The following is a 288358-nucleotide window of genomic DNA, read 5'->3' as shown; positions in this document are numbered from 1 at the left end:
CAGGTCAGCCTATTTGTCCAACTAGCCCAGCAGTCTTCTGCTCTCTTGGGAAGAAGCATTTCCCCACCACCACCCACTGCTTGAACCTTTTAATTGGAGATGCCAGGATTGAACGTGGGACTTTCCACATAGAAAACGTGTGCTCTGCCACTGAGCTATGGTTCCTGCCTTACAAGCAACAGCGGTTGATTTGTATAACTGAGGGGCAGATGGGAATCCCGTGGGAAGCCAACGTGGACCTCTGGCCTGTGTGTTTCCTGTTGCTTCTCCCTCTGTCCCATGTAGCGTGAAACATGGGAAGAGAGGGAAGTAGCAAGACCCAGGATCCCATGGCAGGATCATCAGTTCCCATAGCAAAGGATCACTTTGCTCTCCCAATTGAGAATTGAAAGTTAACTATACCCAGAGAAGCAGTGTAAGAGCTGTAAACTCCAAGCAGGTCCCTCAGGGCCCAATTTTCCAAGTTACAGTAAGAATTCTCTTCTCCTCGCAAAGGTTTTCTGGTAATAGCTAATGCCATCTATTTTTACAACGAAATTTAATGGTGGTAATTAAGGTCAATCAGGGAGCAGGCAGGGTGGCTGGGAGGCTCAGGAACCATGACAGCAGCAATTAAGCACGGCTGTGATATTTGGGTAGCTGATAATTGGCCAGATGTTACCCAGTCTCTTGATCCTTGCTTGTGCTTAGAGACCACAGGTCTGCAGTTTTGCAAAGGAAGGCTTCTACTGGAAGACATGGGAGCCACTTTGGAAAGCTCTGTAGAGGTGAGCCTTGTTTAGGGCTGACTATTTAGTTGCACTGATGGAAATGAAGACCATGACATGGGCCAATGGCCCACCTAGGCCAGCATCCTGTTCTTAAAGTGACCAACCAGATTCCTGTGGGAAGCCCATAAGCAGGAGATGAGCACAACAGCACTCTGCCCACCTGTGATTCCTAGCAACTTGTGTGCAGAGGCATACTGCCTCTGATGATGGATGTAGAAGATAGCCATCATGGCTAGTGGCCACTGATGTCCTCCATGAATTTGTCCTATCCTCTTTTAAAGCCATCTGAGTTGGTGGCCATAACTGACCTGCTTTCAGCTTGTTCAGTCACAGGATGACAGAAGGGGCAAAGACACAACCATGGTTCCGGGACTTGGACCTACACTTGTCAACAGGTGGTGTCAAGGTTGGGCCAATGCCATTACTCTGAGCTGGCCAGGAGCTTGTGGGACAAGCCAGTACCAAGTCAGGGCCAAAGGACAAACCATGGGGTGGGATCAAGAAGCAAGCCACAACAAAAGGATACAGGAACACACTAACGTTCAGGAATACCCTGTACTCAGCTAAGGCTTAACAGGGAGCACTCTGACACTGCTTCCTGTCCAGGAGGAACAAACAGCTGTCCTGGGCAGGTTTGCAGAGCTAGCCAACCAGTACACTCCCAAGTTTTATTCATTTCTTCATAAAAAGTATTTATATACTGCCATATCACACAATATCAGGGCATGGCCAGCATAACATTTTGTTACGTTTTTATATGTGCTGACAGAGTGGCTGGGGAAGCCCAGCCAGATGGGTTGGTGCTGTGAGTCCCTGCGTCCCACAACCATTGTAAAAGGTAAACCCTGGGCAGGCCGCAGGCTCAACAGGTTAAGGCCTTTCTCTGTCCTTACTGCTCCAACACCAGATATATACACAAAAGGCCTAGGCAGGCCACAGGTCGTGCTGGGCAGGCCGGGTCATCCTGTTATATACCTGTTGGGATTGACAAGGCATATGACCCTCACCTGAATCTCATAGCTCTCCTGACAGGTGCTTTCATTACAAACAGTATTTCTACCTGCAACACACTTGAGCAAACCTGCACCTCTCCCTAAGAGTCCATTAATAAAACACAGTGTTCATTCATAAAGCAGTAACATAAATCTTCATTGCTACATATTGGATGTGTATTTCAGCGGTTGAACATACAGGTTTATTGTCATGCTGTAGTGTAGTGCTTATGTGACTGTGAATAAAAGGTGGCTGGGCTCATTCTCCTGGGGTTTTGGGGGGTGGAGGTGACTAAACTGATTTCCAATAAGTGGCCCCCCTCAGTGACGGAGGAAGCCTCTTCGCTGCCTGGGGCGGCGGCGCAGAGGCACCCTCCTGGGGGTGGGACATCACGACGCATGTTGGATGCACTGCGCATGGTCAGAATTTCCGGGCATGCGTAGTGCATCCGGGCCAGCGCTTCTGCTCCCACGGCGAGCCAGCAAGCGAGCGGTGGGTCATGGGGCTGCCCCGTCCATGCTGATTTACAGACAGGGCAGCCCCACGAGCTGGTGAGTGAGTGGCGGCTTGTGGGGCTGTCCCGTCCATCCATAAAGAAGCACGGATGGGGTGCCAGGCGGCGGGGGAGGGGCCGGAGGGGCCGGGGAGTGTCACCCCCACCCCTGGAACCCGGGGTGGCCCACCCCCTACACCCCCCTCGCTCCGCCCCTGCCCCCCTTTATTTCCATTACAAGTCCTTGAGTCTGTACACTGAATAGTGACACCAGAGACCTAGAAGGTGCAGGCTTGTCAGTCCAACCCCTGAACATACTCATCAGGGCTGTCGTTAAGGCAATTGGAACAACTGGGCCTAATTGGGCCCTGAGGGCCGCTTCTAAGTTGGCCTCCACACCAGGGCAATCCAAATGGATTTTATTTATATCTATGAGATTTTGCAGACTTTGGCTGTGAACTGGGGCCCTACAAAACAAAACAAAAAAAACTAAAGATGGGGCCCTCTTCTTCAAATTGGGCTCCCACTGGCTAACCCTGAGTCTCATAGTTGCTGGTCCTGAGTTTCCCTGCCCTTGCCTGAAGTCTTGGGTTTGCAAATGAGGCACTGGGGAGATGGCAGGCTGGCAAGGCCCCCTAGATTTAGAGGTCCAAGTTGCCCTGCCCTTGCATGAAATCAGGGTGTGCAATTTTGGGAGAGGGGAGGTTGCCTGCTGAGGAGTGGACAGGCTGGTGAGGCCCCCTAGATTTAGGGGCCCTAGGCTTCAGCCTACTTAGCCTATACATAAATCCGGCACTGGCTATATCCTATACAGGAGCAGGGCCATCTTAACCGTTGGCAGTGCATGGCACCAGGGCGCCAGGCTCTCAGGGGTGCCAGGATGAGAGTCCGGGGCCAAGCGTTGGAGTCCGTGAAAGAGCAGCCAACAGCCGAGCGGAGTGGAGCCCTTCGGAGCGCCGCAGGCTCTTCTGCTGCAGACGGCTCTTCCCCGCATTCCAACGCTCGCCCCTGAACTTGCGCTGAGCTGTTGCAGCAGAAGAGCCTGCGGCGCTCCGACAGGCTTGGCTTGGCTTGGCTGTTGGCTCTTGCCCCAGCTGCATGGCAGCTAACTGTTTTGGTGCCACACCTGGAGCGCCGTGTAATGTTGTGGTGGGATCCACCGCATGCCGACAGCACCGAAGGCAACAACAAAACCTGAGGAATAGGAGCACACGGATCCCGTCTGGAGATGTTGCCTCTGATGCCACTTACATTCCCCATCATTCTGCACTAGCACCCCACATTGGGCGGCACTGGGAGCCGACAGCAGAGAAACCAACAAAGGAACCCGCAACTTGGCGCATGAACAGGATGCGTCACACAGCGCCCACAACATTACACGGTGCTCCGGGTGCTGCATGCACAGCTGAAACAGTTAAGCACCATGGGGGGGGGAGGCAGTGGGCGGACAACGCAGCGACTGTGCCTCCTGATATTTTGTATGTCCCCCCGCATGGAACTTGCACCCCTGTTCATATGCCCCTGTGCATGGGGCGCTGGCACCCCTTTTGGTTGGCGCCGTGAGTCCCTGCGTCCCACAACCGTTGTAAAGGTAAACAACTATTTCCTTTAAAAAACCGTCAATGACTTTGGGGTCCTCCCACCCCAAAAGGTCGACAACTCTGGGCAACTTAGAGGCGCTGGGTCGATCATTGTACCCTGGTGCCACATATGCTTAAGACGGCCCTGTGAATGAGCTCAGTAGAAGGCAGTTCTCTCCTCCTGTTCTACTTAGAGTGTCTCCTTCTTTCCCCTTTACAGACTGTAGTTTCAAGGATGGGACTAGTGCAATGACAAGAAGATCGGCACCTCCACTTGGGTTGAGTGTGTGCTATAAGACTGGTCTCCTCATACTGCAGGGTCTTCCATTTTACAGAGTGTACATTCAAGAAGGGGCGGGAAGGAAAACTGGTGCTATTAACAGTAATCCTTCTAGTTGGTTAATTGGTTTGGCAATTTCCATGCACATGACATGTGATGCTATTTATTTCCACCAAGGGTTAAATGATAACTAATCAGAAGCAGCTACAGTTGCAAATGGCAACAAAATATCTGTGAAAGGAAGAGGAGCAGGTTTGCTCAATTGTATTGCAGGTAGAAATACTGTTTGTAATGAAGTGAAAGCAGTAGTTTACTCGCTTGAATTGACAAATAAGAAAGTTTTGAGAATTTAAATTCTTGATTAAAATTGATTAGTTAATTGAGAAGGGGGTTGTAACAAAAACTGGGGCCTAATTTGAATAGTAGAGTGCCTGGTATCTGATGGGCAGACCAAAGCACTTGTCAGAGGGTGAGGGTCATATGCCTTGTCAATCCCAGCAGGTATATAACAGGACGACCCGGCCTGCCCAGGCCTTAATTAACTGTGTTTATTTGCTGCTTGGTGTGGCTACAAAAAATGAGGGGAAATATTAAACGCATTTCAGGCTCATTTGACTTAGCAGGTCAAAAGTTGCACAGGACATTTTAATAACGTAACAGGACAGCATTTTAAAAATCAATTCATCTCTAGGGGGCAATCCTGCCTGTTCGTTACGTGTACGCACTTCTCAGTATACGGTACACAGTTTTGCCCTTGGCTGATGTGATGGGGGAGGAAGGATACAGTTGAGGACTGGGTTGGTCTTTTAGCATTTGTTTTAAAGTATGTTTTTTTGTCTGTATTTAAATCAAGACTCAAAAGGGACCTCAATGCAGCACAAACTGCATTTGCTTTAATGTTATAATATTTAAGTCTCTCGTCTTTCTCTCTTTGTCCCTTGAAAGGAGGACAATTATTAATTTTGACCTAGATTTTTAAGCAAACCCATTAACACATACATAAATAGATTCATAACTAAATCCATTAGAGCCTTGGGGCCTGATCCAGCCAGAGAGTGATTTCAGGGGGAATTTGCCTGAGCAACATGCTTAACACTTCCCCATTGAAATATCAGTGGCACTTGTAAAAATTGCTTATTCGCATGCCCTTTTGTAGTCAGAGTACATCTTAGTATCAGGTATAGACTAATTAATGTGCCATGGCTGCAAAAGGATTAGATGCATGAATATCACTCACACACACACACACACACACACGTTTTAAAATGACAAAAAGTGAGGCCAGCTTGGAATGAGACCAACCTGTCCTCTCCTTTTATTTCTCCCATCATATTAAGCTGATGAGTTATTTTCACCATGTCTCAAATTTGCCCAAGGGACAATAGGAAGAGACATTATACAGTACTGAAATGCCCATTGGTTTGATGAAATAGTTACGCTGCTGCCTTGAATTTGCATGGGACAAATCAGGATCTAACTGGGCATGTGCACAATCTGCAGGCTCTCATATTTAAATAGAAAGCCGCTTCCATCGCTGCTGCCTCTTGCTGAGCTTAGAGACTGAAAGAGTGACTCTGAGGCTTTACAGAGGGGGGGGGGAAATCACCATTGGATTGTGTACAGCTTCAGAAGAGACTGGGAGAGAGAAATCGGACAAGTCTTTTGGAGAAGTTGAAAATGGGTGAAACTGTGCCGATCAATTAAAGGGTCCTACGCAGAGGGATTTTTGTTTCATTTTGGTGGCATTTCCTGGGTAAATGGTTTCGACCTTACCCATATGAATACGCAGTCCATGCAGAGAGACACCTCATCTACGGACTCCTACCACAGTAGAGTCGTAGATTTCCTGAATGACTCGGAAGCCAATGCCTTCAAGCTGGTGGACCTGGCTCCATTAACCCCGACGGTAAGTGTGACCGAGAAATCGCTTGTCATTGATTTAAGCCTATATAGCAAAAGTTTACAGTGGTGGTAATAGTGCCCAGTTTAAATGGAACTATGCAGGAACTATTGGGTCAGGCAAGAGTGTGTGCGACTGTGTGAGCTTTACCTGTGTAAAGTTAGCAATTCACAAATGAGCATCTTCAAGGAAAACCTGAGGGGAGCAGGAATGGAATTACCCGTAGTTTAAAAAAAGATCGCCAGTGGAACTGCAAATAGACCCCTCTAGTCAGAAGGTGGGTGACCTGTGTGTGCTAAAACCGGTGATTTCTCCACCGAGAAGAAGAACGCAGGTTGCCACTTTACAGCTTTTGCAGAAGTAGAAGAAGAGAAACATTGTTCAGAATGTGGTCAGGGTCACACAAACAGAAATAGACTACTGAATTCCAAGGTTCAAAACTATTTTCCCTGTTCTGAAACAATGGGTTGACTCCATTGGAGAAATGAGTGGGTGTCAATTAATGTGACTCTTGAGTCAGAGCTGCTATTTTGTCGCAGCCGGGTGATGTGATGGTCGTGGTGCTTTTATCCACTTGTTGAGTGAGCCCTCCTGTAAGGCCTTTTAGAAACTTTCAATAGGAAGGAAATGCTTTCATGAAATTCCAAAAGGGCGACTAGCTTGGTCTCTTGCAGCAAAAGCAGTTGCCTTGTGGCACCTTGGAAACACTGCTTTAATATAGCATGAGCTTCTATAGGAAGTAGAAGTGGTGGCTCTGCTTCAAAGGTGGATCTTTTCTATCAAAGCTCTTGCTACAAATACACTCTCTATAATCCTTATCAAGTAGGAAAGGACTTTTTAATAAAATAATTTCTGCCATTTCTATTTTTACCTGTAATCTTGTGATCATTTTGTTGGTGTTTAAGGAAACGAGTGGAGCATGTTTATCACAGGAGTTCTGAAAAGTAAAATGCCCCATCTCTCACCCTCTCACTTTGGATAGGGGATTAGTAACATTTGTCCACTGTTTTTAATAGTCTTTAAAGTTGAAACAAACAAAGATAGTTAAACTACTTTCAAATTGAGCAGGGAGTGGGCTCCTTTGTGGGATGCTGTGAAGAGGCTTGCTGGAGAGATTATTGCATGCAGTGAATGAAAAGCTCCATGGTTAGCTTTGCCTAACTACCGTACATTAGTGTTACGCTACCCTTCGAAAGTGATGGGCATGCATCATAGTTTGCTGCACATAATTTACTTCCATCTTTCGAACTGCTTCTTGCAATCTTTCAGGTCTAACTTTTGTGAATGGGTTTTGGCAGGGCTATCAGCGAAATTAGTGTTCTGAGGGCCAGGTCGTCTATTACTTCTGGCAGCCGTCTTGCTCATGCAAGTGGTCTGCTCACATAACTTCAGAGGAGAGAACACACTGAAAAATTCAGATGGGCTTCTGTGGTCAGTGAGCTCTCTGTGCATCTTCTGTGAATTCTCTCCTCTGACGTTACGTTGTGTAAGATGATCATTTGCATGAGCATCAAAATGTCCAAAAATCCTTCACTGTCTTAGGTGAATTCAGTATCATTACTATTACGATTAACCTGTCTTATGCCCTTAGGTTCCAGAGTAAAAAGGTAAAGGTAAAGGGACCCCTGACTATTAAGTCCAGTCGTGAACGACTCTGGAGTTGCAGCGCTCATCTCGCTTTACTGGCCGAGGGTGCCGGCATTTGTCCACAGACAGGTTCCAGGTCATGTGGCTAGCATGACTAAGCTGCTTCTGGCGAACCAGAGCAGCGCACGGAAATGCCATTTACCTTCCTGCTGGAGCGGTACCTATTTATCTACTTGCACTTTGACGTGCTTTCGAACTGCTAGGTGGGCAGGAGCAGGGACTGAACAACGGGAGCTCACCCCATCGCGGGGATTCAAACCGCCAACCTTCTGATCGGCAAGCCCTAGGCTCTGTGGTAGGTTACAACAATTACAACGATATATAACACATACAGTAATTAGTTTTCTGTTTCAATCATGTGCGCGTTAATTTTAAATGGAGGATATATATGAGGGATTGCATCCAACTAAGTTCCGCTCAGAGTTGACCCATTAATGAAACTATGTTAGCCATTTCCATTCATTTCTATGGGTCTACTCCGGCACTGGATACAACCCAAGATCCAAAATGCATAGCAATCTTATGATATGTACTAATAGCTGATTCAATTCTCCTAGTGCTGGTCCTTATGTAAGTCAACACAGCACCACTCACACACAAGAGGAAGTTTGCAAAAATACCAGAGGCTTGCAGAAGTCAAAACAACCTTGGGGGGGGGAATCCCAAAGTGGGGGGTAGAACTGCCCAATGAGGATGGAGCATGTTGTTGTTGTTGTTCAGTCGTTCAGTCGTGTCCGACTCTTCGTGACCCCATGGACCAGAGCACGCCAGGCACGCCTATCCTTCACTGCCTCTCGCAGTTTGGCCAAACTCATGATGGAGCATGCTCAGTAGCAATAGAATTCTGATGGTGGGTTGGGAATTGGAGGTGGGAGAGAATGAATCATAGAATCATAGAGTTGAAAGAGACCACAAGGGCCATCCAGTCCAACCCCCTGCCAAGCAGGAAACACCATCAAAGCATTCCTGACAGATGGCTGTCAAGCCTCCGCTTAAAGAACTCCAAAGAAGGAGACTCCACCACACTCCTTGGTAGCAAATTCCACTGCCGAACAGCTCTCACTGTCAGGAAGTTCTTCCTAATGTTTAGGTGCAATCTTATTTCTTGTAGTTTGAATCCATTGCTCCGTGTCCGCTTCTCTAGAGCAGCAGAAAACAACCTTTCACCCATCCTTTTATATATTTGAACATGGCTATCATATCACCCCTTAACCTTCTCTTCTCCAGGCTAAACATACCCAGCTCCCTAAGCCATTCCTCATAAGGCATCGTTTCCACGCCTTTGACCATTTTGGTTGCCCTCTTCTGGACATGTTTCAGCTTGTCAGTATCCTTCTTGAACTGTGGTGCCCAGAACTGGACACAGTATTCCAGGTGAGGTCTGACCAGAGCAGAATATAGTGGTACTATTACTTCCCTTGATCTAGACCAGGCATAGGCAACCTTCGGCTCTCCAGATGTTTTGGCCTACAACTCCCATGATCCCTAGCTAACAGGACCAGTGGTCAGGGATGATGGGAATTGTAGTCCGAAACATCTGGAGAGCCGAAGGTTGCTGACCCCTGATCTAGACGCTATACTCCTATTGATGCAGCCCAGAAAAACTGGGTGGGAGCAGGAATGGAATGTAGCATCTAGGAGAAGGGGATGGGTAACTGGAACCAGAGGCAGACTTTGTAATATGACACCCCGCCCGCAATAATTCTTATTTTCACAATAATTCATTTCCATACGGTTGGTTCTTCTCTGTAGGTACCCATATAAATATAAATTATTATCACTATTATGAATCATATTTTGCACCCCTTTGGCTCGGTGCTCTGTACAGGGGAAAACCCGCACCACCCAAGTCCAGCACTGCTGGAATGCTGAACAAGAACCCTCTACACAGCAATGTTTTATTGCAGGTCCCACTGGTAATATTTATTCATTCAAAAGATGAAACAAAATCTCTTCATGCAAAAGAGATAAATAACAGCGCCAAACTGCATGCAGGCAAGAGCTTGGGGAAATAGTGGGATTTGACTACGAGGATTTATTTTGAAATGTATTGACACAGCGGCATTGATGTGCATGGTGTTTTACAGAGTAATGTGAGCAACCAGCCAGCCTGCCAAAGCAGGTCCTAGGAGCTTACCGTGTCTTTTCTGATAGAGCAAGAAACAGTGGCAGACAGGGGAGGAGAAGGTAAAAGCAAGTAGAATGAGAACATGCATGGAGACCGTCGAGTCCAGCAATTTGCTGTCATGATAGCCAACCAAATGCCACTGGGAAACCCACATGCAAGGATAGATAGCTCCGTTGGAAGAGCATGGGACTCTTGATCTCATGGTCATGGGTTCGAGCCCCACGTTGGGCAAAAGATTCTTGCCTTGCAGGGGTTTGGTCTAGATGATCCTTGTGGTCCCTTCCAACTCTATGATTCTGTGATTCTTTAAGGCAGGACATAAGCACAAAAGCACTTTCCCTGCTTGTGATTCCCTGCAGTTGGAACTATGTGACCATGCTGTTACACATACGTAGGCTAGAGTTCATTAGAGAATGAACCTGTTAGGTGCTATAAGAACAAACATATTTCTGGGTTTTTTTGGATCTCATCATGAAAATGGATAGCAGATGGCAACAGCTGGGGGGGGGGGGGAGAGAGACACAGGATTAGTGGAAAGTGGCCCAAATTCGACTGTCCAATGGGGATGTCATTTGCAAATGGGGGAAAAGGCCAGACCTTTGAGATTACGATGTGCGGCTGTAGGCATATTTTCTGCGTCACTTGTATGCCTTTTATTTTAGCTCTACATTTCTACCAGTGCTTTTTAGTATGCAAAAGTGTGGCATTTAAACGTGGCCATATGTGTTGTTTAATGCGATGTATAGACTCAAATTGGGGAGAAGACACAGATGCTACAGGACTTGCTATGGGACACCCTTTGTGGAAGCCTCCCACAGCTCTGCAACTCATAATTTTGTTGAACGTGTGTGTGGGGGTGGGTGGGTGTCGATAGATAGATAGATAGATAGATAGATAGATAGATAGATAGATAGACAGAGATGTATTTCTCCACACCTGACATTTGAATGGGTGAACTGACTCCAGCCAAAAGTACAGATGGTAGTGTTGAGTAAATGACTTGCATGTGTGAATCACCCACTGCAGGTTAAACCCCACAGACCAAAAGGCCATATTACACCCACAGGCAACTCAAAACCCAATTCTCTTTTAAGAAGAAGAAGAGGAGGAGGAGGAGTTTGGATTTGATATCCCGCTTTATCACTACCCAAAGGAGTCTCAAAGCGGCTAACATTCTCCTTTCCCTTCCTTCCCCAAAACAAACACTCTGTGAGGTGAGTGGGGCTGAGAGACTTCAAAGAAGTGTGACTAGCCCAAGGTCACCTAGCAGCTGCATGTGGAGGAGCGGAGACGCAAACCCGGTTCACCAGATTACGAGTCTACCACGCTTAACCACTACACCACACTGGCTCTTAAAGGGAGACTATTCACCCTCTTGGCTAAGAGTACTTAAGTAATAACTCACCAAGTGATGGAAGTGTGTGGAGATGAATCAACCTTTCAAAACTCTTACAGAGCAACCCTTACACGTGGCTCCTTGGCAAGTAAACCCCACTGGGTTCAATGAGACTTATTCCCAGGTATGTGCGTGCAGGATTGCAGCCTTGGACTTGATTAAGAGGCCTCAGACACCTGGGGCAGTCTTAGCTAGTGGTCTGATCAGCTCCTTTCAGCACATGGTGGAAGGGGGTATATGGAAAGCCTTCTCATTTGAACCACTGTGTTGTTGTTGTTGTTGTTGTTGTTGTTGTTGTTTTGGGGGGACTACTACTTATTCACTAAAGTGGCCAAGGGCTTTCTTTCTTTCTTTCAACCTTTCTCCTTATTTGCTACAAATAAGGGTAGGCTTGGAACAGCGGCTTAGTTTTTGTTAAAGAGAAAACTAGAAAAAGAAAACTCTGAACAAAAAACACACACATCTACACACACAAATGCTGGTACCACCATTGCAACACCTTTTAGCATCCCTCATTTTTGGAATCTGAAAGTTGAAAAATTCAACATACCATAAATGGAGCCCAAGGTTGAAGAAGGCTGCCATAGAGCAGATGTGGTCAAAGTGGTGCTGAACATATGTTTCTGGATGGTGACTGCCTTCATTCCTTACCTTTAGCCTTGCAGGCCAGAGATTGGAGGAGCATTTTGCCAACTTGGAGTCAGTCTTGCTCTTTCCTCATGGATTTGTTTTGCATGTGTATAAACATTAGAGCAAGTCTGCTTCTTCCCTTTCTATAGGACTGCTGGACAAGACAGGATCTTTATTTGTTTTCATAGAAAAATGGAGAGACAATCCTGGGCCCTGCCTCCTCTTTGCATGTTGTTAAGTTTAATTGGTTTCCCGCAAATGGTATATTATTTTTAGAAGTCAGCAAATCTTTAACAACAGGATGATTGCCCGTGAAAAGTAACTTGGCTTGCTCCATAATATTTTCAGGGGATTATATGGCGATATTGGGAAACTGGAGAATGCTCAGTGATGCAAACACAGTAGGGTCAGGATATTTTGCAACCATTTCCCTTCTGGCCACTGGATGGATTTGACATTTCATTTTGTGTGCATTAAAAAAATGAAACGGGGGAATATATGCCCAGAAGAGATAAGATTTTCTTGCTCATGTGATTTAAGCTGCTTTAAAACGCGCAGTTTACTTGTTCAGCAAAGAGCTTTAACATCTGAGAGTGTTGTCATATGCAATTCTGCCTTTTAGTATTTACTGCGTCAATTCTGGATGTTAACATAGAGCAGCCCAAAGTATATTCCAAGCCTATGTAGATTTGACAACAGAATTTCGAATGTCGGAGCTGGGGAAAAAACCTAATTTAAACTATCGCTTATGAAAATGACCTCAGTTTTTGGAAATACATCCCCAGTGTGCCAAGGCACACTGACCAGCTTTACTAGATTGTTAGAACTCTGTGTTGCTGCACTTCGAAATTATTTAAAGGTGTATTTGAAGAGGTTTTGCCCCCAGTTTTGGTGAATAAGCTCCCAGATCATAGAATCTTAGAGTTGGAAGGGACCCAAGGATCATCTAGTCCAACCCCCCTGCAATGCAGGAATTTCAGCTAAAGCATCCATGGCAGATGGCCATCCAACCTCTGCTTAAAAACCTCCAAGGAAGGAGAGTCCACCACCAAACAGCTCTTACTGTCAGAAAGTTTTTTTGCTAATGTTTAGTCAGAATCTCCTTTCCTGTAACTTGGAAGCCATTGCCTCAAGTCCTACCCTCAAGTGCAGGAGTTAACAATGGGGTGGAGTATTTGGGCATTCTGCTTCCAGTCACAGTCAACTTTATGTCTTTGGGATGCTCACAAGCAGAACACAAAGCCAGCAGCCCACCGATGCTGTTTCTCTCCCCACCTTCTGACAATTCCGAGGTATACTGCCTCTGACTATGGAAGTTCCATTTAGCTACTCGTTGGCATGACGTCTGTGAATTTGTGGAATCCATCCATCTAATCAATTCACTGGTATCACCCCCATCTTGAGGAGTGAATCCAAAAAGTCAGCCGTGCATTATGCAAAGAATGCGCCGATGTTGTTGCCAGCCAGTTACATCGAGAGATTCTCATGCCATGAGAATTGTAGGGGAGGGGACTCCTCCCTTACTCCATGCATAAATTTTATAAATACCTGCCATATCCTAGACCCCCAACCCCACCACATTCTTTTTTCTTCTTCGTCATCTAAGGCTTACATTCTAAGCCACAGCTTCTTGGACTCCAAGGACAATGGTCCTGATTGTGCCTGCCATTTTGCCTGCCTTCCAGCAACTTCAGCAAACTGCTTTCTGTCCTTCTGCAGGTGGGGAAGGACCCCTGTTCATTCGAAAGGGTCCCTGCATGAAAAAGGCCTACCGTATTCAAAATAGAGCATTCTTTGCATTTTCCTTCATTGCTGTCACTGTTTGAATTGTGTCGATGTTCCTGAAGAGGAAAACATCTATCTCCAGTTGTTTTCAGTAGCAGCATGAAGCGGGGTTTGGGTTCTTATACTGAAGGTGGTGTTGCTTCAATGCTGCCTTCATGTCCTAGCAATGCAATGAAAGTATACTGGCACCAAGTGGCCTGAAGCCTTAGATGCAAGATTCTTTTTGCACCTCATTCTTCAATGGCTTGATGGAACATTTTGGGCTTGATGCATTTCTGCAATTGATGGGTGTTCTTCTGAAGAGGGTCACATTAAACATAAATGAATTGTGGTGTTTTTGCAGTTCTCTCTCTCTCTCTCTCTCTCTCTCTCTCTCTCTCTCTCACACACACACACACACACACACACACAAAAGCAACATTATTATTATTAGTAGTAGTAGTAGTAGTAGCCCGCCCATCTGGCTAGGTCCCCCCAGCCACTCTGGGCGGCTTCCAACAAATATTAAAATACATTAAAATGTCACGGATTAAAAACTTCCCTAAACAAGGAATTGGCCCGTAAGGGGAAAACAACACCAACTCCAAAATCCACAGTAAGGCAATGCCTTTGTTTTGACTGACCAAGTATTGCAAGATAGAGAAGTGAGTAAGCTGTCATGTTTTCTATTGCTCTTCATCAAACTCGAAGTTATAAAAAGCAGGAGGTGGATGGGAGGCTATATAGAACTAAAATAATACAGTGGTTCCTCGGTTTTTGAATGTCTCCGTTGATGAACATTTCGGTTTTCGAATGGCGTAAACCTGGAAGTAAATGCTTTGTTTTTCGAACATGCCACGCAGCCTCTGCTGAGTGCAAGATCCTGAGGCCTAGCTGTTGGCTATTGAGTTTTCGGTTTTTGAACGTTTCAGAACTTGAACAGCCTTTCGGAACAGATTACGTTCGAAAACCAAGGTACCGTTGTATTCCCAAAACCCACAGTTAGGCAAAGCCTTGATTAGGACCAGCCAAAATGTCACATGATAGCAAGCAAGCTTTTGAATTCTCCAGGACTCTTCGTTCATTCATTGAATGGATGTCCTGCTCTTCCTCTCAAAGGAGCCCAGGACATCAAGCTACAAGTTACAAAAAGCAGGGGGCTAGTTGTGGGGGAATAGGCTGAATATAGCTACACTGAGATTTCCAGTGGGTGGATCAGGGATCCCATCCCATGCACAGCTCATTTTCTGTCCCCTTCGCTGGGAGTAGTGAAAACATTCAAATCCATTTAATTTGAATACATACAGGTGACAGCTTTTCTTGGCAAAGTATTTGAATTACCTGGGTATTATTTTTATATCATCATCATCATCATCATCACTTAGTAAGCGCAGGCAGGGAGCTCAATGGATGTTGAATACTACCTTCCTTGGAGTCTTATTTATACCAGATGCTAAAATGTGTGTCATTCCTTCTCCCTAGAGAATCCTGGGAATTGCTTTGCAACAAAGAGGGTGGTCTAGAGATCCCTAACAGTGAGTTCTCACAAAACTACCATTTCCAGAATTCTCAGGGGCGGGGGAGACCTATAAAGCTGATATAAGTTTATGGTGTAGCTAATACATAAAACAGATCCATGTGTATTCTTTTCTCTTTTGGTGGCAAGGAGGTCCTTTTAGCTTTACTTCTGTGCAAACTCCATGCTTTAAAGCTTAGTGAATGCAAACCAAGGCAGCTCTGTTATCCATTGTTCCAGTGTTTGCATTCCAAAGACGAGCAAGAGCAAATCTGGTTGGGAGAGAATTAATTTCTCTGAAATATTTGTTCCACCCAGATTTTGACTTTCTTCTTTCTCGCCAGGAGGCATCAGAATACCTGCTCTTCTGGTGGGTGGAAGACAATGGGGCCTTTGTGAATTTCTGCCATTCTGTTTCCCCTTTAGGAGCTGACGATGCTGAACCCCCCACACCCTTTCCCGACAGTGGACATCCCAGCCCACACTCACTATACCATCGGGGCTGTCATTCTTGTAGTGGGGATCACAGGAACTCTTGGTAACCTCCTGGTCATCTTTGCTTTCTGCAGGTATTCAACACAGTTACTTTCTGCTGTATTCCTCAGGATAAATTTTCATGCTAGCAGCACCAGAGGACATTGGAATGTATCTAGGAAACAATCCTAGTAGATTGTTGATCCATCTAGTTCAGTAATTCTGTATCTCAACTAGGCACTTCGCTCTTGTTGCATTTTGTTCCTTAAACTGTTTTGCATGGTGAGTTCTCAGGAAGCTCTTGAAATGGCAAACTGTATAAACAGTGTGCATTTGTTTGAAGGAAAACAGTTAGGAAAAGAGCCTGAGGAATCAATGTTTCCATTCCAAGACAAACTTAACAGTATTGAAACGAGGTGCCCTTGACAGAAAATCGGTTCCCTGTTGATGCCTACAGAATGTTCCACTATTTTCAAGGCATCCTGATTCGTGTGTCCCTGGTGCTGTGTGTGTGGGTGTATATGTGTGTGTACAACACATACATTTATTATACAGGCTTCCTTTCTTAATTGCGCTTTTAAAGGGAATGACAGAGGCCTACTTTTTTCAATGAAGTATTAACCTATATCTGGGAGGTATTGCAGAATGCTGGTTGAGGGGTGGGGGGCATGTGTGGTTGTGTGATCCTCAATATGAAAAAAAAATTCCCTCTGCTTGGAAAACTTGATTTCAAGGAGTAATGTCCAAACACAGCCCTGTTCCTGTCATGATAGCTTTCTACGTGCAGGAAACATGTTTCAGCTCAGATTAAGGTAAACCACCTCAATGGGAACTAGGCCAGAGGCTGTAGAGAATATTAAGCAATGGATGTGTAGTGCCAAGATCTCATGAGAGTAAGCCAGGGAAAAGCAACTGTGGCATGGTCACATTCTAGTACAGTAATGGGATTGAGCTTTCTACAACTTGATATTTATTGCTACTGGGGCTCTTCTGTCACATGCTGCCCAATAGCAAGTGGGTCAAATGTGGGCTGGACAAGGTAACTGTTAGGTGGGTTTGTAGCTGGTTGACTGACCAAACCCAAAGAATGCTAATTAATGGATCATCACCATCATGGGGAAAAGGCACAAGTGAGGTGCCGCAGGGTTCTGTCCTGGGCTCATTGTTGTTCAACACCTTTATAAATGGCTTGGATGAAGGAATTGAAGGGGTGTTCATCAGATTTGCAGATGACACCAAACTGAGAGGGGTAGCTATCACTGCAGAAGACTCTATGCCACAAGATTCAATATGACCCTAACGGATTGGAAAACCAGGCCCAAACTAACAAAATTAATTTCAACAGGAACAAATTTCAGGTTCTACACTTAGACAGAAAGAACCAGCTGCACAAATATAAGATGGGTGACATCCAGCTTGCGAGTAGTACATGTGGAAAAGATCTGGGGTTCTTAGTAGACCACAAGCTTAACATGAGTCAACAGTGTGATGCAGCGGCAAAAAAAGAAAAGAAAAGAAAAGCTGAGGCCATTCTAAGCTGCATTGACAGAAGTATAGTGTCCCAGTCAAGGGAAGTAATAGTACCACTCTATTCTGCTTTGGCCATAACAAACCTGGAGTACTGTGTCTCATTCTGGGCACCACAATTTTAAAAGGATATTGACAAACTGGAATGTGTGCAAAGGAGGGTAACCAAGATGATCAAGGGTGTGGAAACCAAGCCTTATGAGGAATGGTTAAGGAATTGTGTGTGTTTAACTTAGAAAAGAGAAGATGGAGAGGAGATATGATAATCACCTTCAAATATCTAAAGGGTTGTTATATGGAAGATGGAGCAAGGCAGTTTTCTTCTGATCCAGAGGTTTTCTCCTGAACCAATGGCTTCGAGTTACAAGAAATGAGATTCCGACTAAACATCAGGAAGAACTTTCTGACAGTGGAACAGACTCCCTCGGAAGGTAGTGGGCTCTCCTTCCTTGGAGGTTTTCAAGCAGAGGTTGAGTGATCATCTGTCATGGATGCTTTAATTGAGATGCCTGCATTGCAGGGGGTTGAACTAGATGACCTTTGGGGTACCTTCCCACACTACATTTCCATGGGTGCCAAGGGTTCTGGATCAGAGTTCAAGAGCAAGAGTTTCAGGACCATGGCCAGCACTCCTACAGCAGGGAGAAAATTGCCTAAGGTGCAACTGCTAGAGCATTGTGGTCTGTTCTCAAGGGTCCACTGAAGGCTTATGGGTAGTTAAAGGACAAGCATCCTTTGGTGCTCCTTTCAGGCTGTGAGGTTTGGGGTTTCGGAGACTTGGTCCATTGATACTACCTTGATCCTTGAAGGAGTCGTTAGAGCATTCCTCAGAGTCCATAGATGAAGGTACATCCTTGGTGTTTGGGGGGTGAGGTGTGGAATCTGGTGACACACCAGGTCTACCCAGGATGAGCTAGGTGTGCATCCATTTCCACCTTGGTGCTATGACTGCTCAGGAATTGAGGGCTCAGGGTCTGGGGCCATGACATTTCCTCCTTGTTTTTTTTCCTCAAATAGTGTAGGTTGCCAGCAGAATAAAGTAAAAGATGAGACCTTCTGCAGTTATTAATGTTGCTGGTGATTAAAAAAACAAACAAAAAACCATTGGGTCTAATCTCTGTATTTGGAAACTGCTGCTAATCTGGCCAGCAGTGGAAAATGGCCTCCCTATACAATATGACCCAGATGCAGAAAATCCATAGTACATCTGCTTTAATTTCACGTTAATCACCAGCAGCGGAGAAATGTAGGACAGAGCATTCAGAGAGGCAGGCATTCTATTTGTGTCACTGGGCTAGTGGTGAAAGCCTGCCCATGTGCTCCACTCTGTTGTGAATAGTTGGCCACTACCAACTGGTGGCCCTACCAAATTTTACAGTCCCACCCTTTCACTTGTAGCTCAATATTATCTGTACTGGCTGGTAGTGGTTCTCCAAGGTTTCGGCCATGGGACATTCCTGGCCCTACATGGAGAGGTTGAACAGGGGATTGAACCTGCGACCTCTTCCTTTGTACATATCATGCAAATATACCTATTTGTAGGCAATGCTCTGCCTGAATGCATTTCTCTATAACTGGGAAGGCTGTACTAATGGATGAAAGCCTATTTCTTGGGAAGCCCTCACCCGTGATCAGCTCAGTTGCCTTGGTAAAATCGACCTCAGGCCTTTGGACCAATATCTTCAGAATACAGAGGCACCCCAGAACGGAAAAGTTGGCTACCCGTGCTGTAAATATGGGGCTCAAATTCAACTTGTGGGGTGTGTGTCAAAATATAAATCTGCCCACTCTGGTAACGTAAGTTGCTTAGCTTTTTTTTTTGTTTTTTGGTCTTGCTGCTTGTTTTGAACATCTTAGTCTGCACTGTACATTTAAAGCAGTGTCGTACCACTTTAAATAGTCATGGCTTCCTCCAAAGAATTATGGGAAATGCCGTTTCTTACGGGTGAAGAGAGTGGTTAACCCTGAGCTGCAATTCCCAGAGCTCCCTGGGAAGGGGATTTACTGTTAAACCACTCTGAGGTGGAGCTCTGTGAGGGGAATGGGGCCTCTTAACAACTGACAGTCCCAAGGATTCTTTGAGGGAGTTGTGTGGTTTGACTCTGCTTTAAATGCACGGTGCAAATGAGGCCATAGCTCTGACACCCTCTTAAGAGTTACTTGCATTCATTCTCCTCTCTTCTCTCACAGGAGCAGAGGCCTTCGGACTCCCGCCAACATGTTCATTATCAACCTGGCTGTTAGTGATTTCCTAATGGCCGTCACCCAGTGTCCAGTTTTCTTCACCAGCAGTCTCAACAGACGATGGATATTTGGTGAAAAAGGTGTGTTAGAAACAGATTGTTCCCCCAAATCGTTTAGACTGAACAGGCTTGCTTGGAAGTTTATCAGATTGCCAGTAGGACTGTTGTTGTTTTTTAATCAACTGTCACTGAAGACTTTACAAGGAATTTATAAATGTTTGTTGATGGTTTTCCAATTTTTCGCACACCCTACCTCTTTGGTCGAGAAAAGCCATTCTTGGGACTTGAAGGTGACGTTCCCTTTCCTGTTGTAACCTGAGGAGGAAGAAGAGGAGGAGGAGGAGGAGGATGACCAATATTGCCCCAGCCATTCTGGGTGGCTTCCATTAAATATTTCTTATATTCCGCCCATTTTAGTAGGGGAAATTGCTTTGCAGAAATTCTCTACTGTAGTGAAAATTGCTTCCCAGCATGTGCATATTAGGAGAAAATAATCTCAAATGCTTCATGAGAATGTAAAACAATCACCACCGTCATGAAACGGTGTGGAAATGTGGATAAGTGAATTTAAAGAGAGAGAAACAGAAAACAGAGAGAAATCGAAATGGCGAACAAGTCCCTTCCTACCCTCACCTAGTGTATATGATTAAATCAAGTAAAACAAGTGTGCGTTTTGACTTGCCTGCTAACTCTGCTGTGCTCTTTCTGGAAAGGTTGTGAGCTGTACGCTTTCTGCGGAGCGCTTTTCGGCATCGCTTCCATGATCACTCTAACAGTGATAGCCCTGGACAGGTACTTTGTGATTACGCGACCCTTGGCTTCCATTGGAGTAATGTCTAAGAAGAAAGCTTTGCTAATCCTGTTAGGAGTCTGGCTGTATTCCTTAGCATGGAGCCTTCCTCCCTTCTTTGGATGGAGTAAGTGAGACAGAATTTTTTTTTTTATAAAAAAAATCTGATTACTTGATACTGAGATGGAAAAGCAGGAATTTATAGAATGGGGCTTTTAGAGCTTGTGACAGGTGAAAGAGGATTTACATATTTAACACGAAGGAATTCTCTGTAAGGGAGACCGGTTCGGAGCGAACAAATCTCGTAAGACATATAACCAAAGGGGAAAGCTTTGTAATGCTTACGGTCCGTTCAATTACATCGCAGTGACGCCTGTGCAGGGAAACTCATTAGCGAATTACAGAGAAAAGAGGAGATAAAATCAGGGATGAAAAATAATGGGGGGGGCCATCTTGCATAACATTTGCATAACCTCCTGCATCCAAGCTGAACGGAACAGCATAAATGATAGGCATGAATAAATACAGGATATTTGCCTGATTTTCATATATATTCATTGTTTACAATGGGGGTCATACTGAAAGCCTCGATGACATGGAATTGTGTGTGTGTGTTTGATCCAGTTCCCAACATTTTACTTCTTTGCTGTGCTCTAAGGTTAAGTTTTCACTGTGTGTCAAAGAGATGGGGTGCTATGTGCAAGTTTATGGGAGGGGGCAGTAAAATTGAATATTCATTGCCTCCCTCCCCCCCGGGGTGTTATTTGGAGATCCAATCAGTGTTAGGGTTTACCCGGCCAATGCACCACTGTTAATTGGGTCTTCTAATCAAAGTTCAAATTGCTCATTAGCAACCCAGTGAGACAAGGGAGTAGAGCATAGAAAGAAACCAGAAACTGAAAATTGTAACTGAAGCAGCTCTGTTGGTTTGTTGATGTGCAGTGTGCCATTCAAAGCACATTGCTATCTTCATGTGAAAGAGAATGATGTTCTGAGCTTTTAATCGAAACATAGCAACATGAAGCAATAAAGCACATAGGAAATAATATGGAGTAGAAATAACGTGAGGATAACGTTGCGATAGGTTTTACAGGGCAGTCAGAGCTTGTTTCCTAACAAGTTGGCCTGTTAATTCCCTCCAATCTATCTAGTTCTGAAACAGAATTTCCATACCATATCCTAATTTACGTAGCATTTCAGAATAAAGTCCACAGTTGGGAAGGGAGCACATGGAAAATAGTGCAAGGCACACCTGATTCTAGCTATCAGCACATGTTTATTGAGTGGACATCTTCCTCTGTCCTACGTTGCTGTGCATTGCATTTCTGTGTTGCTGCTTTGTCGTTCTGATAACGGTTGTGTTTGTGGGTTTTCTTTTATGATTTTAATTGTACTTTGTACCCATTGGAATTGTTATGTTTTTGTATCCTACCTTGGGACTGTTTGGTGAAGGGGGGGATATTACTACAAATAATCATAATCATAATAAGCTTAAGAGTTTACTAGTTTGCTACTGTTATCTTTGCTCTGGGAAAACAGGAGTGGCGCAGGCAGACTCTGAGGACCTCTCAGCTCAGAGCGAGCATTCTTGCACGGGGAGGAGGGCTATGGAATACCTTGCTGCAGCAACTGCATTCTTCCTGGAGTGCCAAATGGTGGAGATTGATTCGTTGGCCAATGAGTACCTGCAAATCTCCTGCCCTTCCTGTCATGTCGCCTGTGGCAAAGGTCTCTGTGTGGCTAACAAGCTGACCAGGGCTCAGGCCTTTCAAACCGAGGCCTCATAAAAACTAACTCAATATGCGTTATCCATGCAAGATGCACCAAAAGTAGATTTCTGTTGCTTTGACAAGAGACTCTTCCGTTTCACGAATACCTTAAGAGGGCAATACGAGAAAGCGCACTTCAAAAAGAGGCATAATTTGATGAGGCAGAACAATCACTTACCGAGTATTAGAATCACTGCTTTATAATTAGATTCTCATTGTATCCAAAATATGCACTCTCACGGGACCAATAGGGAAAGCTGGGCTCAACATCTGGTGTGACATTTCCCAAAGCAGAAATGATAAAAGTTATTGCTAGGAATTCTGGGAATCGCCGAGGCTACAGCAGTTTAATGTCCGCAGTTAATTGCATTCCTACACAACATCCATCAGGAGAATAGTTCCTATTTCTTTTGTGTTCCTTTAAAAACAATGTTAATTTAACCGCAAACTTAATTATATGTACCAAATTAATTTCTATTCTGCTGGTGGTTTTATTGAGAGCTTTAATAATTGTTTCATCTTGTACTTGGTCACGAGAGGTATGGTTCTTTTTAGCCAACAAAAGGAGGTGTGTTAGTTGTTCATCAAAGCCTATCAAATAAACCTTCTCCCATTAGCAGCAGGGAATAGCGAGGTGCCAGTCCGCACAATCTAGCTTGTGGCCAGAGCAAGGTTGATAAATTAAAAACCATCTCTGTAATGGGACACCAGGAGTCTTCTAGGAGCTGAAGCAAGGAGAGGACAATGTCAGATCTGAGCTGCACTGAACTTGTTTACACTGTAGCCTAACACAAATTCATAATGGACCAGTATTATTGCCTTTATTCATTTTCAGGATATTAATCACCACAGTTCCTTAAGTGGAAGTCTCTTGTGCAAGCACAACACACTTGCACATGTGCAGCATACTGGTGATTTTCACTATTGCCTTTCTAAGGAAACTGCCTTATACAGAGTCATCTAGTCTTGGTCGACCTAGCTCGGTATTAGCTATTGCTGATCTGCAACTCAGGAAAACAGTTCATGGATCTGATAAGGTGGGCTGTAGTCCACAAAAACGTAGTCCAGAATAAATTTGCTAGTTGTAAAATTGCCACAAGATTACGCGGCAATGGATCCTACTATGAGTTAACTACAAATTTTCTAAAGCAAGCAAGCAAAAGGTTACCCTCTGAAATGTGGTTTACAGCATTATTGCACAGTTTTAGCAAGCTTGAAGTTAAATTTCTGATTACATTTTAAATTTAAGTTCCAATAACTTTTGGAGGGAAAACTTATTTTTTTCCTCCCCTGTCTTTCCGCTAAGGTGCTTATGTTCCAGAAGGCCTCCTGACATCCTGCTCCTGGGATTATATTACTTTCACCCCATCAGTCCGTGCCTACACAATGCTCCTCTTTTGCTTTGTGTTCTTCATTCCTCTAATTGCCATCATATACAGCTATTTCTTCATTTTCAGAGCCATCCGGAATACAAACAGGTGAGTCACGCATGTGCTTCTCATTGTCTGCGTTAGTGGAAGGTTACTTTGCCCCCCGCCCCCTTCCCCACAAAGCTGTGACCTCCAGCCAGTAGGAAACAAAACAGGAAAATGAAGTGCAGGCAAAAAACGGCTGTAGGTTCTGCACCAAGTTCCCACATCATTTTTAATAGGCACTTGGATCAGATTTCAGAGAGATATTAGGGTGTCTGATTTGGAGCACAGCTCCATGAATTATCTGAGGATTGGAACAGACAGAGAGGAATCAGATTTTACTTGTGTCTAATATACAAAGATGAATGAGAACCAGGGTTGCAATTAGGAACTGACATGATGTATTGGATGGAAGTTCCATCTAATTCAGAGCTGTTTATACTCTTTGCTTTAAAACAAACATGGAAAGCAAAATTCTGCAACCTGTATAAATTCTGCCAATGGTTATTTCCCTTTGTTTGTGTCTGTCCCCCTTTCCCATATTTTTTTAATTAGATTTTGCTTTGTCTAATGTATTCTTTTGAAAGCACTTAATGGTGGGTTAGATCCAGACTCCCTTGATGCTTGGAGCACACTGGCTGAGAAGTCCTATTGTTTACAGTGGGTCTACTCTAAAGCATCAGTATTAGCCCAGTTTGCCTCTAATTTCATAGTTTGCACAATTTGTTCTGCTTCTGCTGCTGTTGTGAGCTGTCCTAGAGAATCCTTCCCCAGGATTGATAGGCACAGGAAGGAATGAGGAACATGTGCGGTCATCTGCAGGAATCAGAATCATCAAGAATCTGGATAGCTCAGTTGGTTAGAATGTGGTGCTAATAATGCCAAGGTTGCAGGTTCGATCCCTGTATGGGGCAGCTGCATCTTCCTGCATTGCAGGGGGTTGGACTAGATGATCCTCAGGGTCCCTTCCAACTCAACATCTCTGAAACAGTTTTGAGCTTGTATTGATGGATGAGCCTGGCAAGATAACGAAGGTTTTGGCAGCACATGCCAAAGATTTGAATTTTTCATGCCCGATTTACCAGCTGCTTCTTGTGGATGAGAACCTTGTGACTGATTATATTGGGGAAAGAAAACCACACGCTTGCACTCAAAGGTTCGCATGCAGAAGCAGAAGCACTCTCATATAACTGGAGTTTGTGATTTTGCCCCAGATGCAGCTCCTGCCATCATGTTGCATTCTGCTCCAGAGCAGAAGAAGGAGGGACCATAATGGTTCAGTGCAGATGTGCTTTGCCTGTGGAAGGTTCAAATTTCAACTCCGGTAAAATATCAGAAAGCTGATGATGGATAAGAGTCCAGCCTGAGACTCTGGAGAGCCACCAAAACAGTCAGAGACAATGCTGAGTTCGATGCACATATAGCTTGACTCGGCACAAGTTGGCTTCCTATGTTGAGAGCCCCTAACCCTCCCATATTATGGTTTTCCCAGTAGTAATGTATGGAAGTGAGAGCTGGACCATAAAGAAGACTGATCACCGAAGAATTGATGCTTTTGAATTATGGTGCTGGAGGAGACTCTTGAGAGTCCCATGGACTGCAAAAAGATCAAACTTATCTATCCATAAAGAAATCAGCCCTGAGTGCTCACTGGCAGGGCAGATCCTGAAGTTGAGGCTCCAGTACTTTGGCCACCTCATGAAAAGAGACCCTGATGTTGGGAAAGATGGAGGGCACAAGGAGGGCACAAGGAGAAGGGGACCACAGAGGATGAGATGGTTGGACAGTGTTCTCGAAACGACTGGCATGAATTTGGCCAAACTGTGGGAGGCAGTGGAGGATAGGGGTGCCTGGCGTGCTCTGGTCCATGGGGTCACGAAGAGTCGGACACGACTGAACGACTGAACAACAACAACAACCCTCCTGAATGGCTTTTCAGGGACTGATGAAGCTGCATCTGTGAAAAGGGCAAATTGACAACACAAATACATCTATGTGCTTCCATTCCTGAAAGTTGATCTTTGGATATAAATGGCCTTGACCCAGTAATAAATAAACAAGTGGCATTCTGTGTAAGCAGACCTCACTTTTGTCCCTTCATTCATGTTTTGTTCTTTTTCCTCAGGGCTGTTCAAAGGATCAGTTCAGACGGTACAAAAGAATCTCAAAGGCTGTCCCAGAGGATGACGAATGAATGGAAAATGGCCAAAGTAGCCCTGGTTGTCATCTTGCTTTATGTCCTCTCCTGGTCTCCATATTCCATGGTAGCTTTGCTGGCTTTTGCAGGGTAATCAATAAATATTGTTATGTCTGCAAGGGGCCTGGGGGAAATGAAATGAGAACAGAAACAGTGAATGAAGCACACCACAAATGGCCAACCAATGAATCTAGGTGCTTGACTGCAGGAAGTTCCTTATAATCGGCAGCTGTAACCAAAGTAGGGGAGGTGATAAATGTGGCATGTGTTAGCCACCCAATTCCTGGTATTTGATCTTATAGACACATTTATTTATTTATTAGATTTATCTGGAATTGAGGATATTGGCCAGTGCAGACATGCAAAAAACAAACAAACCCCAAACCTAAACTTTATCCACATGATGCCACCCGTCCCACCATCCCCAGGGATGCTTTGACGTGGAGACTGTAACACAGATAAAGTCACAGCTACCTTGGGGGGGAGGGACCCAAATTATTAATGGCTGAAAAAGATGCCGCTGTTGTGGCTGCAGAAATCATCTCCAGAAAGCTCAAATCATATCTGTGGGTGGCTCTTGAAGCTGGCTTGGAAGTTTCAACCGGTGCAGAACTCTGTAACTCAGTTTCTGATCAGAGCAAAACAAAAGAAATGTATCTCCAGCTTAAGCTCAGGAATGTAGGCTGGCTGATGCTTGTTTCAGCTTTGGGGAGGAATGGCAGGATATTAATTCCATAAATAAATAAGCTGGAGTTCTAAAAAGACTGGCTTCACTGCTGCCATAAGATCTCTTTCTCTGAGATCACAGGGTAGGTTTTTCCCTGGTCATCCACCCAGCCATCCTTCAGTCATGGAACCCCTAGTGGCACACAGATTATTCCACTCAGACACTAACCATATCCAGACTTGCTGTACTTCAGTGATATGATGGCCTTATGTGCCTTCATATCACTGTCCCCCAATAAAATTAGAAAAGGTCATGGTTGTCTCCTCTTCATCATGCATACACCATGGAACTGCTTACCAGTGGAAAGCCACACGACCAGTTCCATAGCACTTCTCAGCTAACAGGTGAAGATGCTCTCGTTTTGCTACCAAGGCAGATGCTGTTGATTCCACTTGTTGCTGGGCATTCCTTCCTGCTCTTCCTGCTTTTACTCCAGCTGCCACTTTTTTGTTGAATTTTTTTTTAATGGCCACAGTGTTCTTTTTCAATTGCTGATGCTGTGCTTTAGCGATTTGTTTTTTTTAATTGCTTGTGTACATTGCTTTGCAGTGTTGGACAGGTGATGTTGCTGTTTTAATAGAGGAGCTTGCTTTTAATCTACTTAATTATCTATTTAATTGTGCCGCTGCCGAGTTGCTGCTTCAGATCAAGGTTTTTCATTAATTTAAATGCATGCCTTTGGGCAGGGAGGAGGAGGCTGATAAATCTGTTCTCCATGTGAATGTGCTCCTAAGTTCAGCCGAGGTACATCATTTAGAAGATTTTACGTGACTGGATTGACCCAGTGTGGACTAGCACTTAGAAGAACTTTGTGGAGGAGCATTCAGAAGTGCAGTATGTTATGTAAAAGGAAGAAAGGGACAGAAGCCATACCCTGGCAGAATTAAATCTAAGAAAGTGTGTTTCCTTTGCTTTAGGTACTCCCATGTGCTCACTCCCTTAATGAACACAATACCTGCAGTGATTGCCAAAGCTTCATCCATCTACAACCCAATCGTTTACGCCATTGCCCACCCCAAATACAGGTAAGTTCCACCTTTTGTAAAGAACTGGGGCTTGCAACCAGTGACAGGTCTTCTTTTAGGGTAACCGCAAGCAATACGGGGTGCCACTCCTGTCACATTAACACTATCTTATATTTAACATCTCAGCTGGTAGATGTCGGCAGTAAAGGTTTCCATGTCAATGAGTGAGTGGGCTCCTGGAGGAGGGCCTGATCTCTGTTTCTCCTCTGCCAGTCTGTTTGGTTTCTACGCTGGCTAAGGAGGGAGGAAAACCCATCCATCAGACCCATCCCTCCTCCACCAGCCCACAGTGAAAAGGCAAAAATTGTTTTACTAGCCACTGAGAAGCAAAGGCTTGCCTCTGGCCCCAAGTCATGCATGGAAATTGATGCTAGCATCTCAGCAGGCTAGTAACTATTTACAAGTGCACATACAGGGGATTTAAGGAGGCGCAGCTTTTCTCACAAGCAGCACCCATCGACAGTCCCCTTCTTGTGCTCAGCTATACTCAACTGTCAAAAATTCCAGCATCTGGCTCCTCAAATCGTCTCCATCTTAAATGCAAAGAAAAAAACAACAGGCAAAATGAGTTGTTTTTGCTGATTTGATGAAGTCTCTTTGCTTGACAGTTCTTGGATGGTAAAGATCATATGACTGTACAATGAGTGTGTGTGTGTGTATATATATATATATATACAGTGACTGGTATGCATGTGCATGAAGTTTGCAGGCATGTCGGTATTTAAGATCAGATAGTTTTGTTGTCCATAAGGAGAAAACCAAGTAGCAGCAGGGGACCCCATTGTCAAGCTGCCACACATGGACTGCTCACCCACCATGTGGAGATTCTGCCAGCTGAAATGAAAATGCAAGCGTCCATTCCTTTTTGTATAGACACACTCCTGATCTAGCAAGGGCGATGCCTGAGTGGAGGCAGCTTACATGTCATAGGCAGGGACCTGAACCACATCTGCAGACCCAAAGAGTGCGCATTCATCTGAGCAGCTTCCTTTCACATTTCATGATGCAGATGGCAATCAGGATTTCCTACTATATTTTGATACTGGGTGGGAACGAACACCGTCAACATATGTTTCTGCCTGTGAACGGGCTGATGCAAACAACTGTAAACTGGATTCCACATTGCAGTCATATCCTTTTATAGTCCAATAAGGTCTTTAATGCAATATGGCCTCTCTCTCACACTCTTCCCCTCTCCCTCTCTGAATGAATGTACATTTTTAGCTTGTGTCGGAAAGGACAGAAATATTTTAGTCTGTGTTTTGTGCTTGCAGAGGTAGAAAAAAAATACTGATGGGCTTAATTTCTTATCCCTTAGAACGGCGATTGCGAAATTTCTTCCCTGCCTTGGATCTCTGCTAAGGGTTTCTCATAAGGACTCCAGATCTAACAGCTTCCCTTCCACCAGACGTTTCACTGTCACCAGCCAGTCCTCTGATATAAATGGGCTGCCAAGAGGAAACAGACGGCTCTCCTCTGTCTCAGACAGTGAATCTGTAAGGATAACCTTCATCAACATTGTCTAACCTACAGTATCAATGAAAGGGGTATGCAGCAAGCTGGTGGGCATAGATTAGACATGTCCATGCTTAAGGCGTCAGTGGGGAACCCTTTCTCAGCCCAAGGGCCACATTCACTGGTGAGGAACCTTCCTGGGGCCACATTCCATCAGCAGATGCAGTCAGAGGCTGAGCAATGAATGTGACTCCATTGTAGTTCTACGATGACATCAAGTTACAAGAAAGAAAGGAGGTTCTGACTAAACATCAGGGAGAGCTTTCTGATGGTAAGAGCTGTTTGACAGTGGGATGAACTCCCTTGGAAGGTGGTGGACTCTCCTTCCTTGGAGGTTTTTAAGCAGAGGTCGGATGGCCATCTGACAGGGATGCTTTAGTCGTGATTCCTGCATTACCCCTCGGGGTCCCTTCCAACCCTACGATCCTGTAACTGAGACCCAAACGGAGCTCAAAATCTCTGGAATCTCTCTGGAGGTCTACAGATCTGTATTACTAAGCCCCTGAAAGAGCTTCCATGTGATCAGAAGCCTCTGGCTGGCTGTAGCAGCTATTAGATAGTTTTATTCATCCATTCATTCATTCATTTATACTGCCCTATACCCATATATCTCAGGGCGGTTCACAATATAAAAAACACAGAATACATAAGAAAAACCAAAACAAAGACAACCCAATAGTCCTCCCATCCACAACACATTTTAAAGGGCATCGGATGTCAATCAGCCAAAGGTCTGATTAATGAGAAACGTTTTCGCCTGGCACCTAAAGGTGTATAATGAAGACACCAGGCGAGTTTCCCTAGGGAGGGCATTGCACAAGTGGGGAGCCACTGCAGAAAAGGCCCGTCCTCGTGTTGCCACCCTCTGGACCTCTCCTGGAGGAGGCACGCAATGATCTCAGGGTCTCAGAGAATGATCTCAGTGTCTGGGAAGAGGCAGTCCTTGAGGTACTGTGATCCTGTGCCATTTAAGGCTTCATAGGTCAAAACCAGGAGTTTGAATTGAGCCCGGAAACTAATAGTTAGCCAATGCAGTGGGGTGCTCCAGAGAAGCCGATTCCAGCCCTTTCTATGCCCCACAGCCTTCCTGCTCCAGGTTCAGCACTGCAGGGCAAGCAAGTCTTAGCATCAGCCTTGTTCCAAAATGGAACAAAGAACTTGTCGTTCCCCTCTGGTGCTGCAAATAAAACCCCTGAGCTGCGAGCAGGTGAATGAGAGGGTTCGCAACAGCACAGCGGAGAGAAGGCTGAAAAAGGACTCACCTGTCAGCAGCTGCTACAGGCAGCCAGAGGCTTCTGGTCATGTAGAGCAGGAATAAGGAACCTGTGGCCGTTCAGAGGTTGTGGGACTCCAGCTTCCATCTGGCCCTGCTAGCATGGCCAATGGTCAGGGATGATGGGAACTGTAGTCCAGCAATGTATGAAGGCCCCCCCACCCCTTATAAAGAGGCTCTTTTTAGATTCCTTGTCTGATCATGGCTGAATTCACCTAAAGTCTAAACTTCTAGTTCACAATATTTTTGCATACATAAAGAGTGAAGTATTACCTGAGGAAGGTACAGTACGGCCATGTCTTGTTCATGTTCTGGGGATGCAAAAATGCATAGCCCTATACCTGAGCCACCTCCACATAACCATCCTTACTTTCCAGGTGAGGCAGGGAGGTTTTAAGCTCTCCGCCTACCTAACTGTGCTCTGAGAGGCTCTCACTAGATCTCACAGGGCCATCCAAGTTCCCGCGAGGGCATCCCAGAGCCCCGTGAGCAAGGCAGAGAGCTTAGAAGCTCTCGTTGTGCTAGGCTCTCTACCCTTGCATGCAATTAATTTGTGCCATTTCAACAAGTCAACTGTGCAAGGTTGCAATAGTGCAACTTAATTGCATGCAAGATGTGATCGTACCGTTCTGCAGCAATAACATAGAATGCAGCCCTCATGGGGGAAGGAAATAAGTTTGTGACTTGAAGGCTAATGCTTCTGTAGGGTGAAGCAGTCTGAATTTAGAAAGAGATTTGCTGGCAGATTTAGACAAATTGACAAATCCATCAACGGATCCTCCCCGCTCCCAGCAACCAGAAGCTCTCAACAGCTTGCTGTATCGCTGCTAAGTACTTAGTGGTTACTTGCAAAGAAGCCGGAAGAGGTTCTTCACTTTGGAATCTGAGAGACTTTCCTTCTGTGCTTTCCATGGCACAATAATGTGTTCTTTTTCAACCAGTTTTTTATTTTTTATTTTTTTTAGGCGAGCTCTAAAAACACAAAAATGCTATTATGCCCCCTAAGCTGTTACGTTTTTAGGTTAATGTGCTTTTAGGGGAAGGCTGACATGCTCCAAATTCTTACAGGAGATTTCGGAGCTGTGTGGGTTCTGCACTCCATCTATTTTATATCCCTGATTAAAAATACAACAAAGCAGATCTTGCTAAAATAAAGCCAACTAGGGAATGCCCGTGTTCGTACAACATACGCATTTCTACGAGACAAGATAAATATTTCAGTTTTTACATGAATTATTTTCGGTAGCTCCTTGTTGTTTTTCAGAACGGGCCTTTCTTTCCAGCAAAGCCAAAAATCTCTCAGGTGTCTCTCTATACATCAGAATGATTAGCCTGAAATGATGGCACCATGTAGATTTATTATTATTATTTTTAATCTCCTGTCTCTTTTTCACACTCTGATGTGATGAAGCAGCAGCAAAACTATTGAAATAGGAAAGAGTCTTGTTGATTTCTATGGGAGAAAATAAGTAGGTCGCAGTCAGTGAGGCGTTTGAGAGGAGGAAGAGCAAAAGCTTCCCTTCATTCTCCTGAGCCTCAAAATGGGTTTCAATAGGGGCAGGGGGTAGATATTGTTCTTATTGGGGTCCCTGAGCACAATAGCAAGGTGTCATTATGGTATACTGCCATATGGCTGCCATTCACTGCTGAAAATATAGTCATAACTCGGGTTGCGAAAGCTGCGGGTTATGGTTTTTCAGGTTGCGCTCCGTGCCGAACCCGGAAGTACTGGAACGGGTTACTTCTGAGTTTCAGTGCTCACGCATGCGCAGAGATGCTAAATCATGCTTTGCACATGCACAGAAGCGCCGAATTGCAACCCGCACATGTGCAGACGCGGCGCTGGAGGTTGCGAATGTGCCTCCCTCACGGATCACGTTTGCAACCCGAGCGTCCACTGTAATGCCAATATAGTTCACATCTGGCAACCAATGCGCCCCTTTGGTTTCAGATATGACATGGCTAGATGTGTCTTTAAAAGCCCAGGACACAAATTTTCACAGCTATGGTGGCTCATTTACCAGAAGTATTGTATTCGGCTTTAACTCTGAAAGTGTATACTTGATTCTGACCAAACTAAGCTTCCTAGAGCAAAATACACAGCAGGAGGCTTAGTGGGGTCAGAATTGAGTATACACTTCCAGAGTTAGCGATTAATACATTACTTCTGGTAAATGAGCCATCATAGCCATAGGAGGGCCCTAAAAATTTGTGCCCAGAATCAGAATCAGAATCAGAGCCAGTGTGGTGTAGTGGTTAAGAGCGGTAGACTCGTAATCTGGGGAACCGGGTTTGTGTCTCCACTCCTCCACATGCAGCTGCTGGGTGACCTTGGGCTAGTCACACTTTGAAGTCTCTCAGCCCCACTCACCTCACAGAGTGTTTGTTGTGGGGGAGGAAGGGAAAGGAGAATGTTAGCCGCTTTGAGACTCCTTCGGGTAGTGAAAAGCGGGATATCAAATCCAAACTCTTCTTCTTCAGTCCCAGCTCCTGCTCACCTAGCAGTTTGAAAGCACGTCAAAGTCAGGTAGATAAATAGGGACCGCTCCAGCGGGAAGGTAAATGGTGTTTCCGTGCGCTGCTCTGGTTCGCCAGAAGCGGCTTTGTCATGCTGGCCACATGACCCGGAAGCTGTCTGTGGACAAATGCCGGCTCCCTCGGCCTATAGAGCGAGATGAGCGCCGCAACCCCAGAATCAGACACGACTGGACCTGATGTTCAGGGGTCCCTTTACCTTACCCATATACTATCTGAAACCAAAGGGGTACATTGGTGCCTGATGTGAAATTCTCCCCCCCCCCCAGCTCTCCTACCACACTACTAGGGGCCCATGGCATAGAAGGGCCCTTCATCAGCCCAAACCACCACTTACTGCAAGGCCCAAACTGAGGTGTGTGGATACAGCTTAGGAGCCAAATTCAGCTTCCATTCATAGAGGCCACCTAACTGCTTGGCTCCACCTCCGAATGAGTTGACCAAGAACACACCTGTGCTGCTGCTCTGGTTTGCAGCTACAAAGGCTTTTAGAACTCACAATTTGTTTTAGGCCTTTAACAAAATCTGGGGAGGAGGATGCTCTGGCAGGGCATTGGTGGCTGTGGGGTGGGTCCCATCAGCTGAATCGTGCATAGTGTCCTCTGAAGTCTGGCCCCAGCCTTGCTTGGACCTGCTCACCGTCACAACAAGACTATAATGGGGGCTTAGTAGTGACCATTGCCAAGGACCGGGGGTAATAGATATCAAATCAAGCATATGGGGGGGAAAGGTTTGGTCCAACCCAGGGTTTCCCATACTTGGGTATCTAGCTGTTTTTTGACTACAACTCCCATCATCTGTAGCTAGCAGGACCAGCAGTCAGGGACAATGGAAGTTGTAGTCCCACAACCCAGATTTGAGAAACCTTGGTCTAACCAACTCCCTGATATGCTCAATGTTGTACAGAATGTTTAATATTTTCAGTCGAGGAGCACTTAAACCTGCAGCATATACAATGACAGCAGGGTGGGGTTGGTATGCAGTGGGACACAAAAATGAGAGCATGCAGGAGACACGGGTTTATTCTGTTTTGTTTTAAAAAAATTATTTGTAAACTTAAAGAAAAGGAAGTGGGGACATTGTTACAGAAATTAAATGAAATAGCTAATGAAAAAATAGTTAAATTTGATTAAAAAGAGCAATAATATATGAGTAGTACTAATAGTAACAACAACAACAACAACAACAACAACAACAACAACAACAACAACAACCCACCATCAGTTCACATTATGGATGCTGTAAGCATCAGTATGTGCATCTGATATAGAACATATACTGGTAAATTGATACAAGCCCTCCAGGTGCCCAAATAGGTATCCGCACAAAAATGATGTTTATATGAAATATGTTCAAATGTAAGTAGCCCCGTGAGGTCCTCAAACCATTGCATAATACGGTACTTGGTGGATGTTTTATCTTTCCAGGCAGAAAAGTGTAAGTCTCTTAGCAACCATAAGGACTTGCAAAATCCTCTTTTGTTGTCCTTATGTGTTTATTAAGCACTTATATGATAGGAAGTGGCAGGGACAGCATGTGTACAAATTATACAAGGGTAGAATGCACTCCGTTTCCATACTTGAAACAACCCAAACCATATTAAAACACCTTCGTTTGGACTGTGCCCTCCTCTTCTCTAGGCAGGTAACATTACTGCAAAAGGCAGAGCCATAAATGAATTATCACTGTAAAGTAGATAAGAACTACTGACTCCTTTGGAGATAACATCACTGATATAAGCAAGGAGCAGAGAACGCTGTGTGTTCATTGAGATTTTTTATTCTGTGCAGGGTGTCCGACAGGGCCTTTGTGCAGTAGGAAAGTCTGCTTTTTAAAAAGATGGGGGGGGAGAGAGACAGCTGGAACAGGTGCAGTCTAGGAACACCCTGATTGTCTAAACTGGCCCCAAGACAGGATTTGTTGGGAGTCCCTTTCACATTTCTGGCTCTTTTCTCTAATGAGAGCCATTTGGCACATAACTGAACTGATTGAGGGAAAGTAATTAAAACCCATAGAGACTCTCTGAAAAACTTTCATGCTGGCCTGTCGCTGCAGGAATGGACTGACACAGAGGCGGATATCTCTAGTCTGAACTCCAGAGGTGCTAGCGGGCAAGTTTCGTACGAGATGGGTGAAGACACCATGGCAGAAATGAACGATGTCAAAGTCAAATCTAAACTGAAAAGCCACGATTCAGGGATTTTTGAAAAGGTAACGAAACGTCCAATTCTCAGAGCAGACGGGTCTGCAGATCTCTGCCTCAGCTTGTATTATTCCATGTCAGTAATTTTTTCTCTTTCTCTCTCCATCCCCTCCTCCTAAATGCCTTCAGTAACCTGTATAAGAAAGCTGCCATTAGGAGATTCAAACAGAGGAGAGCTTAATAGTTTGTGCATTTCATTTGTGAGATATACCTTCCCTTTAAAAAACAAGAGTGTTTCCCTATAGAAACCACAACAAGTCCATGCACAATGTTCTGGCTCGGTTGTGACACCACTCTAATCTCCTTCCTCTTCTCACACCTATTGGCATGATCGCAATCTCCAACACCAGCCCACAAGCAGCTGTCACCTATTTCATCTTGTTAATTTGAAAAGATGCCTGGCAGTTAAGCGGCTCCCACCTCACTAATTATGATTTTCACGTGTGCTACTCCTTTTGCCAGTTCTGCAGCATGGGAGATCCTGTGTCGCTAACATTTGAAGGAGAGGGTTGGCCGCAGCACAAAACAGCAAATGCCGTGTGCCCGGCAACTGTACGGAAATCATTATGCAAAGCACATGCCAAACATAAGCAGGGGAGAGCAGTGCTGATGAGAATGTGCTGTGGGGAGCAAGGAATCATTCAAAAGCAGCTGAAAAAGAAATGGTGAGGCTCGTGGCAGACAGGATTGGGCAGAGCAGTTTTTAAAAAGAAAAACTCTTCTGCTTGTATCATAACTTACCCATCCTGATGCCGCATTTTCATACCCAGTCGTATCATTTGATGAACACTGGATAGCTCAGTTGGTTAGACCGTGGTGCTGATAATGCCAAGGTTGCAGGTTCAATCCCCATATGGGACAGCAGCATTTTCCTGCATTGCAGGGGGTTGGACTAGATGATAGCCAGGGTCCCTTCCAACTCTTACTCTACGATTCTGTGGTTCTCTGAACACTTAGTAGAAGTCTTGACACTTCCCCACATCCGAGAACTCAAGATTTGTCACAAGACTGAAGAGCAGCACCCACCTTGGAGAACATTCCCCATAGTATTGTTCTCCTGCCCATCATGTACCACTGAATGTTCCTTCTAAGGGTGGAAACTGTTGGGATGGACCCAAGATGAGGGAAATTGTGTGCACTGTATGTGTGAATGCTGATGATGATAGGTGGGGACGATTTGGTTTACTGATCTGTCATAGCCATGCATAAGCACATACCTTTTAATGTAGATCTGCCTGAAGCTGGTTTTTAACCAGAGCTACTGTTTCCGTCTTTGCATTGGCCCTACTTCTGTGCCTTTGACAGCAGCCTGGCATTCACATTTTTTTAACAGGGGGACGTTTCCCGATCACATTCCATTGCTAGAATGTGCACATTACTGTCGGTCCTTTCCATTCTGCACATCAAATTGCTGCCAAAGTCACAGGGGAATTGGCAAATTTACTTTGACGCCCCTCTCCTTCGAAAAATAAACATCCGGCATTCTGTTTCCAGCTCTCCACCACTTTCTGTCACTGTTGCCCTCAGAAGGGCATCTTGGGAAGAATATTTGTACCTTTCCCCCCCCCCTCCCCATTGCGTTTTGGCTTGTTTTTATATGGTGCCTTTTGTTATGGAAAATCCAAAATACTGTTTCGCTTCCCTGTGACCGCAGTCGTGTCCCATAAATAATGCGTTTCTATAAATAGTGGATAGGAGGGAACAAAGCAACATTGTGTCCAGCCAATGTTGTTTCTCTCCCCCCCCCCCGTCCCCCCCGGCAGCCTCACCCCACGCACAAAACACACACTTTATTCAGCTTGCAACCTTTCTTTCCTTGGGTGCCTTTGTGTGTGTGCAAGTGGTTCATTTCCGCGCTTGTCACCCCTTCACCCCACCACAAATTGTGCCTTTCTGGTCGGGGAGCTGTGTTCACCTGCTGCAGCTTCTATGTGCCTGCTGCTGTTTTGTGATTGGCTGCTGGAATAATCTCAGTCCTATCCTCTGACCTCATTCGCTCTTGGTCCTACAAGATGGGAATGGGATGGGGTGGTCCCTTAAACTGGGCATAACAGTATATTTGGGCATATATTATCAAGTGCAGCGCAGCACTGGTGGAACGGGTGGCCCCAGTCCTGGGATGGCAGGAAAGAATCTCTGCGTCCAGTCCCTGTGTCCGTGGGATTGTGCTACTGCGCATGTGTGTAGCAGTGCGCTACTGCGCATGTGTGTAGCAGTGCGCTACTGCGCATGTGTGTAGCAGTGCGCTACTGCGCATGTGTGTAGCTCTGCGTGTGTTCCCGATGTTGCTAGGGCAACAGGGACGCTATGCGCAGAGCTGGCTACGTCATGCGGCTCTCGCGTTGTTAGGGGGGGAAAAGAGATAAGCGAGAGCCGCTCAGTCAGCTCTGCGCATGTCCCCGACGTTGCTAGGGCAACAGTTTGACCACATATGTTCTAGCGCCCGTTAATTTAACGGGGTTAATGTACTAGTACCTAATAATTGGTCATTCCTCATTTGGCCAGGTCATAGTTGCACCGGGCACAATACATTGCACAGTTATTAAGAGAGAGAGCAATCATAACTTACATATGGTATTATCCTTCTCACGCAGCACTTAGAGAAGGATAGGATCAGGCTGTGACAACTTCATATCCAGGGGTAAGAACTGACTACACTGCTACACACTCTCTCTTTCCCTTCTTTTGTAGACTTCGGTGGATGCAGATGACATTTCTATGGCAGAGGTGAATATCACAGATTGCTGGTTTCTTTTCACAGTGTGAACATTTCATGTGATTCTTTCAGGGGTGGGGATGTTCAGGGAAAGCAACGCAGCGATGCCATGTATTAAACACCTTCCACTTGACATGCTCAAATTTATATATCCGTCCATCTAATCCCATGGTTCCAAATGCCCTGCAGGGGGGCAATCTGATTTTTAAGGGGGGCAATTTGGAAGCTTGTTTAGACCAAGTTAATGGCCTTTTAGGCTTCCTCCACATAAATAGGAGTTCACTTTTTGAAAAATAAGAATTGTATGTCACGGTGGGAGGTGGGGAATCACGATTTTAGAGATGCTTAGGTGTGGCATGGCCAAAAAAAGGTTGGGAACCACTGGTCTAATCTGTCACATTCCTATCTCGCTTTTCCTCCAAGGAGCTCAAGGTGGACCCTCCTTCCTTTGGAGGTTTTCAAGCAGAGGTTGGATGGCCATATGTCCTGGATGCTTTAGTTGATATTCCTGCATTGCAGGGGGTTGGATTGGATGACCCTTGGGGGTCCCTTCCAACTCTACAATTCTCTGCTACTAAGGTGGCACACATGGTTCACTTCCTCCCCATTTTTTTCCTCGTGATAGTCCTGTGAGGTAGGTTAGGTTAGGCCCAAGGTCACCCAGTGACTTTCATGGCTGAGCCCGGGATTTGAACCCTGGTCTCCCAAGTCCTAGTCCAACACTCTAACCGCTACTCCACACGGGCTCTCGCGGTGAGAAACTAATAGATGCTAATCAGAAGCAGTTGGGAAGGAGGGGTGGTGCAATGCCCCTGGCCTCCCGGCAGCGGCATTGCTGCTGCTTGCCAGAAGGGGGAAGAGGCAGGGCAGCATAGAGGCCGCTGCTGGGCAAGCACACCAACACGATTGCTTCTGCCAGCGCACCTGCACCAACACACCCTGCCTCAGCCCTCCCAGTAATCGGCAATGACCTGCATTGCAGGGGTTTGGACTGGATGACCCTTGGGGTCCCTTCCCACTCTACAATTCTAGGACCACACTGCCAGTATTTGCTGCTCATTGTAAATCTTCTATATGCTGCATAGGGAGCATAGTTCAGTCACCACTGCATATTCCATGGTGAATAAGGCAAAGAGAATCAAAAGTGCTTAGTTCCTTTAAAAAAAAAAAAAAACCAAAAGTCTGCCCTCCTTTCTCCAGGACAGTATCTTGTTGTTGTTTAGTTGTTTAGTCGTGTCCGGCTCTTCGTGAGCCCATGGACCAGAGCATGCCAGGCACTCCTGTCTTCCACTGCCTCCCGCAGTTTGGTCAGACTCGTGTCGGTAGCTTCAGGAACACAGTATCTAGGTCTGGGTAAATCTGTTCATCCCAGTTTCTTGTTTCTCCAATCTTAAATTAAATTTGCCTGGTTTCTGCATCAGTCTGCGGTTGTTATTATTTTAAAAGTCTGCCCCTCTCTCTCAGTGTACACCTTTTATGTGCCATTTTCCCTAATGGACAAATTTTTGCAAGTCATTTCCCTTAATGTAATGCGGTTTTGAACAGTACTTTCACCAATATACATGTTTCTGTGTCCACTTCCCCTTAAAATATGCTTTGTCTCGGACAGAATTATTGGTTAGAGTGCTGCATCACAAAATGGAGAGAAACGTGGATTTCAATGCATTTTAGATCACATGTCGGTTCAGGAAGCGCAAATTTCTCCTGCATCTTTAGCAGTCACAGTTCCTCCCTTCATTAGCTCAAACCTCTTCCTGCATTCATTTACTGCTACTTAGCAGGTGATCGGTTTTCACTCTGCATTGCTGGGATGGGTGAGTTGCTAGTTGGAAGGGTGCAAGCCTGGGCCAATCCACTATTTCACAGCCTCCATTCTCACCCTGTAAAAAAATAATTAAAAAATAATAATTGCCAAGCTCAGAGTCTTGTTGCTGAAATCAATCTGCAGTCCTTAGTACATGTACAGGCAATGAAAGTTGCAACCTTAATGTACCCTTAAATATTAAGTGGCGCTCCTGAGCAAACATGCATAAGACGGAGGTGGAAGAAAACACTTTACTATGCACTGACATGGGGCTTACTTTTGAGTAAACATGCATTGGGGACAAGCCAGTGAATTAATGCACATGTAAAGTGAACTGGTGCTAAAGGCTCCTGCACCTTTGAGAGTTGTGTAGAAGAGGGAAATTCAACAGGTGCAGCTTACACAACAAGTGGCACTTGCTGAAATTCCCTCTACTACACAATTCTTTGTGGGGCAGTGACCCTGTTTTCTTACGCAACAGGCCACTCTGTCCATGCCCCTGATTCAAAAATGACTCTTTGGGTTAACCAGTTCAAGACCGATGTGGGAACATGATTGGGGACATTTTGCATAATTACCTATATTGTTTCTTTAGGACTTAGCCTTTGGGAACTACATCTTTGGAGACAGCCTGGTAAGTTGCCATCCAGTTTTCCATAACCTGTGGGAAATGTGGACAATGTTGCCTCCCCATAGTGTTGGGCTGATGATGAAGCCAGACTTACAAGTACGTAGCTTTGGCGTGATTCTGAATCCAGCTTTGTCACTGGAGACCCAGGTAGCCTCTGGCTAGAAGCACTTTTCACCATCTGTAAGTGGTGCGACAGCTACAGATGTTCCTGGACCAGGAGAGCTTGACCACAGTAGTGTAATTGAAATTCGACTCAATATTATCCAGTGTAGATTCCAATGTATAGTTAGCAGAGTAAAAACTTAAACAAGTTGCAGGATCCCCCCAAAATAGACCAGAAGCGATTAATTTTTCATCCAGCAGAGCTTTAACTGCTACTGAAGGCAAATGAGCATAATGGTCACAAATCCAATACATTCAGGATTGGCACTGTCCGTAAGAAATCCAGTTGCAGCAGACTCCACTTAAACTTACAATAATTTATAATAAGTCTAAACCTTAACACTAAGCATACTACGTACAGAACACCACACCAGAAGAAACCCAGGCTCCTTCTGGCCCCATTTTTATAGTCAGCATGACCTTGGCTGAAAGTGATAACGGAACTAGTTTAAGCCAGCTGTACTCAGCTTCTCTGAAGGAATAACCCAAACATCATGAACCTTCTGCTTGTTTCTTTCACACAGAGAACCTTCCAGAACCTTCTTGAATTAAGTAGAATAGGAAAGATCTCTACACATCAGATCAATACAGTGGTATCTCTAGATGCGAACGGGACCCATTCCAGAGCCCCGTTAGCATCCTGAGCAGTCCGCATCCCGAGCGCCGCGTCTGTGCATGTGCGCGATGCGATTCGGCGCTTCTGCGCATGTGCGCAATGCGATTCGGCGCTTCTGCGCATGTGCGAACTGCCGAACCCGGAAGTAACCCATTCCGGTACTTCTGGGTTCGGCGCGTTCGTAACCCGCACCGTTCACATCCCGCAGTGAACGCAACACGAGGTACAACTCTACTTTCTGTACTAAGAAATGAAAACTGACAAGTAATTCGTGCACACTGGTGACTTCAAGGCTGAATTACTGCAATGCCTCTTTGCACAGCTTCTCTTTGTGCTCGAACTAGAAGCTGCACTTAGGGCAGAATGCTGCAGCACAACTGCTGATGGGAGTGAAACCCTACTACAGCTTACATCTCTGCTCAGAGATCTGCACCCGTTGCCAATTTGCTCCCGGGCCAAGTTCACGATGTTACCATTAGTATATAAAACCTTAACAGCTCGAGACCAGATTGCTTGCAGGCTCGCCTTACACCCATGTATGCCCACTCTGTGCTTCAATCAGCGCGACTGGCACTGTTACAGGTGCTACCTAATGCTTGTTCCGCAGTGGCAAGACTGCCCACACATCATAGATGATGTCATACATGGGGCAAGGGGCTTGGCTTGGCTGAAATGGGCTTGCGGGCCAAATGGGGAGGCCGGCCAGGTCTAATTAGGTATGTGGTCTGGAGGTTGCCAACCTCTGTTGTAAATCGGTAGCATGAATCTGAGAACGGGTCTCTACATGCAGCAGAATGAGGTGTCAAGAGTCCTGAGGTGTTAGAACAGACTGTGCCACTTCAGACTGCAAGCTGTACGTGTCACTTTTTATTGCTTGACTTTGAAAAAGAAAACCTTCCTTGCAAGTAGGAAAGTAGCATAGTTACTAGAACCATTCTAGACTCTAGGACCATTCTCCCTGGTGAGCTCATTTTCTTCCGGCAGGCAGGAGAATTCGGAAAATTGTAGCTCCAACTTGCAGTCCGAAGTGGTGGGATGTGGCCAAATAGAGGCGCAACAGGGCTGCTGTGCCTTTAACAGTTGCAAAAAAGGAGGGGTTTTCAGCAGGTGTTGAATGCATTATATCTACCTTGCTTCTTTGATTGTGGGGATGGACAAATGCTGAACTCCTCTCTTGACATGCACATTGTTCCGAGGCCTGTTTAGGCTTGGCAAGGATGGATTCTCTCAATGCATGCAGCAAATATATATCGCTCCCCACACACACACAAATAGGCTGTTGCCAGATCAGGCACATTGTGTGTTTACATCTTCTTTTTCGTACTTGCTTAAGACAGGTGACGATCTGTACACTTTTGGCGTGAGAGCAGAAGAGTCTTGCTACCCGTCATCTGCAGCCCAGATACCCAGCATCGTGGTAACCTACAGCAACGTCCAGCGAATGGAGCTGCCTTTTCAATCCAACTCGGACCCTTCATGCTCCAGGAACAGTGGCTATAGCTGGGAGAGGAACTCCAGCAGCCGGCTAGAGTGGCTGTGCCAGGAAAGTGCCTTAGGTCCTACGCCAGAGACACACATGTGTCAGCTTAGTGTAGAAAACCTTCCAAAACATCACTGAAGCAGGAAAGAGGGGGCAGAAGAATGAAAATTGCCGGCTTTCCTGTAAAGATTCAAAAAACAGCTCCACGATAGTTAATTTGCTTTACATGTTGATTGCGTTCTCCACAATGTTTGTGCTAATAAGTCGAGCATTTAAAACCAATAGAGGTAGTAGCCCGTTTTATCCTGAGAACAGGCTCACACATGAATCTTGTATGGACAGTCTACACCCAGCCATCCACAGATCGCAACTGTCAGGGAGGCAATCTCTGATAATGTCCAGCTGGGCCTGGAAAAGCAGCAGGCAGGGAATCAGCTGACATGCCCAGCCTTTTTTGACCAGTGGTGGGAATGTTGAGAAAGTGTTGCATGTGCCAGTCGCAAAATGGCTGCCATGGTGTGACGTAACACAAAATGGCCGCCACACCTGAAAGAGGCAGGGCCAAAGATGGCTTGGGCACCCTCCCTGTATCAGCTCCCCTATCAACGGGGAGCGGGGAGCACCTACATCAGCCACAACTGCACTTGCTAACTCTTGGTTCGAATGGAAGGGAGGTTTGGTTGTCCAGTCCTGCCATCCAATGAAATATGAGCATGTGTGCAGCACGGAAGCCAAAGCAGTGCCAATATAAACTGAACAGAAACAGCAAACTGTCCCTCATGCGTTGTTGATTTTTTGAGGGGATATTTAGTGAGACCTTTCACAAGTATTGTAGAAGATCCTTGTGGGCACATGCATTGGTGGCCCCTAGCCTGGTGGCTCAAAGGAATATATAGCCCAGCGCCTTCTTCCTGCAGTAAACAGATGCTCGGATTAAGGAGGGATTTTGAAGCCTTACAGCCAGCAGTGGTTTGTGATAGGCTCTCCAGAACAGGGAACAGCTGTAGCTCCATGGCGGGTGAGCACATGGTTTGTTGCAGAAGGTCCCTACACTGAGCCAGATTGACCCAACCATCTGACTTGGTATAAGGCAGCTTCCTATGTCCTCAACTACCTGATTCCCGGGACCAGGAGGATTCTCATCTGTGGTGTTAGTCTACTCCTGCCTTGAACTACCACCAGTTTCCTTCTTCACGCAGCAGCCCTGCTGGTGCCAAGAGAAAAGGACTGGCACCTGGTGTTGCAAAGTTCCTGGTTTGAGCTGTACAGTTCCCTGGTACCAAGATGTGTGACTCAAGGCCTGCGTGGATAGTGTCATGGCATAGCTTAGTCACTAGGTGGCGCTGGGCTTGTGTGTGTAGCTAAGTGGCGTCAGGAGGTTCCTGCTGCTGTTCTGTTCTTGTTTAGAGAAACAATAAAGTTAGCTCCTTGACTAGTCTGTCCGCTCAGCCTTCTATGACAAGGCCTCTGTGCATATCAATCCCATCGTGCAACCAGTCCATACCATTTTTGGTGGATGATATCTCATCCATAGGGCTTTCAGGCATAGCTAAGTGGTCTTTTTGTCACTGGTTCTGCTGAAGGATACAAGTTGATAGCATATTCCTGCACCTCAACTCTTGCAGATCATGTGTAAACGGGCTCTAGAGCCCCCTGGGGAGGAAAAAAAGGGGTGCCTGCCATTTTACTGTATGGTGATTTATAAATGTATAAATAAGATGTTTTTGTCAAGATCAAGGCATGGGGACTATGCACATGTTTCATGGAAAACGTAACATCTGCACTGTGCTTAATCCACTTGGGACAAGTGTCACAGGAAGACCGTTTGGAGGAAGAGCCTCTACACCCGTCACCAAGTTGCACTTATGGATGTTGTGGAGGTGCCAGTGCCAACATGGGATGCATGCCCAGGCATTCAGCTGAACATGCAGATGCTCAAAAGTGTGGACAGAGGAGTGGGGCGTGCATGAAAGCCATGCCTCCAGTGTCCTCATGCATGTTGCTCCCCAGCCCCTGCTCCTCCGCATTCCTGAATGTCTCCACATCAAGCGGGGGGCTCACATAATTGATCAGAGATCCTGCTATTTCAGGGTCCCCAGTGGCACCGAGGGGGTCAACTCCCAAGCAGGAACCCTCCGCAGAACTTTCCCACTCAGCACAGGGGTGATGCCTGGGACTGAACATGCAGGGTGCCACACTCACAAGACCTGCTTCTAGGCAAGCCCCCTGCCCCAGATACAAAGTTTGTATCTTCAGGCAAATCTGTAAACATACTTAATGTCCATATATTACAAAAACGGGGACGGAGAAGGTGTCTCTGCGCAATGCCTGTAAATGTGTCTTCCAGGCTTCTATCAACAAGATGTCAGGACTTGCGCCTGCACTGGGCCCTGAACTCGGCACCTTTTCAAATAAATAAGCAAATAAATTTATTGCCAGCCCTTGACGAGCAAGTGCCAGAGCAGGTTACAATTTAAAATTCAACACCAAAAAGAGTTAAGTCACAGGAACAGGGTTGAGAATGACAACCTGCCCCTCTCTTGAGAATGCCAGGAAGACATTCAACCTGTGTAACCAGCACCCAGAACAAGGAAATACCTTTACATTAATAGGCAAGAGGAGATCTTGGCCCATATAGAAGTGACTTGAGTCAAGCTTGCCCTCCAGAGGATTTTGCTTCTCTCTCTCTCTCTCTCTCTCTCTCTCTCTCTCTCTCTTTCCCTTGTTCTCTCCACACACAGCCCCCAACCTCTGAACTTCACGCAACCTATATCTGATGCAAAATAGTATCATAACAGAAAACACAGTGTAGGATATATTGGCAATTGGAACGAATTCATTGTCTTTGGGAACAAATAATGTAACGGCGATGTACTCTGCAATATTTTATTATTTTCAGTATCTCGATGTTCTTTTTCTTTTTAAACAATAAAGAATTGTATATATAAATATCCACAAGCTGCCCATATGTTGCCAGATATCTAGCCTGCTTGATTTCTGATGTTATTACTCCCCATTATTGCTTTGAGGTAGAAAACAATATTATGAGGTCAATGAGGGAAAAAAGGGAATACGCAGTTCAGAAACCAGGATGGCTTCTTGGAAGCCAAATAAAAAGATGAAAGAGATTGATTATAATTCCTACCTTCATCTGTCTGGGCAGGATATTGACTTAAGGCAGAGGGCCTGATAGTTACTAAACTGATTGAACAGTCAGTCTAATAACAAAATATTAGATGTCATTCTGCCAAACCAGGCTTCCAATTTAATTCCACCGATTCACAATGCCGATCTAGAGAATTGGATCTTCACCACCATATACTCCCGGACCTCCTAATCTGCCCCATTAGGGCCTCTATTAGACACATACCATGGGTTCTTCTCTTTTCCAGGGCTGATAGGGGAGATTAGGAAGGCCGTCTTGCGTATAATCTAGAAGTTGGCTTGTCTAGTGCAGCACCAATAACATGTATGGGGTTCACATCACAGTCAAGGGTTTGTTGCCAGATCTGCTAATGAGCCAGTGCACACATTCTCATGAACTCATTTTCTGCTAAAATGGGACGCAGGTTGTGCTGTGGTCTAAACCACAGAGCCTAGGGCTTGCCGATCAGAAGGTTGGTGGTTCGAATCCCTGCGACGGGGTGAGCTCCCGTTGTTCGGTCCCTGCTCCTGCCAACCTTGCAGTTCGAAAGCACGTCAAAGTGCAAGTAGATAAATAGGTACCACTCCGGCGGGAAGGTAAACGGCGTTTCCGTGTGCTGCTCTGGTTCACCAGAAGCGGCTTAGTCATGCTGCCCACATGACCCGGAAGCTGTAGGCCGGCTCCCTCGGCCAGTAAAGCGAGATGAGCGGCGCAACCCCAGAGTCGTCTGCGACTGGACCAAATGGTCAGGGGGTCCCTTTACCTTTTTACCTGCTAAAATGCTAATTTGGGGGGGAACCAGCCATTGCTGCTCTTGGGATCTTCGCCAGCAACAATTGGGTGCACCCAGACAGAAATATATTAGCTTTGATTCTTTTCCTAATTTGGGGAAACTGAGCACTGACCAACCATTAGTATTCTCACTCTGGCAAGACAGCAACAATCACGTCGTCACTGCAATTATATCTATGTTTGGTAGTTGCCGAAAGGCAGGTTAAAGTTTGACCAAAGGGCAGTTTAAAGTCCCCCCACAGCCCAGTCCTATGCCTGCCTACTCAGAAGTAAGTCTCTTAGAGTTCAGTGGGATTTGCTCCTATCTAAGGGCTCATCCATGCTTCTGTTTGTCCCCTGATTCCTAGACATGGATCCAAAGAGGCCTTTTTGTCATCCTGCCGCTTTCCCCAGGGAAACCTGCAGTTTGCTTTTGAATCAGAGCCAACATTGATTTGGTGTTCTGCAGGTGGGCAGTTGCATAACCTCCAACATTTCTCCAATGAAAATAGGTACATCCTATATTACTACTACTACTGCTACACTATTTATACCCTGCCCATCTGACTGGGTTGCCCCAGCCACTCTGGGTGACTTCAAAATATATAAAAACATAATAAAACATTAAACATTTTTTAAAAAAAAACCTTCCCTATACAGAGCTGCCTTTAGATGACTTCTAAAGGTTGTATAGTTACTTATCTCCTTGGCTTGGGGGTCGCATAGCTCCATACCCTCCAACATTTCTCAGATGAAAATAGGAACATCCTAAGGAGAAGAAGGACATTCTGGGATCAAATCAGAAACCAGGATGGCTTCTGTAAATCCGGGACTGTCCCTGGAAAATAGGGACACTTGGAGGGTCTGCATTTGCTCCGATTTAGCAGTAAATTCCGAAGGAAATCAGGCCTGAGTGCTCACTGGAAGGACAGACCCTGAAGCTGAGGCTCAAATACTTTGGCCACCTCATGAGAAGAGAAGACTCCCTGGAAAAGACCCTGATGTTGGGAAAGATGGAGGGCACAAGGAGAAGGGGATGACAGAGGACGAGATGGTTGGACAGTGTTCTCGAAGCTACCAACATGAGTCTGACCAAACTGCGAGAGGCAGTGGAAGACAGGAGTGCCTGGTGTGCTCTGGTCCATGCGGTCACGAAGAGTTGGACATGACTAAACGACTAAACAACAACAACAACAAGCAGTAAATTGCGTGTTTTCCCCAAGTAAAGTGGGGAGACCAAAGAAAAACCTCTCAGACCCATGCCTAGAAATCATGCGACAAACCGGAAACATAGCTGTCAACTTTCCCCCTTTTTAAAAGGGAAATTCCCTTATTCCGAATAGGATTCCTTGCAAGAAAAGGGAAAAGTTGACAGCTATGACCGGAAGACATAATGAGACAAAGGGAAGTGTGATGTATAGGGTCTCCATCTCCAATTGATAAATATGTGTGGTATCTTGCCTCATTTGCCCTTGAAAGGCATCTAATAAGTCTTATAAATAAACACAATGTGAGTCCCAGTGACTGAAGCACTTGTGGAACTTTGAAAGCTTGCAGGACTTTGGTGCACAACAAAAGTCGCAGGTTAATCTATTCTGGACCTTGTATGTTACAGTGCGGCTAAGTGCCCATTAACTGCTTCCTTCACCTCTTGGCTTTTATTACTATTTAATATGCTGTTGCATATATAATATTCTTTACCCCGCCCCCCGGTACAAGTTTGCTTACAGTGAGTAGTGAGGAAATCCTTCGCCGGCTAGTAATGCTTTCTGAATCCAGAGTGCAATGTTCAGCGTGTACCAAAGAAGATTCTGCTGCTATAAAAAGAACTTCAGCTGTTAGAACGTGTCTGCTTACAAGAGGATTGAAATGCAACTGTTAATTAGCAAATAACTTGCTCCCGCAGCATTTGAAGTCTCCTGTATGTGCGTGAAAACTTGTCCCCTCCTCCCTACTCTCCTCTTTTTAAACAAACAAACAAACAAACAAAAACAAACCTACACACCTCAACATGAGATAAACCAATCCAGGCTACAATTCCACATACCAGTAGCTTACAGAAACGTTTGGGGCTTCATCAGATGCGATGGGAATCACATGCAGGGGTCAGCAAACTTTTTCAGCAGGGGGCTGGACGGTCCACTGTCCCTCAGACCTTGTGGAGGGCCGGACTATATTTTGCGGGAAAGAATGAACGATTTCCTATGCCCCACGAATAGCCCAGAGATGCATTTTAAATAAAGGCACACATTCTACTCATGTGAAAACACCAGGCAGGCCCCACAAATAACCCAGAGGTGCATTTTAAATAAAAGGGCACATTCTACTCATGTAAAAACATGCTGATTCCCGGACCGTCTGCGGGCCGGATTTAGAAGGCGATTGGGCGGGATCTGGCCCCCACCCACCACTGCTAATTACATCAGAAGGGAAGTTCCACCAGTGGTCAAAGGAGCTGCTTCCACAGTTGTCCTTTTCTCTGGAATTCCTATAATTTGCTCACTCAGGCCTGCTAGACCAGGGGTCAGCAAACATTTTCAGCAGGGGGCCAGTCCACTGTCCCTCAGACCTTGGGGGGTGGACTTTTTTTTGGGGGGGGGGAATGAGCAAATAACCCAGACATGCATTTTAAATAAAAGGGCACATTCTACTCATATAAAAACACGCTGATTCCCAGACTGTCCGCGGGCCGGATTTAGAAGGTGTTTGGGCCGGATCTGGCCCCCGGGCCTTAGTTTGCCTACCCATGTACTAGACTAACATCACTTCCAGACTGTGGCATTATGATTATTTTTGTCCTCCCATCTTTTTGAAGACCTGGCCTGTGTACATGCTATGCTAGCAAAGCATTCAGAATGCATTCTTTCCCTCCGCGAATCCTGAGCTCTGTAGTTTTTACACCACACAGAGCTATAATTCCCTGTCACCCTTAGCAAACTACAAATACTGACTGGCAAATTCATGCCGTGCTGTTACAGTGGATTGGGAGGTCATATTGCACCAAACCGACTTCTCCAAAAGTCTGGATTTTTCGGAATAAGGAAAGGGATGGGAGAAATGTACTGGGAGGTGTGCCATAACACTAGCTCAGTACTGTTTACACTGACATGTAGTGACAGAGGTGAATTTACCTGTGTAAAAATAATAATAATAGAGGCATGGACTCTGGGCATCTGGCAGGGGATTTGGCCCAACCAAATTCGATTCAACTTCATTAATCCATTCATCTTCACAAACGTTTGCACCTTGTTTGCTGATGATGAGTGCCTGATGTGGTTGAGTACCATTTTACAAATTACCGGTACACAGAATGAGGTTGCTTTTTCTGTAAAAGCAATAGAGACATATCCCATCAGGCTGCAGACTGACTTGGTTTCACTGGATATCCGTCACAGGTGACTTAAAACATCCTGAGATGCATCATGCTAAAGCCCGGAAATGTAAGCATCTTTGACCTAAAAAAGTCAATGGTTCCACTAGGATATCGTTCATAAAGAGCCAGTGTGGTGTAGTGGTTAAGAGCGGTAGACTCGTTATCTGGGGAACCGGGTTCGCGTCTCCACTCCTCCACATGCAGCTGATGGGTGACCTTGGGCTAGTCACACTTCTTTGAAGTCTCTCAGCCCCACTCACCTCACAGAGTGTTTGTTGTGGGGGAGGAAGGGAAAGGAGAATGTTAGCCGCTTTGAGACTCCTTCGGGTAGTGAAAAGCGGGATATCAAATCCAAACTCTTCTTCTTCTTCTTCTTCTTCTTCTTCTTCTTCTTCTTCTTCTGTACTGTCAATGCATCCTTCACAAAACATACATTTTGGAACCCGTCTCCAAATGACTCACAAAACATGGTGCGTGTTGAAAATTGGGCACCCTATTTAACTGAAGGATGTGTTCAGGCTGAAAGAGGGTGTGAGTTGAGGTGCTTCACTTTGGCTTTTTGCACTAAAACAGCTGTCCTTGGGAGATATTATCTGCGAGATAAACTGTGGGTGGCACACGAGCTTTTCGCCTCCAGAGACACTGAGTTCAAATTTCAGCTCGGGTTGCTCAAGTGAAAATGTGCTTGATGGGTCTTGTTTCCCCAAGTACAAAAAAAAATCACTCCGCACTCTGTCACAATTCAGCAAATTGGCAGGCGCTCCCAGAGAGGGGCTGGTGCCTGGAATGGGAAGAGGTTGTAGTAGGTCAGGAGGACTGAAGCAAGCATGTGGAATTGCAAATGAGAGGCCTCCTCAGCATGCTACCAGCCCATGCAGAATTCTAGAGAGCTGGAGTTTTGTTGGACCTTGTTCCTTTGGATGCAGTATCAAGCCACTTTCAAAAACAAAACAAATTACTTCTAAGTGTCAACCGGTTAAATAGTTTTAGGCTGATCAAGCAAATCATTTTAGGCTGTTATCCTATAACATCCTTCCCGGGAGTTTTGAGCAGAAATGCACAGGATTGTGCTGTAAAGTGATATAACAAGACTTTGAACCAATTGACTGAATTTAAACAAATTTGCACAACGTCAACACCCCGACAGGGCAGGTTCCCCAGGGAGTAGGGAATGTTGGTGTCAGCAGAACCAAGGAGTGACAGTGGAGCAGGGAGTTTAATTTTGGACTCCTGCAGTTAAATGGAATCTCCATGCTTAGAGCATGTTGGCCATGTGTCCCGCTTTACAGAGGGCAGTCCTCTGTTTGAAGGAGTCCTCTGTTTGAAGGGCTACCCAGTCCAAAGGTCAAGAACCATAAGAAGGGAGAGCAGGAGCCCTGAAGTTGCCCCTCAACAGTCAGTACCTGGATAACAGATTGAACAAGCACACAGGTCACAGTCTTCTCAGCTATAGTGAGATGTACTGTATTTCCATCTAAACTTGCATATAAGATGAACATATGCAAATGTTACCCAAATCCTCTCTTGTCCTCTTTTTTGAAGGTGCATTTCCTCTGCTTTGGGGTTGAATAGTGTTCCTCCCCTAGTTCAGAGGCTGATCACCCCTGGATCCTAGGTGTCTGGGACAATCGCCATGGGATGGTTGTCACCTTCATGCCTAGCTTGTGAGCTTTCTAGAGGCATTTGGTGATTCTTCAGCCGGAGACATGGGGTGAAGGCCATGGGAGTGATGATAATATTTTTTGGAGGACAAATAGAAGGGGCTTTATGGTCAATGTCTTTAACTAAGGGAAAGGTTCTTTTCATTCTTATTCCTGCTTCATTCTGCTGGAAGGAAGGAAGGAAGGAAGGAAGGAAGGAAGGAAGGAAGGAAGGAAGGAAGGAAGGAGTAAACTGTGAAGCCCTATGTAATGGGGTAATCTTTCAATTTTGGTATATTCTTGTTTTAATTTGTGTACTTCACATCTAGGTGCCAAGCCATTAGTGCTCTTCCTCCTGCCTGGCACCCAGTTAGCTTTTACTGCACATGGGGGGGGGGGGACAAACTCTTAAGGAGATTAATGCTAAGCCAAGTATTAAAGCTGTCTGTATTTTGAGCATCATGTGCAGTTGTGCCTGGAGAAAATTGTAAGGGTTGTGAAGTGACACTGTGAGTTACACAGGGAATCAGTCTGGCCCATAAGGTCTTGTTTATTCCTTTAGCATCATAGAGTTCAATGGTACCCACACGGGATTATACAGTCCAATTTCCAGGCCCCAAACAGAATATGATCTGCTAATAGCATCTCTGAGAAGCACTTGGGCTATACAAATCAATGGAGGACACATTTATCAATAGGTATTAGTTAACGAGATTCATCCCAGCCTAGCCCAGCCAGCTGTCATTTCTGTGATTAATCCAGCATGTTAGATGACCAGAAATTAACCTAGATCTCCTGGTTTGTGGTTTTGTATGTGATAAGTATGCGATAAATATTATGGATTGTGACTTCAGATGCGACTGGAACGATCATAGACACTTTGGCTGTTACAGCCTTAACAGGAGATGCCACTGCTAGAATGTTTCTGGGTTATTTTAAAAATAAATAAATATAGGGAGAGCTACCAAAATCACTCAAGTTTTACTGTTTTGCCAATGTTGGGCTCCATTTCTGGTCTTCTTCCATTTCACTCTTCATTTTTGTTGTTCAGTCGTTCAGTCGTTTCCGACTCTTCGTGACCCCATGGACCAGAGCACACCAGGCATGCCTGTCTTTCACTGCCTCCCGCAATTTGGCCAAACTCATGCTAGTCGCTTCAAGAACACTGTCCAACCATCTCATCCTCTGTTGTCCCCTTGTGCCCTCCATCTTTCCCAACATCAGGGTCTTTTCTAGGGAGTCTTCTCTTCTCATGAGGTGGCCAAAGTACTGGAGCCTCAACTTCAGGATCTGTCCTTCTAGTGAGCACTCAGGGCTGATTTCTTTAAGAATGGATAGGTTTGACCTTCTTGCAGTCCATGGGACTCTCAAGAGTCTCCTCCAGCACCATAATTCAAAAGCATCAATTCTTCGGCGATCAGTCTTCTTTATGGTCCAGCTCTCACTTCCATACATTACTACTGGAAAAACCATAGCTTTAACTATACGGACCTTTGTCGGCAAGGTGATGTCTCTGCTTTTTAAGATGCTGTCTAGGTTTGTCATTGCTTTCCTCCCAAGAAGCAGGTGTCTTTTAATTTCATGACTCTTCATATTTCCAAGCTTTTATTGGCACCTCTGAGGACGACAAATTTAAACAACAACAACAACAACAACAACAACAACAACAACAGAAAGCAGAAATCTTACACAGGGATAATGACAAAAGACAACAGCAGAAATCTGGTACTGGAGGTGAAAACAGTTCCTGGAGGAATTTGAAAGACCTATTGAACATGACAGTTTTACATGTGCAGCCTCTGCTTGTGGTTCCCTATCTGTGCTGAATCACAGAAATCACACAGGGCGACTCATCTGCATTCTTACTTGCCATTTGAAAGCAAACAACAGCACAATGTGTCAGTGTTCAGTGGCTGCTTCTGTTCATGTAAATAGCTCCATTTTAGCCAACAGAGAGCCCTCTGCCGTCGCTTCCCATTCATCCATTATCAGCTGAGCTATTCGTTTTTATTTACTCTTCAGTTTTGCTGAACTCCCCTTTTCTCCCTTTGCTCTTTCGGCGGAGTTAAAAGCATCTAATACCGAATGTTTATTTCCCGAAGTAGTGTTGCTACTTAGAATTTTTGGCTGCCTGGGGAGGAGAAACTAATTTTGCAGTTGTCCTTTTCCTTTTCAGCACGAGAAATGCAGCCAGCTGGATAAGGTCAGGGAAGGAAGGAAGGAAGGAAGGAAGGAAGGAAGGAAGGAAAGAAAGAAAGAAAGAAAGAAAGAAAGAAAGAAAGAAAGAAAGAAAGAAAGAAAGAAAGAAAGAAAGAAAGAAAGAAAGATGCAAGTCAGTGGGCAGCTGTAGCTTTAAGGGATCCACCTTAAGGAAATCCACCTCCTCCCGCCGCTGCTCTGGAGTGGGCAGCGTCACCGGGGATGGCAGAGATCAACTAATAAATGTGCAGCTGGAGGAATCGGGAGGAGGCACTGACTACGCGAATCCCCGCGCGGATCTGCAAAACTGCTCCCAGGTAGAGGCGACCGGCTGGTCTCCAGCTCCTTCCTTGTCACCTGTCTAGCTGCACTAACCTTCTTCTGTCCTACCTTGCAACTGACTGCATGTTAACCTGAGGGTCGTGGGTTCGAGCCCCACGCTGGGCAAAAAGATTCCAGCCTTGCCGGGGGTTGGACTAGATGACCCACGGGGGATCCCTTCCAACTCTACACTCCTAGGATTGCTCCTCTCCTATCTGAGAGTTGCCCCTCATTTCTACCCTACCCCCCCACCCCACGCTCGTTTTCTTTACTGAGGCTGCTGTCCTGTTGTCTGCGTTTCTTGCTTGCGCCTGTTGGGCTATTAATCAAACGGATGTGCCAGATGGGATTTGCTGCAGGCCGTTTGCTCACTAATCACACCGGATCAGCCTTTTCTTTATTATTATTCGTCCTCTGCTACCCCAGCTTTCTGGTTTGCAAACCACAAGGGGTGACCCTCCACCCAGCCAGGGCTGCTAATACAGCCCAGAGTCCACCGGCTTCTTCCACAGCATGGCTCCCATATCCAAAACCATATTATATATTTATCATTCTCTTCCCCCACCTTCTGTCTCCTTTACCCCTCACCTAAGCTGCTGGTTAAAAGATACGGGTGCAAAAAGGCTCAGGCCAGTCTCTTGGGGCTTGTCAAACCACTAATATATGTAGTTTCTTTTCCTTTATTTTTTAAGTGGTAAGCCCTTGTTCAGTTCCGATTAAAATAAGGATTACAGTATTCTGTAGAAAAGCACTCTGAAAGTATTGATGACTCAGCATGGCCTTTGTGACTGGACAATTAGATGACACACAGGCAGCCTGCATATATTTACTCAGAAATGCAGCCTGCCATTGAGGCTTACTCCCAAGTAGGTGTGCACACAGAATTGCCCTTTTAAAACACTTTTAAACAATTAGTTGTGCTGCATTGTTTCTTTGCAGTTCAGCCGCATGATTTGTTTGCCCTCCGCCCACCACGTCACACCTCAAATTTCAAAGTTCAAAAAATACGCTCAATTAGACATCTCAGCAGAACTGATACTCAAACCGAAAAGTAGGATATTGACAGTAGTTCTGCAGATTTACTTCAAGTACTCCTCCAACTGACAACTCTTGATTTGCAGAATAATGTTCTCTTGCTGTGATAAGAGATTCATTCAAAACAAACAAACAAAAGTCTGCATGAAGTTTCACACAAAAGGAGAATAAATACTGAACATTTCACACTTTGTTACATCTCTTTTCTGGATATTTGAACGTACCATTCTATTTTATTTACTTGCATAAAAAATTATAGCCACCTTTCTAATACACTTTTGTTACACGAGGCAGATTATAGCAATTAAAACCATAATTTAAGAGCCACAAATATATAACAGCAGTAAGAGGGAACTTGACTAGAAGAAAACATCAGACTCTTGTCTGAAAAGGCCCCCTCTGCTAGATCATAATGAGTATGGGAGGAAGAGGTCCCTCTGGAATCTTGGACCCAAGTCCTTTAGGTATTTACAGGTAAAGACCCACCACTCCAAATTTTGCCTAGAAACAAATGGCAAACCATGCAGCTCCTGTAGGTCAGATGTAATGTGATCCTATGGGCAAGTGCCCATGAACATTCTGGCTGCTGCATTCTGAGGGTTTTGAAGCCTTGTTGGTCCATGGCAGTGACCAAGTCCAGCTGCAACTAGGATATGTCTGTTTCCAGGGCCGTCTTACCCAAAGGCACTAGAGGTGTGGGGCACCCAGGCACTGAGGTCTATGGGGCACCAGGCTGAGAGTCCGGGGCCTGAGAGTTGAATCCGGGGAAGAGCCCGCCCATTGGAGCGCCGGGGCGGGCTCTTCTGTTGCAGGCGGCTCTGCACCACGAGTTTGGGGACAACTGAGCCAGCCAGATGCTAAGGCGGCCAGCCGGCTCTGCCCTCCTACGCGCCTGGGTCTGGGCAACCTGGGGGGGGGGGGGCGCACGGAGGTGCCGGGTGGATCTTTGCACCCCGGCACCACATATGCTTAAGACAGCCCTGTCTGTTTCCATGACCAGATCTGACCTCAACAGGAACAGCCTGCACACCAGTCAAAGCTGGGCTGAGACACTCTTGACTATTGGCACATGGGCACCTAGGGGCAAGGCTGAATCCAAAAATACCAACAACCTGTGGACCTGATTCATCAGGGGGAATACCACCCTATCTAGAACTGGTTGGATCCCTGTTCTGGAGTCCATCACTTTCCTGAGCTAAAGCACCCCTGTCTTGTTTCGGTTAAGTCTCAGTTTATTAGCCCTTACCCAGCCCATGTAACTAATTGCACATAAATAATAAAATTTTGATGATGGTGGTGATTAAGCCAACAGTTTCCTTGGTATTAGAAAGTAAAGGAGCTGCAGGTCATCGGCATATTGATGACAATGCACTCCGGATCCTGAGACAATCTCTCCCAGTTGTCCCTGGGGTGGGCCACCTGCAATCCTAAATCCACATTTGGTCCTTAGCATAATTTCAGAAGCCCTCTGCAAGTCCTCAGGCCAGGCCTCTGGCAAGAGCAGTAAAGGTCCCTTTCCCCCAGCAGCCAGTTGGCTGAGCAAGGCAAGAGAGAAAAGGGTTGGATTTTGGACCCACCCACTTAAACCCCTCTGCCCCCACCCGCAGAGGAAATGTAGTCATCAGCACGTGGTTGATGGCATCATGTGCCTCTGAAAGGTATATAGCCCAGGTGCAGGGAACCTCTAGCAATTCAGGTGGTATTGAACTATACCATGGGTAGGCAAACTAAGGCCCGGGGTCCGGATCCGGCCCAATCGCCTTCTAAATCTGGCCCGCGGACGGTCCTGGAATCAGCGTGTTTTTACATGAGTAGAATGTGTCCTTTTATTTAAAATGCATCTCTGGGTTATTTGTGGGGCATAGCAATACATTCATAATCATTCCCCCCCCAAAAAAATATAGTCCAGCCCCCCAAAAGGTCTGAGGCACAGTGGACCGGCCCCCTGCTGGAAAAGTTTGCTGTCCCCTGAACTATATAGTACAAGCAATGAATAGGTCACTCTCACACTATTTTTCTCAGGCTTAGTAACAAAACAAAACAAAAAAAAAGCTTCTCTTACGGCACATTGGAGTGACCAGCCCAACCCAACCTTGCCTCTTTAGTAGCTGAGTTACATGCTGGCACCGTGTAAAAATGCTTTCCAGTTTTTTGTGACGTTAACAAGTCTCAATTTAGCAGCTTAAAACTGCTGACCCCTTAAACAGCTGCTGTTGGATTTTATTCCGAGTTAAACGTTTTGCTTTTAAATGGTCAGCTTTGCTCTGAAATCCATAATTCAACAGGCAAAAGTGGGGTGATGGTGGTGTTTGTGTTGGTGGGGGGTGTCCATCAAGGGAGGGTGCCTATACAGGGTATTACAGACCTAAACTGGCTTGGCAGTTCCTCTGTAGCCCCAGAGAACCCTGGGAACTGTAGTCTCTGGGGATGATCTCTTAACAAAATTCCCAGCAGCCTTGCCAAACTAGAACCAGGATTCTTTGAAGAATTAAGCAGTTAAGTAAGTGGGGTGAGTGTGTGAGAGGGAGAGAGAGGGAGGGAGGGAGAGAGAGAGAGAGAGAGGGGTGTGTGTGTGTGTGTGTGTGTGTGTATATATATGCCTTGTGTTGGCAACTTTTGACCGTCCAGATGTTGAACTACAACTCCCATCATTTCAGGCCCATTCTTGATGAGGCTGATGGGAGTTCCAGTTCAGCAAGAACTAGAGGTCCAGATGTTCCCCACACCTGAGGTATTTTTTTATTTTTTTTGTAGAGCTCAATTCTATGGTCTCTGGGAAGATGTCCCAGGAGCCGGAGGATTTTTTTATTTTTTTATTTTTGCAGAGCTCTGTCTCCATTGATAGTGGGAAGTTCCCTTTCGGACGCCTCCTGCTTGTCTCTGTTTGCTGTTGCTCCTCTGCTGTTGGTGATGTGGTGGAGAAGGTAAAAAGGCAGCATGTTGGTCATGTTGGTGGTGGACCCAAAACCCTCCTATTTCCATGGCAATGGGAAGAAATGGACATGGACCTTGGGACGAATGTACTATTTTCCCTCTCAGTGGGAGGAAAATGGCTGCTGGGATAGCTCAGCTGTAAAAGCATGGAACTCTTAATCTCAGGGTTGTGGGTTTGAGCCTCATGTTGGGCAAAAGATACCTGCATTGCAGGAGGTTGGAGCCTTCCAACTCTTAAAGTCTATGAGTCTGGTGGTTGATCTCCCATAGGATGGCCTTCCCCCCACTTCCACACGCCCATCTGCACTTAGCCTCCAGCTGTTTATAATATATTTTAAAAACCCAAATAAATATCCATAAGCACCAGCTCAAGGAAAGAACACAATTGAAACAAAATCTAATAAATAGTTGCACTCCATTGTTGAACTACTAAAAATAAGTGACCTGAAGGCTCGTGGGAACATAATTGTGTTTGACTTTTTAAAAGCAAAAATCCTTAACTTTATCTCCATCAGGGATACTTGCATTTCTGCTCTTTTTGTAAACAGCAGCGTGTTGGTCTAACTTGGGCTGTTCTTTGTGGGTGGCAGCTCTTCAGCCACATCCCTTAGGTTACACATCTTCAAACTTTTTGCACCCAGGTCCTGCCTCTAACTCCAGCCTACAGCACAGGAACCAGTTATAATTTTGTAACATGTATATCTGTTTCTCTTAAGAACTGTGTACGTAGAGGCAAGCAGTGGGGCTGGGCGATATCTAGTTTTCAACGTCGTGATATATCACAATGTCTGAAATAAGGATGGAACTATGGAGATGCGTTGGTTGGCTTCATGGCTTTTCCCACATTGCGATTTTTTGCACAGCACACAGACACACACATCATGATTCGAGGGGTTTAAATGTGAACTTCAAAGTGGTTTTGGACGATATATAACTACATCGCCCAGCCCTGGTGAAGAGGCAGAGGGAGGCAGCACACCTCCGTTCTCTTCTCTATGTGTGAGGTGTTCTGCTCCACCTGGCACCAATAGGAGGATGTGGTGGGGAGAAGTTCTGATCATGATTCATCTCATCTCCCTACATGCTGTACTGTAGTCCCTAATTCATAGGATCTGCCTTATACCAAGTCGGACCATTGCAACATTTAGCCCAGGATTGTCAATGATGACCAGAAGCAGCTTCCAGGGTTTGGGACTCCTGCTGCCCCCCCCTCCAATCCTACCTGGGGAAGACAGGTGTTATGTACTAAGCTTGGATCCTAGAACAATAGGCAGGTAGGATCCTAGAATGCAACAACTGATTGGCCTGCGGGAGAGGACCAACCAGGCTCCAGGAAGGAAGCAGAATCAGCCAATCAGACGGGACTCATTGTGTAAATAATGTAAATAAAAGCCTGAGGTTTTGGGGGGGGGGAATTCAATCACTGTTTTACAAGCTGCAATAAAGAGCATGAAATCACTGCAGGACTCCAAGTATATTTCACCAGGGATTGCTTGCAAAGCAAATGCAAAGCTATTACCATTCGCCTCCCAGCATTCAAAGTTGACCCCCCCCCCACCGCCCACTCTCCTTTACTATTTTTTAAAGAACCTTACGTGACCCTGCAGGCGACACGTTTACTGCCCCTGCAGTGTAGTCAAGCCTGAAGCATCTAGGGCATCTAATGGGGAGCAAAGGCCATCTCTCCTTGCCTCGTTTCACCCTTAATTGCACAGTAGCCGGGCCTGCCGGGAAGAAAGAACCTGTGGCTCTCCGGTGCTTTGGCCAAAAGTGTTGAGATGACTGGGCACTTAGCTCTTAGGGTTCCAAGTTGATTTTTTAAAAAACGTTAAAAGGTACTTGGAAAATTTAAATGAAGCTTCTTTGACTATTTCTATTTCGTTTTGCCTTTACTAATGCTGCCAACCCAATGTACCTTTGGAAACACCTCCTCTCCTTCCTTTCCTCCCTCCCTCTGTGCACACACTCTAAACTGGCTATACGCCTGGACTGGGTGATTGCATTTCTTCCTCTTTGTATCATTGTAAGTGCTAACCCGTCTACGTGCTGCCAAAGAGCAAGAGGAGATCAGAAGCTGCTGGTACAAGTTGTTTAGCTCGATGCCTGTCCACCTTTCACTTGGGTCAAAGGAAATTTCATCATTTCAGTTTCATCATCTTGCTGTTCCCCTTCTTCTCAAAAAAAAACCCCGGGATTGGATTCCGAATCATTTCTTGTATCACTGCTAGCTCCCATTTGGAAACCCGGTGTAAACTGACGCATTGCTATAACTTCCTGCCAGGCAGTGATCTAATGGGACAATGTCAGTATTATTTAAGGACCCAAAGCCGTCACCATTGTCAAGCTGCATTTGAATTTTTATGGATGGGTTCTTGGCTGAAAAGACCTTGCTTTTTAAAATACCTGGCAAAAGCTTTTGATCTTATGACCAGTAGTGATGTCCTATTTGTATCTGTCAAACGGCATTAAAGGATTAGAGTATCCTTGTTCTCGTAACGGCATCTGGTCCTTTTTGATTATTTTGCATTTGAAGTAAATAGCTTATATTTGTGACCTGGAGTATCTGTGGCAGATCTAGTGTTATTGCCCCTATAAAATAGATCATGGCTTCAGAAGGAAGCTGAGCAACAAACCTCCCGAAACAGAATTCTTGTTTCCATTTAAAAACGTATCTATGCATAAAGAAAGAGAAATCTGTGTAACCAGACAGTGTGTACAACTTTCCATTTCTCTTATGTTCCCATAAATCTGACCATAGCTTTCAAAATGAAGCACCTAATATTATGAAGAAAAGTAATGAAATAGGTCGACTTCCGACATTGTTTGTGCAGCCAGAACGCACCAGAACTCAGTTCTGGCACCTCTCAGGTGGGCACCATTGCCATTAAAAGAGATGAGTTCTGGCACCTCTTTTTCTAGAAAAAAGTACAGAGTTTACCAATGAGCCGACGCCATTGCGAGTGGTCGTGGGCTGCTTCGGCTGCGAAGCACCCAGTCCATCCCGGGGGTTAGGAGCCCTGCAGCCGCATAGCGGGGCTCCGGTTGGGGTGCGGGAAGAGCGTCCCGCACCCTGGGCTCCCCGGCTGTGCCCGTTGTGGCTCCGAACCCTTCCCCCGCTCCCCCTGTAAAGGGGGAGTGGGGGTGAAGGGACGACGGAGCCGGGCTATAGGGGACATGCCCCAACCGGGATGTAAATGCGGCGACAAAGCCTGTGATGAGCGTCTAAGTTCTACCTGTCCTTAACGAGCTGATAAGAACCCAGAGGCTGTGAGTATTTGATTGACTCTTTGTATTTCTGGAACGATCTGGGGGAAAGAAGAAAGGCAGCCCGCCTCCCTCCCTTCGGGAGATGCAAGAAATTAACTCTTTAAGTGACTGCTGCTACAACAATCGATAGAAAGTATCTGGAATTTGAAAACTGAGACTGTTGAGATTTCCCTTCGGGGGTTAACTGGGGAAAAAATATCTCCATTTGAAGTTTTGGTCTTTATACTCCGGCCTCGGAGAAATGGCGACGACTGGGACTGTCGTGGGAAAAATTTGAAACAAAGGAAGGAAGAGACAGGAACTGAAACTTGATACTCACCCTCCCTTCTAAAATGCTGGACTTTGTGCTCGCACTGGTACTGAACTCTGGTTTAAAGGATGAGGAAATGCTCACTGTCTTGAAGCTGGAACTGCTTAATCGGAAACTACAAGTTTTGAGTGGAATTTTAAACAAAAAGGACTTACTTTCCACAGAGGAGGCTTTTCAAAAGTTTTACACAATGGAATCCAACCTTGGCAAAGAGCTGGGAGGGGCGCTTGAAGGATGGTTTGAAATGGCTGGGCAACTCCGGGAAAAGGAACCGATTTCTGGGGGTGGCAGCCCTGGAACGGGAAAATTTACAATATCCAGACCCCGAGGTGGCAGCTCGGGGGCAAGGGACATGGAATTAAGATTTCTACAAGAAGAAGAAGAAAAAGAAACGGAGGAGCCCAGAATGGAAGTGATGAATACCCAGAAGCTCGATGCAAGGTTGGTTGTGAATGTTGCCTGGATCTGTGGACACTCAGAAGAAGACAATTGGAGATTTGGTTCTGGTGAAAGACAGGAAAAGACAATGGACAGAGGGGGAGTGGGTTGAAGTATTAAATGTATAATCCAAATGGTCTGCCATGGTATCCGAGATCGGAGTGTGAAGTCTGTTAATTGTAAGTTTATGTTAAATAAGTAAGGAGATATTGAATCTTAAGTCAAAAGCAGCATGATAAAGGATAGAAGAAATAAGTTTAGCTATAAGAATATTTGGTTATGATTTAGGTTATAATGGAAAGATTAAGACAATTGTGTTCTTTTTTTTATAAGTAAAGTTAAATTTTTTTATAGAGAAAAGTTGTTAAGGAAATAGTATATTGATTTAAAACCGAAGGTGAATAGGCGGGGGAAGTCAAACGTCAAGATTCAGAACTAGAAATTTTTTTTTTTTGCAAGGTATATAAATAAGAAGAAGAATCCTGACATTATGTGTATTTGTATTTGTTTTTGTATTTGTAGGTGTGGGGTTGGGTTTGTGTTATATTATGAAAATGCTAATAAATTCTGTTTAAAAAAAAAATTTTTTTTTGACCAGGTCAGGGTGTAGCTTCTGTGGATGAGGGCTGTATGAACTTATGAGCTGTATGGTGGTTGTTTGTTTGTTTGTTTTAAAGGTAACGCTTTGGATCCTAACTTTCCTTCCATGAATAGAATAGAGCTCACATTTGTGGGATGGAGATTTTCCATCTCCTCCTTCCCTCTGCAGTCCTGTGCCACTGAAGGGGAGTAGGTGTGGGAGCCTCGCAATATGGTGTAGGAGCTGCTGATGGAGGGATGATTTGGTCAAGATTGAAGGTATCTACATTCAGCAAGTTGCTTTGGGAAGCCTTGCTTTTAATACACATATGAAGTGTTGTTTCTGAGGTGCTTCCCCAGATGTGCTCTATTCAAATTATAGTGACATTTTAAAGATTGCCTACCAAACCCTTAAACCAGTCACACACTTGAAAACAAAAACCTAATAGCCAGCAGCGCTGGCAGTAGGGAACACACCTTAAAATGGAGACCGTGTGTTGTCTAATGACAGCACCATCATCCAGGCTGATGATGGGACACCCTCACAAACCAGCAGGACGTGTGATGCATGATGACATCTACTGGGACAACAATGCCCCCTGTTGCATGGGCAGTAGAGCCAAAGTTAACACAGACCAAGAGGGAAAGCAAGGTGACAGGAAGCGTTGCCATGATGAAAGAGATACTTCCTCTCCTGCCAGGAAACCTGGGGTGTGTGGTTTTTGTAACCTGTAGCTGGCTTTTCATAAAGCAGCCAGTCAAGGAGTATCAAGCCCAAAGCTGTTAGCAGCTACAGAAAGTGATGTGAGGGGTGGCTGTGACATTTGCTCCCTGCCACACCATTCTTGCTGCAGAACAAAGAGCTAAGTGGGGCACTTGACGCCTTGTTACAGGGAATCTCAATCAGAAACACTTCTGGTTTCTGAAAGTCCTACAACTGGAAGAGCAGGACCAGCCAGGGACATTTTGCTGCCTGGTGTGGAACAGCAAATGGGACTCACCACAGAGAGACACAGAGTTAAGTATCCCAGGCTGGTAAAGTTATTGTGGCACCTGAGGTAGAACACCTCACAAGTGCCTCTCTCCCTCCCCAGCAGTAAAAATACAACAATAATGAACTCAGTGATTTAATAACTTTTTGCCTTTGCATGACATCTGGAATCAGCTGGCCTAAGGTGGCTTTAGGTCTCCGAGCTTTCAAAAAAAAGCAAGTGAAAAGCTGAAATTGTTAGGAAGCTAAAATTTGCTCCTGACACCAAATCCTGCACTTTATCTCCTCCTGCCTTTGTGATGAAGTTATCAACGGCTCAGGACTGCAATACCTCAAGGACCGCCTCTGTCCATATGAACCTACCCGGACCCTGAGATCATAATCTGAGCCCCTTCTTTGTGTGCCTTCTCCACAAGAAGGGTGGCATCACAAGAACGGGCCTTCTCTGAAGTGGCTCCTTGTCTGTGGAATGCTCTCCCCAGGGAAGTTCGCCTGGCGCCTTCATTATACACCTTTAGGCACCAGGCAAAAACGTTCCTCTTTAACCAGGCCTTTGGCGAATTGACATCTGATGCCTTTAAGAAATGTGGGTTGAAGGGAGCATTATTGGGTTGTTTTTGTTTTTATTTTGATTACGTCTTTTGTGTTTTTATATTGTGATTTTGTGTTGTAACCGCCCTGAGACCTGCAGGTATGAAGCTTAAATTATTATTATTATTATTATTATTATTAACAACAACAATTTCTCTTACGCTGCCACCACCATTCCTGCTAATGATCTATTCATACTAGTACTATGCCTTATAATTCAGCTGTAAAACGTCCTTAGGAGAGCGATGTCTAACGTGAGCAGAGGTACGACAACTCGCTATCCTGTTTCATTATGAATTGTTTCCAGCATGGCAATGGATTTGACATTAGTTGTCGAAGCATGATGGTGTTCCTATTCTGAGCCACCTACCTAGAGGTGCTCGTCCCTTCCCTCGCATGCCGGTCATATAATTGGGACGGTGCTGCTGTTACACATTCTAGCAACATCTCCCTTCATAGGACTGTTTTTAGCAATCAACTAAAGGGCAGAATTCACTGGGGCTTTGTGAACTTTGGTCATTTTGGTATCTATCTTTGAGAGAGAATCTCATCCTGTTCCCTGAAATGATTTCAACAAATACTGCTTCCAAAGCCTTTGACCTTCTTTTTCTGGCTCGGTGTCCTTGCTATTTGAAGGGAGAGCGACTGTTCCTTTGTTTAAGGGAAATGTGAAACTGAAGTCTGTGGAGATAGGGTCATCGTCGAAGAACTAGAACTCCACCTTGTGGGACAGAGTGAGCTTCCAGGTACCTACATACTTTTAGAAGCCTACTTGCACCTCTGATGCAAACTCACCCAACAGTGGCCTTGGGCAAGACTCTGTCTCTCAGTCCAAACGTCTGCAATATTTCTGTTCCCTTATATAGCATCGAGAACATGCCTAGCGCTTCACAGAGCACCATAAGCAAAGCAAAGCAAAGCAAAGCAAAAACAATCCCTGACAGATTCCTCCTTCACCTGCAAAGATTATAGCTAAAATTATTATAGCTAAAATGCACAGAAGAGAACACGAAGAAGAATTTTTTGCTCAGTAATGATTTATCTCTAGTAAATAGTTAGCTGTTTAGTTTATTGGGAATCCAATGGTGTTGAAAGGACAACAGTTAAAACAATGGTGGACCATATGAGATGCATTTCATCAACTACAGTTCAGAATCCATTTTAGGACTTGCTCAATGGCACTGTTTTGAATTATTTAAAATATTTTGATATGGCTAATCATAAGGAAATCAGAGCGGTTTCCATAGGTTTCCAAGCAATCCATAGGACTGGGCCAATAAAACTCAATGTTCTGTTTCTTATTATCAGATGAGCTTCACCAACTCAGGGGATAGCCAGCTACACACCTGCAGATCTCAGTAATCCAGCTGGGATACAAGTGTTCAGGCAGTCACTAACATAAAGGTTAAGGGGCCCCTGACCATTAGGTCCAGTTGTGTCCGACTCTGGGGTTGCGGCGCTCATCTCGCGTTACTGGCCGAGGGAGCCAGTGTACAGCTTCCGGGTCATGTGGCCAGCATGACTAAGCCGCTTCTGCCGAACCAGAGCAGCGCACGAAATGCCGTTTACCTTCCCACTGGAGCGGTACCTATTTATCTATTTGCACTTTGACTGCTAGTTGGGCAGGAGCAGGGACCGAGCAACAGGAGCTCACCCCGTCGCAGGGATTTGAACCGCCGACCTTCTGATCAGCAAGCCCTAGGCTCTGTGGTTTAACCCACAGTGCCACCCGCGTCCCTAACATACCCTGGACCTAAACTGCAGCCCCACATAGAGAGCATTGCAGTAATCTAGTCTCAAGGTTACCAGTTAATGGATAGCAGTAGTCAGGGTATCGCTAGCTCCAGGAACAGCCATAGCTGGTGAGCCAGACGGAGCTGGCAAAAAGTACCCCCAGTAACAGAGGACATTTGGGTCTGTAGCGACACACTTGCTCCTTCAGAGGGAGTGCGACCCCATGCTGAACAAGTAACTTGCATATATCTCGGACATGAGAACTACCCATCCAAAGAGCCTCTATCTACCCAAGATTCAAACACAGGGTAGGTCTACACACAGGGGGGAAACTGCTATAAATAAGTAAGAAATTATATTGTCATAACAAAAGGAAGAAAACCCCGATGGAAAATCGTGTTTAAAAATTTCCTGCTCTCTGGCGCCATCTGGTGTTGCATCTTTATGGTGCATTTGAATCATTGTGTCTTTACTAATGTACCACCACTGCGTTCAGTCACTGATCCAGAGCTTTCACAATGTCTTCTGGTTCGTATGTTAGTAGAGATGTGCGTCATCAGCATACTGATGAAACCTTGATCTAAAACTCGCAATGAGTACTCCCCCAGTGATACTCACTGCGCACGGCCTGAAGATATGAATGGAATGACCATAAGACAGTGCTACCTAGGAGGATACCATGATCAATGGTATTGAAAGTTGCTGAGAGATCAAGGAGAAGCAACTGGGTCACCTCTCTCACAATAAAGATCAACTCTCAGTGTGAGCAAGGCAGATTCAGTTCCAAAACCAGCTATAAACCCAGATTGTAGTGGATCCAATTAAACAGCCTCATCCAGGAATACCTACAGTTGCTCCACAACCATCCTCTCTTCACCAGCTTTATCAAGAAAGGAGTGTTGGCAGTTGGCAATTGGTTTATAGTTATTATGCACCATTGGGTCTAGAGTAGATTTTTAAAGAAGTAGATGCACAACTGCCTCTTAAAGGGCAATGGGTAACACCCTATGATGCCAAGTTTTGTTGTTGTTTTTTACCAGCAATCAGCCAACCCACTCCATCTAGCTCTAATAAGCCAGGATAGACAAGGATCTAAAGAGCAGGGATGGCGGGAAAGAAGTCTTAACTTTTTTTGCAGCCGCTCAGAGTGGTCAATTGGGAATTGTTCTGTGTAACGAGGGCCTGTTACATCAAGGCCTGTAGGGAGTTGCAGAGAACTGTTTGGTAGTCTTGTGTGACAGGTTTGCAAAAACACTTTGCGGATTTATTTATTTATATTTTTTTAAGAGGGATGATGGCTGTGTTGTTTGTCCCATAAGAAAAATACCAAAATCTATTTTAGGCAATACCTCTATTAAAGGGTAAAGGGACCCCTGAGAGTTAAGTCCAGTCGCGAATGACTCTGGGGATGCGGTGCTCATCTCGCTTTACAGGCCGAGGGAACTGGCATTTGTCCGCTTCCGCAGACAGTTTTTCTGGGTCATGTGGCCAGCATGACTAAGCCGCTTCTGGTGAAGCCAGAGCAGCACATGGAAACGCCGTTTACCTTCCTGCCGGAGCGGTACCTATTTATCTACTTGCACTTTGACGTGCTTTCGAACTGCTAGGTTGGCAGGAGCTGGGACCGAGCAACGGGAGCTCACCCCGTCATGGGGCCTCGAACTGCCAACCTTCCGATCGGCAAGTCCAAGCGGCACAGTGGTTTAAACCACAGGGCCACCCGCATCCCCAATACCTCTATTGTTGTTGTTCAGTCGTTCAGTCGCGTACGACTCTTCGTGACTCCATGGACCTCTATTAGCCCAACCCAAATTTCACAAAATTGTTTGTAAGCTTTCTAAGTTCCACAGAACTCTTCCTAAATCTGGATTGTTGTTGTTGTTGTTGTTGTTGTTGTTGTTGTTGTTGAAATGGAAGAGTCTTAAGATGGAGGAGGCAGCAGACATGCAAATGAGGTATCAGATTGCACCAAGACTTGTTGGAAAGGTGAAACACACAACAGCTGACTCCGCACCTTGGAAAATACAAAAGAACTGCTGTTACGCAAGTCTGCCCCCATTCTTAGGTGAAACACACAGGTTCCTTGGCAAGTAGAAAAAAGGAGAAAAGAGAAATTAGGCAGATAAGATTAATTATTTTTGTATGTAGCCGAATGGCATGAATAGAATTTTTAGGAGATTTAAGGTCATGACCTGATCCTTGGCCATCTTAGCTGAATTTAGGCAGCCAGAGGTGAGTTGGCTGATTTAGATGGTGAGGCTATAAAGTTCTAACTAGAAAAAAAAGATTATTGATTTTTTTTAATAAAAAAATTGTTAGGGAAAAGAGTGATTGGGACAGAAGTCTAACGCCACCACTTAAGCTCTGCTCTCACAGCCAAAAACTGAAGGCCAATGACAACCCATTTGAAAACAACACTTCATTTGCTTCAACATCCTTCCCCCACATCACTGTGAATGAGTGCCCTGGGAAAATAATTCACTGTGATTAAAATCTAGACCTGCCCATCAGAATGAAAAAGTCTCCCCCCACTTTCCACCCCTTCCCTCTACATCCCCTCTCCTCCAAGATTTGGGTGTTCCCCACTCAAAAAGGAAAAAAGAGAGGGGAAGGTAGTGTATTTTGGGGGGAGGGGAACCAGCAAAGGAGCTGCTCAGAAGGTTGGGGACTCCCTGATCTGCCTCGACATGGTGTGATTAAACTTGGGGACATGGAAATCTGCCGCACATCACCCCAATTTATCTTGTTATTTGGGGTGGACACACACAGAGCTGTTGGAACATTCCTGCCTGACAGGTGCTTACTTGACAACCCTCATTTTTGTAGTAAAACCAGGAGGATTACCACACCCTTGGCAGGCCATTGTACATGGCAGGGGCGCCAACTCCTGGGGGCCCATCCCTTTTGGCCCCCCCAATGTTCCAAAAAATCAGAGCCGAGCACGGAGCAGCTTCAATAGCCAACTCCTCCTCCTGCCATGGAGGGGAAGGAGGGAGGAAGCAGCCCCCAGCAGGTAGCAGCAGCAGCAGCAAGAACTTCAGGCCATTGGAGCCACATAACCGGCTCCTCTGATGTCCTGACATGCGCAACACCAGCCCCTGCACCTCTGGAACATGGCTGCTGGGTTGCATTTGGTTTGGTAGTGGGCAGGTTTTTTCACACTGTTCTATCCCAAAATGCATTCCTCCTTTGTATAAACAAAGGTCACGTCTACACTATAAATTTAATGCACATTTAAAGGAACTTTAAGGGTGCTGGGAATTTTAGCCCCGTGAGGGGTAAACGATGGCTCCCATGATTCTTTGGGGGAAAGCCATGTGCTTTAAATATATGGTGCAGATGAAAGCCAGTGTGGTGCAGTGGTTAGAGTGTTGGGCTCGGGCCTTGGAGACCAGGGTTCAAATCTCCACTCAGCCATGATGCTCACTGAGTGACCTTGGGCCGGCCATTAATGCTCAGCCTTAAGCTACCCTACAGGGTTGCTGTGGGGATTAAATGAGAAGGGGTGAACCATGTATGCCACCTGGAGCTCCTTAGAGAAAACGGGGGATATAAACACAATAAATATGCAGCCTTTGGCCTCCGATGCACGCACAGCGTGCAACGTGATGGAGGCCTGCTCCATTTTTCTCCAGTGTCTAAGAAGCCTCTGCAAGAACGTTGAAGAGAAGGAGGCCTTCAAGGAGGGTCAGGCGAGGAAGTTGCCTCAGGCAGCTGATTGAGGCTGTCACAAAAGGGAAATAGTTATTCAATTTGTTGCTGGTGGTAGGTAGGTTGTTGCTTTTGTTTGTTTGTTTGTTTTTACCACGGATAGGGGTTTGGTGTATTTTTCTGCCTCAGTTGACAAAACGCCTCGACTGACTTAGGGGCTATATCCCTTGGCTTGGAGCATGGGGACACCATTGACTGCTCGCCTCAGGTAGCAAAATGTCCTAGGCCGGTCCTGAGGCCTGGCTTCCCAAGCCAGGGGGCAAACTCCTAAGTTTGTGCAGCCTTAACATTTCAAGCACGGCATGTTTTAAAACAGGGGTGTAGCCCCTCTTCCTTCCCCTTTATTGCTTCTCCTCATTTTCCAGAAACCCTAGTTGTATGAAAACAGAACCACACAATGGTGCATTTAATGTTCTCCCTCACGCACACCGTCACAGAACCACATTTGACATAGGTCAGGGACTGTACACTAGGGAAGCCTTGAGAACGATGTATATTGACAAGTGAATATATCGGCCAGGGGTTCCTTTTAAAGGGTTGTTTTTTAAGCAGCTGACACGCTTAAAATGACATCCTCTTCATTATCTTAGAAACATAGCTGTCAACTTCCCCCCCCCCTTTTTTAGAAAGGGAAATCCCCTTATTCCGAATAGGATTCCTCGCAAGAAAAGGGAAAAGTTGACAGCTACGCTTAGAAAAGTGGCTTTGAGTCTGACAAGGGAGTCTGGAAAGGTCTGCTAACCCAGTGTTTTTCAACCTTTTTTGGGCAAAGGCACACTTGTTTCATGAAAAAAAATCACGAGGCACACCACCATTAGAAAATGTTAAAAAATTGAACTCTGTGCCTATATTGACTATATATAAAGTAATTTTTCAATTTTTCCCACGGCACACCAGGCAACATCTCGTGGCACACTAGTGTGCCGCGGAACAGTGGTTGAAAAACACTGTGCTAACCTCCCAGGGGGGGACTATATTAGACCTCTGAGTCACAGAGGTTTTGCATAGCCGGTGTTTGGTTACAAGCCTTTTATGGGCTCCCTCATCAGGGATATCAGTATCCGCATTATAACTCCTATCTATTCTTAGGTGACACTTCGGCAGGACTGACCAGGCAAGAGACAAAAAAGATCTTTATTTTTCTGCTTTAAATTGAAAGAGAGAGAGAGAGAGAGAGAGAGAGAGAGAAAAGAATATCTCCTTTTTTAAAAACCAAAATACCCACCTGTGTCCCCCCCCCTCCCTCTGTTTCACAGAGCTTCTGGGGTTCCTGGCGTAAAAGAGAGATAAAATGTCTTACAGCGTGACTCTCAACGGACCCGGACCATGGGGGTTCCGACTGCAAGGGGGAAAGGACTTCAATATGCCTCTGACCATCTCCAGAGTAAGTGCTAACAACTCAAAATACCTCTCGAGTTTTGCATGGATAAGGAAGCAATCCTGCTTGTAATAGTGTGATCTGACCAGGGCAGGCAGAGATATGACAGAGAGGAAGAGACTGTATTTTGTTAAAAAAAATTAGGGGGTGTCTATGAAGATAACATTAATATAGTGCTACCCCCAAAAAAATCGTGTGCTGCATGTGCACCTTCTCTGGTTCACAGAAAATATGAACAACCCATGTAAGCAAAATGACGGCAATGGATTTGTCTCCTTTTAGCAGCCGACCTTCTCTCTTCCTCTCCCCACAAATGTTTCTGTCTGCAAAAGTGTATCTGAACTGGTGATAAAGAGACTCTGTTTTGCATAACGTTGCCCATGCTCTGCAAACTAAAAGTCCACATCGACAAGGGCGTGGGTGGAGCTGACTGTTAGCGAACCGGATGACTTACCCAGAAAATGTAATAACAATCACACCAAGCTGTTATTTTTGTTCCCCTTGTATCTCATCCAGGCAAGGCGCTTATCTCCTCCTTTCCTGTGTTCTGATAAAATAGTTAAGCTACCAGAATGGTTTGCAATTGTCAGTGTCTGAAACGTTTTTCAGCATCTGAAAAAGACACTGGTGTGCTTTTCCAGCAAAGTTTTTCAAATTAATAGGATAAGCTTAAATCCAGTAGTGTAGGCCTCTTTGGTGTGAAAAACAATGCTTTGCATTAAAAAGGTACCTGCTATTTTCTGCTTCAAGTAATGCATTCCTTAATTGGTGCAATTAGCCTTCACCATCATATTTATTGCAATTCCAGTCTTCCACTTTCCTTAAGAACTATTGGCGACCTAACCAGAGGAAGGCCTGCTGTTAGTGCGCCATCTATTTCAGGGACTTCCTAAAAGGATCAAGATATTTTTTTGGGGGGGGCACGACTCTGACTCCCTAATGGTGCTTGCAGTCAATTTTCCTTTTACCTAGATAATTAGACACAAAGAAGGTACACTTTGGAGTTAAGTACTTGGGTTTATTTCTGACTGCTGCCTGAAATGTACCTTCAAATTATTTAGAACAAAAAAAAATATTATTTGCAATGTATTTGAATAGTCTAAAATCAGAACATGAGAATTTTTCATAAATTTCAGAAATTTTGGTGGCCAGTTGCAAACCTTTACCCACCAACTTGGATAGTAGGCTCCATTGAACACAATAGGACTTACTTTGAGTTGACATGTATAGAATTGCATTGTAGGTTCCGACCCAAACATCCTGTCTCTATGGAAGAGGCTACAGTTCTGTACCTGGTCTTGTAGGCCACCCATCCCTCTCACCTGCTGCGAGGCACCATGAGAGTAGTGTTCCTTGCAGCAGAGGATTTCTTGGAGGAGTGGGTCAGCTGCAGGATCAAGGGGGAAGTGGGTTGGGAAAGGCCACAGATCGACTTCTCACCTGTAGCCACAGGGCTGTTAAAGAGATGAACCACTTCCCTTGAGACCAGGCCACAGAAATCTTGCTGAAGACTATGGGGCTGTTTAGCTGTTACTTGCCTGCCTCAACTCTCTCTGTGTGGTGACATCAGGAGTGGGCTTCAGGTCTGAACACTTCTCCTCTCCTCCTCTCAGAAGTGAACCTCAGACCAGGAGAGCCTTCATTTATCTGGAGGCAAGAGTAACTGTACCTTGGACTCTGAAATTTCTTTCTACTACAGGTTCAATATCCACGATAAAGCATAATTTCCACCTTTGGGGAGCAGGGCGGAAGCGTGTGAGATAAATGCCCACTTGCAATTTTACCATGCATAGAAGTGAGCTGGGTAGGCCTAAGAGAAAATGAATTATCAATATGCTTATTCTAAATGCTTTGGGTGTAGCAGCAAGATAGATAACTGGAAATAAAAGCGATATCCAGACAAGTGTGGCTGCATGGATGTTTAAATTTCCTTCCCTATACTATGTGGTCCTCAACCATTTGTGAAACCCAGCGGTGTCTGCTCTCCAGCAGAATGGAGTCTCTATCCTTTACTTCTCCCATGCAGCGCCCATAAATTATTCTGGATAGTTTGGGGACCCTATGGAGCATATTTTGAGGGAGGGGGGCACTGTGGCAGCAGGGGGAAGAGAAGAGGGGGAAGCCCCCTTGTGCAAAGTTGGGTGCTACCCAATGTTTATTTGGGAAATATGATTATTAATATGTAGTTGTTTGGAGTGCAGGAGACCACTAAAATGAACTAAAGTAGTCTAAGTAACGAACCCTATAAAAGCTCTTAATTACTATGTCTTCTCCACTGTGCTTGGCACCTATCCTGTTTTCCAAGCGTCCTCCCATCCCGGTCTTCTCATGTTTAATTCTGGATGATCCAGGTGCTTATACTGTCCCTGTGGAATTTTAGCTCTGTTGAAGAACACCTATGGAGGAATGTGCATGAAAAACTTCATGGTGGGATTAAAAACCCTTCAGGCTTTCTGCAGGCAGGAGGCTAGATTCCAGACTGGGCTTATGATTCTCTGTTTTGCCGTGACCAGAAAGGTTTTTCACTCCAAAGTAAGATGCTTTTCTCCCTTCTCTATTCCACCTGGCTTTTCTTCCTCAGAGAGAAAAGTATGATGTAAGAAGACTTCTAAGGGAAAAGAAGTATTAACAGGATTGGGCTGTGGTTGTGATATCCATACCCAAATCCAGAGCTAGAGTTAGGGGTTGTCATCCTGGTCCCTACTGCCCACTAGTGGGCATTTCAGGATTCTAGGTGGGCGGTAGGGGGTTCTACGGCACAAGCTGAATCCTCCTTCCATTGAGCACTGGTGAGCGGTAAGGAAATTTTACCATCAAGGAAGATGCATTAGTGGGTGGTAGGTATAAAAAGGTTGACTACTCCGGTGTAGATCTTCCAAGTTTGGTGCCCTGGTGATAGTTACTGGAGTTGGAAATGCCCCATAGAAGTTCCGATTGCATTGAGCAGGCAAAGGTGGAAGGTGATTTATGGGGTTGCAGATTAGAAAGCTTCTATGTACTGAAAAAAAAGAAGTATCACTGCACATACAAAGCTAGCATATCAGGGAAGCAGCTAGAATGTTTCTCCTGGCATGCTAGTTACAGGATATTTTGGGTTGGTTTTTTTTAAAAGGAGAGCAGTAAAACATATTATGCCCCCATCTGTTATTTGAAGTGGTAAAGTCCAGTAATAATTGTGTTGCATGAGTTACTCCTTGTCTTCCATGCATGTATTATTTTGTGTATGTATAAATAATACAAATGCCTTGTTCCCCCAAAATCTGTGAACAGCCTATTGGAGCTTTACAGTTCATGGGCACGTTAGGGATCCAGTCTTGAGTATTCATTAACTACATGTATACAGACACGGACACCGTAGTCATTTCATGTTGGCAAAAAATTAACATAGTAAGTGGTTTTCAGATTCCAGTTGGTGCCGGACTTCTTATGGCTGTGTGTATTAATATCTGCAAGATGGAGGGTACAGTCAGCCCTAGCATTTGCCATGGAAAGTTTTGGGGTTAGTTCTTTTCGAAATTTGAGCATTAAATTGCTGTGCTAATATCAGGAAAAATTCAACTTGGCTTTAGTATTCATGTCAGGATAAGACAAATGCAGAAATAGATGCTAGACCAGCAAAAGAGCAAGAGCTGGATTTGTTATTCATGACACACAGTGAATCCATTGTTGAGACCGATTTGCAAACATGAATATACTTTAAAAAATATTTTTTGTAGATACAGTACACGTTTTAACACTTTTATTAGGAAATTGCATATCAACCTTTCACTTTTGTTCCTATTTCTTATATGCATTTATTCATCTTTTTATGAGTATTTTCGGGAGTCTCTCAACTTTCCCGTAGCTTTTTTCTTGCCACGATAATTGACTGTTTGCTCATGGGGAATAAGGAAATAAGAAATACCTAGAAGCTACTCTCAAACATCCAACCAGCTATCCATTTGAGTGATGATATCACACAAAGTTGTAATTTTCAATACTGTCCTATCTCGCTTTTATACTGTCCTCTCTATAAAAGCATCATAAACCAGACAAGAAGCTCCTTTTTGTCAGGAATAAAGTTTTATGGGCTGTTTGTTATATTACCCTTATTACAAATAAAAGTGGCACCTATGCACTGTATCAGGAATAGTTCTTGCAATTTAAGTTGTGTCGGACTTTTACCACCAGGTACATTTAGCCTCTGGTGTAAGCATCTTTAAATATATTTAAAAATCACCATCAGGGCAGAGCATGGCATCTTTAGAAAAAGAGGCCCAGGTGTGAATACTTCTTCTGCAATGCTCTCATTTACCTCATTCAAGTGTTGAGCTAAACCAAAGGGTAGCTAATGTGGCGTCCTGTAGATCAGCATTCCCCAAACTTGGCCCTCCAGCTGTTTTTGGACTACAATTCCCATCATTCCTGACCACTGGTCCTGTTAAGTAGGGATGATAGGAGTTGTAGTCTCAAAACAGCTGGGGGGGCAGGTTTGGCCATGCCTGCTTTTGTATATGAACGAGTCTTGGGATTGTGAACTTCCTCTCTCCTTTCTTTCTCTGACATGGCTGAGTTGGAGAACAGAAGCTTTCACTTCCGTTTTAATTCACACCAGTTAATTGAGGTTAATATTAAGCATTGTTTATTGAAACAAGCCACCTTCATGAACTGCATTTTGAATCGGCTCGTTTCAATAAATTGTAATTAACGGTAGCCACACTTTGTCTAGATTAGGACATGGTGCTAAAATGTAGCTAGTTGAAAACAGAAGCAAAAGCTCCACATCTCCTCCTCACAGCTATAACCGGAGGGTAAAAGAGAACGGAAAGTGTAAAAACCTACGACTCCTTAGCATAACTCTATATCATTCTTTAGTGTTGTGTCCAAACCCGGCCACTTTGGATAAGTCACTTTCAGCCTGATTTAACACACAATGATTTTGTAAATATATAAATGAGAGAAAAGTGGTAACTCTCCTAAGACACTTGGGGCAAGGAAGAAAAAGATTATTTTAATGTAAATGACATAACCGTTGTGTCATAGATTAAGCTCCATGGATATTCATACTTCATTGACTGTAGCAGCAACTGAGCATGTATGAATGGGGCGAACCCAGACCAAACACAACAGCTGTAATGTTCATATCACCAAAATGTCAACTCATACCCAGTATCTTGGCTAAATGCAGATATGTCAAGGAGTCTAGTTGGTTGCATGGTATTTTTAAACAGTGAGAATGGAAGATCTGGTTTCTGTTCTTACGTGTGTGTATGTGTGTGTGTGTATCTTGTGGTGGTTCATTGGTATGGGGAATTTAAAAAAATGATTATTCATTTATCCAAGCTACACATTACAGCAAAGAACTGGTAATATTGAGATGAAGAAAATATATGGTGCAAGAAGGCTTAAGTCAAGAGTGGGTTCTTAACTTTGTGGTGTGAGTCTGGCTTGTTGCTGGCTTTGGAATTTGCATGTCAGATGCACATGCTAATATATAAAATGATAATTCACCCAGCAGTCTTGACCCTTTCCCCATGCATGCATGCTTCAAACAAACCATTAAAAAAATTGCCACAGGTATGTTGTTTCAGTTATACATTTCCACCTCACTTCTTTAAAAAAAACCCACACCAAACTGCCTTGGGGGGCGGGAGCAGCTTCAAAACTGAACTAGGAATTGATACAATTGTGTGTTTGTGATGGCACAGGCCCATTAATACAGTCCCTTGACCAGCGTCTCCATATCATTAAAAACCCTTTCTGACCCATTTTTAAAGAGCTCGCTTTGGGGACAGAAGCAAACCTCTTTGCAAAGCAGCAAAACTGCCTTTGCCGTTCTCACACTGATACACTTGTACAGACCCGCAATACTGAAAAAGATCAGTTATCAACTGGCATCGCGTATCCTCACACAAAAAGGTCTCATATAAAACACAGCACCCGGATATTTGCCATATTTATGTTGACGTAACTGAACACTTACGTAATACAGTATAATAGCTAAATAGCTTCCAACATAAAATAATAATAACAAAAGTTCAAAAATTAATTGATGGCTGGCAGAACTTTCAGTTATTCCCTTCTGGGAGGTCCAGGTGATCAGATCTCTGTTGCGTCTTCAAAAGCATGCAGCCCAGGAGCCGCAGTCAATCAGAAGGGTGACAGGTGAAGGCATATCTTTGTGTTCCCATGAAATGGAGCATTGTGCTTAACGCCTTGTCATTTATCTAAAAATAAGTGGCTGAGTGGTGGCAGCGAGGAAAGAGAAGCAGGCGCGTGAGATTTTAAGGTCACCCTGCAGCTTCCAGCGCCTGAAATTCTGGAACTGAATATCTTCTTCTTGTAAGCAGGTGTGAAAAGCAGTTCCAGTGTTTTCTGTAGCCGAGTGTTGTTGACACAGGGCCACAAACACAGCATGGTTGCCTTTCTCCTTCGTCCCTGTGGGCTCCTCCACAAGCTTTCTTCGTGGAGCTTGCTGCCAAGTTGGGAAGGAAGCCAAAATAATGGTGTGCGCGGCCTTGACAGGTGACCACGATCTTATCTCAAAACTTTCCCAGTGCTATAAGAAGGTGGGGCCTCCCTAGAGATTATAAACCTCTGAACCAAATCAGAAGAATCCTGCCTACCTGTCCTTTCCCCATCTCCATGTAGCCAAAGAATGGCCAACCATTTGTCTTAAGTCGCAGGTGGGCATCCTGTAGCCTATTTTATGTAGCCCCCAACATCTCCTGAGGCTGCCCCATTCATTCCTCTCATCAGAATTCCTTCCTTTCTCTTCGTTTCCTCCGTATTTCCCCTTCTTTGCATGTCGTTTCAGAACAATTGGAAGGGGCAGTATTGTATTTATTAAAATAATAACTTTTTTAAAACTTCAAGATCAGTATTCTTCCAGGATAGTCTTTCTTCTGTTAATGCAGAACACTGTTGTCTATGGCACCCCCCCCCCCCAATCCCTGGTTCTGACTCTTCCCACTACTGACACATAGTTTATGCCCAAAGGTATGTGGCCTTCCACAGTAGAAAGATCGCTTACCCCTGCTCTAAGTAGGCCCAAGGAAAGCTAGTTGCCAAGTGATTTTCCACGGTGGGCCTTGAATGGCCCAGAGGCAGAGTTTTGAGCAAGCCCTTCTGAATCAACAGGCTGCATTCTCCACCCCTTAGGCAGGTGTGCATGTCAGAGCTAGAATGCAATGAAGCAACAGTCTGATTGTTTTTAAAAAGACTTTTGGTTTCACCGCTATTGCTTCTTTGGGAATTTTAAGCATTGTTGTTCAGTCGTTCAGTCGTGTCCGACTCTTCATGACCCCATGGACCAAAGCACGCCAGGCACCCCTATCCTCCACTGCCTCCCGCAGTTTGGCCAAACTCATGCCAGTCGCTTCGAGAACACTGTCCAAGTGTTTAAGCATATTGCCTTCCAAAATGACTCTGCTTCATCCTTTTGCAGGGCAGGGTGGGTGGTTGAAACCAACCATGTGCACTGCCAACGGGGTTTGGTTTTTTTTACAGCTAGAGTTTTTAATATGACTTGAATTTAGAACCCCAGCAATGGCAGGTGTCTTTATCAGCAACATCTAGGGTTCTGGATGTTAGTTCTGCCATCACGATGTACATTTCTATGTCTGCACCAGCAGCAGGCATTGCATAGTGGCAAGTAAATATTGTTTAAGTTGAAGAAGGTGTTTCATGCCTGCCATTTTTTTTTGTATCAGTTGCATGTTCTTTATTATCTGTTGCCTTTTCGGAATTCTTTGTGGGATAACATTACTTGGCTTGCTCATAATCGGCTTGAGTTACTCTATCATGGATGTTTTGAGTGAAGGTGATGCATCTGGCATTTTGTTCTAGCCTTTAGAAATATAGTAGCAATGAATCCGTTCAACTAGCCCATAGGAAATATTTAAGTGAAAGGACAGTGCATACAAACAAATGGACATTAAGTATCCATTGATAATTTTTTTTTAAATTAGCAACTGCAGGAAAGTTTCTGGTTATCAAAGAGGGAAATTGCAAGTATTTGAACGGCCAAGAGACAGGATATTTGAATGAGTGCAAAAACAGCATCTTGTCTATTGAGACAGCAGATCTTCATGAGCAATTATGATACTGGGTGGGAGGTGAAAGTAGTGCAAGTGCCCCATAAAATGACAGAGGTAAAATTTGAAGAAGCAGCTTTGTCGATCTTAGTATTATGCACTGTGTCCCCCTGCTGTCTTGTGCAAAATTTCAGTCAACCCTGCGAACACGATGCCAGAAGAATGGCAGTTCACATGATTTAAGGCCGTGGAAGCTATTCACTGGGCAGTATTCCCCTCCCCCAAATCATTAGGGTATTGTCATGTGAGAAGTTGATTTCCTTCCACTATTCTTATGCTCCGTGCTTCTATTATATTATTTAGTACAGTGCAATATCCCTCCAAAGAAGAAGAGCAACCGTAAAAAGAATTTTTTTGGGGGGGGTACGGATTCAGAGTATGTTAGTCCCGCTCCATCGATTCATTTGCAACATCTAAGAACCTGGATTAAATCTATTCCACTCTCCTAGTGCCTCTGATCAGAATAGAGCTGTCAAGAATGACCTCTTTTGCTTCCTGTAACTTGCATGCTCCATCAACATCCAGAAACTTTCATTAAATAATAATATCCATGCAAAAATTGAAAGTATTGCCAGACTTCCCTAGTGATCACTTTGGCTCTCACTTGTTGACCGCTTTTATAAGCACCAGTACTTCATTTTGCTATTACAGAAATATGGGCGTGTAGAGCGCAGCTGGGGAACATATGGCTCATGACATAATTTAATGGGAGGTACAAGCCTGGAGGCAGAACAAGGAGGGGGCAAATGGGTGTGTGTGTGTGTGCCAATGGAAGGAGGAGTGTGTGGTGGGAGCCCCTTGCAAGCTACCACTTCAGACATCTGTCAAAGGGATCTATCCATCCCTCTCCCGACTGTCTGTTGGGTTGCTGAGGAAGGGAGATTGGGGCCATTTTGCAGGCAAAAGGCCCCATGTTCAATTCCCAGCATCTCCATGTGGACTGGAAATGTCAGCACTCTGAAACCCGGGAGAACCACTGTCAGTCAGTGTGGACAATACACGTTAAATGGACCAAGGGTCCAATTCTGCATAAGGCAGCTTCCTATATACATCTTGATTTATTCATATTCATGGTCCTCTGCAAGTGCTGGTGTGTTTGGCAAGGGGCAGCTGGTAGAACTGGAAATAACTCTGCCTTTCGTGATCATGGAGCTATGTCATCTTGCCATACTTGGAGGACAAATACCAATTGCTGGACTATTTTGGCTTCGTTTCTTTACTGCTGCTGATTAGCCATCATAGCTGACCTAAATACTGATTTAAACCCCTTTCTTTTAAAAGGCTGTGGGCTCACAACCCTTAATGTATTTTAACAGCCTATAGCCCTTTGATGTACAGCCAGCCCGGGCTGCTAACTCTGTGTCTGCATGCCACATAAAATGACAATAGTGAAGGGCTACATAAATCTTTACCTGCCCTGGACCGCACGTATGCTGCTCTGAAGCCTAGCCATGGATTGACACTCTATATTTAAAGTCCCCTGTAATGTAGGAAGGTATTTTGATCGGGAACTAATGCAGTGCTTGCTTCACACCCCTGGAATGTATGGGTAAGGCAAGTCATTCGGAACGTCCAACATACATCTTGTCATAAGCCGAGTCCAAAGTGGGTGGCCAATTCCAGAGTATTCTGTTAAGAATAGTTTGCAGCGATGGTTTGTTTGTTTGTTTGTTTTTTTAGATGTTGGGATTTCTCAGAAGGTGGTTAAAGTTGACTCATTGAGGAGATCCAGGGAGGTTGGACAGCTCAGTTGGTTACAGTATGGTGCCGATAATGCCAAGGTTTCAGGTTTGATCCCCATGTGGGACAGCTGCATATTCCTGCATTGCAGGGGGTTGGACTAGATGATCCTCAGGGTCTCTTCCAACTCTACAATTCTATGATTTTATGATGGAGATTATCCAAAGGGTGCTTATGTTTCTTGTTGGCTCAGGGTGCCTCTCCTGTGCTTAGAATGTAACATAGATCCAGGGTAATGGGAGGGGCAGAGAAGCTCCATTGTGAACCTCACTGTTGGCCTTGAGCCAGTATTGGGCCTAAGCTAATACACAGGATTGTTGCAAGGATAAAATGGAGGCAGGGAGGACCATTGCCTTGAGCCCCTTGGAGAAAAGGCAAAATACAAATATAATTATGTAATGTAATGAGTAAAAAGCAAGTTTTAATTTAGAGAAAGGTTATGTAGAGGCAAGAAGAATTGCGAATTTTGCTAGACAGAAGCAGACCATGGTCAGGGCCCTCCCCTGTTCTTGGGAATCTGATGCAGAATCAGTGGGTTTTCTGCCTTTTTAAGGAGTCTGCTTGTCTAAAGGAAGCTAAGGGTGCAATCCTATACCCACTTGCTCAGAATAAGGCCCATTGAACTCAGTGGGACTTAGTTCTAAGTAGGTGGGATTATAGGATTGCCCAGTAAGCCTTATAACATTGCACCTGGACAGGTCCTCACCACTCTGGGAAGCAGAGGATGCTTAGCAATATGGGAACCCCCAGAGCAGCAGAGGGGAGATAAACCCATCTGGCAATTTCAGTGCCCGTCTTGGCTGTATGTAGATAACTGCTGCAGAAAGTGTGGAAAGGAAGCCATGAGTTGACGTGTGCCCACGTGAGCATGTTATATAGTTAAGATGTATCCACTTTCTCCTCCCCCAGAGATCCCTAGAGATTCCTGCACTGCCAGAGGAGCTGAAGTTGGAATAATGGCAAGTTCTAGGGACTCAAACAATTTGTTTTGAAAAAGTATTCTCTGAGAAGAACAAATGGGGAATAGTGGCTTTCCCAGAACTGGTACTAGAAAGCTGGGGGCTATCTCCAGGACAGCTGCGTAGATGTTACCTTCGTGCCATGGAAAATTGTTTTTGTTAAAATTCTGCGTCCAAAGGCTAAAGGCACAATAGCCAGAAAAAGAAGAGAGAGCTGAAAAGACCATGTTGGAATACATTGTCCATGGTTGACAACACAAAAGCATGCTGTTAGTGAAGTTTGCCACCCCTGCCTAAACAGATCAGTGCGGGAGCAGTAGCGAGCTTTGCTTCCATCATACTTGAGGAATGTTTCCACTTTGACAGGCTGAGAAGATGCCGTCTTCATTCCCCTGCAACTCAAGGGGCTGGCTGTGAATGAAAAACTAGAAGAGCGTTGCTTTATTTATCCCCTCAACAGGTGCAAATCAGCCAGCTGTAATGTGAACATTCCTCCACCCACAGTTCCTTTGGGTCACTGCGTCCTAACCTGGAGCAGAAGACACAGGGCCTAGCACAGGGCTGCATTTCAGATCTGCCTCTGAGGCAGGGATGGTTGTGGTGGCAGAATAATGTATTTTAATTGTTAAATGTAAGCCACCCTGGAAGCGGTGAAGTGGAAGGAAGCTGTTGAATGCCTAGAATAAAATAAAGGAATTCATTTACAGGCCCTAGTTCCATACCAATCAAGTGCCCCTGTTTCCCTGGGACATTCATGGAATTACAGAAGCTATCCCAGCTTCTGATTTCAACCGGGAACGTCCCGTTTTCCTCCTCCAGTGCTGTTACCGCCAAGCACAAGGATAGGACCAGCTGGTGCTTGAGGGGCGGATGGGGCTTGTCAACCTGGAGGAGGAAAACACTGATCCTAAAACTGTAGGCTGATTTAGGATCAGCCCACCTCCTGGGCTCTGCTCAGTCCATTGGATCCAGCTAGTCTATGTACATTGACTGCATTAGCAACACCCCCCCACACATAGAAGCCAATTCCTAGGGGCTGAGGTCCCTTCGCCCCCCCAAAAAAATATTTGAGGGGGCCGGACCCCCAAAGTTGATGGGCATTTCCATTCAAATGGTATGCATGTGCTGCATCATGTAATCAGTTATGTGGGGCAGGGCTTACCTGCCCCCCCCAATATTTTATTGAAGTTGGCACCCCTGCCCACACAGGTAGTCTACATAAGCCCAACAGTCTGTTGTAGTTCCACCCCCACCCCCTTTGTGGGAAGCCTTTTACAGATACCGGTGAAAGAGCAGGGCACCTTGTGTGCAGTGCTTTTTAAAAATCCACTGTATGGTAACTATTTGAGACCCAGCTTCTTATGCACCACCCTGCAGGTTGATACTTTCAATCAGCTTTGCCTGGAAAACTACCGAGTGCGCATTGTTCCATGGCGTTTTCCAAAATGAAATGGACGTCAGATCATCCCAGAGGATGTAGCTGGAGATCTTCTGTCAGTTAATTATATCTTAAGTGTAGCAAGAGATCAACTGGACTCTATTCAAATCAAAGAACAAAAAACAGGATTAAAAATTGTAGTGCTGCTTGTCTTCTTCTTCCTTCTTTTTTGAAAGCAAGGCAGTCCAAATGAAATTTGCACGAATTAAATGTTAAAGTGTTTCCCCTGATAGTGGTATTTAATGCAGAGGCTGGTGGTGGGAACTTCAGATCGTGCGGTGATCGTGGGGCAAGGTGAGGGAACTTCTTGATCCAGAGCAAGCTAAATATGGCAGCATTGGTTTCCAGCTGCAGGTGTTTGTCTGAGGTGAGGCATAGCAGAGAAGAGACTCCTTCAGTTAAATATGGATCTGAAGCCTGGTTTTGTGGGCTCCCGTGACCATCAACATCATTGCCTAGTAGCATTGCTGCACACTGTGTAAAATAAGGGGCGTGTAAACTGTGTGTGGGTTGGTGAGGGTGGTCTAAGGCCAGCAGAACTGGGAGAGTTGGGTTTCTTCTGCCTAATCCACACACACACACACACACACACACACACACACACGCCTCTGCTGAAATACCTCTGCCTAAACTACACAAATTTATATTACAGCAGCGTATAATTTTTTTAAAATATAAATAAATAGGCACAGCACAGTATGGGGTGTGTGTGTGTTGGTTTGTTATAACCATGTATTTCTCTTCTTTCTTTAAAAAACTTAATATTCAGAATTCCTATGGTGTCTACATAAAATGCATTTTTTTTCAAAGATCAAAGGCAATTAAATTTATCACAGAAACAGAAAATCACCCTAAGATGCCTGCTTAAATAGGAAGGTTTTTGCCAAGCACCTGCAATTCAGCAGGGGGGGGGCTACCTAATTATCTACATGAGCCTTACTTATGAAGCCAGGCTCTCAGTACCCAAAGACACTCATATATATACACTATAACTTAAATACATGAAACCCATGATAAAAACAGCCCTCTTAAAAAATAAAAGTTACAATAACTACTGAAGCGAATGATATCTGACAGTAGCTGATTTAACGTTTCACTTACATGCCCACCAATGCAATGATCAGAGCAGCTTCCTGAGGCACAGTATTCACTTGACAACAGAACAAAATCAATTGAGGGCCAGATAAGTTTCTGTGGGAAGCACATTCTATCTGAGGATACACCCACAGAAAAGCCACTGCTCCGTACTCATTACCCAAAATAGAGTCACCCCAAATTGTTCAATGTGTGTCTTTTCAAGCCCAGTTTAGAAGCAACATTGTTTGGGGGGGGGGGTTTCAGAAAGAAGAAATGAGAGATTAGAGCAGCTCTGGTGCTTGGAAAAGAGCGCTGTAGAATTGCAAAATAGGAAGACATCTTTCAGAAATGCTCCTGTGCTGTTTTAGTCCAATTAACATGCAAAAACAAACAAACAAGGCTTTATTAGCCAGATCGAATCCTTATGGCGTCACAATTCTTCCCTGTCCGATAAATTATTACCTTTTTTCTGATTGAGATCTACAAAGCGTTAGGTAGGCCTCCTTGAAGAGGCCAGGAAATTAAACACACTCGGTCATATGAATTTGCAATAGAATACCTCCTGGAAGCTCATTGATTTATTATTGCAGAAGCATGAGGAAGGAATCTGAGATGAAGTGAAAGCACTTTTGTTTGGAAAGACAGCAAAGCTTGCAAATAGTTGGAGGATGCAAATAGTCGCGTGTTGACATTAAACACACTTGGTATATTTTCAGCTCGGGTTTGGTTTCATATCGTTGGTTATTACCCAAAAGGCATAAAAAAGAAATATCAAACATGCAGCCCCAATGTACCCATCACAATGAACCTGTATATTTTTCTTAAATATTACGCAGCTCAGTAGAAAACACTCCACTTAATTAAAATGTGTGTGTATAGTAGATAGGATGACACAATGGAAAAATATAACACTTTTTTCAAAGTTGTGCAGATGGTAGAATTTGAGCAGGGACAACTTTCTCATCCCTGTGTAGCTGGGGCTGGTTAGGATCCTCCCTCCTGACAAGCTTGTTTTCCATATTTAAGTAGGTTATTTTGAAAATCAAACCAGCGGATATTTCATAGAATTGTATAGTTAGAAGGGGACCTGGGGGTCATCTAGTCCAACCCCCTGCAATGCAGAAATCTCAGCTAAAGCATCCAGGACAGATGGCTATCCAACCTCTACTTAAAAACTTCCAAGGAAGAAGAGTCCGCAACCTGCCGAGGGGAGACCGTTCCACTGTTGAACAGCTCTTACTGTCAGAAACTTATTCCTGATGTTTAGTCAGAATCTCATTTCTTGTAACTTGAAGGCATTGGTTCCAGTCCTACCCTCCGGAGCAGGAGAAAAAAGTGTGTGTCATAGGAGAAATTCAGACTAAAATGCTGGTGAATTTTCATGCCGCAGAAATATAGAGAGCTGAATTTAAGATTGGAGAAATGATTAAGTGGGAAAATCAGAACTGACAGATCTCTCCCTCCTAGGGTACTAGTCAGGAGACATTCCCAATCAGAGGTGTCTTTCCCATTTGGCTCAGTGGCACCATGCAACACAGCGCCCGCCCAGCAGGGGCACCCAGCAGCGGGTCGGCTGCCCTCCGCGGACTCGGGGGTCTCCTTGGAGGAGGCACCACGCCGAAAGTCCTATAGCCTCTGTAGGGCTTTTGGCGTGGTGCCTCCTCCAAGGAGACCCAAGGATACACCAGAGGCGGCGGAGAGCGGCGGACCCGCTGCTGGGCGCCCCTGCTCCCTCAACTCAGGATCCAGTGCACGCGCGAGAGAGCCACGGGGATGCTGAGGAGTTGAGGGAGCAGGGGCACCCAGCACCAGGTCCGCCGCTCTCCACCAACTCTGGGAAACTGGGGGGGGGGGGCGGCACCGGAGGGGTCTTTGCACCACAGCGCCGGATATGCTTAAGACGACCCTGTTCCCAATCGTACCTGGATATGCTGGGGATTGAACAAGTGACCTTCTGCATGCAAAGCATCTACTTTACCACTGAGCTATGGTCCTCCTTCCATAAAATATGCAGCAGGGAGGTCTGAAGGACCTTTCAATGCATTATGCTTGGATTTGGCTGGCTCTGCCCAGTTGCCTCGCACAGAGTGTTTAACCCTTCAAACATTTCAAATGGGGCTTAGAATTTAGTTGCCCACCAAAGGTTTTCCATTTGGGCATGGCCACCTTCTCATCACCCCACTGTATCGGTAAACAGGACATGTTAAATTAGCCCAAACAAGGAAGACAGGATTGAGCATCTGAAACCTCAAACTCCTGACCGTATTCAATTTGTGAAGCCTCAGCCGAAAGGCTGAAGAGAACTCAGTTTGACGGGTGAAGTCAGCCCAGATATACTGAGGCATTCACAACTCAGAACAGCCTCACTGGATAAAACTTTTCCAAATGCAATGGTAGGCAAGAAGAAGGAGTTCTTTGTTGTTGCTGTGGTGGAAACGTTTACAAATTACCTAGGCCGTAGCCAATCTTCTTTGGCGCATGAGTGGCATGAATGGAGCATTGCTCCTTCCTTGGGGATCTTGCCTCTTTCCCATTTTTTTTTTTTTTTACCATGGCTTTCTTGTTAGTCCATAGCAAATTCCATTTGCATGCATTTAAATCAATTAACAATTTTTCCCCTCTGAGAGAGGTGGCGACCCTTTTGCAAAAGAGTGTGTGGGAAAGGAAGGGATGAAGCTGAGAAGTTCTGAGAGGCAGAAGGAAAATAGTTCCCAAAAACTGCAAAAAAAGGACCGTGAAAAATAGAAAAATAACCCCTTTTGGAAGAGTAGTGGACCACATTGCTGCCGCTTGCTGGGAAGCAGAGGAGAGTGGGGGGCAGCGGTGTGGTCAGTGCAGTGCAAACTCGCTGGTGGAACCCATGCTTCTGAGTAAGCAGCAGCAGTGCAGCTGGTCAGAGTGTTGTGATCACCCCACTACTTCTACTGCTTTGGGATTTCTTTGAGGGATTCTTGATTGATTCCAGACTCAGTTCAGAGGGCTGGTACTGACTTGTAGGCTGCAGTTAAGAGTAAGTCCAATTAGATTTAATGAAGCTTTTTGGGGGGGAGCAGGCACATTTAGGATCACACTGCTCAAGCTTGAGAACCAAGTGCCTTCTCCCATATCAGCCAACCAAACAGTTTTGATTCTGCTTTTTTTCTGAGTGCCTCCTCTGACAGAAGTGATGCACGTGGCAACCGTGCAGAAAATTTTCATAAGTTCATTGGCAATAATTTATTTGTTATATTTATTTTATGAAATGTATACACCACTTGACCGTAAATAAATGAATGAATTCAAAACGGTTAGACTCAGTGAATGGATGACAATTGCGAATCCAATATTAGGCAATATTGGGAACTTCCAAAGTTTTTGGCTTCCCTTATTAAATGCAAGTAAAAGAAACATGCTGAAGTGGAACCTAATTTGCCTAGGAAGTCTTTCCAGTTCAAAAATTTCTGGAAAACTCATACTAAAGAGGGTGTCTGCTAGGGCTGGGCAATATCTGGTTTTCAACATCACGATATATCACCAGCTTAGCATTGCGATACACCAATATATCACGATGCCTGAAATAAGGATGGAGCTATGTGGAGGCATTAGCTGGTTTCATGGTTTTTCCTGCATCATGATTTTTGCATAGCATGCACGCACACACACACACACACACACACACTCATACATATCATTATACATCTTCGAATCTGCCCATGTAACAATGGAAAGATAGAGGACTTTATTCACTTCTTCCTCTACTGCCCACTATATGCCTCAATAAGATCCAGGCTTCTCTCTCTAATCCTGCCGACTATCGCCAGGGACGATGACCGCATAAAATATCTACTGGTGGATGCCAACCCCTTGGTTTCACGTGGAGTGGCCATCTACATATTACAGGCCCTGAAACTCAGGACCACCTTTTTGGCCAACTTCCCTTAGCCTTAGTCTTATGTATATTCCCAACATGGAGACTGTCGTCACGCCCGCTAGTGCTTTTTATTTTTATTTTATTTGTTTTAACCTGTTCGATTTTACTTCCAATTGTTTTAACTGTTGTATTCTCTGCATAATCGTGTCAGGCTACTGCCTGGTCTTTTACTATGTGCTATGGCCATAGGGCTAATGCAATAAATAAATTGATAGATTGATATATTGCCAGCTCAAAAATTATGAAATCAATATCACAATATGGACTTCAATGTGGTTTTGGACCATATATTACCCAGCCCTAACACACATCATGATTCACAATATATTGCCAGGTCAAACCAACATCACGATATGAACATCAAACCAGTTTTGGGTGATATAGCGATATATTGCTGAGCCCTAGTGTCTGCAGTATACAGGCGTGGTGTCCTCTCCTTCAAGGCCCTACCTGGCCTCAGTGCTGCTTTCTTTTGGAATGCGAGGCAGAAAGCTATTTGGTCCTCCATGCCTGTTAGGCCTTGCCAAAAGCTCTTTTATTTTTTTTCAGTTTATATTTAATGTGTGGTTGTTTATGTGTTTTGCATTTTATATTTGAGATAGTCAGAAAGATGCCCGTGAAGCTACTGTGAAATTACCTAAAAAAGAAAAGTGGTATCTGTCTTCGGAAGTTAATAGATAATTAAATTCCTCGTGCTACTTTTCTAAGCCATGCGTGCTTCTCCTCACACTTGTGTTTGACGGCACATGCACATAGTTATTCTTACATTTTATTCATTTATATGGCACCATCAATGTTCATCCTGGTGCTCTGCAGCGGCAGAAAAAGCAGTAGGTCCTTGCCCCCGTGAGATTGCAATCGGAAAGCTTGACAGTGGTGAGAGAGCAGAGGAATAGGAGAAGCAACCATAACAAGCCATGGTGATGAGCAAATTCAGCCACACTTATTTTTTTGCAGCTGAAGATGGAGAATAAAAACACCTTTTAAAAAATACCACTGTGACATGAGAAGCATAACAAGGCTTTATCTCTGAGGGAAGCCATGCTACCTCCAGCCCCACCTCTGGAGATCTGCTTTCTATACATCTTCTCTAAGAAGCAGACGTGGAGGTTACGGCAGTCTTTTTCATCCACCTGCAGCCTTCGTTGTGCTCACTGATGTGGCAGGATTTAGGGTGGAACTAATACCAGCCCTTCACAGCTAGCTGGAAGACAAGTTTTTTCAAGCTGAAGGGGAACGGGCACAGATTTGAAAAGGGCATTCACAGTAGAAATCCTTTTCACAGCAGCTCTGTAACATGTGACTCCAATCCAGATGGAGTTGCGTGCAATGATCAAAGTTGCCATGTGTCAAGCTTCACAGAGGACAGCCTTCCCTTTGAAGGTGTCCTCTTTTTGAATGCCTGTTGAGTCCAATGATAAGGAACCATGAGATGGGAGAGCAGGGGCCATCAACAGTAGACTGAACAGACACACAGGTCACTTGGCCACCGTCTCCCCCACTGTGGTGATGTGATACAAACACACACACACACACACACACACACACACACACACATTGTATAGATGCAAACTGTTAATATATTTTCACATTGGCATCTATACACAAATGAGCATATCCGAATCTTATGCAAATCCACAACCTCATTTGCTTTTTTGTGGGGAGTGATGCATTTCCTGATGTTTGACAATTAGTTCAGCCACCTTCATTGGCCAGATACCTTCCCCACATTTTAGAGGACCAGATAAGCCTTCATCTATGATGCTCAAAGCGAGATGTGTTAGGTGAGGCTCTCCATGCAGCAGACACAGGACGGGCACATTTGTACTATCCTACATAGTGCAAAGTGCATGAGCACCCACCCATGATATGACCCACAATGGGATATGTGAAAGAAATGCATTGTGTTTTAGGTGATGGGAAATGAGATGGAAGTTCTGCCTGTGGTGTTAGATCTGTGAAGGCACATTTACATGTGCAAGTCACCCCTTGGTCCTGTGGTGATTAAGGGATCAGCATGCACATATGTGAATCATCCCATCAAGCTCATTAGATTACTGTAGATAGCCTAGTTTGCATTTTCTTTTTATATGACCCTTGAGCACAGAATGGACCCTTTAAATGGCTGTGCATGCCAGGTCCTGACACAGGAGCCATTTATAGAACTGCAGAATAATCTGGTGCCATTTGAAGAACCGGGCTGCATGGATGTCATTGCTGCACAAACCACAGACAGCCTGATTCTGTGCCTGCATATAGCTCTGGGCATGGAGCTGGTGTGCACACAGAGATTTAAAGCAGCTGTCAGGGCTGTAACTCAGCCGTGGAACACATGCTTTGCATGCAGAGCATCCCAGGTTCAATCCCTGGCATTTCCAGGTAGGGCTGGGAAAGGCTTCTGTCTCAATTCCTGGAGAGCTTACTATTATTATTATTATTATTATTATTATTATTATTATTATTATTTAGAAGTTTTGCCTGGCATGTAAAAGATAGCAATGTTAGTGCCAAGTGTACCTCCCTACACTATTCATTCATTGATTGATTGACTGGTTGCCTTGCTGCGTTCCCCAGGAAAAACTGCTCTTTACTGCTAAATCAGAACAAATGGCAATTTGGGTTTTCCATGGATTGCTGTTTGCTCCAATTCAGCGGTAAAGAGCAAATTTTTTCTTGGGGAAAGTGGTGGGGACAAAAAACAATGTGTTGGACACAGACCCAGAAAGTCTAGAGCCATGCCTCAAAATGTGGAGGAAACGTAAGTGTGGATGAATACTCAGTCAAAACTCTGTCGGCAGAATTCTGTCTAACTGAAACTTCTGAACTGTTATTCAAGGCATCCCTACATACGGCACATTGTAACAAACTAGATGGGAGTTGGCAGAGCAAGGATAGCCATTGCCAACCTCTTCTGTCTAGGAAAGATTGTAGCTGACATGCCACAGAAGTTAGAAGAGCCACCACAGACGTCGCCAGCTAGCATTTTAGGAAGATACTGATTATCTCTAGATCCATTTCAGTCTGGATTCAGCCCTGGCTCGGGGACCAAATCTCACTTATGTGCCTTGATGTCTGCTGCTTATTGAGAGAGAGAATCTAGTAGGATGAAACTTGACTTATTCTTGTCGCTTTTGATACAACCAACCATGGTATCCTTCTGAAGCAGCACTGTGGGGATAGGTATCAGGAGCACTGGTTTACAGTGGTTCTGTTCTTACCTCTAGGGAGTACCTCTGAAGGAGTGCTCTCACCCCCAATGCTGTTTAAAATTAGGCCATTAGGATTAGTCATTATGGGACTTAAGAGTGCTGTGCCATCAGCATGCAGTTGATACCAAACCCTCTTTCTCCAAAACATCTGAATTAGGTGTGCCCAAACAGGAACTGGATCAATGGAAAAGTGTCTGGGTGTAGTGGTGGGCTGGATGAGAACCAGTCTCCTGAACTTTAGCTGGCCATCCCTGGGTCAGGCTAGTTTAGCAACAGTAGTTCAGGCATTGGCAACCTCCAGATTCAGTTTCTGTAATGTTCTTTATGTGCTTGGCTTAAGTCTGGTCTGAAAGCTGAAGCTGGTGCAGAATGCTGCAGCGAGATGGGGTATGCTTTGACACTATTGGTAAAGAAACTGCATTTGCTGCTGATATATGACTGGACCTAATTCATGGTCTTGCTTTTAGCCTATAAAGCTCTTGGAATCATATTATCTTGAGGACCACCTTACCTTACCTGATTCTGTTCTGTGAGCCTGCGGGTATAGGGCGGAATAATAATAATAATAATAATAATAATAATAATAATAAGCATAATATTAAGCTTTTGCCCAATCCACAAACTCCTGGCGTGAGGCACTCTTAGTTGTGCTGCATGCTTCTAACGTTTACCTACAAAAACAAGGGCTTTTAGTGTTGCGGCACCTGTTCCTTGGAATGCAATTCCAGATGCATTTAGGCATCTGCTTAAAGCACATTTGCTATCCAAGGCTTTTCCTGAAGTGTGATCCAGTTAACAAGTTATTAATCAACAACTTTGCAAAGAAAGAAAGAAAGAAAGAAAGAAAGAAAGAAAGAAAGAAAGAAAATCTCGACAACTTTTTTGTCTGTATTTTCACTTTTTGAAATATGGTAACCCCAGATTCATTGGTTTGTTATTTTTAACTTTTTTTTATTGGTGTAATTTTACTGCCTGGATATTTAAAAAAAAATTACCAGTATAGAAATATTTGCAAATAAATGAATATAGCTGGATTGAGGAGCACTTCAGAGTGCTGAATACTGCCATCTCGAACTAGACAACCACCTATGCAAAGTGCCTCTGCTTTGTCAGGGCTAAGCTTTGGTGTACATAGCCTCATCTAGCCCATTATCAGGTTAAACCTTTTTGCAACTTCATCTGACTCAGATGACAAGCAGAATTAGAGCTGGGTGTCAAAAGCATACTGGTGACACTTCTCTCCTCTAGGGATATGTGGCCTTTGATGTTTCTGAGAGAGGAAAGACCCAGACTGTTTGTATGGAGCTGAAGGGCGGAGGGGGGGAACCTCTTCAAAATGGCACAGGGGAAGAGACGTGCTACTTGGCATCACATGTCACAGGTGCCCTCCAACAGGAAACTCACAAGGATTACACAACCTGCTCCTATATGAACGACCTAGTGCAGTCTTGCTTGCAGTGCTGCTCCAGGATCACATATGTAAAGGTAAAGGGGACCCCTGACCATTAGGTCCAGTCACAGACGACTCTGGGGTTGCGGTGCTCATCTTGCTCTATAGGCCGAGGGAGCTGGCATACAACTTCCAGGCAGTGGCGGAGTAATAATAATAATAATAATAATAATAATAATAATTTATTATTTGTACCCCGCCCATCTGGCTGGGTCTCCCCAGCCACTCTGGGCGGCTTCCATCAAACATTAAAATACATTTAAAATATCACAGTTTAAAAACTTCCCTAAACAGGGAATTTTCTGAATGTCAGGTAGTTGTTTATTCCCTTGACTTCTGATGGGAGGGCGTTCCACAGGGCGGGCGCCACTACCGAGAAGGCCCTCTGCCTGGTTCCCTGTAGTTTTGCTTCTCGCAGTGAGGGAACCGACAGAAGGCCCTCGGCGCTGGATCTCAGTGTCCGGGCTGAATGATGGGGGTGGAGACGCTCCTTCAGGTATACAGGACCGAGGCCGTTTAGGGCTTTAAAGGTCAGCACCAACACTTTGAATTGTGCTCGGAAACGTACTGGGAGCCAATGTAGATCTCTCAGGACCGGTGTTATGTGGTCCCGGCGGCCCCTCCCAGTCACCAGTCTAGCTGCCGCATTCTGGATTAATTGCAGTTTCCGGGTCACCTTCAAAGGAAGCCCCACATAGAGCGCATTGCAGTAGTCCAAGCGGGAGATAACTAGAGCATGTACCACTCTGGCGAGACAGTCCGCGGGCAGGTAGGGTCTCAGCCTGCGTACCAGATGGAGCTGGTAGACAGCCGCCCTGGACACAGAATGAACCTGTGCCTCCATGGACAGCTGTGAGTCCAAAATGACTCCCAGGCTGCGCACCTGGTCCTTCAGGGGCACAGTTACCCCATTCAGGACCAGGGAGTCCCCCACACCCACTCGCCCCCTATCCCCCAAAAACAGTACTTCTATCTTGTCAGGATTCAACCTCAATCTGTTAGCCGCCATCCATCCTCCAACCGCCTCCAGGCACTCACACAGGACCTTCACCGCCTTCACTGGTTCTGATTTAAAAGAGAGGTAGAGCTGGGTATCATCCGCATACTGATGAACACCCAGCCCAAACCCCCTGATGATCTCTCCCAGCGGCTTCATATAGATATTAAAAAGCATGGGGGAGAGGACGGAACCCTGAGGCACCCCACAGGTGAGAGCCCAGGGGTCTGAACACTCATCCCCCATCACCACTTTCTGAACACGGCCCAGAAGGAAGGAGCGGAACCACTGTATAACAGTGCCCCCAGCTCCCAACCCCTCTAGCCGGTCCAGAAGGATGTTATGGTCGATGGTGTCAAAGGCCGCTGAGAGATCCAGCAGAACTAGGAAACAGCTCTCACCTTTGTCCCTAGCCCGCCGGAGATCATCGACCAGCGCGACCAAGGCAGTTTCAGTCCCATGATGAGGCCTGAATCCCGATTGGAAGGGATCCAAATGGTCCGCATCCTCCAGGCGTGCCTGGAGTTGTTCCGCAACCACCCGCTCAATCACCTTGCCCAAGAATGGTAAATTTGAGACTGGGCGATAGTTGGCCATATTGGCCGGGTCTAAAGATGTTTTTTTAAGAAGCGGTTTAATGACCGCCTCCTTCAGCGGGTATGGGAAGACTCCCTCACAGAGGGAAGCGTTCACCACCCCGCGGAGCCCATCGCCCAGTCCTTCCCGGCTCGCTTTTATTAGCCAGGATGGGCAAGGATCAAGGACACAGGTGGTTGGTTTCACTCGTCCAAGCAGCCTGTCCACATCCTCAGAGGTAACAGATTGAAATTGATCCCATGAAACATGACTAGACAGAGCTCTAGCACTCTCCCGCCCCAGCCCTGCTCCCACGGTGGAATCTACCTCCTTCCGAATCTGAGCGACTTTATCTGCAAAAAACTTTGCAAAAGCATTGCAGGAGATCTTGGGGTCCCTACCAGGCCCCGATGACGATGGTGGTTCTGCTAAACTGCGAACCACCTGGAAGAGTCTCCTGCTGCTGTTTTCTGCAGATGCAATAGAAACGGTGAAGAAGGCTCCGCGGTACCCGGGGCGGCAAAGGAAACGCCCCGGGGGCGGGGTGTCGTGACATCACATTGTGACGTCATGACGCTCCGCCCCCAGGGCGTTTCCGGGGGTGCCGGCGCCGCTTCTGCAGCCCTCTTTTAAGCCGAAGAGCTCGCTTTTAAGCTCTCCGGCTCAAAAGGAGGCTGTGGAAGCGGCGATCCGATGACAGAGTGCGCCAGCGCGTGCAGGCGCACTCCGTCTTAGGGCCGTGCGCTGCCGCTCCCAGGGTGACGGAGGGAGCGGCAGCGCGTGGGAATGGTGGGAGGGGCTGCCTCTTGTCACCCCCACGTGCCGCCATTCGCTCCGTTGTCCCAGGAGCAGCAGCACCGCACACACCGTGCGCTGCTGCTCCCGGGGGGACGGAGCCAGCGGCAGCGCGTGGGGCTGACAAGCGCCGGCCCCTCCTACCACTCCCCACGCTGCCGGTCACCCCGGGAGCAGCAGCGCTGCACGGACGGGGTGCTCCCTCGGCCGTGCGCTGTTGCTCCTGGGGTGACGGAGGGAGCGGCAGCGCTTGGGAATGGCGGGAGGGGCTGCCGCTTGTCACCCCCATGCGCCGCCGCTCGCTCCGGTCGCCCCGGGAGCAACAGCGCATGGCCGAGGGAGCACCCCGTCCGTGCAGCGCTGCTGCTCCCGGGGTGACCGGCGTTGCCTGGGGAGTGGCGGGAGGGGCGCCACTTGTCGCCCCCACCCGCCGCTTCTCGCCCCTGTCGCCCGGGGGCGTACCGCCCCCACCGCACCCCCCTAGCGACGCCCCTGCTTCCAGGTCATGTGGCCAGCATGACTAAGCCGCTTCTGGCAAACCAGAGCAGTGCACGGAGACGCCATTTACCTTCCTGCCAAAGCGGTACCTATTTATCTACTTCCACTTTGATGTGTTTTCAAACTGCTAGGTTGGCAGGATCACATACTGGGATGCAAATCTGAGTGCTAATGAATCATTATCTTTCTCTCTCTTTTGCCTGCTGCTTCTCAGGTAAGCTACACCCTCTATTGTGTGGGCTGAGTAATCCCCCCCCTTACCTGGCCAATCCCTTGGCAACACCTCCCCCAGGCGGGATTGGACGGTTAACTGGGTAGGCGGAGACCCCAGATATCCCTTCTGGGGGAGGGCGCAGCCAGCTGAACTACCAGGTGTCGCCCAGGAATTCAGAGGGCTGCATGCGACCACGCAGATGTCGCCCCCCCATTTGATGTGGGGAGCGGTCATTGCGATGGAAGCGCTTGGCGGGGCTGTGTCATGTGGCCGGCTCAGCACAGCCTTCCAGCCCTCCTTTGTTGCAAAAGGGCAACCTCTTCCTAGAGCCTGTAGAGAAAGCCCTGGGCGGCCTTGCCCAGACCTTCCTGACCTACCAGATCAGAAATGCCTTGTCCGTGTACAGTACCTGGTGTGCCTCTTTTCTATCCCTTATCAGCAACACGGGCTCCAGGGAGTCACAGGAAGCTGCTATTGTTGGCAGTCTTTCGGCGGACTCTCCTGGAATTTCTGTGCAGGGCCAGCAACTTCTGTTTTATTTGAGATCTCGCTGGTTGGCGTTGACAGGCAAAGTCTGTTTATAGAAGTACAGCAAAGGTCAGGCAAACATTTTACAAATAGAGCAGGGTGTAAAAAATAAATAAATAAATAGGGAGACCAGGACCTGCCCTGGAACAACTCTTCTGGCCTCTGTGTAGTTGACTGAAAATTGGTCTGTAGAATTTTAGGAACAAGAAGACAGTTCTACCCTTTGGCTAGTGTACCATTTAAGTCAGGAATAGGAACCCCAAGGTTCTCTAGGTGTTGCTGGACTGTTTGTTTGTAGATTTATTAAATTTGGTATACCTCTCTATACCTGTCAGGTATAGAGGGTGGTTCACTACATAAACTATCCTTGACTATTGGTACGCTGAGTAAAGCTGGTGGGAGCAGGAGTCCCACAATGCATTGGGGGTCATGTATTCCCCATCCCTGCTTTAGATGGTATTAAAGAGTATCCACCACAAATGTTCTTAAAATAGACACCTTTCGGGCAATTAACCTCTCTGTCCTATGCAGATTTACCTAGCTGTATGTCATGCTATCCTTAATGCAGCTTATTCTCAAATAAATATACATACGATTGCACCCTAATGCTGCAATCCTTCTGGAAATAAACTTAATTGAACCTAGTGAGGTTTCTTATCTTGGGATTAATCTGCCTAACTTGATTATATCCAAGCGGTGGACTGGCCTTTGTTCCCTGCTGTGACTCTTACTGCCTGATCCAATAAATTCTCTTCCCTGCCAGTCAGGGAAGAGGTAAAAATTAGGGAAAATCTGAAAAAGATATTAGCCAAGTCCTGAAATCAAGAGATTGAATCTTTCAATTGTAAACAGAAGACTTGGACTCTAAAGTTCCACAGGGAGGAGATCTGTCTCTTTTATGTTGTTCTATAAAGCAACTTGTGCAGTGCACAGACTACAGACTATGAACTCAGCTACATTAGTAAAGAAACAGCAATTTGAATGCGCTATAAACATGCAACACCAGATGGTGCCAGAGAGCAGGAAATTGTAAAACACAATTTTCCACATAGATTTTTTTTCGCCCAATTTTCAGACAAATAATGGTGGTTTGCAATATGTCTGTCAGGTGATGGGCATATTGTAATAGGCCAGCCCTATCACCGCAGCACTTTGCCACATTTTCTTCAGCTAGTCATAAAGCTGCAAAGCATTTGTCCCCAGCTAGCTGCAATACTCAGTTTCACAGTGCATGACACCAGTTCAGCATGCATTTTAGATTACAATGTTCAGTGTTTCCTTCATGATAACATAGAAGAATTATTGCTGGGTGTAGTGGCAGCTCACAGCCAGAGAATACTACATTATTTTTAATATGGTACCTCACTTGATATCCCCTGAGATCAAGGGTGGATGCCAGGGTTCACCTCTTCTTTGTGCAGGACTTTCACATATGCATTGTAGCACAAAGAGTGAACACAGCTTTATCTGTAAGCAGGATAGTGTGGCTTGAATTCCAGAATGTGGATGTAGGTTAATACGTGGAAGATTCTGGTTTAGTCGCAAAAACACTTGCTTTCCAATCCGAAGCCCACTGATCTCTTTATATATTTATATAACCAGGTGCCGCTATGGGTTGGGGATCTTCAGAACTCGGCTAAGCCTCATCTGCTTCACAACTCTCCAGTGAGCACAATCACATCTGAAAGCTGGCATCTGAAAAAAACAAATGTGCAGTGCTGCTCCTTGTTCATTCCTCCCCCATCACTTTATATGCTCACAATATTGTATAAATGAGTGCATTTCTCTGTCTATTCATTTCCTCAGCTGACAGTGCACCTCAGATCATGCAGCAAATCAAATAAGGAAGGCCAGGGCTTCTAAATGCCGCAGAGCAGAGAATGTGTTTCATTTATAATTAACTCCATTTCTGTTGAGGGGTCTTTTTTAGTAGTTGAAGTCCCACAAGCACATGCATTTAAAAGGAAAGGCAGTGTCTCTTGATTCTGCTATTTCTGATCACAGCAGTGTGTGGTTTCCAAAGTTACTGTATTTTTCACACCATAAGACGCACCTTTTCCCCTCCTAAAAAGTAAGGGAAAATCTCCGCGCGTGCGTCTTATGGTGTGAAGGCTCCCTGTCAAGCAAGCCGCCCGCTGCCCCTTCCCTGCTCCGTGAAACATCTCCCCTGCCTCCGCCGCGTTCAGCGAGAAGTGGGGGGCAGCGGAGGGGTGCTGCTGGTTCTTCCCTGCCAACCCCATTCGCAAAAACAAGCCTCCTTTCACAAAAGGGGTTGGCAGGGACCGTGCTGGCAGCGGCAGCGGCGGGGGAGATCAGCCCGGTAGCGATGCTGTAGCAGTGCTACCGGGCTCCCCCTGCCTCCCCCACCCCCTTCGCCAGACTGGTCTCTCCGCTGCCGCTGCCTCCTCCGCCCCCCTCCCAGCCTTTTAGAGGAGGGAAACAAAAAAAAAATTATTTTCTTGTTTCCCCCCTCTAAAAACGAGGTGCGCCCTATGGTTCGGTGTACCCTATGGAGCGAAAAATGCGGTATACCCTGTGCAGGAGACGGCATTAGCAAATGCAAATAGATATGTCTGATGAAGTGAACAAAATCTCATGCCATAATAACATTTGTGGGTCTTTAAGAGTGCCACAGGTTTCTTTGTAGTAGATGCAAGAAGAATAAGACATCCTCAACAGGCAGGGCAGAATTTCAAGCATCGAAGAGTGCAGTCAGGATAAAATGGGTGAGCCAGTTGGAATCTTATTCAGGAGATCCAGCCTCTGAATTAAAGAAGAACCTCAAGGAGTACAAAGGAAAAATATACATATATTCATTGCTTTGCCCACTTTGCATCTGCCCTTGCCCAAGACTAGTATTTGGCCCAGAAGGGAATGCAGCCCTTGGGCTAGAAACATTCCCCCACCTCTACTGTAAAAACTTGCATGAAATGCAGGAGTGGAGAAATTTCAGGCCCTGGGCCAAATTGCAGCCTTCCAAATTCTCAAATTGTTAGGGGTGGAAATCTTCAATACCTGGTGCTGCCTCAATTCAGCTACATGCTTCCATTGCTGGGCTGCACTGAAAACTGCTTCTCCATGCGAACCAGGAAGTGACCTCTCCAGACAACAGAACGACTTCTTTTCTTATCTCTGTGGCTGCAATCTCCTGGGTGACAGCAGTTGTGCAGTTAAATGCGCATGCATACTGTCCATTTCCCTCCTACCCACCCCACCCCCTCTACACGGCCCCAGGGACTGGCAAACCATGCTACACAACTCCCTCCTACCCTCTTCTCTAGTCACACTCCTCACTGGCCATGCTCCTCATTCTCCTTGAGTGCTTGGCAGGATAAGTCTTTGAACAGCGATGATGCCCCTCGTTTGCCTGGATGAAGGATGGAAAGAGGTGTTTGTGAATGCAGAACCTCTGAATTTTGTGGCTGGAGTATAGCCTACCATACAAAGATAACCATCACATCCGTGGCCAAACCCACTTTTGCCTCTGACATGACTCCTGGCATCTGGTCCTACAAAGCTTCCCCATGAAGGAATGTGGCCCTTAGATTATTTCAAAAGTGGTTCCTGTCAACCCTTGGGAGCAGATTTACAGTACATGCAGGGAGAAGATAGAGTGGGGAATTTCTACTATGCAGCTAAAAGTCCTTGTGCAGATGGAACTATTTTGTTGGATATCACCCATTAGTTTTCACTACGACGCTGGGAAGGCATGCAGCTTGTCAACTGATTATTTTGCTAACTGAAATATTACCACCCGTAAAGCTTGAAGGAAACACAACTGAGGTTGTAGTGTTTGATCCTCACAACAACCTCTGGGTATATGTAAAGGTAAAGGACCCCTGACAGTTAAGTCCAGTCGTGAACGACTCTGGGGTTGTGGCGCTCATCTCGCTTTACAGGCCGAGGGAGCTGACGTTTGTCCGCAGACAGTTTTTCCAGCTCATGTGGCCAGCATGACTAAGCCGCTTCTGGTGAAACCAGAGCAGCACACGGAAATGATTAGACAGAGATAAATGATTGACCCAACATCTGTGCTAGCCTATTGCAGCAAAAAGCGACAGATTCTTCTGGAATTTTAGAGACAAAGGGTGTGTGCCTTCACAAATGCAACACACAAAGGCTGTTGCAACATCCTTTGCAACACACAAATGTTGTTTATTCACAGTATGGCTTTATGTAGCGGTTTGCAGTTACATATACCTTCACATGAATACATAATCTATCCTTGTGTACACAGGTAGAAAGGGGTGGGTGGGTCTTGCCATCTGGGCATCCCAAGACCTTCATACACACTGCCCAGACTTGCACTCCAGAAAGGGCACTTTGGTGCTGCGATCACAGCAGTTCGACTTCACCCCTGGAGGCGTACTCCATTGTCTCTCGGGACAGATGGATGCCAGCAACAAGTGGGGTGATGTCCAAAAGAGAATTATCAGTACCTCGCCAAACTACTTGAACACTTTTTAAAGTGTTATAGAAACAATACACACTGGTAGCTGAAATAGGGCATTACCTTTAATACTGAAACTTTTGTTTTCCTTCCTGGCTTTTTGGAGAAAAGTGGAGGGTCTTGTTATCTGCATGCCTCCTCCTTGCAAGCACATGCCCTTTTTGTTGCCTGGAGCCTTGGTATAAGTAGAATATTACCTTTTTATCAGCCTTTACATATGGCAAGCATGAATCCCTATCGTTGCTGGATGGCAGCCAAAAGAGGCCAGCTTGGTGGGCTGTTACTTTTTCTTCTTCTTCCCAGGCTATCATGTTGCACATTCTTACAGGGTCATGCAGCACAGAAAAAGCAAACGGAGATAAGGGCCTTGATCAGGGATGTGACTGATAACTTATTGTCTGCAAGGTCTCAACCATTATCCAGCTGATGCACTGGGAATGAAGCCCACAGGCTTCAGTGCAAAGATGAAGTGCAGCTTCCACCAAAACACGCGAAAAACAGATGGTTCTTCAACTGATGGCCTTCACAACATAAATTTTATTTACAGTATTTTGTTTTATCACATTTGTTTCCCAGCATTCCTCTGAGGAGCACCAGGGGGTGGAAATGCAATTATTCCTTTTTATCTTCACAACAGTCCTGTGAAGTAGGCTACTGAGAGAGAGAGAGAGTAGCTGAACAACATTGGTCTTCCAGGTCCAAGGCCGATATTTTTTCCTCTGTTGGGTCTTTGGCAGCCTTCCCAACCTTCAGCTTTCCAGAAGTTATTGGGCTCTAACTTCCCATAGTCAGGGCTATTGCGAGCTGTAGGCCAACAACATCTGCAGGGGCCCAGATTAAGGCAGGCCTGTCTTAAACAGCCAAAGATTCTAACTCTGGCTACATACAGGTGACTGTTTATCCAAAAGGAAGGAAGGAAGGAAGATCTGCAGTACACTGGAAGTAAGGATCTTTCTTGCACATGGTTAAATATTCTTTATTTAAGAAAGAGTAAATACACCCCACCCACCCCATTGACTCTGGCAATTTACCACACTTTTGGTGCACACCACAAGGGGAGCTAGTAGCAATTTACCACACTTTTGGGGCACACCACAAGGGGAGCTGTAGCATTTGCTGGCATAGTGCACTCCCCCATTTCTGACTAGGTGTGAAATAGCCCTCCTTTGCCACATGGGGAAATGCTCCCACTGGCCAGTTCTCCAAGCAGCTGTATACCTGTACTTGACCACTTGCAAGAAGGACATCCTCTTGTGGTGCTGATGCCAGTTTGATCGATTGAGCATACCAAAGAGAATTTGCAGAAATATTCACAGGGGCCATCTTTTTTGAGGACTGGAGAGGGGTCTCTGTTATTTCAAGTATACTTAGGTGCACATGCAGTGCATTTTAATGGGAGACAGCCAAGGAAGATGACTGCTCTGGTGCTGATGCAATTTGTTCTGAGGAGCACGACGGAGAGAACCAGGGCTACGTTTGAGCTATGGAACTAGGAATCGGGTTTGGTTAGGATCAAGGACTGGGGCTATATTTAGTGTGCAAGGGCAAAGGGCAGCTGGCCATGTTTCTACCTCAATATGGACCCAGATCTTGATTTCCATGCAAATGTACCCTGAACTTGGATAAAGAATACATTTGCTAAAAATAAACCCAGAAGGTACAAGCCAGCCTTGTAAATTCCTTAGAAAGGTGATCCAAAGCAGTTACGTTCTTCTTCTTAATCCTGAGTTGCCCTTGGCAAATTCATTCCAAGCAGAGCCTAATCCATACCCTTCTTCAACATGAGGGTGTGTCAGCTTACCGTCCTTTGGGGAGCCTGTAATTCTAGAAGTACATGCGACTGAGTCATCGTGGGGCTGCGAGCAAGTTATTAATACATCTCCGTTTGATATGTGTGTGTGTCTCCCGGGAGTCTCCCCTGCCACTCCCTTTCGAAGACGCCATTCTGAATTCACATTGTTCATTGTTCATTTTCACCCTTGAGGAATGCTGAGCTGGACACCGTGCTGTCAGAAGGGCTAGCTAATATTCAGAGGACAGCAAACCAGGGTCTCCTTGCAAAAAGTAATGGGAAGCTTCCCCTACCGATTAATCAGAATCAGGAAGGTTCCATTTACTGCACGTGCATAGAAAGAGAACAAAAATAAAGGGAGCAGAGTGTGCAGTTCAATTCATTTCCCATCCCTGTAGTTTGCAAAAGCAGCTGTTGTAGGTACTATTGGGATGTTATCCACTTATACAGGTGAAACTCGAAAAATTAGAATATCGTGGAAAGGTTCACTTCTTTCAGTAATTCAACTTAAAAGGTGAAACTAATATATGAGATAGACTCATGACATGCAAAGCGAGATATGTCAAGCCTTTATTTGTTATAATTGTGATGATTATGGCGTACAGCTGATGAGAACCCCAAATTAACAATCTCAACTTTGGGGTTTTCATCAGCTGTGCACCATAATCATCACAATTATAACAAATAAAGGCTTGACATACAGTGGTGCCCCGCTAGACGAAAATAATTCGTTCTACGAGTGTCTTCGTGGAGCGATTTTTTCGTCTAGCGAAGCGGCAATGGAGCGCGGAGGTTTTCGCGCCAAAAAAAAATCGTCTTGCGAGGCAGCCCCATAGACTTTTTCGTCTTGCGGGGCAGCCTTCCGCTAGCGAATGCCTTTCGTCTAGCGAGTTTTTCGTCTAGCGAGGTATTCGTCTAGCGGGGCACCACTGTATCTCACTTTGCATGTCATGAGTCTATCTCATATATTAAACTCCAGTAGCTAATGAAAACAATTGCTTACATAAATGGACTTTTCCACGATATTCTAATTTTTCGAGTTTCACCTGTATGTTCATCTTCTGCAAAGAATTTTTTAAAAAAAATAAAATAACTAAACTGCTCCAGGGATTGTAGGGAGGTGTCTTTGTGACATCATGAGTGCTTGTCAGTCAATGTTCTCCACTGCCAGCTTTTTGCTGAACCTGTTTTACAGGGACCAAACTCCTCTCCCTGTGCTTGCCTTGCAGCCTCCCCAAATCTGCTGTAGAAGGTTGGGGGGGGGACCCAGAACAGATTTGGGGGTGTACGGGGGGGAGCATTACTCTGTGCACGCAGAAAACCTTGCTGTGACAGAACAAATTAGTGGGGTACAGCTCATAGTCAGTATGCATTTGAATCTCCTGTAAACTCCCAAACTTAAAAAAAGAAAAGAAATTAGCATGCTCAAAATCAAGATAAATACAGTAAAAATAATAATTATTAAGGAAACACTTAAGACATCTTAGAAGTTTCAATACAAGCATATCTACAGCAATTAAAAAAATTCATATGCATACAGATATACATACTTAAAATATAGTACTTAGAAAATAATATTAAGAATGGGCCACAGTTTTTTGGCATTTTTTTTTACTTAGATCACTTAGATACAACCCTGCATCACCACCACTATCAAGCAGTTCATGCTTAAAGGGGAATTTATCACTGACGCACTTTCTGAAACAAAAGAACCAAAACAGCCATACTTCAGGTGTCTCATTTACCTCAATTTTGCAGTGCAGTTCTCTAAAAATGTTCAGAAAAGTGCATATATTAGGGGAAAGTGCAAAACAATGAATTTATTTGTGAATAACATACAAAAATGCAGTGTATTGGGGAAAACTCCTTGTAAAAATGTGTCAACACTGCATATTTTGTTGTTGTTGTTCAGTCGTGTCCGACTCTTCGTGACCCCATGGACCAGAGCACGCCAGGCACACCTATCCTTCACTGCCTTCCGCAGTTTGGCCAAACTCATGCTAGTCGCTTCGAGAACGCTGTCTAACCATCTCATCCTCTGTCGTCCCCTTCTCCTTGTGCCCTCCATCAACACTGCATATAATAATACATTTATTAGAATAAATTCAAACTAAAATGCTGAAGAATTTTCATGAGGACTTTATTTGACAGCTATGGGCTATGGAAATGTAGTCATTTAGTTTGCATGTTTTTTAAATAATAATAATAATAATAATAATAATAATAATAATAATAATAATAATTTATTTATACCCTGCCCATCTGGTTGGGTTTCCCCAGCCACTGGGTAGCTTCCAACAGAACATTAATATGCAATAATCTATTAAACATTAAAAGCTTCCCTAAACAGGGTTGCCTTCAGATGTCTTCTAAAAGTCTGGTAGTTGTTTTTCTCTTTGACATCTGGTGGGAGGGCGTTCGACAGGGCGGGTGCCACTACAGAGAAGGCCCTCTGCCTGGTTCCCTGTACCCTGATGTGCCCTATCCTCATTGGGCTCAAGATGGGCAACGGTGCTTTAAAAATTAGTAAAGACAACTAAATTATGAATATTATTAAAAGGATTATAAAAGTACTGTGCCATGAAAAGCACAGGTCTAATGTAACCCTAAACCCTTGCTCCCTTGTGATCTTGCCTGCCTGCTGAGATCTTCAGAAGGGGCCCTCAGGACTCTCCCTAGGCCAATGTCTGTGCTCTGCAACTTCCTCAAGTGCTTTTCTCGAAGCTGTGATAATGCCTCTTGCTTGCCTGGATGGAAGATGGAGTTGTGTATGTGGACCTCTGGCTTGTGCACGAATTTGTGATCTGTGCAAAGGGAAAAGTCACTTGTGCTGCACTGTCCACTGTTGTCTCTACCCCTGCCTACTTTTTTTGCCTCTTGGCTTCATCTACCACAGGTATGTGGCCCCTGGAAGATTTCCCAGGTGGCCCTCAGCCCGAAATAAGTTTCCTACCTCTGGCGCAGATCATACACTTCCACCAGGATTTTTATTATGGGCCCAGCACACCCACCCACACCCACACCCATTTTATGTATCACCCACTATTTTAAGATAATTGTTTTGTGTATTGCTGGATTTGAACATTTACTGTTCCCGGGTTTGATTTGATTTATGGTATTTTAATCTTGTAACTTTGTATTAGAACCTCTGCGAGCCACTTTAGGGGCTATTTGGATGAACAGTGGACTAAAAATAAGCTTTGACCTAACCTCAAATCCACCCCTTTCCTAAGCTTAGGCATCATCTGATAAAACAACCGCCTTATCACAACTGCTCTGTCTGTGAGGCCTCCGACGAAGACAGGCTTGTTTTAAAGGGATCTTGGGTCTGAGCCATACAAACAACATTTAAAACCTAAAAAGCTTTTAAACTGGGGTGGTGGCAGGAGCTGCTAATGATTATTATTGGAGATGGGCCAACTGTTAATGGGCAATACCCTGAACTGCAGGGGATGAAAATAAAACCCAACCATGTAAAACTTTTGGCTGACTTTTCAGCCAAACAACTAAATCACTGACAGGTTAAGGTTGTTTCCAGTTGCCAGTGTTTCCCAGGTGTTGTAGCATTGTGGTATGTGACTGGCATGCTATTTCAGAGCGCTGATCTGGTGAAAAGTGGATTAAGAGAGGCAATCCCTGTGAGCTTCCAGGATCGGCACAAGGGCCTAGAGTTTATCATCACTCCAAAACTGTCTTTTGAAACCTTAAAACCAGAAGTACCCCTTTAACGATATAATTTCAGGTGCTTTGTTTACACTACCGTTAGTCTTAACAGAGGCATCAAGAAGCACCCTGAGCAGCACACTGCCCTCAGCCTGTATTGTTGCTTCATATCGTAGAAAGATGAAGATTGATCAGAAAGGCACTGAAGGTATTAAATCAGTTTGCCATGTCTGTGACTCTGACAAACACAATTAAACATACTATGGAGTCCCCCAGGAACATAAAAAACTGACATACTGAATCCAGGGGTGCCATCTCCTAGGAGCCAAGCCCTTTTGGCACCCCAATGTTTTTGGGGAAGGAGCCCCCCCCCCAGTCCAAAGGTGGCAGGAAGCAACCCCAGCCGGTGGCAGCAGCAGGAGGAGTACCTGCGGCCATTGAAGCCATGCTGCCACTGTACTGCCACCACACTTGGCTCCACCCCTGGCTCCTCTGACATCTGACATCACGTGCATGATGTCAGGACATTGCGTGTGTGATGTCACATGCCATGTGCCGCCAGCCCTCCATTCTTCTTCTTTACAGTATTGCTAGCATGGACCCGCTGCGGCTCTCTTTAGGCAGGGATCCCTCCCAACCCTAGCTGGAGATGCTTGGGATTGAACCTGGCACCCTCTGCATGCTAAGCAGGCACCCTGCCACTGAGCCACAGCCCTTCCCCAAGCATCTTTGATATGCTTCTGCTATTTAAAGAGCTTTCAGAAGGCTTTCAGTGGAGAACTGAAAGTGTGCCATACAGTCAGGTCAATGCTACAGTCTCACTTCCGAAGAAGGAATGGCAGCTAATTACATTCACCATTCTCAATGATTTAGCACCAAGACTTCACCCTGTGCAGCTGGATGCTACAGAACCCACCCGACTCCTGTCCATTCAGTTCATGCTGGTAAAAACCTGGTTCCTTCATTGGCAAAGGATCTAAGTACCTAACAACACTGATGTTTTTGTTCTGAAGATAAGGCTTTTTTTCTGGTACTCTGCTTTTGACCCAATATGAAATCTGTTTCACTGATCCATTTCCCCTTCCATACACTGCTGTCGTTATCTTTGTTTCACGATGACTTTCTTTGATGAAACCCCAAAAAATGTCATTTTAATTTAATAAGCATGTGACTTGGCTGCAAGAACGAATGGATGAAGCCCACTTTCCCATAGAAATTTAGCCAAAAGGCTTTTGATTGCACCCCACCCTCCTCCGCTATCAATAGCGGATTTAACCCCTTACTACAATTAATGTATGTGATCTCCATGTTGCAGGAACCCCAAATTAACACAACCACTTTGTGCTCACTCAATCGTCTGATTTGTTTGCCAACCTTGAATTATTCATTTCACACCAGATGATGAAAGAAGGAGAAGAGTCAGACAGCTCTTTCCATTCCTTTCAAAAATGATTTTGTCTGTTGAGCAATAGCTTTCTGACTGGCTGTTCCTCTGCATGTTGTTGTGACAGGAAGAACTACAGGTGGGCATCCATTGGGGGGGGGAAAGCCCTTTGGTTCAAAAAGCATTCGGACCAAATACTGCCTCAAAAATTCTTTTGACTTTAATTAGGCAACTCATACCCACTGAAAATGCCCTGCAGGAAAACACACTATTCTTTGGGCTTGTTCTGCCATGCTATGCAATACATGTAGCACTGGTGCCATGCTATGCTGTGTCTTTGTTTACTTGTGGTCTGTAGGGTTGGGTAGGATATAATTAGCAGTAGTGGGCAGCATGCTGTGCTTGCATTGCTCTCCTGACCTCCTTCCAGCTGTGTCACTGCTACATTCTTCTTCTTCTTCTTTGGCGAATACTCACAGCAGAGTAAAATTGTCTTCCATGAACACTGTCTTAACAGTGAGTCCGTAAGTGACTGTGGAGGCCAATTCTGGATCCACACGTCCTTCCACAGTGGGGACATAGATTTCCGGGTGGGAGTTGATTATGGTGAGGGTTTGCCAAGCGTGCCTTCCTCTTAGCACTTTTCTCTGTTTCATCCTGAGCTTGAGCATCTTCAAAGTCCACGACACCTTTGGAAAAGGCTGTTCTCCAGTTGGAGCGCTCGCAGGCCAGAGTTTCCCAGTTGTTGGTGTTTATACTACATTTTTTTTAGATTTGCCTTGAGAGAGTCTTTAAACCTCTTTTCTTGACCACCAGCATTATGCTTTCCATTTTTAAGTTCGGAATAGAGTAGTTGCTTTGGAAGATGATAATCAGGCATCTGAACAACATGACCAGTCCAACGAAGCTGATGTTGAAGAATCATTGCTTCTTCCAGTACAGTGGCATTAGTTCATCAGACTTCCCAAGTGATATGTAAAAATTTTTGGGGAGATACTGTTGATAGAATCTTTCGAGTAGTTGGAGATGGCGTTTATAAGTGGTCCATGTTTCGCAAGCATACAGTAAGGTTGGTAGTACAATAGTTTTGTAAACAAGCATTTTGGTTTCCCTGCAAATGTCCCGGTCCTCAAACACTCTGCACTTCAATCGGGAGAAAGCTGCACTCGCAGAGCTCAGGTGATGCTGGATTTCAGCATCAATGTCTGCCCTTGTGGAAAGATAACTGCCCAGGTAGGAGAAGGGATGGACACTTTCCAACGTTACACCATTGAGTTGGATTTGTGGCACTGCATAGGGGTTGTTTTGTGCTTGTTGATGCAGCACTTTGGTTTTTTGGATGTTGAGCGATAGGCCAAGCTTTTTGTAAGCTTCTGCAAAGATATTTAGGATGGTTTGGAGGTCATCCTCTGAGTGTGCACACACTATATTGTCATCAGCATACTGAAGCTCTAAGACAGAAGTTATGGTAACCTTATTCTTTGCTTTCAGCCTACTCAGATTAAAGAGCTTTCCATCTGTTCGATATATTATCTCTACTCCGTGTTACTGCTGCATACCAGAGTAGGGAGGGGCAAGGTTGGTGCAGTGTAAACACAATGGTGAAGTCAATCCGGCACTCCCGCTGGATCATTTGCACCACAGGCCACAAGTTCGCCAGCTCTGTTCTAGTGGATCAGCACAATAGGTTGCAGACTCTGCACCTGAATGTTCCTCGTTTTAGCACCAGTAGGTCCTGACACAGGATGACCTTGTGCCTGCCACTCATCTGCAGCTGCCACCCAGGATCTTATGAGAATATTAGGGGGGAGTGGTGCAAAATGGATACTACATTAAATTAAAGCACTTGGATTCCCATTTAGTGCCTTTCTGCACAATCCATATTCCGAACAATAAACGCTCATTTGTTGATTGGTTGTTGAACATATATCACAAAAAGTTTCTTCTGGCTTTTATCTTACAAGTGATAGGGTCCATGCTAGCTAGGTCTGCCTCTAACATCACCTATCCCAGCCTCCTGACATCTATGCACTGGTGTAGACTTTTGATGGTGGGAAGCTTATATATGATAGTCTCCCCCCTCTCTAGGCACCCATTTTAGTTTGTGGGTGTTGGGGAGGGGGGCAGTGCATCCATGACATCAGGTACGAGACTGGACTATGGAGCCCTCTACCCCCACTTATTCATTGTTTTTACTCATGATTTTAAGTAGGGGCATATCATTTTCCCCAATCATTCCAAGTCAATATTCTAGGATAATAATGACTGTCATATTGTTAGTGACAAGTGATGCATCTTTCCCCTACCTCCTACCCTTGTCTTTTTGGGGGACCTCCCTCTAAGTTTCAATTATTTTATTTTATTTTATTTTAAAATATTTTAAAATATTTTAAAATATTTTGTAATCAGAAAGCAGGATGATATGAAGGGGGGCATTGTAAGTAAATGTGAAGCACCAAAAACCAAAGTAAATGTCATTTCTTATATTTGGAAATATATTGCTTATTGAAAGGAAGTGTACATTGCTTGTCGGTCACCTCAGTGTCAGGACACCGGAAGCTGGGATCAAGATTATTTCTTGCTGAGCAGCTAAGAAAAATGTCGTCTGCATGTTTTACTCCATGTCACTGCAGGTAAAAAAAAGTCCTTTAAAAAAAGAAAAACTGATTATTTGGGGAAGGGGTTCTAGTACAGTGTTTTTCAACCACTGTTCCGCGGCACACTAGTGTGCCGCGAGATGTTGCCTGGTGTGCCGTGGGAAAAACGTCCCGGCCGTTGTTGTTGCCTTCCTTCAGCCAATCAGGGTCAGCCCGCGTTTGTACACAGAGCCGAAAACAGACACCCGCCTTGCCCCAGCAGCGCCGAGGCTACACTGCACTGCACGGCCCTGGACGCGGCAGCCGCGCCGGCCGCCTCAAAAGCACCTCCCTCCCTCCTTCGCCCTCCCGCCGGCCAATCATCAGCGCCCTCCGGCCTGCCGGAGTTCCCCGCCTCCTCAGCCGTCGGCGTGGCCCTGAAGGGGTCCTGCGCGCCATGCGCGCCTTGTCGCAAGTGGGGTTCCGAGGCCAATGTAGGCGCGCGCATCTTAGAAGCGGGAGGGGGGGTGGAAAGAGCGGGCCGCAAGCCGCCGCCACGGTTCGTCAGCCCGTCTCCGACTACAGCTCCCGGGGTGCACCGTGGCCAGACCTGCTCTGCCCCCTCCGCGGACAAAACACCGTCGCTTGGAAGAGCGGGGGGGGGGACTTCAAGTCCCAACAAGCAGCACGGCCAAGCGCGCGACCCGTGAATCGGCGTATTCTGGAAAAGCGGGCTGAAAACATTCCACCTTCCTTCCGCCACCTGTTCCCGCATAGCCTGCTGGGATTTGTAGTTCTGTGGGGGGGGAAAGAGATATTGTGCTGCTTCAGGAACAGGTGCGAGAAAAGACTTGCTGCGTTTCCAAGGCTTGCTTAATGCGGTGGTGTTTAATCAAGGGAAGCAGATCCGGCTTTAAAGTTCGCGCGGCTGGCGGCTGTGCCTTAAGTTCCCTTGTCCGCTGGGGAATGCCAGGAAAAGTGTCGCGTCTCCATGTTTTCCTGCCTACCAATCAACTGCCGCCCCCGCAAAAAAAAAACCAACCAAACAAGCCAATCCTCGTGATATTTACTTAAAAGTTTACTTAAAAGTTTCCCGACTGCAATTCTAAATGCACTTACCTTGGCGCGAGTTCCATTGTAGGCAAGTACAGGATGGCACTGTGATGCTTGGTTTTTTGTTTTTGTTTTAAACTACCTAGGTTCGTTTTAAGCCCACCCCTTTAAAAAATAAATAAACCAAGAAGCTAGAAAACAAATGGATTTGTTTAATAGTGGTGCCCGCTCATCGGTTTCACGAAAACTGAAAAGTCCCTTTGCAGCCTGAGTTTCATTTGGATGAGAGAGCAGAGTACTGTACTGAAGATGTCTGGTGCTTTTGTAGTATTTTCTGTATTGGAGCCTAATAATAATAATAATAATAATAAATTCTATATTATTATTATTATTATGATGATGATGATGTATACGCCGCCCATCTGCCTGGGTTTTCCCAGCCACTCTGGGCGGTTCCCAACAAAATATTAAAAACATGCTAAAATGTCAAACATTAAAAACTTCCTTAAATAGGGCTGCCTTCAGATGTCTTCTAAAAGTCAGATACCGGTAGTTGTTTATTTCCTTGACATCTGATGGGAGAGCGTTCCACAGGGTGGAAGCCACTGCCGAGAAGGCCCTCTGCCTATATCATGTCAGGATGTCTCAGGAGCTTCTCCACTCATGTCTTTGTCACAAAAAGTCACTCAGGTACAAGACTAGAGTCCCTTAGACCTTACTTGGGGCTGGACTATATTTTGAAAAAAATATGAACAAATTCCTATGCCCCACAAATAACCCAGAGATGCATTTTAAATAAAAGGACAGGTTCCAATTCTGTAAAAACACGCTGATTCCTGGACCATCCGCGGGCAGCATTTAGAAGGTGATTGGGCCACATCCGGCCCCCGGGTCTTAGTTTGGGGACCCCTGCTCTTAAGTCCAAGATTATAAAATACTTTCTTTGTGTTTCTATTCAAGAGAATTACTTTATATATAGTCAATATAGGCACAAAGTTAATTTTTTTAACATTTTCTAATGGTGGTGTGCCTCGTGATTTTTTTCATGAAACAAGTGTGCCTTTGCCCAAAAAAGGTTGAAAAACACTGCTAGTATATCCATAGGGTGGGAAGACATATCTCTTTCTTACTTTTGGGGGTCTGATGTGCAGCACAGTCAACAATGGATACAACAGATTTATTTTGCCTCAAACGTTTGTACATTGTCTTTCCTTGGTTATTGTTCTCTTTTTGTTTGTTTGGTTTGGTTTTTCTCCACTGGAAAAATAGTGTGTAAAGGTTTCTTCAGAGTTGCAAAATGCTTTGAATGGAACACCTGCTGGTTAAACATTCTGCTGACTGAAATATAAGGCCTGCATTTTGTGCTGCAATTTTCTTTTCTTTCAGATGGTAGCCAAAAATATCAACCATAGCTGTCTTTGGAGAGAGAGAGGAAAGATTAACTGTAGTTTCAGAAATATTTACACTTTCCATTATTCAGGACAAAGGACACAGAAGAGGCAAATAGCATTCTGGATGGCTGACTTCAGGTTGAAAGTCACTTGTATTTTATCTTCCTCCAAGGTGCAAAATAAAGACAAATGGAAGTAATTCCAGAGCCAGACACTGTTTTCCCTCTCTGTTCACTCTTTTTATTGAAGATGGTAACACCCAACAGGGAAATTATTCTACACAAGCCCTGTTGAAATGAGTGGGAGCCTGCCCGAATGCTCTTGTACAGCTCACGTTCATTTCAATGAGGCTTGGGTATGGCTTTTGGGAGAGGTTGTGGGCTGGGGGAGAGTCCTGGGGGCCACATTTGGACCTTGGGCCTGAGGTTCCTTCCCCCTACCCACCATATGCCATAGAGTTAGAATATCTTCTTGCGATATGCAGAATTGCATTGTAAAACTTGAGAAGATATTGCTGTAGATCTGGGGCAACAGAGTTTGGGGGTGCAAGGGCACCAATAACTGCTAGAGTTAGTGAATGTTAGAAATTAATAAAGGGGTAGGATTGAGTATCGAAGGGAAGATGCCTGGCCAGTGGCAAAATACAGGCTAAGCTCCCTTTCCAGGCCAGGGCCTCACCTGGGATATGAGCCATTAAGTATGACAAAAAGTTTTGATGGCGCATAACAGGGAAATCCTTGGGCCTGTGCCAACGGAGGTTGCCAAGGTTATGCTGAGCGATGATGTAGGCTGTGGATAAATCGTCACCTTCTAAAACTTGGTTTGAGATAGCGGCAAGAAGGGGAGGAGCTACTTGGCATGGGGTTTTCTGGGACGGAGAAGCAGGAAGTCGGAAGAACTCAATGTGGCGCTGGCTGGAGGAGGCTGCACTGAGAGACTGGGAGCCATGACTGGCTGCCGCTTTGCACCCAAGCTCGCTGAAGAGAGGAGCCATGAGCGACACTCTTGGGGCATAATATCCTACGCCCCCTCCATTGAAGGCTTCAGGTGTAAATATGTGTAAAAGAAACCATATTTCTTAAAGACACAACCGTCTCTGCCATGTATTGATTCCCAATGGAAACATGACCTCGGGTAGCTGCCTGGAACACCCTGGAATCTTGCAACTGTTCAGCAGAGATTGGGTGTTGGCGTGCAACCTTCGTAGCAATATTCTTGGGGGGGGGGAGTCGGGGATACTTTTTGCTAAAGTAGACTGGCATCCAGAATTTTACCGCTTGCAGAGGAAGTTGCCCTTCCTCTCACTATTTTTGGAAGCTAAGGAAATACAGCTTATGATTACCCCAAATGGCAAAAAGAATGAAGCACAGTTTAGGTTATATTGCTTATTTCTTGGTCTGTGTTTCATATACAAAAAGAGCTAGGGTAGTTAAATGTTTTAAACTAATAGAAAAGTTACTGGTAATTCTCAGAGACTACATATAATATGTATGGAATACGAAGTGTACACTCTCATTTGACCAAATAATAATGGCAATAAAAGCAGTCACATGAGCAGCAAGGCAGTGCCTGGAACATCAGGTCATATTCAAAGTCAATGCTATTTTAAGCAGCTGAATATGAAAAAGGACTTCAGGTCGATGGGTATCACATTCAAAACCCTTTGTGTTGTCTTGAGTGACCTTATAGGATGTGACTTTACAGCTCGGATATGCTGAATAGGTTGCAAAATAAAAAGCCTTTGGAGCAACATGGAAAATATGGAGCACTTACATTATTTTCATTGAGCTGCATTAGACAGAACAGGCTAGGGAGAGTCAGTAAATCAAAGTAATCCCAGTGCAATTGCCAGAAGTAAAAGGAATAAAATCCCCAACTGAAACCACTAGTGTGCAAATAGTAATAAGCATGGTTAGCTTTTGCCAAGGTTAGGAGAGGAAGATGGCGCTTTAAAAGAACATCATAAAATGGGGCAAAAATGCAACAACTACAGTATCTTGAACAGCCTGCGGCTTCAGAATCAATGAACAAGATTTAAATGTCTCTCAGAAACACAGCACAGCTCTTTGAAGTGGAAGAGAATTTTAATATGTTTTCTACTCAGAACTGGCTGGAATTGGAAGAGAAACGAACACGCTGAGTAGGTACACCTCTGTCAGGCTTTGAAAGTGGATGTGGGGGCATAAATAAATGATGGTGATTATGATGATATTGTCTGCTTGTTAGTTTTAGTTTTGTCTTTTGGTTTTTTTTGTCTTTTTAACTGTTCTCAGTTATCTTATGCGTTGATCACATTGACAGGCTGGTTTAGAAGGTGATTAATAAATCTGTGATGGTTTGGAGGGGTTGTGTCAGCACATGCCAGTTCCAACTCCTTTGCCTGAACATGCTCAGAAGCCTCCCCTCAATAAGAGTTCTTGACCCCAGGGGAGATTCTAAGTGCACTCATAAAAGCACACTAATATCCCTTCAGATCTTCCTGTTCAACACAGGAAGGTCGGGGGTGGAGCCAGCAGGGATGAGGATGCTGGGGTTGGAAACAGCATTTGCTGTGTTGCACCTACTCTGTGCATGATTTTAACACATTTAAAAGAATGGCCCACCAAGAGCCACACTAACGGATCTGTTACCACGTGTCTGGGCCAAATGTGTGCTGATATCCTCCGTTGGGCAGGATGACACAGGTGACCCCCAACCCCAGCCTGAGGTAGATCATTTGTATGATCAGGTTTCAAATAAATTTGTTCAAATTCTGCTAATTTTCATTCACAACATTGCTGCCTGTTCAATGAATACTTTATATCGGCATCTGACCTCTAATGTTCCTTGAGTTCAGTATTTGATATATGACAATAATAATCATTCTTATTATTCTTGTTGGCATCCATCTGCCTCAAACGCCAATGGATTGTGTCTTGTTAATATTACTGATATTTATTAGCTGCTTTCCTTATAAAAATGACGCCAAGTGGCTTAAAAATGTAATGTAAACACTAAAACCAGTTACAACAAACACAGCCAATAATAACCACACACAACAGATGAGCAGTACAGATCTCGACCCACTAAAGGACATTGTTGCTTCCTATAGAAAATTTTAAACCTTGTATAGATATTGAAAGGTAATTCCTCACCCACACACATGATACAAAATGGAAAAGGAATGGCGATAGGAGACTAAAACATACAGCTTCTCCTTCACTCGCTGGTGGAAAGGGCCAGGCTGATCTCCCCCTAGCCCTGGTTATGGCTGTGCTGGTATTGGTCTGTGAAAGCAGTGATTGTTGCCATGTAGCAGTATTTAATATTTGACTGATTGCGCAGGCAATGTTTAATGATATTTAGCACTGGAGTGTACCCGACACTTTATGAGAATTCATATTTGTTGCCTGCCAGTTCAGTATATTCTCAAAAATGTTTTGATTCAGGTGACCATTTAAAGACATCAACCCCATCCTGCAGTCTGAAATGGTGCAGCCCAGCAAAAGCTGTGCCTCGTGATATTTTGTTCCACCCATTTAAGGGAATCTGGCAGCATTTAGATGCGGCAGAGGTGGCCAGTCCCAAGAACCAGTTCTGGGCCCTCTTGACCTGTGGTCAGCTGCAGTGCAGACAAGCTCCTTGTGTAAGCAGACACAGGCACTTCAATTCGTTCCTTGCTCCTAGATTGGAACAAGATAGTTCCCCCATGTTCGCTGACACTTCAGAGTTGGCTTCACCTTATCTGTCACGGTGTACTGAAACGTCGCTCGCTTTTGATAACAGAGTGTCCCCTGCACTGGTCCCAATGGCATGCTTTTGGCTTTCTTGGAAGTAAGATTGTGCAGGCCAATCGGCATCTAATTTTAGCAGCTATACTTCAGCCCTTGAGAGGAGGCAGTCCTTTTGGACTCACAAACCTTGGTTAAAGATCATCCTCTTTCAAGAGCTCTCCAGGTTTGCTTTTCTATCCAGCTTTGTCGTTTTGTTGTACAGCTCTTATCACTGCTAGTGGAATACTAAGAATTCATTGCATATCCCCAGGGAGCAAGATTGAATTTAAAAACACAGATCCTTTATTATAGCCTATAGATATACGCTGATGAATCTCAGAGCAGTTTGTCCAGGGCTCCTAGAGAGCTTCAGCATTCCTTTATGGGGTTGATGCCCTGATTCTTCTTCGCCCCCACTCCCGCCAGAGATTGGAAAGTTCCTTTTTAAAATGAACCAGTTCTCATTCTAGCATGTTCCAAAGGGAACAGCCTTCCTACAGGGTCCTTCCCACCTCAATTTCACAAGGGGGTGTATTTGTCTGGCGTCACCTGCACACAAACATTGCAAAAATTAGGGAAACAGAAAGAAGTCTAGTTTACAATATATATTTCTGGGAGTGTTTGATTCATTGTGAGTTCATGGGGTGATGTTAAAGAAAGAAGGGGGCTAGGCTGATGTGCTGAGCAGGAATTTCAAATTTAGGCCGTCTTTTGGCTTTTTTCAGCAAGGGAGTCAGGGCTCAGCAATGAATCTCCACTCTTGAGAAGTACAAGCAGGTGTGAAGCACTAGGAGTCAGCTTTCCTGAATTCAGATATGTCAGCAGAACAGAGTAGTTAACATTTTTATGACAAGATGGGCATCTATGTTTCAAGATGGGGGAACTGTATAGTCTTATAGAGGCGACGGCTAAAGATGTCTTTCTTTTCTTTTAAAGAGCTCATTTTAGCCAGGCTCAAACCTTTGCTTCTTTTTGTTTTTATTGCAGACTTTGCATTAGTTAATATAAACTTATTGTAGATATAATTTTTGTTTTTACCAAGAGGCATGTATTGAACTGAGCAGGGGCTGAATCACAGCAGTGTTTGCTTTGCCTATTGATCCTCTGCACAAAACAGAGTCACAGGCAAAGGGCTCTGTAGCCCCCTCCTCTGTGGCGGAGCCCTTCCTTTAGGCACTTCAGCTGTTCATCGTCATTTGCCTCTGCCTTGCACATGCAGGAGCCAGCAGCTGAGGGCAGTATTCTCACAGGGCCCAGAAATTGGACTTAAAGAGTCTTCTGCCTGAACCCTTGGGTGATGTCCTGGTCTGGTTTTGTAGAGCAGTGTTTTTCAACCTTTTTTGGGCAAAGGCACACTTGTTTCATGAAAAAAATCACGAGGCACACCACCATTAGAAAATGTTAAAAGATTTAACTCTGTGCCTATATTGACTATATATAAAGTAATTCTTTTGAATTTTTCAATTTTTCCCATGGCACACCAGGCAACATCTCGTGGCACACTAGTGTGCCGCGGAACAGTGGTTGAAAAACACTGTTGTAGAGGACCCTACAAAGCAAGACTTATTGACATATCAGGGGTTGCAGCACCATGGAGAGCTCTGAGTGAGAGTTGGAGCCTCTTATTCCAGTCAATCTCTCCTAGGTTCCACCTGCTTTTGAGTCCTTAAAGGGCCAATGCTCTAGCCAGAAAATGGGCCCTCCTCCATTCCATGGTCTCCTATCTGGTGCATTCAAGGTAGTTAGGAACTGCATCCAGCTCCTTAGCTAGTGATTCAGTTCCATGTGGTATCAGGCAAGTCCTGCCCCTCATTATTTCCAAATGGACCTTAAAGACTTGAATCATCATTATTAATTTGTATCTAAAGTAACCCTGCCTTTGGAGACTAATTAGGCTCTGTAAATTGCAGGCTGTGTGGTGGTTGCTTTTTGTATTAAGGTCAATTGGTTTGCATTTTTCTGCATGGCTATGGATGCTTTAAATGTTTAAAGGCTTTAATGCTATTTCTTATGGGATATGTGTTGCATATGGTTGTAACCCATTTTGGAAGACAGTTCCCTCCCCTCCCCCAGGTCTAAGGGTCTCTTAAATAAATGAAAGAAATAAACATAGTCTTGGGGGGAAGCTGTTGAGGTGCAAAATGGGGGCATAGCTGTCAACCTTCCCTTTTTTGCGGGAAATTCCCCTATCAGTACTATACTATAGACTATAGTACTGATAGGGGAATTTCCAGCAAAAAAAGGAAGGTTGACAGCTATGAATGGGGGGGGGGGTTGAGGTTCTCATTGAATCAGGGGACAAGGTCATGAGTCCCTCAGCTCTGTCAAGATCCGTCATGGTTTGGCAGCCCCAGACTGAAGAGGAGGAGGGCGGCGGAGGAGGAGGAGATGGGGGCTGGAAGCCTGGAAACCTTCTCTTGTGACCCTAGTTGTCAGAGAGGGGGACTTAATTATACTTAACTGTGTATGCTCAAAGACTAGCATTATGCTTCCTGTGTATCTAAAATAACCCTCGGTTGTGAGAAGCTGAGCAGTATATGGCAGCATTATTTCATAAATATCCCAAAATGGGCACAATCTACCTAGAAGTTGTGGATGGATGGAAGCTACCATTCAGAATGAACAAAGGTCCAATTCACAGACAGTAGCCCATATACATGAAGGAACATCTTCTGTGTCAGAGAGAGAGAGAGATAAGTTGAAACAGGTTCAGATAAATAGTCCTTTTGTGCTGTTTTCAGTCACCTTTGGGAATAAATGGACTTGACCTTGTTTTTGTTTGTAAATATCAAGATGTACTAGAGGTGAGCTAATACTCGTCTTATTTCAAATAGTGATGCATCTATTTAAACCTGTTACCTGCTGGTGTAAACAAGACCTTTAGGATTGAACTTAATCCCTGTGCCAAGGAGCGAAGAAAGGATCTTTTAAAAAAAATTATTTAATCATTTTTTTCAATACAAACATGAACCACAAAAGATGCATACAACAAAAACCATAATAGCAATAACACAATTTGACAATTCAGATTTGAATACACTGATATACCTATGACTACACCTTTTTTTAACAATAATTTCCCACCTCTCTCTCCTCCCCCTACTTCCCATCACTATCCGCCTTATCGCTTAAATATTCGTTCCAGATTTCTTCATATTTATCCATTCTTATTTTATGTCAACATGCAATTCGTTCGTATGTAGCTATGTCAATATTATCAATCCATGTGCTCAATGAAATCTTTTTGCGGCTCTTCCAATTCATCTAAACAAGTTTTTTTGCTTCTAATGTATCATAGTACTTCCATATTTTTTTTGGACCCCTTGAAATCTTCCATGTTTCCGGAATGTAATTTAGAATTAAATTCAGTTCCCTTAAATAACAATTTATTTTTATTACTCTTGCTATAAATATCCTCACCTTGCACCAAAATGATCTTATCATCGGGCACTTAATCAACATGTGTACTAAGTTTGCATTTTTACTCCCACATCTCCAGCAGTTGTCTGCACTTGTTATTTTCTTCTGGTATAGTTTTGCTGGAGTCCAGTGGACTCTGAATATTATTTTCTGTTGAATAAGTCTTAGTCTTAGATCCATCGAGGATCTTGTGAAAAGAGTTTGTGCAATGTTTGTTGCATGCTATCTCTCTGCAGAACAGCTAACTTAATACCTAGGTATGTTTCATTTGTTAGGAATTTAGATGAGTGGGGCTGAGAAGTAGATCTTCACTGCAGTGTGCAGATTTCTGAAAATGATGTTGGATAGAGTGGGGAAATCCAGTGCATCCCTCTGATATCAGTTTGATTTGACTTTGAATTGACAGCTATAGGTGACTATGACAGCACATGGGTCAGTAGATGCAAGCATATATGTAGATGAATTGTACTCTGTTCTTGATGGCCTTTGTTTATCTCTCTCATTCTTTTCCTCCTGCAGATTACGCCAGGCAGCAAGGCAGCTCAGTCCCAGATGAACCAGGGGGACTTGGTGGTAGCAATTGATGGAGTCAACACAGATGGCATGACCCACCTAGAGGCCCAGAACAAGATAAAATCAGCCAGCTACAACCTGTCTCTTACTCTTCAAAAGTATGAGGAGATAAGTTACTACCATTGTGGGGAGATGGCTAAAAGGCACCACCTTAAGAGTGTTGCTGTGGGCATTGTGTTATAGTGCAGAAGCAGGGTGTCCCGGTTCCTCATGCTTCCTATTCCTGTGCAAACACACAACGTAAATGCAGCCTTTAAACCTCCCTTTCTTAGAATCATAGAACTGCAGAGTTGGAAGGGACCCTGAGGGTCATCTTGTCCTACCCCCTGCAAGGCAGGAATATGCAGCTCTCCCATATGGGGATCGAACCCGCAGCCTTGGCATTATCAGCACCAAGCTCTAACCAACTGAATTATCCAGGCCAATTTTGTATTGTGTGCGCATGCACACACACACCAGAGTGTTTTATAGCAAGGTAGCAGCATCTAAAGCAGCTTGCTGAGCTTTTGATGATGGAATCTGATGGAAATTCCAAATGTTTTGCTGACCAGGCCTGGTTGTAGGTCCGAAACAAAGAGAACAATCACCCCACAGGAGTACCTGGGGCACGTGCTGGGTAGCCAATGGGCTCAAGGCCTATAACTGGTGCTTCCACATGAGACTTGCTTATGCTGCTCTGCGTGGATGCATTTTCAGACAGCCACTGCCCCACTGCCTCCCTGTGTAAATTAAGCTCAAGTTGCATTACAATCATGATTAAAATCCCATATATGTGTCTGATGCCATTTATTTTGCATGCTGTCAGTAAAGTCGAATTCTGTGCAGAATTACCAGCTGTATATCACTGGACTTAAACGTTTCAAAACAAGAGGTGTGTTGTTTTTCCCCTTGTTCTGAACTCATTGTTGCATCCTGATATTGTGGCAAATTGTTCCACCTCAACCTACCAAGTTCAGTTACTGCCCTTCACGATTCTGCTAAGGTTGCAGCTCTACCTCCTAGGCCCTGGCCTGTCTCCTTCCCCTCTTTGGTTTAGCCCCAGAAGCAAGTATTTTTCAAATCCACATTTAGTGACCCTAGCTTGAGCCCATTGACTATCTCAAGTTGGATGAAGTTATATACCATAAGCTGTTTCATATATTGTTTTTTTTACTGATGGCCAAGTTTGTTTTTAAATATTAATAACATAGTGGTTTAGAAATGGGAATAAGCGTGAGTCAAGCATTACAAGGCATGTTCTTTAAGGATGTTTTGGGTCACCTAGTCCAAGCCCCTACAATGCAGGAATCTCAATTGAAGCATGCATGGCAGGTGGCCCATCAGTATGCATTGAGTTTTCACAGGGGTCTTGTGCCCTTAATATGATGGTCAAGAGGACCTAATGAAGAGGCTGTGAGGCTTTGACACCAGTGCACCCCAACAGCAGTGCAACTTGAGTTCCCTCTCTGCCTACCCCTATGGGTGATTCTGCATGGCTATCTGCAGTGGTTTTGCCTAGGTGTAGGTTGCTTGCTATAGGGGAAGGTTGAAACATGGCACTGCCCTGGCTTGTGATGGGTATGCAATAAGGATAATCTCTTACCTTGGGTGATTTGTAAAGGAGGGAGAAAGAGAAGCCAGTTTATGGTATAAGAGCAGTTTATGGAATGTTGAGATGAAGCATTGAGTAGGGTGAGTTGAGCCCCTACTGAGCGATTGGTGGAAATCATGGCTTTGAGGAGTGGGTATTAGTTGGTGCAGCACAGCTGCCCCATGGTCCTCTGTGATGCTCCTACCATGGCGACAGCAGAGTGTGCTTTGTGCAGCATATATATGAATATGAGTTTGGAAACCACTCACACTAGGAATCCTCTGCCGACAGTCTAAAGTGATGCAGCCCGGCAAGCGCTGCTTAGCTCTCAGTAGTGCCTCTTTCAACATATATACACTAATCCTCAAATTTAAATGATCCATGATCTCTGTAGTGATCTATTGTGATCATGAATGAACTCGCTTTGACCACAGATGATTTCATTTTTCATTATTCAAGTACAAGTCTCATGTGCTTCCCTTTACAGCAACTGTAAGATACATCAGTGGCTCCAGAGTTTTCTGACCTGCAGCTGAAGCTTCTATACCATATCCAGATAGGGATAGATATTTGCAGGTGGTGGTAGGGATCTTCATACAATATTTACTGACCTCATAAAAACTTGTGTAAAATTCTTACGCTGTTGCAACCTGGTAGATTAAGGGCAAGGGAAAAAAAGACAACTATGAGACTTTAAAAAAAATCAGATATGGTATTATCTTCTCAGTCTAAGCAACTGACTCTAACATAACTCATCTCCAGTGCAGACACTCCTCCTAAACTGCCATTGATTCCAGTTGTAAAAGCCTTGGCAGTTTGCTGGGAGACAAATGTTCTTTTGCAGCAGATTCAGTCATAAAACAGGCATTTAACATCTGTGGTGACAGCATCTGAAGCAGACGTAATAGAAAGCATTGATAGCATGATTCAAATTGTTTTCCTGCTCAAGGTTGCCGTGATTTGGGCGCAGCAGTTGTCTAGTGCATACAGTAAATGCCTGTGCTTGTGCCCACCCCCGGTCGGGATCCCTGTTGATGTGTGCAAATGCAGTTAGGGTGAAGACAGATGTAGCATTTCTTAAATGGTCTCAACAACAGGCTCTTCATCTGCAGCGTGGACTTGGCTTTGCAATTGTTGGCGGAAATGTAGGCACCAAGAAGTTGAAGGCTGGATCGGCAAGTGAATCAATCCCCAGTTTTTCCTCTTCTGCTGTGTGTCTGATTCATTAGATATATTTTCAAAGTAAAATATGTTTATCCGTGGTGCTAGAAGTGCAGGCCTGAGCCTAGCATTAAGCAGTTTAATAACTAATGTCTCACAGTGGCCAGGGAAATGTGTCCTAATGGATAGCAAATATTAGCTGGGTTTTTTTGGGGGGGGGGGGTATTCTGAATGGAGATTGCCATCAGTTTGGGGAAGGTGACTCCCTGTGAAGTTTGGGGAAAGTATTTCCATTGCACATACCACCTGAGAGCCTTAAAAAAATATTGCCAGAACAGGGTCAGAATAGTAAGTCCTATCTACTTGTGCCCAGGGATGACCTGGTGTCTTAATGTTTTTGCATGCAACCTATCTTCAGGACTTTGCTATAAATGAAACCAAATATTCGGAGAGCTTACCTCGTTTTATTAGCATAACCCGAAGACTTCATGCAAAAGAAGGTGTGCACCAATTTCCTGGATGAGCAGATAACCAAAGAAAATGACTTGAATTTAAATTATGTGAGCCAAAGCCATAGCAAAATGTGAAGCAAGGGAACTGTAGACAGACCCATAGTCAAATACTAATCAGCCAGACAACTGCTGGCATAAAACTGAATCTGTAATTGTGGGGCAGTCTGTCGGTAATATTATAGGATATCCTGTGGGAATAACAGAGACAAAGTTATGCTCTATTAAGACCCATTGCTTTCAAATGGAATGTTAAAACATGTGCTTCAAAATCTCCTCTTGAAATCAATGAGTTTTAAAGATGCTTAACATTGGCTAGGCGATGTCCGTATTCCCCCCCCCCCATTTCTAACTAGCTGTTTTCCCCATGGAGATATATATAGTAAAAATGCTGAGAGGGATGTGTATTTATTTGCCTTAGATTAAGAGTGCATTGTAATTCCTATGCCAACCCTGTATGCGCTTGTCTCTGAGAAAGCCCCTTTGGAGTCAATAAAATTTACTTCTGAGTAGATATGCATAAGTTGAGACTGTCAGTTGTTGCGTTGCATGTGGAAGAGAGCTCAGTTTTAAATGCATCACATAAACCCTGTTAGCTTCACCGGAGAGCCAGTAGACCATCAATCAATGCCATGTCTTTAAAGGGCACAGAAGTATTTATTACTCAGAAGAACCTGCCTCGCGATTAGAGATTCTTGCGGAATGCACATTGCTCACCCAGAACCCCACTCCCAAAATACCAATGGAGAAGGTAATGTGAAAACAAACCTTCACATTTGTCTGGGGTATATATCTCCTGGGTGGGTTGTTGAAGATAATCTCCTTCTGCAACATTACTTTGTTCTCGCCGTGTAAAGGTCACTGCAGGCATTAATGGTTCTCCTGTCTCACTTGATGGCTTGACACAGACTGAATAAAGCCATGATAAAGAGTTATTACAGGTTAGATCTGCCACAAGACCACCTTCTGCTTATGGTTAGTGCTGATTAGCTAAGAGAATTGACAAAATAAGCAGCAAATTATGAAGGCATAGGCTAAAATGACCTATACTGTATTGGGCCAGGAGGGGCCAGGATTGAGACATTTAAAGTGAAATATAAGGACTTGCAGGGATGCAGCTATAAATGCTGTGGTTTGCACTGCCATTGCACCTCTTTGTGCCTACATGGTATTTTCCAAGTAGGTTGCTTATTTTTCTGGTGTATTTGTGTGGGAGATCTTGTTCGGCAACCACTTTTAAAAACACTGGATTGATTCCCTTGTCTTATGTTGCAACCTTCTTGATGCAAGTGGTCTTACTGACTGTTTTCATCCTCTTCAGAGGTGAGATTTGTACTCTTAGGTAGGTAGGTAGCGAGTGTGCTTTGGGTGAGTATACTTGATCTGTTGTCTTTTGCATCTACTGATATTTGATTCAGTGGCTGATGCTTTTGTTTTGTTTTCAGGTGTAATTGATCTGGCAACCAGATTGCATTACAGGGCGTTGAATGCTATTTGGCTAACAGGATAGATAGCTTCCAGCTGTTGGAAGATGCCACTGCAATTGTGGCTTTGGTTTCACATTAATACTTAAAGAAACCAAAGTGTGGTTGTACGACAGCACTATAAAATAGTTAAGTAATTCTCTGGAACTGTCAACATTTGCTTCATTCATCCAGAAGCACAAATGTTGGTTATTCTATCTTTCAATGCACAGAGAAAATGAATAGGAAGAGGAAAGGATGAAACTCTCATTCTGATGAGTGGCTCTTTATGGAAAGAAAATTCAAAAACCCTTTGAATCAGATGAAGTGCAGCTCTAACATGGCTATCTGAGCATGCAATTATTTTCCTTTCTGTTTTCTGCATATTAGAACTGCATTAATAACCTGAAAAGTATGATTTGGGATCAGAATTTGAAATGAAAAGAACAGGATTTTTCGAAAGTGGGCTGCTTTGAAACTACAGGTGTGTTTGAGACTGCTGTAAGTAACCTGACCATTGCTTTTAATGCAGTTCCAGACCCAAAAGCTGAGAAAAGGCTGGCTTAGTCACTGTAAGTGGGGCTGTACAATTTTAGGTTATTGTTCCCTGCCCTGAATAACTGGGCTGAGTGTGATTCTGGAAATCTCCATTCACTACCCCCACCCCACCTGCTATCAGTAGAGCCATGGCCCCTAAGGAAATAAGAACCTGTGGCCTGCCAGATCTTGATGAACTACAATTGCTACCATCCTTGACGCTTGCCCATGCTGGCTGGGCCTAATGATAATGGAGTACAATGGCGTCTGAAGGGCTGCAGGCACCACACCACCCTTGCACTAAGCGATCTGACCGAATGGTAAGAGGAAATCATTGGCTGGAAAGGCAAGCTGAGGTAAATTCCAGAGAAGCAGGCCAAGCAGAGGAGGAAAGAGGAGCAGATAGTTTGACTCTCAGAATGAGGAACCAGAGGAGTGCTTGTGGGTTAGTGATCAAGGAAGGAGTGAAGCATGGATCAGAGCTTGTGAGCACCATGTAGTTGGTATTGTGTTATGCAGGCCAAGGCCCAGTTCTCATTGAGGTTGTAGGCCTGCATCTAGGATATACCCAATCAGACCTCAGGTGGGGCTTGGGGTTGCATTGTGGAATGTTCCTCTATACATTAAAAGAAACCCCTGTGCTTGGGAAACTAGGCATTGGGGAGAAGAGACGAGAGTGTTGACCTGTTAACAATCAAGTGAAAGTGTACATTGGAGGCAGAGGCTCATAAGGCCTCAGTTCACTTCCAATTTTCACTGGAGCAAGTTGCCTGCTAGGAGCTGTCTATAGTACTAAAATCAAGAACCTGTCTTGCTAATGTGCCTGGTTGATACCAGCTACCAGCAGATCAGAACCCATGAGAAATGTAGTTGAAACAACAGAGAAACAGGGTGTTATTAGTAGATGTTAAACATGCGTTGCACCAGGTTGCTGGAAATATTGGTTTTGATTTGAGCAGTGAGGAGGCCCATGAATGTGGTTTGGCAGGCAGTTGTTGTTTTTCTAACAGCTAGTGAGGTTTGTTTCTCTCACTCTTTGTCTCTGTGGATTGCTAGCAACTTTTTAAAAACAGCATTATTCTAGATGTAGAAAAAAAACTCGGGGATTTCCAGCTGCCCACCATAACTGAATCTGTGGTTGCCACTGTATTCTTAGATTCTCATGCAAGAATAAATATAAGCAAACCCAATAGTTTGAATAGCATAGCTCCGGAGAACGTAGGGAGGTTATGTGTCGTGGTGCAATATGACATGGTGCAAATCAGTAACTTGAAGAATAAAATGGCATCCCTGCTCCAGGATCACCAAGGAGCTACAAATGCAAGATGACAGACGCAACCTTTTCAGTTTTGTCTGTAAAATCGTTTGTTGTGACACACCAAAGGGAAGCTGGATGTGTGCCTTGATGCTCTTGTACCTTTCTTCTAGAGTTTAAAGCAATGCACACCCCACCTGCAATTTCCCCGTAGCCCAGGACCCACATATGTCACTAACAAAGTGCAATATTCAGCCCGTATGTTACCTAGATTGAAGAAAGTGACTTCGTTGTAGTGCAGGGATTAGAAACCTTTTTTTCAGATCAAGGGTCAAACACTCTCTTGGACAGTCTTTCCAGGCCACATTCCACTGGTGGGGGGGGACCATGGGGGAAGTGGGTGGAGCAATGAATATGACTCTCACCTTTGTATAATAAGCCACATTTAAACCACATAGAATCAATTTGTACATGTATACACTTCTTTCCATCTTCAGCCCGGGTAGGCAAGAGGTAACATCATAATTAAATGACCCGTTCCAGCAAGGTGACAATATTCCAGGAGGGTGTGGAGCAGGCTTGCCTAGTGCTTGTGCAATAAACAGTTCACAGCCTTACATATTTTTCCTCTTTCAATAGCAGTTCCTTTACTTAAGGGGAAAGAGAACCTTGAATTTATTTGTTCAGATTTGACCCTGGCAGTTAACGAATGAGCTCCAGGAAACCCGTGTCCCTGAACGAAGGGACAAGCCCTTGAGAGACCATGGCCCCTGCATAAATCATGTTTTCATTCTTCCTCGAGGGATTTCACCTCTGCTGCCCTCCCCTTCGGTTCTTTGTATGCCTAATGCAGTGAGCTTTCATGCTCAGTTGTAAATGCCACCGTGGAAGATGCTCAAGACAAGAATTATCTGCAAAGCCTTTGTGTCTAGCGTGGTGCCTTGAAATGCCTTTAAAAGCTAATGTTAGAAGAGAGCTTTCACAAGAATAACAATGGCAGCGACAATGGCAGCATATCAGTCAGACGTGGGACATGACATCATGGCGGCCCGTGGCTTTGAAGGCCTTAAAGAACACGGGTTGCTGTAACACCTCTGGCTGTGCTGCCTCACCGCAAGGAGCTTGGGTGCAAGCCCATCCACATGGAAGTCCCTTGGGGGGCCAAGGACAGGATCGGTTGTGCTTCTGTAGAAATTCCTCCATCAATTCACGGCCAGGAGTAGGGCTGGGCAATATCTGGTTCTCAACATCATGATATATCACAAGCTAACCATCGCAATATGCCAATACATCATGATGTCAAGGTCCTGGGCTGTGGAGGGAGGGAGGGGGTGGGCAGGAGGAGCGATCGCAACCGCTCTCTCTGGCAGGTCCTTCCCAGTGAGGGAGTGAGCGGGCAGGAGTAGGGATAGCCCCACACAGCGGTTTCCAGCGATTTGTCCGGCATGCCCTTCCCAGTGATGGCCCCTTGCAGGGCGTGAATGCTCTGTTTTAAAGCTCTGAACTTCAGATCTGAACTTCAGATCTGTTTCAGGTGATTTATTTATTTAGTATTGTTTTTATTAAGGATTTTCTTGGGTTACAATAGTACAAACTTCATCTCTGTTTTCCAGTCATAAAGTTATTTCTAGGGGTTGGTTATATTCGATGTGAGACTTTCGTGTTGTATGCCGTTGAAGGGAAAGGGGTGGGGAGAGAGAGGAGGGGAGGGGGGAGAGAAGTGGGGTAGTAAACTTTCATTCTTCTACATAGTGTATGTTGATATACTGCCCACCCCTAGCCAGGAGTATTAAAAAATTAAGGACCATGTCCCCAAGTTGAGGTACTGTGCTATGTGTGAGAGCAACAAATGCCTGTTGTTATGGCAGAGGAGGTGTGTTTGTGGTATGTCACAGCATATTTCAGTGTTCTGTGCACATGAAGAGGCCTTGTAACCTACTTTAGGACTAGGAAGACAAAAGCCACCCAGTGCCAGGAATGGAGGGCAAATTTTGACAACTGAATGCTTCAGTAGGGGATATCACCAGGGCTTTTTTTCAGCTGGAACTTACTGAAATTTAGTTCCGGCACCTCTCAGGTGGGCTCCATTGCCATTCTAACAGAATGAGGGAGGTGTTCGTGCTGAGTTCTGGCACGTCTTTTTCTAGACAAATAGCACTGGATATCACTGAGGGCTCATCCAGACATACTTTTGTACTGTACTTTCCAGGTACAAGTCCACACTTTAAAGCTTTGTTTTCCCAATATTTTGTGTTTTCTGTCCTGGTGCTTTCCTCAGAAAAACCCGTGCTTTGCTGCTAAATTGGAGCAAATGGCAATCCGTGAAAAACCTGGTTGCAGTTTGCTCCGATTCAGTGGTAAAATGTCGGTTTTCTTGGGGAAAGCACTTGCCCCCCCCCCAAAAAAACCCTGCTCAGATACAGAATTTTAAAGCCTGGCCCTGTACCTAGAAAAACAGCAGAATAGAAAGTCTGGTTGAGTCTTCAGTGAGGGCTGAGCTTGTTCCCAGTGACTCCTGCCACAGAGGACCAAGGCTGCTTCTTTCCCTGTAGCCCAACGTCTGTGTAGCCCCACCCTGGTTATGTCTCCTTCTGTGTAATGGAAAGTCAGCAACAAGAGAGAGACCGAAAAGAAGAAATGGATGCTACTGTTACCAAACCAGAAGGAGGGAGGCTGATCTGGGGGACAGAGATGGGGAAAAACCACCATTATATTCTCTGAAGTATTCTTCAGTGCTTTTTTTAAGTTATGGGGAGAAATTCCAGCTACTCAATTACCTTTTCTTTTGCATTAATTCCAGATCAAAACGTCCTGCTCCAGTTCCTACAGCCACCCCAAGAATTGACTCTCCAATGCCTGTGATCCCTCATCAAAAGGTAAGTGCTCTGGAAAACTCCTGCGGCTCGTCACACCAGATATTTCAGATGTGTACCTTTCTGCTTCTCTTTGGCAGCAACTTGATAAAAGGCCATTTCCCCTGCCACACACTGATTCGCTCGTGCCCCATCTGTGATAGCGAATGAGGTGGTAGCAGTTATTCCATAATAAGCAATTTGTAATAAAAACTGTGAAGTTGTGTATGCACTTCATAAGCATGGAGGAGATTAGAGCTCAAGTGACAGTGAAGACTATGGAGGCAGATCAAACAGACCAGTTGCAGGAGGGGAGCTGTTTTTACAAGATGAACTGTAAAGAATGAGCAAGCACATACAGTACTGAGATACCTCAGAATCAGTTGAAGCCAGTGAGATAGCTTCTTTTCCACATTCAGTTATGTGTGTGTGTTTGCTCCCCCATCTTCCTTCCCCACAACCTATGCCAGTTCATGACTGTCTTCATAGAACCTGTTTGAGTTCAACTGTATGCACAGCACACAGGACTCTCTCTATGCAGTTAGGGTTCAAATAGCCTACCTGGGTGCAGGTTTTCAACCTTAATTGATTACCCTTCTGAAGAAACTAAGCAAGCTTTCAGTCTTAGCCTTGAGAAATAAGACTATGCACACCTTGGCCTAAAGTAGCAGCTATTACCAGAATAGATCTATCAGCTCCAGCTTAGGTACATTGGTTGAGGAATTGCCTGTAGGTGAAAAAGACCAGTGACCTCTGAAGATTTGACATCTGATTGTATTCTAGATAGCAGCCTTTATCATGCTGCCTCAGGGACCTTGCCGGTGAAAGATGGGATTAAAAAAAAAGTTTCAGATAAATAAATGTTACATTTGAGCTCATTATTCCGGTTACCAGTTGCAACAGGATGCAGCGGCGCTGCTGTTTGATTTGCAAAGAGTGTTTGAGCCCTCACTCTAGAAATACAAATTTTTGACATTATCATGGGCATCCCAAGATCAAGTAAGGTCAGAGGTCTGTGTGAAGTCTTAAATTTCTCTCTCTCCTGGACACCTTTTAGAATGTTCATTTGTAGTCCATAGCAGAAAAAGTAGGTCACTTTGCAGTTCTCTGGCCAAAAATGGCAGGTTTCTCCCATGCTTCACTGTGGGGGAACCAGTACGTGTTATTTAAGACTGGACCAGTGCCGATTGCTTGCTGGGCCCATCCTATGGAGAGCTGCTTTAGGTTAACCTTTGCAGAGCTGGCTCTGCTTCCTTGTGGCTGGTTCCCATGCTACAAGTTGTAATATCTAAGTCCTTTACTCATGTGGTGGTGCATGTAGGATACAGGGCTACATCCAATGAGGGGGTGCAGGGGGCTTTGACTCTGCCCTAGGAAGGCCCCATAACATTCCAAATGAGAGGGAAGTAGCAGAGGTGCAGGTGGCAAGGCCTTGGGGGACCTCACAAATTTGGGAGGATGCTACAATGCTACCTGGACTATGGCACAGGTGAATTCAGGGACGCCTGAACTTCAGCAACTGCTCAGCCCCACTAACTTAGGGCTTATCCAGGCTTGTCCTTGCCACACCCTTTCCCCCATGGAAACCCGATCTATACTGATGAATTGGAGCGAACGTCAATCGGGATTTCTCCGGATTGACATTTGCTCCGATTTATCACTAAAGAGCTGGTTTTCCTGGGGGAAGTGGTGGGGCAAGCACAAAACCATTCAGACTCATGCCTAGAGAGCACAGGACAAGCAGGAAACCTGTCTTCTGGATAGCTCAGTTGATTAGAGTGTGGTGCTGATAATGCCAAGGTCGGAGGTTCGATCCCCATAAGGGACAGCTGCATATTCCTGCATTTCAGAGAGTTGAACTAGAGTAGCCTCAAGGTTCTTTCTGATGCTACAATTCAATAATTATATGATTCCTGCATTGCAGGGGGTTGGACTGGATGACCCTTGGGGTCCCTTCCAGCTCTACAATTCTGTGAATCCAGCACAAGTCTGTATGAGCCTTAAGTGTGATGCTGTTCATACCATTACCATAAGTTCTGCATCTCTGTGGGAACCATGAGAGGACAACAAGTATGTCACAGGAGTAACACAAACCCCTTCAGAAAGCCTGCTCAGCAAACTCTTACTGTTCAAGTACCTCACGTGTGACTCCTCACATCTCTAAATAAAGGGCTTTGTGGAACAGGTTTGGATAAGAGCTTTGCTGAGTTGCAACCAAGAGCCTCTGGATGTTAGGGTTGATATTGCCACCAGGCTGCTTCAGATTTCGAAGCAAGTGCCAAGAGAGAAATCCTAAACTTCCAAATCATATCCCTTACGGGGACACGGGTGGAGGGGTGCGTTTCTGCTGCATGGTGAGAGCCAGTTCATACTGCCAACTGATTTGGCTAAGTCTGGACATTTAAGGGCTTGTGCAAGTGGCCTGCCTACAAGAGCAGCATAACATCAGTGCAAGGATCACAGAGTCATTCTCTTGGACAGGGGTTCCCAGTCACAATGTACCACACAGCTTAAGGAAGCTGATCTGTGTGCTTTTGCCAATTCATTCCTCCAGTGTTACACTGCTCATGGGAATAGATCATTAGAGAAAGGAACTAAATACACCAAATGTAGCTGGCTCAAGTATCTGTGCATAAAACGTTGCTATGTATAAGCCATTTCATCATATATTTCTTTTTCCGTCTCCCTCCCCTAAATTATATATTTAAGTGGGGGGGGGAGTGCACTTTCACTCTGTTAAAAAAAGTAAAAAGAGTGCTGTCAGGAGATGCAATGAGTGTGGGTGGGTGTGGGTGTTGCCAGTTATGTCCTACGTGGCATCACTGGGGAAGATTAGACTCCTGCTTCCTGAATTCTCCATTCATCACAATGTTGCTAGAAGCCACAGAATGAAAGACCAACTCCATCTCTGCCATGAAATAAGGTATTCTAGCAAGATGACAGTAATATGTCTCCAGGGATGATGCTCAGGATAACAGCCTCCTCTTCTGGCCACAAGAAAAGTTACAGTAGGTTTGCCGTGGAAAAAAAACATGCTCATTTTCGTAACCCCTAAGGCCACACTGGGACAGCCAGAGAGGCAGAGAAGAGAAAGCTACACAGAGGGAGCATAGCTCAGTTGGAGAGCCCATGTTTCACATGCCAAAAGCCTCAGGTTCAGTTCTTGGCATCTCCATTTAAAAAGAGCAGGTGGCAGGCTATAGAGACCTGCTGCCAGACAGAGTGGACAGTATTCACCAACTTGTTATTGGCGGCATCTGTCTGTCTCAAAAGGCAATGGAGTGCACTTCCGGGGGTGAAATCAAACCGCTGTGTTAGCAGCACCAAAGTGACCTCCCTGGACCGCAAGCCTGGACGGTATATATGGAGGTCCTGGGCTACCCAGATGACAGAACCCCCCCCCCTCGGCCTCGCTGAAGTGGTCCAAAGGAAGGCAGATGCCTTTGGCATCAGTTGGGCTGCAGGAGTTGCTGCAAGGAGGCGTACAAGATGCCATCCAATTGTCTTAGGGACTCCACTCCAGATTTGTGTAGGGTTTATTCCTTAGCCTTTTCTCCTCCTCCTGAAGATATCCCACAAGGCAGCGAAGGTTTAGGGTCAGAATTTTCCTTCTTGCCTAGTCATGCATCTCTAGTTTGTATTAACTGAAATGAAATAGTTAGCAAAGAATTTGTGCCCTTGACTGGATGCAATTTTTTTTATTTTTTATTTTTTATTTTATAACACACACTCCTTGTGATTTTGTGCAGCACATACAAACCAACAGATTATGGTTACTAGTACTCAGAGATGCTCTAGGCATTTTCTGTGTTCCTGGGTAATAAGCATCGTAGGCGGAAAAGCCTTTAAATATGGACCAGAGGGGACAATTACCAGCACCAGTAGCAAAAACAACAACAACCCCAAAACAAAACTATTGCTGGCAATCACCATTTCACGCACACCCATGAAGCCCATTTGGGACATATTACATAGCATCATTCGCAAATCGCTTGGGGGAGAGAGGGATGGCAGGAGCAACAGGGAAGAGCTCTCTTTCCTGCCAGAAAATTGGCAGAGACCGCAAAAACAGAAAAGAAGGGGGAACAATTTCTTTACACCTGCGTTTTGTGAAAACGATGACCACTTGCGTACTGTTGAAAAAGTCATTGTGCTACAGTGTTGTGTGTTGTCATCGAATGTTCCCAGATCAAAGGTAATCAGTGGTGAAATTGGAGTGATGTACAGCAAAATAGTTGCTTTGGATTCTAGGAGCGACTTGTTTGATCCCTGTCTTATCAATACACTTTCTCCTTTAAATTCAAGTTTTGATCCTGCCGGGAGAAGGTTGGCTTTTTGTTGGCTTTTTCAAACACCTCGGTCTTTTCTCTTTATTTTGCGTTTTGACCAAATTAGCAGGAAATCAACAATGGAAAGGATATCTGACAGCAGCCTAATTTCTTGCTGTTTAGTCTGGGGGTGGGGGTGGGGCAGTGGATGAAGAATACTGAGAGTGGCAAGTGTAGAATTGTCAACATGAAGTGGAGATTCCTCGGCTGTACATGGCTATGTTCCACTTTTCCAATTGCAATGTGTACAGAGAGATTGCCTATTAATAGAATCTTCTTTACAGCCTATTTTGCTAACCACATTGCACGGCCTTTATTAGCATGAATTTCTGCCTCTGTTGGCAGTGGCCCTTAATTTTGAGACTAATCATATGTGGCGTGGTTGTAGAAATATTAGCCCCCCCTCCATATCTACATAACAACGTTGATATAGGTATGTGCATATGTTGCAGGTGTAGTTAGATGCCATCCAAAAAGCCAAATTTATGTAAGAACCCCATATCCTTTCTGTAAGAACAAATGGGCAGTTGAACCGTGTATGGCAACTAATATCAGCAGTAGTTCAGATGAGAACCTTTATTGATATGCATTGAGAAACATGCTGCTTTGGGAAGAGATGTGGTTAATATTTTCGCTTGACTAATGCAAGGCTATGAAGGTTGCATACATCTATTCTGTTGCAAATGTCTGATATGTAGGGTTGCCAACCGGACAGCTCTTACTTGACGCATAATACCATGTGATTCTGCCAAGCAATTGCTATTGGCATCTGAAAAACCAGAAATCTCCAAATTTCACCAGAATCTGTCCTGAAACCACCTGGCTTCACTTCTGATATGTAAGATTCTGTCCCTGACATATTGATTTCCAGAAGGAGAATATTATTTTTTAAAGTCAGAGGTTGGCAACCTTGCAGATATGTGTAGAATGCCAGAGCTGTAGACTTTTTTCTTTTTGCATGTGTTCTATGATTGCTTTTCTTTCTTTCTTTCTTTCTTTCTTTCTTTCTTTCTTTCTTTCTTTCTTTCGCCTGCATGTTTGCTTCTACAGGATACTGTTCTGGAAGTCAATGGCAACCGAGCAAGCGTCAATCCTCTAAGTAGCACATCGGCTGGGTCCATGAGTAGCATTTTAGCAAGCAATGGAGCATATTCAGGCTACCTCAGCAAACGAGAGATGAGCCTGTCACATAGTTCCTCCTCCTTAAAGACTATCAACATTAGATCTTCAGTGTCCTCTCAGTCTGTGGCATCTGACCTTTCGCCAGCAAAAAGTGAACTAGGTTCCAAAACAAGCTCAGCAATCACAGATGGCAATAGCCCTAAACACCAGCTAAGCCCGGCAAGGCAATATAACAACCCCATTGGCCTTTACTCAGCAGAAACTCTAAGGGAAATGGCTGAAATGCATAAGTTAAGTCTCACACGAAGGGCTTCAGAAGGTGGACTTCTTAGAGGGTATGTAAATGTAATAAACTTGTTTTCTGATTGTGCATTCTAGATAGTTTGGTGAATGGGCCATTTTCTATACACAGCTCATTGGAAGCATTATGGGTAGTGAGTGTGCATTTGTAGTGAATCCATCATTAAATCTAGTACATAAGAACTCGCCTTGCAGAGTCCACCTAAACCAACAGTGGCCAGCTAGGTGCCTTTGAGAAGCTCACAAGCAGGGTATGATGGTTACAGACACTCCTTTTTTGTCCTTAATATCTGGTGATGAGTGACATGCCTACTACTGAATACTAGCCAGCTTTTCTAAGTGATTTCCTGAAAAATAGATCCTCAAAGTCACTGTTCTTTAAATAACCACTGGACTTTTGAATTACGATGTTGTTTGGCTTGTGCTAGTGTCATACAACATAAAATGACTGTAGATGTTCTATAGATCCTATAGTATCTAAAGTACAGAGAATTTAAATTCACTCTCCCCCTTATCCATCACAGTGAACAATTTCCAATGGCGTTAAATGGAGTTTGAGGAATAATTGGTAGGATCCTCTGACTTTTCCAAGTCTTGTGTCTCAAAACTCTTAGACTTTTGCTCATTCAGATGTGTTTTCAAATCAGAAGAGAGTGAGGAGGCTGTGGAAAACTGTTAGCAAAACCCAGTAGAAATTATTCAAGAAGCGCCAGCATTTTAGACGGGGGGGGGGAATGAAGAGTAATCAATTATTTCCATCTGGACAGAGCATCAGTTTGTTAATACTTTAATAGCTATAAATATCTGAGATAATCCTCTTTATATCTGGATTTCCATTCAACGGCACTTTTAATCCTAGGTGACACACAATTAGCAATCGAATCATAGTGACCTCTTTAGAACTGCTCTGGTATGAAATTGATGTCTCATCAGAAACTGGTCCATTTTCTTGCTGATTTAGTTAAACAAAAAGCTTTGACTCAAACTGGTTCAACCTTACCGTAGATATCCAAAAGCATTAAAGAACAGGTTTTTGCAGTTGGAGGAAGCAAGCGCTTAGGCACAGACCAGAAAAGAGTGTGTGTGTGCCAAGAAAGCACAAAGGAAAATCAGGGTGGGTGCGCCCTAAGATAGTATGTGTGTAGAGAGACAAATGAAAGAAGGAGATTGACCCATATTGTGCTTCCTCTTTAACGACCTCCATGAGTACAAACATGACGCCTAACTCTTCATGAGCACATTCACATTCCTGATGCCTGTTGACAGTGATAGTCCATGTCTGGCATGAATATGCTCCAAGACAACTCCCACATCGTCATCAAATTTCATGTGTCCTCCTTTAATTCATCCCATAATAGAGGCTTGCCTTTAGGAGGGAGCACTGTTTCCATAGTTATAAAATTCCACCCATGTCACAGATTGACTCTGCCATTCAACACAAGTGTTTCTGTGCCAGGTCTGTGCAGCTGTGAAAGTGTAGCATTCAATGGTCATTCCATTTGTAGGCCTCCTTGGATGAGATCGATGGGGGTGTGATGAGAAAACCTTGTTTAGTGGTCAGTGACCAGTATATTAGATTCTGTGGCAATACGAGCTCTACAAAGTCGTTCTTGTCCTGTTTTGGACCTGGCAGTACAGTACTCATCTTTTGCAGAAGCAAAAGTTGACTTACGTTCTATTATTTTAAACCACTGGAAATTAATTCACGGGCAGTCTATTGCTACACTGATGTCCATTACTTCCCCTCTCCCTTTCCCAGTCCACTGGGAAACCCAACAGGGGAGGTGGGCCCAACAAAGAGAGTGTTTCAGGCCCTCTTGTCACATGGCAAATCTCAGTGGAAATCATATGGATGTCACAAAAGCTAACAATATACAAATGGAATAGAATGCGTGCACCAAACTGGCCAAAGGGGCAGGGGTAGAAAATGGACTTGCATGGAGGTCGCATTTTCAAACACAGAAGTTTGGGAACCAGTGCAAGACCTCAAGTTCATGCACCTTTAAGAGTTGCATAGAAGGGAACATTTCGCCAGGTGTGGTGGTTCCTGACAAGCGTCTCTCATCTGTGCATCTGTTAAAGATACAGGAGCCCTCTCAAGGTCTGGGCTGCCATCTTTGCTTCACAGCGTTCATGACCAATTTCATTAGGATATGTTAGATGTGGTCTTTTCAGTTGTCCATTTTCATGACTGCTGGTATGTGAAGAGTTTGCGTCCTGCCTTTGATGTGTTTTGAATGTCTAATCAGATACCGTGGAAGAGTTAGTTCCCCTCTTATTCAAGGGGTATATCACTAAAGGCTTATGCCATACTTTAAAATGTTGTTTTACGTGCATGGGCACAGCTTAGAGGATTAGTATAGCCAACAGCATCCACTTCAGAAAATGATACTATTACACCATGTTTCTCAGTAAGCAGATGCCCAGCTGTCCTGCACATTCCTAAAATGGATATAGAATCACTGATCTGCTTACTGACTACAACTTGTTCCTAATATATCTCAGTGAGTTTCTGTAACAGGCAGATATATTTGGATTAAAGCACAGTTTACTAAGCCAGTGGGAGAATATTCTTGAGTGAGAGAAACTGAAGGGCAGGAAACAAGACGGAGTGGGAAACTTTTAATTATCCTGATGTGAAAACCTGTATTGGCAACCAGCGTTTTCCCCCTTTCTTTTCTCCCTCCCCCATTAAAACCTGGACAGCTAGCAGTGGAGTAAACAGTACATCTATGTATTCATACTATGCAACTTTGCCTTACTTTTAAGAAATCTGTTGTCCATTAAAGAGAAGTGTGCAAGACAATCACAGCAACCTGATCCCCTGGATCCACAGGAAAATCCCTTCCCTCGTTAACTTTGTCAGCTACCAGAAGAATCATGGATTGAGTCTTGCTAGCAGCAACTTGAACGGCTTGCTAAGAAGACTCCCTTCCCTGATAAATTAAAAGCATAGACCTGAGTTTCTTCCTCAACCAAATCTGGGCCTTTTAAAGGGGGGGGGGGGGAAATGTGACAAAAATAAATCTAGGAAGAGTGTTCCTGCCTGGTTCACCTCTCAGGACAGCAGGAACAGCCTTCCATTACACCCTGCCAAGATTAGCTTCCCAAAGCGGCTTATAATTCAAATTCACGCAAGGTCTAACAGGGATCTGTGGGGTATATCTGGCAGAGTCCTTTATCCTTGAAAGTTGATGAGATGGTCAAGGTTCTAGTTTGTTCCTTTCAAAATAAGTTTCAGATCGTCTCAAGGGCCTGGCTGAAGGACAGTGTCAGTCCACAAGTGCTTCTCCTCCCAAATTTCACTTGAGGCTACATCATTATTATCTGTGCAGCTGCATTTTCTTTAAGTGTGCAGTTTAAAATGTGGGAGGAGTAAGTGGAACAAAAACATTATTGCAAAAACACCTGTGCCTCAAAAGTACATTTGTCAAAGAGTTGGTATTAGCTGCAGTTCCCTACTGAGCATAAGTGCAGTGGAAAGACCCATTTGCTGCTATGTAATGTGTGAAATGGTCCTAAGAACTGAGCTGCAGAAAACCTTAATAAGACAACATTACTTGCATTCATTCCTGGAGCTAACTCAATGTTGGCCTACATCAGTGGATAGCAGGTGACATATTGATCCTATCAGTCACCAGAATCTCTTGAGTTGGTCACCAAGCTTCCAACTGTAGGTATTCATTGGATTATTTGGAACCATGGCAATCTGGCTTCCAGCCTGGTTTTGCAACTGAAGCTGACTTGGTCACCCTAGTGGACCTACACTATGAGATGCTCAGAGGTAGTGCTGTCCTGTTGAGTCTCCTGGACCTCCCAGCAGTGCTTGATACAATCAGTCATGGTATCATTTTAAGCCGGGGTCAGCAACCTTTTTCAGCCGTGGGCCGGTCCACCATCCCTCAGACTATGTGGTGGGCTGGACTATATTTTTTTGGGGGGGAATGAACGAATACCTATGCCCCACAAATAACCCAGAGATGCATTTTAAATAAAAGGACACATTCTACTCATGTAAAAACATGCTGATTCCCGGACTGTCCACAGGCCGGATTGAGAAGGCGATTGGGCCGCATCCGGCCCCTGGGCCTTAGGTTGCCTACCCCTGTTCTAAGATGTTTGGTGGGGATAGGTTTGTAGAACACTGTTCTTCAGTGGTTCAATTCATTCATGGAGAGGCTCTCCCAGAAAGTGATGCTGGGAGACCTCTGTTTCAATCTCATAGCCTTTAACCTGTGGAGTGTCCCAGAGTTCCATCTTGTTTTCCATACTTTCAACACCTATATGAAACTACTGGGATGTCATCTGGAGATTTGTGTGGAGGGGTTGTCAATGTGTGGGTGATGCACAACTCTTGCCATAATCTAATACCTGTGTGGCAATAAAAGTGATAGGTCAGTGTTCAGAAATGGGTGGCTAAACAAGCTAAAGCTTAATCCAGACAAGACAGGGTTATGTTGGTTAGGAATTCTTGCAATTTGGGAGAGTTTGATACAGATGGAGTTGCACTGATCCTGAAGGAGCATATATATACAGCTAAGAGGATTTCTTGGATCCAACACTTTACCTTGATTCCCTAGTTACCAGGAGTGCCTAGTGTCTTCCCACCATAGTGGAGTTTGCAAGTGCAACTGCTATAATTTTTCCCATAGGTCCTATTAGGTCAATAGAAGCCATTCATTTATATAGGAGAAAGAAAACGAGGTGCATTCTGGAATCCCTGTGGACTGAAGAACAGGTTTTGCCCCCTCTCAACTGTGTTCCAGACCAAAGCCCATACTTTAACCTGTGCAGCTCAGTGGGAGTCACTGAGAACTGAACTGGCCTCTCGCTTCAGAGCTTTGCCATGATTTCCATGGTGTGGTGTGACAGAACCCTGGGAAGGAGGGTTTGTGTGCATCTTTTTGATGTTTGCTTTGGATGTTCTTGGTCAAGCAAGATGTCAATACACTAGCAGTAGAAAAGGTTGTGAAAGAATGGTGCTTGATCCCAGAGTGCTTAGCACTGTGTGGGTGAGAGGCGTTATCTCTTTGATGCATCTACGTAGTATCTACTGTGTTCACACGGGTTGCTGTTGTTACCTAATAGTCACTTTCCAAAGCGACTTTCCAAAGTTTGCTTTCATGCCCTTGCATGAGTGCCAGCAGGATGGCAAGCAATGTTACAGTAATAAAAACTTGGTGTTCATGTTCAGCCAAAATGTCACAGTACCTCCATAAATCCTGGTGGATAAACTGTAATCCTTACATTTTCCCTCTGTTAATCACATTGGGAGGTTTGGGACATAACAGCTGCTTTCTGTTCCTATTTGTAGAGGAATTTGCAAAAGCCTTATAAAGCCTGGTTAATACTTACTAGCCTCATGCTCATTTTTTATTTTATTTTAAATCTGTTGGTCTGATTTCCCCTCCTTTTGTCTTTCTCTTCCCTCCCAGGTCATAGCGAACACTGTTGCCAAGTTAGTATTAAACAGTGTGCCAGTGTTACATGTTTGACTATGTCCCCACTTCCTGGGGTAGCATGAACCTGTTTGTTCCTGCTGTGTGCGTGTGCTTGCAAGTGGAATGCACTTTACAAGAGCTCAGTGGTGTGACAGGCATAAAACGGCACTAGTGTGTTCTACTGGTAGTTCTGTTCTAGGAATATTCCTCCTCCTTACGTATTATTATGGTGCCACTGCAAATGCATTACTTTGTCTGGAATGGCTTTATTTATTCATTTTGCATCCACTCAAAAGGTTTGCCACAAGACCTCTCTGTTCCTGTTATGGCTCCCAGAGGATCTTCATGTACTGGCCACAAAGTCTGATAACTAGTATAGAGTAGGATTGAGTGGATGGCAGTGGCTTTTTTCTTTTCTGGGAGCATGGCATGGCTAGGCTTGAAGGCTTACTAGGTACAGATGCCTGTGGTGGCTGTTGAAACCAGTGTGTGGAGGCTTCTTGCCATGAAATACGTTGCTAAGAGGTTCAAACCATATGAAGTCAAATGTTACTATAAATGCACATTTTAGTTTGTGACGCATGTTAGTTAATGTGTTCATGTCGTGGCAGGTTTCTGTTCCCTCAAAGTGTCTGTGCATGTACTGCGTTGTTTGAATCCTGGTATCTATGTTTTATAACTGTCCCTCCCTAGTTCGTAAAAATACATTCCCCAAAGGCTCTCACCCCTTCGATAGCTCTGAGGGAGATAAACATCCCACAGGCCAGGCGCCGTTTCTCCTGTCAAACTGCTGGCGGGACAGGAGCATCTACATCAGTCGAGTATTGTTCTGCTTCAGAGCTTTTAAAAAGATAGTCTTGTCCCTCTTGCAATCCAGCAGCTACGTACTACAACTGGTTTTGTATTAACTATTTCTGCATGGCAGACTTTCAACAAAGGTATCTTATAAAATATCATTTGAGACCTAGCAAGAGTCACATCAACAGCCTTCTAAGGCTGTAATCCTATATACATTTACCAGGGAGCACGTTGATTCTGTTTCTAAGTCAACATCAATAGGACTGGGCTTCAGGAACAATAACAAATTGGGAGATTTTCTGTCCCTAACTCACGTTTCCTTTTTGGAGGACAGAAATTTTATTTTATTTTTTATTTTTGTATTTATTTTTTAAAAAATTACATTCATGCCCCAGAAACAGTGGTGTGGGTTTTCTAGAAAATTCTTGAAAAAAATGCATATGGTCATATGCATCAGAAAGAAAATCTGATACCTGATGCCCCTAGAGCAGGAGTGAGTAACCTCAAGCCCAAGGACGGCTCTCTCTGCCTCTCTGCCTGACCTTTGGGCCTCTCCCCAAGGCTACGTCATAGGATGTGTCCATTTCAAGGACACATTCTAACTGCCTTGAGTGCTTTTGTCAGCCTGAAATGTGTCCTTGGCCTGTGCTAATCCCCCTGGCTTGCCAGAATGAAGGGGGGGGGGGAGAGAGAGAGAGAGAGAGAGAGAGAGAGAGATGTTTATAAACCACTTTTATATGGCCACTGTACAAGGGACAGCTCCAGCAAGCATGGCGAATGGGCAGGGATCATGGGAGTTGCAGCTTAGCCACATCTGGAGGGCCAAATATTCCCTACACTTGTATTACAGAGGCTTTTCCCAACAGCTGTCACAGTGCCAGTGGGTGCCCTATCTGAGGGAAGAAACACACTTTCTCAGAATTAAAACATTGTGCTTTTAATGGTAGGATATTGTAGCATTTCTTCCACAAAAGCAGAAGCTATCGACAGGTAGCTGTCGATATTCTCTGGAATGGCTGCAAGTCCTGCCCTTTTTTGCCATGGTATTTCATGTCCGTTCTGTCCGATCAAAAGCTTTCTCTCCTTGTGCATGATGTCCTTGAATGGTCCTCTGTGCACGCACCTTCTTCCCTCCCTTTCCACCGTCGCTTCCTTGCCCCTTTTCTTCTTTCTCCCCTCACTTTCTGTAACCTCACTCTTCCCCCATCCCAGCACAGAGTACGTGGAGCGCTTCAACCCCAACGTCCTGAAGGATTCTGCTCTGTCTACGCACAAACCCATTGAGGTGAAAGGGCCTGGTGGCAAGGCCACCATCATTCACGCCCAGTATAACACCCCAATAAGCATGTATTCTCAAGATGCTATCATGGATGCCATTGCAGGCCAGGCCCAGGCGCAAGGTGGTGAACTTGCCGGGTAAGAGAACTTCCTTTGTGTGCCCCGGTTCCTCCCTGCATGCTACACTACCCTCTCTTTCATTTTGATCAGTCTGCTAAGTGTCGTGATGTGGAATAAAGTGCTGGAGTGAACAGGATCTGGGAAACTGGGAGGAAGGGTTGGTTTGACATGATAAATCTAGAATTTCTGTTTTATTTGTCCATCATATTTGCATACCCCCCCTTTCCCCAAGGCTATAGGGTTTACCTTTTTTGCTTTTTCATTTTGAAAGATAAAAGAAATCTAATATTTTATCAGATACACCTAAAACCCAATCAGTTACGAGGGCAGAGCTGTGTGTAGGTCTGCCCCGAAATCCCTTTAAAGCAGTGTGATGGTGTTCTGAGACTAGAAGATAACTTGCTTCAAAAAGTGGAACAACAGTGGTTTAAAAAAAATGCCTAGAGTGGGAAAGCAAGGGTGTGGGGAAGAGTTCAGCTTCCTCCTTCCACCTCCCCTTGCTGCACTTCAGAACATCTCCCAAATATTGGGTGACGGGTGTGAAAAAGAAGAAGAACAAGGTCAGGTCAGGAGTGTTGTGTCAATATTACTCTCTCAGTACATTTTTAACAAATGAAATCATGAGTGCTTTTTTCAAGACTGTTGATATTTGCCTGTGTTGATTAGGAGTTCAGTCTCAGTTCTGCAACTCCAGTATCCTGACTGAAGTTTTATGTGTACTTCTTATGATATGTGGACTTCTTATGATATGTGTGTGTGTGTGTGTGTGTGTGTGTGTATCTTTGTGTGCAGATTGCAAAATTTTGACCGCATTCAAAGCTACAGAACAGCAACATTGCTACCCTAGGTTTAACAACTTTAGCAAGCTTCTTCCAACTGCTGGTGTGTTAATATACTCCTTTGCACTCCTTGTATTGATAATGGTTTCTTCTTTTTCTTTCCTCCCCCCCCCCCTTTATACATTCCTTGTGGGTTTTCGTTAATTTCTCATACTAATGTTGCTCTGTTGTGTGCATCCCAACTCTCCATTATGATGGACCCCAAACACTCAATACTCTTGGTTGGGTTTTGATCCTATGACTCACAGTGAATCTCCACTGGCGTAAGTAGATTTATATTTCCAACTCTATAGAACCAAAGAAGTGCAGAGTAGAAATTTTATCTTCCTCTTATGTATGGCCCACTTCTTCCCAATTTTATAGATTTTAAAGACATTTAGTATGTATCGATGCTAAATTAAGATGTACCGGTACAAGGCAGACTCATGAATGTTAAAAATACTTTCACGGCGGAGAATTTTACTGGCCTAGTTCAGATATTTACCAAGTCCACAGCTGCCTTTCAGTGGAAGGGGGTGGACCATATGAACTCCCAATCATGCCGATGCCCGATTTGCATCACCTCTACTCTTTCGTTGGGGAAAGCCTTGTGTGAACAGGCTTCTGCACAGTGATTTAGCACTCACATCATATGGGACACAATCTGTATGGGGAAGGTGAGCAGGGGTATTGCTAGGACTTCAAACAAATTTGCATGAAATCTGCATATGCTGGTTTATATGTATAGGAGCCCCTGGGCATATTAAAGTGGTGCGTGGCTGGAGTCTTACCCAGCTGCCCTGTTAGCAGAGTTTACAAAGTGTGTTGTTTTTTAAAGGGAAGAAGGGGGACAGGGGATCTAGGGCCCAGCATAAAATGCTGGGAGCTCTGGCCCGTTAGGCTACCCCCTTGCAATGTTCATGGAGGTATGGGAGTCTGGTGTCTCCTGTGAGAAATCAGGTAGGGTTTGAACTGAGCCAGTATTTTGCTGATGGCAGCTCAGTGGGATCTTCCAAACAGCTGACCACACAAAATTAAACAGTCAATTCAGCATATCTTTTCTTACAGTAGAATGTTGCTCAAGAAGGAGCCATTGTTTAGGGTTACAACCACGAGCTTATCTTCTCATTGGGTTTAAAGGCTCCTCGCGCCTCCTTTCGCATGGTTATGAGGAGGAATTCAAAATCTTGGGCTTCCATTTTTATTTTTATTTTACTAACTGCAGCTTGCCATGCCACCCAAACCCACTGGACCTAACCACAGTTAATGGAAAGAAGTCAACTTCAAACTATGGTTTGTGAAGCTGACTTGTTTCTCTAACCATAGTTAAGATTAACCACAGTTTAGGGTTTAGACAACACGCTAAATTATGGTTAATCTAAAATGGAAGCGGAAGTTTCTGATCGCTGAATGGCTGTGCTGGAGGAGGGGAAGTGTGTGAGCCCAGGCACAGGCTAGGCTCGTTATTGTAACACCAAACCACTAAATACAGCCACCATGTCCTCCAGAAAATTCCAGATAGGTCACAGTATAATAACACCAAACATATGAAAATGGAAGACACACTTCTGCATTGCAGTTAAATCGCATTAAAGGGGTTTACCTATGAACTGTAAGGATTTGGGCTTTAGAGTGATTTACACATGCAGCAGAAGTATGTGGTGCAGGTCTTTCTGGATGGTACCACTTTAGACTGCACATTGGAATTACATGTTACAATGTTCGGCTGGTAAAAACAAAACAAAAAAAGACAGAGATTTGAGCTAGTCTAACCTTCACCATGCTACCGGTAATTTCAGTCTAAAGTGGTACAGTCCTTAAAAAACTGTTCCACATGTGGATTCTGCAACCCATGTCTACTGGTTTTCTGTGGGAAAGACCCTAATACATAAATTAAGAACTATAAAGTTACTGACTCCTCCACCAACCAGAAAATAAGCAAAAAAGTAATCACACAGACTGAAAATGCAGAAAGACAGATTATGAGTTTGGGAAATGGATTTTGCTCCTGTGAAATCTGCATTAAGAGCAAATATAAGACTCTGAAAGGTGTCAAAAAGGGAAATAATTGACTTTATTTCTTTATCAGAATGTATACGCCCATTATAATATTTTCCCTGTTACCTCAAACACCAAGCCACTCTTTAAAAGCACACACTCCATACACACATGTTGTGTCTTATGTTTTGGACACACGGTTTTCATATTTTTTATTTTATTATTTTTATCCGAAATATTTTTACACGTCCTTTCCGGGCAAAAAGCCCTCCCAAGGCAGCATGCGTAAATTCATAAAATTGGGGGACACATTTTTAATAATGTAATATGAATAAAGTTTCACAATTTATTTTTTTCCTTATATACTTTTAGTATACAGTACATTTCCATACTAGAGCTGGGCTCTGTTCACAATGTTTCTATGTGTTTTGGGGGTTTGGTTTTCCGTTTTTGTTTTTAAACTAAGAGCTCTCTGAATGTGCTTCGTTCAGTGCTGCACAGCTCTTGTTGTTGCTCCTTTTCACTTTTTAAGCTTCCTAATTTTTCACTTGCAGAACATTGGTTTCTCCCAGTAGATGTTATATTGTGCTTTATATGTGAGTGCATTTCAGTTTCACCCTTCTAAGTCCACAAACAGTCTTGCCGGCTTGCTTGGGGAAAGGTCTGTTCATGTCAGATGTGAAATTAGGTTGACTATTCTCAAATTCAACTTGGATTCTAATGCACACAGCATTTTTCTGGTTCATATCGGCTACATATTTTTTTTTTTTAAAGGAGTAAGCCAGTTCTTTGCAGGTGTTGCTTGTATTTAATACTCGGCACAGGTTTTTTGAATGTATCTTATGACATTTGCACCAATCCTATCTTCCATCAAAACTCAAAAGTGGTCTACATGAGGTTCCAGGAAGTCCTGCCTTACTTATAACTTTGGTGCGGAGGAGGAAGACGGTTGCATCTATATCGGGGGTCCCCAAACTAAGGCCTGTGGGCCAGATATGGCCCACACGAGCCAATTATCTGGCCCCTGACGATCCCCGCCGCCCGCTCTTACCAGCGCGGTGCAGCGCGGCTGCCCATCTTCGGGTTGCGCAGCACCGGAAATAGCTTGTGCGCATGTGCAAGCGTCATTTCTAGTGCACTTCTGGTGCAGCGCAGCACTGGAAATAGCTTTTGTGCATGCGCAAAGTTTCATTTCCAGTGCACTTCTGGGTCTGCGGAGGCCCGTGCGCACGCACACAAACTATTTCCAGCACCGCACCAGAAAAAGTGAGTACGTGCGCGTATGGGCGCGCACTCCTCCGCCCTCTGGCCTGCCGCGCAATCAGCACCGGAGGAACTGGCCCGAGGCCAGGTAAGTTTGGGGACCCCTGATCTATATTGTTCATGATGATGAGTTTGGGGTTTTCTTCCCCTAACCTTCTGTTTAATTCATAATACACCAAGCGTTTGTGACAAGATAGTTTTGTTATGAAAACTTCCCGCGGGGGCAAGTTGAGAGACTGACCCCCAAGACGGACGAAGCTTCCGTGCCCTCTGGCTCCTAGAGTCCAGGGGCACAATGTAATATGCAGTTGTTCCCAGCTTGAAAACAACATACACAAGCCATTTGGCTAAGATCTACTTTATTGTAGAATTAGAGCAGAATGTCTCTGCGTAGCAGCCCATAATTCAGAGCTGTGTCTTAATGCGTCTTGCATCTCCTGATGCAAAACAGAAAGGAGAAAGTACAATAGTAAAATACAATGACATCACATGTGAGTGGGCTACTATGGCCAGTGTGTTTCTCACAGAGTGAAATATGACTCTTGAGTCTTGTGACCTTGCTGCAGCGTTCGCAGCTCGTCATGTCATAATATCACAACATCCTCCCCCGATATTAGACAATGTGAGAGCGGCGAAAGTTAAGGCATTATTAACAGAAGTAAACAAACAGTTATCATATACACAGTATGAATCTGATGTCTTTGTTCCACCCTTGGAACTCTCTGAGACTGGTTCTACCAGTTGAAGCCTTTGATAACCAACTCTCCAGGGGACCAGAGCACTTGCTCTGTGTGTGTTGGCAGAAACAGTGTTGAACTTTGCAACCTGTTGCTGTGGCTTTCTCACATCTGTGAAATGAGCCTGAGTGTCTCTGCTTTGAGTGCAAACTACAGCTACATTTGCAACAGCTGAGATTGCAAACTCTTTGGAGTAACGTTTGGGCGCCTGACCCTTTGTTACTCTCTCAGATCTACGCACAAGATGTAGATCTTCTTTGCTGAGTTTCTCCTGAACAGGACTTTTTGGAGAAACTTTACCAATTGTAAACAGTGGCTCTAAAGATCCTAGCACATCATCATCTGTAGATGGCCTGGTCATAGCATGAGTTCTCTCAATGACAGTGTCACCTGTGTCGGAACTAGCCGTGGTTGAGCTTGCACTGCTACTGCTGGTGTCAGTGTCCTCATATGTATTGACATCAATGGGAAAGCTTTGGAGAATCTGTGTCTCCGGCTTTACAGTAGGTTCTACCTCCTGAGTAAGAATTACTGTGTTTGAGGAAGGCAATAGAATTCTGTATTGACCTTTCTCATAGCCCATAAAAATGCCTTGGATGGTTGCACCTTCAAGTGATTCCACCCACATCTGAGAACCAAAAACCTTAAGATGCTTAACAGAAGGTTTTCTGCTAAACAGTATCTCATAAGGTGAGCATTCCATTCCTTTTGGAACACTCCTGACCCAAGCATAAGTGAAGGCAGATAGGCTTTCAGCCCAATTCTAGTCAGACAGCTTTGCACTTAGCAATTGCGCCTGCATACCCTCACGTAGTATTGTGTTAATTTTAACACACAAATCTTTGTTCCACGATGATTGGCTGACAGCAACTTTGTGCCGAATGCAATGTTGACTTAGGAAGTCCTTGAACTCCTGTGAATCAAACACTGGTAATTGATTAGTATACAAACATTCAATTTTGCCATCATGCATGAAATCTATCTTAGCACAAAATTCTGTGAACTTGGCCAAGACTTGCTGCGGACTTTTCATAGTATAAATCCAAGAAAATTTAGAGAAATGATCAGACAGCAATAAATAACAGGTAGCTCCGCCTCTAGATTGTGGCAGAAGTCCTATTACATCAGCAGAGACCTGCTGGAAACATCTTGTGACCTTTTCTCTGCGTGGCTGTTTGGTAGTCTCCTTGGACTTAGCAGCACCTGCAAAATAAGAGTCAACAACATCATAACAACAGTCAGTAGATTCAAAAGACAGTAATAACAGTCCATCTTTGTTCTTCTGAGCTGTAAAGATAGCTTCTCCATCTTTAAAAATTGTGCACAGTCCTTTGCGCAGTCTGAGCTCGCATCCCTTCTCGGTAAGCTGCGATGCACTTAGCAGATTGTAGGCAATTTCTGGGACGTATAGCACGTTGCTGATAGACAGCTGGAGACTCTGAAGATAAACAGTTCCAACTCCAGTCGATTTCAGGTGTGTTCCACTCACCTGCGACACGGTGGAGTCCAGCCTCTTAAAAGTCTTAAATAAACGCTTGTTTGCGGTCATGTGGTGACTGGCAGCTGAGTCAATAACAAAAGCCAGGTCAATGTCAATGTCATCCTGCTCCTGCACGCCTTGTGTAAGCAATGCAAATGTGCGCCCTTTGGAGACTTTGGCTTGTGCCTTGCCTGTAGATCCACCTGCTTGTTGGTTAGATCCTTTCTTGGGCTTTCTGCAGGTCTGGAAACTGTGTCCTCTCATTCCACAGTTTGTGCAGCGTATGACTTTAAGAGCTTGCACGTGCTCAGTTTGACCACTAGGTGGGGTTGAGGACGCTCTTGCTTCACTCCCCCTTCCATTAGCCTCATTTTGAGCAGCACAACGATCTTGCTCATTTAGCAAAGTTGAGAAGACTCTGGCAACGGTTAAGTTTTGAGCATCCAGGGCACCTAGCTGTGATGCAATAGCACTATAACCGGCATGGAGGCTATTCAAAACCATGAAACAAAACACATCTTCGTTTAATTGCACGTTGCGTTGTGCGAGTTCACTTCGCAATTCTTTCATATGGTTAAGATGCGAATGCAAATTGTCTCCCTCCTTTAACCTAAGGTTGGTGAGACGTTGGAAATGCAGCATGGAACTCCCTGCTGCTATCCTCAAATGTTCATTTTGCAAAACAACCCAATAATCATTAGCGTGAAGCAAATCCCTGATGTGTATTAACTGGGATTGGTCAAGATGCAAAACAATGGTCGCCTTCGCCTGATTGTCCCTGTTCAGCCATCGAGGGCCTGGGAAAGGTGGAGGGGCATTAGTGACCACATCAAGCAAATTCTGCCTGGTAAGCACAGCTTCCATTTTAATACGCCATGTCTGATAATTTTCATCAGTGAGAAGTGGACAAAGGGAGCTGCTGCTCTGCTTGCTATCCTTTGCCATTGTGGCGAAAAAGCAGGCTTTTTACTCTCTGTCTTCAGAAAGCAATTTAAGCAAACAAACCTAGCCTTCTGAGGTTTATTGCCTCGTAAATCAGTCCGGCTACTCACAGTCCAATTAACGCGTCTTCTTCTCACAGCGGGAAACGGCCGTCTTCAGCACGAAATAACTCCCCCGGAACGAAGCACACAGTTTAAGGCTGCTTTCTTTGCCGGCAGATAAACATCAGGCAGAAGTCAATCAGAGGTCCGATGTTCGGAAACCAGCCAACTGCTACCAATGTTATGAAAACTTCCCGCGGGGGCAAGTTGAGAGACTGACCCCCAAGACGGACGAAGCTTCCGTGCCCTCTGGCTCCTAGAGTCCAGGGGCACAATGTAATATGCAGTTGTTCCCAGCTTGAAAACAACATACACAAGCCATTTGGCTAAGATCTACTTTATTGTAGAATTAGAGCAGAATGTCTCTGCGTAGCAGCCCATAATTCAGAGCTGTGTCTTAATGCGTCTTGCATCTCCTGATGCAAAACAGAAAGGAGAAAGTACAATAGTAAAATACAATGACATCACATGTGAGTGGGCTACTATGGCCAGTGTGTTTCTCACAGAGTGAAATATGACTCTTGAGTCTTGTGACCTTGCTGCAGCGTTCGCAGCTCGTCATGTCATAATATCACAACAAGTTTTGCCTTTTCTTTTTTCATGCATATCCCAATGAATTCTCTTTCTATCAATTTTATCATTCCGTTTCTGCCCCTGTTTAAAGAGATTATCACTGCAGAATAAGTGAAGTGGACTAGAAATGCCAAGGAAGTGAATCAAATTTTAGGCTACACTCCTGTACACACTTACTGGAGAATAAGTCATGGTGAGCTCAGTAATAGGGTTCACTTCTGAGTAGGCGTGAATTGGATTACACTGCAAATATCCTAAACAGTTTTCAGATATACTTTGAATGAACCTGATAACAAGATACCGGAACATATTACAGTTCCTTGGATTGCTGTCATTGTGGTGTGTCATGATTTCAGTTATTAGCTGTCCAGATTAATACAAATCATAAAAGTTCAATGACACAATTAACCCGAGGAGCCAAATTCTGAAAACCTTTCTTGGGTTTTGTTCTGTCTTTGAACATTGGGGTCAGTAGCAACAAAGGAAAGTATTTCTTCATAAAACACATAAGAAGAATATTCACTATCACAAGGTGATGGCTTTTGGAGTTTGGCAGCTTTGAAAAGGGGATTAGATAAATTAACGGAGCAGAGGTCTATTGGCCATGCAAGCTAAATCACATCTTCAGTGTTCAGAGATGATGTGCTGCATAATTGTTAGATAACTGAGAACAAATGCCATGGGGGAAACCACTGTATTCATGATCTGTTTGTGAGCTTCCAGGGGCATCTGTCTGGCTGTTGTTGAGAATCAAAATGGTAGGCCAGACAAACTTTGGTGTGATTCAGCAAGGCTTTAGCACATGGTCCACTCCATAGATTATAAGCAAGAGACTGGGATCAAATGGATTCCCATTCCAGGTTTGCATTGGTGAGATTTTTCATTGTGATGCCTGCAGGTTTTTTTAAATGTATGACTATTTTTTATGATATAAATTGAAGAGTGTCCATCTCTGTTAATTGAAGCGATCCATCTGAAAGAAAAGGAAAAAAAGTTCCTTGATGACCCATTACATGCCCAACACAATGCTACTAGTGATAAGGGGAGTCAATTTAATTCCATGATTGTGTATGCACATAATTTTGTTTAGTGAGCTGCCTCTGATCAGCAATGATATCCTTATAATATGAGCAAATATTCCTCAAATGGCACACACCAGTTGCCATCTTTGAATAATATTCGAAACATGGTGCTATGGTGTCGTTGAAGGCAGATATGCCAGGATAAAAGTTTGAGCATTATTTATTTATTTATCTTATATTTTTTTTTTTTAATAAGATTTTATTATTTTCCAATAAAAGAAAAAGAGAACAAAATACAACATCAACACATAACATAAACATCAATAAAAACATAATAAACATTAAACATAATCAACAATAAACATAATCAACATTCAAAACAATAACAACAATAAAAACATAAAAATAACATATACAAACCTTAACCAATATCTTTCTTTGAATATTTCTTGTTTCTAACTTCTCTATTTGGGGACTTCCCCCGTTCCCTCCACTGTCTTCAAAAAACATATACTTCTTCATGGTAGCTTTATATATTGTTCAATTCACTTTTACCCAAGTTTTAATATACTTAGCTTTTACTTAGTCAAATATCTCAGTAACTATGTATCTTATCTTAACAACCTATCTTAACATATTTTGACACATACATCTTTCACATAACAACAATTCCTCTTACCATTCACATCTAACACATATCTACCAAAGCCGATATTCTGTTTAATTCTGCTCAAATATTCAGTTTAACTGATTTAACTAAATAGTCTTTAAATTTTTTCCACTCCTGCGACGCCTTCCCCTCCCTCTGGTCCCGGACTCTGACGGTCAGTTCTGCGAGTTCCATGTATTCCATCATCTTCATCTGCCATTCCTCCACCGTTGGTATCTCTTCACCTTTCCATGTTCTCGCCAATAAAATTCTAGCTGCTGTTGTGGCATACATGAAAAACACTCTATCCTGACTGGGTATCTCTTCATTGGTTATGCTCAGGAGAAATGCCTCTGGTTTCTTACAAAAGGTAACTTTCATTACCTTCTTAAGCTCATTATAAATCTTATCCCAGAAAGCGCTTACCGCTGGGCACAACCACCACATATGAAAAAAGGTACCTTTCGCATGTTTACATTTCCAACATACATCTGACATTTTGGTATTCATCTTAGCAATCTTAACTGGTGTCAAGTACCATCTATAAACCATTTTCATTATGTTTTCTCTTAAACCATGACAAGCAGTAAATTTGATACCTTTTTGCCACAATCTCTCCCAGTCATCCATCATAATATTATGTCCTACATCTTTTGCCCAATCTATCATTGAGGATTTAACCAGTTCATCTTTTGTATGCCACTCTAGCAGAAGGTTATACATTTTGGAAAGGTTTTTGAAGTTCGATTCTATCAGTTCTGTTTCCAGTTTTGATTTTTCTACTTGAAAACCAACTTTTTTGTCCATTTTAAATGTTTCATAAACCTGATAATAGTGCAGCCAGTCGGGGACCTGACTTTTTACTTGATCATAGCTTTTTAGCTTAAAGGAGTCCCCTTCCTGCTGCAGTATGTCCATATATCTTAACCAGTTTGCAGACATATTCGGTCTCTTATATGCCTTGGCCTCCACTGGAGAGATCCATCTAGGAGTCTTTCTCTCTAACAAGTCTTTGTATCTAGTCCAAACCTGATATAGGGATTTTCTCACAATATGAGACTTAAAAGTTCTGTGGATTTTAACCTTGTCATACCAAAGGTATGCATGCCAACCGAACATATTATCATGTCCCTCCAAGTCCAACACATCAACGTTCTCTAGTTTAAACCAATCCTTTAACCAGCAAAAGGCCGCAGCTTCAAAATAAAGCCTTAAGTCCGGCAGGGCAAAGCCTCCTCTGTCTTTAGAGTCTGTTAAAATCTTGAATTTTATTCTTGGCTTTTTGCCCTGCCATATAAATTTCGATAGGTCCTTTTGCCATTTTTTAAAACAGTCTAGTTTGTCCAAAATTGGTATGGCTTGGAATAAGAACAGCATCCTTGGTAGGACATTCATTTTAACCACTGCTATTCTTCCCATTAACGACAGTTTAAGTCTTGTCCAGATCTCCATATCTTTTTTTATCTCCATCCACAATTTTTCATAATTATCCCTATACAGGTTCAAATTCTTGTTTGTGAGATTGATACCTAGGTATTTTACAGATTTGACAAAATTGAGACCTGTGGCTTCTTGAATTCTTTGGATCTGTTCTGCACTCAGATTTTTACCTAAAACTTTGGTTTTCTGCTTATTTAATTTAAAGCCAGCTACAAGTCCGAATTGTTCAATTAATTCCAAGGCTCTGGGGACACTGCCTTCTGGTTCTTGCAGGGATAGCATCAAATCGTCCGCGAAGGCACGTAATTTGTATTCCTTCTCTCCCACTTTAATTCCTTTTGTCTGTTTATCTTTCCGAATCATATTCAGAAGGACTTCCAGGACCGTAATAAAAAGTAAAGGGGAGATAGGGCACCCTTGTCTTGTTCCTTTCTCTACTTCAATCTCCTCCGATATCACACTGTTTACAATAACTTTTGCTCTTTGTTCTGTGTAAATGGCCTTAATGCCATTTAAGAATTTTTCTCCAACTCCCATCTTTTCCAAATTCTTTTTCATAAATGTCCAGGATACTTTGTCAAAAGCTTTCTCTGCATCAACAAACAATAGTGCTGCATCTGTGTTTATGTCTCTCTCCAATTTTTCTAAAATGTCCACAATGATTCTCGTATTATTACTTATTTGCCTTCCTGGCAAGAAACCTGCTTGGTCTCTATGTATATGATCTTTCAACACTCTTTTCAACCTTGTAGCCAAAACATTTGCAAAGATTTTATAATCCACATTCAAAAGGGATATTGGACGATAGTTTTTCATTAGAGTCTTATCAGTATCTGGTTTTAAAATCAGTGTGATAAAGGCTTCTTTCCACGTCTCTGGTGCCCTATCTCCTTCTAGTATTCTATTGCAAATTTCTCTTAACGGCTGTGATAGCCAGTCTTTCAATATCTTGTAATATTTTGCTGTTAATCCATCCGGTCCTGGAGCCTTCCCCAGTTGCATATTGTTTATTGCATCTTCTATTTCTTGTGTCGTTATTGGGTGGTTGAGAATTGTTAGTTTTTCCTCTGGGACCTTTTGCAATCCGTTCTTCTCCAGAAATCGGTCTATCTCTACTTCATCTATCTTCTCCTCCTTGTACAGTTGTTTATAGAATCTCTGAAAACACCATCTGATTTCCTCCGGTTTCTCTACATTTTTTCCATTTACTACCAATTTACTGATGACATTTGCCTTTTGTCTTTTCTTTAATTGCCAAGCTAGTAGTTTTCCACATTTGTTTGCAGATTCAAATGTTCTTTGTTTCATCATTTTCACTTTCCATTCGATGTCTTGATTCATGATATTCGCGTATTGGGATTGCAAATATTTGATTTCTTTTTGGATTTTAACACATCTGGGATGTCCTCTTAGTTCTTTTTCCTTTTCTTTGATTAATTTCCACAGTCTCTCCATCTCTGCACTTTGTTGTTTCTTCTTTTTTGCCTTTTCACTAATGAGGAATCCTCTCATTACCGCCTTACTTGCATCCCAGGCAATCCTTTTCTCCACATCTGAATTCCAATTAATTTGAAAATATTCTTTCATCTTTTTCGCCGCTCTTTCTACTAGCTTGGTATCTCTCATCAATGCATCATCCATTCTCCACCTGAAAGAATCCTTGGAAATCATTTTTAGGTTTACCTGTACCGGATTATGGTCTGAAAGCGTTTTAGGACCGATTTCTGCTTTTTGTAATTTTGGAGCCAATTCATTCGAGATCCAGATATAATCTATCCTCGACCATGACTGCTGAGATTCACTGAAATACGTTGCCTCTGTTTCTGTGGGATTTTTTAATCTCCAAGAGTCTACCAAATTCAAATTGTCCACCATTTCAAAAAAAGTCTTTGGGAGTTTCCCATCATTTGTTAATTTTGTTCTTTGAGATCTGTCCATTAATGTGGAAACTGCCCCATTAAAGTCTCCAAGGCAAACTACCTTATAGTCCAAATAATCCAACAGCAAATCATGGATTTTTTTGTAAAAAATCGACTTTCCATCATTTGGTGCATAAAGTCCCAGAATCAAAAATTTTTCGCCTTGTACATTAATTTCAATTGCGATGTATCTCCCTTCTTCATCTTTAAATAGCTGTCTTGGGCTATATTTCTCCTTTGCATATTTATTTATCTTATAGGCTTATTTAAAGAAACAACAACTGTTCACACAGATGTGGATAAGATAGTGGGATAAAGGCCAAGCAATGTATGACTTCAATATGCCTACATATAGGATATACATAATAAAAGTTCTACAGCAAAATGATAATAGAGGAAAGTGGAACCTAGAGAATGTAATAGATCTGTTACTCTGAAAATCCATCATGGTGTAAGAAGAAGAAAAACCACTCCCTGTAGTTCTTCATAAAGAGTTTATCTGAACTGATTATCGAAGTATTTTGGACAATTGTAGGCCATTTGGATAAATGAGTTGAAATATTTTAGCCTGTTGGTAGATTGATTTGATTTTATAGTTTGGAATAGGTCCACGTACTGATCATTCTTAACTAGAAGATTGGTTGCACTTAGCTCCCATTGTAACCAAAATGAAAAAGTTTATCATGACTAACCTCAGTACCACTGATTTCAATTGGACTTAGTCTGGCTCCATCCCATCACCACCAGAACCAGAACCACCCTTTGGACAACAAATGCAAGTCAGAATTGTTAGTCTCCTTACATTTGCTGGCCAACATTTACATCTATCACAAGTGCATCATCTCAGTGTACTGTGGTTAAGTGGAAACTGGGGATCCGAAGACAAGCAGCAGGAAGGGTGTTGGGAAGGGGAGGACAAAATCAGCATTGGCCATTTTACAGTGCACCTCTTTCTGCATTGCAGTAGCCTCCCTGTTAAAGATCCTCATGTAGACAGTGCCTCTCCAGTGTATCAGGCTGTGCTTAAAACTCAGAACAAGCCTGAAGATGAGCTTGATGATTGGAGTCGCCGTTCTTCCCACTTGCAGTCCAAGTCCTTTCGCATCCTGGCTCAGATGACAGGAACTGAGTACAGTAAGTCAGGCTGGGAAGCCCCAGTTCACATCTTTGATAGAATTCTTTGTTTTCCCTCTGTATACCAACGGCCAGTGGTCATAAGGTAATATGAGAGGAGGAGTTCAGTGCTTGAGCGGGGAAGCCATTTTAATTCCCTCTCAATGCCACTGGAATCACATTGCAGCGCCACAGTGTTGTGCCAGAGGCATCGGGGGGGGATTAAGATGGCGGCGGCAGCAACAACAGTTACCTAGCCCAACACTCCTCTCAACCCTGGTTCCTAAAAACATTTTTAAGGGTGGTGAGGGGGGGGGACTAAAGAGGTGCTAGCATCAGCCAGAGTGGGCTTTCCAATGTGCTTGGGTCCTTGGCATTTGCCTGAAGGTGGCATGTTCAGATGCCAGGCCTGGTTTCATGAATAGATGGCAACTGAAGGAGGGCCTGAGATGACGCTGAAGGATTGCAGGAGGATGGATACAAAGAGATACCATCACTAAGGTATGTCGATTCCATGCCATACACAACTTCTTATGTGCCTTGAATTGGGCATGGAAGCAGAACTGCAGCCAGCGTGGCTGGAAAATAAAACAAAGGCTGAGCGTGTTCTCATCTCCTGGCATTTCATAAGAGTTGGACTATAGCAATTTACACCACGCTACAGTAATCTTCAAGGGCAGTCCCACATAAAATGTTTTACAGTAGCCAAGCCTAGGCGGTACCTAAGTATGTATCGACATGGCAGGGTCCTTGCCAAGGGGGGACACAGTCTGTGCAGAAGACATAACTTTCATAATGCTGTTGCAGAAGCATAGCCACCTACGTATCAAAAAGGGTACAGGATAATACCAAGACCATGAGCCTGTGTTGATGGCATAACAACCATCATATTGATTGTCAGCATGTTTAATTCCCCCAGGGCACAAATAATTCACATTGGCAATCTGCTGAGGAAGGGAAGATTGTCCAAAATTGGGTGGAGGTCTGCCCAGTTGGTCAACTTTCATTGTTCAAGAGGGCCCTTGGCCCTCTGGAGAAGTGTTTCAGGAGTGCAGGTGGCTGCAGCCCAGAGAATAGGACTGGGAGTCTTACTTCCATGACCTTGTTTAAGTTAACTTACCTTAGCATCCCAGGTATTGAGCTGGGTGTCATCAATATATTGATGACACCCAACTCCAAAGGTCCAGACAATCTCTCAGCCATCTTGGAGTTAAAGATCTCTGGAGCCTAAGGAGTGCCCCGTGCCAATTGCCATGGGGCCTAGCAAGCCTCTCTAGTGGTTACTCTCTGCGTCTGATTGGACAGATGAAAATAAAATCACTGGTAAGGAAGCCCTGACACAGTGACCTGATGTTCCAATTGTCCGTGAGAACTGTATGATGCCAGGCAGTAGCCTTAGATGGAAACAAGGTCAGCAGAAAAGTTTATCCCCTGTTGGTATCTGGGTGCGAATCATCCAGCAGGGCTATCAGTTTTGCATCTGTTCCAAAAGCAAACAGTGTGAATTGAAGTCACACATAAATAGAAAATCCTAAATGGTGTTCTAGCTGAAGACTGGTTTTTTTTTTGAAAAGCAGGAAGATTTTTTTTTTTTTGAAAAGCAGGAAGTGTTAAACTAACACTTTAACCAGATTTCAGAAAGGAAGAGAAATTCGAAGTAGTTCCTATTTTACCCTATTTTAATTCAGAACCACTGAATAGAAATTCACACCTGCCAGCATTGGGATAGCCAATCACAGATCTCCCACACAAAGTGTCATTTGGCCCCTAGAGAACCTGAATGACCAATTCCTGCTCCCCTGTAGGTTGTAATCTCCACCTAGTTGTCTTGTTTGTTTTTTTCCTCTCTAATGGAGTCAATTTCTCACCTGCAGTGCAAGATCCAGACGAAGATGCCCTGAGGAGATCAAGGTAGGCAACTAGCAGCAAGTACTATGGCCTTCTCTTTATTGATAACAAATATTTAGTGCTCTAAACTGGCATTAATTTGAACACTATGAAAATTTAGTTGTTAAGAAGCCTACTACATTTACTCAAACCACTAAAATGAAAGTGCTGTTGGCTTAACAAATAGTCTCTAGGTGGAATAAATGGGAAAGTGGCCTAATTTCAGTGGGCGTGCCCAGTCTTTGCACAAGGAATTCCCATTTGTTTGTGATGGGATTATTTTGTGTGACAGCCCCCCATGAGCCAGTGTGCATGTGACTGCCCTAAACTGCATTAAGTGGATGGAAATGTAATAAGATGGTGTGGCTAGTCTTGAAATTTTAATGAGCAATTTATTTGGATGACCTTGTGATTGGCACTTGTTTCAATGGAGATGCACAGATGATAACGGTAAAGGAGTTGTTCCCAACGATACGAATAAATCACCTAAAGTTCATTTTAATGGAAACTAAAGCGGGGGGAAGCAAAAACCCAACTCAACCAAGATTATTTGGTTTGTTTCTTCTCATAATAATGCAGTATGAGCATACAGGACTGCTTTTGCTACTAGAGTAAAGTGTTTGTCCATTTTCACATGTTCTGTCTCACAGAAGCTCAAATATTAATCCATTACTTGTGCTTGTCTAGCTTGAATAGGCTGCAGGATTCACCATGTTCCTACATTCAGTTTATTGGTAGCTGTCTGGAGTAGATAATTCTGGATCCTAGTCTCTTTTTGCGTAGCTCTCCCTCCCTGAGCATATTCTTCTAGCGCGGTCTTGGGATTGCAATCGGTGTTATAATTTTGCCTCGCCAGAGTTCCCACTGCGCTGCTGAAGATTTGCTTTTATTGGTGTTTCATCCCTGTGATTCTTCCATGCATATTCCCATTTCTAAAGCACACACCCACCAGAAAATTTTTTAGATGTATGTTTGCAGGTACATTTAGCTGCCATTCGCCTTCCATTGCAAGTGCCAGGCGTTTATGAAACTGGAGCTTTACTTATCTCTCAGAGGCTTGGTCTAAGATTAAGGTCTATATACTGGCTTCTTCTGCTGTTTTAGCAGAATGCTTACGGGCTGGAGAACTGTATCACGCATTGCAAAATTTGCACGTGGAAGGCATTCCATAAGAATCAATGTGCCGTCTCTGCATGTAGATTGCCATGTGCGACATCCACACATGTGGGTTTTCCCACTGCATCTACACTTGCTGTATATGTGCTGGGTGGCGTCAGAAAATGCACATCCCTTTGAGCTCTGCTGAATGATCTCATTTCTGACTTGGTTCCCACAGGAACCCTAAATAGAGCCTCTGCATAATGAGAACACTCTGGGTTCCTGTAGCAGCTCCGACAACTGCTACAGCCACCTAAGGAAAGCTTCCTTCCATCTTTCTTTTGGCACTACCACCCACCTTCCAGTAGCAAGGGAGGAGAACAGGGTTGCTCAAGGGGGCAGTAGTGCTGGAATGGGGACTCTGAGCGGGACTGTAGAAGCAGTCACCTTAGAGGTTTCTTACCATGTAGCAGCTCTGTTTATGACTCCTGTATGAACTAAGGCAATGGCTTCTGCACCAGTTAAGTATTTTGGATTCTGTACAATTCCCCAGGATTTGAGATGTTTTCACAAGTAACACAATCTGACCCATTAATATGAGACTGTTTGTTGTTCCTTTGCATGCCCTTGAAGACAAAATATATTCCTCAAAGAGCTTGCACTGGCCAACAAAGGAAAGGTTCAGTTTAAAACTCCTGAAGTTGAAAGAAAGGCAAGGAATGATAGTTTTTTTTTTCAAAAGGGGAAATGGGCAGACGCATCTGTTTATAGAAGATTGCGTAATTTGTTGAATGTATGTAACAATACTCTATGCGTCATGTACTGTATGTTTTCAGCCTTGTGCATGTCACTTGTTTCTCAAACTATGATTGCCAGGGGTGCTTAGCCGCTGGTGAGCATCGTGACTTTGGGCATGATGCACCAGAAGGTTACAGTAGGCGGTTACACATTCAGTCAGTACTATCCTGAGACTGCAGATTCATTTTTAAAAAGAAAACGAAGAAGGATCTGTGGTCAAAGTAGCAGGTTTTTAAACCATAGAAGAAGGGGCTGCTGCAGTGGTACGCTATGTCCTGATCCAACATAGACTACCAGACACATTCACCCATCAATCCCAAAAGCTGGATAGACAAAAGATGGAGTGCTGTGTCAAACTCCCAAATGCTGTTAGTAATATAGTTATAGTGGAGTCTTTAGCTTTGTACAACATGGCCTCCAAAGCAATGTGAGAGCCTGTGGCAACCACAATCTGTAATTCTTCCAGTATTCACCCTGTGTGGTCTTCAGAGAGGAGGCATAAGACCATTAATGAGTTGTTGTTTTTAAAGATATTTTTCATCAGTATTAATCTAGTAAAGTGGGCTTGCAAAAAGTCTCCAACCATGCAATACTCTCCCGTCTTGGAAAATGCTTGCTTTCTGCTGCTTTCAGGCTGTGCAGGTAGACTTTCATGCACCAATTGTGGGGTGATGCCTCCTTGTGGTGGCTCTTCAAAATTAACCTGCCCTTATGCCAGCCTTCTCCAACCTCACCCTCCAGATGTTTTACACTACAATTCTCATTAGCCCCAGGCAGCTGTTGTAGTCCAAAGCATCTGCAGGGCATTTGGTTGGGGAAGTTTGCCATAGATGGATGAAAACAAAAATCAAAATAAGTCCTTTCAGACTGTCAATGTAAGAGACAATCTGCTTGCTAATTAGCACATGAATACTATTCTCTGTTGCTGTGTCTCCTCTGTATTTCAACTTCATTCACTGTGGGAAATCGGAAGGGCTGGATGATTCTCCACGAACTCCATTTCCTTATAGTCTTCCACTCAAAAACCCTGGAGTTCCAGAGTAAGAAAAGAAAATAACTGCATTTTTCACTCTTGGGCCTGGGGACTGTCACTCCATAACCAGCCCCAGCCACTGTTAATACGTGGTCTTTTCTCAGAATGAGAATATGTGGTGCTTCAGATTGTAAAGTTCCCATTTACTGTAATATTTTCCTTTGTTATGGGGTTGCCATGAATTATTCAATGAATTGTGAAGTAGTTTGCCTTTCTCTAATGACATCTCTTGAATTCTTTATCATGCCGAGACAGAGGGAGATATCTTGACATGGGCTGTGTGTGTGTTTTTCTTTCTAAAAGAAAATGCTGTCTTTTGAGAGGCTCCTATTAATTTGATTTGGAGAAGCCTAGCTAGAAAACTGTGCACTAAATAAATGCCACACACAAAGAGAGAGAGAGAGAGTCATTAGGGAGAATGAGGCAGCTGCCTCAGCTAACCTGTGCTGGAGGAGTTGTGTGGCAGGAAGATCAAGTTGGAGGACAGAGACCTATGTTCGCCACACAACCTGTTCTGCACCTCATAAGCCAGTCTGTTGCTCTCATGCACAGTGGAGGGTTTTTACTGTGCTGAAGTTGAAGTAAGAGTCAGCTTCCAACCCATACAGCTTTTGCACATGGAAAGAGGCACCACCTTGCCCTTTGCCTCAGACAGCAAACATCTTCAGCAGGTGTGCCAACTCCTAGGGGCCGAGGCAGTTTCCACCCCCCCCCCCCAAAAAAAATATTTTTTGAGCAAGCAGAGCACCTCACCCCTATCTTCAAGGGGCATTCGGCTCTGCCCTTGGCTCCTTGCAGTGTTGCAAGGATGCTTTTGCTGTGGGCTCTGCGAGTCCGGAGTTGAGAGTTGGCAGCACAGACAGGGAGGTTAACAGACACATTGCAGAATTATACCTGTACATACATAGTGAAGCAGCCACTTATAGGCCTGCAATTACTGGTGCAGATCAAACCACAGAGTTCTGGGGTGCCTGGCAGATCCTGTGCATTTTTAACATTTGTGGAAAGATTGCTGAGAGTCCCTGAATCTCATAGGGGTTAACAGACACATTGCAGAATTATACCTGTACATAGTGAAACAGCCACTTATAGGCCTGCAATTTTGGGTGTCAAATTGCAAGTTATTCCAGCTGCAGCCCTATATCCTCACTTACCTGGGAGAAGGGCCCATTGAGCTCACAGACAGGGAGGACCAGAGTGGAGCCTGTCTGAATAGGGTGGTAACCAAAGTGGAGTGGCAGCTTGATGGGGCTGTGCTCTGCTTTTCGAGGAGCATCTCTTGGTGTGGCAGGCTGGGGAGTTCTGGGTCCCCTGTGGGCTCTTTTGTGCTGCTGTTAGGCAGGCAGGCAGGCAGCCAGAGCTTCACAACCACCCGCGGAAGGCTGCTGAAAGGCAGCCGGGCTGCCAGTGAGGTCGAGTGGGGCAGGAGAGGTGCTGGCACAGGGAAGACAACTCCAAGGGCCAAGGCAATTTCTGTCCCCTGGCTTCTTGCGTTGCGCGACGTCAGGGTGTCATGCGCATGGCATCATGATGTCGCATGGTGTTGCACATGGGGGCCCCTCAATCCTGTTAAGAAGATGGCACCTCTGGTCTTCAGCCACCTACACACCGCATGCATACTGTACCTTTAAAGCACATTTGAAGCACATTATTTCCCTCAAAGAATACTGGGCAGTGTAGTTCACCCCTCACACCCCCACAGCCCTTAGTTAACTACAATGCCCCAAATACTTTTTTTGGAAGGGATGTCCCTTGAAAATGCTTTAAAGGTATGATGTGCAGATAGCCACGGACTGTTAAAGCTTTGGAGACATCTAAGGGCAGAGGTGCATGTTATAAGGCTCATGGGACAGGCATGTGCTGAGTTCCCATCTCCCCTCCTCAGTACGTAGCGTCCTGTGGATGCAATTATGCTGTGCGTTTCCCTGCCCCTACTCCATGCCACCGACTTCAGATGAGGAAAAGCTCGGCTTAACTCCAGAACGCCATGAAACGTCACAAAGGGTGAAGAGGATACTTGAGATGGGGGCCCACGGCAATGCTGGCTGGTGCCTCTTGGGAAGGGAGGTTAGAGACAGGCAGAGGCAGCTAATTCTGGTTTTGTCCATGCCCTTCTCCCTGCTGACTGGTAGAACCATCCCTGGAGTGGTTGGGCAGGTGGATACCGGCTGAGGCAGACTGAGGTTGGTGGGGTAGTTCCCCAGGTGCCCTAATGGACCAGCCTCTACTGGTTGGGTAAGTTTCTAGACATAGTGGTGTTACGGGGGAGGCAGGGAGGCTCTTCCCTTTAGGTGGCTTTGTGCATCCCTTCACTTTCTTCCAACCCCATGCTGCATTTGCAGGCCCTCCAGTGCTGAGTTGGCCTAAAGTCCTGGCCTGATGGCACCACTTGGAGGGCATTCCATGTTTACTAGGCTGGGGAGTCATGCCTTGGAAATGGTACATTAGTAGGGCCCCACAATATGCCTGTGCTTTGTGTATCGCCTGCAAAAGCCTTTTTTTAAAGGGCTGATTTCCACTGTTTATTCTGTTTGTTGTTTGTGCCTCTTTCAGCTTCAACGGTAACCCAGGTCCTGTTCATATGTTACTTAGAAACTTAAAAAACAAACAAGCCACCAATCCTGAATCCTGAACCCACTTTCTGGTAGCAGAGTGGTAGCCAGTTAGAATCCTGCATGTTCTCCTACACTTTTTTGCCATGAAAGACGTAAGGGCAAAGCTGCATCATGTGGCATGTCAGCTGAATGCCGGTGGAGGGGGAGTTCGAAGGTCATATGTGGGGAGGCACCAGCAGTGGCGGAGCTTCATGCTCCGGCACCAGGGGCAGGAAGCAGGCGGGGGCGGAGCTGGCACATGTTCTGGGGACGGGGGCACCGCCCGCAGGGGCGTGGCACACGTTCTGTGTGCAGGGCGCACAGTGCAGGTGGGGGGGGGACAGCCAAGATAGAACCCTACCAGGATCGTGCTGCCTGGGGCGCCCCGCCCTTCCTACGCCAGTGGGCACCAGCAAGCCTCCTTGGCTGCTTCCACTCAGTCCTGTCAGCCCTCTGTGTCCAGCCATAGAAAGGCAGACACTAGGACCCAGGAGAAACCATTGGCATGGTAGCAAGCTGTACTGTACTATAGAGAAGGGGAACTTCCCTCTTTGCCATGATCTCAGTGGAAATTGATCCCTCAAAGCTGCCATTTGCATCAGTCAGATAGCCTCCATATAGGTGCCAATGGAGGCTTTTCTCCATACAGACGTTTGGCGATGGGGACATTGGACCCCCACCCTTTGCAGTGCTGCTGCTGCTGCTTGGGCACAATCAATTTATTCACACAATTAACACCCGTGTGGCTGTTATCCCGTTATCTAGTTTTACCTTAGGAGTGCAGCTACTGCTTACATTTGTTTTTAAGCATACTGTTAATTCTATCCGCGCAATTAACAACATGTCAGATCTGGTGTGGAGATACAGGGAAAGGGGCATCGCTCAGTCTTACCTCAATAGCATAGCAGACTGTGATAAGTACTTAGACCACCTCAACCCATATTGCTCATTTAGAGTGAACTCTCTCAGGGAGATTGTACACAGGGCAATAATTTCCAGTTTCTGGGGAAAGCAAACCCATCTACAAATTCCTTTCCCTTCAAATCCACACATCTGGTTTCTTTGGCAAAATAAAAGAAAGGAAACCAAGTTCAATTCAAAGGGGCTTTCCATTTCATCATGTTTTACTGAACCCCATCAGGAGAAAGTGTAACATATGAACAGGGGTGTGCTTTTTCTTTCATCTCACCTGTTTCACGCTCCGGTGCTGCATCAAAATGAGGATATTTTGGGGCTCCAGGGACTTCTTCTTTTTAGACAGCTTACTAACAGATAAACAAAAAAATCGAGATAATCATACAAATTATTTCTTCCTCTTCTTCTTCGTTCTCGTTCACCTGTCTCTCTTAATTTTTCCAGCTCTGTATGGTTGTCCCACTGAACTACTGGTGCAGATCAAACCACAGAGTTCTAGGATGCCTGGCAGATCCTGTGCATTTTTAACATTTGTGGAAAGATTGCTGAGAGTCCCTGAATCTCATAGGGGTTAACAGGCACATTGCAGAATTATCCCTGTACATAGTGAAACAGCCACTTATAGGCCTGCAATTTTCGGTGTCAAATTGCAAGTTATTCCAGCTGCAGCCCTATATCCTCACTTACCTGGGAGTAGGGCCCATTGAGCTCACTGGAACTTGGAATAGGATTGCACTGTTGATATATTATCTTCCCTTCTACTGCAAGAGGGATGCCTTTGGATTCTCTGTCCTAGATACCAAAACATCTTGGTCAAATATTCTGCCTCTGAGCTTACCCAAAGCTTGTTGTGCTAGTTCTTGTCTAGCTTCCTCCAACCTGGTGTCATCTGGAGGTTGTTGGACTCAAACTCCCGTCATCCGTAACCTGATGGCTGAGACTGATGGGAGCTGGAAGGCACTAGGTTGGTGTAAGGCTGTTCTAATCGTTCACACTTTAATAACAGAAATCGGAAAATATCTGTTAAACAGCTGCTGAGATGTATGTTTGGTGTGCGTTGGATACGGATGACAGTACGCTTACTTAGATGCTAGAATGCTTTAAATTGTTCGCTTTTGTTCTTGCATGCTGTAAAACCTCTGCCGCCTAATCAGATGGAAATTTGCTGCCAGGGAAATGATGAGGCTATATGCACTTATGAGTTCCTAGCAAAAGCAGCCCTGTCAAGCCAAGCCAAACTCAGACTAAGGGGCAGGAATTCGTGCTTAATTTAATAAGTTGAGCATTTCAAAATGAAAAACTACCCCGGTTTTTCTTCAAAAGGCTCGTTGGTTTTTGTTGTTCTTTTGTCCTTTTCTTTTCTCTTTTGCACTGATTTTTGAGGCAACTTAAATCCAAATAAATTGCCATTGCCCTAGTTGTAAGGCAGGGGAGCGGTAGCAACTTCCCTAACCCCTTTCTTTCTTTCTTTCTTCCTTCCTTTCTTCCTCCTCTCCCTTTTTCTCTCCCACCCTCTCTTTCTCTCTCTTTCTCTCTCCCTCTGTCTCTTTCTTCACGCCACAGGGAAAGGTTTGAAACGGAACGTAACAGCCCACGCTTTGCGAAATTGCGCAACTGGCATCACGGCCTTTCGGCGCAAATCCTTAATGTCAAAAGCTAAATAAATCCTATGAATAGTAAACAAATGTGCAAGACAGACCTGCTCTATAAAGAATAAACTGCTCTCCTGAGTTAGCGCCTAGGAGTGTATTCCGTATATTGATAACACTAGGAAGGCGTAACACCGGGTGTTGTTGTTTTTCTCAAAGTGCTTGTCTTTTGTTTTCTGTTGCTGGTTTCCCTCCACCATCCTGTAAATCCTCTGAATTGTAAAATGGATTGGATTGGCCTTCACCACACGTATAGCGTAGCTTCAAAATGCTGACTGGCTTAGCTGTTATAATTTCTAGCTTTTAACTAATGCAAATGAAACAGGGAGATGGGCAGATTTCTGCGAGCAAAGTATATTTATATATAAAATAGCTCCAGAGTATGTTCCCGCAGATTAAATAAAACTGGAAATGGGAAGTTGGAATGGAAAATGTGCCTAGGGCTTGGGCTTGCCAAATATGTAGACCTCTTAGTTGGCGTAGTTCAATGATGTCATTTTAGATAAGACATTTGACGTCCAGGGTTTAATTTATTTTTTCCTTGTCTGTGGCATATCTTTAAGCGCTGAGGCTTAAGGTGTCGCCTTTGAAACCTGAACCTTTCTGTGAGTGTAAAGTGGGAGGTGGTAGCTCAGGAATTAGAGAAGCAAAAGGCACAAGATAGCGAATCCTTGTAATGTTGGCCTGGAAGAAATGAGGAAATATGAGGAAAAAATTGTGCGCTGGATTTTTAAAAAGCATGGCATAACTTTTAGACAAAACTTTTAGCCTGTTCTGTATTGCAGTTGCTTTGAAACCCACTTTTCTCTGTATATAGCAGTGTGGTTGACCTGAAATAAAGACTCTAAAAAACAGACGACCTTACGTGCCTTTTTACCTTAAGTTATCTTACTTTGTAACATCCAAAGTCTCTCCTTAATTGTTGTAAATATGAAAGGACAGAGCCAAATAGCAATCCAGTTGGGAGGCTGAGGAAACTTTCACACAGACAGAGCTACCGGTATGTGTGTATAGCACATCACAACCACCAGTCAGAAAGATAAGGCATTGTGCCAAACAGCTGCTGGGGAAGAGAATGTGGGGCTCCATTTAGGCCTGCCCAGAGCTGCCGAATGCATGGGCGTAGCCAGAATTTTTGTTAGTGGGGAGCAGGCCTCTTGTTAGTGGGGTGTGTGTGTGTGCAGAACCTCAGTTAGCTATGTATTTTTTATTGATGGGGGAGGGCAGCTGCCCCTTCCTGCCCACCCCCTTGGCTACGCCCATGGCTGAATGTATGCACAAATGCATTGTTGCAACCACTGATTTCACTCCGCCCTCCCGCAATGCCTAAATCTGTACTGGAGATTGGCTTCACAGTTTTTCTGCCTGGTTGAGTACAGATTCCTTATTTATTTTCGTAACTTAGAGGTTGCACTATTCACACTACCCCCCCCCCCTGTCTGTGAGTATTTAGCACTCCACTTCCTGCTCTTTGGCATGAAAGCTTAGTCCTCATTAATGGGGCACAAGTCTTCCTGTCATTCATTTCGCCTTTCTCTGTTCATTCCCCTGAACTGTTCCCAAATTCTTCTGGAGGGGGCAAGTGGAACAACAACCAAAGCTTAGATGCCCATTTGGGAAAGAGAAGAGAACCTCTATTCCCCCCCTCCAAATATTTGAAGGACTTGGATTGGGTGGGGTGAAGAGGTAGTTCTGAGCTCCCAGCTTACAGCCAGTTGTGCTATTTGGGGCGAACTTGTGTGGGCAAAGACCTCTATTGGGTTGTGCTTCAGTGCAGACCCATGTTCTCCATCTCCACAACTCTAGACCAGGAGAAGAGCCATAGCTCACTGGGACAGGGACACAGCTCAGTCATACAGCACCAACAGTGCATACAGATGGTCCTAGGTTCCCTGGCATCTTCACATAGCCATGGGAAAGACTCCTGTTTGAAACCATGGAAAACCAGAGCTAGTCATTGTAGCCGATACGGAGCAACCCAAGTGGGATAGCTCAGTTGATATAGCATGAGACTCATGATCTCAGGGTTGTGGGGTCGAGCCTTATGTTAGGTGAAAGATCCCTGCATTGCAATTCTATGATTCTAACTTGTCTGACCAGTGGTCTGACTAAGGTGACCTCTTAAAAGGTAAAGGGACCCCTGACCATTAGGTCCAGTCGTGTCCGACTCTGGGGTTGCAGCGCTCATCTTGCATTACAGGCCAAGGGAGCCGTTGTACAGCTTCCGGGTCATGTGGCCAGCATGACAAAGCTGCTTCTGGTGAACCAGAGCAGCACATGGAAATGCTGTTTACCTTCCTGCCGGAGTGGTACCTATCTATCTACTTGCACTTTGACATGCTTTCGAACTGCTAGGTGGGCAGGAGCTGGGACCGAGCAATGGGAGCTCACCCCATCGCGGGGATTCAAACCACCGACCTTCTGATCAGCAAGCCCTAGGCTCTGTGATTTAACCCACAGCGCCACCCGCGCCTTTACTATTAAGAACCTTTCTGTGTGCCTCATTTTTCTCCCATTGTGCTTTTTTCTTTCCCCCACACCTTGCCTTTTCCGTAGGGGAAATTAAATATGATAGTTTCACAGTTGCATTTCAAATCACCCCTCCTCTCCCTCTTGCATTCTTGCCAGTTGCAAGTCCCAGTTGTAGCCATGACAGTTAAGCAAGGCTTCTTTCGGGAGGAAGCGTGGGTAGAATTTTAGCTGATAAGTTAATTTTTTAAAAAATGGCACATGCTTGGGCAGTGGATGATAAAACACTGTAGTCAATATTATAAAACAGAACCCTGAGAGACTACTGTGGTCGGGGACATCCCTGGTGGGGCTGGGCCAGGGAGAGGGGCTGGGGCCAGATCTGGCCGTGTGCTTGGATGGGGAGGGGCATGTTGGGTGCCACAGCCAGCAGCCCTTCTGTCTCTCACCCACCCAAGGAGGGTCTCTGCCTTCTCAGTTCCTAGAACAAGGCAGGGAGGGAGGAGGGGGGGCCTTGCTGCCATTCTCACCGCTAAAGCAGAAGGAAAGGGGGAAATGTTAGCTGGGGGGAAGGTGAGGAGAGGAAGAGGGGTGCCAGAGGCGGGGGGGAGGTCAAGGCAATGGGGGGGGGGACACACCACATACAGTGTGATTTGCCCATGGCCCTTCACCCCCTTAGGACCAGCCCTGATTGTGCTGACTGTCGCTGAGAGAAAAGGCTTTCTGAGAAAACCCCAGTGAGGACATCATGGATGCTTCAGGTGTATGTTTCTGAATCACAAGCTCAATTGTGGGCTGAGGACGCAAGATGTTTAGGAAGATGGTGCTGCTTTAGTGTAAAGACTACCTTGCAAACATTCCACAGGAGATTAAACTGTTGTGGCTTCTATCTAAAAGTATACAGAAAAGGCAATTGCTTCCACGGAGACAAATAGTGAAGCTTTGGTAGTTCTTACCAAGAGGAGGGATTAGAGCTCTCAGGATCAAGCCAGACATCTCTACAACTCAATTCCAAGTCTTTATTGGATTCGGGATCAGAGTCCTGGATGAGAGTTCAGGTACTTTCCTACATTGTTAATTTTGCTTCCTGGTTGGACCAATGGAAGAGGCTTCCACTAGGATTGTTTCCGTGCCGTGTTGAAGCTTTCAAGATTGAAAGCCAAACCCATTTCTCTTTAATGCATCCTGCTGGCCAAAGCAAACCGTTCAGGGTATACCTACACTATAAACTTGATTTTCAAACCAGTTTCGCCACCGTGGCTTCCCACCCCATTCCCAAAGAATCCTGGGAACTGTCAATTGCTGGCGATGTTGAGATCTCTCTGTTCTCAGAACTAGAGTTCCCTAGGGAGATGACTCTTAAGCCATTTTTAATCTGTCTACAGATATACCCTCATTATTGCATCAAGCCAGTGCTTTCATTTGCCTTAACATTATATTCAGGGCTGTGTAAGTTCTTCATTTTGTGCAAATGCAGAAAGGGCACCAAATTTTATACAGAGTATCAAATTAAGTATCCTGAGAACTTTGGCCTCCATTTTTATTTTTATTTTCCTAAAAAGGCAATTTTCTGGCCCATGTGAGTATAAGTTTGGGCTTGTTTTTTAATTTAAAAAGTGTGGGAAATGCCTGGTGAAATATCAAATCAAAGGGGTGGGGGTGGGGCTACTTAGTGCCTCCCATTGTCAAGAATCAGATCCTATAAATCTTTTAGGCCCTGCATTCTCTACGACCGATTATGAAAATAAGCAAATACATATATACATAAATTGGTATGGGTTGCAGCCTTCCATTTTTCTTGGAGCAAAATTCCAGCGACCTTGGAGTAGAATTTTAATTTTAGAAAACGACCAGAAATAAAGAGCACACAGCCCTGACTAAATTAATTAATGCTGCAGAAATGAATCTCTGGCACTGACTTGAGTTGACTGGCTTTCCTCATCGCTGGCTGTTAGCATGTGAGTTTATAAGTAGTTTTCTGCCACATGTTTTTTGTTGTTGTTGTTGTTGTTTCCGATGTAGCATTTTGTTGTCTGCACTAACCACAATGCCTTCTGACAAAAGGCGGCTTTCCTATGTTCGCCATGCAAGCTAATATTGTGGCAAGGTATATGTTGTTCATTCTGGCAAGCGCTGCTTCTGTTTCTTAACTTTTCGTGCCTGAGGGGGAAGGGCAACTTTTCTGCCCCCTGCCCTGATCTCAACATTATGCAAAGTAAGGTGGCAAAATGAGACAGGGGTGTTCTGTCTTCTACCAGTTACTGCCTGCAGTTGAACCGTCCAGCCTTTGCCCGTCTCATTCTGCCCGAGGTTCTTCCCATTGGAACAGTGATGGCCCGGGTAACCCTTCGAAGTCTCTCCTGGGGTGCTGCCTAACAGAGGGGCCAGAGGCACAACTGTGTGGAGCACCAAGAAATGTGACGCCTTTATACACCCACATAAAAGTCAGAAGTTTCAATGTTTGCATGTGTGCATCTCCCCACTCCTTACCCAAACAAGCAAGATCAGTTGCAGCCAGTGACATATTTTTAGCTAGACGGGGGCGGAAAGAGGGAATGGGGCAGGGTCATTGAGGGAGGGTGCTGTGCCTGAGGAGGCAGTTGTCCTAGGGAGAGTCCCAAAGATTGGATACAGAGGCCCAGATGGCCACATTTGGCCCTGGCCCTGAGATAATGCCACAAATGTGTAGAATGAGTCCCATTCTGCACATATAACAGCAAGCTAATTGTTGCTTCTAATGAAATAAAACCATCCTGTCCAAAGCATTCTCTCTCTCCTGTACCAATCTTATAACATAATATCTGACTACTAGGCTCAAACGTTTTTCACTAATTTCACTAGGGATTGCTTGGCCCATTATATTCACTTAACACAAGACTAGGTATCATTATCCCCAGATGTTATCTAAAGTCTTGTTTGTAGTCTTTGGCTGGATCTAGACACATCAAAGAAGCGTTTCGGTTAAACGCGTTGTCACAGTGTTATAATGCATATAAAACACTTTTTCTTTACCAACCTAGCTGAGTTCTTTGTCATGATAAAGAGCCAAAGGGTGGTGGGGAGCAGTGCATAGTAAATCAGAAAATAGATGGCAGTAGCAAGTAGATCAACTGCAGCCAAATGAGCTTGTTCTCAGATGCTTGATTGTTCAGCACTTGAACACTGTCGGCTGAATGTGTGAACAAACTATTGAAAAGCACTGTGGTTGAGGTGACGTGGAAGTTCTGCCTGTAGTGTTTAGTTTTTAATGGCATATTTGCATATGCAAGTCATCCCTTGGTGCTCTCTAACCATCAAGTGATGAACATGCATGTGTGAACTGGCCCTAGACATCTGCACCAGAAAGCACTTATAGCTCAGGAGCTGGGTTTATAGTCAGTCATTTTTGTCCTTCCGTTTGACCGTCTAATATAGCCCATTGCTAGCACATCAAGAAAGAGTAACATGTAAAGTTTAAAAACAAAATAGAATAGAGAATTGTTCGTTGAGATCTGCACTTGCTGATTCCTTTTGTGACAACTCTGAATATTTTCATTTTCTTCTGCATTGCTGTAAGGGACTGTTATTTTCCCCCCTGCATTGTTTCATGCCATTCTCTCTCATTTAAAATTCCACAACTCCCCTGCCGTCATCATTCAGTAGCTCCTTTGATACAGACACTTAAAAGAACAATTTCTGTAAGATTCACTTTTCCCCCACTGCAAGATGATGGTTGCCAATGAATGAACGTTGCCACTCCAATAGCTGGCCATCTTTATCATCCTGCCGGGTGGTGTAGAGAATCATGCCAGTCACCTACCTTTCCAGCTTTAAGTGCAAAAGAGTAGCAAAAAAACAAAACAAAACAAAACAAAACCCATTCCTTACTATTCCTTACTCAGGATGATACAGACGACTAGCATAAGGAGCAAAGTTCCAAAGTTTGCTAAGTGATAAATTATCGTTTATATTTGCTCATCATCTTGCAGTGGGCAAAGTCGGTATGTAAGCAGAGGACCAGTTTACTGAGTGCACTTGTTAAACAGTTGTCTGTCCTCGGTCACACCTATTTTATTGATCTCCTCCAGTTAGATGCACATGGACCTGGGTATCTTTGTCACTGCAGCCACCCCAAAGGGTTGAGGAACCTGACGTTTGTTAGAAAGGACTGAGATCCAACAGAGGCTTCCACTGGAAGAAAGGGACGGTTTTCACTGATCCCACACTGTTCCAGGAGGGTCCCGGACCCCGCAACCCTACAGAACAGCCTTTCAGGGGGGGCTGTAGGGGGAAGGAGGAATCAGCCAAAATGACCGCCCCTCTTCTTCCAGCAGGGATCCCCTGTAAGCAAAATTCTGCTCACAGGATCTCTGGGCCCAAGTTTCAACATCAAAGTCACACATACATAGTGGAAGGCTGGAAATCAAGTTGGAATTTGTCACCATTCAGACTAGTTCCATAAGGACCTTGTTACAGGGCGATGCCAAAAATTGCATTGGAACAGGAGCAACAGATATATAAAACAAATTCACCTTTAGGCTAGCATAGCCTATAATGATTCCCACCCCCCGGTGCCTTTTCCATAATTTTAGAGGCCTAATGCTGCTAGAAGCCTAATCTTTGGTCTTGTCTTTGATCTGGATCATTTGCTTTATGTTGCTGTAAATTTGGCTACGTTGGAAATAAACTGCTTCAGATTTCCTCGCACCCCCCAAGCTGAACGGGTGTGGAAGTTTATCTTTAAAATGTTTTTGCATGCCCTTTGGTTCTTGGTATATTATCTTAACACTTCTTTTCATTCACAGACTACTTTGTCTAACATATACACACTCACACACCACCGAGCCTGACTGCTGTTGCTGTATGTAACCTTGCAAGTGGATTGATAATTTGGGCTTGCCCATATTGCTTTTATGTGGTATATTATAGCTGCATCACAGGGGACAGGCAACTTTGGTCAGAAGTCCAGGGCTGGTTGATACATCTGTGCTGAACACAAATCTCACCTCCCCTGGACTGGCCAGTTTCAGAGGATATACAGATGAAGGGGTTGGTGTAGCCAAAGTGCTGCTGTTTCCATGTTTGTAATGCCCCTGTTTCAATGGAAAGTAAGTAATGCTTGCAGGTGGTACATGGGCTAATTTGGGGACTCCATTCTCATGCTTCAAAATGAAGAATGCATAGCATAGCTAGCTAGCACATGAGCATAGTGACCATCTTCTCATAGTAATAGATTGGTGGGATATTGTCAGGTATGCAGCTCCCCTGTGCTTGATATCACGTGTCAGAGCTCCTAAGGAAAAGCTTTATCCTTTAAGTGCCTGTTTGACAAAGCAAGAAGGATCCTCAATTCTGGGGAGATCCAGAGATGTAAACTGCCGCACCTACGCAATTATTCCAAGAACTGGAAACCAAGCTGAGAGTTGGACGTCAGTGGCAATTAGTACACAATTGGGCATAAATCACTCTGAAATCTGTACGGAGTCTCTCAACTATTAGGTGTTTCACAAAGGATGGGCATTTGGGAGGAATGTAATACTTTACCCCCAGTAATTGGGTGCCACCGCAATGGCTCAGTAATTTATTTAGGTCAATGTAGTGGTAGAGCATGGGGTTTACTGGCGTGCATTTAAAAATAAATAAACAATAAAATGGCAGTCTATTTTTTTAATAAAAAAAGGATTGACAGTTCTCAAAACTAAAGATCTAACGGGGAATCAGGGTTCGATTCCAGAGAGGGAGCCTGAGAAACAGCTACCACGTCCAAGGAAGGCAGCAGGCGCGCAAATTTCCCGCTCGACACAGGGAGGTAGTGGCGAAAAATAACAATACAGGACTCTTTCAAGGCCCTGTAATTGGAATGAGTACACTTTAAATCCTTTAACGGGGATCCATTTGAGGGCAAGTCTGGTGCCAGCAGCCGCGGTAATTCCAGCTCCAATAGCGTATCTTAAAGTTGCTGCAGTTATAAAGCTCGTAGTTGAATCTTGGGATCAAGTGGGTGGTCCGCCGCGAGGCGAGCTACCGCCTGTCCCAGCCTCTGCCTCTCAGTGCTCCCTCGATGCTCTTAACTGAGTGTCCTAGGGGTCCGAAGCGTTTACTTTGACAAAATTAGAGTGTTCAAAGCAGGCCGGTATAAAAAACAACAACACTAAAAACACTAAAGATCTAAATGCATATGTCTATTTATCCTACTGTATATCTGCAAAGCACCTGATTTATAAACACTTCAATTTTCATTAAGTGACCAAGTACATAAGTACATCACAAACAGGAAACCAAAGTTTCTCTTTAGCTGCTCCCGTAACAGTAGTGGTATTTCATTGCTGTTGGTTAAATGCTCACAGCCTCCAGATTTTGCTGGGCTACCACTCCCATCAACCCCAGCCAGCAGGGCCAGCAGTCAGGAATGATAAGAGTTGTAATCCAGCAACATCTGGAGGGCCGCAGGTTCCCCACACATTATTTAGATTAGCCATATATGTATTGCAGCTAGGATCAGAGCAGAAAATCATTCTGGGGGAGAAATTCATTCAGCTTGCATTTCGATGCATATCTATAACTAGTTTGCACTTCCTGAACCAAGATGCAGCTGTCCCTCGAGATCTACACTTCTCAGAATTTTGTGAAGCGGTTCTCCACCCAAAAAGTGCACACAAAAATGCATATATCAGTGAAAATAACATTCCAAGCTGCATTGTGGTAGGGGAAGTTCCTTGCAAAAATGTGTACATTAGGCAAATTTGTGTACAAAGACTGCACATATTAGAAGAAATGCATATGAAAATGCATATTTTTTAATGTAGGCTTCAAAGAAACACTTGCAAATGGGTGCAGAAATGGGGCAAACTAAACCTAAAGTTGGGGAAATGAGAGAAACTGAAATTGACAAATTTGTCCATCCCTAATTGCAAGCAGGCACTATCTTCTATGAGGCATTCTGTTCTATGAGAGAAGGGCGGGGGAACTCGTCTTCTAAGATGACGCCTGCCACCTGGAGTTTGTATTAAAATAATTAACAGCCTTTGAAAGGAAAGAAAAAGTGTCTCCCACTTAATGGGGGGGCACCTTTTGAATTGATGGATTGATTAATTAATTGGTTGATTAATTATCTACTAAGACTTGCAGTATGCAGACCTACCTGACCCACTGATCACAATAGGTCGCACTTTTCTGCGAACATGCAGAGAGTGTAAACATTTCAACCCTAATTCTTACTCTAGACAGAATATATGGCAGTAGATATCCAGTGGGTTCCCTTAACTAGCTTATGGGGTGCTTATGCCTAGTTCTCACTGAAATTTCAATCAATTAAATTTTCAGTTACCACTGCAGATGGGGACTCATGGGACTGAATGTTCTTTCATACAACCTGCCCCCTCCTCCCCAAATAAATCCTCAACCCTCCACATAGAAAACTAGCCTGTCAGAAAGAAGGCTCGGCTAGATTAGACCCCTTCTCCTTGTAATCTAGCTTTCTAAGTGCATGGATTTACTAATATTTTGTACAGAGAGACATTGAATTGTCGGAGCTCCCAGCTCCCCTGCAGTCTGAAGTGGGACAGTCCAGATGCAGGTGTACCACCTAATAAGAAATTAGGCCTGCATTTTAAATTGTTTTCCCTGGCGTTCTCAGTGAGCTGGCGTTCTCTGTGTCCGGACCCTAACAAGGGCCCTCCCTGCTTTGCGAACTGCTGGAGCCAGCCGTACACCATCTACCTTTCAGCACAATTCAATAGTTCTCCCACCACAGGAACAATCACTAATTGTATTCATACTATATTCCCCTCCTTCCACAGCGGCAAGAAAAATGTTGCTGGATCTCCTGAAAACAGGTAATGTGTTTTTGTAGACCTGACTTCCCTGTTTATTACAGATGCTTCCCTTGGACTCAGAACGGTCACACCCAGCAAATAGTTACATGCCTTTAAATCCTGCTCATCAGTGGGTTGAAGCCCTCTTAACGTTATCCTAGATTTGGGGTTATTTGATTTATAAACTGTTTGAACAGATTAGAATACATGTTTATAGTTGATAAAAAGAGGTCTCTGCACCTGTGGAACTGTCCTCTAGAAAGAGATTGGTCTTGGTTTCAATCAGAATAGATGTTAACCTTTCAAATGTAAATCCACTGGAATTATGGACCATTTTATTTAAAAGTGTTTTTAGTTACATTTCCCCCCCTAAAACTTTCTGGTCAAGTAATGGAATGTTGTGCTTTCATTCTAAATTTCTCTTCGAAAATTTCACGGCTGAATTAGGAGGGGGACACGTAATAGGGCTGTTTGCAAGTCACACACATTTCCCTGTTTATTTATTTTTTGTGTACTATACACCACATGTTACTGCTGAAATATGGTTGGTTCAGCTATCACTGTGCAGCAGGCCTATGTTCACCATGCATCTCCTCCATTCATGACTCATTGTTTTGCTTTATGACTTAAATCTCTTGCTTTTCAGTATTTGGAACTCCCATTTTACCTGACAGTTAAATAAGGTTGTAACAAGTTTCTAGATTTCTCAGTTCTCTGAAGACACTCCTAGGCTGTGGGTTGGATCCATAAGTGCATCTCTGCAAGCAAAGGGCGTCTTCAGCTCATGGAAGTTCCGTTTTAACACCTTGCACAAGAAAATTAAAACCAAATACACGCACACACATGCGTGCACACAAACACACACACAAACATTTTTTTTAATTAATTTTCTTACTTAGTAGACAAACATAAACAGTAAAGTCACCTAATTAATAAAATGACAATTGCAAACAAAAGAAGATATATTAAAAACAAACAAACAAAATACCAAAAACATACATACAACTACAAATCCATAAATTCTTATGTACAGACTTATGTCACCATATTTTTAATCCTAATTCCTTTTCTTCTCCAATAGACATCCATCTTTCTCTAAGTGGGTCTATTTTATCTATTTGTTAAACTGCTCCTTTTATCCTTTCTTCATTTCTACTATTTTCCACGTACAATACTAATAATCCATATTGTGGTTTGTGAAAATTAATCAAAGCAAATCCAAGTTTTTACTTGGGGACACTGGTTTTTTTTTAAATAATCTCTATAGATTCCCCATTCCTTTTGGAATTTTTGGTTAGGTTGTTTCCTAATCGCATCCGTCATTTTTGGCAACTCGAGATATTCAAATAGCTTATCCTGGCATTCCTTTTTTGTTGATACTATTTCACTTTTCCGATTCCTAGCTATTAATATTCTAGCTGCCATTGTGGTATATAAAAATATTCTCTTTTTTTCATTCCACCTATCCCCCCCCCCCCCGTTTGCACAATGAATTGTCCAGGAGTTTGCACAACTTCATGAGCAAGTGGAAGCATGAGAACTGCTATAGAATCTACCCATTTAAGCACTACAGTATGTGCACTCTTGGACAAGGGATTATAAAACAAAGCTAGTGGTTATTTTCTTCCCACCAGTGGAATGTAATTACCATGGAAATATGCCATATTTTCGGATGCTTTTGAATCTATGATGTCAACAAAAATGTCAGAAAAACCACACTCTTCATTATGAAATCCAGGAGTTTCATTTGGGCAACTAATATTATATCTTGGCATGTTGTTGTTGTTGTTGTTGTTTTACTATTTTTCCATTTTACGGAGCAACTTGTTGATCTCTCTCTCACAAAAGCCTTTGAAATTCAGACGACTTTTATGGGAACAGAGCCAGGTAGGGTTGTATCCTTGAAGGCTCTTCTTTAACACATGGAAAATAGTCACCCTGAGGCAGCTATACTCCCATGCAACTAGTTCTGCATAAAAACTAGTGGCCCCAAATGAAGATGTGCGTGCACATCAAAAGTTGCATCCTGTCATTCCAGTGAGACCTGGATGACCAGTGCAGTACGGTTGTGCATTGAGATGCACACTGCACCCGCATTGCTTGCACACACGGCAATCTGCTTCTGTGTGCATCTCCTCCCTGCTACATGAGAGCTTTACGACGGGATGCAAAAACGTTTCAAATCTTTGCATCCTACGCTAGATTTACATAGTGGCCATGTAGATCTATGTCCTTTAAATGCCAGCTCCTTGTTTGGCCTGATTCCAACCCCGTCCCCACCAAGGTCTTGGTTGTTCTTTAAGTCGGAGATGATGTGATCCCCCCCCCTTCCAAATAATGACCTCTCTTATGCACATGCACCCCTGTAATCTCTGTTGCCCAGCACTGCAGGTACTGCTCACGATGCACAGTATGCGACGTCAAGTGTTTGGCATTGCGGCACAGATGCCAACACTGACAGAGCTAGAGCAATGGCTTCCAAAGGGTCCGTGAGATTTGGGACTGGTACAAGTCAGAGGGAAGCCAGCTGCCACAGTGCTGGCCAGACAGTCCCTCGTGCTTCCTCCAGTAACCAAAGGTACACTGCACCATGCAACTCCCATGACTCACCTGGTTTGGATCTTTGCTTTTGGGTTTTGTAATAACCTCTTCTAACTTCTAATGGAACATTCCAATAGTTAAAGACTCTCTGTACAGTCTACACACACACACACACACACACACACACACACTGCATTTAATATGAGACATTTAATGTTACATCTTAACTCACTGTTAGATAATTGTCTGTAATAAATGATTGCAGCAGCTTCATGTCTCCAGATTATTGCACAATAACTGCAGCTGTCACTTATAAAAGGAATTTGCCCCAACTAATTCTGCTTAAAAAAAAACAACCCACACAATTCCACGGGTATGTGTTGGCCCAGCCTTTGTAAATATGCTCACTGAGGTTGCTAGCCTACAGTTGTTTTACTAGCCTGCTGTAGGCTGGCAGAGAAGGGGGTGGGCAGCAGCATCCCTCCTCCTGAGCTTGGGCTCCCCTCTTCCTGCAGTCTGCTCAGAGGGGCAGAGCACTCAGCTCCTCTTCCACTAGCTTACTCAGTTTCTTGTAATCCTCAGATACAAGGTGCGTGCTTAAATACAAGGCTGTGTTAGCCACAGAGAGAAATTAGGTCCAGAATTGGAGCTCCTGCGTGAGATTTCCCCCATTCACTTTAGCGGAGAGCACAGGTTCATTTGTGCGAAGGGATGCACAATCAGGTTTCTTCACTGAAATGAATAGAGTTCCCATGACTGGGAACCAGGTGTGTATTACCATTCCCACACTTGCAAAATTTTTTACTGAATTCGAGTAAAGGGTTGGCTAACATGTGGCGCTCCAAATATTGCTGGACTACAGTTCCCATTATCCTGATCATTGGCTAATCCTGGCTGTGGCTAATGGGAGTTGGAGCCCACTCTAACTAGAGAGCCACAGGTTAGCCACCCCTGGAGAAGTCACAATTTATTTAATTAAATGATTGACTAAATTGCTTGCACATCCATATTTAGTCTAGTTGCAATTTGTTTTAGTTCAAGCTTCTTGGTACTAAAATTAGTGGGGCCTCCGAGGACACGTAAAGATAAAAAATATTTCCATATTAGTTTCCAAACTATGTGCATTTCAGTCCAAGTTCCCATTCAATACACAGCTTGCAACTTTTACCTGGTTTAGATTTTTACTTGAGAACTAGGCGCAAGTATACATTTGTGCATTTCCTAACATAGAATAACCACAGATGTCCATCATGTGTTCTTTTGCAAGACCACACATGATGACTAGTCATTATTCTCCATATTACTAGTATGTTCCCTACTTTGTGCTTAAAAGCTTCAGCGTGGGTTTTGTGTGTTTTAAACACAGTTTTAAAAACATTTTCACCATCTTAATGTGTGCTGGACTGTGCAACTCTGTATGAGAAGGCATCAAGCCTGCCGACAAGGTGTGTGTGTCTGTATTTTCACCTGTATGGCGCTGTCCTGCTATGTGTTGTATGGTAAGGAACTTGGATTTCCTCTGAAGTTCCCCTTGTAACTATGGGGTTTAATAAAAGCTGGTGGGATAGGAAGAACGATCAAGAGGATTTGGCTGGTTCACACATGTATGTGCTTTATACTACATCTCACCACTTGTTTCCGCAACACTCGATGGCTTGCAGTTGACCGTGTGAATGGATTCCAAGAAAAAGTAAGAAGAGCCTGCTGGATCAGGCCAATGGCCCATCTAGTCCAGCATCCTGTTCTCACAGTGGCCAACCAGCTGCCTGTAGGAAACCCACAAGCACACTCTCCACACACACACCCTGCCATTTCAGGCTACTCATGCTCAGAAGCATCACTGCCTCCAGCTGTGGACTATCGTGTTGGAAGGAAGGTTTTGTGTTTTTGAATGTTCATTCTGCAAGTTAGCTCTGAGATGGTTCGTTCACACACGTAGGTCATCCATTCATGTTGCCGTTATCACCACAATTGATGTGCATGTATGAACCAGCCAGTCTACAGGCAGAAGCCAACATGAAAACATCCAATAACCCAATCTAAGGTTTTGTTCTGCAACTGTCACATAATATGATAGTAGGCTGCTTTAGAAGGCCAGTACAAATGTTTGGGTCTTTTGTGAGGTATAAGATATTAATTTTTTGCATACTGTTCTGTATAATATCTTATGGCTCATATGAATTCTGGTACATCAGTAATCACTCTAAAACCACATGAAGGGCTGTCAAAACAGCATTTTCACACTGTTTTATATATGTATGTTGATAACTTACTGATGATCCTGATAGCGTTTTTTCAAAGCTCAACAAGGTATAGAGTTTGAATTCTGTCCTGGGCTGTGGGCAGCATTCTGTCCATGTGTGGGCGCTTAGAATCCAGGCAGGATCCACAAAACATCCATGCCCTGCATCTCTAAAACTTTTGTTAAGAATTTCACGGTGTACATTTGACATAGAAATACTGGGTAAGAGAGAGGGGTTGTCCTTTGTGTGAAACAGGGAAAGGAGATTTGGTAAATAACTTACTTGATTTCTCTCCCCCCCCCCCGGCAGCTTTTTTTGTTCACCTTCGCTGGAACACACTCCTGCAATTAATAAATGTTTCATACATAAAGTAATCATTTGACACAGCTAACTGGAATATATAAGAATGAAGTCAACGTCTATGCTTAGCCAATTTATACTTCATTCAGAGAGTGTTGTAATCTCTAGGAATGGTATCTCAACACCTTTAAAACTCTTGAAGTCTCTTAAAGCAAAACAAAAACCCAATTCTCCTCCCTTCTTCTCTTCCTCCTCCTCTCTATCTCTGTTCCCCCTCCTTTTTCGTCCAAATCCTCATTTTATTGTTTATTCTCTCCCCCCCCCCAATAGCCCTTCAAGACTAATCATTTTGGTTAAGTGCAACCAACTGCTCTAAAACACCTTAGTTTATTGTCACTGTTTGCCCTCATGATCATTTAACTATGACTTGGTTTGCATAAGTTTGCTATCATATAATGCTGATCAAGGAAGCTGGGATTTTGTGGTCCTATAACATTTGGAGGGTCACAACTGATGCCCGTGATATTGTTAGACCCAATTGTTTGGCATATATGCTTTTGTATTTTCCATGCAAAACAGTAAGATGGAGCAGTAACTCCTGTTATTTTTAGGGGGGCACCCATAACATCTGTGAAGTAGGATATGATGTGTGGCCCCACAGAATAGTGGGGTTTTGGTGGGCAGAACAACTTGGAGGGGAGTCGAAGCCTGAAATATCTGTGAACAGGCAAAAATATACTCTAGTGATTCAAACCAGAAAAGGTTGCATAAGATACATCAGGATAGCTTTCAATGGGAAGATCAGTAATGGCAAACAAGGAAACCTGGTCCTTGGCAAGGTTCTAGAGCAGGCATCCCCCCAACTCAACCCTCCAGGCATTTTGGGACTACAACTCCCATCATCCCTAGCTAACAGGACTAGTGTTCAGGGATGATGGGAATTGTAGTCCCAAAACATCTGGAGGGCCGAGTTTGGGGGTGCCTGTTCTAGAGCTAGCAAACAGGCAGGATGAGCAAGTCAAAAGACCACTGATTGGATTTTTGTACATGTTTCTGTCGAAGTTCAGAAGAATCTCCCCAGGTTCTCTCAGGGCTTAAACAATCATTAGAACACTGCAAAAGGAACTCTGTGGATCTGTTGTCGTAAACGCTGCTTATTAATGGCACTCCTGTAATCTAGATTGTGGGGAAGCGGTCAGATCCTGGCACAGGGGTGTTTTTGCTGGTCACGAGTTGAACAAGGCCAGGTTCCGATGCCAGCACAAAGGCACCAGTGCGGTCACTTTGCCAGGAACCTAATCACCAGTGTTGGGGTTTGATGTGGTGTACCACAGCACTATGAACTGAATCAGGAAAATCACATGGTGAAGCTCTTGTTAGGCCACACCATTCGGACTGCAGGTGGAGAATCACATTTGAATGCTCACCCACCCCAGTATAACAATAAAACTCCCTGCATGTAGAAAATGAGCATGTCAGGAGATGGCTGAGATAGAAGCCTTCATAGTGCCATAACAGGGTCACGTAAGCAATGAGTGCAGTTCCACAAAGGGAGACCACCATGTGCAAACTCTGCCTCTTGAAGGGTGTTTGCTAGTGGAGGGAGCCTGCATAGGTTGCAAAGTTCTGCTGAGGGCAAGGGGGCTTCCGTTTTACACCACAGGGCTCATTCACACAATTCTCCATGTAATTATATTTGCACATTCATAACTATGTAGACTTAAGAAAGATTCGTGTGAACTGGTTGATACACGTATGAAGCAGTAACCCAACTCGGTGAAAGCCCAAGTGGGGGAAAGGGTACTTAGGGAGATGTGCTCGTTGTGTGGGGCCTATATCCACCTGGCAACACCTGTATCTGTCTATGGTTGTATCAGGGTTGGGAGCAGGAAGGAAGAGGTTTTGAATTTGCTCCAGCTCTAACCTATCTGTGCATATAGAAGTGCCCCCCCCTTGCACATGTTAGCCGCTTTCAACAGCTTGCTAAAGTTTTGTGCTCCATGTTTCCTCCCAAACAGGGGCGCCAACTACAGCAGGCAAAAGAGGCTTCAGCCCCTCAATATTTTTGGACAGGGAGTCAAGCCCACCCCACCCCCCAATATTGAGGGGGCTGTCACCCCCCACCTCCAATGGGCAAGTGCTGGTTCACCAGGTGGGGGGCGTTGAGTGCAATTTTCGCCCTCTGTGCTCCTTGCCACCGATGGGCTGGTCTGCTGGGTGGGGGCGGGACAGGTCACGTGACACCCAGCCCCCTCAATGTGGAGGGCAGCATGTCGGTGCCCCTGCTCCCAAGAGCTTGTGTAGCCAGGTCTGCAAGAATTGGTGTTGGCCCCAGAAAACCCTTTTGGTGATCCCATCCCCGATATCATCTCTGCGTTTTTCCCAGCAAAGGTGGCTGCTGATCTGTCCCATGTGCACCGCCCAGTTCACACTAACCTTCTTTTTTTGCCCCATGCTGAAATTCGGCTATGGGACCCAGTCCAACGAGAACGCCGAATCGTTTCGCCTCAGCTCTAACTGTGGCCGAAGCTTAACAAGCATCCTCTATACACGGCTCTGCTTTTTTAAGTCGTGCTTCAAAATTACCAGACAGTAATTTTGCTCACCTGTATGTATGTATATATGTATGTACCTACCTTTCGGGCCCAAGCAAAACAGGTCTTGGCTTTGTTAAAAAGAGGAAAAAATAGCTTGCAGCTTTTAAAGACGCAACCTTGTTTTATCCAATTTAACTTTGATCAGTACCCCTGTTGAGCATGCGCCAGTGTCTACCAGCTGTGCCCCTTCTGCTGTGCCGCCTGCTTCAGCCAATCAGCGCTCTGCTGCCGCTCACAGTGCCCCTCATCAGATGACCCTGCCATCAGCCGCGGCCACTTCCATGGTGCACGACTCCATCTCGTCATCTTGCCAAAGGTAATACCTACTTTGTGCCTGTTTGCTTCCCCTGTTGGCTTTGATGTGTGTAACATTGTTGGGAAGAGAATGAAGGGGAGGAGTGGGGGGTAGAGAGGAAGAAAACGAAAGGTTATCTTGGAGGATACTGGTGTGGGGGGTAGGGGTGGAGATAACTATTTACCTAGTTATCTGTAAGATTTATGAAGTGCTTAAATCAAAGAGCAGTCTGAGCAGAGTACGTAATGAAACCGTAGATGAAACGCATTTAAAATCCACAAAATGTATTAAAAATATATACCTAGAACGATCATCAAAAAACACACGGATAAAATCAGTGAAACCAAAACAGGTAACTAAATCATATGTTTGTGTTCGACTGGCCTCATTGGCTTGGCATAGACATTTCTGTGAACAAGGGAAAATTATTTGAAAGCAATTTAGATCCAGAACAACAAAACAAATCAGAGGGCCTTGAAATTCTCTTTTCTCCCCAAGTTCAGCAGATGCTGTGGAAACACAGAGCTGATGAAAGTAAGTGGGCACAGACCCATTAAGTAACCAGGACAGGAGATTTGTGTAAAAGTGGAATATAAGTGTAATGAACCCATTTGGGTTAAAAAAATAAATAAATTGTAACTTCAGTGTTAGCTGCTTCCAAGGTGGATAACTCAAATAACGGCAACTGGTGAGGTATGAGGGATATATTGCATGGCAGTTCCAGCAAGAAATTGTTAATTTAAAAACAGCTGGTGCCTACGAGGACTGTGAATGTGTGTGCATTGCCCTATAGCCCTGGCAAAGTGATAGTGCTCAAGTAGGGTTCACAGCAAACCTAAGAAAGAAGGGCTGTAGCCCAGTAGCACAATATCTGCCTTGCATGAAGAAGGTCTCAGATTCATTCCATAAGTGAGGTTCAATATGTCTCCTGTCGGAAACCCTGGAGAGCTGCTGCCGGGCAGTGTAGAGAAGACTGAGCTAGCTGGGCCAGTGGCCTGACTCAGTAGGAAACAGCTCCTATCCTAAGCATGAAACACCATTCCACACACAGAACTTCCCTTCCAGCCTTCTCTTCCACCTGCTGTATCAAGCAGGACTTCAGCCGGGTCTGGCCACAAACAGGGGGAAACAATGTACTTGCCATGTGGGAGGTGCAGGAGAAGACCTGGCCATGTTGCTTGGATCGCCCCACATTCACCACAAGCACATTTTGAGTCTGGATGGAAAAGAAGCTGTCTCAAGCCACACACTGAAGCCCATGTGAACGACTTTCTAATAAAGTTCTCCTGTCCTGTTGATCTCACACCTGACATCTGGATCCTGCTCCCCTGTTGCACAGTAAGGGAACAGCCATGATGTGTCCTGAGCCATAAGAGCGGTGCTTCACAAACGTGGGTTTCCAGCTGTTTTGGAATACAGTTCCCATCATCCCTTGTCCTGATAGCTAGGGATGATGGGAGTTGTAGTCCAAAAACAACTAGAGACCCAAGTTTGGGAAACACTGCGTTTGAGTGTTTCCGAGGGCAAATAATAGCGCTGTAGCAGCCAGGGCCTTTCTCTAGTTGAATCATTCATAATCATTCTAACCCCTAGTCTTGACCCCACATGTGCTATTTTCCCCCTTGTAATGTCAGGCGTTCAGTCATAGTAACAAAGCAATACTTTTGTCTTCTGACATTTACTGAAAGTTGATACTTAACAGCAGTGCTTTTTTCTGGGGGGGGGGGTTTGCAGGGGTACGCATACCCCTAAACATTTTGTGAATCTTCGTACTTTTGTCCATTTACTGTATTTCCCCCGATTTGAACTATAAAATGGTGATTTTCTTGAGTCAAAATGAGAGTGCCCCTAAACATTTTTTTAAGGGTGGGGGAGCACTGCTTAACAGTCCTGAAACAGAAAAATGAGAACACCCATGTGGGCTAATAATCAATTGGCTTTAAATGCAAGGCTTTATTGGACTTCCTGAGATTGAGTGTACTAAATAGGTTTTGACTCAACATCAGTTAAACATACACCTGTGGAAAGGGAATCGTGAATTTAAGAAACTTTAATCTTTCTCTTTTTTTACCAAATTGACACCCTTAACAAACCTTGCACTTATTTTTTTTTTACCTAGAAACCATGCACAGTCAAACTTGCCCAGTTATCTCAGATTATTCCAAATTTTGAACCTATTTTCCATTGCATTGGGGGGGAAAACACCACCAACCTTTGTCTGTTTTTTTTTTTTTTAGTGTCAGTCACCATTCTTCTACTTCCATCACCTGCCAGTCCAAAAAGAGGTATAAAGTGCGCCTTTGTGCAGATGCTAATCAATTAGTGCGCTGCTTTCCGTTTGCCAGTTGATGGTTAGCAAAGCATTAATCTAAATAATTTTCTCATTCTCAGCAGTGGTTTTCCTTTTTTCTGACAACTAATAGTTTCCAAACGTACATGCTGCCTAAACCTGCTGCAATCTGCCGCAGATGTAATCACAGTTGCTTTCAGTGTTCCTGAGCTTTTCTTTGAAACTGTCACCAGTATCTAAACTGTTCTCTTAAAAAACAAAACAAAAAAACCTCATCAACGTTTTAACTTTCTCCAGCAGAAATGCCAACTGATATCTTCCTACAGCTGACCTAACTTTGCTAAAAACCTTTTATATTAATGAAGCAGTGGGCTTCTCCTTCTCTCTCTCTCTCTCTCTCTCTCTTTCAGGAGCCTCTTCGTCACTGCAGATTCTAATCCTCATTCCTATTTTGGCTGTATTGCTGGGTGTTATCTTTTTTATTATATGAAATGTGAGGCTGGGAGTTTTTGTCTTTGTATAACATCATTTTTCTCCCTTTTTAATTTTCTTGAGGAAATGTACATTTCCTATACAAACAGTACAGTCGTACCTTGGAAGTCGAACGGAATCCGTTCCGAAAAACCGTTCGGCTTCCAAAACATTTGAAAACCAAAGCGTGGCTTCTGATTGGCTGCAGGAAGCCATGGAAGCCCCATCGGACGTTCGGCTTTGAAAAATAGTTCGCAAACTGAACAGCCACTTCCGGGTTTGCGACATTCAGGAGCCAAAACGTTTGGGAATTAAGCTGTTCAACTTCCAAGGTACGACTGTACACTGTGACCTAATTTATTACACTAAAACTTTTTTTAAATCACACTATGTAATTAAGCAATATATGACACCCTTACAGCTAGACGGCTCTGAGGATGGTTTGTTTGTTTTTTATAAAATGTGCCTACTTACCTGTGTAGAACGGATACGGGTGGCGCTGTGGGTTAGACCACAGAGCCTAGGGCTTGCTGATCAGAAGGGCGGAGGTTTGAATCACCACGACGGGGTGAGCTCCTGTTGCTCTGTCCCAGCTCCTGCCAGCCTAGCAGTTCGAAAGCACACAAGTGCAAGTAGATAAATAGGTACCACTCCGGTGGGAAGGTAAACGGTGTTTCCGTGTGCTACTCTGGTTTGCCAGAAGTGGCTTAGTCAGTGGCGTCGCTAGCCTCTGCGCTGCTGGGGGCGGCGGCAGCGCAGAGGCACCCCCTGGGGGAGGGGCACGACGTGCGCGCCGTGACGTCATCATGACGTCACGGCGCACGTGTATACAGAAAGGGGGGATTTCCCCCTTTCCGAGGCTTTTTTTCGGCGGGGGGGTGGTGACCAGCGAGGAGGGGGTGACAAGGGTGACCCCCACCTCGCTGGTCGGCCCCCCCCCCCGCCGAAAAAAAGCGACGGAAAGCGGAAAAAGAAGCAGAGCAGCGCTTAAACGCGCCTGCTCTGCTTCCTTTCCAGGCTTTCTCCGCCCCCCCCACGGTTTTTTCGGCGGGGGGTGGTGGCCAGCGAGGAGGGGGTGACAAGCGTGACAACCCCCCTCGCTGTTCGCCCCCCCCGCCGAAAAAAAGCGGCAGAAGCACCCCATCCGTGTGCTGCTGCTCCCGGGGTGACGGAGGGAGCGGCGGCGCGTGGGAGTGGCGGGAGGGGCCGCCGCTTGTCACCCCCACCCGCCGCTGCTCACCCTGTCACTGGGGGCGTACCGCCCCCACCGCCCCTCCCCAGCGACGCCCCTGGGCTTAGTCATGCTGGCCACATGACCCGGAAGCTGTACGCTGACTCCCTCGGTCAATAAAGCGTGATGAGCACCACAACCCCAGAGTCGTCCACGACTGGACCTAACGGTCAGGGGTCCCTTTACCTTTGCCTTTACCTTTACCTGTGTAGAGGTTGGATTGTGCAACAAACTGCCCTTTTGACCCTGTCTGGGCAACTAAATGGCCCTGGCAGTGACTACAGAAGCTGCCACCTTTATTTCGTACTAAGTGCAATATCTTGTTAGTTGTTGATCTGAAGTCTGTCAGGTACTGCTTCCGATCCAGTTGCTGCAACCACCACCACCCCAGTGCAAAAAGAGAGGATAGCCTTGAGGTCTCTTGGTCAAAAACATCCTTTACTTCCACTCTGAAAGGAACCTGTCAATGTCTTCAATCTGAGCAAAGTGCAACTGTAGCAGGATGTAGCCTGACATTCCCAGACCAAATTGCTGGAGTGGGGTGCAGCCTAAATAACCTTGGTCCTGTATACCCAAAGGAGCGTCTCCACCCCCATCGTTCAGCCTGGACAGTGAGGTCCAGCTCTGAGGGCCTTCTGGTGGTTCGCTCCCTGCGAGAAGTGAGGTTGAAGGGAACCAGGCAGAGGGCCTTCTTGGTAGTGGTGCCCACCCTGTGGAACGCCCTCCCATCAGATGTCAAGGAAATAAACAACTATCTGACTTTTAGAAGACATCTGAAGGCGGCCCTGTATAGGGAAGTTTTTAATGTTTGATGTTTTATCATGTTTTTAATATTCTGTTGGGAGCCTCCCAGAGCAGCTGGGGAAACTCAGCCAGATGGGCAGGGTATAAACCATTATTATTATTATTATTATTATTATTATTATTATTATTATTATTATTCGACACCAGGAAGGAGATGGCTACTCTCGATCTTCCTTGGTGGCTTCACTGTTCCCACTGAAATGAGTTCAGTTGAAATGGCTCCCCCACACACACACACTTTAAGAAACTCTCTTGTAACTACTTTAAATCACCGTATCCCATGTGCACCATATGTGACATTCCCAAGTCAGTGACCCAGCAAGAACAGTCACAAGGCAAGCTCAGTTGGTAGAGCATGAGACTCTCAATGTCAGGGTCATGGGTTTGAGCCCCACATTGGGCAAAAGATTCCTGCATTGCAGAGGTTGGACTAGATGGCTGTTTGGGTCCCTTCCAACTCTACGATTTTATGAAATGCATCCCACCTTTACCCATCTTCCCCAGAATCTGAAGCAATGAACCATTTCCCCTGTTGAAATCTCACCTTTTTCTTTGGCTTAACATATTTAGCACCCCTAAGAGTTATGCGATGTAATGTATTGCAGATGTACTAAGAGCAACCTAATGCCTCTCCTTTATTAAATATGTTTTTAACCCAGCCTTTTAAAACAACAGCATTAGAAGTACATGCTGGCTGTACTGAGTTTTAAGGTAACAATCTCTCCATCCTTGCCTCTGGAACTTTCTGGTAGGTTCACACAACGTTCTATGGAAGCCACCATTCAACAGATGCTTAATCGGTCTTAATCCTGTGCTTTATATGTGCATGAATTGCTCACAGCTTTGCTTTGGTTTTAGAGGCCCAGGCCAATCTTACACATCAGCTCCAGCTTCCCACAGCCCTGCTCCTTACCCAGGCTACAGCGAAGCCCCGGCTCCTGCCTCAAAGCCCAGAGTTGTCACCACTGCCAGCATCAGGCCTTCGGTCTATCAGCCAGGTAAGGAGACTTCGGACTGCTAACATGAGAGGCTGCCTTTTGCTACATCAGATACTACAGAGCAGTGTTTCCCAAACTTGGGTCTCTAGCTGTGTTTGGACTACAACTCCCATCACCCCTAGCTAGCAGGACCAGTGGTCAGGGATGATGGGAATTGTAGTCTAAAACCAACTAGAGACCCAAGTTTGAGAAACAGTGGTAGAGAGCTTGCTTAGAAGGCGTTATCAACATAGTGACTGGTCCACAACTCACATTTTCTGTGATTTTTGTTGCAGTCAAGGTCATTTACAGTTTCAAATAATGGCAGATAAGCATGGTATAAAAGTTAGGACCGGGGGGAGGAATGAGGAAAATAAGAACATTGAGTACAAATTCATACAACATGTTTCAAAACTGGGGAAATGACCAGGTTCACTCAGGCAGACAGTTCTGGGAAGGAGGGAGCCAAATGGCAATTGGTCTGAGCTCAAGCCAATGCAATGGGCCTTGTTTTTGACTATCCTTTGGAAGCAGACAGGTGAAATTGTTTTTGTTTTATTAAGTATTTTGCATTCCCGTTTTCTAGAAAAAGGGGTGCCAGAACTCACCACGAACATGTGCCTCTTTCTCTTAGAATGGCAATGGTGCCCACCTGATATGTGCCCTGCTCATTTTTTAATGTTCTGTTGTGGAAACTACCCTGGGATCTTTCGATGAAGGGTGGTATACAAATGTAGTGTGGTGTAGTGGTTAAGAGCGGTAGACTCGTAATCTGGGGAACCGGGTTCGCGTCCCCGCTCCTCCACATGCAGCTGCTGGGTGACCTTGGGCTAGTCACACTTCTCTGAAGTCTCTCAGCCCCACTCACCTCACAGAGTGTTTGTTGTGGGGGAGGAAGGGAAAAGGAGATTGTTAGCTGCTTTGAGACTCCTTCGGGTAGTGATAAAGCGGGATATCAAATCCAAACACTACTTATTATTATTATTATTATTATTATTATTATTATTATTATTATTTCACTAACAGAGACAGCCGGTGGTTAGCGTGTTGGGCTGTGGGGAGACCCAGATTCAAATCCCACTCCACCACAATGCAAACTGCACGAACCTGGGCCAGTCACGTTCTAGTAGTATAACCTACCTCACATGTTTGTGGTGAGGATAAAATGGGGCAGGGGAGAACTGTGAAGGCCACCTTGAGCTCCTTGAAAGGAAGAGGGGGGGGGCGTGAAAATAACACAAAAATAGCAGCTTTACAGGCAGCAGCTGAAAATCTGCCTTGAAATATAAATGCTCTTACGCTTCACTTCAAATGTTTGCTGGGGCTCCTTGGTGGTATCAAATTGCCAGTAAGAATTCTTACATAGCTCAGCAATCATTTGATGTCCTTTAGTTTACTTTAAAATAAAACAAGACACCCTCGGCATGCTTTTGGGAACCTAATCGCTTTTTCAGAACTCTGTCGTAGGATCGCAGGTTGCCGTTTCCGAATCCAGTCACAAGGTGGCAGGATGCCCTAGCTCTTTTTCTAGTTTTGTCAGAGCGCTGAGCCGTCTACAGACTGACTGCTGTTTCAAATCCCAGGCAGCAGGACTGGAGCAGATTCAGATGTCAGGGGAGTGGGCCTGACATGCTGTCAGAAAGAGGTGACAGTCCCTTTCAGCCCTTTCCCCGGAGGTGGGTCGCCTGTCAGGAAAGACAAGCAACTCCACTGTATTGCAAGCAGCTTCTTGGAAGAATTTGAGAAGCTGCTTGCGATACAGTGTGAGAAGCTGCCAGGAAAAGGAAGGGAGGATCCCATAAGCCTTTGCACTTGTCTGAACGGGCTCCGGTTGCAGATGTGCAGGCGGTCTCGTTCCGTGGGTAGCTATGCCTATTTCTGGCCAGGCTGAAATTGATACTTAAAACAAAAATAACTCTGGAGTCATTTTGAAATAAGTTTGTGATCCCCCTCCCCCTTATTGTCTGTCTTGTTAATAGCATACACTCCAACATTTCTGAAGAAGAAATTGGGACACACACACCCCGACTAGTCCTTTGCCACTGCACCGCTCGCATCCTTTCACCCCCCAAAAAAAAACCACTGCCAAAGCTTACCCACCCACTGCCTTGCCAACTCAAGTGTGTGCATGCCCCGCCACTGCACAGAACCACACACCCACCACAAACACACGAGGAGGGCCACAGCGGCGAACTTCTGGAAGTGGAGCTCTATTTCCGGAAGCAGCGGCCCTCCTTGTGTGTGTGTGCTGGCTGGCAGCGGCAAGGTGTGGAGCCAAAACACACGTCTATTGGTTCCGCACTCTTTTGGTCCCCCTTGGCTGAAATGCCAGGACACCCTGGGATTGAATCAGAAGCCAAGGTGGCTTCTGTAATTCTGGGATGCACCAGTAAAAATGGGGCAGTTGGAGGGCCTGTAACAAGAGAGTTAGGATTTTAGATAGTGTTTTAGCAGTTACATTTAACTTACTGTGTTTTTATTGTTGTTAATATGCCGTGCTTTAACCCGCCTTAGGGTTGTGAATCAAAAGAGGGTGCGCTGGAAACTGAAATAATAATAATAATAATAATAATAATAATAATAATAATAATAATAATAATAATAATAATATAGGATAGGACGGACCTCACTTAAGGCCCTAGGTGGGGATCATATTTTAAAGTGTTCTCTTGCCTATTTATTTTTTAAACCTCATTGAAAGCAGAAAGCTAGGACAATCAGGATCATGTTGGGCTACAACCTTTCTCCCTTACTTGCTAGCTTTTTATTTACAGGGCATTTTTTTCCTTACAAGGGGGAGCATTAAAAATGGCATTCCCTCACCTGCAGCCTAAATATAATCCGTTCCAGCCATCCTGTCACATGTATAATTGAAATATACTCGGAGTCAAGTGTGAATTTCATGCTCTTTATTCAGCTCATAGTAGTGAGGAATACAGTTCCCCCAAAACGTTTGCTTTATATACACTATTTACACAATGGGCCCCACGTGATTGGCTAATTCCGGGATACTCCTGTATGCCAATCGGAGTGCGGATTCACTTCCACCTGGAGCTGGATAGGGTGGCTCCTGCAGACCAATCAGACTGCTGCAATCTCAATCCTATTGTTCTGGGACCAATCAGACTGCTGCAATCTCAATCCTATTGTTCTGGGACCAGTCAGACTGCTGCAAACTCAGTCCTATTCAACTCAGTACATAACAATAATCCAAACTGACTTTTCTGCATGGGGGAAAATTTTGACATGAGGGCACTTGAAATTAAGCAGCTCTGCACCAACACCACCTCTTGTGGGCAGCCTGAGACGCTGCCGTTACGTGCGAGAGGACAGTACCATCCAAGTACCCCCATGTCTGAAGTGCTTTGAAGCGAGAGAATTTGAAAGTAAATTAGATATGTAAAAAAGAAAAGAAAAACCACCCATCCTATTTTGCAGTTCTCAGCAAACTTACCTGGGAGTGGATAAAAGAAAATAAAAATATTTAAGCTAAAAAATCCACTTACCTGTGAGTAAGTCCTATTGAACACAGTTGGCTTACTTCTGACTAAACTTGCTGAGGGGTTGCACTGTATAATCAGAATGTAGGAGATCCTTCTTCGAGGATAGATGGATAGATAGATAGATAGATAGATAGATAGATAGATGCAGCTAAAGTGGAATGGGTGTAAAGGAAGCTTTGCTATGCAAGAGCACTTCATACAGGAATGTGTTCCTTACAAGTTCTTGTGTAGCCAAGTTTAGGCTGCTGGGCATTGGAATGCTCAGAGAACAAAGGCATTTGTCATAGTCAATAGCAACACTATTCTCCAAGTTAAAACATTAACCAGAAACCAGGAGCTTCTGCACGGAATCTGGCAGTCTGCTCCACAAATGTGATGGTTTGTCAAGGCTGAGCTGCAGGCGGCTGTCAGAGGTGAACCAATGAATACAAAAAAAAGCACACGTGAGCAAGGAAGAGGTTGTAGGGCAGGCAAGAGGCCAGCTGACCCAGGAAGCCTTTCATAACACTTCTGGTTTAATGTCCAGCCTAAGTGGGTGGGACTAGTTTGGAGTTTGAGAATACGCCACATAAAATGTGTTAGTTAGGGTTGCCATGTTTTGAAGAGCAAAAAAAAAAGGACCCATTTGCCGACTTCTACTTTTACCTGTTGATCGCTGTGACGACCCATGAAAACCTCCAGGACTTGTCCTGGAAAAAGAGGACACATGGCAACCCTTTTCTCAGGATGTGGATAGATGTGATGAGGCCATCTCTTCTCCCCCTCACATAGTTACTCAGATGAGCAAAGTTTGTCAAGGCTAGGCCTGAAAGTTGGGCTCTCTCTCCCGCACTAGGAGTGCCATTTAGATAGTCCCACCCCTCACCCCATTTAAAATACATTCATTTTTTAAAAAAAGATTTAAATATATTTGTGTGTGCATTCTCATACCCTCCAACATTTCTCTGATGAAAATAGGGATGTTCTCTTCCATAATAATAGTAATATTTTTATTTATTTCTATCCCACCCATCTCACTGGGTTGCCCAGGCCACTCTGGGCCGCTTCCAACACATATAAAAACATAATAAAACATTAAACTTTTTTTAAAAAAAAAACCTTCCCTATACAGGGCTGCCTTCAAGTGTCTTCTAAAGGTTATATAGTTACTTATCTCCTTGACTTGGGGGTCGCATAACTCCATACCCTCCAACATATCTCCAGTGAAAACAGGATCGTCCTAAGGAAAAGCGGGACACTCCAGGTTCAAGTCAGAAACCAGGATGGCTTCTGTAAATCCGGGGCTGTCCCTGGAAAATAGGGACGCTTGGAGGGTCTGCATTCTACTTTCGAAGTACATTCTTTCCCTCAGAGAATTCTGAGCTCCATAGTTTGTTTAAGTGTTGCTAGGAAATGTAATTGTGAAAAGTAAACTCCAGTGCCCAGAATCTGAGGGAAATAATGTGTTTCAAATGAGCTCTAAAGGTATAGCATTGTACACAGGCCAAGGGAGAACCTTCACACACACACACACCACACACTGCATGCACATAGAGCTGCTTTCACATGATCTAGAACCCTGATTTTCTTTTCCAGGGTTTGTGGTTGTGGAAAGGGAACCCTTTGTGTGCACACCTCTGAAATGAACACACACGGGTGGAGAGCAGGGGCTGCTGCCATGATCCTGCTCCTCCCTCTACCTCCGATGTTGAATGTGTGATAGGGGATCCACACTGTGGTGTATATATAAATGACATAATGAGATATAGGTATGATATCATGTTCAAATGAGTGAGCACTGATTCTTGGAGGGGATGGCAGGGAGGGAGGGGAAACCAGGAACGCTACCAACTCAAAAGAATCACATTGTTTAATTACAGAGTGTGGAGGTGGGAGGCTTTTGAACTTGGCAATTAGAGATGAAATATCGCCCTCTAATTTTTACTGACTTAATAAATACCATGAGACAGAAATAGCAGTGCCCTGGGGCTTAGCGTGATTGTGATGGGGGGGGCAGGTGGGCAGGGGATTTGATTCAGATATCTTTAAACTCTGTTTACCTTTACCGCATGAAGATGAAGCCTGGAGCTATGGCGGAGGATGCCTGCTTGTGAAGAAGGGATATTTGTAGGAGCTGCTGGGGAAATGGGGAGGGGAAACCAAACAGAAGGGGTTTTTTTGTCTTTAAAATATGGGCGAGAAGGAAGAACAGAGCGTGAGACAAGATTTTATTGGGTGCCCGTCAAGAATGCTTATCTAAAACAAGCTTGTTATTGACAGAGCAAGAATCAGACTTGGCACATGCACACACTGTGCCTTTAAAGCACTTACAAAACAGACTGTTTCCCCTCAAAGAATTCTGGGGATTGTGGTTTACCCCTCAGAGTTACAGCTCCCAGCAGCCCTTAACAAACTGCAGTGCCCAGAATTCTTTGAGGAAAAGAACATTTTCCGAATGTACAGTCATACCTCGGGTTAAGAATGCTGTGGGATGCGTACGTTCGGGTTACGCACCACGGCGACCCGGAAGTAACGGAACGGGTTACTTCTGGGTTCACCGCATCGTGCATGCGCAGAAGTGTGCAGTGACGTCACGCACAGAAGTGCTGAATCGCGTCGCCCACATGTGCAGACACAGCGCTTCAGGATACGCATGTCACGGGTTATGAACGGGGCTCTGGAACAGATCCCGTTCGTAACCAGAGTGTAACACTGTATTTGAAAGCTGTCCACACACTATACCTTTAGCTCTCAAGTTTAGAAACCTGCTCTGGCTTGTTGATACAACTGACTGTATCAGGATTCAGCAGTCTTTTTTTTTCTATTAAGGGCTGTGTTCCATCTGGGCTATTCTGTTGGGAGGGGTGCAAACCTGAGCAGTGAGCAATGCTGTAGCAAAAAGTGGGCACTGCCACCTTTCCTTTTTTCCTTCCTCCCTTCCTCTTCCTCTTTCTCCTTCTCTCACTTACTCACACATTCACACCCTTCTCCCTCCTAATAAAACCCCCATTCTGTCTCTCTCTCTCACACACACAAACCCTTTTCTCTTTTTCTCTCTCTTCTCCCTGCCCGCTACACCTTTCCCCTCCCCACCCCACCCCAGCTCAGCAGGCTGCCACAGAAGAGGACAGGTGGCTCTTGCCAGAGGTCCAAGCTGATCATCAGAAGGCAGCTTTTGAAATCAAGCCTGGTGCCTGGGTTAAATGCTGTTAGAGAAGGATTAGACACATTCTCTCAAAGCATAGGTCCATCTCAACAGCTATTACCCATGTCAGTGAAATAGAACTTCCACGTTCAGGGGCAGCCTACCAGGTGCCAGGGACACCAATAGCAGAGAGCTGTCACTGCCCTGCCTTGTGAGCTTCCCAGGGACCACTGGGCGGCTGCATTTGGCAACAATGACCCCACCCAGCATCTCCCACCTGAAGTGGGGCAGTCCAGTAAGAAACAACATCACAGGTATCTGCTGATCCTATAGCTCAGCTCTCTTGATTTGCACGGCCAGGAGTGAGTTGCCAGAACGCAACTGAACTGCTGTGGCCGTAGTTCAATGCACCCCATAAAAACACATGCCTATCTGGCAAGAGTGCAAGGAGAATGAAAGCATGGCTAATCAATAGATGGGAGAAGGGTTCATTCACAGAATGACTGCGCCAGGTAAGGCTGGCAGAGCCTCTTGTCCAAAACCCTTCAGGGCCTCTGCTAGTTCCCATAGTTGCAGATGGATCCAAGGGCTGACTCAGTTGAAGGCAGCTTCCTATGTTTTTATGGAGTGGAAGGGAGGGAGAGATCCTGATTCCTTGGTGCCTGCAAAGGGTTAATTGCTGCTGCCTATTTTACGCCCTGGGCATTACAGCTGTTTGTGAATGGAGGCATTATACCTAAGGTAGAGCATAATATTAGAGCCCAGCACAATGGGGCCATTCTCAAAAGGCAGCTGAATTTCAGGAAGGACCCTATGGATCGGTGTGCATGTATGTATGTATGTATGTATGTATGTAGGAGGGAGGGAGGGAGGGGAGAGGTCAGGAAGCCACCAAACAATACCACAGCTGTGCGTCAAGAAGTACTAGGGAATTTAGCTGCAGCCACCAGATGAGATCAAGCTCACACTTTGGAAAAGTGAGCAGTCTTGGAAGGGAACCAACAACAAATGGGGGGGGAGGGGGAGCAGGGAGGTCGGGTTGGAGGCAGTGCATTTCAGGAAGAAAGGCAAGCCCCAACTCTTTTAATAGAAGTAGAGAGGGACGTTAAGGGGAGGGGGTAAAAGCCAGGAAACAGCGTTATGATGGAGACAAAAATACTTTCCATTCCTTGGGGGGGGGGGAATGGGGAGTCCCTGCAGCTGTCCTCCATTCAAAAGAACTATGCAGTGCAATGCATGAGAACTGAGTTGCAAGCCTGTCTTTCTGGGGAATTTGCCCAGACACGTTTCTTTCTAGAGAAAGAAAAAAAGTTGCTGTTTTGTTGGTTGCACAGGAACACAAAGCTTCTGCCCGGTTCAGAGAAATCAAGTTGGAATAAAGCTGCTGGCACCATGCGCGTAGCGGGGGGGGGGGGGGGGACGGGGGACACTGCTGCCCCCCCAAAAACCAGTAAAAATAAATACAAATCAATACAAATCTGAGGTTCTGCCCCCCTAACAACAGCCTGCCCCCCCCAAAACAAAAATCTTGGCTATGCCCATGTCTGGCACCCTTTTTCAATTACAGTGCCACGGTGTTGTTGTGTTGTGTGTGTGTGTATGTGTGTTTTCTACAGTGCTGGCTGGCACCCATTGGAACTGGTAGGGTGGAAGACATGGAGACCACCAGTAGGTGGCGCCAGAGCCAATGCCAGGCAGATCCAAGCTTTTGTCCCCATCCTCCTCCCTACCGAGTTATATAATGACAACATTGAGACAGGAGGAGGAGGAGGAGGAGGAAGCAAAACAGTCAATGCCATACTCTAGACTGGATATAAGTAAGGAGCCAGGAAGGCGGGGGCTGGCTGAGGTTTCACATTCACCCTAACCAGTCTCCAACTATATACGTCCATGCGCACACATTTGCCCACCTACCTGGATTTAAGCTCCCTCGAAACAGTGGGTCTTAACTTCTGACTGCACCATAGACCACCACAACCCAAGGACTTTCCATATTTTGCCACAGCGGATAAGAAAAGTCCTTCAGGTTTGCATAGATATCAGTAGTATGCTGCATGCTGAATTTATCCAAATGCACTGGATGTATTTACTCCCTCCATCCTCCCTGAATAAAACCTTGCTGCTGCTGCTGCAATGTTACTGTAAGTGACCTTGATAATCATGGCCAAACCGAGACTCGGCAGTGGCTTTTATCGCTGATTTGGCTCCAGAGACAGGGGCTTATCTGATATCCTTGGATCAGCTGCGCAGCACTTGATTTGTGATAATGGGCTGGGTGGCAGTTGGGGGTCACCTGAGGCCGTTGTGGCTTGAAGGAGGTTCTGGTCAATACTGCGGCTTGCAATAGCGAAAATAAAGGCAGCTGGATGAACACCGTTTCCTTTCCTTAACAGCAGCTCCGGCGCCAGCCCCAGTGCCTGTACACACCCAAGCTCCGAGCCAAGTGGAGCCTTCAAGCCGTCCACCCTGGATCACGGACGACTCCTTCTCCCAGAAGTTTGCTCCGGGGAAAAGCACCACCACTGTCACCAAGCATATCCTGCCACGGGGGGCTCCGGTGCCACCCCCGCCGGCCTCAGCCCCCACGTATCAGCCTCCTTCCATCCCAGCCTCTTCCCAGGCTCCGGCAGTTGCCCGGGGAACGATTCAAAGGGCTGAGCGCTTCCCAGCCAGCAGCCGGACTCCGCTGTGCGGACACTGTAATAGCATCATCAGGTATGCCCATGGGATTCATCGAAGGGAGGGGGAATGGGAAAGCATCACATTGCAGAGCAATTTAGACCAGTGGGCCAGGATTCCTATGAGGTTGAGCAGGGCTTTGGCCATGAAGATCAGGAACAGGGAGCTTCCCTTAAAGACAGGAGGAAAGATGTGTTGCTGCTGCTGCGACACTGCTATTTCTCCCTGGGCTCACAAACTTGGTCTTGGCCACGTGCAGCCAGCACAAGCTTTGTGGAAGGCTGACTTAAGGAAGTGCTAAAATACTTGTCAAACACACAGTCATGTAGAGATACGAAAATGGAGCTGATGTGGCAGCTGCAATCTGTAGTGGAACGATCTCCGGAAGACAGTACAGTCGTACCTCGGCAGTCGAACGCCTTCTGAGTCGAACGTTTTGGCTCCCAAACGCCGCAAACCCAGAAGTGAGTGTTCCGGTTTGCAAACGTTCTTTGGAACCTGAACGTCCGACGTGGCTTCCGATTGGCTTCCGGAGCTTCCTGCAGCCAATCGGAAGCCGCGTCTTGGTTACTGAACATTTTGGATGTCAAACGGACTTCTGGAACGGATTCCATTCGACTTCAAAGGTACGACTGTATAAAGCTAGCTTTCCCACCCTGGTGGGCAGCAAAACTGGTGTGCATTGAAAAACCTGGATCAGGCAGGTTGAATAAGGAAAGCAGCCCTGAAAAGGACTTTTGAACAAGGATCTCTGCTTCAGCAAGCAGGACCCTGGAGGAGCAGAGCAGAAACAGAGGGCTCCTCCACACTTCCTTCCCCCCCGAAAACCCGCTATTTACTGCCGAATCAGAGCAAGCATCCATCAGGTTTTCTCCAGAGTGATGACTGCTCCGATTTAGCACTAAATAGGAGGTTTCCTTGAGGATAGCGGTGGGGCAAAGACCCTGGATTCTGGCTCTGAGCAGGAGGGATTATCAGCAGCAAAGTGACCCAGCAGCAAGAGTGGTACCACACAAAGGAAACTGGGAGTGGTCTTAGAAGCCCACTTTTTAGACCTTTTGGGGGAAGGTGTCCTTCCTTCCTAAAGGTAAAGGGAAAGGGACCCCTGACCACTAGGTCCAGTCGCGGACAACTCTGGGGTTGTGGCGCTCATCTCGCTTTATTGGCCAAGGGAGCTGGCAAGTCCTAGGCTGTGTCGTTTGACCCACAGCGCCACCCGCGTCCCTCCTTCCTTCCTTGACATCCTTTAATTTCCTATGCCTCTTTTCACTCTGCATTTATGGTCAGGATGCTCCCCACCCTGATAAGATTGTCTTCTGCAGAGGCAATTGGTGTTAGTCACTCTGATTAAATTTGGCCTTGGGGCACACTGTTGCAATGGGATTTTGATTGGATTTTGCCCAAAGCTTGCCGATCAGAAGGTCGGCGGTTCGAATCCCTGCGACGGGGTGAGCTCCCGTTGTTCGGTCCCTGCTCCTGCCAACCTAGCAGTTCGAAAGCATGTCAAAGTGCAAGTAGATAAATAGGTACCGCTCCGGCGGAAAGGTAAACGGCGTTTCCGTGCGCTGCTCTGGTTCTCCAGAAGCGGCTTAGTCATGCTGGCCACATGACCCGGAAGCTGTAAGCCAGCTCCCTCGGCCAGTAAAGCGAGATGAGCGCCGCAACCCCAGAGTCGTCTGTGACTGGAGCTAATGGTCAGGGGTCCCTTTACCTTTACCTAAGCTCTATGTGCAAGGCAGGCAACATCTTCTTTGTTAGGGTGATCCATGCAATTGATCACCTTTCTCATGCTGCTGCTGCTGCTGCTAGCCTCCTTACTTTGCAAAGAAAAACACACTGAAGCCATTGAAATAAATAATAATAATAATAATAATAATAATAATAATAATAATAATAATAATAATAAAAAATTCATATAGGCCATTGGTAGGCAAACCTGGATGCGGCCCAATCGCCTTCTAAATCCAGCCCGCGGACAGTCCAGAAAGCGTGTTTTTACATGAGTAGAATGTGTGCATTTATTTAAAATGCATCTCTGGGTTATTTGTGGGGCACAGGAATTCGTTCTCCCTCCCTCCCACCCCAAAATATAGTCTGGCCCCCCACAAGGTCTGAGGGACAGTGGACCGGCCCTCTGGTGAAAAAGAATAGAATAGAATGGAATAGAATAGAATAGAATAGATCTTTATTGTCATTGTCCCCTTGCAGGAACAACGAAATTCCTCGGTAGCTATATCAACTCAAATAAGGCACTCCACATAATTTAAAAATACTAATAAACACAGTAAAATACAGGACAATATAACAAATAAAATAAGATGACTTCAGAGTCCAGGGTTTCCATTTAAGGCCAAAATTGCTCTAGGAAAGAAACTGTTCTTGAGATGGCTCATTCTCACCTTCATTGTTCTATATCTCCGTCCCAATGGCAGAAGCTCAAAGAAACGGTGACCAGGGTGCGATGGGTCTCTTGATATATCTAGTGCCTTTCTGTGGCACCTGATGGTATAGATACGTTCTAAGGTAGAGAGTGAACAGCTTACCCCTGGTATAGGCCATACTGGAGTAGAATTTCTCCCAGGCTTTTGTATCTAGCAGGCTGCCAACATGGTAGAGAAACAAACAATTATTATAAGCGCTTTTGGGAAATAAGACTACCGATGCATTGTCTATACTCAGTAGGAATATATCACCATCTGCCCTGTTCTTATGTACTCTTCAGAGCTGGTACACATTCAAAACTAGGTCCTTATATGCTCTTAAGACTCACTAATGAAAGTGGAAGCATATGCAGGGCACTTGAATTGTGTCCCAAGGTGTCATTTCTACTTTTCTGGTTGAGAGTACAAACTGTTCTTATCCAAGGCTGAATATAAAGAAACAGCATATTTAATTATGCCTACTTTATCTAATTCTCCTGATAGCAACACTAGGTCAGCGTCATTCAGATTTTTCAGCTTGGGGCATTTCTACATTACAGATTTGAACTTAGAAGTGATCCCTTCTTTGCAACGGCTTTTAGGAATCGTAGTTTGGGGAGAGATGCCTGCAATATTTTAACAGACAATTCTGAGCAAAGGCTGTTGTGGCGCCTTAGGTTTTTCCTGCTCCAAGTATCTAGCGTGAAACTGCCACGTGTTCATTCACTTTTTAAGGGGCGTCTACGTGGCACAATCAACCCAGTCATTGTCCTCCTGTGTTTTCCCTGTGGTTCTTCTGTCTTTTCTTAGGTTGCAGGAAGTCTGACTTTTTCAGGAGAATGGAAAAGTAGTGCAATCTCCATGTGTGTAGATGCTCTTCCTTCCATTGGTGCCCCTAGAGCCAGACCGCCAAACAGGAGACTTGGGCCTTGCTAAAGCTTATGCCACAATGAATGTATTAGCCTTTAAGGTGCAACAAGACTCTCTTTGTTGCAACAGACTGACACAACTTCTTCTCTGGGAGGTGGTTTTTCAGGACCCACATCAAATTGCCAGGATTCAGTGGGGAAAGCCAGAGCAAATGAAGGGATATAAAAGCAATGCGAGATTGTTATACAGATCTGTCCTTCACATTTGCAACCTTTGGACGTTTCTGTCCTGCCATTTTAAACACTGGCTGTATTTTACAGGGGTCCTTTCCTGGTAGCCATGGGTCGTTCTTGGCACCCCGAGGAATTTTACTGCGCTTACTGCAAGGCATCCCTGGCTGATGTCGGCTTTGTTGAGGAGCAGAACAGTGTGTACTGTGAGCGTTGCTATGAGCAATTCTTTGCCCCTACCTGTGCCAGATGCCACACCAAGATCATGGGGGTAAGTCTGCAAGCAAACGCAGCCAAATGCCAGCAGAAGACGTGTGGCAGATTTCTGGCAGAGTTAGGCCCACAAGGTAGCAAACAAAAAAGGACGGGTTGTGATCTCGCCAGCACCAGAGGTCAGGCAGTTTCTGGGCCTGTCAACCTGAGGATACTGTCTTTGGCTTCCATTTGGTTCAGCTTCTGATCAGGTTGTAAGGCACATGTGCTGCCCGTGACTGATAGGCTTTTCTTTAAGCCAGTAAGCAAACATGCCTCTGTTTGCAACCTGAATTTTGTTTTCTGTGAACTCCATAACTTAATCTAAGCTCATTTACTGGGTTGTTTTGCAACGCATTCATTAAAGTTAATTAAACTTGCTAACAGTGACTCACTAATGAGACATGCTACTGACCTAAATGATGCTGGGCTGTCGGTGCTAGGCGAAAAGGGCAGAGCATCAGATCAAATTGCATAATATCTGTGTAAGAGGGAATTAAAAAGCTGAAAAGAGGAAGCATTTCCTATAGCACCACCTGCACATTTAAACAATTGCCTGACATGCAATTAGTTGCGGCCAGAGCGGTGCATAAATTACTCTGTGTTCTTTCTCTCTCTCTCTCTCCCTTCTCTCTCTCTCTCTCATTTGTTAAAAACGCTCTTTAAAATAAGTGCACTTAAGCTGGCTATTTTTATTGTGATAGAAAAGCAGCCATGCAGGACCCCAAGCTATGCCAAGTCAGATTCCTGCCCAAAGTCATCCCACCTCTCCCCCTCCCCGCCCGCAGAGCAGGGGGTTGGTAAGAAACTGGCATGGGCTCCAGTTGAGACTGGGGTCCTCCATGGCTGGTGTCCAAAAGGAGGTCTCTAAAGCTTGCTCAGGGTCTTGGTCCGTAACTGAAATCTCTTGCCCATCCTGGAAATATGAAATTTTGTCTCTGCCAGAGGACCTTGTCTCGTTGACTCTGGGCTCCATAAATATCCTCTCGCAGCCCCAAACTTAATTGTCACCTGTGGAGCAACAGCAGTTCTCTGCTCATCTGCTTAAGGGGCTCTGGGCTTTCTCCCCGAAATAAAAAGTGCCAGCCTAGGCTTGTACAGTGGTACGTTAGGTTACATATGCTTCAGGTTACATGCTTCGCTAACCCAGAAATAACGCTTCAGGTTAAGAACTTTGCTTCAGGATAAGAACAGAAATCTTGCTCTGGCGGCGCAGCGGCTGCGGGAGGCCCCATTAGTTAAAGTGGTGCTTCAGGTTAAGAACAGTTTCAGGTTAAGAACGGACCTCCGGAACGAATTAAGTATGTAAACAGAGGTACCACTGTATTCTCACACCTAAAAAAAGTATCTGAAGAAGTGTGCATGCACACAAAAGCTCATACCAAGAACAAACTTAGTTGGTCTCTAAGGTGCTACTGGAAAGAATTTCCTATTTTGTTTCGACCTAAAAAAAGACATCTGAACTCATGCCGAGGAACTTGATTATTTTAAACCCAGATTGTAGGCCACATTGACCTTGTGCTGTTAAAGCCCACTCACTGTTTCTGGGGAAATATGGCCTAGGAAGATGTGTTGTAGAGACGGATGGGAGATGATCAATCCACACGCACCCCTTTCCTACCAGCTGAATTGCCCCCAGCCGAGATTCCAGATCTGTGTCAGCTGTGGCAAAACATTTGGCAGAGCAGATTTGTGGGAGAAAGCCACTTGGCGAGGGAAGGGATAAGCCCCCTTCCCACTCCACTTGGCCCAAGGCTTCTTCCCTCCAGTTGAGGAAGAACATATCTTCCTCCTATCCTTCACTGCCCTGGCCTGACACATCTGTCTCTCTCTCCGTGAGTGAATGCCCTCCCTTTCAGTGGTGCACAATACATCTGCTGCTCTGCTTGCCTTTCAGGAAGTGATGCACGCCCTTCGGCAGACTTGGCACACAACTTGCTTTGTCTGTGCTGCCTGCAGGAAGCCATTTGGGAATAGCCTCTTCCATATGGAGGATGGAGAGCCCTACTGTGAGAAAGGTATTGCACACCCAGCCAACGCTCCTGGAAATCTTGCGGGCAACGTTACTCAGTGTCCTATGCTTCCCCCAGCCCTCTGTTCTTCCGGAAACCTCTGCATGCGAGCAAAAAGTGTGGCTGCCCAAGAGAATGGAATAACCGGGCACTGCGCCTATTCTCCCATTTCGAATCGTGCCCACACTTTGCACATGGATTTGCCCCCACATGTTTTGGATAGGTGGCAGGAGAAAGAAATAAGCCTTTCCAGAACGAGTTCACGAGGCAGAAAAACAGAATCCCAAGCAGCAATAAACCCAGCAGATCTGGAAGAAAGTTAGCTGTTTTGCGTTCTAAATGTTTGTTTGTTTGTTTCCGTTTCTAGACTATGTGACCTTGTTCAGCACCAAATGCCATGGGTGCGATTTCCCTGTCGAAGCAGGAGACAAGTTCATTGAAGCCCTTGGACACACTTGGCACGACACCTGCTTCATCTGTGCTGTAGGTTTCTTGCATCGAAACATACCGGGGCTTTGCAGTCCTCCTGTTGCTAATCTTCCCATGCATCAAATTTGTGGCACTTCACTTTCTTTCTGGACTGTAGCATTCTGACTGCAGTGAGTGGGAGGTTTACTATATAGGAGGGTTCTGGGGTAGTCTTCTTCCTGATGCACTAGTTTTCTACCTCCAAGGCATTTTTCACTTGGTGCAGATGGGGGCTTCCTGAGGGCAGACTGAGGTTGGAGGGTGGGTAGTGCCCCATAAACCCTAATGGACCTGCCACCACTGCCTATGTTTTTGTGTGCTCTTGCTGCCTAGGTTAGTGCCTCCTCCTCTTAGGGGTGGACTCGCACGCCATTTTGTTGAAATCGCGATGTTTGAATGCTGCCTTTCAACCTCTTTGATTACGCGTAATATCCCTGTATTCTTAATTTTCAGGTGTGCCACGTGAATTTGGAAGGCCAGCCATTTTATTCGAAGAAGGATAAGCCGCTATGCAAGAAGCATGCACACGCCATCAACGTCTAAAGGAAGAACTAGAAGCTAAAGGCAAAGTGAAAAGTTTAGGAGTTGGCTCAACAAATGAAATATAGATAGTTATGGATTTCTCATGACTGGGACGGGAGGGGTCAGGGGAGGTAATGGATTTTGAACCTTCTGACGTTGATCTCGGCTGCTTTTTCTATGTGCAGATCTTTCCCCTACATACTTCAAATTAAAAAAGGAAATGAATATTCGAAACTTGACAGTGAAACATTGCTGCAAAGGTTTGAGCAAAATGAATGGGGGGGGGGAATCATTTATAAAACGGTTGCATAAAATTACAAATACTGAATATCTTCTAGCGTGTGTGTTCAGCACCGTACACTTAAAGCTTATATTACACAACAGTGCTTTTTTTAAAAAAACAAACAAACACCATTATTAGTATTACTTTACAACTCGAAGTGCCAAAATAGTAGGCGTAGCATAACTTTTATAGTCGGTAGTGATAGGTCAATTAAGTGTTCCTCACAAAACAAACACAGTTTAGACTCTAGAATGACTTTTATGAACCTCATAGCGTTAACTAAAAACACCCCATTGGTTAACGTAATCAAGGCTTGAAATCAGAACACAACAAAGGGCATGTCCACACTTCATCACACTCATGTGGAACTGTCTTCCTTCTAGTATGTACAGTTCCACATCACCCTGGAAACTGAATATGGAGGAATCTTGGAAGGCGGGACCAGTGATGTGGTCCTTTCCTTGCATGAGCATTGTGCTGCCTCCCAACTGGTCAATACTTGAATGGAAATAAGCCACATTCTGGGTTCCCATGCATCTCCTTCATCCTGAATTGTTGGAGCAACACAAGACCACTTTGGGGCAACAGCTTCTCCGCTGCCATGGCTGTGAATTGGCCCTGATATTAGTGGGATAGAGTGTGGAGTAAGCTCAGGCCTATTTTGCCCATACCTGAAGTTGCATGGTAGACATTTCCTGTGACGCTATCCCATGTGGCCATGACACGTGTGTGTCTATACCGCAACCACATGTACAGGGCTCATGCATGAGTCTTCCCGCCAGAAGATGGATAGTGATCGTGTGAGAGGGAGGGGAAACTGCACAGTCAGCCTTGCCCAAGTTGTTCCGATGTTCACATGCATGAAGCAATCCTGTGGGATAGAGCTACAGAGAAGCTGTTGCCACAAGGCTCTGGATATGTATGAAAGGACTTGTTTGTTGGGGTGGTTCATAGGAGGAGCGAGCGGGGAGGAAATAAGCTGGTTGACTATAATTCCTGTCGAGAGTAAGAGAAGCAACAGAGAGCATATAGCATTAAAGAGTTTTAGTTGTTTACCTCATTCAGAGCATCACAAGGGAACCAGTTTTCCCGTCTGCTGCTACATAAGGAAAGAGGAAAGCCAGGAGAGGATCCGCTCTGTATTTCTCTGTGTAACTGAGAAACATTCCCTCTTGCTTGTCCTCTCATCTTATGGGTGCAAGAAAAATAGATAGTGTAATCTCAGCTCCCAAAAGGACAATGGAGTCCAGAACAGCCAGAGGCAATTCAAACCCTTATTTCTGCTAAAATTGATAACGTTCACAGGGCAGCCCTGAATGACCCTTATGCTCAGTTCTAACTGTGATTAGATTCTCTAGATAACGTCACCTCTGAAGTGTGATTGTGTTTGCTGCTGCAAGAAAACGAAGCTTTTGGCAATTAGAGTAGTATTAGTGTAACGCCTTTTGAACAAATCATGCACAATATCTGAACAAGTATACTTATTGTAGCTTTTGTATTATTGAGACTGGCAGCATGTATTTATTCTGTCTGTAGGTTTGGATATTTAAGCAGTTAGTATCAAGCAATTGTCTACTCAGAGGAGCATCCTAATCTGTGATCTAGGCATGGAAGGAGTATGTCAGTGTTAGTAAAATCTGAGTGCACAAAATGGTCATAATCTGAAGCCATTTACTACTTTGAAATCATCCCAGTGTTATACCCTCCAGTAAATAGATTTGGAATTGAAGGTTATAGTAACACATACTTAGCATTCATGAAAAGGGAAAGGGGAAATAATCATCTGGCTTTAAGGATGTTGACTATTGGACTATTTAGTATTTAAATAGCACCCCTTTTTAAGTAGTGTTTTATTATTTACTATATGTCAAAAAATGGGGGGACCTGCTTTATATTGCTCTCAAACACTATGCCTTTTTAAAAGAAATAAGTTATGAAATGCACTTTTAAGACCACTTTTGATTTTAGCAGGAGAATGTTTAGCACAGAGTTTCCCAAACTTGGGTCTCCAGCTGTTTTTGGACTACAATTCCCATCATCCCTGACCACTGGTCCTGCTAGCTAGGAATGATGGGAGTTGTAGTCCCAAAACAGCTGGCAACCCAAGTTTTGGGAAACCCTGGTTTAGCATATGCTTTACTATCTAGTTGAAATCAATTTGACTTAAAGGTGCTCAACTTTGGCAGGATCCTGCCCTGATTTTTCCCTTTCCCTTAGACTGGAGGACAAAGCACAAGGTTAATGTTTGTGTATGCAACATTTTGCCCCTTTTACTCAGTCTCTATGTTGGATAGTTAAGCATATCTGACCTCCAGAATATATCCAAGTACAGCACTTTAATTCTTATTGGTCTTGTCATTTTAGCAAGGACTGCAGAACTGTGTGGTTAATTATTCTTTTAAAAGAATCTCTAGCATTTTAGTCAAACTTTTTTTTAAAAAAAAAATATATATTATACGAGTCATGCTGGTTTTCTCTTTACATCTTATGAACCAGAGACAATTAGAATAGTTGGTGGCAGTGAAACTTTCTAAGATCTGAGAAGTCAACCACGCACAAAGAGGACTCAATTATCACAGTGCTCTTTTTTCCACTTCTCTGGCGGGCACTTTCTACCAATAAAATGACAGTGAGCCACATTTATTGCTTCACAACAGAATGACAAACCCTACAATAGATCTTGGGTTGACTGCACTGTGACAACTCTGTCATTAATCACTCAGTAGTTACTTAGGGCCCATTCTTAAGTTGCAGGGGGGTAGCATTGCTGTTGCTGCCCTGCAACTGGATCCCATGCTCTTCCAGTAACATTTGGATGACTAAAACCACAAGGGTGAGCATCTCTCACCTGCTCCACTGTTCCTAAGTGGTAGATGTATTTGCCCCCTTGTTTCCTGCCACAATCCTGCCATTATTTAAATACCCTATATTATATACGTCTCTGCCAGAAGTCTCTTCATGTTTAGGTGGTAGTTGTAGAGTGTGACCTTAAACACGTTTAACTTGGAAAGGGTTCCATTGATGCCGGTGGTTGCTCAGAGCCAGAGCAGGTGTTGCTGTGTTTACCTGCAGAAATAGCTACTTTCCACAGATGAGTAGTAGAATACAGGAGGGCACAAATGGGAGATTGTGGTTGCCTTTCTGCGACTAGAAAATCATTGCAGATAAGGGGACAAGATCTCCCATGGGGTTTTTTTTTTTTTCTTCCATGTTACGTGACTCATGCAAGTCAGCCATTTTCATTATCCATTTATCTTGTTCCTGTTTTATCTGTAAGCCAGGAAAATGTGGGGTATAAATAAATAATTCTCACATGCAAAGCCCTGAGCAGGCATGGTCAAACTTGGCCCTCCAGATGTTTTGGGACTACAATTCCCATCATCCCTGACCACCGGTCCTGTTAGTCAGTGTTCCCCAACCTTGGGCCTCCAGCTGTTTTTGGACTACAGCTCCCATCATCCCTAGCTAGCAAGGCCAATGGTCAGTGATGATGGGAGTTGTAGGCCAAAAACAGCTGGAGGCCCAAGGTTGGGGAACACTGCTCTTAGGGGTGATGGGTGTTGTAGTCCCAAAACATCTGGAGGGCCAAGTTTGGCCATGCCTGCCTGAAAGTAACATCTGCAGTGGCTCTTACTGCTCAGTAAAATGTATCTAGCATCAAAGAGTTAACTTTAAGTAGTATCTCACATATCTGCCCTGCCAAGACCACTCTTTTTAAGAAAAAGAATATGCATGTGTAATACCTCTGGGCTACAGTCAAGTAGAAAATTAACTACCGAGGGAAGGAAAACACTAGGCAGGTTCAGCTGTGCACCGTCTTTGTGACCTGTAACTATTACCTACTAAAATAATTTTGTTCCTATTTTGTTTCACTAGCAAGAGTGGTGATTATTTTTGCTTCTTTTATTCCTAGAAGTCAAATACTGTACCTGTGAATGACCAAATGGTGAAAGTTGCATTAAATCATTTTAGGGGATTTGATAAATTATATCAAATGATATTTAAGTAAACACTATAACTTTTATTTTTATTTTTCTAAAGTTGAAATTCACCAATATCTATTTAAAACTTTCTGGGTGCAATCCATGTCCTGTTGAATCACATGGCAAGCCTTCCATCTGGATTTGCATCCCCTTTGTAGTTGGTTTTTAATCTGTTTGCCTCAAGGACAATACATGTTGCATAAGTCATAGCCTTTCAGAAAAGCATTTCATGTAATTTACCATTGCATGCTAAAAAAAAAAAATCAAGTTTACAAAAATAAAACCAATGCACACAAGCAAATGGCACAGGTTTGGTCCTTCAGTGGTCAGTAGCTTGGATGAAATATTTATTTCAAAGCTCGCTCTGTATTCAGTAACATGCAAGCTGCAGCAGTAACTAAAAAATAGCATCTGCTGCTAGGTCACGTAATTTTAAATAGGAAGGCCTGCTAATAGGTGCTGATATTTTGTAAAAATGAAAGTTATTAGCATTTGCAGCTCAGTGATTTGGTCTCTGCAGCAATCACACTATTCATCTTGCTTTTTAAAAAATGTATGGAAATATTGATTTGACACCACAAGTGACCTTACTTTTACATATGGGTTTGGTTTTGATCACCTAGGGTTTTTTTATTTCAGATGTTCATTGTAATGTGTGATTTGTGAGGTGTGAGTGAATATACTTTGCATGGATTATATGTGCCAGCACAAATAAAATATTCTGCACCCTTCAAAGGAAAAAAGAAAAAGGACCCAATGCTGTGAAAATTCTTTCTCAACTTTATAGAGAATGAAAGAAAATTTATCAGCCAGGAATACTCTCACTAAAAAGCCATCTTCTGTTTTCAACTATTTTATGAAAAGTAGTTCTGAGATACATAGGTTCACACATAACATTACAACTTGGTTAACATTAACCGAAATGCTGAGGCATTTGGATTTTTTTGCCCCTTTTCATTCATGGCTGTGTAGCCTTTGGGTGCTTGACAGAAACGTATTTAAAGAGGAGGCCTGGGCTTGCCTGTAGCACTAAGCTATGGTTAGCATTAACTAAGATTTAGGAGCCAACTACAGTGGTACCTCTGGTTAAGTACTTAATTCGTTCCGGAGGTCCGTTCTTAACCTGAAGCTGTTCTTAACCTGAAGCACCACTTTAGCTAATGGGACCTCCCGCTGCCGCTGTGCCGCCAGAGCACGATTTCTGTTCTTATCCTGAAGCAAAGTTCTTAACCTGAAGCGTTATTTCTGGGTTAGTGGAGTTTGTAACCTGAAGCGTATGTAACCTGAAGCGTATGTAACCCGAGGTACCACTGTACAAACCTTGTTTAATGAGTGACTTTTACACATATTTAATAAGACATAGTTCAATTGCTGGACTGAGTTCACACATAACACTAATCTATGGTTTGTTAAACCATAGTTTAAAAAGCCATGGTTTACTGTTAATGTGTGAAGCAGGTAATATGCAAACTTTGGGCATTTCTTCCATTTCTCTTGCATTTTGCCTCCCATCCTGTAGCCCTTGCAAAATAAATAATTCAGAATTATTCAGAACCCTGGGTAGGAGAGGCTAAATGGATGGCGCCTATTAAAGAGTCACAGATTTGGTTGATGCATATGAATTATTCCAGACACAGAATCAGGGGTGGAGGAAATGTCATGGATATTATACACATGCCTACTTCCAAGTCATGTTATTTATTTTGTGAAAGCATTATAAATTGTTTAATTATTTTTTTAAATCTCTAAGCATTGTACAGTATAAAAAATAAAACAAAAGTGCAACCAGGAACCAATAAAATAGCAGTATAAAGGCATTTGAAAACAAAACGGGAATTTGTAGCAATTATTCCAAAGGCAGGCTACTCTAAGGGGCAAACTCCAAATTACGCACAAATGCATAATCGTAGCCCTTTTTGTAAGGAAAAGTAGCTTTGTGAGGCCATTTTGAGCAAAGAAGAGAGGGGGGAAGGAGTGTTTAACCCTTACCCCAGTTCCCATTCCATGGCTGCTTATCCCTGTGCCCCATCCCCAAAGTTCATGTTCCTGATGGCAATCCTAAGATTAGAGTTAAGCCTTTGTTCTTTCTAAAGTTCTGAAGTCCTAAAAGTAAACACCTTCTAGCAGAGGTGCACTTTGTAAATATGATCCAAATGGAAAAGAGCACAAAAATGTAAAACGCTAAGGGTCATAGTTGGTCTTCTGTTTCAGCCTCTCTTTTGTCATCACAGGATAATTTATTATAAATGGATTAATGGTGAAAGGCTCAGTAATAGCCCTTGGTAAGGAAATAGGAGCACTGTATGAGGATATCCTTTTTCCGCACCAGAGTGCCCAATACTTTCAATTTTATATACAGCGGAAGTAATTAATTGTAAGAGAAGCACAGCTGAGCTTCCTGTGGCTGCGTTTGCAACAGAAACTATTGTTTAAGGTTTTGGATCGTTGTGCTGTGATTTTTTTAAATCTTGAGCGCTTCATTTACAATACTTTAGCACTATTAATTCTGGGCATGTAAATGGGGAAAAGTGCAAGCAAGCATGCATGCACTAAAGCAAAGGGGTAAAATAAGTTTGATTCTTTGCTTTCGTGTTTTAAGGTAGTTGTTAACAGAGCAAATGCCACACTGATTTATTTGCCATAAAACTTAATTGATTGGAATATTTAAAAAAAAACTGTTGTGCAATTTTCCCTCCTGCTATTAAGCAATTATATCACTTTCTTCATATAGCTGGTAATAATTTATCCAACATGCAAACTGTAAAATGGACAAGTGGAGTGCTTAAAATGAGCAAGGCCTATAGGGCTGGAAATAAACTCAAGTGTTGGTTGGCAAGGAAATAGGTAAATAAAAGGAGAATTCTCTGGATGGCAAGATCCTAGTTTGCGGCAAGTACTCTTTGGTGAGAGAACCCCAGCAGAGATTTAAAATCACAAAAAATATGCTGCAAAGTAAAGAATGGAAATATAGGCTGGTAGATCTTCTAAATTCCTTCCAAAGTTTCCCACTTCCCTTAGCATAGACCACTCCTCTCAAGCTGATGGTGAATGACCCGGCTAAGCCCGGCAGGACAGTTTACTCTATGGCATTAACCCATTCATGCATTAATTAGACATAAACATTTTGGTTATATGAGGCGGGTTATCCTACACTCATTGCATCAACAAATTATTTCAGGTTTCAGTTGATAGCATTTAGAATTAGAAAAAAAAGATACCAGTAAGCAGTTAACTGTGCAATCCTAAGCATGTTTTCTTAGACTGAAGTACCACCGCTGCCTTCAACGGGGCCCGTTTTTAAAAAGTATTCGATAGTTAAGCAAAAACACTTCTTCATGAAGAAATAAGAGGTTTGTGGGATCAGTCAAACTGGGGCAACCATTGGTTTACAAAAGAACAACACAGCACTCCACATCACGGTTTATAACTGAACTTGTTTAAATACACACCACACGTTAGCTGCTCTCTCCCCCCCCCCCACCTCCACCCATCAAATATTCCACCATTTGAGGCAGTTCATAGGAAAAGACTTTTCACATTACTGTCTGGGAGAGATAACACAGACTTCCCATTCTATTGTTTAAATCTGTTATACATATTAAAACGGAATGTAAAAAATGCAAAACCCTTAATCTAAAGTTGGCATTTTCTGTTACAGAAAGTACCAGACTTGCAACAGGGAAGTCTGGAATCTGAGTTAACCTCCACCGTGCTTCACTAAGTGACCTTGGACAAGTCTCTTTCAGTCATTCTCTCTCTCTCCCCCCCCCCCATAAACAAAATGGAAATAAAATAATCATTGCCTTCACTCTGCTGCATGCATGCTTTTACTTTCTTGTACTTGGATTTCAGGACTGGTTTACACATTACAATTTTCCTGAAGTCGGTGTATTTATGGAAAACATTATCTTGACTGGTGTAACTGCACCTTTAAATACATATATACTTGCACCCCACTTTGTATACTAACTATAAGGTTACCAGATTTTTTTCAATGAATCCGGGGACACTTTTCAACTTCAATGGATTTCCTATGGGGACTTATTTGTAAATCCGGGGACTGTCCCCGGGAAACGGGGACGTCTGGTAACCTTATATTAACACAAGTTTCTAATTTTTTGCTTCCAATTTCCCCCCCATCTCGGTCCCTGCTCCTGCCCACCTAGCAGTTTGAAAGCACGTCAGAGTGCAAGTAGATAAATAGGTACCGCTCCGGCGGGAAGGTAAATGGCGTTTCCGTGCACTGCTCTGGTTCACCAGAAGCAGCTTAGTCATGCTGGCCACATGACCCGGAAGCTGTACGCCGGCTCCCTCGGCCAGTAAAGCGAGATGAGCGCCGCAACCCCAGAGTCGGACACGACTGGACCTAATGGTCAGGGGTCCCTTTACCTTTTTATGTAAGAAAGCTGTAATGTGTAAAGCAACCACTCAATGATACCAGCAATGCAGGGAGGAAAAAATGGCCAGTCACAAAGTTCCCTCATTCCCTAGCTAAGATTCATACTGAAACATTATTCTGTGTTAATTAGTACTAGCTGATGTGTGAAATGGGGATCCGGTAGAAATGGTGCCATGCAAGAGTGTGAGCTGTGAGCCATAAAGACATGAATTTAAGTCTCTTCTCAGTCGTGAACTCTCAGCAATCACCCACCACCCGGTCTGCAACATGGGGCGATATGGACTTTCTTACAGTGTGTTATTAATTAATTTATTGTTTTTAGCTATTTATTTAAAACATCCTTGCCCTGTATTTTGGTACAGGTACCGTAATTGATTCTGCAGGCTGCTTGCAGTATTAGATACTGCAAGCAGCCTAGAGAATCAATTACCAAAATACATATTTATATACATACCAAAATACATACCAATAATACATCGTAAAAGAATTGCAAACAGAATAAAATGAATAGAACTGTAGGGGGTTGCTGAGAACACAGCATGTATGAAGTGTTTCAAACACTCTTGTATTGAGAGTACTGTACTGCTCTCAAGGCCAAAGCTATCATCTCCCCAGCTGAAGCAGCAGCTCTTCATTCTGGATGCTAGCTTACAATATTGGATTGGACCGCTGACAATATACGCCAGTGTTTCCCACAGAATTCTGTTGGAGGCCAGCTGCCAATTTTAAGTGCCTCGAGCATTTATTCCCAATCAGGCACCCTTTAGAAATTGCTTGACTAAAGAGGGCACTCTGCCATGAGAAAGTGCCACTATGTCCTGAACAACAATCTTCTAGCCAGTTGCAAAGGAGAAGAGAAAGCATGTTAGCACAACCTAAGAGTTCTCCTACAGTACATTTCACAGACAATGCAACTCGCTTTCACATTTGCTGCCAGACCGCAACTACACTTTCTAATGCTGTCTGCAGCATACCCACATGAGGCTTGTCAATACACACACACACACACAAAGTATATGTATATATATAATGTGGTAGGGGAACAAACGATGTGAAATTAGTGTTTCAATGGACATTATCAAACCAGGGAGAACTGAAATAATAAAAATAAAATTAATGTACTTTATAGAACTGTCATGGTTTGAAAGAACTCTTTTATAATAAAATAGCATTCCTAAACATAAAGGTCACTCAATTACCTAAATTCACTCTGCTTTATTATTCCTCCTCCTCCTCCTCCCTTTAAAAAACAAAAAACAAATCTCACCTCTATCCAATGCAACAGGAATTGTTCTTTGTCTTTCATTGACCTGCCACCTTAGCACTACAAACACACCTGGTTTACTTTGAAGATACAGAAGATCCCTTCAGCATACTATCTCAGCTCAGGATAATCTGAACAACTCTTCCACACCCACCCACACTAAGAGGTCTGTGCCTCTAAACTGCCCCAGAACGCAGAATGCACTCTGGAAACCTTAAAACTGCTAAATAGGATTACTGTAAAACTTGCAAAGGATGAAACTAGTCTGGCAGCAAAGATGCTTCTCAGCTGCAAAATGGCACCACCGGGGCTGGTATTTGCAGAGGAGAAGTTTAACACTTAGCACTTCCCACGCCTAGAATTTTGGGGCACGCTTTTAGGGACACCCACTGTGGTTGGGGGGGAGAACTGCGGGGGGGGGGGAGAGCAGTAGGAGGGGAAAGGATCGCACATTGCCATCACGACATCTGTTAAAGTTGGCCAGTGGAGTGGGAGGAGATACATATCTGGCCCATTGAGCCAAAAAGCTTTCCCACTCTAGATTGCACACACACACACACACACATACGGCTGATGCCAGGTTTGAAGGGAAGAAGTGCAAAGTATCCTATGGTAGGCCCATTCATCTGTTGTTGAGCTTACCTGTCAGGGGTGGGTGACTGGCTGGTGACATTCCAAGTAGTTGGGCATAAGGCAAGTTGCAAGTTGGCCACAATGTTTGAAGAAAAAGCAGGCGCAGTGGGAGAAGACTTAATTTATTACTTACCGGTATATACTACTTAATCATCAAACCCCCTAAGCGGCTTACATAAAATATACATTAAAATGGTAATATATGGTAAATGCAAACCAGAAATGGGTCTCATGGATGCAAGCTTTGCTGCTAATGATAAATGTTTGTCCTACACAAGTTAGTCCAGTAAGATAGGGTTAATCAAACCCTGGGGTAATGAGTTTTCTTATAATGAGATCAACATTATTTCATAAGTATAACAAAAGAGGGGGTGGGAAATAACAACACGTAAATGTTTTGCTTGACATCACTGACAACCCATGGCCCAGGAATCCACTGCATATTTTAAAAGATCCTTGGCTCCTAAGAATATTTCATGGCACTCGTTATTGACCAATAAACCTTTAATAATGTGGGGTCTTGCATATCTCAGAGATTTTTGTATCATCCTCACTGATCAAATTTGAGATCCACTGTACCAACCTAGCAGCAACAGATGGAACATCAATGGTGCTTTAAAATACAATTTTGGTGGCTCGTCTCTTAAGTCTTGTGACAGCAATTTCTAGGTTCAACTATGGGCTGCGTGAAGAATCTCCCACCATTCAACTTCATTGGACAATCCAGGCCTTATTCCAGGATCTCACAGTTCACTTTTCTTCACACCGTGCAGCGTTTTTCTATGCCTCTGGCCAAGCTTTGTCCTCCCTTTCAAGGGTGCCAACTTGAATAAAATAGGAGTGGGGGAGGTGGAAGTCAGCCCTGCCTTGCAAAATTGATCACAAGATGCGGTGCACACACAGTATTTGAATGGCAATGCCCATTAACATTGTGGGGGCCTGGCCACCTCAAATATTTCATTGGGGGTGGGTGGGCTGAAGAAGCCAACTCGGCCCCTAGGAGTTAGCTCCTAGGCTCTCTCTTTTATTTCCTGTTTTTTTCCGAGCTGAAAGGGCCAGAACAACCTTCCTTCCTTTGCAGGGGAATTAACTTGCTTCCCTCATTTTGGGTTGCTTTCTGCACTTCTTCCGGCTTCACAAATCCCTTTTGAGGTGTGACCGGAACTGCACACGCACACACAAAGCATTATCTGTCAGTTGTGGAAGTGTCTATACAGGGTGGGACAGGCCAGCTGGGATAGCTTGGTCTGTAGAGCATGAGACTCTTATTAATCTCAGGATTGTGGATCTTAAGCACCACATGGGGCCAAATGATTCCTGCATTGCAGGGGGTTGGACTAGATGACCCTGGGGTGACCCCTTCCAAACTCTACAATCCTGTATGCGTACAGGTGTGTTGGCAGCACCTTGCAAACAAGGTGGAAGGGCAGCATTCGCATTCACAACTCTCATAGGAAGCGCGACTTCAACAAATGGCGGCAGACATGCTCTGTCAACGCTTTCTGCATCCTGTAATACCAAGTTGGGCTGGGGGGCGGATTTTGGACTGAATCACATCAGGGAGACTCAGGGCCGGATTTAGGTTTGATGAGGTCCTAAGCTACTGAAGGTAAAAGGGCCCTTTATAGGTCCAGCTCTCCTTTGTCAACAACAATTTGTTGATGTTTTTTGTGTTCAATATATGCTATATGGCAATTTATGGACCTAATAGGTATCTAAAGCTTTTGCACATTGCCATGCCACCAGTCCATTCAGAAGGACCCTATATATAGAAATGAGCAAACCAATGATATTTTAGGGAGCAGGTGGGGCCCATTACTTACATCATAGGAGTCTACACAACACAAAACACAGTTGCTGTATGTAGGTTTTATTTAATTTGTTTTTTTTTATCTTATATTTTGGAAATGTACATCCAGGTTTTTTCCCCTTTAAACTTTTTTGGGGGCCCCAAGAGAGTGGGGCCCTAAGCTATAGCTTGTTTAGCTTATACGTAAATCCGGCACTCCCTCTAGTCTCCACGTATCAGGTAGGTGAGGAGATTTGGTGCAGTAAGGAAACACGTCCCTGCCCCCGTCGAGGTTTTCCAGGGAATGGAGATGGCGGAGGAATGTTCCCTTGCCCCCCCCCTTCTCCATAGCGCCTCGGGCCCTTCGGCAATCTCCGCCACGCGTTCGGGCGCTCCTTCGGGAGGAGGGGAGGGGAGGGGAGATGCCGAGCGTCGCAGAACGAGCCCAGGTTGCTGCCCGTACTAGGCAAGGAAAAGAAGTAACAACACGGCGTCGGCGGGCGGCGTCGAACTAAGGCCGGTCTTATTCGGCGGGTTTCCGTCGAGGAAACGCGAGGAGAGAACAGGAGCCAGAAAGAGACACGCACACTGCGACACCTCGACGGTGCCTGCCTGCGAGGAGAAAGAGCGCGCGGCGGCGGCGGCGGCGCCCGTCTCCTCTCCCCCCCCTCCCACACCTCCTTTTTTTATTCCCTTGCGCGCGAGCGTGCGCGCCCCCCCTCCTCGGCCTCCTATTGGACGCTCCGCCGCCTCTCTTCTCTCCTCCCCGCCTCCCGTTCCGTGGCGGCTGCTGCTGCTGGCTGGAGCTGCTTTCAGAGGCAGCGGCCGTGATTGGAATAATCCGGGCGCTCGCTCGCTCCCGAGAAGCCCCATCGTCGTCTTCGTTCACCCCTCTGCCCAATTATATATATATATATATATATCTCGCGCGCGAGCGCCTAGGGCACTCTCATGCGCACGCGCGCGGGTCTGAGGGGAACGGCCGGCCCGGGCGTCGAGTGAGCGGGAGGCGAGAGAGGCCTGCGCGCCTTGTGTGTTGTGGGGCAGCCCAGCCACCCTCTCGGCTCCCCGCCTCCCGCCGTCTATCCCACAGCCGCGTCGCAAGGCCGAAGCGGCGGTGAGGAGGAGGAGGAGGGCGCCTTCTCCCCTCCCCAAACGACGACCCTCTTTACCCGCCTCTCAAGCTCAGCCCGCTCCGGTGGGGGGCAGAAAGGAAACCCCTTGGCAAGGAGGATGACGGGCCCCCGACGCGGGTGAGTAAATGGCGGCGGGGGAAGGTGTGGAGTCCGCAGGCAGGCAGGCAGGCCTCCCTCGGGTTTCGCCCTCCCGCCTCCTCGTCTGAAAGGGGAGACGTGTGGACGTCAGTGTAATAGTGTGTTCCCCCCTCCCCCCGTCGCACCCCCCAACCGGTGCAGAGGAGGCCTGGCCGGTGGCCCTGAGGGAAAGCCTGCCCTCCCCTCCCCGTCTTGAATTTAATATTAATACATTTTTATTTATGCCCCCACCCATCTGACTGGGTTGCCCCAGCCACTCGCATAATAAAAGGTTAAAACTTAAGAAAGGCTTCCCTAAAGCGGGTGGTATGCACGCTCCTTCGGGACTGAGTCCCGTTCAGCTCGGTGGGATTCACTCCGGATTAAGTATAGGATCGGGCTGCTGAAGAGAAGCGAAGTAAGGGAGAATCGGCGCCTCTAATTCCACCCCCCCCCCAAGCGGCCCGCTGTGTCTCACTACATAACTTTTTAAAAAATAAGTCCCAGGTTTAACTAATTAAATAATTCGGCCCCAGCTGTTTGCTAGCCATGGAATTGGCCAATTAACAATAGGTCGTTTCCATTGCTGCTGCTCTTCTCTTTTTTGCATGCTACCATTTGTAGAAGGGTGTCTTTTTTTTTTTTTTTTTTTTTTGAGGGTCCTGGGATTGGTCGTTTGCTAGGAGCCTTTTGGCGCTTTTAAGTTGCCCTTTCTCACCTTTCCGTTTCTGATCCTGGTGTAAGTTTTTGCACTTGGTTGTCTTCCTGTAGTGAGTGGTGCTACTTATGTAGGGGAGAGGCCCTTCATTTGTAGTGTTGCTTTTTAATTAACAGAATTATTTAATATCCTTTCTACTGCAGCCACCAAAATAAGCAATAAATATTAAAGGATTTGATAGTCGTCATAATGAGAAGCGTTAATCAAGCTCCAGTAGTGTGGTGTGTGCTACTTTTCTGCAGTGTATTCATTTAACCCAGTTGCAGTTGCTTCTTGGCACATTTGACTTGGTTGGAAATAAGATCAGTGGGCCTTGGTTCCAAGCAGTGGACTGCCAGTTTTTGAAAAACAAAATTTTTATAAAATGTAAAGTATAAATCTACTAAAATGAGTGCAGCAGCGCAGTCGTGGCTATGTCTACTCAGAAGTCCTATTGAATTCAGTAGGGCTTACTTGCAGTATTGCAACCTCAGTGTCTCTGGGCATTTTGGGTTTTGGTGTTTGAATGTGGTGGTTGGAGCACCTGTTTTGTTCAGTCGCATATCCAGGAATAAATTAGCTTTAATGAGGCAAGGCATTCATTTGTGATCAGCTGGGGTTTTTTGTGTGGTGAAAATTGTTACATCTGGTTTGATAAATCCAGTATGATGTTGTATTCATTGGTTCTGTATAAGGTAAAAAAAATAAAAGAAATGGGGTGGTACAGTTCTATAAAATGAAAGTTGTATGATACAAGAAAATACTGTAGTTTATAATAGACAGCTATTGTAGCTAAATGTTTCACAAGCATGTTCTAAATCATTGGCTAGCCAATCTGCAACATGGGTTCCAAAAGTGGTTCAGGAAGTGGGATGTTAAGGTGTACTTTGGGTCCTTTTGCCCAGTTTTGGCGTTTCTGTGCACTTCTGCCTAGCACTCACTCTCCAGACAAGAGGTGGAAAGTCCACCAAGTGTACTTGTTGGTTGGTTGGCCACCACTGTGATAAATTCACTGTAGCGTTTTCTTTTTACATTTTTTGTCACAACAATTCATGTGAATTAGAACTCTCCAGTTAGTTATGTTTATGAGAGTTTAACAGGTGTATTTTCTATTCCATATACATGACTTGCAGATGCCTTGAACTGGCACCACACCAGAAGTCCTGATCCTAGTTCTCTGTTATGTAGGATTTAAAAATCAATGTGAAGTTAACAGAGAAGACAATTGCATTTATTAAGTTTGGGTCCCGCAGTTCTTGAAATACAGTATACGGTACTCCTCCAAGCTCAAAACAAATTGGTGCAAAAAACACCAAACTAAATCCACACAGTGGATTCAGTTGTTTGAATGCTAGATCAATATTGTATATTTTTGTGATTTATTCACATTTAGACTGTAATGCACAAATCTATTAAAAGCATTCAAACCAATTACACTCCTTCACAATAGACTTGGATGTGCCCAGTTAATTTGAATCTAGTTTGCCTCCAAGTAAGTAAATTAGAGTTATACTATATATGCCTAATAGTTTAAAGACTGCAGCTTGGTTCCTTGAAGTTAAATAAGGTGTTGAGGGTTATTGTTCTATCTTTCATGCATCTAGCAACTACGGTATGTTCAAATATTTGAACTGTGTAAATACTACATCACAACTGTGTATCTTTTCCTTCATGAGAGTCTTTGTATTCATCTGATATATAAAAGTGCACCTAGTTGCCTTTGCCTAAGGCTTGGTTTTGATACATGTTGTTTCTTGTATGTGAAGGCATGTTGTTCAGATGGCCAATACATATCATTAATTTTTGAACAGCAGTTTTGTGAATCAGTTCTTGAGAACCACTGTGAATCCCAAATTCTAATAATAAACTCACTTCTCTTAAGTGTGGGTCCTTTAGGTAGGCAAAACAGCACCCATCTGTTTACAAGAGGAAGGTAGCAGCAGGATTCCAGGGGTGGAGAGGAGCCTTTGCTCAAATGGGCCTAGGAAGAAACCCCCAAAATAGCCCAATGAGGACTATTCAGTGGCTATTCAGTGCTGGCTAACAGGGGTGGTTATGAAGAAATGAAATAGAGTATTCTGGGACAATTGTTGTTTGGCTCAAATCCTGAACAGGAGTACCCCTATGCTGAAACATTTTGCTGCAGGTCCTTAGTTTCAGTCTTAATCTTACGATCACAAAACTAGTGTTCTTACATTAAAAAGATACTGTAGAAAATGAAGCTTTCTTACTGCAGAATGTTAGCTTCTTGGCAATAACTTTCAAACGCACAAAGTTTTTTAAGGTATAGTTCAGGCTTCCTCAAACTCGGCCCTCCAGATGTTTTGGGACTACAATTCCCATTATCTCTGACCACTAGTCCTGCTAGCTAGGGATCATGGGAGTTGTAGGCCAAAAACATCTGGAGGACCGAGTATAAAAGCCTGGTATAGTTATTGAAAGTTCTGAAGAAGCTGGATGTGAGGGAGATCTGGCTGCGACATCTGTCAGCCCATTGATTGCCAGGGTTGAAAGTTCTGAAGAAGCAGTGGAATGAGATCTTAAAGGCTAAACATGTTTTCTGATGGAATGTTCTGTCTAGCATTGTTTTGGGCTTAAATTGTGCGTTCTGAAGTTGCAACTCTTCTGATAAAGCTCCCTCTGAAGCAGGATAAAAGTTAGGCTGAAAGTGTGTGTGAGAGAGATTAAATGTATTTTCATCATAACAAAAAGAAGATGTAAGGGGGTATGTTTTTGAAGGCCATCCTCAAGACTATTTAGTTTGCAGGTCAATGGGTTTTAAGTAGAAGAAAGATATATTCAATATATAATTGGTAAAATTTGGTAAGCTTTGGAGCAAGTTGCCTGCTGCAATGTAACTTTGTTTCAGAAATGTAACTTTATTCTAAACAAATTCACTGAACTTGGTGGTTTTTTGTTTTTTAAAGTTCCATGATTTCAGTTGGGCTACTTGGAATACTGTACTTCATGAGTAAGAAATGTTGTTTATAGTTCATTCCTACCCATATTTACTCAGAAGAAAGTCCCAGTGTGTTTAATAGAGCTTAGGTAAAGGTAAAGAGACTCCTGACCATTAGGTCCAGTTGTGTCCGACTCTGGGGTTGCGGCACTCATCTCGTGTTACTGGCTGAAGGAGCCGGTGTACAGCTTCCGGGTCATGTGGCCAGCATGATTAAGCCGCTTCTGGCAAACCAGAGCAGCGCACGGAAACGCCGTTTACCTTCCCGCCGGAGCGGTACCTATTTATCTACTTGCACTTTGATGTGCTTTTGAACTGCTAGGTTGGCAGGAGCAGAGACCGAACAACGGGAGCTCACCCCGTCGCGGGGATTCGAACTGCTGACCTTCTGATCGACAAGCCCTAGGCTCTGTGGTTTAACCCACAGCGCCTTACTAGGGAGTAATAGAGCTTACTCCCTAGTAAATATGACTAGCTAACACACATCCCAGATAATAACTGTCATTGAACTTTGAGGACCCAATTTTCACATAGACACGTGTAGGATTGTGCTGTTATTTCTCTCATGTAATATGTATATTAATTAGCAGTTCAAATCTACAATGAAAAGAAGTGTGTATATAAATATTTGCCCACTGATGTTCTTAAATTTGAAGGTAATGAAAGTTGATCCATTAAAATCTATTACAACCTGCCACTTTTTCTTATCTCAGGCAGGTAGCAACGGTCCTCAGGTAAGTAAATTTCTCTAGGGGATACTCCATGTGGGCAACCCCCCCACATACAATCTAGGTACCTATCTTCGCTGTTTAAAGCCATGAGAGAAAGCATAGATAGTCCAGTGATTACTGGTCTTGAAACATTACCTTTATGCCACATGCGAGCAACCCATGAGGTACATATGACCCTCAGAGTTCTTCTGTGCAGTACCCATGGGTGTCCCAAGATGCCACTAAAATCCCACATTCCTCATCACTGCATTTCATTACTTGCATTCATTGAGGTGAGTTTGAGGTGCATAGGGAGTGAGGCATGTGCATGCTGCCCTACCCATCAGTATTGTGCTTCTCTCATACTGCTTTCTGAAAGGCCCTGGGCTAAGTAGCTGCACAATTCGGGAGAGGGCTTTTGCAAGCAAGCTAAGGCTCTACTTTTTTCGTAGCCTTGCTCATAGTTCAGAGCCACACTGCAAGCTGGGCTAGTCCACCTCTTTGATTTCCCCTTGTTGTTGCCTTGCAGATCCCACCCAAATGGGAAAGGTTTGGCAGAGGGACTTGGTGCTCCTGATTTTTGTGTATGTGCATATATTGGATTCTATACTCTTAATGTTTGTAGCTTCGAAGAAGAATAACACCTCTTCCCCTCCTCCTAGTTCCTGCTTCTGTTAGTAGCCTACAAGATGCCGTAGTGCAGAGAAGTTTGAGCTTTGAGATGCACCAATTGATGGGGTGGGTAGGTGTCTGTGAACAAGCATTGTGTACAGTATATTAAATATTATTAACTATATTGTGAACACTTTAATTTACGGTATGGATATTTAATTCAGCGTGTGGTTCCTGGGCTCTGTGTTGAGGTATTATTTAATCTCATTTGGTCTGAGAGATTGTACCACCGTGACATGGATGGCAGAAAAGAGGTGTCTCCACCCACCATCAATATTTGGCTCCCAACCATTTCCCCCTGTTGAATGTGCCTCTTAATGCTGAAAAGTTTGCCCTCACCTGCCCTATGGGTTGCAGGAACAAAAAGAATGGATAATTAAGAAAAAGAGCTGTGTTGGTAGGGATGACAGATGCACTATACTACAGAGAGAAAAGAGAGCATGAATGGTATGGGGGGGAGGGAAAGCTATTGGTGAAGTATTCAAAGAAGTGGTAGCACAGAGCAAAAAGGGTTTAATAGAATAGGCTAAAAAGAAATCACTGAGTTAAAACAACAAGTGGCCCCTGCACAAAGTGTGAAGATTTGCTCCCAGGTAGTGTAGAGAACTGGCATTGGACATGTCTTCATATTTCCTTGTGATAGCTCATTTTCAACTCCTGCGTTTTGTTTTGTTTTTCTTCTTTTCTTTTGCAAGTAGACCAGTGGTGTCCAAACTTTTTTCAAAGAGGGCCAGATTGGATGAAGTGAAGGGCCATGAGGGCCGACCAAAGTGGTTGGTTTTTTTTTTAGGATTGAAGTTGTGGAGTTTTTTTTTAGGATTTTACCCCAGGAAATAAACTGCCACAGGGGTTGGATTTAACTGACCAGCGGGCCAGATTAGGCCCCCAAAACAGACTTTGGACATGCCTGAAGTAGACTGTTGCAGCGTGTTGTTGCCTACACACCTAGTATGAAGGGGAGGAAGTTATTTACCACCTGTATGCCATGGATGCTGTCAGTAGTGCTACTTTCTAGAAAAGAGGTGCCAGAACTTACCATGAATGTCTCCCTTGTTCTCTTATAATGGCAATGGCACCCACCTGAGAGGTTCCAGAACTGAGTTCCAACAAGTTCCAGCTGCAAACAAGACCTGGCTGTCAGGTAGATCCCTGGACACTTAGACAGTATGTTCCAGACAGAACTGCTCATTGGAAGGGTGCTGCAAGGTTGCTAAAGAATCACATTTTTACCAGCCACGGTATATAGTAATTGCATTATACCTGAGATACAAGCACTTCCCTGAGGGAAAACATTTGACTTCCTTGCAACACATGAGCAACAACTGAACAGTTGTTGCGTTATAAACAGATGGCCTGGAAAAATTCCAAAGTGATGTTTGCAGTGTGCACTAGGGATTCTGGGATACATATCTGGGAATGCATACTTGTTTGAACTTCACATTTACCGTTGTTCACAGCACTGAAATTAGATTATCTAAAACCTAGGAAACCAGGGTGAGCACACACCAGTTTGAAAATTAGTAATCACTAAGAAAGCAAACTGAAGTATTAATAGTGAGTGGCAAACGGGTCAAAGGCAAGGTTGAATTCTTGATTTTAAAAAATAGTTTTGTAAGTTCAAAATGTAGATATCTTGCTTAATTATTCTTGACTGGTAATCTTGAATCTTGTGTGAGTCACATCTGTTTAACCTAACAAGCCTGCTGAAGTTACTAGCTCACAAAGCAATTACTAACCCATCTACCTACATATACCTGTATTTGGCCTAAAATTAAAATTAAAAGAAGCAGTCTTTGTAGTTGCTTAGAGACAATTCTAGTTGCTTAGAGACAATTCTTATTTGCAGCTGGGCAAGCCAAGTTTGGTTTGTTGTTTTTTGCATGGTCATGATAGTGTATATTGTGATATTCTAGGATTATACTTGTGTTCCAGAAATAGGAAAATATTTTGCTACATACAGCAATGTGTTGCACTGCTCTAGAATCTTTGCTCCAAAAAAGACTCATTTACATACTACTATAGCAGTAGTATGTAAATGAGTCTATTTTGGAGCAAAAATTCTAGAGCAGTGCAACACATTGCTGTATGTAGCAGAATATTTTCCTATTTCTGGAACACAAGCATAATCCTAGACTCATTTACATACTACATTACCAGCGGGTGGTGCTGTGGGTTAAACCACAGAGCCTAGGGCTTGATGATCAAAAGGTTGGCTGTTCGAATCCCCGCAACGGGGTGAGCTCCCGTTGCTCAGTCCCTGCTCTTACCCACCTAGCAGTTCAAAAGCACATCAAAGTGCAAGTAGATAAATAGGTACCACTCCGGCAGGAAGGTAAACGGCGTTTCCATGTGCAGCTTTCACCAGAAAGGTTCACCAGAAGCGGCTTTGTCATGCTGGCCACATGACCCAGAAGCTGTACGCCGGCTCCCTCTGCCAGTAACGCAAGATGAGCGCCGCAACCCCAGAGTCGGACACAACTGGACCTAATGGTCAGGGGTCCCTTTACCTTACATTACCAGCAGGCGATCAGTTCCACAACTGTTCCCGCAATACAGTATTAAGAAGCTGCTATTTTAAAAAGTGAAATTATTATTATTATTAAATGTGAAAAACTTTGTTTGCTCAATCACAAATAGTTGTATGACTGCACACTACTACTAATGGACCTGGTAGTAGATACCGGTATGTTTAATTCAGAGCAAAGTGTATTGAGCTTCAAGTAGAAATGTAAGAAAGGGATGCGGGTGGCGCTGTGGTCTAAACAACAGACCCTAGGGTTTGCTGATCAGAAGGTCTGCGGTTCGAATCCCCACGATGGAGTGAGCTCCCGTTGCTCGTTCCCTGCTCCTGCCCACCGACTCGGAAGCTGTACACCGGCTCCCTCAGCCAAGAAAGCGAGATGAGTGCTGCAACTCCAGAGTCGTCCACGACTGGACCTAACGGTGAGGGGTCCCTTTACTTTAGAAATGTAAGAATCCCCAGAAGTGCTCCAGTATTGCATAACTTAAAGCAATATGCATTTGATCATTAATGTGGCATATAATAAAAGCAGCAGCACATCTCCTCTGAAGTCTAGACTATGATTTGTAATCTCTCTCACAACGTGCCAGCTGAATCTTTCAACCAAACTATAATTGACTGAATAGAACTATGAAATGCTTTCTGCAAAAAGTGTCAGTCTAACAGAGATTTTTGAGGCTAGATTGATTTTAATCACTGAAAAAACTGATTGTGAATCACATTTTCCATGTTAATATATATATATATATTGAACAAGCATGCATACCATTTGGCTGCTAAAACAAAATATTTTCTGTTTGTTTTTTGCAATGTAATAAAGTGGCCTAGCTATACTAAGCACTATGCAGCCCACATGCCTTTTACATTACAGAATTTGTATGTGTTTAAAGACAGAAAGCCTTCACAGTTGCTAATTGTTTTATTTGACTTTATTAATAAGGACAATAAGCAAGAGTTCTTACTTGAAGACAGCATGCTGAGAACTATTCGGAAGTAAGGGTTGGTAGTTAATAGAACAGCAGTTCTTCAAAAAATGGGAGGTCTTTATCCAGGGCCTTTGGCTGACTGTATAAAGCTGTAATCTCTTATCCAGTTGGGAATAAAGTCTTGGAACTGAATCAGACTTGGTCACCCTAATGGGTGACTTTTATCATGAGAGAAACATGGGAAGGAGTGTGACCCTGTTATTTCTGCTCAATCTCTCAGTGGCTTTTGATAGTGGCTTTTGATACTGTTGACCATGGTATCCTCCTGGACCAACTCAATTGGGTGGTTATCCAAGGCATTGTATTACACTGGTTCCATCCTTAGTTTCAGGGCTCCTGGCACCTGTGTTAGAGAGTTCTGCATCTTTTAAATGAATAGCAATATAGATATAGATAAATTGTTCCAATATAGCTTTTTATTTTCTTTATATGCATTAAAATTTGATAATTTTACTTATTAAAATACAGTTTGCTGTCAGATACAAACTGTTTGATAACATGCATAACCTTATTACTCCAAATAAACCCCTAATTTACACTTTGTAAACTGTATGTTAAGCCACTAGAGCCGTATTCTGCAGAAACTATGGATCTCAGTGTGGATTTTAATGCTCCGTTAATGAATTTTAAACCAGTATTAATCAGGTTTCTTCTTGACTTCCACATTCTTAATACTGCTTTTCCGGGTCACACCTTTTTTAATGTGAAACTATTATGCTGGAAAATTTTCTGGCATAATGAATTAAAAGAGAGAGTGTAAATTAAATTGTGGAAAGTCAAACAACAGATGTCAGCTTTGAAGTCTGAGATTGTCCAATAAAAATAAACTAGAAGAAAGGGAATCAAAATGTGGAATTAAACATCTGCTTGGCAGCTGTGGATATCTGTCTGTCTTAAATTTTAAGATTGTGGCATATTGAACCTTCTATTTCTTTACATTTATATTCCATCCTATTTTGAAGGTTTACAATCAAACTATAAATCTCCATTTAACTGTTCCCATTGTTTCTTTCACCTTTTGCCATGCAGCCAACCCAACCATTATGACCCCTGCCAGTCACAGTGTATCTATAAAAGTGTCCTTTCCCGTTCTCATTCCAAAGCTTCTGTGATACTCAATATAGTGGTACCTCTGGTTACAAACTTAATTTGTTCTGGGGGTCCGTTCTTAAGCTGAAACCCTTCTTATCCCGAGGTGCGCTTTCGCTAATAGGCTCTCTTGCTGCGCGCGCACGTTCCGTTCGCATCTTGGGGCAAAGTTCGCAACCAGGAGCCGCTACCAGTACTTCCGGGTTAGCGGAGCTCGTAACCTGAAGTGTTAGTAACCAGAAGCGTTCGTAACCAGAGGTACCGCTGTACAAGAAACCCAGCTGCCAACATATGTATATCTACTAACCCCAACACTTCCTGTCTCTTTTTTTTTTTTAAAGATTTTATTATTTTTCCATATGCGTATATAAAGAGAACAAAACATACACCAATACACTAAAAATACAAAATACAATACACAATAAACAACTCAAACGACAACACAATAAACATAAGAAAAACACATACAAACCTGTCTAAACACTAATCTTTATCTCATTCTTTTTTTTCTTCTAAGCATAAGGGGACTTCCCCCACACCCTCCACTGCATTGTTAATCCAAATATACTTTAAGTAGCTATATATCTACTTTCATAACTAATAACCATCTTAATTGTCCTTAGATTCGTTTACTAAAAACATAGTTCTTAATCTATTCCCAAAATCTTCAGACACTCTTATTTGTATCTTATACTGTAAAATTCTTACCAAAATTTTAACTTATATTTATCAAGCTAAAGCCTATTCAACAGCTAATTCTGCTCAGATATTCAATTTTACACTATTAACTAAATAATCCTTAAATTTCTTCCAATCCTTCGACACCTTCTCCTCCCTCTGGTCTCGGATTCTCGCGGTCAGTTCAGCAAGCTCCATAAAGTCCATTAACTTCATCTGCCATTCTTCCACCGTTGGGATCTCTTCACCCTTCCAGTTTCTTGCCAATAAAATCCTGGCTGCTGTTGTGGCATACATAAAAAATACTCTGTCTTGGCTGGGTATCTGTTCATTGGTCATGCTCAAAAGGAAAGCCTCTGGTTTCTTGCTAAAGGTAATTTTCATTACCTTTTTGAGTTCATTGTAAATCTTATCCCAGAAGGCTTTAACCCTTGGGCATGTCCACCACATATGATAAAAGGTACCTTCCACTGATTTACATTTCCAACACAAGTTGGTCATTGACGGATTCATCTTAGCAATTTTAACAGGTGTTAGATACCATCTATATAACATTTTCATAATATTTTCTCTTAAATTATTACAAGCTGTAAATTGGATACCTTCCTTCCACACTCTTTCCCAGTCCTCTAACATAATATTATGTCCCACATCTTTTGCCCAATCTATCATTGTTGATTTAACCATTTCATCTTTCGTATGCCACTCTAGCAGCAAATTATACATTTTGGAAAGGTTTTTTGAATTCGATTCTATTAGCTCTGTTTCCAGTTTTGATTTTTCAACTTGAAAACCGATCTTCTTGTCTGCTTTAAAAATCTCATAAATTTGATGATATTGCAGCCAGTCGGTGACCTCGCTTTTTACCTGGTCATAACCTTTCAGTTTAAACGATTCACCTTCCTGCTGCAATATATCTATATATCTTAACCATCTTGCAGACATGTTTGGTCTCTTATAAGCCTTGGCCTCCACTGGTGAAATCCATCTAGGAGTCTTTCTCTCTAACAAGTCTTTATATCTCATCCAAACCTGATACAAGGCTTTTCTAACTATATGGTTTTTAAAAGTCTTGTGGACCTTAGCCTTGTCGTACCAAAGATAAGCGTGCCATCCAAACATGTTGTCAAAGCCTTCCAAGTCTAAAACATCAGTATTTTCCAATTTGAACCAATCTTTCAACCAGCAAAAGGCCGCCGCTTCAAAATAAATCCTTAAGTCCGGCAGAGCAAAGCCTCCTCTCTCTTTAGAGTCCGTTAAAATCTTAAATTTAATTCTGGGCTTTTTCCCCTGCCATAAGAATTTTGATAGGTCCTTTTGCCATGTTTTAAAACAATCCAACTTATCTAAAATTGGAATGGCTTGAAATAAAAACAGCATCCTTGGCAAGACATTCATCTTCACAGCAGCTATTCTACCCATTAGTGAGAGTTTCAATCTCGTCCATATCTCTAAGTCCTTTTTTATCTCGGTCCACAGCTTCTCATAGTTGTCCTTGTACAAGTTCAGGTTTTTTGCAGTGAGATTGATCCCTAGATATTTTACTTTCTTGGCAAAGCTGAGGCCAGTGGATTCTTGTAGCACTTGTAATTGTTCTGTTTTCATATTTTTAGTCAAGACTTTGGTCTTCTGTTTGTTAAGTTTGAAGCCGGCTACCTGCCCATACTTCTCGATTAATTCCAATGCTTTGGGGACACTACTTTCAGGATCTTGTAGGGATAACATTAAATTATCAGCAAAGGCACGTACCTTGTATTCCTTCTCTCCCACCCTTATTCCTTTAATCTGGTTCTCTTTTCGTATCATGTTTAGAAGAACCTCCAGGACCGTAATAAATAATAAAGGGGAGATAGGGCACCCTTGTCTTGTTCCTTTTTCCACTCTGATCTCCTCCGATATCACACTGTTAATTATAATTTTAGCTTTTTGTTCTGTATAAATGGCATTAATGCCATTCAAAAATCGTTGTCCAACTGCCATTCTTTCCAGATTTTTCTTCATAAATGTCCAAGAAATATTATCAAAGGCTTTTTCTGCATCTATAAACATCAGTGCCGCATCCGTATTTATATTTTTTTCCAGTTTCTCTAGGATGTCCACAACTATTCTAGTATTGTTACTTAATTGTCTTCCTGGTAAAAAACCTGCTTGATCTTTGTGTATATAATCCTTGAGCACTCTTTTTAATCTTGTAGCCATAACATTCGCAAAAATCTTATAATCCACATTTAACAAAGAAATTGGACGATAATTTTTCATATTGGTCTTGTTTGTGTCTGGCTTCGGAATCAGTGTGATATAGGCCTCTTTCCATGTCTCTGGTGCCCTATCTCCCTCTAATATGCTATTGCAAACTTCTTTTAAAGGCTGTGATAGCCAATCTTTCAAGCTTTTGTAATATTTTGCAGTTAAACCATCTGGTCCTGGGGCCTTTCCTATCTGCATACTATTGATTGCTTCTTCAATCTCTTGTGTTGAAATAGGGTGGTTGAGTATTCTTAATTTATCTTCTGGGACTTTTTGCAAACCATTTTTCTCCAGGAATTGGTCTATCTCTATTTCATCTATCTTCTCCTCCTTGTACAATTGTTTGTAAAACCTTTGGAAATGCCATCTAATTTCCTCTGGATTCTCCACCATCTTTCCATTTACTTCCAAATTATTGATGATATTTGCTTTTTGTCTTCTCTTTAGTTGCCAAGCTAGTAGTTTTCCACACTTATTTGCTGACTCGAAGGATCTCTGTTTCATCATTTTAATCTTCCATTCGATGTCCTGGTTTATAATTTTAGCATATTGGGATTGCAAGTATTTTATTTCTTTTTGTATTTTTTGATTCTTAGGGTGTCCTCTTAGTTCTTTCTCTTTCCCTTGAATTAGTTTCAAAAGTCTTTCCATTTCTGCGTTTTGTTGTCTCTTCTTCTTTGCCTTTTCACTTATCAGGAACCCTCTCATTACTGCTTTGCTTGCATCCCAAACAGTCCTCTTTTCCACCTCCGAATTTAAATTGAATTGAAAATACTCCTTCATCTTTTTTACTGCCCTTTCTACTAGCTTGGTATCTCTCATCAAGGTGTCATCCATTCTCCATCTAAAGGAGTCCTTGGAAATTAGTTTTAGATTTGCTTGTACAGGGTTATGGTCTGAAAATGTTTTGGGGCCAATTTCTGCTTTGCATAATTTCGGTGTCAATTCGTTAGATATCCAAATATAATCTATTCTCGACCATGACTGCTGGGGTTCGCTGAAAAAAGTTGCCTCTGTTTCCATAGGGTTTCTTAACCTCCAAGCGTCCACCAAATTTAGATTGTCAACCATTTCAAAAAAAGTCTTCGGCAGTTTCCCCTCATTTGTTAATTTGGCCCTCTGAGATCTGTCCATTAATGTGGAAACTGCCCCATTAAAATCTCCTAGGCATATTATTCTATAGTCCAGATATTCCAGCAGCATGTCATGAATCTTTTTATAAAAAATTGACTTACCATCATTAGGTGCATAGAGTCCCAGAATCAAAATTTTTTCGCCTTGTACTTTTATTTCAATTGCAATGTACCTCCCTTCTTCATCTTTGAATAGCTGTCTTGGGCTGTATTTCTCTTTCGCATATATTACCACCCCTCTCTTCTTGACTTTATCCGATGATATAAATTCTTGGCCTAATTTTTTGTTTTGTAGAATTCTTCTGTGTCGTCGAACCACATGGGTCTCCTGTAGACATATTATATCTAAATTCTTCTTTTCCAAACTGTAGAACACTCTGTGTCTCTTTGGTCTCTGGTTCAATCCCCGAACATTCCATGTCAACAATTTTAGAGCCATTTTTTAAGTCTTTATTCTGATCCTCCTGTCGCTAGGTCTTTCTTGTCTTTTTCTGGATCACTTGGGTCTCCTGTTCCTGGTGTCCCTGATGGTGGAAGCGCTCCTGGGGTTCCTGGAGGTGGGAACACTCCCGGTAGTCGGTATATAAACGCTGGGTCTAGAGCAGAACCCTTGAAGTCTTCCAAGTGTTTGTCTAAGAACTTTTGCTTGTCAGCCAGGGATCTTATCCTGATTCTTTTTTCTTTAAACAAAAAGGTCAGTCCTTCTGGGAATTCCCAGCTAAAGGAGATATTTCTTCTTCTTAGCTCAGCTGTTAAATCGTTATATGGTGCTCTTTTATCCAGGAAAAATTTGGGGATGTCTTTAAAAAGCACAACTCTATTTTGCTGTACCACTAGGTTGTTCTTGTAGTGAAGGTCCAAGATATAGTCTCTTTGGTATCTGTTGTTCAACACAATAAGACAGTCACTCACCGTCTTGGAGCTTTTCTTTCCTTTAACACCAAATCTGAAGGCCTTCACTATGAGTGCTGAGACTTCGTCTTCTTTCAAATGCCAAAATGTTGAAAATTGAGTTACGATGAAATCCTTTAGGCTTCCCTCCTCCAGTTCTGGTAGGCCTCTGAGGTTTCCTTCTCTCTGTTGTAGTTGCAGAAACGCAAGAGATTCTTCCACGCTTCTCTGCCTGGATCCAATTTTTTCTATATTCTCCAGGTCAATATTGTCTAGCTTCTGTTCCACTGTCCGAATTTTCTCTTTTACTACCTTAATTTCCTCTGTCTCCTTTTTCAAGACAGTGACCTCCTGAGCAACTTTATTAATTTCTTCTCTATTCTTCCTCACGTTTTGCTCAATTTGACCAATAGATGCTTCAAGTCTTTGGGAAGATTCTTTTATTTCTGCTTGTAGTTTCTCCGTTGCAGAGTTTACTGTTGAGTTAACAGAGTTTACTGAGGATTGTGTCTGTTTCACATCCTCAGAAACTTTTTTCAGTCCCTCTGTAATTTCTGCAATACTTGAAGTTAATTTCTCAATAGCCTGGGCCATTTGTTCTTGTGTAGTTAAAGAGAAGGAGCTCTTTCTTTGTTGTGTTTTAGCTCTTGTACTTTCTTGCATATCTTGTTCCCTTTGCAGCTGCAGTCTCAAGGTCACACCAGTTTTAGTAATTGTCCCAGACATTCACAGTAGAAAGCCAACAGTCCCAAAAGTCAACACCAGGTGGCCAGCAATTCTATCCAGATAACAAAGAGGCAACAGAGCAAACCAAAAGTCCCAGGCAGATCCAGGCAGTTTCAACCAGTTCTAACCCCCAAAAATAGGCAAAGATCCTTGTGGTTTAAAGTTCTAAAGTCTCTCAAAAGTCAAGAAGAAGTTAGTTACCAACTGCCCAAGGCAACAATAAAATTTTATTTAGTGTATCCACCAAGTCCACAATGTTTCCTGGGCTGCAGACGGCCACAAAAAAAGTTTACCCAGTCTCTCTCTGGAAACAGTTGCAAAAAAAAAATAATCCAAGGGAGAAAAAATGGCAACTAAGTTGCGCTGCCTGCTTACTGACCCGGAATCCTTATCCAGAGGGTGAAACAGTGTCTTCTTCAGTTGCCATTCTCGGTTTTAAGTCTTAATAAACAGTTTAAACAACTTTACAGTCACTTTAGCAAAGTTCAGCAGAGTTAGCAAAACTTTTTCCCGTTAGACGCGGCTTAGCGCTCTTGCCGCTACCTCGCTCTGTCAGCAGTTCAAAGAGAGCGGGCTTCCTTTTCAGGTTCCTCTGTAAGATTTACACATCAAAAATCTTAGTTCCAGCAAGAAAAGCAAATTTACTTACAGAGTCTCTACAGCAGTCCAAGTTAGGAAGTGTCAGATGCTCAGGTAAGGCGAAATCGCTGCTTCGTTCCTCGGGGGCAGCCGACTCTTCAGTCCCGTGTCAGCGCTCCGTTCACCCGTTCTTCCCCCTTACGAGGGTCGATCGGGAGCGGAGATGGCACGTCTGGGACCCACGAGTCCGGAGTCCACAGGACGCTCTTCCTGTGGTTCTAAGGGGCCCGTGGCGCAGGCACTGAAGCCCCTATAGCCCACCGGGGAACCGGAGCTTCTCAGCTCCCGTCCGCCATTACCCGGCACCTAACCGGAAGTCTCCTGTCTCTTAACCATGCAGCCTGACCTTTCCCTCATCAAGGCCCAGTCCCCTGAGGGTAGCTAGTTAAAGGTAAAGGAACCCCTGACCATTAGGTCCAGTCGTGTCTGACTCTGGGGTTGCGGCGCTCATCTCGCGTTACTGGCCAAGGCAGCTGGCATACAGCTTCCGGGTCATGTGGCCAGCATGACAAAGCCGCTTCTGGCGAACCAGAGCAGCACACGGAAACGCCGTTTACCTTCCCGCCGGAGCGGTACCTATTTATCTACATGCACTTTGACGTGCTTTCAAACTGCTAGGTGGGCAGGAGCTGGGACCGAGCAACGGGAGCTCACCCCGTTGCGGGGATTCAAACCGCCGACCTTCTGATCAGCAAGCCCTAGGCTCTGTGATTTAACCCACAGCCTGATCTTTCCCTCATCAAGGCCAGTCCCCTGAGGGTAGCTGTAAAGGTAAAGGGACCCCTGACCATCAGGTCCAGTCGTGTCCGACTCTGGGGTTGCAGCGCTACCTGTAAATGCCCACAGGGCTGCAGGTTCCAAATGCACTGACTGCCCAGTGTTAGAAACTGAGATAGGAAGCCAGGAGCTAAATGGCACCTTAAACCTAGCTTATGGGCACAGCAACAGAATGTCTAGGTGCACTTTTTTATAACAAGAATGCAAAGCTGAAAATGAATGAACTGCAGCTAAAAGATTATGTTCATTTTTCACTTGGTCTAGTCCTTCCCCTGCCCAGCCCCCTAATATTCTTAGGAAGGTCTCTTCTCTAGTCTTCCGAGAGTAAATGGAGGTGGGGAGGACTAGACCATGTGTTCCATTCAAAGCTATACTGTATTATATTGCCTTTCAGGTTAAGCAACTAATTCCCCTTATTAGGGGCTCCTGGAAGGCACCAGGGCACAGATTGAGCTCTCTCCCTCCATCTCTTTCTGGGACTGTCCAGGGCAGCACTGAGGAAAATTTGCAACCTCTTCTTGAAAGGAACCCTTTTGACCTGGAGGGAGTGGAGTTTGGTTTGGGCCCCGGGTGTGTCACTGCTCACCTCACTTTGCTTTAAATATCAGCAATTTCAGGCCTGGGAATCTAGGGGAGTCTATAGAATTAGTGACGTACTATATGGAGAACAAGTCATTAAGGAGGCTGTCATTGTGCTGCTGTAGGGTACATTGTTTACATGGTTCTAGCAGCCTCAGGCATGTTCATTTGCAGCAAATCCCTATGGAAGGGGACAAATCTACAAGATAGGGGACCAGCCTCTATGCTTTATAGCAGGGGTCAGCAAACCTTTTCAGCAGGGGGCCGGTCCACTGTCCCTCAGACCTTTGGGGGGGGTGGACTATATTTTTTTTTGGGGGGGGGGGGGAGAACAAATTCCTATGCCTCACAAATAAACCAGAGATGCATTTTAAAGAAAAGGACACACTACTCATGTAAAAAGACGCTGATTCCCAGACAGTTCACAGGCCGAATTTAGAAGGCGATTGGGCCAGCTCTGGCTCCCGGGCCTTAGTTTGCCTATTCATGCTTTATAGTGTGTTGATAGATCACTCTAGGGGCAGCTTTACTTGCCTTCATCAGCTTGGAAAGGGGGGACTTTGGGACTCATATTGACTGGCATAAATGGAAGGGGCTGTGGTCCTGCCTCCCATTAAAGATAAACTCCACTTGCCTTCAAGAAGGGTCCCTTAAGGTTCTCTTCTACTGGCATTGATTTCCAACACTGCTTTCCAAGATAAAAAAGTCTTGATCACCATTATGTTGGAACGGCTGTGGGAATTATGATTCTTTTATCATGCATGGTGGGCCTGCAATACAATGCCAAAAATATGAGAAAATGTTTTTGACAGTGTCCCTTCCATTATGGGCCAGGAATTGAAGCCTATCACATCCTTAGTCCTATTACCATGAGCAGAAACTTAGTGATTAATTTCTTTTTGTTGACAGCCACACAACTGACTGCGGCTTGTCATTGGAAAGCGGATTCAGAGCCACCAATGGAGACCTGGATTAATTATTTCTAGGACATAGCCCTCTCAGATTGTCTTAAGCAGAGAAGGCGGGCCATCAGGGGTGTGTCAAAAAGGGACAGTCTTGAGGTGATTTGGTTTTTGTTATCTTTCATATATAAAAGACAGCATACTTAGTCTCTCAAGCACCTATGTGGAGAGGCCACATGGGGGTTCACTGAAAGTTGGGTAATGCACAAGGCATAGCATCCTTGCAGTAAGATGAATCTCCAAATGCATGAGTAATATTACATTTACTGATACTTTCCTTGCTTCTGTAGTAGTAGTAGTAGTAGAAGAAGAAATAATATAATATAATATAATAATAATATTTATACCTCACCCATCTGGCTGGGTTTCCCCAGCCACTCTGGGTGGTTTAAGTACATATAAAAACATAGTAAAACCTCAAACATTAAAAACCTCCTGATACAGGGCTGCCTTCAGATGTTTTCTAAAAGTCAGATAGTTGTTCATTTCCTTAACATCTGATGGGTGGGCGTTCAACAGGGAGGAAGCCACTGCTGAGAAGGCCCTCTGCCTGGTTCCCAGTAGCTTCACTTCTTGCAATGAGGAAACTGCCAGAAGACCCTTGGAGGGAGGACCTGAATAATGGGGTGGAGACGCTCCTTCAGGTATACTGGGCCGAGGTTACTTTGCTTTGTACAGGTTTGTAACTGAAATAATTCTGTGTGGTTATATTTGCTGCTTGTAATGTTTAATGAAAATAATAAAATTATTTTTTAAAAATTCTTATTCCTAGCCCTATTATCCACCCACCCACAGTGATTTTGAGTGGAAAAAATTCCACTGTTAAATTTTTCTGTGCAATATTTTCCATTCCTAAAAATACATTTTCCCCATAAAATTAATCATTAACATAATGAATCAAATAGCTGTTAGTTGTAATGTTGTAATTAACTTTTTCCAGATGACTGTCCCTAGGAAGTACTTGCACACAGGCCTACATACAATTTCAGTACCTTAATTTTTTTCTTAAACTTTAACCAACATATCCTAATAAAAACAAATTCCAAACAAATTGCTACCGAAGTGTGCTTTATTGATCCCCACCCCCACTCAGATATATTTAAGTTTAAATGCTTTTGGTTTTTCGTAAAATATTTAGTATTTAGGCAGAATGTAAAATGAACATTCAATACTTTTGATTAAGGTTTGTTTACCAAACAGAAGTAAATGTGCTACATCACCCCTACTCCCAAGTGACTTACTGTAAGTTTAAGTTGAGAAAAGTGAGCTAGAAGTTGACAATCAGGGCGCTATTAAAGAAGAAGGAAGCAAAGGAGAAAGTGAGAGCCGAGAGACAGGTTTTGCTTCCTCACCCACTCACTTTCATGTACCTGTCTGCCTCTGTGGCTCAGGAGCAAAGTAGGTAGAGACAGAAGCAGACAAGCAAAAGAAAAAGGGATTGCTTTGTTTTCTGCTCACCCCATGCCCCCACAATTCAAGGAAAAAGAACAGGGGCAGCTGATTGGAGGGAGCAATAGGTTATACCTTTTGCACCTTTCTGAGTTGCAGCTACAAAGCTGAGCCATAGCTGGCTTGAATCACATATGAATATGGTTTTGCAAGGCAGTTGTGCACTGAAGCCGCTGGGTGTTTAAGCAGGACCTATGGCTATAGTACCTTAGTCTGGGACTGGGGCTCATTGCCAGTGCAGTGACCACAGATTAGAGCAGAGAAAGAAAAATCATTTTTGCCTGGACACTTCTATACTGGCATGCCAAAATCAAAATATTTTCTCTGTCCTAAATTTCAAATATTTTTAGGGTTACAGCCCTCAAGCACTTCTAATGGATTACTCATATCAGTTGAATTAAATAACTGATGAATCAGTTAAATTTGCATATGGGTAAAAATATTATTTCTGAAGCACGAAACATATTTACTTAATTTTTAGAGATGCACTCATTTGTCCTTGTAGCCATAATCTTGGCAGAGGCATTCCTCCTGTGTTTCAGAGAAAGTAGAATGCCTCTGAATAAATTGGTTAGCACCAGAGGTTTTTATAAGCATTGGAAATTAAAAAAATCCTACTGTCCAGTTTAATTAGGGGCATCCTTTTAGTTGATCAATATGTTATACTAATTTAAAAAAAAAAAAGTTCCAGCCATTGCTGTGACCCAGGCCAGTGGCCCATCAATTGGGTTGTTATGAGAGATGTTTCTAGCATGTCAGACTATAGATTAAAATTATTTTGCTACAGTACTTTGCCTTCGCTTGAGAATTTGACATGGTGTTTTGGGGAATTTAACAGTTACATGATTTCCCCCCAGATTAAGGTTTCAGTCCTATAACCACTTAACTGGGTGTAAGCACTGTTCAGTCGGCTATTCAGTTCAATGGATCTTGCTTCTGAGTTAGGCATAGGATTGCACTGTAAAATAATTTATCAAGGAAATACTGGCTCAGTAGATAGTAGGTTTGTCTATGCTGCACATGAGGCTTGCAGAGAAGTACAACAGTGAAAGAAATAATCTAAAAATACATTGCTGAAATGTTATACATGAGTGAGCAAAAAGGGATGAGAGGAATTAGCTTTACAGAAAGCCGTTGTATCATTGCCATCCTGTTTCATTGGGTCATCTACTGTGCCTATCTGGGTGGCAGGGTTCGAAATTAGCAGGGTGCCAGGCCTAAAGATTCGTGCCTAAAGATTCTCCATTTGTGAGCACCTCAAAAAGTCTGGTTACCATTTTGTGTGTGCCTGGCTGACACTCAAGGATTACTGAAATGCATGTGCTTTGAAGCCTCGAAGTACAGTGAGGGAAAAAGTATTTGATACCCTGCTAAATTTTCCCGTTTGCCCTTTGACAAAGAAATGACCTGTCCATAATTTTAATGGTAGGTTTATTGTAGCTGTGAGAGACAGAATAACAACAGGAAAAACCCCAGAAACCCAGAAGACAAAAGTCAGATATTAACAATGTGTCGTTTATGTGAATTGTGTATTAGTTCATGCTTATCAAAACAATAAATAAAAAGTGTTGCTGATCCCCCCCAAATTGCAACTAGACATTCTGTTTTGGTGCCCACAGACTCCTAGCTTTTCTATCCCAGTTTCTAACACTGCTGGGTAGTGATTATACTCCAATTTTATACCAGCCAATTCAGTTTCAGATTGAAACTTCGACATGAGCATCTGCCGTACTTCCCATCCAGGCAGGGGTGGGTGCTCACTACCAGCTATTGCTCTCAAAAAATTATGGGGACTAAGCCTTCAAGTAAAGGACCCTAAGTGCCCTAGAAGAGAAGAAGAGTTTGGATTTGATATCCCGCTTTATCACTACCCGAAGGAGTCTCAAAGTGGTTAACATTCTCCTTTCCCTTCCTCCCCCACAACAAACACTCTGTGAGGTGAGTGGGGCTAAGAGACTTCAAAGAAGTGTGACTAGTCCAAGGTCACCCAGCAGCTGCATGTGGAGGAGCGGAGACGCGAACCTGGTTCACCAGATTACGAGTCTACCACTCTTAACCACTGCACCACACTGGCTCTCCTTGCTCCTGTAAGTGCACAAGGTCTACTTCTAAAGTGTGCTGTCAGATGCCTATGGTTTTATAGAGTGGTAAATAAGTGAGTGTGATATGCAGCACCTGCTCATGAAGAATTCTGAGAGGTCCCAGGTGAACTCTGTTTACCTTCCTCCTGCACATGCCCAAGCTCACATGTGTGTGTTGGCAGTGTGTTCGGACATTAGGGGAAATAAAATCTGCGCAAACATCACATCTGTACCTCTGTCTGATGTGAGAGTGAGAAGGGCTTCATTGGAGTGATACTCAATGATGTCCAGCCACTTGACAGTGGAAATGCACTTGTGCAACTGGATTTCTGGTTTCTCTTCTTTCTCATCCAGCTCCCTGCACACACCCAAAATCTGCTCCAGATGATCCCCCAAGACTCAAGAGCAGATTTTGGAGTTGTGGGGAGTTGTAGTGGGGAAGAAAAGATGAAGGCCTGTTGTGTGAGTGGGTATCTGCTCATGATATGATGGACCTCATTCTTGGTTATAAAATCAATAGGCATGTTTATAGAAGAGATACTTGAAATATCTTGTGGGAGCCAGTGTGATCTAGTAGTAGTGTGTTGGACTATAACCTGGGAGACAAGGGCTTGAAATCCCACTCAGACATGAAGCTCATGGAGTGTCCTTGGACCAATCACAGGCTCTCAGTCTAACCTACCCTGCAGGGTTGTTGTGAGGATAAAATGAGGAGGGGAAAAACTTTGTATGACAGCTTGACTTCTTTGGATGAAAAGTGGGATATAAATGTAATAAAGAAATAAATGTTTGTTTAACCTAGGTTTAAATTGATTCATTTTAGTAGTGTTAGTGGTAGATTCTTATAGATCATTTTATCCTATGTGCTGGGGATATATAGTAGTTTAAATCAGTATTACCCATCCCTGCACCCAAAGGATTCCAAGTATGGCTGTCATAGGAGAAAAGGAGGACATTTGCAGGTGCATATTATCTCCTCTACCCCAAGATACAGCTCTGTCATGATTCACGTGTTGTTCAAGCTGAGGTAACTACCCTCACTTTCTTCTCAGATCAGATAAAGATATAAAGGAAAGGAAGGGCGGTAAAACACACTTTTTAAAGAAAATGTTTCCCAATTAAGGAATGTATTCAATGCTGCATGAACAACCTCCAGTCACACACAAGGTCTTCCCTTCTCTGCCCATACAACCCTCAGATCTATATCAGAGGGTACTATAGTGGTCTGGAGTAAATTTTGAAGTGCAGGGGAGAGGAGCGGGAAGTTACATTGCACAAATGGAGTAGTAGCATTGGATACAGTCCATAGTGTTTAAACTACTCTTTACACTTGGTAATGTGAATTGGGCTGCTCTGCATTTACCTTCTTTGAGCGCAATCAAACCAAGTTTAGCTTTTTAAACAGTGCAGTCCTAGGCACATGTACTGTACTTAGTTGCAGGTCCACATCGGTTAAAAGGATTGTAATGTATGCCTTAGACAAGCATCACTGTGTAGATAATTCCTGTGGATGGATGTGACCACTGAGAGGGCCCTCTCTCTCATTGCCACCCTCTAAATTTCACTTAAGCTGATAACAAATCCATGCAACAGAGGCCACCACTGCCTCCCAAAGTACTCCCAGATAAGAGACTGTAGCATTGACACTTAAATCATGTTGGAATCAGAATAACTAAAGGAGCTTAGCTTGGGATCGATTGTACCCTCTTTTATTACAGTAGTTGCTATACTAGAGAAGCTTACTGCTTGCTTAATACATTTTTATTACTGTACTGGTCACTATTGTGTTGTTCTATATAGCTGTGGTTCTGTCAGCTAAACCTGTTGTCATTGACCGTGTTACAGAAGTAACAAAGGGCATTCTCGTTTTTTCATGAAGCGTTTAATCCATATTTGCTTACTGCTGCTATGGAAAAGACAAGTGTATCAGTAGAGAAGCCTCCTTAGGTTGCATGTTGTTATATTTATAGCACAATAGATCCCTGACATTGTTGAAGTCTGAGTGCTTTCCATGCATCTCTGCCAATGCATCTGTTTTCTCTTAATTTATTTTCAAAGATGCCAGAATGAGTGCTTGGAGACTATTTTGCCTAATAAAGCAGAGACATTATGAAAGTGCATAAAGGATGCTGTACTGTGGCTTTTTCATAGTGGTAAAGTAAGCTGAGACTATAGCTGGTTTTGTATTGCTTCATTCTTTGGTGAAATTCAAATGCTGATTAGGATGCCGAATAATTTTGACATTAGTCTTCTGATGCTACGTTTTTTCCAGTTTAACATATCTTCCAGATTTACTGGGGGGGGGGGCGTGTAATAAGTGTTTCTGTGTCCCTGTCCTTAAAGCTTATTGTCCTATAGAGAAATGCTAGCTCATCAGAACATTGCCAGAGTAAAGTTCCCCCCCCCCTAGCCTGTCACAGTGTGAAACAGCCTTCCTGGACTTAGGAAGTTATGGATGAACAATAAAATGTACATGTAAGATACAGCTCTGTGTTACTGAAATGAATTTTGTATTTGTCTGTGCTTTACATTGGTTTTACTAGCACATAATGCTAGACTATGGTTTGGTTTAACTTGAAGTTCCAAGTGCAGGAATGAGAAGAACTTTGCCAGTATTTACTTTTATGTTTGCCCCACTCAACTTGTTCTTGTAAGCAAATTAGGGATCATGATTTATCACAAAATAATCGGTTTCAAATCAAACCGACTTCAAACCATGGGCTATGAAGCTGACTTGTTTCCCCTCTCTCCCAACTCTACAACTCTGATTCTGTGATTCTCTAGTTCATGATAAGGCAAGATTAGGGGAAACTGGAAGTAAACACTGACAAAGAGCTCCCTGTTGTATGGGAGGAGTAAGTTTTGCTTGGGTTAATTCCAGCTAACATATACAGCACTGAACCATAGTTTAGTGTTACATGTGAACCCAGCTGGTGTATAACAAACATAAGTGCCTCTCCACGTTTGTTTGAGACACAGTGACCATACAATAAGATGCTCTCTTCTCCCCCTTTGCACTCTGATTTTCCCTTTCAGTTCTGTGTTCATAGTAACTATAATTTACCTTTATGTCTGAATGAGGCAAGCTATGGTCACTGTGAGCCATTGTTTACTTTCAAACCAAAATGAGAAACCATTGTTTGAGCTGAGCTTTCAATGCTGGTTTGCAGGCAAACTGATTAGATTTAACAGCACACTGTAGTTACCCTGAACCTGGATGGGAAAGAATAAAAGTACACAAACCTGAGGTACATTCCCAATAGCCAAGCCATGTAATATCTGAACCAAGTATCTGTACAGAACTTAAATGGAGTTTGCTGTGGCTCTTATAATGGTTAATGGACTGTAAAGAGCGGTATTGAAATTGTTATGTAATTGCAGCCATGTCCAGGAATCATTTGCACAGTTTGCTTATTTGTATTGGGTGTGTGCCATTTATATATATACACAATATAACCAATAACAAATCCATTTTATTGTATGCACCTTGGTTATTCCCCTATAATTGGTAGAATATCCATTGCATCAAAGAAGACAGCAGCCTCCCTAGAAAGCAGAGCAGAGGAAATCTTCAGAATATATGTGACTTTAATGACAATTGTTCATCTTAAGCAAAAAAGTAACACATGTAGAGAGCATTGCAGATAATTCAAGATATGAGCTGCACTATCAAGTGCTGTGGATCACAGACTTTAATCGTAAACAAGTTCCACTGAAATCAATAACATTTCTGAGTAAACATTTTTAGCATTGTGCTCTAAGTTTATTGTGAAACCATATGCCTCAATTCCTGAAAACAGACATACATCAATAGATATACTTCAATAAATGTTTCTAAAATTCTTCTTTAAAAAAAGAAAAGAAAAAAACTTAAAACTCCTAATATTTCCCGCTTTCAGCAGAATAACTCTATGAACCAGTGCTGAGATGCCATTTTAAGAGGTTAAATTACTTTCTAAATGTTGCTGTGAAGCAGAAGGGAAGGGAAAAGATCAAGTTACTCATTCTTCATTCCAGAGCCTACCACTACACTTGAAGGCTGGAGACAGGCTGGCTAGAATACACAGTTGCCAGTCTTTAGCCCTGCCCCCACTCAGGGGAAAGACCAAAAGATTTTCTTTAAAGGGGGCCTGGAAAGGGAAAACAATTTTTCTTTTCTCCAGGAATTTTTAAGTGCAGCTGCCATATCATCTACTATGCTGATCATATAATCACAGTTGTCATGTTTTTAGTTATTACTTCACCAAATTTTACTTTTATACGCATATGAAAGTTTGGTCCCTTTACTTTTTGTTCAGGGTGAACAAAAACTAACCTAACTAACTAGTTGATAACTGTGTGCACGAGGTGGTACTTTATTCTTATTTCTGTGTTCCGTTATAGAAGGAATGGAGGAAATTGCTTGTTGACTTCTCTCTCACAATGTTGCATGCACTCTTGCATAAAGAAATGCACCACTAGTAATAGTTACACATTGACATGTATTTTCTCTTTATGCTCAAAAAGCTCTTCAGCTCAGTTGTAATCAAATGAAGCAGGAAAGGCTTGTACCTTCTCTCCCTCAATATTTTTCATTCCAATCAGGACAGTATGCTCCTGTCCTGGCCACGTCCTGTAAGAATGGTGGAGAGGAGGCTGCAGGAGGGTATGGTGGGAGGAGAGAGGCGACAGCTTAATCAGCAAGGGTCATACATTTTGGGGGTGATTCAGAGAGGCAGGCATGGTGATCAGATGGTTACGTTTATTACAATATTGCTGCTTTCCCATAGCTGATCAGGGACATTGGTAGGAAAAGAGTTGCTCTTGAGCACAGCTTATGTAGAGCAAAATAAGAGCAATGGCAAATCATGATTTTTGTTTCTCAAGAGGCTAAAGTTTCCCATTATGCCAATATCTGCCACATCTTTGACTTCTCCCTTTCCAGACACGTTTATGAGATTGATGTGATCATATGAGGATTAATATATATATGGGGCAGATTGTGAAAGCAAGGGTGGGGAAGGCACATCAATCTAAGGTTATAAAAGCAGGTGATTGAAAGATGTCTGCCATACACCTGGAATTTGGAAACACACAGATGGTGGTTCAATCAGTTTAGTTGGGAGGTGTCAGGGTCGTGTGGAAGCCTCTCACAAGTAAATGCACTTACTAGGCTGCTTGCTTTATGGTAAGATTTATTACGGCAAGTACATATTTACAAACTGGAGATCATTTCTCACGCATCCGCACCATCACTCTCAGTTGCCAGCAATTCCGGCTTGCGGGACTGCCCCCAACATAATAGTCCGGGCAAAGCGACACGCCTATGCTGCTCACGTTGTTTCCTCTCCCTTCGCTCCACTGCCGAGGGAACGGCGAGAGTTTCTCTGTCCTTCAGTTCCTGAGCTGCTGGACAGCTGGCGGTGCTGTCCCGTGACACGAGGGGAGGAGGAATCAAGTTCAAACTATTTGTGTGATGCACCACTTGCCTTTAATCGTGGGACTACATAAGCAGATGCACAATTTTATCCATGCAATTAGCTGCTTAAAAACCAAAGGTTGCCTTACATCAGGGGTCAGCAAACTTTTTCAGCAGGGGGCTGGTCCACTGTCCCTCACACCTTGTGGGGGGCCGGACTATATTTTTTTTGGGGGGGGAATGAACGAATTCCTATGCCCCACAAATAACCCAGAGGTGCATTTTAAATAAAAGTACACATGTAAAAACACCAGGCAGGCCCCACAAGTAACCCAGAGATGCATTTTAAATAAAAGTACACATTCTACTTATGTAAAAACATGCTGATTCCTGGACTGTCTGCGGGCCAGATTGAGAAGGCGATTAGGCCTCATCCGGCCCCCGGGCCTTAAGTTGCCTACCCCTAATGTAGTGACTGAAAAGTCTGCTTTTATTATACTTCAAGTGTGGATATACACAGGAAGCACTCTAAAAGTCTCAGCCAGATTGAAATATACCTGTTTCTGAGATTTCTCTGACCATTTCTTTCTCAAGTTGTGAGTTGGAAAAAAAGGCTTTTACAGTTTTTAGCAAAGTATTGTCACAGACTTCTGCAACTGCTTGTTGCTGTGCAAAAATTCTATAGTCTTTTAAAGTCGTTGGCTACAGTATTTTTGTGAAGTAGCCCTATGATGGGATGTATCTCTTTGTCCTTTGTGACATAGTATATCTATGCTCCACTCCTGTACACACACTATTGTAAAGTATTTAGTTTCTGTGTTTGGAAAAAATACATAAGTAATGAAATTGGCATGTATAGTTAGTAAACAGCTTCTGAAACATCCCTCAGAATATGTAATTCAAAGACATAACCACAGGAAAAATGGTGGGGGTCTAGATGTCTTGCCATAATTTGGGGGAAGAGAATAATTGTGGCCAGTTCAGTTCATTTTGCAGTATCTAGCATCTAGTTTTTATCCCACAACTGATTCACATTTGAAAAACTTTCTTCCCCTATTTCCTCCCCTGGCAGTGCTACTATAGCACCTGCTTCTTATATGAATCCAACACAAGTAGTAGCTTCTGTTCCTAAGATCAGCCTTAAGGCATTGAAATTCCTAGGCAAGCATTTTTCTCCCTTGTTTACCCTTAATACAGGAGAGTTAGAACTGAAGTTTGATTCTTTCTGCATTCCTAAATCACGCAATCATGAAAATAGGTCTTAAGCAGATTTTTAAAACCTGGGGAGGAATTCTTAATATTTTGGATTAGTAATCCTTTGTATTTTGGAGGAAAGAATAGATGAACTGAACTTCCTTATTAATAAATTGAGCGGCATGGTACTGTGGGAGCGTTCCTCCATCTTGAATGCTATTACTTCTCAAGTGGAAGAAACTTCACTTTACTGTGTGTTATATGCCCTCTGAACTAACACAGGCTACTTCAGATCAGTTCTGTTAAAGGAGCCACCCTTACAGCTCATTGAAGTTTGTGCCGCTCTTCCATGGAAGCCTATCTGCCGGCATTTCTGAAGCAGCCCTGCCCACAAGCCTGCATTTTCTTCTTGCAGAAGGTGATCAAGTCAGTGATTTTAGCTATAATGTGTGGTAACAGGAGAGGGAGTTTGATCAAGGATTGAATCACTTCTGAAGTCTCCTTGATGGTATTGGGGTGGGGTGGGGCTTTTACTAGCCCCACAGTTTTCCACAAAACATCTCAGGATTCCATCTGTGCTAAACCTTGGACTTGTTTGTGGATGTTATTTTCACACACATTGTAGCTGTGGGAAATTTAATAAGGTCTCAAATAAGACATGTAGGTTTGTCAGAAAATTATGATATAGCAGATATTCTGTTGGTGTCAGAACAGTAAGAACCATGCTCCTATTTTCAGTGGTTTATACGAGTTCCAACAGAAATTAACAAGATTAATGAGATTTCAGCAAATGCGTAGGAAAAACACTTTATGTTTTGGCTTTACAACTATATTCTATAGTGTGTGGAAAAAATTAAGAATTTTCCAAATATAAAAAGAGTGTTTGATAATGAGGTTTAATGTCAGCCTGTCTATTCAGCAAAGACTGCAGTCTTTAAGAACTGGTGTTATCTGATATTTGAGTTAGTTTCGGGTTGCTCCATTTTACACAAATTTATTATTGATTCCCAAGGCTTGTTAAACCAATGATAGGAATACTTACAAATGTGCATGGAGGCAGAAGCATTATGACCTTCTTGTAATGACAAAGGTTATTATGAAGCTTTGAGGTAGCAATCCTGAAACTTAATTTTTTGAGGGCTGAGTGCTTGATTGTCTGCTCACGCCAAAGACAGAACTGCACGTGTTAACCTTTGGAATTAGCTTGAGTCAGGCTCATTAGCTTGCTGTGTTCAACTTAACTAGAACATTATGGAAAATGTGGAGATCTTTCTTTAGCACAGGACTGGGGAACCTGTGACCCATCAATTGCTTTTGGACTACAGTCCTCGTGATAGAATCATAGCACCCTGACCATTGACCACATTAGTAGGGGCTGAGAGGAGATTGTAACCAACAGCCTCTGAAGGACCACAAGTACCCAGGCCTTCAAGATTTTGAACTCTGCATGCTGACACAATGTAGCTGGACAAAAATCAGACTTCAAAATCCTTAAGCACTAGTGGGGCACCTGTGGTTCTCCATATGTCCCAATCCTGCTTTAGGATTTAGAACCCTTATTTTTGCCCAGCTACATATCAAAATGCATGTGCAACAGCATCATTTTTATGTTTGTAGTGTTTTTATAGCATTGAAGTAGCATAATTTATTGTGTAGTCATGCAACCTTTCTGGCAGCTGATAGGAGCATGCTGCAGGCCATGTTGCATTCCCACTGGAGGTGAAGAACAACCATCAATTGGTGTCAAAATGCTCTCTAACTTTTCAGCTCTTTCACTTGATGGCATAACAGAAGGTGGGGTGGACATCTTTAGTGTTTTTGAAGTAGGCCCTTAGCAAGCTACAGAGTGTGGTTCCCAGATTGTGTGTTAGCCTTTGCGTAGACGTTTTTCTCAGCTGCTTCTGCCTTCTTCATCATTGTTGTGTTCCTGTGTGTGCGTACACGCACACATATGTTTCTGCAGGAGGCACAAGGAAGCTGTTTTTATACTGACCTGTAGATCTTAATGAATGGTTGGTCCTCAAATTTATTCCCGGTGCTGAATATGTTTGTGATTTTGCCATGGTCTCAACCTTGTGAATACTAGCTATTCCAAATGGAAATCTGTCATAAGAGTTACAGAGTGTTTCAGAAAAATACCGAAGCATGTACACGGACAATCTTAAAGATCTGAACCACACAAGAGTTCTGAACCACAAAATAAGGGCTGAGAAGACAGAGCAGTGCCCTTCCATTTTACCCCTCTGTATTTCAGACAAACATATCCATCTTGCTGGGGTGGGGAGGAAGTTTACAGTACGTAAAGTCTGTGCAGAGAATTGTGGTCTTCTAAAGATTCAGGCCAGCATAATTATCCTACTTTTCAGGAGTGGCTTGCTGTTGTTAATACAAACCTACTTCTCAACCTCTTCCTCTTTCCCCCACCCTATCAGCCATATAGCTGCTATACAGAGTCCAGGAGCCAGCATACTACCCCGCCTTCCAAAATATGTACTCACAATGCAAGATTTCTCCTCTTAACTTAAAGCCAACTTTGACCATTTTGATCACTTGCCTTTCCCCATAGAACTGCTTTTTAATTTCTTTAAAAACAAGGGGAATGCAATTTTGGGGAGTGAATTGTCAAAATAGATCTTATTTATGGCAACAATTTATTTAAAACTGAGGGCCAAGCTAGAAACTATCACAGGTTCTTTAAGGCACTAGATTACATAGGAAACTGAGACAATACTGTATTTAAATTCCTGAGTGACAGCATTTTTAGAAGCCTCAGCAACCAGATGCCTAAGGTTCTTCCAGTCGTTCCCTAAGTTAACATAGTTACTACACCAAGTTTTATATCCCCACTCCAAGTCTGTTGGTTGTCATCCTGAATTATATAGTTAATTGAATATGAAAATTGAGCCTGTATGTATGTAACACTTTGAAGAATTGTGTTGTTGTGCATCATTATAGACGATGGCCAGCACCCAAATAGGGTAACTGCTTTAGGCATATCCAACAACTCAGGCATGCCTAGTGGGATTTTTGATCCCTTCATGGTGTTATCACAGACTGCTTTTGAAAGCCCCTTCAAAGTACTTTGCTACACAGTACAGAGAGGCTGTGCAGTGTTGGTTTGTGCTATTTGCAGACTTAACATTTATGCGCACAAATACTCTATAGCTGGTAGGATGAAACACATACACATCTTTTTAGTTCTTAAAAAGCCTGCTTGAAATTAAATTCCAACTCTTTTCCTGTCTTACAGCTTTAAAGAAATATGCATTGTTACAATTTTATTTTGGAATTGATGAAGTGGAAATACAGATGAAACAAGTTTGCAGGATATCAACTCTACAGCACCATTTCATCCCACTCATCAGCAAAAGGTAACAAACATCCATTCAAAAATTGGCTAAATTCAAATATAACATTCTTATGGGCTATTGGATTAGAAATGTTAACTTTTATTTAAAGCACCAATATCCTGCCTATCTTAAAAGTTCAAGGTGGCTAGCAAAATTCTGGGGGAGGGGGGTCTATAATATATCTCCTGGTCAGATTCAAAGCTGCAAATAAACAAAACAAAACAAAAAACAACAACCAGCCTTCCTTGCTGTGCTGGATTTTTAGTCCTCACTGTAGCAGGAGGGCATAAGTTTCATTACAGGCACTTGAAACATAATTTACAATCAGCATCCATTGTATTTAATATTTGAAAATATCATATAAAATGTCTGTTGGTTCCCCTTGTTGGAGAGGTTGATTAAATCCCTTTTAAGACACTTTGTAAACTTCTAGGCAAACTATCAACCAATCCTACTGGTCAGAGTGGCTGAAAAGTTCAAAGTGATGGTGCCTTAACCCTTAGCAGAAAAATAATAATACAGTGGTACCTCGTGTTAAGAACAAAATTCGTTCTGGAGGTCCATTCTTAACCTGAAACTGTTCTTAATCTGAGGTACCACTTTAGCTAATGGGGCCTCGCGCTGTTGCTGCGCTGCCGCTGCCCAATTTCTGTTCTCATCCTGAAGCAAAGTTCTTAACCCGAGGTACTATTTCTGGGTTAGCGGGGTCTGTAACCTGAAGCGTCTGTAACCTGAAGCGTATGTAACCCGAGGTATCACTATAGAGAGTTTAAAAATAGTTTACCTCAGTTCAGATGTTTTCAATTGCTGTTCCTTTTATGGGGTAAAATTGGTCCAATATCTGATCTATCGTTACGTGCAGAGGTTTGTTAATGGTTGGACACATAATAATGAGCCTCAGCAGAAACTGGCCCAGATAGATGGACATTAGTATGTCATTGTTGAAATTAGTGGTTCTCAAACTTTTTTCTCTGGGCCACACCTACAGAATAAAAATTTGCTCGCTCCACACCACACCACACCACATTATTTTATTGATAAGAATTAAATTGGAAAACAAGAAAAAAACAACTACTAGCAGTGCTTGATTTATCATATAGAAAACAACTACTGTACTTTATAACATGATCATGGGACATCCAGAAAGTATGAAACAATGCAGCTGCATAAGAACATGACACATTTCCAAAATATAATTCTAAATGAACCTCTTACATATGTATGTTAACTATGTATACAAACTCAATGAGAGGTGTGAGCTTGCAGTATCACTTGATGCACATAGTCTCATTTTGAAAAGCTAGTTATTCATATTTTGAAAATAGAAAATATTTTGATATTATACTACACTAAAATGTTTAAATGTTTCTTTGATTGTCCTTGAATCTTTGCAGCACACTTTCCAGCCTTTCCTGCCACACTTTTGTGGTGCACCACACCCTCTGATAACCACTGTTTTAAAAGAATGGTGATTAAATCTTATTGGCAAAGTTATACTTAGTATTTTTAAAGAGAAGGTCCTGTTCATTCTCTAGTTTGAAAGGCAGGCTTGGATACATTTATCCCCTTCAGAATGCTCTCATAGGATAAGGCACGAGAGGGAGTTTTCTGAAGATACTAATGAAGTAATAGTAACCAAAGTCCAAGGGAACAAAGAGCAGGAAAAATTCAGGGCAACTTAAAGGAAAGATATGAAAAAAAATAATCTATGATATTGAAATTTGGGACATAATGGCGAGTGTCAAGTAGAATAAATCCATTCTGGTATTACTGAAATTTTCACTTGCTATTAAAATGAGATAATTCAATAATTAAAATAATGATTCTGTTTCTGTTCAAATAGCTTTCATTTTACTTACTTTTGTGAGAAGTTATTGATCCAATATCTAGTTTTATTTCACATTCTGTTTTAATTTGTGTGTATTTATGTTGCAAATGCTGTAATTGTGGAGAAGCATAACAAAAGATTCATAAAAATGCATCATAGGGGAATTTAGGTAAATATTGTGTACATGATAATATTTTGGGGTTTGTTTTTTACAAATAATGATCCCAAGCAACATTTACTTAAAATATTTGTCCCTTTAAAATTTGCACTCATCTTCCAAAGAAATGAAGCGCTTTCTTTCCTTTTCAAGCACATTATAATTTTATGCTAAGCAACTTTGGGATTCCACATAAAAAAAAGTTTTCTTTCCCCTGATATCAACACTGCTTAGCATTGATTTTCATGAATTGGGGAGTACCATAAAACAACCTTATTTTAACACTTTAAAAAACTAAGGGGAAATACAAGTTTGTTGCTGTTGAAGTGTGAACATTACCTTTGTACTCTGTTTTGTTCATGTACTGAACTTTTAAGATTGGTTTTAGAGTCTGTTTTGAAACTTTTTAGAACTACATTGTTTTGAGCTTCAGGGAATACATTTTTGTGAAAGAATGTGTCCATAGTTGTTTAATCATAACACATTTATGATACCTAAAAATACATAGTTGCCTGTTTATCTTGCTCTGACTTGAAATCAACCATTTTGGTTAAAATAACAAACCATTTGATAAGAGAGACAAAACAGGAATCCTTACAAACTTCCTCTACTATCAGCCTGTGCCTCAACTCCCCTGCTCACATTTTGGTAATATGAACAGAGATTACAACTGTTCTGCTCAACTTTGAAAATAGTTTTCTGATACCCTTTGTGGGCAACACTGAAAACTGTGGCATTTCTGTTATTGAAACTCCTTTGGCCATAGTTCCTAAGGAGAAGGATTCTTGCATGGACAGTTGCTCACAATGCACTCATTTCATTCCAATCAGTGCAAAATAGGTTTCGCTGGCCGAGTTTGAAAATCATGCTTAAATCATAGTTTCAGTATTATGCTGTATAAATGAATCTGGACATGAGTCTTGGGTTTGCCCTCTCTTTTCTAGTTCAGGCATGAAAATGAGATTGGAAGAATCTGCTTTCAGGTTAAAATAACCATGGTTGTCACTACAGTTATTCTCTAGAGTTTGGTTTATTGGAACAAGTTAGAATCAATCCATGGTTTCTGATCCTGGCTTTTCCTGTGTGTTGTTTCCTTCAGACTTCTCATAATGAAACACTCCAACAGTAAAACAGCGCATGAACCTGATGTTGGGAATTGTTGGATTGACTTTGGATCTTAAATGGTGATCCTAAGATAACTGCATCTGAAAGGGCCAGTTCAGAGTTCCCCTCCATCTGCTTCTATTAGTGTGGAGAGAGAGGGGGAACAATTTGGGTTTGGTGGGAATGGTTTGAGCGCATATTCTGGAATGTGTGTTAAAGTATTTTTCACCTCACATTAAAAGGTTGCATCTGCTTTGACCATTAGTTTCATTCCAGTGGTCCTTAACTCGCTGAATAAGTAGTTTCTGTCAATCCTTTTGCCCTCATTGCATGGGTGTAGCTAGGTTTTTTTAGGGGGGGCAGGCAAAGCTTTTTTTAGGGGATCAGCCAAAGTTGTTGAGCTTTTTGAGAGGAAATCACTGTTAGAAATATCCCCCAAAAGACATCTGCTGGCACCCCACCCCCCAGCTATGACCATGCCTCACTATACTCGATTCTTCAGCAGGGAAAGATCCATGAATGCCACTGTTGCTAACTCACACTCTTGTGTGACTGTTCTTCCACAGCACAGTGGTACCTCATGTTACATACCGTCCCCCTTACGAATGGTTCGGGTTATATGCTCCAATAACCCGGAAGTAGATGCCCCTTGTTGCGAACTTTGCCCCGGGGTGCTAGTGGAAGTCATGCTCCAGCAGCGCAGCAGCAGCGGGAGGCACCATTAGCAAAAGCACACCTCATGTTACGAGTGGTTTCCGGTTACAAACGGACCTCCGGAACGGATTAAGTTTGTAACTAGAGGTACTACTGTAGAGTAGTTTGCTCACTCTGACTGTGGGTACCCTTTCCTCTCCAGACTAATCAAGATACTACCCTCTGTTCACCAATCGGGGAAATATGCTCCTTTGGAAACAGAATATGTGATGCAAATAGCATCTCCAAATATAAGGACATTTAATAAATGTGCAACGTAAAAATATAAGAAGAGCCTGTTGCATCAAGCAAGTGGCTCATCAGGTCCAGCATCCTCTTCACAGTGGCCAAACAGAGAAGCCTCCTCTGTCCTGTAGTTTCCAGCAACTGATGCTGAGAAACCCCAAGTGGAGGTAGAACATAGCTACCATGGTTAGTAGCCATTGATAGCCATATCCTCATGAATTTGTCTAATCCTATTTTAAAGCCATTGGGGTTGGTGGCCATCACTGCCTCCCATGGGAGCAGATTTCATAGTTTAACTGTGCTCTGTGTGCAGAAGTACTTTCTTTTGTCTGTCCTGAATCTTCCAACTTTCAGCTTCATTGAATGTCCCCAAGTTGAAGACCAGAGACAAACCTATCCACATTCTCTACACAACACATAATTTTGTACAACTCTATCATGTCTCCTCTTATTGATCTTTTATGAAAATACCAAACTGTTAAAACCTTTCCTCATGGGGACCTATTCTACCCCTTGATCATTTTTGTTGCTCTTTTTGGAACCTTTTCCAGCTCTACACTGTCCTTTTTGAAGTGAGATGACCGGAACAGTACTTAGTATTCAAAGTGTAGCCGCATCATAGGTAAAGGTAAAGGGACCCCTGAACATTAGGTCCAGTCGTGTCCGACTCTGGGGTTGCGGCACTCATCTTGCTCTATAGGCCGAGGGAGCTGGCGTTTGTCCGCAGACAGCTTCCGGGTCATGTGGCCAGCATGACAAAGCCGCTTCTGGTGAACCAGAGCAGCGCATGGAAACGCCGTTTACCTTCCCGCCGGAGCGGTCCCTGTTTATCTACTTGCACTTTGACGTGCTTTCGAACTGCTAGGTTGGCAGGAGCTGGGACCAAGCAACGGGAGCTCACCCCGTCACAGGGATTTGAACCGCTGTCCTTCTGATCAGCAGGCCCTAGACTGTGGTTTAACTCACAGCGATTTGTATACCGTATTTTTTGCTCCATAGGGCGCACCGCACCATAGGGTGCACCTCGTTTTTACAGGAGGAAACAAGAAAATATATATATATTTCTGGTTTTCCTCCCCTAAAAGCCCTGTATTTTTGTGGATCAGCTAAAAGTTTTGCAGCTTTTCTTGCAAAGGGAAAAGCCCTGGTTTTTTTTTTTTTGAGGATCAGCTAAAAGTTTTGCAGCTTTTTTTCCAAAGGGGAAAAGCAAAGCTCCTTTTGCAAAGGGGGAAAATCAAAGAGGAAAAGCCCCGTTTTTATCGGGTTCAACTCACACTTCTGCAGCTTCTTAAGGAAAGGGAGCCTTTTCTACAGTTTCCAGACAGATAATGTAATCAGCCAGTCACATGTCACTGGGGGAAAAAACAACCTCCCTCTGCAGCACATTCAACAATGGAGGCCTGGGCAAGAGGGTAGGGCTGAAAGGTAGCTGGGGACTCTTGACTCTCTCCCGATCTCTTGCTGATCAGCTGCTGAGCGGGGTCCTTTCAACACCCCCTTTTCTCTTTGTAAAATAAAAAGCATGATCCTCTTTTGGCCCCATGGCAATTCAGCTCCAGGGTCCACCATTAGCTCCATAAGACGCACAGATATTTCCCCTTACTTTTTAGGAGGAAAAAAGTGTGTCTTATGGAGCGAAAAATACGGTAATTGCATTATATCAGCAGTTTCATTTTAAATTCCTTTCCTAAAGATCCCTAGCATGGAATCTGCCTTTTCTGCAGCTACCGCACACACTGGGTTGGCATCTTCATCAAGCTATTCTCTCTAACTCCCAAGGTTTTGCTCTTTTCAGTTACCACCATTTCAAGACCATGTAGCCTATGTGAAATTAAGTTGTCGTCCCCTGCATCATTTTTATACTTGTTTACATTGAATTGCATTTTGACACTTTACAGCCCATTCACACAACTTTTAGAAATCCTTTTGGAGCTCTTCACAATTGTGTTGTGTTATGACCATCTTGTACAATTTAGAATCATCAGTTCCTCAGTTCTCACTCTATAAAACGAGTGCATTAATTACCTTGTGCATAAATCAGAAAGAGTTGCTGTGAATTAGATAATAATTGTAAACATCAAGTGTGTTGCAGCCTGGTGTTGATAAATGCTAGGGCTCTGTGCAGTACTACTCTTAGCTTAGCAGTTGGTACTGCAAGAATAATAGAGTGAGCTGCATGTATTGCTTCTCCCACTCCCTTGGGCTCCACACACCCCCCCCAATATCTAATGGTAGAGAGGAAAGGAGGAAGTTCCACAGTCTGATTCTGATTACTTAACTCAGGGGTAGGCAACCTAAGGCCTGGGGGCCGGATGCGGCCCAATCGCCTTCTCAGTCCGGCCTGCGGAATCAGTGTGTTTTTACATGAGTAGAATGTGACCCTTTATTTAAAATGCATCTCTGGGTTATTTGTGAGGCATACTGTAGGTGAGTTCATTCCTCCTCCCCCCCCCAAAAAATATAGTCAGCCCACCACATGGTCTGAGGGATGGTGGACCAGCTGAAAAAGGTTGCTGACCCCTCACTTAACTATTGTGAAGTAACCGGGAGCATTGAATCTGAAATGTTGGGGTTGCCCCTCTACATTCTTAGTGTTAGAATGACAAATGTTAATGAATGATATTAACGAGTTGGGCAAATATTCTGACCCAAAGTTCATCTGTGTAAGTCCTGAGATGACACGATTTAACAAATTGTATGGTCTAACTTACTTATCAGTCTACACTTTCACTCTTCAAACATTTTTCCATAACTATAGCTGGGGGTTTCCCCCCCCCCCCAAAGCAGATATCTGTCACGTCTACCCCGTTCAAAATCTTAGAAGCCAATTCCACAAATTAAAATCTGCAGAGCACATGGGGTCATGTCCTATATTTTTAATATCTTGCACCCTTAAAAATGTGTTGACAATGAATTGATTTCACTCCTCTTCATCCCCCTCCAAAACCCAGCCCTATCTAATTCAAAATATTTGTTTCCCTTAAATATTATGATAGTTCTTTGTTTAATTGTCTGGAATGTCGCTGGCATACCAAGAAGGCTAAAAGTTGTAACACCAAGTTTTCTTGCACTGTGGGTATGCAAGAATTTGTGTGCCTCATTCTTCTGAATTACTTAATATTTTATATAGCGACACTGAACTGCAAAACAACGGCTTTTTACATTTTATCCTTAAATAAAGTCCTTCACTGTTTTGTCTGTAGGGGATGGCAGGAGGGGGAGATTGCTTACTGAAGGAGAAGACAGTATTCTTATGCTAATCCAGTCTGTGGATAAGGAGCAATGCAGCCATGCAAACAATGGAAGTGGAGCCAGAAAGTCTGCTGTGTAGTCTAGCACGCCTTGAAAAGCATATGAGACAGGGCGCCTAGGGCTGCTTAAGGGGAGGGGCCCAAGAAAAGGGGAGCGCTTTACTCCAAGTTATTTTATGGAACTGGCAGATGACCAAAGAAAGGAACCTTACTACATAGACAGAGAGAATTAAGATGAGGGGGGTGAGAGAAAGGAGTTTCTGAAATCTGCTTTCCAGTTCTCATAGACTAAAACCCAAGCTTTGGCTTTATTTGATGTATGGCTGCAATTGAAACCTCAAATTCAGCTTGAAAAGATTTTGACATAAAACTATAAATATTACAAAAAGCTTATTTTAAGAGAAGATGCTGACTTTGAACAGGTTTTTGTTAGATTTACATGGGTAAAATATCTGATCACACAAATTACTAACCAGCAAAATGCCAGTTTCTGTTAAGTGCCTTTATATTTAACTTCTGGCAGTGTTTTATTTAATTTATTCATACCCAACATTTCAAAACCTTCATCTGCACATTCTATACAGTTAGAAATGAGGTATACCATCCAGCTGGAGTTCTACTTAAGTGGCTTACCTATTCTTGAAGGAATGAATGTTGTGATCTAAAGTTATCAGCTTGCACGTCTTTCTGAAGAATGATAGCAAGCATTTCTTCTTGGCCTATTATCTTTTCAATATGCTAATACTACGTAGTCAAATCGAGATGATGGATTCTTAAGAGAAATACCAATTGTATAGCAAATTAATATCCTTTTTTGAATGCTATGATTTCTCTACACAAGGGGCAATAAAGTGGGCACCTGGAGAACTCATTCTGCAACGTAATACCAACATTTATTAATGGCAGTTGGCAATTCACCATACTTTAAAGGGAGAGCTGTTTAAATTCCATAGGTGAGGTATAAATATCATAAATAAATATGAACCTGTAGCAGATTATTTTGGTGGTTTTATTTAAGTGTTCAGTTTTTAGTATGTATTACATTTTATGAAGTGTGGGGCTTTTGCAGATTCTAGTCAACAAGTTCAGGAGTTATCTGTCATTGGGCAACAATGCTGAGCAAATGGACGTTATCTCTGCCACCTTTTCCCTGACTACTTCACTGAGAAAAGCTCCTTCACAGGGTGAAGAAAGTGCCTCCCTCCAGCTCTGCATTGGCTGCCAGGCAGCCATGTTTAGTGAACAGCAGTATCTTCTTTGTTTTTGCCTCCTACCCACCCTCCTCATGAAGGAAAAAACCCCTCTGTGAGACAAAGGGAGTGCCAGCTGTGTTAGCTCCATGTGGCTGGTGGGCAACAACAGCTGAGTGATGGCAGGCGCCCTTGGTTGCCTTGGGGATGCCAAGGAACGCCTTTGTAGGTGCTGGGATGGCAACCCCCAATCTAAGCAACCTTTACATTGGATGGCAGCAAACCCACCAACAAATCACAGAACACATCTGTAGGCACAGAAGTGACATATGAATAGATCATAGAATTTTAGAGTTGGAAAGGGGACCCTTAGGATCATCTAGTCCAACCCCCTGCAATGCAGGAATATGCAGCTGTCACAAATTGATGACAGTTTTCAGTGGATCCTTTGTCAAAATTAGGAGCACCTGTAAGGATCTGTGATTTGATGAGTAGGGAAAGAAACCATGAAAAAAGTATGTACTGTAGTGTTAAGACTATTTTAATGAATCTGGCATGCACGCTTACACTCACATTCTTCTTTTTCTCTTTCTTGATTCTCTTCCTTCCTGTCTCTCTCCTGACTCTTGTAGCACCATACATTCCCCACTCATTTCTACTCCATTTCCCCCTCCCCTTTCCCTCCTCATATTCAGTTACTCTACTTTCCAGTTACTCAAATTCTGATTTGATAATTGAAAATCATATAGAGCTGAAAGAGGAAGTGAAAAAGAGCATCACACTTCTAATTTTGTTCTTAAGTTTTAGTACTTTCAGAGGGGTGGTGTTGTGGTTACCACCCTCATCACAAAGCAGGTAGTGAGCCAGGGATAGGGCACTATTGCAACCATGAGTGTCACATTGGCCACTCCAGTTATGAACAAACATAGCAAGTAAAAATATTTTAAAATATTATGTAATACAGAGTCCTCTGTTATAGGTAAGCTGTTTGTAATGCATTTTATTAATATCAAACAAGTGCATGTGAATCTTACATAGCTGATCCTAAAACATTAAGCTAGTTCACTTTGTTCTTTAAATTGCACCCAGAAACCCTACTAATCAAAGCATTTCTTTGTTGAACATAGCCTTATTTTTTGCACTTTTAATTACTTCATTTTTATTACTACGATTACATAGCACTGAAACAATGGGAACTATTTTTTTCTGTTATGTTTTGGGTGGGTGGGTACAAATAAACCTAAGCTAAATCTCACTGGTTTTCACTTTGTTTATATTCTGGGTATACTTTATAGCAACTTTCTGGGTACACTTTATAGCAACTTGTCTTCTAAACCAATTGAAAATTAATATGTACAGGAAATTATGTATGGATTCGCATATCCTTTGGGTACAAAAATGAATTCAGTCCAGCACTTGGTGCTGATCCATAGCTTTGCCTCTGCATTCCTAAGAATTGCCTCCTTTGCAAACTGTTATGTTCTCTATCCCCAAGAAGTGTCCTCAGTGTCTGTAGAAAGTGTTGGTGCTGACCTATAAAGCCCTAAATGGCCTCGGTCCTGTATACCTGAAGGAGCATCTCCACCCCCCTTGTTAAGCCCGGACACTGAGATCCAGTGCCGAGGGCCTTCTGGCGGTTCCCACCCTGCGAGAAGCAAAGCTACAGTAAACCAGGCAGAGGGCCTTCTCGGTAGTGGCGCCCGCCCTGTGGAACAGAGGTCAAAGAGATAAATAACTATCTGACATTCAGAAAATACCTGAAGGCAGCCCTGTTTAGGGAAGTTTTTAATTGTGATATTTTAATGTACAGTGGTGCCTCGCAAGACGAAATTAATTCGTTCCGCAAGTCTTTTCGTCTTGCGGAAATTTCGTCTTGCGAAGCACGGTTTCCCATAGGAATGCATTGAAATTTAAACAATGCGTTCCTATGGGGAAAAAGTCCAAGCCTCCAGCCGGCGAGCGGGGAAAGCGAGCGGCAGAGCAAGCGGCAGAGCGACCGGTGAGCGGGGAGAGCAAGCGGGGGACACGATCCACGGCGGGAGAAGCCAGGAAAGCAAGCAGGGAGCAGGATCCACGGCAGGAGAAGCCATCGGAGCAAGCAGGGAACGCAGTGGGAAGGCAGAAAAGCAAGCGGGGGACATGATCCATAGCGGGGGAAGGCAGAAAAGCAAGCGGGGGACACGATCCACGGCGGGAGAAGCCAGGAAAGCAAGCAGGGAGCAGGATCCACGGCAGGAGAAGCCATCGGAGCAAGCAGGGAACGCAGTGGGAAGGCAGAAAAGCAAGCGGGGGACACGATCCATAGCGGGGGAAGGCAGAAAAGCAAGCGGGGGACACGATCCACGGCGGGAGAAGCCAGGAAAGCAAGCAGGGAGCAGGATCCACGGCAGGAGAAGCCATCGGAGCAAGCAGGGAACGCAGTGGGAAGGCAGAAAAGCAAGCGGGGGACACGATCCATAGCGGGGGAAGGCAGAAAAGCAAGCGGGGGACACGATCCACGGCGGGAGAAGCCAGGGGAGCAAGCGGGGAGCAGGATCCACGGCGGGAGAAGCCATCGGAGCAAGCAGGGAACGCAGTGGGAAGGCAGAAAAGCAAGCGGGGGACACGATCCACGGCGGGAGAAGCCAGGAAAGCAAGCAGGGAGCAGGATCCACGGCAGGAGAAGCCATCGGAGCAAGCAGGGAACGCAGTGGGAAGGCAGAAAAGCAAGCGGGGGACACGATCCATAGCGGGGGAAGGCAGAAAAGCAAGCGGGGGACACGATCCACGGCGGGAGAAGCCAGGAAAGCAAGCAGGGAGCAGGATCCACGGCAGGAGAAGCCATCGGAGCAAGCAGGGAACGCAGTGGGAAGGCAGAAAAGCAAGCGGGGGACACGATCCACGGCGGGAGAAGCCAGGAAAGCAAGCAGGGAGCAGGATCCACGGCGGGAGAAGCCATCGGAGCAAGCAGGGAATGCAGTGGGAAGGCAGAAAAGCAAGCGGGGGACACGATCCATAGCGGGGGAAGGCAGAAAAGCAAGCGGGGGACACGATCCATGGCGGGAGAAGCCAGGGGAGCAAGCAGGGAGCAGGATCCACGGCGGGAGAAGCCATCGGAGCAAGCAGGGAACGCAGTGGGAAGGCAGAAAAGCAAGCGGGGGACACGATCCACGGCGGGAGAAGCCAGGGGAGCAAGCGGGGAGCAGGATCCACGGCGGGAGAAGCCAGGGGAGCAAGCGGGGAGCAGGATCCACGGCGGGAGAAGCCAGCGGAGCAAGCAGGGTGAGCGGCGGCAGCAGGAGAAAGCTGGGTGTGGGGAGCAGGGGCCGCAGTAAGGGAGAAGCCGAGGCTAAAATGGCGCCGGACCTACCTCCTCCCTCCCGGAGCGGTGAGTGTTCTGGGGTTTGCGGGGAGCAAAGGGCAGGCTCGGGAGCCGAGGGTAGGCTCGGCTGCTCCACCTTGGAACTTGTGAGCCTCTATGGTGGGAGGAGGCGAGCTGCCGTTTCCGGTTCCCGCCACTGCTGCCGCTCTCCTTGCAGCAGCAGGTTCCGGCTTTTTCTTAAAGTGGTACCGCGCAAGACGATTCGTTTTGCGAGTCACGGCCATTAAAAAATTCGTTTTGTGAATCACCTAAAAAATCGAAAAACCCTTTCGTCTAGCGGGTTTTTCGTCTTGCGAGGCATTCGTCTTGCGAGGTACCACTGTATTTTAATATCTGTTGGAGGCCACCCAGAGTGGCTGGGGGGACCCAGCCAGATGGGTGGGCTACAAATAAATTATTATTATTATTATTATTATTAGCCCATAAGCAGGTGTTGTTACAGACGTCCCACAACTCTGAAACACCTTTTCCTCTGGCTCTGAGAACTCAAATGTCTGAGCATCTTTCAGAATGGATGTAAGCACTTTGTATTAAAGAAAAGCTTTAAATGGCCAGGATAAGCAAGGGTTTATTTTAGGAGTACTGTATGTGTTAGCCCTTGTTGATAGGGTGAGGTAAAAATCAAGTAAGTTAGTATGCAACATACAGGAAGTACAAATGACCAAGGTCTGCCACTCCAGAAGCATAAGCTTAGTGTAACTAAATCCTAGTGGTTTATGCAAGTTAGCTGTTCCACAAGTTATGTGGTAAGGTAAAAAAACACTAGATCATCAGCCAGTTGATCCCCAGGGAAAATTGCTACCTGGCTCCGGATATGGGTCATGAAAGCAGGATTTGCAGCTCTGCCTGCCTGCCTGCCTGCAATCTCTGATTCTTCAAGGGGGGAAAGAAAGTAAAAAATAAAATAAAATAATATTGAAGGCATGGTCATTGTCTTAGGTTCTTACAATTGGGCCTAGATAAACTAAGATCATGGTCACTGGTCCCATCACCTCCTGGCAAATAGAAAGGGAAGAAATGGAGGCAGTGGGAGATTTTACTTTCTTGGGTTCCATGATCACTGCAGATGGTGACAACAGTCACGAAATTAAAAGACTCCTGCTGCTTGGGAGAAAAGCAATGACCAACCTAGACAACATCCTAAAAAGCAAAGACATCACCTTGCCGATAAAGGTCTGTATAGTTAAAGCTATGGTTTTCCCAGTACAGTCATACCCCGGGTTGCGCACGTTCGAGTTAAGAACACCCGCAACCCGGAAGTGTTTCTGGAGCGCGCATGACCCCCGGATGCGCAGAACGCTTCTGTGCACTTCGCGCATGCGCAGAAGCGCTTGAATCGCACTACTTCTGGGTTTTTTCTTTTGGGGGGCGTTCATGTTAGCATGCCCGTGTTATGTAGCACGATCCGTAACGGATTGTGTGCATAATACGGGGTACCACTGTAGTTATGTATGGAAGTGAGAGCTGGACCATAAAGAAGGCTGATCGTCGAAGAATTGATGCTTTTGAATTATGGTGCTGGAGGAGACTCTTGAGAGTCCCATGGACTGCAAGAAGATCAAACCTATCCATTCTGAAGGAAATCAGCCCTGAGTGCTCACTGGAAGGACAGATCCTGAAGTTGAGGCTCCAATACTTTGGCCACCTCATGAGAAGAGAAGACTCCCTGGAAAAGACCCTGGTGTTGGGAAAGATGGAGGGCACAAGGAGAAGGGGACAACAGAGGATGAGATGGTTGGACAGTGTTCTTGAAGCTACCAACATGAGTTTGGCCAAACTGCGGGAGGCAGTGGAAGACAGGAGTGCCTGGCATGCTCTGGTCCATGGGGTCACGAAGAGTCGGACATGACTAAGCGACTAAACAACAATAAACTCCTCATCCCTATATATATCATAAGCTTAGTTTTGGATACTTGGGTCCTTTTAGCCCTGTTATTTTTGGGCCATCGGAAGTCAAATGCCCACACATCTAGGAGAATGTCCGGTAATGTTGACTATTACTGGTGTGGGGAACGCCATATTTGACAGTCTTTTGTACTGATTTGTGTGACTTCACACATTTTACAGTGTCTTGCACCCAATGAAAGCTTTGGGCTGGATGTGATTCAATGCCACCTTGTTGAGGACATTGTCCTGGATCTGTGGGTATATGATTTATGGTGCCCAAAAATATTTTGGGGTCGTGCACAAAGTTTCTTACTCAGTTCCTACATACTTGGACTATATTTGGCATGTGAATACTATATTTTGACACTGACTTGCACTGAAGGAAAGTGTTGGCCAGATGCAAACAACATCTTATAAAAGAAATTTGAATGCTTATTTTGGGATGATTCAAAACTTACCGCGGGGTGTACAGCCCAACTTTTTTATTATTGTTATCTGAGGTCATTGTGCATTCATGACCATTACACATGCACAACAATTTTGACGGGAAAATTATTCTGGGACTGAAAGGAGGCAATCTGCCAGTCATGGAAACATGATTCAGGGATATAAAAATTTTAGGTTACTTTTAAAAAAAGTTTTATAATTGAGAATCGATTCTGTGACTATACAGCACAATAAAGCAAATGTAAAATCAATACAATAAAAGCTGAAGACTTTTTGAAACAGCAACTCAATCTGAGACCTAAAGGCTAAAATATTCATTGAGACTTTTTAAAGAAGCTTTAGGTGGCTATATTCTGAACAACTATCATACTCTGGGCATAGCCCAACATTGAATATACATCAATTGCTGTATCCACAGTTCTAGTTACAGGTATGTAGCCTTGTTGGTCTGCCGTAGTTGAAACAAAATAAAAAAATAAATTCCTTCCAGTAGCACCTTAGAGACCAACTAAGTTTATTATTGGTATGAGCTTTCGTGTTCATGCACACTTCTTCACAGATAGGCCATTCTGAGGCAATGGTTCTATTTCTTGTAGTGAGGAAGCTGCTTTGTTTCTTCATTACTAAGAAGTCACAGATGTGTGAAAAGTAGGCCACAGGTCGAAGGCTGTATGCCCCCTGCATGCGCAAATTGAAAGTGACAGACACCTCTATGCTCTGCCAGTAATTTGCCTCCATGTTAAATGCCTATGAAGCGGTAATTAAAATGAAAAGTTCTTGGGTCCTGCCAACAGACAGATTGAGTTATTTATGGTAGAAGCAGCCACTAACAGTAATTGCAGCACATCCTTGAACAAATACAAGTTTTTTCATTCAAGAATAGCGCCAGGCTGACAGGGGTCAGAAGGTCAAGCCCACTCAAACAAGAGGCCAAAGAAAGGCAAAATCAGTGTTCTGTTCATCTTAACACAGAATCTGTATTGTCTATATTAACTACCTAGGTGTCCAAATTGCTGTTTATTCCTCTGAGGCCTAGTTAGGCTCTATTAATCATTTCAAAAACATCACTGTGAGATTACTAAAAGCTGCTACATTTTAATATAACCATGTTTGCCCACTTTGTTTCTGAAGTGTATGTACTTTAAAATGGTAGAGCAAATTTTACTGCCTTCCTTTTTATGCAGTTGAGCAAACATTAGAAGGGGGTTTTCTAGACAGCTCTGTATTTAAAGAAAAATCTTTTTTTCTACTAGATGTTTGTGCCCTGTTGTGTTAGAATGGATTTATTATCATTCTTTTAAAATTCTAAGTTCTACAGCAATTTCACATTTTTAGCTACATAGATGTTATCAATCAGCTAGTTGTCTATTAATTTTGAAATGTTGTATAGTTATCCAATGGATTAAAATACAAATAGGTCATATTTTAGTCTTTTAAATATACTTGTACATGTTTATCACTTCAAGCTTTTACGGTATCTTATCCGTTTGATACCCCACTCCCATTTTCAGGGTTTGGGGAATTTGCACAATTTTATTCATCTGTTCAAAAATGCAATTTTGTTTCTTTTCTCTTTTCCAGAAAACAAATTGGAATAATTAAACCATTGCTTCAACTGGCCACCAAGTCTTCTAGCAGATTTTGCTAAACAGTCCAGCTTAGAACTTGTCAAGCAGCAGGGCAATTTGCCAAAGTTGACAGTGCACAGGAAGGATTTATATTCGAACAATGATTTGTCTGAAAGTTTACATCAGATTGCTGGGGTTCTATGCAGTCATCATTTCTCAAGTTCAAGGTAAAGTCATACTTGTAAAACTTTTGAAAAAGAAAGTTTTTTGATGTATAGAATATTCATGTGCACAGCCAACATTTTATGTTTTAACTGCAGTCTGAAATAGGTGCAGATAAGCTGTTGTAGTTTTTGAAACGTAGAAACAACATGAAAGCTGTTGAAATGGAAGACTTTTTTGTACACACCTGGAAATGGCTTCCATCTTTTTCAGCAACTCTCAAACCCTCTGCTTTGAAACAAAAACAAAAAACAAAAAAAACCAGTTACATTTTTTATAGAAAGGGAGATTTCTAACATAACTTTCATAGAGAGTCTATGAAACAGTCTGTCTATTATTGCTAACAGGACATGCTGTCTACTTTTAGTACCATGATCCCACTTTATTGGTAATATATAAGAGCTGGTTACCAAGCAGGCTTTCTTGGTTAGCCTTCTATTTCAAAACCAGTACCTTGGGGGGGGGGGGTTGTTGTTGTTGTTGTTGTTGTTGTTTGTTGTACAGTTCATACTAAACTCAATGATAAAATTCCTTTGTATTTTGAATGGTGCAACACTTGCATCTGTTGACTAATTTCCATCTCTATGGACAGTCTTATTCAGTGAAGGCATTAGATATTTCTGAGTTAATGTGGTGACTATAATATTTTTAGACTAAAGTACCCTAAAAGAAAAAGGACACAGTGCACTTAAGGAATCAATAAGCTATCAAGTTCTTTCCTCACACAGGGAAGATTACCTAGTAAATGCACACGCTGCTAGTCAGAAGAGTCTGCTAGCCTCCTTTTGACAAGGAAGGAATCAGGGTAGATATGGCTGTTTTTATGAGACTAATTACTTGAGACTAATTGCAAAGTCATTATTCAGGTATAGGCCTCTGAATCACTCAGAAGACTATATAAACTGTGAGCTGAGTCATGGAAAAAGTCAATCAACTGAAATTTATAGGCATAGATGAAGGTTCATTTAAACGAGAAAGCAAAGCTGTTAGAGATATCCAAAGATACCTGTCTGTTTTATTTATTTAAAGTATTTATATTCTGCTCAGTTCGACCTCATAAAGTGCTTCACAAAAGAATATCACAACAAGCATCATTTTAAAAAGTTACAATAAAATGGAAATGCAGCTGTTTGTTTAGAAGCAGTAACTGCTTCTTCTCTGCCCCCCTCAGGATAAGATGGTCCCATAGAAACCCCTGGGGAGTTAAGGGCCACTACTGGGAGCTGGATGGTGACAGTTCATCAGACTGTTTAGCTTTGGTACTCCTTTCAGATATAGGATAGACTTGCTGCTCTTTCATGGAACAAGTTTACCTAGCTTTTTGTTTTTAAAATGATTTTGAAGAATTCCTAAACATTATGTATTATGTTGGCTAATTGCCTCTATTATTTATAGCTGTTAAGACTGCAGATTTTGCTTTAGTGCTGTTTTTATGTAATATTACTGTATTATCACATTGCTATTGCTATAAACCTGGGAAGTCTCAACAGGAAATTAAGATAATTGGAAGGACAGCAGGTGTTTGGCTTGTTGTGATATTCATTGCCTGTATAAATATAAATGTTTATAAAAACTTGCTGTACAGAATTATATTCTTATTTCCAGTCTCTCTAAAAGGTCAAACATAGTTGAGATCCTGATATTAAATTGGAATAAGGACCTGCAAGAAAATCTCAACTAGCCACCCTGCTGTGTTCCTGTTCAGGGTGCTAGTGTGCCTGTCCATCATTAATATTTCAATTACCTATGTTAATCTACGTTTGTGCTTGTTAATTGAAAGTCAGTTTTATTTTATTTTTTAAAGAAATCTGTGGTGGTTCACTTGCAGGTAAATAAGTTTTCAAGTTAGGTTTTAAGTATGCAAATAAGCATTCCAGGTTTGCTTTGGAGCTGAAACAGGACTGTACAGAGGCTACTGCAGTCAAGAGTTCTAAACCTTCAGTGTAAGCCTGCCTTCTGAAACAAACCATTATGTTTGTATCTACATTATACAGGGCAGAATCTAGACAGCATGCTCCATGGGACAGGGATGAAGACTGATCCTGATCAGAAAAAGCAGGAAGATGGAGTCACCCTAGCTCCAGAGGACACATTGCCCTTTTTGCAGTGCTACTGCTCAGGGCACTGTCCAGAAAATGCCATTAACAATACATGCAAGTAAGTGCTGCGGGCAGAATTCAGACTGTTTTCTCATTAGGTAATTAAGAATATGTACAAGTTATAGTAAGATCAGAGGTTTCAAATATTTTCACGGTCAATTCTTGCGTCTCAGTTCCCTTGTTCCACCCTTTTTTAGTTCATATACTATTATGGTCAGGTGAAATGACTTTCTGAATTGAGGATTGGTTAAAAGCTTTTAATATATTTCTTAGAATTTGGCTGTACCTTCTCTGTGGCCTCTGAGGAGACACAAACATGGTTTCTGTACCTGCAGTTAATTTCATTCAGGAAACCTACTGTCTTCCAAGGTGCCTTTTTTAGTGGCAATTACATTGGTGAGGAGTATGATGACGAGTGTGAGTTATCAGTGTGCTTCAAGTGTTGAGCTCCCATGTTTGACTCCCATACACCAGATCAGAGTTTTACTGAAACCAGATACTTTGTTCTTTCCCAAGGTTGCCTGTTTATTCCACCACAATGAGGCCATTGTCTTCCACAGCCTAGTATCAGAGTTTTGAATGTTTATTTTTCCAGAACCAAAAGCTTCTGGAGTAGTCTGGATCTGTTTATTTGTTATGACTTTTCACCCACTGGTGTCTTTAATGGTTCACCTGTACCTATGCCTACAGACCTCCAAAGTTCCCTACTCCAAAGTGAAGCCAGAGCTGTAGTGACTTCCTTGGTATTCCGCCAAGGTCCACTGCTGGACCTTCACCATGCTGCTACTTGGCTACAACTTTTGGTTTTCATCTGTAATCTGCTTGATTACAAGGCAAATGGAACTGAGCAACGTCTTTTGAAAGGGCTGCACTTGCATCCTTGACCTCATCGTATCTTTCCTGCCTCTAGTAAGCTAGCTTGCTTTACTACCCATATGTGTGCAATAGCACAGAGACCACAAAGAACGGGTTGCTTACTTATAACTGGAGATCTTCCAATAGTCATCTGTGCAGACACAAAACCCACTCTCTTTCCCCACTGTAGATGTAAGTATGGTTGTTATCTCCTGCATAGTCTTCCCATAGGGCTGTGGTTTTTGAATTAAGAAGAATGCAGGAGCCATGTCCCTGAATGCGTGAGCATGGAAGGTGGGGGCCACTTGCCAAATTTCTAGACTAGCTTACATGTCTGCACATGTGTGCCTGCACAAATAACAACTCGGAGAACTACAGGTACAGCTAAACAACCTGTTCTTCTTGCATAGCATAAGGGAATCTGATTTGGTCAAATCGTTGGTCACATTAGAATTGTTGCTTTTTATTGCCCTCTAGTGTTTGTTTTTTATATAGTTTCCATATCCAAATATTACATTCATGTAGTTGATAAATCTAGTAGATATAATTTTTAAGATGGAAAACCCATCAAATAATTTTGAAGGCATATGTCCTATTTCTTACATTTTATTCTTGACCCGAAGGGGCCCTTTTACCTTTAGCTGCCTTAAAGCTGTCCATCTCCAGGCATTCAAAGGTTGAAATCTCAAGTACACCTAATGGGAAACAAAGTCTTTTGGAATCAGTTATATCTGTTTATGTTTTCTTTGAGTGCAGTATCATGAATGCCATGTGTCCATTATACTGGAAGGATGAATACAAGACAATAATCTAATAGATATAAATAGGTTGGTTGAATGCAGAACAGTACATGGAGAATTGAAGTCAATTCATCTGTTCCAGAACTAATGGACATTGCTTTGCCATAATCGAAGAAGAAGATAATGGTGAAATTACACTTGCTTCAGGCTGCATGAAGTATGAAGGCTCAGACTTCCAGTGCAAGGTATTCCAACTGTCTTCTGTTGCATGTGAACCCAGGCAGCTCCCGACACTTAATTCCAACATTTGCTGTTCATGCAAGTAATTTGCTCCAAAAGCCTAAAATTGGGAGATTTATTTCTTTGCCAATTTTATCATTTCTAACATTAATACTTTGTCTTAAAATCCTTACAGCAAAGCTGTAAAGTTCAATATTATTGTCCTCATAATGTGCACGGGAAACTGATTCAGAGTGGCATGCCAGACATAAGAAGGTCCTGACAGGATTATATGAACCTGAATTGTTTGTAGAAGCACAAAAAATAGGTGGGGCACTAAGTGGGGAACACTGCTCTCTCTCTCTCTCTGTTTGTTTTTTGAATGGGGGGACAGAAAATGGGCGCAGGGGATAAGAATAGAATGCAATATCCTGTGAAAAGGCATGACTATCTGGAAGCATAAGCACTCCATGGTAGAACATTTTGCTGCAGATCCCACTTGTCAATTTTCTTCTGATCTAATCAACTTAGCAAAAATCTACATAGCTTTAATCTTTCCCTTTGTTGTAACTTACGTAGCTATAGAGGGTTGTTCAGAGAATACTTGTGACAAAATATGCATCTTTTCTTTTTTCTCTATAGGACTCTCCAAAAGCACAACCACGACGGACAATTGAATGCTGTCGGACAGATTTCTGCAATCGAGATTTGCAGCCCACATTACCTCCTCCCATAAGTCCAGGTATGGTGCTTCCTAGTATTTCCAAAGTATGGTTTGAAGGTACGTGAGGCCACCACCTGCTGAAGATGAGCAGGCTGGATCTGGTTAGTGCCTGGATGAGTGTCCACCTGGGAAATACATGCATGTTACACAGCCTTGGGTTCTGCAGCAGAAAAAATGTGGACCATAAATGGAAGAAAATGAATAAATATTCCACAGGCAGGATCCTTAGGGATGTGAACCAGTTTTTTGCAGGGGCACTAGGATTTCTGTCACAAACCCTTCCCACTAGTCCCCTTGCAGCTAAACCCAAAGCAGCATACAGCATCAAAAAGTTGGTTTATTTCAACAAAAACATAATGGGAGATAAAAAGTCTGGGGAAATAGAACTATCTTTGCTTGGCACCAAAAAGATGTTGGAGTAGATATTGATGTGAATTCCAAAGACAGAGTGTCACAGCCAATAAATCCCTCTCCCCAGTTACCAGCTACATAGCCTCTAGACAGACAGAAGACTGGTCATGAGGGAATGCTGCCCTTGGGGTAAAAAAGTTTCCCCACTCCTGATGTAGATGTTAAGGGGGGTGGCAGAAAGGAACCCTTTGGTGCCCCATAGCATAAATGCCACAGCCAAGCATTAGTCACACTTCACCACCTTCTAGAATCAAACCTCTGTAATTTTATGTACTACATTTATTACAACTAAATATACAAGTCATTTCATATGAGGATCTCAGTACAGACCAAGTTGCCCTTTCTTCCTTTGGATGTGATAGAACCAAATTAGCTGTGTTTGCTGTTCTGCCCATGCTGATACTTTGCGTTGACTATCATATTTGCTCGTCGCCCCAACCAAGATTGAGGAGCTTGGAGACATTAAAGCGATTATAGCATCTTGACAGGCAAACAGTGACACGTTGCCAGTCACGAGATCGCTACCGCTATTCTCATTAGGCTACCAAAAAAACTATCCAGCCCTCTCAAGGGGCTCCAGAGGATCATTAAAAATTTAGGATGCTGCTTGCTGTTTGCAAAGCATCTTTATGGATCTGCGTGAGGACCTGCCCCGAAGCTATCAGCATTGTTCGGGCTCATTTGTGAATGAGGAAGTCCCTGGTTCAAATTTCAGCTCTGTCATGAACTCACTAGGTGGCCTTAGGCAAGCAACTCACTCTTGGTATCTTCCCTCCCATCTGCAACATGGAAATTAATAGTACTAACTTGACTTACAAGTTTTGTTGTAAGGATTTCAGATAATGCATGGGAAGTGCTTTGACCACTTGAAAGTGCTAATGTTAATTATCGCGATCATTATCATCACAGTCATCAGCGTTGCTGCCTTCAGCAGTCTCCCCACCACTTTCCTGATTTTTCACCAGTCTCAACTGCTTTAATTCACTCCCCCAAAAAGCGTGTATTTATTTCCTGGTGCAGTAATAAGAAAGTAGTAAGCATAACCTGTACTTTAACTCCCCCCACTTGCTTCTCTAACTTGTTTTTCAGTAGTTATTGTGTTTCATCATAGGAAGCTAAACCAAGCTGGATTGTCAGAGGAGTGATAGTGGAAATCACACACCAAAGTCTTACTGCATTTGTTTAAAAAGAATGAGTGAATTCTTGTATTAAAAATGGGGACTTTTGTAATATAGAACCAGAAAATCACTTAGTATGAATTGATGTTCACAGAATTAACAAAGTCCGACTCAGGATTCTAGCACACAGTGCAGGAGCACTATCCCTGGGGATCCCACATGCCTACTGATTAAAAGGAGGCCTTCCACACAATTGCTGTATATTTAACTATGAAAGAGTTGCAACAAGCAGGGGGGGGGATGGATAGCTTTCCAATATTCCCTAAGTTTGTCTCATATTTCCCAGAGATAAATTTACCTTTCATTTTAATTATATTAATATTTTGTTCCTTTATTTAGATGGCATCTTTGATGGCAGCATACGTTGGATGGCTGCATTTATTTCTATGGCGGTCTGTATAATAGTTATGATCATCTTATTTAGCTGTTTCTGCTACAGGTAAAAATCTTTTTGGGTGATATCCTATTTTTCGGGTGTAGCGTATTGCAGATTTGTTGCTAACTAGTTAGATCACTAAGAATGTCTGGAGGTATTCTAGAATCAAACACAGTTTGATTTGCATCACTGTGAAAATAGTCAGATGTATGGAAACCAATCTGACATGAAACTTGACAGACGGCCAAATAATATAAGCTCACTATTGTGTACACTCTACATATACCAGAATATAGGAGTGTGTTTCAAGCATATGGCCTTGTCCCCACCCTGCATCTAGCACCCTCTAGGTATTTTTGGACTACAACTCCCATCAGCCATTGCTAACATAGTTAATTGGCTCGAAACATCTGGATGGCACCAAGATGGGGAAGACTGATTTAGAGCACTGCATGTGATCTGGGGTATACCCTTTTCTATGGCAGTCAGAGTTTATTTATGGTTGTGTTTGCATACATACCATATCACTCACATACAATACATACATACATACCAGGGGTTGGACTAGATGACCCTTCCAACTCTACAGTTCTATGATTCTTTGAGTCTGATTTGATGTTCCATATGAAAGGAGGGACAATCGGAAAAGCAGAGGAGATTCAGTATTGTGCTCCATCATGTGCATGCACCAGAGGACTCTCTGACTGATCCTTAGACTACAATCCTATACACGCTTAATTGAGATAAAGCCCCACTGGGACCTATTTTTTTAGTAGACATATAGAGGATTGCACTATTGGCCTAATACAGAGTGAAGATAGCAATCTGAGCAGTATGTGATATTGGCATTTTTAAACCCTATAATTAAGCAACTCTTAGCATGATACTATTTTTGTATCATATTTAGTGTCTTACCTCTGAAATTTGCCATTTGTAACTCACCTTGGTTTTGTTTTTTAAAGCAAAGTTGCAATCTGGCTCAGTCACTTGCTGCTTCAGCACTTGAGAGCTTAGGATGGATTATAGCAGCAGCTATGCAACCCACCCACCCACCAGTCATGAAATGTTGCCTCAGTGCCAGCATTGCAGAAAGGCTACAGTGGCACCACAAGCTTATTCATTGTCACACATATTCAGGATTAGGGTGCCATCCTCCTAATTTAGCTATGGATTGTTCAGTTTGATCGGAGTTTAACACTGTACACAGTAAAATCAGAAGGGAACTTTGAACTTGTGCTCTTCTCCCCACTCTGCTTAGCATGCAGAGAACTAAACTGGGAGATCTAGCAATTTTGTATGTGGGTTTAATATCCAGAGCCAATAATAATAAAGGAGACCACAAATTCAAATGACATTGGCCCCTCAGTTCAGGTATTCACTTCCGTGTGCAGTTTGCATTTGTCAGGCAAAATTGAAAACCAAGAAATGAAACTATATAGACAATATTTGCTCACTGATGCAAAAATTGATTTTAAAAAATCACCAGTGCTAAATATTTTTGGAATTATGGCATTGTATGCAGAGTTACTTAAAATAACACCATGTTAGATCAAGATCTGTTTTTTCCCCCCAGGCATTATTGCAAGTGGGTAGCAAAAAGAGGATGTTATAATCGTGACCTGGAGCAGGGTGAAGCCTTTATTCCATCTGGCGAGTCACTTAAGGATCTTATTGACCAATCACAGAGCTCTGGCAGTGGTTCTGGACTTCCTCTGTTGGTAAGCCAGTGGTTTACCTGTGCTTCTTCAGCTGAGAGCTCTTTATTTTACAGCAGTCATGTAGTTAACAACTTCCCTGGAGTTTTTTGAAGCTGAGTGAGGAGGCTGGCAAGGTGGGATAGATTGCTCAGTCTTTCTTCTCTGAGCCTGCTGAATTTCTGTGCTGTCTTCAGAGGATGGTACTTCCCCTCCTCCATGCTTGCCTGGCACTACTAGTCTCCTAGCGTGCTAGTTTTTTTTATTAAAACACACACACACACACACACACAAACTTATTGGGAAGGCAGTTTTATTTGAGTGGTGTTTGTGGAAATTTAAATACATGATCTGTTTGTTTAGAAAGAAATATGAAGAACCTGTAAGGGAGAGGTGCACCTGTCCCCAGATCTTTCAGTCCCCTAGGTTGAAGCCACATTAGGTGGAAGATGGACTCCCTGGGTGGGAAAAAGGAGCCTGCACTATCTCCTCAGTCCCTGCTAGGCAAGTCTTCAGCTAGTCTCTCATGCTTTCTGCTTAATCCCACAGTGTAGGAGTGATAAATGGGGAAGGTTTCTGGGCAACTGATTCACCAGTCAAAGTAGATCGCCAAACCATTTGGGATACGCAGAGAAAGTATTCAAGAGAGACAGGTTTATAAAGTTAAATACAGCGGTACCTCGGGTTAAGAACTTAATTCGTTCTGGAGGTCCGTTCTTAACCTGAAACTGTTCTTGACCTGAAGCACCACTTTAGCTAATGGGACCTCCCGCTGCACCACCAGAGCACGATTTCTGTTCTTATCCTGAAGCGTTATTTCTGGGTTAGCGGAGTCTGTAACCTGAAGCGTCTGTAACCTGAGGTACCACTGTAATAGTTCCTGCTAGTTTTTCCTGTACATTTGGAAAATCCAGGTAGGTCCTAAACTACAAGCATGTGCAAAACATCATGGGAGGTCAATGCCTCCTTTCAGGAAGGAGCAGCTGACATCTTTATACAGAAAAGGGCTTTATTTTTTCCCCCGGTTTGGGGAAAAGGGGAGCAGAGGTAGAAATAGCTTGTCCAATCAGCTCCTGGAGGGCAGAGATTTCAGCCCCTGATTATGGGAAATCGGCGAAAGACGTTTGTCACAGTCAGATGGGGAGTCTTGGGGACTGCCTCAGCAATGGTCCTTAAATAAATAGGGCAAAGTACTCAGGGTGTGGGAAGCACATATGACACTGACTGGAACAATTATAGATGGAAATGAGGTGAGTGTGAATGTCTCCTTCCCTTACTCATCCTAAGCAGGGTTCCTGGAGCCAGGCTATTAGAATACAGGTTCTGGCCAAGTGGGTAAACCAGTTCTTTATGGGGATAAACAAACAAACAAACAAAAAACCCACACACAGTTTCATCTTAGGTTAAAAGATAAACATTAGATTGTTGAAGACATGTTTGTGTCAGAACAGGGTTTTTCTACACACCGAGTCTTGCGATAGTTCCAGAGAAATTCATTTCATGTTGTGTTGACCCAAGACCAAATATTTCAAATATGTGGATTGGTTCCATGAGCAACAATAAGAAAGAATTCATTTCTTGATCTGGTTATGATTTAGCTTGTTAAATTAGTGGCAGATTTTTGTTTAACTTAACAGCTCCTTTTTAATGAATTGTTTGAGTATTCACTATTTTCTATGAAAAAGCAATGTCAGAATAAGAGCTTCCAAGCACTTGGTCAGCATCCGTAGAATCACTCAGTGATTTCAGATTTCCTCTTCAGGTCCAGCGGACAATTGCCAAACAAATTCAAATGGTGCGGCAAGTTGGAAAAGGGCGATATGGTGAAGTCTGGATGGGTAAATGGCGGGGTGAAAAAGTGGCAGTGAAAGTATTTTTCACCACTGAAGAAGCCAGCTGGTTTCGAGAAACTGAGATTTACCAGACAGTTCTCATGCGCCATGAAAATATACTTGGTAAGTATTGAAAACTGTTTTTGGATCAAGATGTAGTGTCATTCTGAGAAGAAAGACAAAACCTGCTAAAATGATATTAATAATGTAGTTCATCTGCAAAGTAGAAATCCCGTGAAATTGAAAGGGATGACGATGGGTGTTTTCAGGGTTGTTTTTTACGATTCTAAAGGCAGGAAACTGAACTCTGTAGTATTTTCCAGTCACTTCCAGAGCAAAACTCCATTTATCCTCAGCAGAACTACTGCTAAGTTAGAAATCTGTGATTGTGTAGTATGTGTAATTTATTTATTTTTCAAATGTATACCCTACTTTCCTGACTAAGCTGGAACCCTAGTAATTGAAAACATAAAGCAACAGAACAAATGCTAAAAGCATTATCAAACAATAAAAACAAATCAACAGCAGATTATGAAATTGCCTCTTCAAAGTCAGACTCTACTAAAAAAACAACAACCTGGCAGATTGAGAGGTCTTAATTCTCTTCCTAAAAGACCATAAGTCTTTTAGGCTTGTGTTTTGTTGCCAGGGAGTTGGATGTTTAAATGGGTTGTAGTGGTGGAAAAAGCCCCACTCCATGCCACAGAAGTGTCTACTCAATATCCATCCCTGGCACAGTGTTAATTTCATTATTTGAGGGAACATTCAGCACTAACTGTGTTTCTAACTTCCACAGGTTTTATAGCAGCAGATATTAAAGGCACAGGCTCCTGGACCCAGCTCTACTTGATTACTGATTATCATGAAAATGGGTCATTGTATGACTTCCTGAAGTGTACCACTCTGGACAACAGATCTCTGCTCAAACTGGCTTACTCTGCTGCTTGTGGCCTGTGCCATTTGCACACAGAGATATATGGAACACAAGGCAAGCCTGCTATTGCACACAGAGACCTGAAAAGTAAAAATATCTTGATAAAGAGAAATGGGACTTGCTGTATTGCTGATTTGGGCTTAGCTGTCAAATTCAACAGGTAGGTAATCCAATCCTATCCTTTGTATACTCATGGAGGTATCTGTGCCCAAATCTGAAAAGTGTGATGGATTCATTTGGCTGGTTCACAACCGTAGAATCTTTGTGCATAACAGGAATGTTCCCAAAAGAATAAATATTTTCTTTGCAAAAGTGGACTTGGGAAAGAATAATTGAGACACGGTATAGCCACAAAATGTTCTTGGGCTAGAGATCTCGGAATGTCACGCACACAAAAATAAATTACCCTGCTTTCAAAGAAGAGGGAGACGACAAATGTTGTTACTGTTCAGCGTCTTATTCTTCCTTGGCAGTTTCAGACACTTCACTCCCTTTAATGCTCAGTTTGAAACAAATTGAACAGACAGCTATAAATGGCATCCAATATGCATTCGTCTACAAATAGTTTACTTCATAAAAATTCTTCGTGCAGGCTGTTTAAAAGACTCCTTACTCCTGTGATCTTCACATTAGCAGGCAGGTTGGTTATGCTAGTCTTTATTTAGCAGATTTATAACCCACTTCTTAAGATATTTTCTTAACAAGACAGCCTGCAAAGTACACATCCAAACATAACATACAAAATATAATGTAATAAATTATTTAAAACATCTTCCTAGTAATACTATTCAGAGCCATCACAAAAATAACAAATTACCCAGTGTAACTTAAGTGTACCCAAAAAGACCATATCACCATTTCTATGGCTCACCTTACAATTAGCCACTGAAGACCATGGCAAAGAGGTGGGTCTTAAACGCCCATTTGAAAGTATTGAGGGATGGGGTTTGCTGCTATCACATAGTACAGTGGTACCTCCGGTTGCAAACAGGGTCCGTTCCAGAGCTCTGGTCAGATCCCGAGGAATTTGCAACCGGAGGTGCTGCTTCTGCGCATGCACATGGCACAGTTTAGCACTTCTGCGCATGCGGAAAAATACTTCTGGGTTTGCCGCGTATGTATCGCAAAGGATACATAACTGGAGGTGAACGTAAGTAGAGGTACCACTGTATTGAATTCCACAACTGCAGGGCCACCACCAAAAAGTGCGTATTCTGTGTGTCAGTCATCTATCTGGTAGCCATTGGCAGCCAGCAAGTGAGTGCATGGAATTCCACCCAGGTTTGGGGCAGTTGAAGCAGCAACACAGCACTCTTCCTCACCAGCCCAGTCAGCTTCCATGCTGCCTGCAGAGTACGTGGCATCCCTTCCTCTGTGGACACTATGGAAGCAAATCTGGCTGGCAAAGTAGAAGCAAAGCACTCTACTCTGCTAGCCGAAACAGTTTTTCTACAGCTGCCACCTGCTTCCTTTGCTAGGAGTGCCTCATGGGCCAGTCTTTGGCGGTGGGGAGTGCTTCTAGTCTGCACCTTTTTTTTTTAATTAGTCTGCTTATTGCTCATAAAACCAACATTTTTGCAAGCTGATATTTTGTAGGCGCTTAGTACCAAGGCTGTGTTACACTGTTTAAAAAAAAGCCCACTACCGTATTTTTCGGCGTATAAGATGACTGGGCGTATAAGACGATCCCCAACTTTTCCAGTTAAAATATAGAGTTTGAGATATACTTGACCACAGATTCTCCACCCGGCATATAAGACGACCCCCGACTTTTGAGAATATTTTCCCGGATTAAAAACTAGTCTTATACGCCAGAATATACAGTAGTTTAACAACTGAGGGGAAAAGCTTCATTACTGTAGTTACTGCTTCTTGTTGCATGCTAGTTTTACACTATTTCAACCATACAACATTTTATGTTAATGCAGTGATACAAATGAAGTTGATGTCCCTTTGAATACCAGAGTGGGAACAAAGCGTTACATGGCTCCAGAAGTCCTTGATGAAAGTCTGAATAAAAATCATTTCCAGCCATACATTATGGCTGACATCTACAGTTTTGGCTTGATCATTTGGGAAATGGCTCGGCGTTGTGTCACAGGAGGTAAAGCCTACATCTAGTCTTCAAATATGATAATGCCTATGTCCTAAGTCAGGAGTGGGGAACCTTTTTTTGCTTCATGGGCCAAATCCTTATCAGGATCTGCATCATGGGCCAAATTTATAGGTGTCAAAATCCCTTACACTTAAATTGCAGGGACTTGAGAGGGGAAGCAAGAGAAGATTCACAAAGCCTTTTCCAGGTCTCTTTGTGCTTCCCTTTTATGTCTCTGAGATCAGAGGGAAACTTGTAAAAGGCTGTAAGAAATCCCTGTGCCTCCTTTTGAGTGAATGGCAGCTCTGGAGCTGTCTTCAAGCCTCTAACCCCAACTCTTCCTTTCCTCCATGAATCCCCTAGCACCTTCCCCCCCCCTCCTGTCTTAACAATCAGGGGATGTGCTAGGCAATTGAGAGCCAGTGTGGTGTAGTGGTTAAGAGCGGTAGACTCGTAATCTGGTGAACCGGGTTCGCGTCTCCGCTCCTCCACATGCAGCTGCTGGGTAATTTTGGACTAGTCACACTTCTTTGAAGTCTCTCAGCCCCACTCACCTCACAGAGTGTTTGTTGTGGGGGAGGAAGGGAAAGGAGAATGTTAGCCGCTTTGAGACTCCTTCGGGTAGTGATAAAGCAGGATATCAAATCCAAACTCTTCTTCTTCAATCCCCTGACTGCTAAGTGTATGTGTTGCACACACAATCTCTCTTACCAGCAACATGGCCTCCAGAAATTGAAATCAGTGACTGATTATTTATAAAGAAATACAACTGTTAGAAATGCTAGTTGAACCTATGGGGGAAAAGAAGTGAAGGTGTAAAGTTATTGTTGCTCTGTAAATTAAGTGCTGCTACTCCCAGCGTTCCCTTTTTCTACCAACCCAACTTGTATGGGGCTTGGAGTGTAGCATGGGTAATGGGGAAGGCAATGTGGTTTTGTGACAAAGCAACATGTGTCTCTATTTTGCCCATTCTGTCAAGCGTAGCATCTGTGGAGACCAGCATGAATGTTGTCTTTTAGTTTCTCCTTTGTTTGTTGTTCCCTATTCTCTTGAATGCGTAGGTGTCTCAGCCTCTATGTATGCCCCCCCACCTAATATTTCCTTTTGAAATGCAAAAATAAGAGCCTCTCTTAAGTCTTAGACATGGGCTAATTTTGAATTGCATACTTAAATTTATATCATTTATTTGCAGGTATTGTTGAAGAGTACCAACTACCCTATTATGACATGGTGCCGAATGACCCTTCGTACGAGGACATGAGAGAGGTCATATGTGTTAAGCACCTGCGCCCTATAGTATCTAATAGATGGAATAGTGATGAGGTAAGCATGCCGAAAGAAGGAGAATCTAGTTGACAGTTCTTTTTGCCCCACTTACGGAAATAAATTTTAGATTTGAAAGGAAACATTACCTTAGAAGTTTTCATTGTTTGCTGATTGGAATTCTCTCCTCTCCCCCCTTTCACACTTTTACTAGTAAAAGCCTTTTACTATTATTTATCATGATGCATGAACGCTACCAATATTTTATTCTTCTCTTATTAGAAAAGGTTTACTTATCTGCTGTGCACATGAACAATAATTAACTCCAAACAGCAACAGTATTTCACTTGTATTTGATATTAGGCAGACTTGTTTTTAAAAATATAACTGTATTTGATAATGTATCTTTTTAAAATTGATGGTTTTAGTTATCTTTTGCATTTTTAAAGTCCTTGTTTTTAACATTTGACTTTATATCTATTGCATTTCACTTGTTGGTTCATTTTTGTAAACCGCTTAAAAGCTTTGATTTAATTATAAAAGCCTCTAAGTGGTTTAGAAAAACGAGCCAAGAGTTGTTGGTATGGCAGTGTACAAATCCTGTTAAATACATAATTGTTCATGCAAGAATTCCTTTTTCTATTTTCAGTGTTTAAGAGCAATATTGAAATTAATGTGTGAATGCTGGGCCCACAATCCTGCCTCTAGACTTACAGCTTTGAGGATTAAGAAGACACTTGGCAAGATGGTAGAATCTCAAGATGTTAAGATTTGACCAAGAAATGCCATTGGACTGCTATGCCTCTTCACTCAAGCAAGTATAGGGTCTGGTGGGATGGGGCTGGGTCTGATTTTCAGCCCCCTTCCTCACCACTTTTACAGGCTGCTAATACTATATCTTTCAGTACTTTGTAGAAAATGGTATCCACGTACACTATATGGTATACATGTGGATAGCCTCATTTTACTTTTTTTGTTTTTGTTTTGAGCTGCATTGAGATTTTCTTCACACTTTCAAACTCCCCTAAAACTCACTGAGTTCTGAATTTCATATTCAGATGATAGTGCTTTCTGTGAAAGCCGTAAGTTAAATGAATTAAACAGCGGCGGCGGGGAATAAGCTTTTGCCTACCTGATGATACCATATCAAGTCTTGGTGGATTAGCCTGCGGTCTGGGGTACTAAATAATTTGATAATTCCTTATGCCTTTTATGGTTTTGTGTGGGCGTGCCAGGATTTTTCTGATGCCATTTGGAGTACCTAAGAAGCCATTTAATTTCATGCAAAACTACTATTTTCTTTTGCAATGCCTTGGCTCAGAATATGGAACCTATTTGGATTTCAAAGAAAATCAACTTCTGCCTTCTTCTGTGCTGCATGGAAAAATTATATACGTTTCATAACCAAAAACCAAAACGGCTACTATAAACCTATGCAGTAAGTCATCAAGTGTGATGTGAAGAATGGACTAGAATACAATTCATACTCCCAGTGCTATGAATTCCCCAAAGACTGAGCACACAACATGGAACAGTTAAACGTATCCGATAATTTAAGTGCCTGTAATCTTGTACTGTAAACTATCTTAGCTAGCTTTAAAAAAGGGAAGTTATTTATATAGTGTTCAGTGTACTTTTATTTGCTAAATACCTGCTCTTTTGTATATGTGTAAACAACATACATCTGAAAATAATGAAACTTAATAATCATATTCAAGGTGAATGTGACTTGCAGAAATGTTGGATAGTCTGTCAAAATATGTGCATGGATACTACAAAGATAAAAAAATTCCCTTTTAGAGGCATTCATTAAGACCCTTAATGCAATATTAGAGTGAATTCAAATAAACAAATGTGAGGATGTGTTAAAATTTTGTTCTATAGGTTGCAAACAGTAAATGGTCAGGCAAAGGATTGCAGTATTTTTTTTAATTTATAGATGTACAAATTTTATTTAACATTTCCTTAAATCATTGCCTTTTCAGTGATGCCTTTTAAGTATTAGTATCAGCTGAACAGTTCATGGGATACATAAGCTATGAATTAATTTATTTTGAATGCAGCAAGTCACATACAATATTGTGCCACGGATCTTGAGCAAAGGTGTGTCATTTCTTTTCCGTCCAGTACCAGGAAAGCAATCGGGCTGATGTTCTAAAATGTCGTCTTGTTTTGTTTTGCACAGGTAGCTGGTAAATATTTGCCATAAATCAAATTATTACACTAGACTACTGCTTTCAGGGAATGCTTTCCACCGTTAACTGACGTGTTTAAGAACTTCTGCATGGATTGCTGTTTGTCACAGAGTATTTTGAAGATCCAAGAATTGTTTGTAGGTACACTCAGCCCACCTGCTGGGCCTGTTTGGCCTCAATATTACATTCTCATAAGCTGAATATATACTCTAGGACACTTTTAGCTATCCACTATGACTCTGAATAGCAGAGGAAGATCAGTAGTGGTAGACAAGTGGTCTCAGGAAGCCTGTCTGCTTTTACTGATCATCTTGAGGAACCTCTGACATAATCTCTTGAGGAACCCCAGGATTCCTGGGAGTGCAGATTGAAAACAACTGATCTAGGCTATATTAAAATACAATGTTAACAAATATATGTTTACGAGTTTTGTCAGAATAGTTGGTGAGGTGTATATTTTCCATCTTCTAGAATGGAATATTTGTTTTCTTGTTTTAAGTGCCATGTAAGTTGGGTAGCTTTATTAGTGGTGCATTATATGCTGGCATTTAATTTTAATGTTGACTTGAGAATCTAAAATAAAGCAAAGCAGTCTAGCAAATGCCAGTACTATCTCAGAGCCACTGGGTTGCATCCAAATTAAGTTATTTGCACTTAGTTCTCATTGGGAGAAAATGTGGCTTAACTTAGTAATGACTAACTTTTCACATTGAATTCAATGGAACCTAAGTTTAACTAACATAGTTTGGATTTAGTCCATTATTCCTAGAGTCCAGTCATATCTATGGGCTATTTCATGTCCCTGATACTTTCTTAGGAGACATTTTAGCTAGAGCTGAGGGAATAGCCCATTATTTCTGAACACACTGCATTTTGTAGTAGAAACAACAGATGTCTGGCATTTCACTTTCTAATTGGAAGCGCCACATTCCTTTCAGAGCTATGCAATTAGTAGAAATGAAATTTGCCTCAAAAAGACTTGGGATTGTTAAACAAGTTTTGAAATAATTTCCTTCCAAAATTTAGTACCATTAACATAATGTTTATGGAAAGTTTTGTTCTTTTAGGTAGCTCAACTGTGACCTTTGCTAATGTTTTCCTCTTGATTTCATCACATGGGAGTAAGATTCAAAATCTCATTTACTAAAGTAAATTTTATTTTTGATCTCTTGCCCTCTCCACCCCTTGGCAATTTTACATAAGAGCAAGGGAAGAAATTGTACTCTGTCTTCTTCATGGTACTAATCATTCTGTGTCCATGTTTCTTTGGGTCCCTTTTGCCAGCTGTATGAATGTCCCACCTATATTGGGGGTTTTTTTAAAGGGCATCTTTAACACCTCTGTGGATCACCTTATTGATCTGACTAAAGCTGTGCTTGGAAGTCATTTATTGCACTCATACTACTAATTCGGCAGTTGTAAAAATGTTTGACTAATTCAAGATTGTAAATTAATTTTCAATTGGGAGTAGATGCAAGTAGCAATTCTGCTATATGGTTGCACTTGATGTGTGGTAGAATCCTTCTTACTACTTGGTGGCCAAACAGCCTCACATATGAGCTTCTGCAGTGTGGTTTTATCTCCAGGCTACCACCAAATATTCCTGGTGGCAGCTTGCAGACAAATTACATATATCTGATTCACCTGGTGAGCCAATACAATGTGAAGGATGTGGCCACTCACAGAGGCATTTTCAAGTGGCCATGACATCGCAGCCAAAGAGCGAGAAGTGACCTTAAATGTGGCAAAATTGAATTATACCATTGTCAAGAGAATTAGTATGTTTTTCAACATTATTACCTTATCATAACGCCAGCAGACTCATTTCAGAGTTTTTCATGCTAATGTTATCTTTTAATTAGACTACCTTTAGTATGTTTGTGTGTGTCAGTTCTTTAAAAACACGTGCTTGCTTATGTCTTCCATTGTGTACTATACACATTAGTTCATCAACAGCGGATTTGTGCCTTGGAAGTATGCTTTTGAAATAATTTCCCAATTGCAAACGAATGTGTACCTTGAAGCTTTGAGAGTATCACAATAGTTAGATTAATGAAAAGCATAATGGTTTGATTGATCCCTTGTTCCTTATGAAGCATACTTTTCAACTCTCCCTCTTTTTTAAGGAAGCTGCAGCATTTTGTAAAGCTGTGCCACCCTTGGGAATTTGAAAGAAGCAGGGGCAGCTCCATTTGAGCCTGTGAGGAAGGTTGGTCAGTGTTAAGAAATTTAACCCAAATGCTGAATGTATTTTGCAGTAAGGAATACTAGAGGAACAAGAATGAATGGAAATCTCCCCTTGGAATTCTGTTTGCTTGTTTTCTAAAATATACCTGAAAGCCAATTGGGTGGCGTTTTCTGCTCTGCAAAATCTTTTTCTCCCATTAACCATTGTCATCTGAGAGAACTTATTAATTACCTAATAACAGTCAGCCAAGACTATTGGTATATAGTTTGAGTATCACACTTCTTTTAAAAAAAGGAAAAAGCCATCATTTCAATAAGTTCTGACTAGTGCCATAAAAAACCCTATTTTGCTTCTTATGCCATAAAAATGCCTACCTCCATAAATACATTTCCTGAGTGGCTGCTGTCACCTGTTGCTTGATGTAACACCTTCATATTCCAAGAATCAGCTTCTTTATGAACCCATAACGCCTGTTTGTGTCACTAACAGCCTCGGTTTCCCATGTCTATTTTGATAACTGCTTTCCCCTGATACTCTTCTCAGCTCTAAACATTATTTGTCATTGGCCTCATGACACAACTGTCATTGCATCCCAGTGCATGGGAAACAGACTTTTCCGTTTCCCCCATACATTTGTGAGCACTACAACATCTCTGTTTAAATAGAGTAAGCTGACACACTACAAATTTGTAGGTTGCCTTCTCTGCAGTAATGCTGTCTGACGTCAAGGTATGATCTGAAATACTAGAACAAAATTTATTATTTTCACATTGCATACTAATTTAAATACTGAGTCTTCTGCCCAGTTTGAATGTGAGAGGACTCAAATTTGGCTGGTCTTTTAGAAAAGTAATTATGTACCTTTTTCCTCGTCTTTTATGGTAGCTATTGTTGGCCTAGTCGTTCATATTGAATCCTTATCACTTATATCATGTCTCCAAAACAGAAGTTAGTAGAAAAAGAGACGGGACAGGTAGCCAGGAACGTCTGTAGTACAAGCCTCAGTAAAATAAAAGGGAGATTGTTGTGTAAACAGGAGTGTTCTTGCACAACTCCCGCTCATTCTAAGCTGGTGTTCAAATTTCTGGTGATTTGTGCCCAAAATGAAAGACTTATTTCTCGTATCAAATGTGGAATTAACAGTACTTCAAATGATCATCTCATTGAACAATTGCCTTGTTGTATAGTACCCCTGAATGCAATATAGATGCCCACATACTGTATTCATGTTTTGTGCTCTGACTTACCCATGCCCAATATAAAAATGTACTA

At 43.7% G+C, this 288358-nt stretch overlaps 3 protein-coding genes across 20 annotated transcripts; all 3 read left to right on the top strand.

Moving 5' to 3' along the window:
• Positions 1-5385: 5385 nt before the first annotated feature.
• Positions 5386-43091, top strand: OPN4 (opsin 4). Its single transcript, XM_033148823.1, has 12 exons — positions 5386-6022; positions 15524-15666; positions 19289-19422; positions 20055-20258; positions 23207-23378; positions 25438-25599; positions 27154-27261; positions 28580-28757; positions 34640-34795; positions 37479-37514; positions 39903-39941; positions 42050-43091. Exons 1-12 carry the CDS (start codon positions 5894-5896, stop codon positions 42332-42334), a joined length of 1746 nt encoding a protein of 581 aa, XP_033004714.1. The 5' UTR covers positions 5386-5893; the 3' UTR covers positions 42335-43091.
• A 10467-nt stretch (positions 43092-53558) lies between these two features.
• Positions 53559-207377, top strand: LDB3 (LIM domain binding 3). 17 transcript variants are annotated; one of them, XM_033148810.1, is made up of 18 exons: positions 70410-70619; positions 120080-120231; positions 129429-129504; positions 140666-140688; positions 142682-142885; positions 143955-143969; positions 156774-156943; positions 158797-158833; positions 177144-177179; positions 179542-179736; positions 184985-185155; positions 187372-187419; positions 190789-190928; positions 199928-200249; positions 203824-204004; positions 205883-206003; positions 206365-206480; positions 206919-207377. In XM_033148810.1, the coding sequence occupies exons 1-18, from the start codon at positions 70527-70529 to the stop codon at positions 207006-207008; spliced, it is 2190 nt and encodes a 729-aa protein (XP_033004701.1). In that variant the 5' UTR covers positions 70410-70526; the 3' UTR covers positions 207009-207377. The 17 variants fall into 17 exon arrangements, with proteins under 17 accessions (XP_033004695.1, XP_033004694.1, XP_033004701.1 ...); XM_033148804.1 differs by lacking the exons at positions 140666-140688; positions 142682-142885; positions 143955-143969 and adding exons at positions 53559-53641; positions 134859-135265 and having other exon boundaries at positions 70492-70619; XM_033148803.1 differs by lacking the exons at positions 140666-140688; positions 142682-142885; positions 143955-143969 and adding exons at positions 70234-70349; positions 134859-135265 and having other exon boundaries at positions 70492-70619.
• Positions 207378-220334: 12957 nt separating this feature from the next.
• On the top strand, positions 220335-284475 carry BMPR1A (bone morphogenetic protein receptor type 1A). Of its 2 annotated transcripts, XM_033148801.1 has the most exons (13): positions 220335-220591; positions 252230-252350; positions 268075-268288; positions 270278-270440; positions 272120-272222; positions 272839-272938; positions 274849-274948; positions 276459-276603; positions 278342-278534; positions 279208-279505; positions 281274-281449; positions 282633-282763; positions 283353-284475. In XM_033148801.1, the coding sequence occupies exons 3-13, from the start codon at positions 268222-268224 to the stop codon at positions 283476-283478; spliced, it is 1602 nt and encodes a 533-aa protein (XP_033004692.1). In that variant the 5' UTR covers positions 220335-220591; positions 252230-252350; positions 268075-268221; the 3' UTR covers positions 283479-284475. The 2 variants fall into 2 exon arrangements, with proteins under 2 accessions (XP_033004692.1, XP_033004693.1); XM_033148802.1 differs by lacking the exon at positions 252230-252350.
• Positions 284476-288358: the final 3883 nt, after the last annotated feature.

Source organism: Lacerta agilis, chromosome 5, assembly GCF_009819535.1.
Source record: "Lacerta agilis isolate rLacAgi1 chromosome 5, rLacAgi1.pri, whole genome shotgun sequence".
NCBI lineage: Eukaryota > Metazoa > Chordata > Lepidosauria > Squamata > Lacertidae > Lacerta > Lacerta agilis.
This window is presented reverse-complemented; position numbering and strand designations above follow the sequence as displayed.

What these genes read in the sequence shown, in the direction of transcription:
- OPN4 (XM_033148823.1), top strand. Translation starts at nt 5,894, where the DNA reads ATGAATACGCAGTCCATGCAGAGAGACACCTCATCTACGGACTCCTAC. An exon ending in GTCATCTTTGCTTTCTGCAG is followed by an intron (nt 15,667 to 19,288) that starts GTATTCAACACA and finishes CTTCTCTCACAG; the next exon opens with GAGCAGAGGCCTTCGGACTC. An exon ending in GCTTTGCTGGCTTTTGCAGG is followed by an intron (nt 25,600 to 27,153) that starts GTAATCAATAAA and finishes CCTTTGCTTTAG; the next exon opens with GTACTCCCATGTGCTCACTC.
- LDB3 (XM_033148804.1), top strand. Translation starts at nt 70,527, where the DNA reads ATGTCTTACAGCGTGACTCTCAACGGACCCGGACCATGGGGGTTCCGA. An exon ending in CTGTGATCCCTCATCAAAAG is followed by an intron (nt 129,505 to 134,858) that starts GTAAGTGCTCTG and finishes TTGCTTCTACAG; the next exon opens with GATACTGTTCTGGAAGTCAA. An exon ending in AGAGCCCTACTGTGAGAAAG is followed by an intron (nt 206,004 to 206,364) that starts GTATTGCACACC and finishes TTCCGTTTCTAG; the next exon opens with ACTATGTGACCTTGTTCAGC.
- BMPR1A (XM_033148802.1), top strand. Translation starts at nt 268,222, where the DNA reads ATGATTTGTCTGAAAGTTTACATCAGATTGCTGGGGTTCTATGCAGTC. An exon ending in TTTAGCTGTTTCTGCTACAG is followed by an intron (nt 274,949 to 276,458) that starts GTAAAAATCTTT and finishes TTTTCCCCCCAG; the next exon opens with GCATTATTGCAAGTGGGTAG. An exon ending in TCGGCGTTGTGTCACAGGAG is followed by an intron (nt 281,450 to 282,632) that starts GTAAAGCCTACA and finishes ATTTATTTGCAG; the next exon opens with GTATTGTTGAAGAGTACCAA.